The sequence below is a fragment of the Bos mutus genome, chromosome X (genome assembly GCF_027580195.1).
Source record: "Bos mutus isolate GX-2022 chromosome X, NWIPB_WYAK_1.1, whole genome shotgun sequence".
NCBI lineage: Eukaryota > Metazoa > Chordata > Mammalia > Artiodactyla > Bovidae > Bos > Bos mutus.
Window position 1 is genome coordinate 91,517,087 of NC_091646.1, and position 286,000 is coordinate 91,803,086.

General features: G+C 50.2%; 2 protein-coding genes and 4 long non-coding RNA genes across 20 annotated transcripts; 2 read left to right on the forward strand and 4 right to left on the reverse strand.

Annotated features, from left to right (window-relative positions):
• Window positions 1–8,851: 8,851 nt before the first annotated feature.
• Window positions 8,852–9,519, reverse strand: LOC102266709 (V-type proton ATPase subunit F). The gene is given in 2 exon segments (XM_005889427.3): window positions 8,852–9,371; window positions 9,373–9,519. Coding segments are annotated over 2 exon segments (360 nt in total). The 5' UTR covers window positions 9,448–9,519; the 3' UTR covers window positions 8,852–9,086.
• Window positions 9,520–25,021: 15,502 nt separating this feature from the next.
• On the reverse strand, window positions 25,022–50,376 carry LOC138986415 (uncharacterized). Its single transcript, XR_011463268.1, has 5 exons — window positions 50,283–50,376; window positions 46,813–46,960; window positions 45,733–45,842; window positions 37,364–37,984; window positions 25,022–30,546 (listed from the first exon to the last, which is right to left on the reverse strand). It is a non-coding gene; the product is annotated as an uncharacterized lncRNA (long non-coding RNA).
• A 2,432-nt stretch (window positions 50,377–52,808) lies between these two features.
• LOC138986462 (uncharacterized) lies at window positions 52,809–110,977 on the reverse strand. 2 transcript variants are annotated; one of them, XR_011463313.1, is made up of 4 exons: window positions 110,698–110,977; window positions 108,482–108,720; window positions 83,364–83,491; window positions 52,809–52,993 (listed from the first exon to the last, which is right to left on the reverse strand). It is a non-coding gene; the product is annotated as an uncharacterized lncRNA (long non-coding RNA). The 2 variants fall into 2 exon arrangements; XR_011463312.1 differs by lacking the exon at window positions 52,809–52,993 and adding an exon at window positions 81,704–81,835.
• BCOR (BCL6 corepressor) lies at window positions 109,585–229,336 on the forward strand. Of its 14 annotated transcripts, XM_070366416.1 has the most exons (17): window positions 183,067–183,328; window positions 184,167–184,282; window positions 202,730–202,855; window positions 204,170–204,248; window positions 205,172–208,015; window positions 208,663–208,716; window positions 209,188–209,374; window positions 214,926–215,186; window positions 215,492–215,836; window positions 216,437–216,762; window positions 217,065–217,319; window positions 221,893–222,059; window positions 223,163–223,308; window positions 223,689–223,790; window positions 223,991–224,147; window positions 225,341–225,628; window positions 228,415–229,336. In XM_070366416.1, the coding sequence occupies exons 3-17, from the start codon at window positions 202,770–202,772 to the stop codon at window positions 228,476–228,478; spliced, it is 5,361 nt and encodes a 1,786-aa protein (XP_070222517.1). In that variant the 5' UTR covers window positions 183,067–183,328; window positions 184,167–184,282; window positions 202,730–202,769; the 3' UTR covers window positions 228,479–229,336. The 14 variants fall into 14 exon arrangements, with proteins under 14 accessions (XP_070222523.1, XP_070222518.1, XP_070222520.1 ...); XM_070366422.1 differs by lacking the exons at window positions 183,067–183,328; window positions 184,167–184,282 and adding an exon at window positions 109,585–109,603; XM_070366417.1 differs by lacking the exons at window positions 183,067–183,328; window positions 184,167–184,282 and adding an exon at window positions 109,700–109,870.
• Window positions 169,059–172,534, reverse strand: LOC138986352 (uncharacterized). The gene is made up of 2 exons (XR_011463184.1): window positions 172,300–172,534; window positions 169,059–169,483 (listed from the first exon to the last, which is right to left on the reverse strand). It is a non-coding gene; the product is annotated as an uncharacterized lncRNA (long non-coding RNA).
• A 31,564-nt stretch (window positions 229,337–260,900) lies between the features above and the next one.
• Window positions 260,901–274,582, forward strand: LOC138986393 (uncharacterized). The gene is made up of 3 exons (XR_011463240.1): window positions 260,901–261,151; window positions 269,670–269,768; window positions 273,078–274,582. It is a non-coding gene; the product is annotated as an uncharacterized lncRNA (long non-coding RNA).
• Window positions 274,583–286,000: the final 11,418 nt, after the last annotated feature.

Consider the following 286,000-nt stretch of genomic DNA (forward strand, 5'->3'; position numbering starts at 1 on the left):
GGGCTATGCAACTGGAACTAGGGCCCGAGGCTCCGGCCTCTGCATCTGGTCCTCTCCCAGGAATCACTGCATCTTGCTGCGGCAGACATTCAGCTGGCAACGCTGGGGCAGCCGGGGCCTCGGGTGTCTCTGCCAGATGCCCTGGGGTGGGGGGAGCAGCCTGGGCGAGGTGGGTGGAGAGAGGCCAGATTCTCACAGGTTTTGGAGCCTCGCTCACACACCCGCCTGATTCCATCTCTCCCCAACTCCGATGTGGTTTTCAGCTTGTGGCTTTTTCTCAAATCCCGACCTTGGCTCCTAGAGGCCCAGCTGTTTTCAATTGCTGGCGTTGGGGGGTGGGGGCGGGCAGGAAAGGTCCTATTCACACCAAATCTCAAGTGTAGCAACAGAATGGCAGGCCCTCGTGTAGCGGAGTGCACTTTGGTACCTCAGATGGATTTATTCAAAGTTCATAATTACCCTGAAATCTCGTAAAATGAAAACATGATTGAAGAATTAAACCTGGTAAACAAATTAGTCAGAAAGAAAACCTCCGCATAGCAAATGACAAAAATCCCAAGATCCAACCCTGCGAGTGAGCGAGCCTGTGCTATAATTGGCAGCCGGGGCTGCAGACAGACCCCGAGCACTGGTTTAAAGGCAGGACTGGAGAAGCGGTCAGCCCCTTGGGCTAGGGTAGGTTGGGCCCCTGGGGGCATGCGGTCAGGGCCTGTGGAGGGATGGGGCCGGTGTTGGGGGTGGGGGGGACCTGCTGTCAGCTGCAGCTGCATGGGAAATGGTAACTGCTGCTGGGCTCCACTGGCAGAGGCTGGAGGGAAGGCAGCTGGGGGGAGGCTTGGCTGCAGCCTCAGGCCCCAAGGCTCTGTCTGTGAGTGAGTTCGGGGAGGGGCGGTTTCTCATGCTTGAAAGGAGCTGTTTCCATTTTCTATGCCCTACCCCCGCCCCATCTCTCATCACAGAACCACCGGGAATTGGGGCAGGGGTGCTGGTTCAAACAGGATACATTTTCTTTGTCTCTCTCTGAATCAGATTTATTTCTCAGGAACTGATGACCTCCAGTTTGGGGCTTTCTCTAGACAAGGAGGGGTGTCCTGATTACTACTGCTGTGTGACAAACCATCCCCAGACAGTGGCACAGAGCAGCCATTTTATTATCTTCCGATTCTGTGGGTCAGGAACTCAGGGGACAGTGGGGACAGCTTGTCTCTGCTCCATCATTTCTGGGGCCTCAGCAGGGAAGCTGGATAGATGGGGCTGGAATTATCTGGAGGCAGTGGGTGCTGGCTGTCAGCTGTCTCAGCTAGAGCTATTGGGCAGAATACCTAGGTGGGACCTCTCCATATGGTCTGGGCTTCCTCCCAGCATGGCAGCCTCAGGGCAGTCAGTCAGTCCACATGGCAGCTCAGGGCTCCCAAAGCAAATGGTTCCACAAAAAAGGCAGACACCACTTCGCCTTTTCTGATGCACCATTGGAGGTCATGTCACATTCTTTTGGTTACAAGTGAGTCACAAGCCCACCCAGGTTCAAGGTGAGAGGCAGTGACACCACCTTTCCATGGGAGGTGTGTCAAAGACCTTGTGGCCACGTCATAAAACTAGGACAAGGGGTTCCTACTGGTCCTGCTCTTCTTGGCAAGACTGTATCACATGCCAGGAACAGCAGATCCTTTTTCTTACGTGCAGACCCCTGGTCCCCCTCTTCCTACCTGTCGTGGGTTGACTGCCGGCATCCAAAAAGCTATGTCCATGTCTTAACCCCTGGAACCAGGGAATGCGAGCTTATTTGGAAAAAAGGGTGCTTGCTGATGTATTTCAAGTAAGGATCTTGAGGTGAGATCTTGAATTATCCACATGGACCCTGGACCCAGTGACAAGTGTACTGGTAAAAGAAATACAGAGAAGACATAGGAAGAGGAAAGGAGGCTATGTGAAGACAGAGGCAGAGATGGAGTGATGTAGCTACAAGCCAAGGGACGCTTGGGGCCACCAGAAGTGGGAAGAGGCAAGGAAGCATTCTGCCCTAAAGCCTCTGGAGGGAGTGCAGCCTAGCCAACACCTTGATTTCAAACTGCTGGCCTCTAGGACTGTGAGCGAATCTATTTCTATTGTTGTAAACCACCCAGTCTGTGGTCATTTGTTATAATAGCCCTGGGAAACTAATATACCATCCATGGGACCTTGGCCAAGTGGCCTTACTTCATTGAGTCTCACTCAAATGGGGATAAAAATAGTGTCTGCCTCCTAGGGTTGTTGGGCAGATTTGTGAGAAGACCTGTGTAAAGTGCTTCGCCCAGCACCTGGCACTATTCTCACATTGCTATTGTTGACAGGGTCATGTAGAAGCAGGAGAGGCTTATTTTTTTAGGGGAAGATCAGAAAGACAATGGAGTGTAACACAAAGGTAAGTGCTGCCTGCCACTGTCCCTTCACACATCACCTGCCTCCTGCCCAGACTTGGGACCCTTTGGGTGAGTTTTCCCGTGACCTAGGACCCACTCTTCAAGACGGAATTGTCCTGCTGCTCTGGCTGCGTCTCCTCTGCCTTGCCTTTCTCTAAGGCTGCTTCTCTGTGCCCTGGCCCCATATTCACTGACGTGGGGACTGTGGCCTGGCATTCTCTTGGCCGCAGAGATGTCTGCACCTTCTGAAGTCCCCATGCGGACCAGAACGTTTTCTAGGATGAGAGCTTTGCTTTGCCCTTTAAATTACCATTCCCACATGAATCAAATAAGATTAACCATGAGTTGGAGATTATCTGAGCTGGGGGTGATGAGATCATTATTCTTGCTACTTTTGTGTCTGTTTGAAATTGTCCGTAATAAAGCTGCAAAATATATAAATATATGTGTGGGTATACATACACATATACACATATTACATACATATGGGCTGCCCGAGTGGCTCAGTGATAAAGAATCCGCCTGCCAAGCAGGAGACGTGGGTTTGATCCCTGGATTGGGAATATCCCCTGGAAAAGGAAATGACAACCCACTCCAGTATTCTTGCCTGGGGAATCCCATGGAGAGAGGAGCCTGGGGGGCTACAATCCATGAGGTTGCAGGAGTCAGACACGACTGAGCGACTAAATGACAATATACATACACACACACACACACGTGTGCGCGCGTGTGTGTATATGTGTGTGTGAGCTGTGGCAGGTTGGGTTTCCCAGGAAGCAGACTCTGAGATGCAGTTTAAGACACAGGATGCTTATCAGGGAGAGCCTGCTGCACCAATCCCTGTGGAAGGGCAGGAGGAGAGCAGGATTGAGCAGAGGGAGCGCTGGAGCCAGCCCTGCATTCAGAGTTGTACTAGCTTCCTATTACTGCTGGAGCAAATTCTCGCAGACTTGCTGCCTTCCACCACCACACGTTTATTCTCTTAGAATTCAAGAGATCAGAAATCCAAAATCAAGGTGTCAACCAGACTGCATTCCTTCTGGAGGCATCAGGGGAGCATTTGTTTCTTTGCTTTTTCCAGCTTCCAGAGGCCATCGGCAGACATCCCTTGGCCCTGGGCGCAAGCTTCAACCTCAGAGTCAGCAGGCACATCACTCTGACCCCTGCTTCCATCATCACATCTCCTTCTGTGACCCTGATCCTCTGCCATCCTCTTAGAAGCCCCCCATTGGTTCTACCTGGATAACCTCTCCACTTCCAGATCCTTAATCATATCTGCACAGTCCCTTTTGCCATGTGAGGTGACACACACAGATTCCTGGAACTAGGGCATGGACACCTTGAGGGGCTGTGGGGCATCATTCAGCCTTCCACTGAGTTGTCCAGAGGTGGGCCTAGATGCCTAGGCCTTTATACCCCCACATTAAAAGGTCACTGGAAGGGCATGACTTTGACCAAGGCACTCTGTAGCTGAGGCTGCCCCTGAAGGTCCTTATAGCCAGAGGGGGCCCCTGAAAATACCCTAGAAACCAGGGCAGCAAGTGCTTTCTTTTTTTTTTCGAATATATTTATTTTAATTATTTACTCATTTGGCTGCACCAGGTCTTAGTTGCAGTACATGGGATCTTTGACCTTTGTTGCAGCATGGTGGGATCAAGTTCCCTGACCAGGGATCGAACCCAGGCCCCCTGCATTGGGAGCATGGAGTCTTAGCCACTGGACCACCAGGAAAGTCCCAAGTGCTTTCTTAAAGGTAACCTGGGCAGTGTATTATGGCATCCCCAACTGTGCTCCAGCCCAAATCCTAGCACAGAAATGGACATCAAGGAGTCTCATAACCTTGACTTTACATTCTTGCATTGCCACCTAGACGCTCACCCACAGAGGGATGCCCGGAAACAGATCATAATGATAGTGATGTCCACTGACTGAGCACGTACTATCTGCCAGGCCCTGCATGCTAAGCCTGAGACTCATATGACCTCACTGAGTGGCCACCCCTGCCCAGTTACACTTCCCATTTGTTTGAACAGAGAAGGAAACTGAGGCTAAGGATGTCAAACTCCTTTGTCAGCGGTCACCCAGCCCCAGGAAAGGCGGATCCAAACCCATGTCCTCCTAGCTGACCAGCACCATGACATAGTCCAGCTGAAATGATGCAGCCCATAGCTGAGTGAACTGGACACAGAGACCGAAGGGTGCCCTCAGCTGTCACCAACCCTTGCCATGTAAGTCTGGGTGTATCCTCACTTGTTGTTTAGTTGCTCAGTCATATCTGACTCTTTGTGACCCCATGGACTGTTGCCCACTAGGCTTCTCTGTCTGTGGGACTTTCCCAGCAAGAATACTGGAGTGGGTTGCCATGTCCTCTTCCAGGGGATCTTCCTGACCCAGGGATCAAACCCACGTCTCCTGCAGTGGCAGGCAGATTCTTTACCACTGAGCCACCTGGGAAGTCCAGGCCCTCACTTGAACCTGCCACAATCCTTCCGTGGAGTGGGGAGGGTCCTTATCCTCCACACGTCCCCAGCTGGTGGGAAGAGCAGTACCCAAGTGTCTTTAAAGGAGATTCTTATGTATTTCTGGAGGGAATGGAAAATGGTTCAGCCTTTGTGTAAAACAGGATGATGGTTTTCAACAAGTTACACATAGAATTGCACTGTGACCCAGAAATTCCACTTCTAGGTACAGACCCCAAAGAACTGCAAGCAGAGATTCAAACAGATAATTGCTCACCCATGTTCAAAGCAGCATTACTCACAATAACCAAAAAGTGGAGGTGACCGAGAGGTCCATAGCAAAATATGGTCTATCCATGGAATATCATTCAGCCTTAAAAAGGAATGAAATTTGGACATAGGCTACAACACGGATGAACCATGAAGACATTAGGTTAAGTGAAAGAAGCCAGACACAAAAAGACAAACATCCGTCCCTTTACCCCTGAGTCTGTGTCATGTGGACCACAGCAAGATGGAGCCCAGAATACCCCAGGGTGGGCCTGGGTCTGATCTGCTTTTGACTCCATCCACATTGGCATCCTCCTTGGCCCCAGATAGGCTCAAGATCTCTCCAGCACAGTGGTATAGGCATAATAGGTGATTGGAGAAATGTATACAAATTGTAATGGGTACTATATGCAACATTCATAGTCTAGCTCTTTGCCTGGGCGTTTTCCCTGGCTTCTGGGCAGGCTATGAAGACCAAGGAGTTACCACCCTAAAGGAGCAGCCCTTAACTAATGACTGATGGGATTGAAGAATTAATAGCCCAGCTCCATCACCCCTCGGGTAAATTCTACACTCATTCCCAGACGACCTGGCAGGATTGAGTCTATTTCTCATCTGCTTATTCACCCTCTCTCTACTATTTGTTCCCCTTCCCTGTCTCATTCCCTCCTGTGCCCTTACTGATGTCTCTGTGGATCACCTCCCAAATAAACTCCTTGCACTGTGTCTGCTTCTCTGTGTGTGTCCTGGTTGTGTGTTTTGTGTCATTTTGAATGAGGTCAGGTTTGTGCAAGTTTTGATAAATAAAAACATAAAAGTGAAAAAAAATCAACCCAAACTAGGACAAAACACAGCACAGAGAATATATGAGACTTGGTCAGGTGAAATCTCGGAAACCAGAGATCTTTTTGTTGCTGACATGTGAAACCTGGGCAGAGACCACATCTCCAATTGCCATGGGAAAAGGGGTGGGCATTTCTTCTCTTTCACTCTGTCTCTCCCCTTTCTCTCTTCATTTCTGACTGCTCCCTCTGGCACATGCCACAATACAACATCCACTCATTCCCCGAATTACTATAATTCTCTGCTCTTCCAAGCCTCCATTCCTTTCCACAAGTTATATCCTTTGCTAGAATGACCTTTCCTGCTTTGTCCAACCTGGAAGACTCCTATTCAGTCTTCAAAAACCCAGTTCTGTCATTCTTTGAGAAGGCTTTTCTTGACCCCTCGCATCATCTCTGTGCTTCTTCCCTTGGTGTTATAATTGAATGTGTTTACTGCCTCTAACAGGACATCCCCCCGCCCCCACACACACACTCATACACATACACAGTGAGGTCCTTAAACGAAGAGCCTGCTAGACTCCTAGCAGCTGGGACCAATAATGCTTAACACTTTTAGAAACTCAATACTGAAATTTAGTATTGCTTAGTCCCTTTTAGTCCTGCATAATAATTTTGCAAAGTCTGTATTAAAAAGATGACCCCTTTAAAACCTAAGTCAAGAATAAAATACCTAGGAGTAAACCTACCTAAGGAGGCAAAAGACATGTACTCTGAAAACTATAGGAAATTGATGAAAGAAACCTAAGCTGACACAAACAGATGGTAAGATATACTATGTTCTTGGATTGGAAGAATCAGTATTGTCAAAATTGACTATACTACCCAAGGCAATCTACAGATTCAATACAATTCCTATCAAACTACCAATGGCATTTTTCACAGAGCTAGAAAAAAAATTTTTTTAATTTGTAGGGAAACACAAAAGACTCTGAAGAGCCAAAGCAATCCTAAGAAAGAAAAACGGAGTTGGAAGAATCAGGCTCCATGACTTAAGACTATACTACAAAGCTACAGTCATCAAAACAATATGGTACTGGCACAAAAACAGAAATATAAATCAATGAAATAGGATAGAAAGCCCAGAAATAAGCCCATGCACCTACAGTCAATTAATCTATGACAAAGGAGGCAAGAATATAAAATGGAGAAAAGACTATAAATGGTTCTGGGAAAAGTGGACAGCTACATGTAAAATAATAAAATTAGATCATTCTCTAATACCGTACGCAAAAATAAACTCAAAATGGATTAAAGACCTAAATGTAAGGTTGGATACTATACAATTCTTAGAGGAAAACATAGGCAGAACACTTTTTGACATAAACCACAGCAAGATCTTTTTGAACACACCTTCTAGAGTAATGAAAATAAAAACAAAAATAAACAAATGGAACCTAATTAAGTTTAAAAGCTTTTGCACAGCAAAGGAAACCATAAACAAAACAAAAAGACAACCCACACTTTTAGGGAGAAAATATTTGCAAATTAAGCAACCAGCAAGGGATTAATCTCTAAAATATACCAACAGCTCATGCAGCTCTATATCAAAAACAACCCAATCAAACAAATGGCAGATCTAAATAGACATTTTTTTCCAAATAAGACATATAGAAGGCCAAAAAGCATATGAAAAGATGCTCAACATCACTAATGATGTTGAAATGAAATGCAAAACAAAACCACACTAAGTATTACCTCACATTGGTCAGAATGGCCATCATCAAAAAGTCTACAAAACATAAATGTGGGGAGGGCATGGAGAAAAGGGAATCCCCCTACACTGTTGGTAGGAATGTAAATTGGTACAACCACTATGGACAATGGTATGGAAGTTCCTTAAAAACTAAAAATAGAGCTACCATATGATCCAGTAATCCCACTTCTGGGCATATATCCAGAGAAAACCATAATTCAAAAAATTACATGAACCCCAATGTTCCTTGCAGCACTATTTGCAATATCCAGGACACAGAAGCAACCCAAATGTCCATCGATAGATGAAAGGATAAAGAAGATGTGATACATATATATAGTGGAATATTATTCAGCAACAAAAAAGAGCAAGATATTGCCATTTGCAGCAGTGTGGATGAACCTAGATTATTACTAAGTGAAGTCAGACAAAGACAAATATGATATCACTTATATGCTGAATCTAAAAAATAAATGATACAAATGAACTTATTTACAAAACAGAAATAGATTCACAGACTTCAAAAACAAACTTATGGTTACCAAAGGGGAAAGTTGAGGAGGAAGTATAAATTAGGAACTTAGGATTAACATATATACACTACTATATAAAAAATAATCAACAGGGACCTATTATATAGCACAGTGAACTCTACTAAATACTCTGCAATAACCTATAAGGGAAAAGAATCTGAAAAAGAATGGATACATGGATATGTATAACTGAATCACTTAGGTGTACACATGACACCAACACAACATTGTAAATCAAGTATACGCCAATATAAAATAAAAATTAAATTGAATTAAATAAAAAATCTAAGTCAGATGATGTCACTCTGCTCAAAGCCTTACAGTGACTCCCCATTTTACTCGAAGTAAAAGCCAAGGTACTGACAGTGATCTCCTGGATACCACAGGGTACAAGAATCTGCCCCACCTCTTGCACCTCTGCTCATATCTCGTTTTCTCCCCCTCCCTCTGCCCTAGCCACCCTGGCCTCCTTGGTGCTCCTGGAATGTCCCAGGCCATCCTGCCTTAGGACCTTTGCACTGACTGTTTTCTCTCGCTGAAACACTCTTCATCCAGATAACTGTCTGGCCTACTCCTTCACCTCCTTTGAGCCTTTGCTCCAATGGCACCTTCTTTTTTTTTTTTTTTGGAGAGAAGCAAGAATGTTATTTTAATTTAACATCAACAATGACAGCACAGGGAAGAGGCAGTGGAGAGAAGACACTCAGGTTTCCTGTATCCCAACCAGTCTTAATTTTAATGGCAGAGCCCCAGCAACTGGAAGCACCCCAGCTCTGGTGCCTCTCAGTAGAATGGGAAGGGGCAGGGAATTGGAACTCAGAGGCTAAGATCTTAGAGAAGGGCTGATGGCAAGCCCAGGGAGAGGCCGCAAGGCGGAGGGGAGTCCTCTAGCGCAGGTCTTCAGCCGTGAACATGCCCCTGGCCCTGCGCAGGATGGAGTCCTTGGCAGCATCATACGGGTGCTCCTTGGACGGGATCTCCAGTACAGCGGGAATGGAGCGCTGGTGGGCGTCAAGGGCGTGCCGCACCATCTCTGCAATGTACTGGTTGATAAGGATGATGCCGATGTCATCCCGGTTTAGAAACTGCCGGAAAGTGTCTTCGATCTCATTGATGGTAGTATCCTTCTCCACCACCAGGAAATTAGGGTGGCGGTTCTTGTTAAGCTCCCCCTATGCCGCCCAGCAGGAAGCCAGTCACAGTGTCCTCGTCTCCGATCACCGCAATTAGCTTCCCCCTCCCCGCCATCCTCACAGACCACCCGAGATCCTCAGCGACCGCCGGGTGTCACCGAAGCCCCGCCTTCGCAGCGCACCGCCTTTTCGGCCGCCCAATGGCACCTTCTTGATGAGGCCTCCCTGACCACCCTATTCAATGCAGCCACCACCCACATCTCATCCTCCCAACTCTCCTTTTCTTCTCTCCTTTTACATTTTCCTTGGCATTTCTCTTTTAAAGAAATGCAGTCATTTCTCCTGTAGTATGTTCATTGTCTTGCCCCATTCCTAGAATGCAAAATCCATGAGGGGATGGAGTCTTCTGTCCATTTTGTTCACCGATACATCCCCAGCACCTAGGCCAGCTCCTAGCACCTGGCAACCGCTCACAAAATATTTGTTGAATAAAGGAGCCTAGGTTATAGATCTCTCTTGGATTCAAAAAAGGAGTCTGGCCCTCCTGGAGGTAAAAGCATAAAAGCAGCCAGAGCCCCCAATTTGTTTGCCCCCCAGGGAAGCTCTGGGCAGGGATCTCCCTCCTTCCTAGAGATTCTCCCAGCAATGCTTCTCCATGTCTCCTACGACAGCTTTCCTTTAATGAGGAAGTTCTTCCCTCACAGAAACCCAGCTGCACTGCATACCCTCAACTCCCCAAGCAGGGCTGAGACCTGGTGACAGGATGAGGGTCCCAGGAGCAGGCCAGTGGAAGCCCCCGTGGCCTGTGTTGGTAGCAGGGAAACCTGGCCATGGTGGCCTATCCTGATACGTACCCCAAAGGCTAGGAGAGGCCTCGCCACATCAGCACACACCTCCCTTAGAGTTTTGGGGCCTGCTGAGGAGGAGGCCATGGGTGACTGCTGCTAAGTCGCTTCAGTCATGTCCGACTCTGTGCGACCCCATAGACAGCAGCCCACCAGGCTCCCCCGTCCCTGGGATTCTCCAGGCAAGAACACTGGAGTGGGTTGCCATTTCCTTCTCCAGTGTATGGAAGTGAAAAGTGAAAGTGAAGTCGCTCAGTCGTGTCCGACTCTCAGCGACCCCATGGACTGCACCCTACCAGGCTCCTCCAACCAATGGGATTTTCCAGGCAAGAGTACTGGAGTGGGGTGCCATTGCCTTCTCTGCCATGGGTGACAGAGGGTCCATTTTGAGCAGTTAAAACATAATCCTTCCAAGCCATCTCTCAAGTCTTAAAGAAAATTCCACAGGTTCTCCACAGTAAGCACTAACTGGAACGTATACCCTTTTCAAAAGAAAAATAATAGTCATAATGATTTCTTCCTTCAATGGGCCAAGTTCTGGGAGACCAGGCAGGCCCTGCATCTACTTAGATAGCCCAAGAAGCAGACGAGATTCACCCATCCACCACTCACAAACATGTTGAAATTTCAGGTTTGGCAACTGAGGCTCAAAATGAGACTGTTTGGCTTTGGCAGACCTGCTTGAGCACGCTGGCTTCAGCTTCATGTTGGTGATTTAGCAAACACTTGGGAGGCGGGGCACTCAGGTCATCAACAGGCAAGGCTCACCAACCTGGCACTGAGTGCTGAGGCAGCATTTTGATAAGACTAGGGATGAGAGCAGGGAGAGGTTTCCTAGCAGAGAGGACTCCAGGGGTGGTGGAGATGATGGGGTGCGTGTTGAAGGCATGGTAGCAGATCAAAGGGCCCCCTCGGGCCAAACCTGTGGAAAGCCTTTTGATCTCCTAATCACATCTATTTACCTTGGGTCCAGCCTGAGACAAAAGAACTGCCCAGAAGGACCAGCCTGTGATGGCAAGCCGGGCTCCTGAGGACTACTCAGAGCTCTTGCTTCTTTGGAGATACTCAGGATTCTGTGGGTGTTTCTTGGGCACTACTGGAGCCGAGAGAGCTGCCAATGTGGCGAGGGCGCAGGGGTGGAGAAGCCACTGGGCTGTGACCTCAGTGGCAGCCAGATGCAGAGGCAAGAGCAGCCATGTCCATGAGGCTTGAAAGTGTTAGTCACTCAGTCATGTCTGACTCTTTGGGATGCCATGGACTGTAGCCCGCCAGGCTTCTCCGTCCATGGGATTCTGCAGGCAAGAATACTGGAGTGGGTTGCCATGCTCTCCTCCAGAGGATCTTCCTAACCTAGGGATCAAACCCGGGTCTCCTGCATTGCAGATGGATCCTTTACCGTCTGAGGCACCAGAGAAGCCCCCATGGGGCTTACTTGTCCTCAAAGACCTCCAAGTGTGCATTGTGGGGAGGTGGGCCAGAGGGTGAGAGAAGCCAATTTCGAAGTAGCCTTTCATCCGACCTCCCCACATCTAATAACAATAGTAATCACAGCACTTACTTCACATCTGGCAGTTTTCTTCAGACTTTCCATCCTATTTTAATATCTGTTTTACAAATGAGGGAGCTGAGGCACAGCAAAGCTAAGTGACTCATAAAAGGTTACCCGATTTGCAAATGGTGGAGCAGGAGGCTTTCCCCTAGAGCCTCTGGCCCCACCATCCACATGTCTCACTACTAAGCCCACGGCCTCCTCACTCTTTCTTCCCCTCCTGCCTTCTGACTCTGAACTAGAGTCTAGCAGGCAGAACTAGCCCCTCAGGGGCCCTGATCTGCCTCTAACATCCAGGTTCATCATTTCACCTCCCTGAGTCCTTCGCCTCATCCGTTTTCTCAAATGCTGATAACAGACGCCCACTCCATACCCGCATGGAAGCAGGGGGGTGGGTGGCAGTTGAAGCTTGGGAGATGCCAGGAATGTGAACATGTTTTTTAAAAAACCACCAAACGTCTATTGTTCTTTTCTTTCCTCCTCTCAACTCCTCTGGGCTTCCTGCGAGATCAAAGTTATGAGAGGTGTGTGCTGAAAAGAGTTTGGTGGGTGGGGAGGGGGGCGCGGGCAGAGCTGCCTGGCAAGAGCGGGTTGGAGTCTTTTCCTAACTTTGAACCTATTCTTCTTTTAGGACCTACCAGCAGAGTCATTTGTCTCTAACTCCAGGAGGCGCCATTCACATAGGATATAGCACTAATGGTGACCGTGGAATCATTCAACATGCCTACCAGGCTGAGTGGGAGAAGCTTCTCCAAAGGGCACAATGGCCTGGGGAACAGCCCAGTCCTGACCACAACCCCTGGGTATGGGGAGTAGAGACTTAAAGGTCTGAGGCCTTGGGAGGGGAGGTGGTTAGAGGAAGGGCAGAGGCCAAGAGAGGGGTCTGGGGGAGGCCAGGCAGGCAAAGGAGCAGGGACAGCCAAGAGGGAGCAGCTCAGGGACGTCTGCACCCCACCCCCGCTCGGGCTGGGCTGTGGGAGGGAGACCCTGACCACATCAGGGGTGTGTGGCGAGGAAATGAGGCCTCCTCAGGAACGAGCTGCAAATGAGAACCGTATGGAGTTTCGGGATCCCCGCAGGAACACAGGGAAAGGATACAGTTGCGTCCATGGGAAAGTTATTATCATCTCCGCTGAAGTTAAACATTCAGGAGGCTCTGTTTTCCATCTCCTCTGCCTGGGAGCCTGCGAAGGGGGAGGAGGCTTGGGGGGCTTGTCGGGAGGGCCTGGTGGGTCATGTTTTCCGAGGGGAGTCAGGGACAGGGAGGCCCTGCGTCTGCTTGCTCCTTCTCCAGTGCTGGGGAAGCTGGTTTGCCGAGGGCATGCTCTCTGTGGGGGCTGTCAGGTTGCTTCGCCTCTGCAAGAACCTGGGCAGAGGGAGGGGAGGATGAGGGAGAGGCCTGGGGCCCTGAAGAGACAAACAGGTCATGTAGAACATCGGCCGAACTGCAGGAAGGTGAGGGCTTCAGGCTTATGGACAGTCCTCTATTCGTTCAAAATGTACTAGGAATGGAAGTGTCAGGCATAGACGTCCAAGAAGGGATGAAGACCAGCCTCCAGGTTCTGGGCCTCCATCAGCATCCACTAGTGACCTTTGGGACAATAAAGCCGCCTCAGAGAATGGTCCTCCTACTACGGCTGCCCTTAGAGACCGGGGAGAAGCTGGGTTTTCAGGCTTGGAGGGAACAAGTGTACCGGGCTGAGCAACCTCCAAGCCTAAGGAGCCCGAACACCTTGGCAGGCCCCTCCGAGGCCCCCACCTCAGAGACGGCTCCCTCCATGCTCTCCCTCTGCCCAGGGATTTTTTCCTTCACTGAACTTGGAAGGCAGAAGGCTGCCTGCTACCTGCCTCACAGCAACTCCCTACCCTCTATTTCATAGCTCCACTGAGATTTTCTGAGCTTTTCTTTCAAGAATAACAACAGGGAAAGACAGGAGATTTTTAAAGTCTCCTTTCACACACACTACACACACCACTTTTCTGGGCAGACAGATGCCTGTCTGAGTGCCAGGTGCATCGCTGGATCTGCAAAGGCCATTCCCACACTGCCCAGCCTCAGAGGACCTCCTAGGCACTGTCCCCAGAGACCCCAGTCCTGCCTGTATAGATGACAAGTATGGTGGAGATGGTGCAAGACCCAGGCCTTGGCACTAGTTCTGCCACCAATCAAGCCACATTAACCTCTCAGACCAGTTTTCTCAACCGTCAAAGTGAGGAAAGTAACACCAGTTGCCAGAAAGGTTTTAAGGATTAGCTGACAAAATACATCTAGCCCATGGAAGACACATGCCAAATGGATTCCTCTTCTGGCCACATCCCTGACCATGGAGAGATGGGCCTTGAGGACTGGAACTCAAATGAATTAGCAATCAAATTTAAATGCTAATAACAGAGACCTAACTAGAGTCTTAAAATTTGAGGTTTATCCTCTCATAAAAAAAGAGTCCAGCAGTGGGCAGTCTAGAGCTGGTGTGGCAGTTTTACAGTCATCAGGGTCCCAAGTTTCTTCTGTTTCTGCTTTACTTTCTTCAGCATGGGGCATCTATTCTCAAGGTCACAAGATGGCTGCTGCAGCTCCAGCCATCATCATCGCAGGCAGGAGAGGTATAGAAAGAAGGAGAAGGGCAAGGGGCAAAGAGGACTCTTCTCAGTCAAAAGAGCCCTTTGAAAACTTGCCCTTATATATATTATGAGCCATCTCTAAGATTCAAGCAAAGCTGGGAATATAATCTTTTAGCTGCAGAGAATGCTGCCCCTAATAACGTCAAAGGAAGATGGGGAGAAGGCAGAGCTGATATTCACGAGCACAGCAGCACTGTGGTTAAAATAGTAAAATATCTCCATACTGATGATAAATGGCCCCTTTCCCAAGCCTTGTCCCCAGTGTCCCTTCTTATGGCCCTGACCCCTCCTCTATCTCCCTGTCACCTAGCAACAGAAGAGTCAATGTCTAGCCCAGGAGAAGGCCTCCAGAACTCCGCTTCAGCACTGGGCAGGCATCTGATCTGATTGCTCAATTGCCTGTCCTAAATGGTGGTGAAATATTTCAAACATCAGCCTTGGAAGGATGGGTGCCAAGCCGGTGAATAGCCCAAATGAAGGTTCCTAGTAGCTGCACAGGAAGACAGAAAAGAAATGAGTGATAGCTCAAAGGACACAGAGCAATTCTACCCAGCATGACTTGGTCTGTTCTCTAGGATTAGAAGTACCATTAGAACTGGCCAATCACGGCCCCTGGCCTCAGCCCCATGCTCTACAGGGTCCTGCTCTGGCCATATCTCTGCCCATGGAGCAAGGCATCCATCAGACCAAAGGGACACCCACTTGGAGCCTCGTCTCCCCTCTAGTCATGCTCTGGGATCCTGGGACCCCAGAATTCCTCCCCCCGCAGACAGCCCTAAGTTCACTACCAGGGACTGCCCGGACCTCATCCCCTCATCTGTCCTCCCAAGGATACACGTCACTCTTTCTCCACACCCTTAGGTGGCCCAGAGGTGAATGTGTGCAGGGGCAATTTGGGGAGGGCAGAAAATAGACAGCACTGGACTGGTGGGCTAGAGGGTGAGCATATACATACAGCAGGCCCTTTCCAGGGTGGGATGGGAATGGGCAGGGCGGTGGGGCTGGTGGTGGTTAGGAGTCATCGGTGCTCCAGTGCCAGACGCTGCAGAATCCAAGACTGAAATTCACACCTGACCTTTCCCATCACTGTGAAGTTACGTTTGTCAACAAACTTTGGAAAGCTTGATTTTGATTTTTAGTTATTTAGACACAGAATGTGGGCTTTTGTGTGTATTCCTGTCCTGGCCACTGACAAAAGATAGGGGTGGGCATGTCCACAGTGATCACCCATTTGTACATCTGGCCTCTGTTATCTTGAGCAGGAATAATCAGAGCTGAGAGCAGATCCAGATGGAGTGAGCCGGGATCGAGGCCCAGGGGGTAGATCTTCCTGTCTGCTGTGGGAGCCCTGACAGTATCGTGAAGCAAGGCTGGGGCTCTGAAGTCTGGCTGTGTGTTAAGGACCACCCTGGTCCCTGCAAGGATCTTGAATGAGCATATCTTCTGAGGCTGGTGAACCAGGCTGTGCGGATGTGGGCACTGCTAGTGGCGGAGGGGATGGAGTCACCCACCCAGGTCTGCTCTCAAGTCCACAGGGAACCACATACAAGAGGCTGCGTGTGAGCTTAGTTCTGATGGACCACACGGATGCCACCACAAGCAGGACAGCCCTGTGAAAAGGCAGCAGATGGAAAGACCCAGCCCCATCTCTGAAGGAACCCCCCTTTTCCAGTCATAGGGAAATAAGAGCCTTGGGCATGGTCTCAGAGCTGCCCCTTTCCCCATGGAGCCTGATGGAAATAGCAGTTCAGGCCCACCTCTCTATGCAGAGACAGACATGGAGCACACCACAGTGGCTGTGAGGGGACCTGAGCTGCTCCTCATTCTCGCCCCCAGCCGGCAAGCCAGTCCCTGTGCCCGGGGCTTTCCACGTGCAGCTCCCCTGCCTCCCCGAAGCCCCCCCTTCTTCTCTTTCCCCGGAGAGGTCTCACTACGCTTGAGCTTCATTCAATTCAGTTCAGTCACTCAGTCGTATCCAACTCTTTGCAACCCCATGGACTGCAGCACGCCAGCCTTCCCTGTCCATCACCACCTCCCGGAGCTTGCTCAAACACATATCCATTGAGTTGGTGATACCATCCAACCATCTCATCCTCTGTCGCCCTTCAAGAAAACACTACAGCTGAGAGTGGCCGCACATATCGGTCAGCCACTCTCCTAAAACTCGATGATAAATTGATGCCTAGGCACTGTCTGGGCACCCTTTGAGGGAGAGAGTCCTAGTTTTCATGTGTCACCCAGAAAAAAACAACCCCGGTGATTTGGGTTTCTTTAGAGTAAATGCTTTTCAGTATAGGTGTGTCCGGCTAGCCTTTTCACTAGGAAATCCTGTTTTGGCTAACTTTTTTTAAATTAAATTTCATTGGAGTATGTAGTAGCTGTTTTACAATGTTGTGTCAGTTTCTGCTGTGCAGCAAAGGGAATCAGCTATATGTATCCATGTATCCTCTCTGTTTTGGATTCCCTTGCCATTTAGGTCACCACAGGGCATTTAGTAGGGTTCCCTGAGCTTTAAAGTGTATCATAAAAGCTTTCATGGCTTGGAAGAAATAAGCATCGGAGAGCAAAGGGGAGAAGGTGGGGGCTGGGAGAGAGAGATGGGAGAGCTCACTTCCTGCGAGAGGTTTTGTCAACACCCCACACAAAATCTAAATCCCCTGTTACATTCTCTCTGCGTTGGACATTTTTCCTCCAGAGCATTTATCTCAATTTGTAATTATGCATTTACTTATAAGGCGATTTGTTTTCCAGCTGAAGTTAGGAACTGTGCCTGTTTTGTTTTCCAGAGTCTAGCCATTGCCCAGCACAGCTTAGGCCCTCAATAAATACGCATAAAATGAACTCATGAATTCTCCAAGGGAACGGGTACAAAAACAAAGTTATAAGAACTTGCAGGAGAATGAGACCAGCTGCCACGTACCCGCAAACCAATTCCAATTATTGGTTGGGATTCGCCCCAAAACAGAATATCTGAGAGGAAGCTGATACTGCCCTGGAGCTCCAAAGATATACCCGAATGCCTCCTGCCCCTCACCCCAGCTGTCCCAGTTACAATACACTGCAGAATGAATTTTCCCGAGACTCAGTAACATAAAAAAAATAATAATTATGCTCACAGATACTTCAGGTCAGGAATTCAGACAGCGGGGACAACTTGTCTCTTCTCCGGGATGTCTGGACCTCAACTGGAAGGCTCGGAGACTGGAGAGGCGGGGCGCTGAGGGATGATGTGGGTTATCAGCTGGGGTGTCAATTTCTCTCCCCATGAGCCTCCCCGTGCAGCCTCTCGCTTGGGCTGGTTTGGACTTGCTTCACAGCTTGGCCGCTGGGTTGGAAGAGAAGCATCCCAGGTGGGAAGCTGTATCACCTTTCATGACCCAGCCCCAGCAGCCAGTGAGCATCACCTGTGACTCCTTCCATTTATGGAGTTAATTACAAAGTTCCACCCAGGATGGAGGAGGGGGACTCAGACTCTACCTGTTGATGGGAGGGTGCCATGGTTCTAGAAAAAGAGGTAGGACCAGAAATATTGTTGTGGGCATTTTGGGGGGGGAATAAAATCTGCCACACACCTGACACCAATGTGCCAGTCCCCAGTCTCGTGCCCTCACTTTCCTCCCCACTCCTCCCCTTCCTCGGCTCGGCTTTGCCTGTGTGATTCCTGGAGTCCATGGAAGGCGCTGAAAGGACACTGCAGGACAGGAGGAAGGGACAATTCAGGGTATTGCTTCTCCTTGCTGTCTGCTTCAGGAGCAGGAGTTCCTCAGTGGCTGCAGATCCCAGAGGGTAGAACCACCGCAGCTCCAGTGTCTGCCCCCTGAGCCGACTTCCAGGCCCCAGTGGTCCAAGTCTTCCTGCATCCCTCCAGCTTCAGGGCCAACATACGCTTCCTGCACGCACTTATCTCAATGTTGCCCCCCCTTCTCCATTTTCCATCACATGTGTAAACAATTTTATGCATTAAGTTCCAACTGCTCCAAACACCTAGAATAGTTCCTGTATCCTTGATTGGACTTTGACCAACATAACTAGCAAGGGCCAGCGAGAGCTTGCAGGAATGCAGACGAGGTCATGCTCTCACCCTGTCACTCCCTTTGATTCTGAATGATCTGTCTTTCTCCTGAATTCTAAAACAGCAAAATTAAGAGTCTTTGGGACCCCTGTGTTCATAGACAGAATTTTCATTTTGCTTTTCAGACATTTAGAGTATTTGTCTCACTTTGATATTAATAGGTCTTCACTGGGTTGTTTTTTTTTTTCCAGCCATGCAGCCCAGCTTGTGGAATCTTAGTTCCACGACCAGGGATCGAACCCTAGTGCTGGCAGTGTAAGCGCAAAGTCCTAACCACTGGACCACTCTTCACTTTCCCAGCTCTTCGCTTTCTCGAGCGTACTTTGGACCCACAGGACCCTCATTCCCAGGGCCAGGGACCAGAGAGCCAAAAATGTTGACTATAGTGCACGTGGCAGCTCACCTCCACAGAGCCCCACCTCCCATTACTCACCTCCCATTGCTCACGTCCCTGCATATTCCTGCCTTGATCAATAGGATCTTGTAGGCAAAGACAGAGTGTGATTTCTGAGGCTAGATCAAAAATATGGTGGCTTGGGCTCCCCTGGTGGCTCAGTGGTAGAGTCCGCCTGCCAATGCAGGAGTCTCGAGTTCGATCCCTGCTCCGGGAAGATCCCACATGCCTCGGAGCAACTAAGCCTGTGTGCCACAACTACTGGGCCTGTGCTCTAGGGCCAGGGAGCTGCAGCTCCTGAAGCCCTCATGCCCTAGAGCCAGGGCTCCACAACAAGAGAAGCCACTGCAACAAGAAGCCAAGCATCGCAACTGGAGAGTAGCCCTCACTCACCACAACTAGAGAAAAGCCCATGCCGCAGTGAAGACCCAGCACTGCCAAAAATAAATATTAAAAAAAAAAAATACTGTGGCTTGCACCCTGCTCTCTGTTGGTCAACCTATCTGGGGCAAGCCAGCTACCATGCTATGAGGATACTTTACAGAGAGTGCTATGGAGATGGCCATACAGTGAGGAACTGAGGCCTCCTGCCAATATCCATAAAAGTGGGCCATCTTGGAAGTGGATCCCTCAGCCCCAGTCAAGCCTTCTGTTGACTGTGGCCCCAGCCAACATCTTGACTACAACCTCATGAGAATCTTGAGCCAGACCATGGAGCCAAGCTGCTCCTAAATTCTTGACCCACAGAAACGGTGAGGTAATTCAGATCGGCTGTTGTTTAAAGCCACTAAGTTCTGGTGTGATTTGTTATACAGCAATAGATAAATAATCTAGCACAGTAACCCACTCCAAGAGCGGCTCTGAGGATAGAAACCCTGCTGTTGACCCCTAGGAGGTGGGCATCTCCACATCCAAAAATGTCTTCCAGGTGGATAAGGAACGATACATTAAAAACCTATGAAAGAACCAGAAGAAAACAGAAACTAATATTTTACATGATTGGGATAAGAAAACATTTCCTAGGCAAGCCGTGAAATCCACAAGTCATGGAGAAGATGGGCAGATTTGACGATGTAGAAGTAAAACCTTGCATATGAAACGAAGACATCATGAACAATGTCTAAGATAAATAACACACTGGGAGAAAAAATGTGGGGAAGAAGGCGAAGGCAAACACCACAATGCCACATGGAAAGGGTAGGAAGAGCAGGTTTTATTGGGAAATTTTTCAAGTACACAGCAAGATGAGGTACACTCACCCTGTGTTCTCCTCAGTCCACTCTGGGTGCTGCCTTTTAATCGTGTAGGCTGAAGAGGCTTTACATACAGGGAACACTCAAGACTTGGAGGTATGCACGGGAGGAAGGGGAGCCCTCAGCCCAAAGCAAACTTGGGTTGAGTCACAGCCACTCCCACTGAGGGAAGGGCAGAGATTCTCAGCCTGAGCAAGCAACAACAGAAGGATTCCAGGAGTCATCATTGAACCATTCTGCTTGTGACTCCACAAAATGTTTGCAACATACATAACCGGCAAAATGGTACTATCTCAGATAAGCAAAGAGTTTCTACAAATTAGAAAAAAAACAGTCCAATTACAAAAAGCAAAGTATAGGAACACAAAACACAGATGAAGAAGTACATAAGACACAAAAACATATGAAAAGATGTTCAATTTCACCCAGTGATGAGTAATATACAAAATTAAAACCAAAATGAAATACCATTTTTTAACTGTTCCCCTGGCAAAAAAAAAAAAAAGGAAACAATTGACTGTAGCTCAAGTTGGTGGGAGGGTAAATTAGTTCAGTATTTTTTGTAAAGCAATTTGGCAGTATCTTTCACAACTGTAAGTGTATAAATTCTCTTTGCTCAATATCCCCTACAGAAATCAGTCTTAAGGAAACACAAAAACTGAAAGAGACATGAATTCACTCATTCCAAAAATATTTATTGCCTGCTATATATTGTCACCCTGTTTATTTAACTTCTATGCAGAGTACATCACGAGAAACGCTGGACTGGAAGAAACACAAGCTGGAATCAAGATTGCCGGGAGAAATATCAATAACCTCACATATGCAGATGACACCACCCTTATGGCAGAAAGTGAAGAGGAACTCAAAAGCCTCTTGATGAAAGTGAAAGTGGAGAGTGAAAAAGTTGGCTTAAAGCTCAACATTCAGAAAACGAAGATCATGGCATCCGGTCCCATCACTTCATGGGAAATAGATGGGGAAACAGTGGAAACAGTGCCAGACTTTATTTTTCTGGGCTCCAAAATCACTGCAGATGCTGACTGCAGCCATGAAATTAAAAGACGCTTACTCCTTGGAAGGAAAGTTATGACCAACCTGCTGCTGCTGCTACTAAGTCGCTTCAGTCGTGTCTGACTCTGCGCGACCCCAGAGACGGCAGCCCACCAGGCTCCCCCGTCCCTGGGATTCTCCAGGCAAGAACATTGGAGTGGGTTGGCATTTCCTTCTCCAATGCATGCAAGTGCAAAGTGAAAGTGAAGTCGCTCAGTCGTGTCCGACTCTTAGCGACCCCATGGACTGCAGCCCACCAGGCTCCTCCATCCATGGGATTTTCCAGGCAAGAGTACTGGAGTGGGGTGCCACTGCCTTCTCCATGACCAACCTAGATAGCATATTCAAAAGCAGAGACATTACTTTGCCAACAAAGGTTCGTCTAGTCAAGGCTATGGTTTTTCCAGTAGTCATGTATGGATGTGAGAGTTGGACTGTGAAGAAGGCTGAGTGCTGAAGAATTGATGCTTTTGAACTGTGGTGTTGGAGAAGACTCTTGAGAGTCCCTTGGACTGCAAGGAGATCCAACCAGTCCATTCTGAAGGAGATCAGCCCTGGGATTTCTTTGGAAGGAATGATGCTGAAGCTGAAACTCCAGTACTTTGGCCACCTCATGCAAAGAGTTGACTCATTGGAAAAGACTCTGATGCTGGGAGGGATTGGGGGCAAGAGGAGAAGGGGACGACAGAGGATGAGATGGCTGGATGGCATCACTGACTCGATGGACGTGAGTCTGAGTGAACTCCAGGAGTTGATGATGGACAGCGAGGCCTGGCGTGCTGTGATTCATGGAGTCGCAAAGAGTCGGACACAACTGAGCGACTGATCTGATCTGATCTGATTCCATGTACTGGGGGCTGTTCCAGGTGTTGGCACCATTCCAGGTGCTAGGGGATGGAGCAGTGAAAAATCAAGTTCCTGCTCACTTTCTAACAGAGGACACAATTAAAAACCTGTGGGCAATTAAGAATAAATTTTTTAAAAAGTAAGAAACAAAAAACGTATGAGCAAATGAGGTACGTTTACACTCACCAGGGATGCTACAAGTAAAAAGACTGACAATGTTGAGTGCTGATAAGAATATGGAGCAACCAGAACTCTCATACTTTGCTGGTGGGCATGTAAAATAATTTGTCAATTTCTTATAAAGTGAAATATACAGTTGTCATATAAACCTGTATTAGCACTCTTAGGTATTCACCTAGAAGAAAGGAAAACATATGATAACAAATCCTTGTAGATGAACATTCATAGCACTTTTATTTATAACTGACCCAAATGTCCATCAATAGAAGAATAGACAGATTGTGATATATCCACACAAAGATAGACTACTCAGCAATAAAAAGGAATTAACTACAGGTACACACAACATAGATGAACCTCTAAAACATGCTGAAGAAAATATTATGTAGTCACATAAATACAAGTCACATAAGAGGGCATCCTATATGATTACATTTATTTGAAACACCAGAAAAGACGAAAATTGATCTCTACGGGCAAAGCAAATCAATGCTTGGCTGCGGGGTGGGAGGAGGGGATTGACTGCAAAGGGGCACGAGGAAACTCTGGGGTGATGAAAATGTTCTAGACTTTGATTATGGGACTTCCCTGGTGGCTCAGATGGTAAAGCGTCTGCCTACAATGCAGGAGACCTGGGTTCAATCCCTGGGTCGGGAAGATCCCCTGGAGAAGGAAATGGCAACCCACTCCAATATTCTTGCCTGGAAAATCCCATGGACGGAGGAGCCTGGTGGGCTACAGTCCATGGGGTCGCCAAGAGTTGGACACGACTGAGCGACTTCACTTTGATTATGGTAGTGGTTACATGGGTGGTGGTCACATGGGCTATGTTTGCCAAAGCTCATCAATCTGTATACTTAAAATAGGCGTATTTTATTATGTGTAAATCATCACTAAAGTTTTTGAAAAGAAAATGTGTGGGTGGACTCTTGCTATCTAATGCACAATCCCACCCACAAGAGCTTCTGAGGCAAAAGCGTGGGTTCTATCTCATGGCCTGCAAATAAGGCACCAAGCGCCATGCTAGCATGCGTGAGAGACACTGAACCCCACAGCCACACAGCGGGCACAAGGGGACACCTGGCAGGAAGTGCTCGCTCTCTCAGGAAGTACAAGACAGTGTTTTGATCAGAAGCAGCAGATGTGAACTGAAATAGTACTGCTCTAGGATGTCAGGGTGGAGAGGGCAGTGGCACCCCACTCCAGTACTCTTGCCTGGAAAATCCCATGGACGGAGGAGCCTGGTGGCTTGCCGTCTATGGGGTCGCACAGTCGGACACGACTGAAGCGACTTAGCAGCAGCAGCAGCAGGATGTCAGGGACTCATTGCCCAAAAGCTGAATCCACCTCATTCTATCAGTCAAAGCAGGCACAGGACCCACCTGGGTTCAAAGCAGTAGAGAAACAGACCTGTCTACCTGATGGAGGCGTGGTGGGTCACACTGCAGAAAAACACATGGGATATTATGGCAGGCATCTTTTAAAAGTGCAACCCACCCCAACAATATATACAGTGAAATCTCATTTTTCTTCGCTCTTTAGTGGAGTTTTAAATTGGGCTCCAACAATATTGACAAAGGGCAAAGGTTTGAGAAAGGCAGGATTATTGGCAGTCAGCCCAGTGGCATACAGAGCTTTACTAAACATACGTTAGCAGTATTAGGTGTTTCAGAAGTTAGTGTCTCCAAATAACTGATTACTTTTCCCTCTACAGCCCCTGGAGTGTTCAGTAGTGTCTCTCTTACTCCAGGATTCCCCTCTGCTATTAGCCCTCTCCCCTCCCTTTGGGTCAACCTAATCTGAAAGGTATTTCTCTGGGCCACATCTGACTCTACAGAGTCAGTTCAGCTCAGTCGCTCAGTCGTGTCTGACTCTTTCAGACCCCATGAATCGCAGCACGCCAGGCCTCCCTGTCCATCACCAATTCCTGGAGTTTACCCAAACTCATGTCTATCAGTCAGTGATGCCATCCAGCCATCTCATCCTCTGTTGTCCCCTTCTCCTCCCACCTTCAATCTTTCCCAGCATCAGGGTCTTTTCAAATGAGTCAACTCTTCGCATGAGGTGGCCAAAGTACTGGAGTTTCAGCTTCAGCATCAGTCCTTTTTTTTTTTTTTTTTTTTTTAGCATCAGTCCTTCCAATGAACACCCAGGACTGATCTCCTTTAGGATGGACTGGTTGGATCTCCTTGCAGTCCAAGGGACTCTTAAGAGTCTTCTCCAACACCACAGTTCAAAAGCATCAATTCTTCGGCGCTCAGCCTTCTTCACAGTCCAACTCTCACATCCATACATGACTACTGGAAAAACCATAGCCTTGACTAGACAGACCTTTGCTGGCAAAGTAATGTTTCTGCTTTTTAATATGCTTTCTAGGTTGGTCATAACTTTCCTTCCAAGGAGTTTAAGCGTCTTTTAATTTCATGGCTGTGATCACATTCTGCAGTGATTTTGGAGCCCCCCAAAAATAAAGTCTGACACTGTTTCCACTATTTCCAATGAAGTGATGGGACCAGATGCCATGATCTTCGTTTTCTGAATGTTGAGCTTTAAGCCAACTTTTTCACTCTCCTCTTTCAATTTCATCAAGAGGCTTTTTAGTTCCTCTTCACTTTCTGCCATAAGGGTGGTGTCATCTGCATATCTGAGGTTATTGACATTTCTCCCGGCAATCTTGATTCCAGCTTGTGCTTCTTCCAGCCCAGCGTTTCTCATGATGTACTCTGCATATAAGTTAAATAAGCACGGTGACAATATACAGCCTTGACATACTCCTTTTCCTATTTGGAACCAGTCTGTTGTTCCATGTCCAGTTCTAACTGTTGCTTCCTGACCTGCATATAGGTTTCTCAAGAGGCAGGTCTGCTGCTGCTGCTGCTAAGTTGCTCCAGTTGTGTCCGACTCTGCGACCCCATGGACTGTAGCCTACCAGGCTCCTCCGTCCATGGGATTTCCCAGGCAAGAGTACTGGAGTGGGATGCCATTGCCTTCTCTGAGAGGCAGGTCAGGTGGTCTGGTATTCCCATCTCTTTCATAATTTTCCACAGTTTATTGTGATCCACACAGTCAAAGGCTTTGGCATAGTCAATAAAGTAGAAATATATGCTTTTCTGGAACTGTCTTCCTTTTTCGATGATCCAGCAGATGTTGGAAATTTGATCTCTGGTTCCTCTGCCTTTTATAAAACCAGCTTGAACATCAGGAAGCTCACGGTTCACATATTGCTGAAGCCTGGCTTGGAGAATTTTGAGCATCACTTTACTAGCGTGTGAGATGAGTGCAATTGTGTGGTAGTTTGAGCATTCTTTGGCATTTCCTTTCTTTGGGATTGAAATGAAAACTGATCTTTTCCAGTCCTGTGGCCACTGCTGAGTTTTCCAAATTTGCTGGCATATTGAGTGCAGCACTTTCACAGCATCATCTTTCAGGATTTGGAATAGCTCAACTGGAATTCCATCACCTCCACTAGCTTTGTTCATAGTGATGCTTTCTAAGGCCCACTTGACTTCACATTCCCGGATGTCTGGCTCTAGGTCAGTGATCACACCATCATGATTACCTGGGTCGTGAAGATCTTTTTTATACGGTTCTTCTGTGTATTCTTGCCACCTCTTCTTAATATCTTTTGCTTCTGTTAGGTCCCTACCATTTCTGTCCTTTATCAAGCCCATCTTTGCATGAAATGTTCCCTTGGTATCTCTAATTTTCTTGAAGAGATCTCTAGTCTTTCCCATTCTGTTGTTTTCCTCTATTTCTTTGCATTGATTGCTGAGGAAGGCTTTCTTATCTCTCCTTGCTATTGTTTGGAACTTTGCATTCAAATGGGTATATCTTTCCTTTTCTCCTTTGCTTTTGGCTTCTTTTCTTTTCACAGCTATTTGTAAGGCCTCCCCAGACAGCCATTTTGCTTTTTTGCATTTCTTTTTCTTGGGGATGGTCTTGCTCCCTGTCTCCTGTACAATGTCACGAACCTCTGTCCATAGTTCATCAGGCACTCTGTCTATCAGATCTAGTCCCTTAAATCTATTTCTCACTTCCACTGTATAGTCATAAGGGATTTGATTTAGGTCATACCTGAATGGTTTAGTTGTTTTCCCCACTTTCTTCAATTTAAGTCTGAATTTGGCAATAAGGAGTTCATGATCTGAGCCACAGTCAGCTCCCGGTCTTGTTTTTTTTTTTTTTTTTGCTGACTGTATAGAGCTTCTCCATCTTTGGCTGCAAAGAATATAATCAATCTGATTTCAATATTGACCATCTGGTGATGTCCATGTGTAGAGTCTTCTCTTGCGTTGTTGGAAAAAGGTGTTTGGTGACCGGTGTGTTCTCTTGCTACTCTGTTAGCCTTTGCCCTGCTTCATTCTGTACTCCAAGGCCACATTTGCCTGTTTCTCCAGGTATCTCTTGACTTCCTACTTTTGCATTCCAGTCCCCTATAATGAAAAGGACATCTTTTTTGGGTGTTAGTTCTAGCAGGTCTTGTAGGTCTTCATAGAACCGTTCAACTTCAGCTTCTTCAGTGTTACTGATTGGGGCATAGACTTGGATTACCGTGATACTGAATGGTTTGCCTTGGAAACAGAGATCATTCTGTCATTTTTGAGATTGCATCCAAGTACTGCATTTCAGACTCTTTTGTTGACCATGATGGCTACTCCATTTCTTCTAAGGGATTCCTGCCCACAGTAGTAGATATAATGGTCATCTGAGTTAAATTCACCCATTCCAGTCCATTTTAGTTCACTGATTCCTAGAATGTCCGCATTCACTCTAGAGACTCACCTCCCAGAAATTCAATCTCTGTTCACTTCCTTCCAGGCATTTACAATATCTTGTAGAGCTATGCTGCAATGCCTCACTGCACCAACAGGTGGCAACCTAACATTTGACTCACGCTTGTAGTTTAGGGAAAGGGGATATGGAATAGGGTTGGGGAGAAAGGCAGCAAAGGAAATATGTAACATTACTATTTTGCAGCCTGAAATTTTCAAGTTTGAAATTTTAATTGTTCTAAGATACCCATTCTATGACAGCTGTACTAAATGTACCAGAGGGAGCCTTGATAATACAAGATTTCATCCAATATCCCCCACTCATTTTGGAACCAGTCAACAAACCATAACTGATAAGCCACTCTGCCAAGGGCACTCTATTAGACTTTTAAAGTGGGTCATGAAATCCAGTTCCTACTTTCAAGGCGCCTACATAGTAACTTTCAAGGTAGCTCCAAGACTGTCTAATCAACTTGAACCTGGCAACTGAGGGCTAGGTGTGGGCCAGTGGGAGCCCATGATTGCCCTAGCAGAGGGGAAGGGGAGAGGGGCCAACGTGGAAGGTGTAGAGTGGGATGGCCAAAAGGAAACCTGGATGTTGATGTGCATAGGATACAGTTGGACAAAATGTCAGAGGAAAATGGAGAAAAAAAAAAAAAAAAACAGTAAAAAGAATGTTGCAGAAAAAGACAGACTTGACTCGAATGGAGGGTACAGACCTTAATCGCAAATTATAAGATGTTAGTGCCAACAGGAACCCCAGAGACCCTCCAGCCCCAAGGTCATTAGCTAGGAGGGCCACCGTGGGTGAGCAGCGTGCCTGGACTGGAACGTGGCACCCTGACTTCCACATGAGGTCTCGCCAAGTGTTGAGTGAGGATGATGTAACACAGGCAGAGAAACAGTTATTAGTCAGAATTTCCAAGAGGCAGTAACCTCTCCTCTTTTTCACCGAGTCCAGCTCAGTTTGGCAACTCCCCAGGTGACCCTGGGGAGGTTGCTTCTCCTCTGAGCCTGATTTCCTTCTCTTATCAAATGCTCATTGGATGCTTCGTGCTCTTCCTGATGCTTTCTTTACATGTTAATTCATTTCGTCCTTGCTACAATCTTCTGAGGTAGTATGATGATCATCTTCCCCATTTGACAGATGAGGAAACTAAGGCAGAGGTTAGTAAACTCATCCAAGGCCACACAGTGAGGACGTGGTGGAGAACTAGTTCAACCCAGGGCTGTCTGGCTCTAACTCTGTGCTCTCAACTGCGAGGAAATCCTGCCCTTCAGTGGGCTGGGCTGGACCAAATAGATGCCCTCCAAGGTCCCTTCAAGGGCAGACATGGTAAACTTCTACCCACTTCCTTCCTCTAACTGCTCCAGAACCCAGGCGATATTCAGTTGAAAATCCTCACCGAAAGGCCATGTATTCTTCTGCGTTGGGGCCCATTTTACAACTCTAGACATCGTGGAAAAGGCCAGTGGGGATGATCGGAATCCTGAGATGAGAGACAAATGTGGAGGGGAATGGAAGGACTTGCCTTTTTCAACCCGTTCGTCTTTGTTGTTGTTTCTCTCTGTGGCTGTTCTTATGCACAGAGGGTCCACTTTTCCAAATGTGATTTTTAAACTGCAGCAGAGAGAAAGCCAAATAAACACAGAATGGTCGGCCAAGGGCCCGTACTTTCTATTCCCTGGTTACAAAGTAAAATTAGCTAGCTGGTGGCCAGGGCTGGGAGATTTATTTTGGTCTGAAGTCAACCCACAGATTAACAATATTGGCAAGAACTATACAGGAGGGGAAAATATTTTGGACAAGGCTGCATATGTGTGTGGATACATCATCCCCCTCTGTACGGCGGCCAAGGTTAAAGGGAATGGGAGTCAGGAGCAGGCTGTGTGGTGTCCTTTCCGTGAACAGTCGCTTTCTCTATCACAATGCCAGCTCACACCCTCTGAGGGCAGTTGCACAGTACCTTGCAGGACAGAGGAAAGGTGGCCGGGAAAGCACACTCACCATCTTTCAGAAGATGGGCTTGCTCATTTTTTATTCCTCCTTTCGTTCCAAGACCCACATTCCATTCTGAGGATAATTCTCAGGCAAGAGCAATTTCCAGATTCTCAAGGACTCACCGAGGGTAGTGTCAGAAAAAATTATCCAAAATTGGAAATAGGCGAAAGAGATTATTGGGTGTTCTAGCTGCATCGTGCAGGGCTGGCACCTTTGATTGATTTCCTATTGACTGGGCTATTTTACAATCCCATAGCGGCAGAGGTTGGTTAACTTTCAGATTTTTGTCTGGTAGAGATGCAAATAATTTCTAACCTAGCTGTCTCACCCTAAGATTCTTCTATTAAATTGCCTATAAATACCGAGCTCCTCACATTCTCACTGTAACCAGATTTAACATCTTAGACATTTCCTCATTAAGAAATGAGTTAAATTAAATCTTTGACATGTGGTCATTTTATATTTACATGCGAGTCAAGTGTTTTCACCTTTGGAAAATTCCACTTTAACACAGGAATGCGGGTATGTATTGACGTGACATTTTTTTCCTGGCCTCTTTGTCATCAGAACTCAAGCCCCAGGGCCAAGACCTCATACTCCTCAGGGTGGAGTCCACACAGCCCTTCTACAGCAGGGAGCTTTCCCGGCCCGCTTTGTGGCTATCGTGGCTATCGGCAGATGAGTCCCTGGCCCTGGCCTTGTTCATCTCCACCCTGGCCTAAAGCATGCTGCTCCTTCAGGGAACAGTCAAGGGTAGGAAAGTTATTTAGGACCCATAGGAGTCACCAGACCCTCTTCCTAGAAGACCTTGTGGGCTTGGGCAAAGGAAGCCTTCAATTCTCAGACTCTGAGGAAGTGTTCTCATTCTCAGAATGAGAATAGTCATCTCTACATTGCAGACTTCACAAGGAGTTTCTAAAGTGCTTCTCAAACTTCAGTGTGCATATGACTCACCTGGGGTAATCTTAATATACAAATTCTGATTCAGCAGGTCTGGGGAGCATCTGAGGGGGTCCTAATAGGCCCTCAGGGGAGGCTGCTTCCTGGTCCATGAGCCCTCTGAGTAGCAAGGCTCTGGGGTTGCTGGGAGAGCCTGCCCATGGAAAACCCCAGGGCAAAGCAAATATTCCTGTGAGGAGTTAATGATTTATATACTTAGGGCTCCACTCCCTCAAAAGCGCAGGTCTGAATCAACCCCAGGAACAGCCATCTCCTAAACCCATGCTGTGCCTGGGCCATCACTCACCTGATCTCCCTTAATCCCCATAACCAGCCCAGAAGTCATTCCAGTTTTGGTCAAGAGGAAACGGGTGCACACCAGTCACCTAACAGCACTGGCTTTTGGAGCCCGGCTTGCTGAGCTCTAACCACATTACCACACAGCTTCCTTCCTCCACCACAACTTCGCAGGCCTGGGCTCCTCGGCCACATCCCCAGGGGCCTTCGAAAGGGACAAGGGAGAACTTTCCTCCTCACCACGTGGCCCCCACTCCCCTCACATTCCCTAGATGATTCCTCCACCCTCTCCCCCTGCAGCTGTCAGAGGGAGGGCACGACTTCTGATTCACTCCACAGTAGACAAATGCTCCTGGAGAATCTACAGTGGGCAGAGCTTGCTTCTTCACCCTGGAGAGGAACAGGGAGAAATTCAAACAATGAAAACCAGATCTCTGCCTTCAAGGAGGTTAGAATCCAATGGAGAAGCTACTATGTAGATACACTGCAATACGCATTCAGATAGTCCCTGCCAGCCCTTTTGTCAGGGGAGCCCCTCTGTCCTCCGGATAGGGCCCCTGTTTATCAGCAGACCTTTTGGTCTGCAAAGATAATCCTGCTGAGTTTTTTATGGACTGGGTGTGGGGTGGGGGGTGGCTGCGGGGAGGACAAGGCAGGTGGCAGATGCGGGCGGGGGGAGGGGGCAATGTGAGCAGCAATTAGATTTCTGTTTCAGTTGACGGTGTGTGCTCCTGGGGACCCAGGGACTGGGTGCTCCTTTGCCAAATGTAAATATCAAACCAATAAATGCTAATGTAGCATGAAAAAGTGCTGATTTGGGAGAAAGTTCCAATCATTTAGAGAGCTTGTCGCAGAAAGCATTTAGGTGTTCCGGCTGCAAGGAAGCTGGGGAGGGAATTAAGGGGATGGAATTCGTAGCCCCCTTCTGGGTGGTGGTACTACCCCGGCCAGCCACTCCAGGGAAAGGGAACCAGCAAGGACGGACACAGCAGGGTGTTGGGAGGGGACAGTAAATAAGACAAAGCCAGCAAAGGGGATCAAGTTCCTAAACATCTGGCATCAGTAGAGGGAGATAGCAAAGAGCCCTTTTGGGCTGGTGCACTGGGATGACACTGAGGGATGGGATGGGGAGGGAGGGTCAGGATGGGGAACACATGTACACCCATGGCTGATTCATGTGAATGTATAGCAAAAACCACCACAATATTGTAAAGTAATTCAGTTCAGTTCAGTTCAGTCACTCAGTCGTGTCCGACTCTTTGCGACCCCATGAATTGCAGCACGCCAGGCCTTCCTGTCCATCATCAACTCCCGGAGTCCACCCAAACCCATGTCCATCAAGTCGGTGATGCCATCCAGCCATCTCATCCTCTGTTGTCCCCTTCTCCTCCCACCTTCAATCTTTCCCAGCATCAGGGTCTTTTCCAATGAGTCAGCTCTTTGCATCAAGTGGCCAAAGTATTGGAGTTTCAGCCTCAGCATCAGTCCTTCCAATGAACACCCAGGACTGATCTCCTTTAGGATGGACTGGTTGGATCTCCTTGCAGTCCAAGGGACTCTCAAGAGTCTTCTCCAACACCACAGTTCAAAAGCATCAATTCTTTGGCACTCAGCTTTCTTCACAGTCCAACTCTCACATCCATACATGACTACTGGAGAAACCATAGCCTTGACTAGACGGACCTTTGTTGGCAAAGTAATGTCTCTGCTTTTGAATATGCTGTCTAGGTTGCTCATAGCTTTCCTTCCAAGGAGTAAGCGTCTTTCAGTTTCATGGCTGCAATCACCATCTGCAGTGATTTTGGAGCCCAGAAAAATAAAGTCTGACACTGTTTCCACTGTTTCCCCATCTATTTGCCATGAAGTGATGGGACCAGATCCCATCATCTTAGTTTTCTGAATGTTGAGCTTTAAGCCAACTTTTTCACTCTCCGCTTTCACTTTCATCAAGAGGCTCTTTAGTTCTTCTTCACTTTCTGCCATAAGGGTGGTTAGCCTTCAAAAGAGTACTGGAGTGGGGTGCCATTGCCTTCTCCAAAATAAATTAAAAACAAAAAACAAAGAGCCCTGTTATCAAGATTTCTGTGATCTTGACAGCTGCCTTGATGGGTCTTTGCCCAAGGTCATGGTCATCTTCATGGATGTCTTGAAGGTGGCCCCAGCCACACCACCCTACCTTCAGGGACCCCTTTATGGTTGAGGGCTCTGATCTCTCTGTCCCACCATACCATACACCCACTTCTAGCAAGCCTGTCAGGATCTCTCCACCTCACAGAGGCCCTGGAGGAACTCTGTAAATCCTCATGAACTTGACTCAATACAAATGGCTATTAAGGGAGCTGAGAAAAGAAAGCAGGGAAGTGTGTTGGAGAGAAGACTTGGCTGGGGTCCAGACCTGGCTCTGCCATCTCTTTGACCTTAGAAAAGATATCATACCTCTCTGAGCCTAGAAGCCTCAGTTGCTCCACCTGTAGAATGGGAATAACCACTTTTGCCTGGACAATTAAATGAGATAGTGATATATGTGTGAGGGCTTGGGAGCTCGCACATGGAGCCGGCAGGTCGCAGGGGAGATTAGCAGCAGTGGGGCTCTGCAGCCATACCCTTGTGAATGACGTCACACCCTACCATGGCCCAGACTTGCTGGGTTCTCTTTCTGGTCCCAGGACACTGAGCAAACACCTTAAGCCTCCTTACAGCACTGCTGCTTCTGAACATCAAAGGGAAAGAACATTCAGAGGGAAAACCACTCAAGCATTGTCCCCCACCTCCTCCTTTTTAACCCAACCTGGCCGTCTAATCTGGTCAAGTTTACCTCTAAATATCTCTGGAACCTGCCTCTCCCCTTTCCTTACATTCTGTTCCCAGAGCTGCTGCCTTGGTTCAGATCCTCTTGACTTTTTTAATAATTTACTTTCTAAAATATTTATTTACCTATTTACCTGTTTATTTATTTATTTTTGGCTGTGCTGAGTCTTCCTTGCTGCACGTGGGCTTCTCTAGTTGCGGTGAGCGGGGGCTACTCTAGCTGTGGTACGTGGGATTCTCACTGCAGTGGCTTCTCTTGTTGCAGAGCTCGGGCTCTAGAGCATGCAGGCTTCCATAGTTAAGGTGCGTGGGCTTAGCTGCTCTGCAGCATGTGGGATCTTCCTGGACCAGGGATCGAACTCGAGTTCCCAGCATTGGCAGGTGGATTCTTATCCACTATGCTACCAGGGAAGTCCTCTTGACTTTTGTCCAGAACCCTGCAGGCTCCCTGCCTCATTGTTCCCACCCCAGACCCCTGTTCTTCCTCGTGGCTGCCTCCATTACCCCACTGCTCTGCTTTCACCCTGACTTCCAGCCTCCTCTGGCCCTGCCCTCACAGCCCAGCCCTCCTGCTCAGATGCCCCAGAACCGGCTTCTGTACTTCAGGGTCTTTGCATCTGCTACTTAAGCCAGACAGCAACTCTGACATTTTGGCGCAGCTGGAACCCCCAACCCCTTGGTTACTCTCAGTGGGATGTGAGCTCCTTCCCATGTACTTTCTTCTCTCAGGGCTTGCACAGCTCTCGGCCAAGTAGAACAGTTATCTGGGTTTCCATGAAGGTAAACTCCCTTAGAATGCACTCAGAAGCCCAAGGTCAAGCTCTGGGAGGACAGTTTCTGGTAAGGAGGCATAGCTGGGCCCTGAGCCTTGGCGGCTGTCTCTCCTTCATTTTTCCTTTCCACAACCTTGGGATTCTCTCTGAGACCTTCAGCCTGCTGTTGAGCTAGGCAGAGGAATGCAAAGACCTCGCAGAAAAATGTCAAGGGTCTAAGGAAGAATAGCTAAGGCAGTTCTCAGTCTTTCAAACTCTCCCAGCATGCTCTGAGCCAGGCCAAGCTCTGGAGATATAGCAAAGGCCAAGGCAGACCCAGATTCTGCCCTCCTGGAGAAACCCGCCCTAGGGGATGTCAGACAGCATGGCATGAGGACGCTTTGTGGAGGGCACATGTGGAAGAGAACTGAGGCCCCCAGCCTGCGGCCAGAACCAGCTCGCCAGGCAAGGGAGTGAACCACCTTGGAAGTGGATGCTGTGGCCCCAGTGGAGCCTTCAGACAACTGCAGCCTTGGCTGCCTCTGAGGGCAACCTTCAGAGAGATGCTGGGCCACAACCACCCAGCCAAGCCTCAGATTTGATTTGTGCACCAGAGAAACCAAGAGAGTGGAAAAAATGACTTCTGTTGTTTTAAGCTACTAAGTTTTAGGGTGATTTGTTACCTCACTATCTATAACTAATACTGTGGCACAGATGATTGAACTCAGGTGGGATAATAATATATATCATTATAACCCACCAGGTTCCTCTGTCCATGGAATTCTCCAGGCAAGAATACTGGGGTGGGTAGCCATTCCCTCTGCAGGGGATCTTCCTGGCCCAGGGGTCGAACTGGGGTCTCCTGAATTGCAGGCGGATTCTTTACTGTCTGAGCCACCAGGAAAGCTATCATTATAACAGCTCACATCTATGTGAATACCCACTATGTGCCAGGCATCCTACTATGCACTGCACACCTTCTCTAACCTGCTCCCCACAGTGATCCCAGTGCAGGGCTTATTATTGCCAATTCAGAAATAAGCCACTTATCCAAGGCCACACAATATGTGGTGGGGCTGTCTCTGGCCCCACAGTCTGGGGCACTGTTCTAAGGACCTGTGTGGAGAACCCCCTCTCCTGGGCTCATGTCTTCTTCCTCATGTGTCCCACTCAGCTCAGACTTGGATCAGTGACCCATGATCAGGAAGGAACAAGCACGATCTAACAAAGATGCCTGTGGTTGGGGGGGTACCCAGGCCCCACACTTCCCCAGCCCCCATCCATCAAAGTCAAACGCCTTGGGAAACTGATGTGCACAGCAGACTGCATTTTCCAAGAATGGCTGTAACCATGCCACCCATCCCACGCGCTCTTCTACAATGTGACACTGACTTTTCTCATTGAGAAACTGGGTCTATGCCCCCTTCCCTTGAGTCTGGGCAGGCTGGTGATGGCTTCAATCACTACTTCCACTGGACATGGACATGATGCCAGGTGACTTCCAAGGCTGAGTCCTAAGAGCTCACGCAGCTTCTACCTTATTTGCTAGTTAACAATCACACTTGGAGCCCTGAGCCACCACCTAAGAAGTCCCATCATGCTGAAGCCACCATGCTGTGAGGAAGCCCAAGTTACATACAGAGGCCACCTGCGGGCACTCCATCCACCATTCAAGCCTTTGAGTCTCCCCCCAACAAGCCCAGGCCCCAAATATGTCCATGATGGAACTTGCAGATGACTCCAGCCTCCAACTCTCATGGCTGGGCTTTGAGTCCTTCCTGCTGAGGCCTGACCTTGTGGAGAACAGACAAGCCATCCCCCACTGTACCCTCTCTGAATTCCTGAGCCTTAGAGTCCATGAGCATAATAAAATGCTTATTTGAAGTCACTAAATTTTGGACTTATCTGTTACATAGCGATGGTAACTGGAACAACATACCAGAAGTGGGTGGAAGGCTGGGTCAGCCAATGGGTTGACCTTCCCCAACAGCTCCAGCCAGACCTGCTGCAGCTGTGTCTCTGCTCTGAAACCCAGGAAACTCAGCACCCTCTTGTACCAGGGCCCCCTCCCCCCACTTACCACTGAGAACTGAAACCACATCATTCCCTCTCCCTGTGAGTCTCACCCCAAATATTAACTCCCTTGCATGTTCACCTCCTATGTTGAACAAGGCTGCCCGGTCTAACCAATAGGGTATCTTAGAAATGATTGAGATTTCTGAGGTTAGGTCATAAAAGACACTGTGGGTTCTAGGGAAGAGAGCTTCCACGCCATGAGGATTCTCTAGCAGCCCCACAAGAAGGGTCTACACACCAAGAAACAGCCCTCCTACCAAGAGCCAACCCCATTTCACCAGCCAACCAAAAAAGTAGCCTTGAAAGTGCGTCCTCCAGCCCTGGCAAATCTTTCAGATGGTTATTGGTGACCCTGGCCGACATCCTGGCTACCACCGCATGGGGAGTCCCCAAGCCGGGATCGCCCAGTTCAGCTGCTCCCAAATTCCTGATCTTCAGCGACTGTGAGATAACAAATGTTTATTGTTTTAAGTGACTACATTTAGGGGTAATTTGTTATTCTCTGTCTGTATGTTAAACAATTCTGGGACCAGGCATGCTTTCTGATCCCCATGTTTAAATCGTACTGAGAACAAGCATAAATAACAGCTCTCTGCTCTAAGAAATACTTGCTTCTGGAAGATAAGACTGAAGCAACTAAAATAGCTTGTTATCAAGACCAACAGCTAGTTCATCAAGACTTACTACAAGACCTCTGCCTTGCTCTGCTCCCTGATCTCAAACTACTTTGTCATAAACTCTCCCAACTCCAGTCAGTTTCTTGCCTTGAGAGACCCAACTTCAAAATCACCCAGTCTGGCCTCTAAAATGCTATCAATACCCTTCCCCAATGTCCCTGCTGGGAGACATTACTAGCATTCAGTCATAGGGGTCCTTTTCCATACTGAATTAGGTATAATAAATTATGCTTTGCTCAATCAAAATTTTTCTGATGGTCTTTCTGGGGTAGTCAATACCATACACCTCCCCCAAACTGGGGCATCCACTCTGGGTTCTATTTGGTCATCTGTCCCTGTGCTGTCCAATACAGCTGCCATTAGCCATATGTGGCTATTTCAATAAAATGACATGAATCACTTTGCTGGACACCTGAAATATTGTCAATCAACTGTACTTCCATTAAAAAATTCCCCCTAAAGTACATAAGGTTGAAAATTCACTTCCTCAGTTGCACTAGCCACATCTCGGCACAGAGAATATCTTCTTTCTCACAGAAAGTTCTAGGGGAAAGTGGATCATTTGCTTCAGAGGATGGCTACCCCTGAGGAAGCTCACAGAAGCAGAGGCGTTGAAGGATGGCTGCAAACCAGGGGCAGGCCACAGCCCAGAGCAGAGCAGACCGCCAAACTCCTCACGGGCCCGACCAACGCCCGCATAGGCAGCAGGCATGACTCCACCAGGCACACCCCTCCATGCGCCGCAGGAAATCACCAAGCTTTAGACCCACAGGGCACATAGGCATGGGTGCGCTGATTTCTGGGAGCATGTGATCCCCTCAGAGTGGCCCTGGCTTGGCTGAAATGGAAGATAGACGATCTCTGATCCACACACAGCCTCCCGCATCAACTCACCGGCCTGTGGTGGGGCTCGCATTCTTGCTTCAGGTCTGACAGCAACCTGCCGGTCTGCAGAAACTCCCAGCCAAGCTTCCTGGATCCTTGTCAGCCCTTCAGGTCTGGGGTCTGGGAAGAAGGTTGAGAGGAAACCCTGGCGCGGCCCTCACAGGACAGAAATCGAGCAAAGGGGCACGTGAGAGATGCAGCAAAACCTTGGACTTCTTTTGCCTTTTCTTTTTGGGGCTTTGAGAATTTTTATTTCTTCCATGGTAACTCTCCCCTGGCTGGGGAATGTCATTTAAAATCATTCTGTCTTGAAAACTGTGGGATGAGGGAAAAGAAAAAAAGTCACCTCCAGCCAGGTTTTCACCATGCAAATCAAGGACATTTCAAAATGCTGGCAAGCTGCTCGGGGGACTTCAAAGATGTCCAGGTCCAATTACGCTTCATTTGGGGTGTGAATTGAGGAACTCTGGGGGAGGTGGCCCGAGTGCAACGTGTCAGGGTCGATACTGTGGTAATGAACCTAGGCCTTTGTTCCTGGGAGCCCAGCTGCTGACAAGTGGGCTGTTTCCTGAAGGCGGAGAAGCACTGTGTCCCCCACCAGGTGCAGGAAGCAGGCTGGAGATGTAGCTGCTGTTTAAAAAAAAAAAAAATCATTTGAAGGTGGCTTCTATTTTTCTTCATTTGTAAAAATCAAAGGTTTACAACAATATAATATCGTACATCAGTTATACTTTAATTAAAACAAAGTTTATGTAATTAAAAAAATTAAAAGGGGGCATCAACATCAAAATCTTGTTATGTCCTAGAATTAACCACACTAAGGGTCTCCTGCAATTTGATTGAGTTGGAGTTTGGGCAAGGACTCTAACTTACAGACATACCACCTCCATTTCTGTGGCTGGGTTTGTTTGAATGGGCACTTGGAAAGGCCCAGTGGGGGAGGATTCATCATTAAATGGTAAAACAAACAAACAAAACATTTTGGGGGGAATAAGTTTGGTTTTGCTTCCTAGTTAGAATGAAACTGACTGGCTGTTACTCGTTTGGGAAACTCAGCCCTCTGTAGGCAAGCTTGATGGCTTAAGGGCATTCAAAAATGATCCATTGCGTTCTTCTAGCCCAAAAGTCTTCTCAAAATGACAAGGCATATTCAGAAATCTCAGCCAAGACTGCTGGGTAGATTCCTAGCAGGACATGTGAGAGCAATAAATCTGCTGCAAGTGGGAGAAAGAAGATCAAAAGCTGGTCTCTCCCACTCTCTAGGATGCTTATGCAATTCATTATTTCACGTCCTTGGTTCTTTTTTCAAATGCAGATATCCTGAGAAAGGTAACACACCCAGTAACTAACACCTTAGTGCAAATGCATTCATCAGAAACATTTGGAATGGCAGAGGAATCTCGGTAAGGCTGCCTGTGAAGAGGGAATAAAAAGTACAGATGCTGAAGTCACACCCTGCAGAGTCCGTTTCCTAGGGTGGAGGCCTAACACCAATATTATTTTTTAAAGCTCCCCAGATGATGTCAATACACGACCAAGTTGGGAACCCAAGTTGAGAACCTCCCAGGACAGAGCATGGAGGACTGAGGACAGGGAGGGAGGGAATGGAAGAGACAAAAGAAAAAAACTGGAGTTCTTCTCATGAAAGACCTGTTTGAAGTCCTGGCAACCCAACTTGCTGGCTGCACGGTTCTGGGCAAGTGACTTAGCCCCTCTGATCTTCATCTTCTTCGTCTGTTAAATGAGAATAATTTTCTTCAAAAAACAGTGGCTCTCAAACCTGAAAGGGCATCAGAATCACCTGGAAAGTGAAAGTCACTCAGTCGTGCCTGACTCTGCAACCCCATGAACTGTATGTAGCCCGCCAGGCTCCTCTGTCCACGGGATTTTCCAGGCAAGACTACTGGAATGGGTTGTCATTCCCTTCTCCAGGGGATCTTTCCAACCCAGGGATCGAACCCAGGTCTCTCTCATTGCACACAGATTCTTTACCGTCTGAGCCACCAAGGAAGCCCACCTGGAGGACTGGTTTAAATACAGATTCCCAGGCCCCACCCTCACTCTCCCAAATCCTGACTCAGTCAGTCTAGGGCGAGCCCCCACAAATTTGCAGTCCTAACAAGTTCCCAGGAGGCCCTGATACTCCTGGTCTGGGGCAGTATCCCTGATATCAGGGGCACCTGAGCTGGTTATTATTGGTTCACCAATTTTATCCATGACGAGGCTGGAAACCAAAGGTAACACCCATTGTCTCTTGAAAAGGGCTCAAGACCCAAAGAGGGAGCTGGACTGGCACACAAGTTGTGCAAACAAATTTACATCGTTTTAGCAATTTGCTAAGACACACCCCACGTTCAAACCTGAGGCCTGAAGCCACCAAGGAGCCATCATGAAAAAGAGAGGCCACATTTTAAGCAACACCCCTCCTCTCCACAAAAAGCATCCTTGACATATGTCATCCCAGAGAGGCCTGGCCTGGTCTCTCTGGAGCCCACCGGGCTGGAGCAACAGCACCGAGAGCAGGTGTACCTGATTCACGCTGCCCTGCTCCTTGAGGGTACAAGCATGTTGTGTGTGTGTGGGGGGGGGGTGCACATTTCCTCTTTAAAATGCTCAGTGGCTTTCAGGGGCTCAGGGAGAGGGGCAAGGAGGCTCCTACCTTAGCTGCCCCTTAGAGCAGGGCTGGTGAAGCCAGTCTTTGAAGTAGAGACGACCATCATTTATGCACCCACTCCTGTTTTCCTGTTCCAGAACCCAGTATCCTCATGCTTCCAGCCTGGGTTTTTGGCCTCTCTCTGCCCCAGACTTCCCCTACCTCCTCCTATCGGATGGTTGCCAGCTCAAACTTCCCAGGTGTCAGTGACAAGACGATAAAAGAGGCCAGTCTTCACATATTTGGGGGTGACAGGTTGAGGCCCTTCTCATGAATCACAGCATTTTCCCTGGGGACTCTCAAATGGGAGACTCTCTGGCTTGGGGATTCACAGGGGACACTGCAAACCACGGGGCAGTGTCCAGGATCAAAGTTAAAGACAGAGCATGTTAAGGCAGCTTGAGAAGGAGACTCTCCACTGAGGAGAAGGGAATTGATCCAAGAAACTGGAACTGTGCACTTAAGGGTCTTCTACCCTGAGTCCCGCAGTCACCAATTAACTAGGCACGAAGAACCTGACAGCATTCTGCTTCACCAGGGCCTCAGGCCATCTGACCACAGCTGCCACACATTACTTGCTCCCTGGACCCTCCAATCTGCACCTACCCAACCTCAGTCTTGGCCACAAATGATGTCACCCCCAAAATGGTGCCAACTTGAGAGTACCTGCTTCCCTGGGCTCCGGGCTTTGGGGGTTCAAATGATCACAACCTGACATTATTATTTTTAAATTTATCTTATTGTTAATTGCTTCATCAGTTAAAATGTTACAAACTCCATAGGGCAGTTACTAGCAATCTTGTTAAAGTGCCAGCCCAGCCTAGCATCTTTGACTGTATGGGTTGATAGGTGAATAGGTACATGGATGCAAGGGTGGATGAATGGATGGATAGAAGAATGGATACATGAAAGGGCAGATGAAAGAATGAGGGTGGATGAATGCGGATGGATGGACAGAAGGTCAGATGGATGAATGGATAGATGGATGGGCGAATTGCGCAGGTGGGTGGACTAGCCTCCATGTGTCACCAATGTACTCCTATAACACCTAGACCAGCAGTTTCCAAATGTTTAGATCTTAGGACCCTTTTGCTTTTTTATTATTGAACACTCCAGAAAGCATTTGTTTCTATTGACCCATCTACCAATATTTCCTATATTAATAATTAAAAATGGAGAAAAGTTTTAAATATTGGTTAACTGATATAAAAATAACATTAATGAACTTATTAAATGAGTGGGATGCAGTCTTTGAGATGGTACCCAGTAATCTCTGCTTTGTCACCCACACCCTTAAGGATTTCTTGCCCCTTGAATGTAGGGTGGACTTACTGACTCACTTCTAATGGACAGGACAGTAGTGATGGAACGTTATTTCAAAAATCAGATTATAGAAAGACTGTGGCTTCTGTCCTGCGTGCTCTCTTTCACTCGTTCTTGGGGAAGCCAGCTGCCATGTCACAAGGACAGACCCACATGGCAAGGAACTGAGGTCTGCCCACAGCCACATGACTGAGCTTAGAGGTGGATTGTTTCTTCATCTGGTTGAGCTTTGAGATGACTGCAGCCCAGGCCCATGCCTTGACTATAGCCTCATGAGAGATTCTGAGCCAGAACCACCCAGCTAAGCTGGCTGCTCTCAGATTCCTGACCTACAGACACTGACAGATAATGTGCGCTGTTTTTAGCTGCTAAGTTTTTAGGATTATTTGTTACACAGCAATAGATAACTAATATACACGTTAACATCACTAGCACAATTTAATGAAAAAATCTGTATTTTCTGGGAAAAAAAAAAGAAAGAAAGAATTAGGGAGAAAAGTGACATTGTTATACATTTTTGCAAACCTCTTTAGTAGCTGGCTTCATAGAGGACAGCTGCTTTCTCCTAGCTGCTTTAGTATACAATCTGTTGTGATACGTGGTTTTGGTTGAAGTCTATGAAGAAAATGGAGCTTGCAATTAGAAAAGACAGTCTGAAAACGTCTGGGGTACCACAGAGATCCTTGGAACACACTTTGGGAACTGCTGACTTAGACAATCATGGCCTCAAGAGTCTCACTCTAGGGCCTTGATCCCTAACAGTTTCCTGTTTGGGACATTTGCCAGTTAAGCAGATCAGTGGCGGCCAATACTGAGAGTTAAAGAGTGGGTTTGGCTGCAAATGGGCACAAGGGAAATTTGAGAGTCCCTTGGACAGCAAGATCAAACCAGTCAATCCTAAAGAAAATCAACGCTGAATATTCACTGGAAGGATTGTTTGCTGGATTGGATGCTGAAGCTCCAATACTTTGGCCACCTGATGAGAAGAGCCGACTCAATTGGAAAAGACTCTGATGCTGGGAAAGCCTGAGGGCAGGAGAAGGGGATGACAGAGAATGAGATGTTGGATGGCATCACTGACTCAGTGGACATGAGTTTGAGCAAACTCTGGGAGATGGTAATGGACAGGGAAGCCTGGCGTGCTGCACTCCATGGGGTCGCAGAGTCAGACACGACTGAGTGACTGAACAACAACCAGGTGCTCGGGTGACCATGGTAACTGACACCACCCAGGAGTCTTGCCCCTTGCTGGAAGGGATAAGGCTCTACGAGGCCCAACAGCAGAAGACAGTGATACACAAATGCCTAATCTTGACTGGGTCTTGCCCAAGGTGTCACCCAGAAGGCACAGGATGGCCCACTTCTGGCAGCCATGGTTAAGGCCGAGGCATCTGGGGTGGTGGAGGGCGGGGTAGGGGTGGTGTTTTGTGCAGTGAAGTTTTCTGGAGACTGTGCTGTATCCTCAGGGATTTCTCCCCTCTTCACCCTTTTCCTGTGCACCTCCCACTCCCTGCCCCCTACCCCAAGTTTAACGTTCGTTTCAGCAGGAACCAGTCTGATTTTTCTCTGCCTAGTTGGTCAGAGCAATGCGTGCAGCTGTAGCAAAGAATAAAAATAGCCTCCTCCGTGACCAATTTCTTCCCACTTCCCTTTCTCTCTCTCCATGCTCGCCTCTCTCTGTCCCTACCTTCTGTGGAGGCAGGAAGGTCCCTGGAGGGTGCGAGCATTGCTGAGCTCTGCCAGGCGCCCGAGTTTCCCTCCCAGGCAGCACCTGTTCCTGATTCTATTTTGCTGTGGCCCCCACAGGCCGGCACTGGCTTCCCAGGGGACGCGGCATTGTCAGATGGGTGCCTGCCAGCCCAGCGTCCAGCCACCTCACCGGCAGCCTTGCTCTGCTGCACACAAGCACTGCAGACACTGACACATGGAGTGCCCACTGGCGGTGCTGGTATCTGTGGTGCTCATCTCTCCCCAGCCGGCTACAGCCCTGCCTGTGAGCCTTCCAGATCTTCTGGCACCTTAGAGGTTAAATAAGAAACCTCAAGCTGGAAGGAGGAAAAAAAAAAAAAAAAAAAACCCGACTGGGTGCTATGCGCCCAGGCTCCAGGCGGTGTCCCTAGTGTCCTGGGCTTCCCCCACGCGGGGCGACTATGTGTCCTGGAGGCAGCCGCGGTGAAGATGGAATCTGAAGTGGGCAGAGTAGTGGGCTTTTTAGTTTGGAAGCAGGAGCAGAGAAACAAACCTGTAGCAGCTCAACTCCCCGACGCAAAGGTCTCGCCTGCCTCCGGCAACGGAGTGTTTCTAAAACCCCGAGCCACCGCAAGAACCAGGGGTATAGCACGCCCAGCCTCTCTTCCCCAAGCCTGTAGGACCCTGCGGGGACAGAGGACCAGCTACCTACATCATTTCAGGGCTGGTTTGTGGGGTCCAGGGCCATTCGCGTCACTGCATTGCAGTTTGGGAACGGAGTAATCCACTCCAGCAAAGACGGGCGGACTTTCCAAACCACACGAAAGTTCAAACCACACAAACGTTGGCTCCAACTGGGCTTGGAGCGCGGGGCTGGCTTTATCTGTCCCTGAGGGCTTTGCCCTGCCTTGCAATTGATTAGGGCTCCTAAAAACCACTGAAACGGTTTATCTTGCCCACTCAGCCTCAAGCCCCCTGATGGGCTGGAGTGGAGCCTGGATTGTTCTGGCAGCGAAGCCCCAGCCCAGCTTCCTCCCAGCTTCAAGGCCCCCAGGGTCACCTGGCTGGCCCCTCACCCCACAGAGAGTTCTCATTTTGTGGCAGGAAATAGGGGCAAATGCCATGACCATGAGAATGTTATTCACCACAGAAAGGGAGATCCTTCAGACCTGATAGGAGGGGAGGGGAACGTTTTGTAAATACAGAGATTCAACTTGGAGAGGTAAGGAATTAAAGTGGGCTTTAACACAAACTAGTGGGTTAGTGGGGGATCCCAGGCGTGGGTAGGGGGGAGTCCTGTGGTAGCTGAATTTTCAGGCTCACACCAGGACACCTCCCACCTGTCCCAGCTGCCATGGCACACAAGTCATTGCGCTAACCTTGGACAGAGAGGCAGAATTCGCCTGAATCCACAGCAGAACCCTTTCAGCCTCTGAAAGCAGGTGACCCACTCAAATTACCTAAATTCTTTCAGGCTGTGTCCTGCCCCAGCAGTTCAAGGTAAAAGAACGTGTAAACAAGTGGCTGGTCACAAGGGTTTCTATCATGTTTAGTCTCCCCTGACAAAAGGGATGTGCTTGCGTGCTCAGTCATGGCTGACTCTTGGCAACCCCATGGACTATAACCCGCCAGGCTCCTCTGTTCATGGGATTCTCCAGGCAAGAACACTGGAGTGGGTTGCCATTCCCTCCTCCAGGGGATCTTCCCAACCCAGGGATCGAACCCAGGTCTCCTGCGTCTCCTGCATTGACGGGCAGATTGTTTTACCACTGAGCCACCTGGGAAGCCCAACAAAAGGGGTACCCTTCCTTGAAAAACACCTCACAGATGTAAAAGGCTTTACAGTTTACAAAGCTGTGTAGCAACACCCCCCATCTCACCTCATCTCATCCTAAAAACTGTGAGCAATGGGGTGTGACTCCTATAGCAGTTAGGGTTCAGTTGCAGGAAACAGAAAACCTCTCCGGCTATTTTAAGCCAGGAGAGATTTAATACAGGAAATTAGGTGATTACAAAATCATTGGAGCAGGTTCTAGACGCCCATAACACCACTGAGCTGGGCTGCCAAGACTGCCGCCATCTCCGCCATCACCGGGAAGGTGGAGAGGGAGGGGGCCAGCCACAGAGATGTTGCTTCCAAGAGGACACTGCTGTAGTTGTCTTCCAAGGTCAGGAAGCCACTGCCACCACAACACTTCTCAATACCCACAAAGCTGGTGACTAATCAAACACTAGAATGTTGTCTCTCTCTCTCACACACATACACACATACACACACACTGTCTCCAGCAGCAACAGCCAGAGTAGCAGGCAAGTGGTCTCTTCCTCACTGCTGCCTTCCTAACCTCGCACAAGTGCACCTAACTGCTGGAATCGGATTCTCCTTGGCAGCCCCAGCTGCAAAGGTGTCTGGGAACTGTAGTTTTTAGCCTTCAACCGCTGCAAAACATGAATGTGCCAAAGGACCAGGTTGGAATGGAGGTTGAGTGCCTGCCACCTCATCTCCATTTTGCAGGTAAGGAAACTAAGGGTCAGAGAAGTTAAGGAACATGTACAAGATCACATTGCTAGTAAACCTCGATCTCTCTGACTCCAAAACCTGTGCTTTCATCTGATACACAGAACCAATGGCCCCATTCCATCTGGGGCTTTGGCAATCTTAGGAGCATCTTTTAGCCCAATGACCCACACTATAGTAGAAGCTACCACATACCTCCTGCATGCTCAAAGGCTGGACAGCAGGCTGTGACATGAAACTGAGGCTCAAGGACTTAGAATCGAACCCAGGGTTCCTGGCGCCACGTTGTGTATTGTGTTCCTGTCCTTAAACACACAAACAGACATACAAACCCGCATCAATATCTGGGGGAAGGGAAGACAAGCCCGAGTTGTCCCTGGAGACATACGATCCTCTAGCATTCCCTGGAGACATCTGTTCTACAGTTTTCCGGGTGAGAAGTACAAGGCTGACCCACATCCAACCCCCACAACCGTGTTTGAGAAATTCCCCATCTTGCTAGTTGCCTCCCACCAGAGAAGTGAAAAACGCCATCCAGTCACTTTCCCAGCTACCACTGCAGTTAGTGTGGGTTCCTGACTTATGCTCAGCCAATCAGATGCCCCATCAAAGACTTGGAGTCAGGAGCTGGTGATGCTCAGCTGCACGGAGGACAGAAGCCCATTCTGATGGAGAGCAGCAGTCACCATGGCAATGACATTCCATTCCTGGGATGACAGGTACCATATCCATGTCCAGAGGTGGCAGTGTAAGCCGGGGTGTCCTGGATTTGGCAATGGGATGGTCACTGGGTGGGCCTGACTTTGGCCGTGGCCCTGACCACTGTGCAGATGCCTTTGGCCTGCTTTCCAAACCCAGCTCTCCAGGCCTGGTTATTTTGTGAACTCACCAAGACCCTTCTGATAAAGTCCTTTTCTGCTTAAATAAACCAGAATTGCTTCCTGTTGCTCAGAGCCAAGAGTTCTGGCCATTATAGCTCAGTTGCCAGATTTTCCCTGGCTTTCCCCAGCCAGACCACACAGGACACCAGGGAGTCTAGAGCTCTCATGCATCGCAGCCCACTTCCTGGGAGCTTGCGTCCCAGGACATCAGTCTGTTGGCCTTACACCAGGAGAGCTGTCTGGGTCTGACAGAGGGAGGGTCCCACATCCATCCCAGGTAGTTGGGTGATGACAGTCTTGGGCTCCAACTCAGACTGTCTCCCATCAAAGGCTTTCCCATTGACCATGACCTTTCCTTGGGTGCAAGTCACAGACCTCCCACACAGACACATACCTCCTCAAGGTCTCCCATTCAGCATCCAGAGAACACTTCCTCTTCTTCCAGAGGCTTTGCTTTTTGTTAGCCTTGGCCCCACACTGAGGCAGAACAGCTGTGGACCCAGTTCAGACTCCACAAATGCAGGCTGAGGGCACTGAGGCTCCTACGAGAGATGATAGCTGGACATTAAAAACAATTTGCAGCAACATGGATTGTTTCTGTTCAGTCACTAAGTCAGTCATGTCCAACTCTTTGCATCTCCGTGGACTGCGGCATGCCTGGCTTCCCTGTCCTTCACTGTCTCCTAGTGTTTGCTCAAATTCATGTCCATTGAGTCAATGATGCCATCCAACTGTCTCATCCTCTGTCGTCCCCTTCTCCTCCTGCCATCAATCTTTCCCAGCATCAGGGTCTTTTCCAACGAGTTGGCTCTTCACATCAGGTGGCCAAAGTATTGGAGCTTCAGCTTCAGCATCAGTCCCTGCAATGAATATTCAGGACTGATTTCCTTTAGGAATGACTACTTTGATCTCCTTACTGTCCAAGGGACTATTAAGAGTCTTCTCCAGAACCACAATTCGAAAGCATTGATTCTTCAGGCTCAGCCGTTTTTATGGTCCAACTCTCACATTTGTACATGACTACTGGAAAAACCATAGCTTTGACCAAACACATCCTTGTCACAAAAGTGATGCCTCAGCTTTTTAATACATTGTCTAGGTTGGTCAAGAGATGATGACAAGAGATTGTCATACTACGTGAAGTAAGTCAGACAGAAAGAGACATATGTTATGGGCTTCCCTGGTGCCTCAGACGGTAAAGAGTCTGCCCACAACAATAGAGACCCAGGTTCGATCCCTGGGTTCGGAAGATCCCCTGGAGAAAGAAATGGCAACCCACTTCAGTATTCTTGCCTGGACAAGATTGTTATACTAAGTGAAGTAAGTCAGACAGAGAAAGAAACATATCTTATGATATTTTTATATGCAGAATCTAAAAAAGAAATGATACAAACGAACTTATTTACAAAAGAGAAACAGACTCACAGGCCTAGAGAAGGAACTTATGCTTACCAGGGAGAAGGACGGAAGGAAGGGATAGTTATGGAATTTGGGATAGACAAGTACACACTGCTATATTTAAAATGGATAACCAACAAGGACCTACTGTATAGCACAGGAAACTGTGCTCAGTATTATGTAACAACGTAATGGAAGGGTGCTTCTCACCTAGGGGCTGGGCCTTCAGGTCCCGTCAGTGGGTGAAACTGACCAGGGCTTCACTCAGTCAGAGGCAGGCAGGAGCCAGAGAGACTGGCTTCCTGCAGTCATCACCATGAAGCCAACTCACGTCAGCTGAGTGTAGACAGGGGTGGAGAGTAGGAGGCCTATCTCAGGAGATGGCCCAGCTGGTGGGTAGACTAGAAGTCCACTGGGATGACAACAATGTGCTATAAACTTGGGCTTATCTCTGTCTTTGTTCCCATGACCCTTGCTTTCCGAGTAAGGGTACCCTGAAAATAGAACAGAGGTCCAGGGAGAGTGTGTACCCCGAGGCCAGCAGAAACAGGATGCCGCTGTGGTTGGAGAGTCCACAAGTGACGGGGCCACCACTGTCCTGGCTGGGACTCTGAAGGAAGTAGGTGTCGTTTTCTGTAGTTAACACAGAAGGGAGAAGAGCAGAGGGGCCCAGCAGAAAAAAGATGCTTTTCTCCCTTTTGTCAGGTGAGCAGGAGAGGTTCAAGGACATCATGGAGTGCTAGGGTAGGGGTGGGCTGAAGATAAGATGGAAAATCACATCGCCACTCGACTCTGGTGGGGATGGTCACAAACACCACCCTGCCATAGAGTCAGCCTCAGCCATGCTTTGAGAGAGAAGCATGGATTTTGGAGTCAGACAGACCTGGGTTCAAATCCCAGCCACACCATTCAACAGCCGTGGGATCCTAGACAAGCCCCCCCCCTTTTTTGGTAGCTTGTTACTTGGGCATCCCCGTTAGCCATGCTTCCCAGTGTGCGTGCCCTCATGTTGCCCCCTCCCACGCTGACTCTGAGTTTGGGCATGTGGCTTTCCTTGGCTGATAAGGATATAAACAAGAACGAGGTAAAGCAGAGGTTTGCAAAGTGCTTGCATGCTGAGGCTTGTCCTTTCCGAACACTCCATCCTGGAAGTCAACTGCCATGCTTGGGGAAGCCAAAGCTAGCCTAGTGAAAATGTGAGGAAGAGAACTGAGGCAGCCCAGCCAGTAGCTAGCACCAAGACTTCACACACATGAGAGGCCCTCTTTGGCCTTCCAACCGAATCTAGCTGCCAACTGACTGCATTCACATGAAAGACCCCGGATGACACCACCTGGGGCCCGAGAACCACCCAATTAATCCACAGAATCATGAGAATTTATCATTCGTTCATTATCATTCCATGTTGTTTTAAGCCTCTAAGCTTTGAGAGGTTGTTTCTGCTGCTGCTGCTAAGTCACTTTAGTCGTGTCCGACTCTGTGCGACCCCATGGACGGCAGCCCACCAGGCTCCACCGTCCCTGGGATTCTCCAGGCAAGAACACTGGAGTGGGTTGCCATTTCCTTCTCCAATGCATGAAAGTGAAAAGTGAAAGTGAAGTCGCTCAGTCGTGTCCGACTCCCAGCAACCCCATGGACTGAAGCCCACCAGGCTCCTCCGTCCATGGGATTTTCCAAGCAAGAGTACTGGAGTGGGGTGCCATTGCCTTCTCCCTGGGAGGTTGTTACATTGTAGTAAATAACTGAAATACTGTCTAACCTTCTGAGCCTCAGCTGCCCCCTCTGTAAGATGGGGTGATAACATTCTTTGCCAAAAGTTATGAGGAGTAAATTTAAGACACAACAATGATGAGCATTTACTGAGTACCTGCTGTATTCAGACACTTATAGATACCAAGCCAAATGTAGGTAATTTAAAACATCCTGAATATTCATTGGAAGGACTGATGCTGAAGCTTAACCTCCAGTATGAAGCAAAGAACTGACTCATTAGAAAAGGCCCTGATGATGGGAAAGATTGAAGGCAGGGGGAGAGGGGGACAAAGGAGAATGAGATGGTTGGATGGCATCACCAACTTGACGGACGTGAGTTTGAGCAAGCTCCGAAGTTGGTGATGGACAGGGAAGGCTGGTGTGCTGCGGTCCATGGGGTTGCAAGGAGTTGGACGCTACTGAGCGACTGAACTGAACTGAACTGATCTGCGGAGCATCTATCTCTGTGAAGTAGGCCCATTTTCCATTCAAGGAGCCGGAACATACAGGGGTTAAGTAACTTGCCCAAGGTGGCAAGTTAAGGTCTGAACTGGGGCTCTAACCTGGGTCCCTCTCATTCTAATCACCATGACCCAGCAGGGCCTCCTTCACTGGCACCAATGAGTGAACAAACCACCTTCCAGGGAAGCATCAAATCTACGTTTCAAGAACTTTGGCGGGTGGTTGGAGGAGGGAGGCGGGGGGCGTACTCACAAGGTTGGCATCAAGTCCAAGGGCCCTCGAGGGCAGGTTAGCAGGGCTCTGTTTGGTGGCCAGCCCTGTGCTCTTGGCGTTGCTTCAGAGAGTCCTGGGTCACAAGGGATGACAGAACTCAGAGCAAATGCATTTTCACTTCTAGGAAAACAGCTAATGGGGGTCATCGGCACCACGGTCACAGCCAAAAGGCAGTTTGTTTCTCAAGAGGCAGGAAGCACCTCAGCCATGAGTGCCCTGCCCCCAGCACTGGAGAGCCTCAAGAAGCTAGAAGCCACCCCTTAGTCCCTCTGAGAGACAGCCCCCTTGACGCACACATAACACACACAAAGCCACAGGAAGGGGGCAGCTGTGGGGTCCTAGATCACAATGGGGTGGGGGTGGGGCAAACCAGAGTGCCGCCCCCCGCTGCTGCTAGGAGGCTCCCATCCTCCCAATAAGGTAATGAGTGACACCGAAGAGGGATTCTTCCCTGCCCTCACCCCAAGCTAATGGTTTCACTCTCCCTCCCAGAGGTCCAGGAACAACCTTGTCCTGGGCCGGGGTGGGATGGTGGGGGGAGGTGGGTAGGGAAGCCCGCAGCTGAAAAAACCTGCACCTTCCTCTCTTTCCTTGATTCCACCCATCTTACCCACTCTGCCTTCACAGGGTCCTTTTCAGAAGTGTTCACACATGACACAAGGTGTGAAAAGAGATGTTCTGAAAGTATATTGCCAGAATGATCTCAACTTTGTTTCAAAACTATATACATTTGAAAATCTATATGTATATGTTCATAAATATACAAAAATGAGTGGCAGGAACCATCTGAAAGTGTTGACAATGATTTGGTGCTAAGATACAGTGTTTTTTTCTTCTTTGGATCTTTCTGTAGCTTCAGCTTCTCTACAAAAGACACGATCACTTTGAGAATCAGAAAAGAAACTATATCATTTGTGCTGCTTTTTAATGAATGTGCGCGGTCTGGAAAAGTCACACCTCAAAACTCTTCCCATCCAGCACCTTAATTATTGGTTCACACCTAGAGTAGTAGTAGTATCTCTGGACACCCGAGTCTTCACCCAGGGCAGAGATGGGAAGCAAGAGGCCTCCAACGCCCCAAGCAAGAGGGGGTGGGGCCGTTGAGGCTAAGCAGAAAGGGGCGGGGTCAGTGAGACTGAAGCCTGTGTCGTCACTACCTAGGATTGCTTCCTGTCCTCCTGTGGCCTGAAGACCTGGTACCCAGGCGTTGCAACACTGGGCTGGAGAAGCTGCTGGAATGGCGAACCACCCCTGGCCTGGCCTGGGAGGGCAGGAAGCCCTGGCCTGGAAGCAGAATTCTGAGGCCTGGCTCACGCATGTTGCCTGGTTCCCACTGGACTCCACCACTTACAGTAACAGCCTTCCCTTGCAGGCAGAGCGGGGACTGCAGGAGGTGAGGTGGTGCATGGACAGAGCTCAGCATGATTCCTAGTACACACTAGGCGAATAAACACACGCCCATCAGCGCCGCTATCCTGGGTAAGCCCAGCACCTCAGTCATCTGATGCTAGAAAAGGGATGTGCTATCCTGTTGGTGCTCAGCCGGCAATCCCCTGTTCTGTCTCTTGCTGGGTCCTGCTGAATATGCAACCAGAAAAAAACTTTTCTACCCCCAGAGCAGTTTCTTGATGTGCTGTCTTGGCCAAAGCAAGCTGTTAATTAGCATGGGTGAGAAATGCCCAGATGATACCATCAAAGACCTTTAAAGTACCCCCAGCTGGTTGGGGATGTTTGTTTTGCTTCCCATCAACTCTGTTCAGAACCATGACAGTATCTCCAGCCAGAGTGGGAGCCCCGAGGGGCAGGGTGGGTCCAGGAAAGCCAGACACAACTGGGAATGGTGAAGTTCCCTGACACAAAGGAGTGGACTCAAGACGAGCTCCTCCGTCCTCCTGTACTTTCAGGCTTGTAGTGCCTCCATCTGCTCTCTCCCTGCTCTGACTTAACACCCTTGCTTCCAGGAAGGGGTCTGCAGTAAGTCATTTATACATTAGTATTAATTTTGGTATTCCCAGGGGCCTCCAGTTTCATCGTGAAATAAAACTCTTTATTCTCTTCCCTTGAAATCCTGGGGCAGAGGGGTAGGGGGCAATCCTTGGCCCTAAATGAGAAAATGGGAAGGAGTGCTAATTCTGATGTTTTAGCCATTCCTGGGCCCAGTCACCCACATCCCCAAGGTTAGACCCTCCTCTACTCTGAGTCCAGTAATGTAGATATTCACCTTTATTTCTCATTAAGGAAACTGGAATAAAAGCATGAAAAGCTTTTCTCTATCCTTAAAAGAGAAGCATCTACAGAGTTTAAAAAAAAAAAAAGTGTTAAACTGATAGAAAAAAAAAAAAAGTGACACAGAACTCAGAAGTCCTAAAGGAAAAGATGGGTGGATGTGACAACACCAGCCTCCTTTGCAGGGAAGTACAGCGTCAACCAGAGATTGAAAGCTGGTCTCCCACTGATCCAACCCACACCAGACACTGCTGTCTCCTCTAGTTACTTACAGTTTTTTGAATGAGTTGCCAGCATTTTAAAATTGGAAGTTTTCCCATAAAAATCCATATTTCCGGCATCTCCTGAAGAATCAGAAGACCCAGCACACTGGTTCCCAGCAGAGGCACACATGCTCCCTGGCCTGCCCTGGCCTCGGAACCTGCTTCACTTATTCACATTGTTCGCTTCAATTCAGCAGATGCCTGTGATGTGCCGTAAACAAATCAACAAAGAAAAGGTGCTTTAGAAGAGCATGCTTGCAACACATCCAAGCAAAAGTTAATATCCATTATATATCAATAAAACCTCCACCAACAGTTAGATGGGAAAATGGAGGAAAGTATAAACAGGTAATTCATAGAGAAAGAAAGTCAAATGGCCAATAAACATGAAAGATACTCAACCTCTGGGTGATTAGGAAAATGCAAATGAAAATGAGAAGATACCTTTTTCAAAAGTCATCAAATTAGCAAACAATCAAAAAGCTGTCTAGCATCACTGTTGACAAGGAAGTGGGGAAAGGAGAGCTGGTGCACGGTGTTTGGTGAGCACGGAATTGGTGCAACCTTTTTGGAGGGAGATTTGGCAGTTCCAATCGGTATTTTAAATACATGTACCTTTAAAGAAATGTAGGTAAATTTTTATTGAAGTAGCGCATGCCTCCAGAAAAGGGTGCAAATCCTGAGTGTGTGGCTGAGACACTGCACACACCCAGGTGACCAGTGCAGATGGGAAAAGAGAATGTTATCAGTACCCAGAAGCCCCCGCCCCCGAGCCCTCTCTTGGTCAGTAAAACTCCCTGAAGATAACCACTATCCCAGCTTCGAAAAGGATTTGCCTGTTTCTGAACATTCCATGAATGGAATTATGTAGTATATATTCTTTAGTATCTGGCTTCTTTCACCAGATATTATATATTTATTTAATTTTTTAGCTTAGTTGAATATAAATAAATTTTATATTTTTTAGATATTCTAGTTTAAACCAACTAGAACACAGTTGATTTACAATGTTGTGTTAATTTCTGCTGTACAGCAAAATGACTCAGTTATACACACATATATTCTTTTCCATTATGGTTTATCCCAGGACATTGGGTATAGTTCCCTTTGCTACACAGAAGGACCTTGTTGTCCATCCCTTCTATATGTAATAGTTTGCATGTAATAACCTCAAACTCCTAGTCCATCCCTCCCCCACAAATATTTTTTAACTCCATCTAATTTCTGTGAAGCGGAACAGTCATTGTTGCATAGAATTCCATTGCATGGCTAAACTGAACTTTATTATTCTGTTGTATTGATGAAGGCCATTTGGGTTGTTTCCAACTTGGAGCTATTGCAAATGGTGCTGCTAATGAACATTCTTGTATGTGATTTCTGGTGCCCATAGAAACACAGTTCTGGGACTTGTCTGGCTGTCCAGTGGTTAAGACTCCGTGCTTCCACTGCAGGGGGCACAGGTTCAACTGTGAATAACATGGGGGTTAGGGACATGGACCCTCCATGCAGAATCTGTGTATAACGTATAGTCAACCCTCCAGATATCCATGTGTTTCCTCCATATTCACGGTTCCAAACGCACAGATTCAACCAATCTCTGTAGCACTGTCATATTTACTATGGAAAAAACCACCTGTAAGTGGACCTTCAAACCCCTGTTGTTCAAGGGTCAACTGAATACCTCCTGACACCACTCACTTTAGGAATCTGTTTTACAGAACCCCCTGAGAGAACAAGACTTCACGTCCAAGGTGTTTAACATTGAAAATAGTGTGGTCAACCTTTGCACTCACTAATAATGATATGGTCAAAAAATATGATGTCAAGCTTCCCTGTGATTTGGAATAGTATGTAACTCATAAAAAAGAGAACAAGCTTCCTGGGTGAATGCTAATGTGGAAAGCTGCTCACTCATTGTCAAGTGAAAAAAAAATCCTGCAAACAAATCGGGTATAGTGTGATTCCACTTAAGCTAACAGAAGATAAAATGGAACTTTATAAGTGGAGATGTGTGCTCATTATATCTGGAAGGACTTTTCACATGTGAACCAGGGAAGGGAAATGCAGTGAGGGGAGGTGAGGAAGAGGTGAGATTTTGTATATGTTTTGTATATTTCAAATCCATCTACTTTTCTCCGCCCTCATCGCCACTGTCCTATACTAAGCCACCACGACCTCTGGTGTTGAAAACACGATGGTCTCCTTACAGGTTCACCATTTGTTACCTCTGCCACCCGCAAGAAGGTGGGGACCCAGGGGATAGCAGTGGAAATGCTGGCCTCAAGAGTACACTACTGTAATGGGGTCAGTAAGGCTGCCCGTGATACTGCCCATCAAGTGAAAAAAGAACCTTGTGAAAAAATAGGTAGGGTACAGTCCCCCTTTTTAATAAAAAAATTAAAGTTAAAACAATACGAGTGAATATATATATGCATGTGTGCTAAGTCACTTCAGTCGTGTCTGACTCTTTGGGACCCATGGACTGTAGCCCGCCAGGCTCCTCTGTCCATGGGATTTCCCAGGCAAGAATACTGGAGTGGGTAGCCAGTTCCTTCTCCAGGAGATCTTCCTGACCCAGGGATTGAACCCACATCTCTTACCTCTCTTGAACTGGGAGGCAGGTTCTTTACCACTAGTGTCACCTGGGAAGCCCGAATATATATGTATGTGCATTAAAAGATTTGGAAGCCACGGCCAGCATAAAATCTCATTATCCACAAAGCAAGTGACAGGCTGGCGTTCCCCAGGAACAGCTGCACCATGGCACCCTAGTGACCTTCCGTGTATCCACATGGGCCACAACACAGGCAAGGTTTGAACTGCAGCTAATCTGCATCTTGGCAGAACAAGAGAAGATGGAGGCCACCTTCCATTCATCTCCTGTATCAGTCAGCTGAGACCGTCATACTCAGCACCTTAGACTAGGTGGCTTACATGACAGAAATTTAATTCCTCGCAGTTCTGGAGGCTGGAAGTCCAAGATGAAGATGCTGGCAGGGCTGGTTCCTTCTGAGGGCCAAGAAGGAAGGATCTGTTCCAGGCCTGTCCCCTTGGTTTATAGATGGCTGTCTTCTTCCTGAGTCTTTACATCACCTTCTCTCTCTGTGTCCTAATCTCCTCTTCTCACAAAGACACCAATCAGATTGGATGAGGGCCACCCATATGATCTCATTTTAATGTAATTACATCTTGACTGGCCCTGTCTCCAAATGCAGTCACATTCCAAAGATACTAAGGGTTAGGATTTCAGCATATGAATTTGGGGTGTGGGGGATATAATTCTGCCAATAACACTCCCCATCTCCCCTGGGAGGCTTTCAGGAGATGGTTTCTCATCACCTCCAGGGGTCTGATGAGCTGGGAAATTTTCATGCCACCCCCCTCACGATAGAGCTTGTGCGAAACTGCCTAGTTTTACATGTTTATACCACCAGCCTAGAATGGGTCCATCAGCCCATTTTGTTTTGATGTCATCCTTTTGGGGGTAAGACAAACACCCAGGGGGCTGGCCCCTCTGATTAATCTCCCTTTTACTGTTTGTGTAAGTAATAAACTGTCCAAATCTGAGAGTGGCTCACTGCATCTTTATCAGCTAAGTCAGCCAGGGCTTGGCCTTTGGCTTTCCTGGAAAGTCTTATGTGTGCTTGACAACAGACACTGGAATGTGTTGCACAAGCGAAAACAAAAATCTTGCGAACAGAGATGGGAGAAAGAAAAACAAGAAGGAGGGCTCCCAATTCTGTGCTCCTCCCTCCCCCACAGCCAGCACCCAGTGCTCTTATGCTGGGGTGACCCAGGCCGCCCCACTCCAGCTGCTGGGTCACCTGGATTTGAACTTGCTTGCTATTTAGAAAATGAATTAACAGGTGATAAAGTGCGTGCATCAAAATATCTAGAAGCACTTTTTTATATGTAAACTGATGGCATCAATAATCCTTGAGGAAGGGAGTTTGACACTTCATGCATATTTTATACAACAGGCCCCGGAGGATACAGGTGACCTGGCAGAGGTGGGAAGATTGGCTTCTGACAGGCAAGGTTGAGTCCACTCACAGTCAGCATCCTGTACAGGCCTCATTACTCTCAACTCTTTCCCCAACAAATAAAAGTTTAGGTAAAGAAATCAAAAGCACAAGGAGAGACCACTTCACACCCATCAGGATGGCTATTTTCAAAACCCAGAAAAAACAGAGACTAGCAAGCGTTAATGAGGATGTGGAGAAACTGGATCCCTTGTGTGCTGCTGGCGGGAATGTAAAATGGTGCAGCCACTGTGGAAAACAGTAGCCAGACACAAAAATGACAAATATTGTATGATTCCACTTATATGAGGTCCCTAGAGCGGTCGGACTCATAGACACAGAAAGTAGGATGGTGGTTGCCAGGAGGTAAGGAGGAGTTTCTTTACATTTTGTCCTAATTAGTGTATCATAATGATATTTTATATTGAAATCAGAGATAATTTGTATAGAGAATCAAAGCGTCCTAATGGTACCTGACTTCCCCTTTCCAGGCCTCCTTCCAGACCTCTGAAGGGCGGAATAGGCCACATATCTCATGGCTCCCTTCAGAGAACTAAGGAAGGGAGTTAAAAACCAAACGTCCAGCATGACAGCAGTGTCACCTGCCTACCAAACAGTCTCTGGAAAGACAGTATTCAGGGAACTCCACTGCAGAGAGAAGCACAAAGGCGCTGATGTCAACAACTACTTGTCAAGAAAGTGCTTGACCAAAAGGCAGTGGGCAGGACAGCCATTCCCAGTGGCCATTTTATTTCTGTAACAGCCCAGGGCAGGTCCATGTCAGTGGCCTATGTGAACTTCCAGAGCCTTCCTGTCCCTCCAAACCTACAGTGCAACAATATAAACAGGTTTAAAACTCTTCTGTATTTCCCAACTACCCAGCCTTCACTAGACCAAGCTTAATGTACCTGCAGCAAGCAGCACTAACTAATGTTGTTTTGCTGGCGTTCAGGGCTCGTGACCTCACACTGCACACACACAGAAAGGAGAGCTAAATGAGTGTCTCCAGCGGGTGGTCCTGACATCGGGTTTTGAGTGGAACGTTCCCACTCTTCCTGGCTTCCAGGTGACTGAGTTTCTCAGCTTCACGCTTCACGCTTCCCTCTTTCCTTTATTATACTCCTCCAACCTCAGCACCCATCCCCCATACCAACTTCTGATTAGAGGCTAGAAAACAGGCCCTAGGAGGGAACTAATTACTTTAGTGAGGGACAGAGAGACCCAGGAATGGTTTGGTCACAGTCTCTGTGCATCTCGAGGGCTATTACTGCAGGCCACGGTAACCAGCAGTGTCTTAGGTCAGGTTTTCCAGAAGCAGAGCTCCAAATGGATCCTTGTGCAAGTGAATTACTGAGGGAAGGGATCTCAGGAGGCCAAGGGAACAGTGCGAGGGAAGTAGACTAGGAGGGGCAAAGAAGCCAAGCAAAGACAGAGATTTGGCCAAAGCCTAGCCTCAGCTTGATCCCCTGGTGGGAGGGGGGCCAGGGAAAAAGAGGGGAGGCAGAATCACAGAGTAATTCATTCCCATCCCTGACACAGGGGGTGGGCCTTTCTATCTCCCATATCACTCAGTCACTGACTGTTAGCCACCTCCATGGGGGCAGGAAGGCACATAAGCCCCAAGTCATTGGCTCTGGGTGAGGCTGCTGCTGTAGGTCCCCCAGAGAAGGCTGAAGCTGTGAGCTTCTCAGCTGGGGTCAATGCAGAGCATCTGACTGGACACCACCAGCAGCCACAAAAGGCTGCCCTCTAAAACAGTAGCAGGAAAGATGTAAGGTAGAAAAGGGCTTCCCTGGTGGCTCAGATGGTAAATAATCTGTCTACAATGCAGGAGACCTGGTTCGATCCCTGAGCCAGGAAGATCCCCTGGAGGAGGGAATGGCAACCTACTCCAGTATTCTTACCTGGACAATCCCATGGACAGAGGAGCCTGGCGGGCTATAGTTCATGGGGTCGCCAAAGAGTCAGACCCGACTGAGCAACTAACACTTGATGTAGAAACAAGAAAAAGCCTCTAGAGGTGGCAGGATTCTCTGAAAGTCCTTCCAGCTGCCTGTCATTATAATGGATGCACAGGGAATGGCCTCATCTCAAAAGGATCTTTCTAGGCACACCCAAGCGGGATGTTTGTGCAGGGGCCCTCAGAAAAGACCCAACTTAAGAACATCACTGAGAATCACACGTGTAATCCCACAATCGAACAGTAGCCTGAGACCTAAGGGGCTCCCCGAAAGCTTCCAGAATAGTTTAGTTCTGACAACAGTGGCAATCTGTACAGATGTTACTCTGCCAGGTACTGTTCTAAGGACTTTATGTCTGTTACTTTCATTTAAGCTTCACAACAACCCTAGGAATGAGGCGTTAATATTGACCATTTCCATTTTACAGATGAGACTGAGGCCCAGAGAGGTTCATTAATTTGCCCAAGTTAACAGTTGGAAGTAGCACAGCCAGGATTCGAACCTAGGTAGCTTGACTTGGGAGTGCTACACCACCACCGTAGGACCCTTGGTTGACTGTCTAGCTGGAATAGATGATGCTAGACGGCGGGAGACCACCACCATGGGCGCCTTTTGGGGAGAGTGTTTATGTATCAGTGGGTTATGGTTGTCCTCCACCATCTAAAGTCTCATCCTGAACTTACTCAGGACCCAGGGCTGAGGGCCTGGTGGAAATCTATACACTTAACAAGCCCTCCAGGTGTTTTGACACAGGTAGTTCAGAGGCAACTCTTAAACCCCACGATGATTCAGAGTGAAGGAGCAGAGGCCAAGTTCAAATCCTGACTCTTCCAATTTCTACCTGTGTGACACTGGAAAAGTTCATTAACCTCTCTGAGCTTCAATTTTTCTAAAATAAAACTAATACTTCTCCTCTTACAGTTCTGTGACATTTAAACTGTGAGTTACTGTCTATTATAGTTCTGTGTATATATATTTAAAATTACATATGTATTTTGTCTGATTCTTTGCAACCCCATGGACTATAGCCCGCCAGGCTCCTCTGTCCATGGGGATTCTCCAGGCAAGAGTACTGGAGTGGGTTGCCATTCCCTCCTCCAGGGGATCTTCCCAACCCAGGAATCGAACCAGGGTCTTCTGCATTGCGGGCCAATTTTTTACCAGCTGAGCTACCAGGGAAGCCCCATGTATATCTTACCAATATATAAGAATATTAGACAAAGGTCAGATATAATAAAGTATTGAGGGTGATTAACTCTCAGGAGATAAAGGGGTGTGATTAAAGGGGGTGGAGAGTGGAATGGGAAAGGCTTTCTCTTCTTACTCCATGTATTAAATTTTAATTTTTTATAAAGAGAACAAGTTAAAGTATTGTATATATAAAATGTATTTAATCAAAACCCAAAAGGCTAAATAGACTCATCTAGATAAGTGCCTGGCCCACAGTACGTGCTCAGTTAATGGTAGCTGTTAGTCTTATCATCCTGCATAAACATTTGTTGAGTGTCTGTTATGTGCAAGTCGTCATATTTCAGCTGCATCAGGAGGCAGAGAATTACAAAACAAAGTCCCTATACTCACATGCAGAAAAAACCCCAAACCTCCAATGGCAGTGTGTAGTTTGGGAGCAATGAGTGCCATAGAAAATAAAGCCTTGAAGAGCTGAAATGAGAGAGATCATTTCCAGCTGGCCTCTTCAGGGGAGATGGGGCTTGTGCAAGGCATCGAGGAAAGGGGAAGATTTCAATAGGCAGAGAAAGAGGGGAAGAATATTCCAGTGGCAGAAAAGAGCTTGATTCAAAGGGCAGTGCATTTGGTGGGCATGCGCAGAAGATGCCGCGTGGACATTTGGCCCCAGGCGGCCAGGCTGCGGGATGCAATCGTGCCGGATCCCAGGCAGGCCATCGTGGGCCTCCCCTCCCACAACTGAAATAACACAATCTCTGGCCCCATCCCTTCCGGTGCCTGGAATGGGGCCAAGATAGACTTTCTCAACAATTCTTGACCATTGTGAACCAAACACAGAATGGGAAGCAAAGTGGCCACAGTGATTGGAAAAAAAAAAAAATCAGATCTTCTCGCCTAACTGCTGGGGCCCAGGGGTCTTCAGGGCACGTGCTGGGAATGAGAGGAGCAGAGTGGAGCGTGTGCCGGACGTGGGTCTGAGGGCACCGTGTGTGTGTGTGTGTGTGTGTGTGTGTGTGTACACGTTGCCATGTGTGGCATGTGTGGGAACTGACGCGTGAGCGTGCACGTCGTCCTGACAGGCGGCATTTCCTGTGATTGTGTGCTGTGATCTGCGCGGTAGAGTTACGAGTGCAGCGTGTGCTAACCACATTCCTGAAGGCTAAGCTTTCTGAGCCGCTGAGGAGGCGGCGGCAGAGGGAAGCTGGGAGCCGGCGAAATATCTGTCCATGGAGCACGCCCTCTGCCTTCCTAGCACTTCTGGTCAGACGAGGGTCCCGGGGTGGGTAGGCGGCCCGGGGAAGAGGCAGAGAGGAGGTGCACCCAGGGCCCAGAGCTGCCCGTGCATCAGCAAATACCACTCTGCACTCGGCCACCTATAAAGTACCCTGACATCGTCCTAGATCTGGTGCCTGTGTGTCTGTATACACAGTATGTATGTTGAAAGCCGGAGATAAACACTTTTTTAAAAAGTGAAAGCTTGATTAGCTGAACACCATGCGGCCCTGGGAAATCGAGTTTGAGAAAAAAATTTGGATAATTGGAACAGCAGACACTATCAGGCATGTTAAATACACAAGTCAGCTGAGCACCCAGAGTTTATGGCAAGCTCTGATTAAGACGAAGTTTCTGATAATCAAAGTTTTAATGGCAGAGGCTTATTTGAATTTCTTCTGTCTAAAAGGGAGATTAGATATTGTGTGCATGGAATATCTTGTGATATTTTCCATTCTTCCCAACCCTGGCTGAGTCACAAATGCTTTTTTTTTTTTAATGTATGTGTTTCTTTCGTAAAAAGTACTCTCTCCTTTGGTCTGCCCCAAACTACCCCAAACAGGACTTGCCACAGATGTGTTTATCAGATTGTACTGCAAATGCTCAGCAAAGAAAAGTCTGCCTATCGTCTAAGTGATTTCCAAATCAAAGCCATCCCAGACACATCAGAAGCCTAGAGCAGCCAAGAGATAGGCCAAGTTTATAAACTTCCATAATATGTTTATTGCACGGATGGCAATTACCCAATATCCCTGCCCTCCTGGGTCTTAGATCACAATATATCCACAAAAAGAAATCTGTGTTTGACTGCATTTAACCAGTCATAATTCCAGATGTCTGGAATATTCCAACACCAGGCATGGGGGTGGGGAGGAAGAAAGGAAGCTGTTGATCATTCTGCTAGTCTTGTTGTCTGCAGTGTCGGGTCTAGTGGGGCAGTTTGTGTCGCCTCTTCTTCTCCCTAAAGGCCAAGGTGTCACAGGAGCGGTCACTGTATTCAGGGGAAGTGGCTGTCCCCAGCCACAGGCAGGCTTTTGTGTCCTCCTCTGGAAACCCGACGCGCACATCACATCAGAGACATAATTTCTTAATGAAATGGCGAGCGTGTACCTAATTTATGCCAGGATGGAAAATGCTGATGGGGCAGAAAGGACACTTGTTTCTGCTGTAACAGCGAGCACATGTGGGCCACATCACTCAGGAATGAATCAGACCAGCGTTCCGGGGCAGTCTGCTAAGAGAATTGCCTCCTTGCGAGCTCCTGTAAGATGTTAAAGACGTTTACTGCCTGAGTACATGCCGGGCCATTCTGCCCTATTCACTGGAACGCAGACTTAGGTAAGTTCAGTCCTTTGTCCCAGACCCCTTCTTGAGCATGAGTAAGAAAAGTTGGGTTGTTCTGTAGAATCATCAGTGAGATCACTCTGCCCTTTCCTCTAGGACTCTTCTAGCAAACATAAAACATCACGACACCCCACCAAAGGGAGGCAAAGTACTCATTTCACAGATGATAAGACTGACGCACAGGTTTTGCCTCCATGACACCTTATAGCCAATGAGATAGATTCCTCCCCCAACCCCAGCAAAGTGGGTGTGAGATGTGTTGATGAACTTAAAAAAATGTCATGGAGGTATCCTTGATTTAAAACGTTGTGCTAATTTCTGCTGTACAGCAAAGCGATTCAGTTATTCATATACATACATGTTCTTTTTCATAGTCTTTTCCGTGATGGTTTATCCCCGGATATTGAATATAGTTCCCTGTGCTATGTAGTAGGACCTTGTTGTTTATGCATCCTATATATAATAGTTTACATCTGCCGATCGCAAAATCTCAATCCATCCCTCCCTCAACCCCTTCCCCCTTGGCAGAGATGTGTTGATGAACTTAACCTAAGGCTTGGGTATGGTGTAGCCAAAGAGATCAGGGCTTCTCCTGATGGCTGTGGGACTGCAGTGGGGCCTAAAAGTCTGGGGCCTTTGTCTTCTGCTCAACACTGGGCCAAGAGGTATCAGTCATGGCCAGGTGCAAGAGAACTTTCTCCACTCATCTCTATGCCAGAAAGTCTCCAAAGTGGGAGCTCACACACCCTAGTGGTACACAACACCATTCTTTGAGGGGTGGTGTTAATGGGTTGAATTGTGTCCCCCACCCCACCCCCCGAAAATTCACATGTTGAACTCCTAATTTCCAGAACCTCTGAATGTCACCTTATCAGGAGACAGGCTCTTTAAAGAGGTAATCAAGTTAAACTAAGGTCTCTAGGGTGGGTCCTAAAAAAATATGACTAGTGTCCTTCAAAAGAGGGGAAATTTGGACACAGATACACAGAGAAGGAAAATGATGTGAAGAGACAGGAGAAAGACAAACCAAGGGGAGTGGCCTGGCACAGATCCTTCCCTTGCAGCCTTCAGAAGGAACCAGCCCTGCCCACACCTTGATCTTGGACTTCTAGCCTCCAGAACTATGAGGTAATGCATCTCTGTTGTTTAAGCCCCCGTGTCTATGGTACCTTCTTACGGCAGCCCAAGCAAACAAACACAGATAGGAAGAAGATACCAGAACTTGAGAATTTCTGTTTATATCACTGTGGTGCTTTGATCCTAATTCATTACTTGTGTGGAATAGCATTAATAATATTTGCCATTGTCACGCTGCAGTGCCTCCCACTGTGGGAGAGAATATATTCTGCCCCACGGAAGAGAATATATCTCTTGCACCCCACGCCAGTGACACTGAACTTGACCAAAGGCACATTAGTGGACGTGGCTTGTGAGCAGGACTCTAAATGTGTCCTGTGGTGTGTGGTTCGCCCTCTTGAGCTTCTGCTGTCACTAAGAGAACAGGTCCTAGGTGGCTGCGGTCACATCAGCCTGGGCTCCAGATCAGCACAAAATCTGAAGGCCCAAACCAAGCCGGGCCAACCTGCAGCCTGAAAACACCCAGCCCAGCCAAGATCCATCAAGCCTCCACAGCCCCACTAGACCAGGAGCAAGAAAAAAACAGAAATGCCTACTGTTAGCAGCCACTGAGTTTTAGACTGTTTGTTCTGCAGCAGAATTGTAGCAAGACTTGACTGTTATACTGAACATTATGCAACATGCAGATTGATCACGGGGCCTTACTAGAGCTAAATGTCACTGCTCAGCCTCCAGTGTGACAGGCAAGGAATGCCAAGGGAAGAGTGACAGTCCCCAAACTTGGCCGGCATGCTTTTTCACCTCAGTAAGTGGCCTCTTACGAATGCCATGTCGAATGGATTTACAGATTCTATGATCTCGCTCTAACTAAACTAATCATCACAAAATGGGCAAGGGGCTTGAAATGGCTCCTCTAAAGAAACTGTGGCTTGCCGATAAAACTGTGAAAGCAGGAATCAGCTAGGAAGGAACTAGCCAGCTACTGGTTCCAGAGCCCTGCCAGCCCCATTTGGAGGAAACATCAGGATCTCCATCAGAGTTGACAGGCGTATGCATTCAGTCACTTCAGTCGTGTCCGAGTCTGTGCAACCCTATGGACTGTAGCCCGCCAGGCTCCTCTGTCCATGGGATTCTTCAGGCAAGAATACTGGAGTGGGTTGCTAAGCCCTTCTCCAGGGGACCTTCCTGACCTAGGGATCAAACCCGCATCTCTTAGGTCACCTGCATTGGCAGGCGGGTTATTTAGCACTAGCACCACTGGAGTACATTTTAAAAATTTCAACCTTCAGGGACTTCCCTGGCGGTCCAGTGATTAAGACTCTGTGCTTCCACTGCAGGGGGTGGAGGTTCTATTCCTGATCAGGGAACTAAGATCCCACATGCCAACTGATGTGGTCAAATTTTTTTTTTTTTAATTCAAGCTTCAGAAGAGCATTTGAGATGCAGATTTTCAACCTCTATTGTTAAGAGTGGGTCTCATATACATATATACGGCTTTGTGCTCTTAGCAGAAAACATTAGCACATGAATGTCATTTGTAAATAAATATAGTCCAAATGTGCAAAAAATGTTTCACTACTCAGCTTGAGGCCACTTGAAAGTCACTTGAGGGCTTCCCTGCTGGTATAGTGATTACGAATCTGCCTGCCAATGCAGGAGACACAGGTTCAGTCCCTGATCCGGAAACATCCCACATGCCACAGGGCAACTAAGCCCGTGTGCCACAACTACTGAGCCTGCGCTCTAGAGCCCAGGAGCCACAACTACTGAAGCCTGAGAGCCCTAGAACCTGTGCTCCACAACAAGAGAAGCCCCTGCAATGAGAAACCCGTGCACCACAACGAGAGAGGAGCTCCTGCTCACCACAACTAGAGAAACCCCTTGATAGCAATGAAGACCCAGCACAACCAAAAAGAAAGAACTAAGTAAATTAAATAAATAAATAAATGTTTCTTAAACAAAGAAAGTCACTTGAATGTGAGTTTGGCCTATCAAACTGATTTATTAACTTGTTGGGCTAGTTCACTGTTTTTAGTGTTGAGGAATTATTAGGGTGTTGTCTGTGAACACAGTAAAGACCCATCCCCTCAAAGTGTGGGACTTCCCAGTTGGCGCTAGTGGTAAAGAACCCACCTGCCAATGCAGGAGACATAAGAGACAGGAGTTCGATCCCTGGGTCAGGAAGATCCCCTGGAGGAGGGCATGGCAACCCACTCCAGTATTCTTGCCTGGAGAACTCCACTCCATGGACAGAGGAGTTTGGTGGGCTACAGTCCATGGGGTCACAAAGAGTTGGATGCAACTAAAGCGACTCAGCACACTCACACTTGAAGTACAGTGTGAAGAACCCCCGGGCTCTCCAGTATTGGGGGTGTTCACCCTGTTTCTAAAGCCTGGGGTAGAAACTGAGGTCACAGGAAAAGTGAGAACATACCTCCAGAGCGAGGAGCTGACACGCTAGGCAGAGATTTTTCAGCAGAGATGGTGCCCAGGGGAGCCCTGCTTTGGGCCCAAAGGCTTCTCCCAGCTTCACAAAGTCCTGAAAGGGCCCAGCTCTGCTGCCCCATCCTGATACCAACAGTACCAATCTGGAGGTGGAGACAAGGAAACACACCTCACCCCCAACCAGAATCTCGCTCTGGGCACAGTCCAGCCAGACTTCATGCCCAACTCTGATTAAACTTCAGAGTTATCTAATAAAGCTGATCACTCCTTCCACTCCAGAAAACACCTTCCTCCCTGGAAGCCCTGTGTCACATTGTTTCTGTCTCCCCTATAAGGCTGACCCCACTGTGTCTTCAAGCGCTGTCAGCTACACTTCTGCGTGGCTGTGTCCCATCTCAAAGATGTGCGCCAGGCAGCCCGAGCAGATGCATAGAGCCACCACAGTATCGCCCACCCCACGGCCTCTTCTCCAAGGTGACAATGACACTCCAGTGACCACACTTCCGGTAGTGGGGTTGATACTCTCTTCCCTTGAACCTGATCCAAAATTCATGACTGCCCCAACCACCAGAATGAAGAAGACGTGAAGACGTGTGACTTCTGAGACTAGGTCCTAAAAATGCATGCCCTCCTTCCCTGTTCCCTCAGGATACTCACTCACCCTTAGAACCCTGCCACCACGCTATGAGGAAGCCAAGAAGCCACAGGGAGAGACCAACAATCCAAGCTGAGGTCCCCGAACGCAGTCAGCATCAACACTAGCTGTGAGATCGAGTGAGGTTTTGGGTGATTCCAGTCCCCTAGCCGTCGAGTCACCCCTGTCCTTTGAGCCACCCCAGAGGACACTGTGTTGAGCAGAGACAAGCTGTCCCCCCTGGCTTTGACCAGACTGTGGATATGTGAGCAAAATAAATGATGTGTCATTGTTTCAAGCCACTGATCTTGGGGTGGTTCATTATGCAGTAGTAGATGGAACAGGGCTGCACAGAACAAATGCATCCAGGAGACTGCCTGGAAGGAAATGGAGCCAAGTCAATATATAGGCTTGACCTGTTTGGGGGATTACTGCAGTGATTTCAGACAATCAAAACAATGCAAACCTCTGGCATCAATGCGGCAAAACGGGCTGCCAGATGCGAGGTTCTCCGGAGATCACACCCACTTGACGATGCCTATTCATTTTCAGGCACTCTGAACATCTTCCCAAGGAGAGATTTTTATTCACGTTGATCAAGCTCCAGACAGAGTTTAAAGAAGGCCTACGTACAGAAAGAAAGTGGTGGAATCGGGAGGTTGAGCTAGAGGCTAGAATAATTAAAGGTTAAACTCCAGGTTTGCATTTGGTATTTATAGAATTTTCCATGCTTGGTTGTGAGGGTTTTAAAACCAGGCTGAGCAGGGAAGCGCCTTTCAGCTCTTAAAGGAGGAAAAGGATTTTAACACAAGGAATCCAACCAGCCTCGTTCAAAGTTTTAAAAGGCAGCATGCTTAAGCTGCTTTGTGGCTTCAAGGGATGCTGTTAAGGTGAACGGGGCTGGGAAAGGAGGCTCTGTGAACAAAACACAAAGGCAAACAAAACATTTTCTTTCCCTACCAGGCACCCAGGGCTGTCAGCAGTGGGTCCCTGGGTCCTCGAAAGCTTGTCCTGCCTGTGTTGCTCTCTGTGCTGCAGGAGTGTGAACGTGGCTTATAACACTGGGCACGAGCCAAGGGGAGGTGCGGGACAGCAGTGTTGCAGTGCATTGTGGGGGTTACCAAAGGATGCGCGCCAAGGATGCAGGTGGGGGACCAGCACCTGGCCCGTGCGGGCTCACTCACAGCTGTGCTCTGAGGCTGAATGCGGACTCCCCAGAACACACTTCTGCTTTGCTTCAAGCTTCTTCTCACCCTCTTTGTCCCCCTCCCATGTCCAGGATAGAACTTCAGAGAAATTCCTCTCTTTGTCTTTCAGCTTGTTGTTATCTGTGTGCAGGACATGGTTGTCTCTTTTCGTTTCCTGAAGCTTTGATGGGGCCTGGGTATGAAAGGTCAGAGGAGGCAAGGCCAGGGGTGTCTGTGCTACAAGCTCAAACTGCTTCTCCCAAGAGAATATTCCAAATGTGTCTTGCTCCAGACCTTCAAAGGATGCGGGATGCGAAGGCTTGTGAGAACTTGTCTAAGCTGGCGCTGCATTGCTTTAGACTCTAAAGCAGCTATTGAGAAAGATGATTATAAAGAGTATGTAGCAACATGGAAAAAGGCAGGCGTGATATACCATTACACAAAATAGTAGAACTCTAAACTCTGCCCGAGGTACTGTCACGACTGTGCTAAAAGTGGATTAGGAGCAGGGACAAGGAACAGATGTGATTAACCCAGGTTCATGAAAGCATTATTCACAATAGGCAAAAGGTGGCTACAACCCGTGTCCATCAGTGGATAAATGGATAAACAAAATGGGACTTCCCCATTGGTCCAGTGGTTAAGAATTCACCATGCAAAGTAGGGGGTGTGGGTTCTATCCCTGGTCAAGGAACTAAGATCTCACATGCCACATGGCGTGGCCAAAAAACAAAAATGAATCAGAATTTATACAGGATAAATATATACACCTGGTTCAGTGGTAAAGAATCCCTCAGCTAATGCAGGAGACGTGGGTTCAATCCCTGTGTGGGGAAGATCCCCTGGAGGAGCGCATGGCAACCCCCTCCAGTAATCTTGCCCGGAGAATCCCACAGACAGAGGAGCCTGGTGGGCTACAGTTCATGAGGTCAAGAAAGAGTCAGACATGACTTGGTGCCTAAACAACAACAACAACATATACACACTACTATATATAAAATATATAACCAACAAAGACCTACTGTATACAGAGAACTATACTTAATATTTTGTAATAACCTATAAGGGAAAAGAATTGGAAAAATCTGAAAAAGAATATATATATATACACATACATACAGGAATCACTTTACTGTACACCTGAGACTAACGTGATATTGTAAATCAACTATACTTCAATAAAAACAAAACAGGGGAATTCCCTGGTGGTCCGGTGGTTAGGACTCCATCCTTTCAAGGCTGAGGGCCTAGGTTCAGTCCTTGGATGGGGAGCTAAGGTCTCACAAACTGTGTGGTGTGGCCAAAATAGACAAACAGAAGAAAACAGACTGTCAATCAACTAAAGTTTCTTACTTGTTCTTAAGACTTGTAGGGCAAGATTGCACAGAGAAAAACCGTAGGAAAGAGAAGTTGAAGAATGGGCTAAGACAGTGCTTGTTGCTTTTATGTGTCATGTATGAATATGTTAATAATAAAGAAGATATTCACGTAATAATAATAAAGAAGATGAGAAATGAGCACAGTATGTCCTTGCCAATCAATCACATATATATATGTTTAATGTGCAGTGTCCCTGCAGAAGGCCTAGAAGATGAGGCATGTCCTTTTGGAGGTCGCACCACTGGACTAACTTGTATGATGCTGGTGACAAGTGCATGAGGTCAGAAAGAGGCTGACGCACACAGAGAGGCTGCCTGAAGGGAGTGGGGTACCTCAGCTGGACTCAGAGGGACGGTGGGGCATGCACAGGCCAAGGGGGGAGAGAGGTCCTTCTAGGGTGTGAGGAGATGGTCAGGGGGCACAAACGCCAGCGTCTGTGGTAAGGGGAAGGGAGGGAGAGCAGAGAGGTGTGCCAGTGAGTTGAAGGAGGCATAGTTAAAACACTCCCCTTGAGGGGACTTCCCGGTGGTCCAGTGGTTAAGACTCAATGCTCCCAATGCAGGATGCCCAGGTTCGATGCCTGGTCAGGGAACTCGATCCCACATGCCACAACTTAAGATCTCACGTGCCACAATGAAGATTGAAGATCCCGCATGATGCAACTAAGACCTGATACAGTCAAATAAATAAATATTTCAAAAATCACACCTCTTGAGGGATAAACACTGCAGACAGTGGAGAGGCATGGTTGGCTCCTGAGCAACGGACAGAAGCCATGTTTTCAGATGGTGATTGTGCCAGAATGACAGCAGGCCTTGGATCCTCTTTCTCTTTCACTCAGGGAGCCCAGAGAGGCCAACCAGACCCCCAGCCCTGACATAGATTATGGTAGCGGCAGCAGGGAGCAATTTTGGAAACTCTGTTCTCTCATTGATGGTTTCTAGTTCCTTGTCCCCAAAGGGAACACTTTTAAAGGAAAACAGTGAAAGTGAAAGAGTGAATGTTAGTCACTCAGTCATGTCAGACTCTTTTGCAACCCAATGAACTGTAGCCCACCAGGCTCCACTGTCTATGGAATTCTCCAGGCAAGAATACTGGAGTGGATTGTCATTCCCTTCTCCAGGGGATCTTCCCCACCCAGGGATCGAACCTGGGGCTCCCACATTGCAGGTAGATTCTTTACCGTCTGAGCTGCCAAAAATGGTATGTCTGGTTAATGGGGTTTTCAAAAGGCAGTCACCTATGAGTATAAAGAGTGGGAAAGGAGAAAATAGCCAAAGAGTTTTCAAAGCTGCAAAGCAGGAGGTTGTTTGGTTATTAACTCAGAGCAGGGCTGAGAAAGCGGAATTTCAAACTGGTCATGGGGAAAGTTGTGACCTGAATGGTATGGCAGAACATCCCCCCCGCAAAGACTCACAAGTGCCAATTCCAGGTGCTTCTGGAAGAGGAGGTGAAAGTGGGACTAAGAATAGGACGATCCACTGAAAGTCCATTTAAGAACTCAGATGTTCAGATGCCTTCCCCTGCTCTGTGAACCGAAGTGGCTCTCCCTTCGCTTCCTCACTCCCCCATCTCAGACAGAAGACTGCACTTTTACTTATTATCTGGAGAGGGTTTTAAAAAGTGTCTTTGCATAGAAAACAAACTTATGGTTACCAAACATGAAAGAGTGGGGCAAGGGGATAAATTAAGAGTTTGAGATTAACAGATATACATTACTATATATAAATTAGACACACAACAAGGACTTACTGTATAGCACAGGGAACTATAGTCAATATCTTGAGATAACATATTATGGAAAAGAATCACAATATATATAAAACTGAATTACTTAGCTGTACACGTGAAACTAACACAACATTGTAAACAAATTATACTTTAATAAAAAAACTAAAAATGTCTTTGGGAGAGATACAAAGCGTAGTTAAAAGTAGGATGCCCACTTGAAAACAGGAAGATTTGATATATATTTTTTTAATGAACATTGTATCCCCAGCCAAACTTGCTTGTGCTCTCAACTCCCAGAAACTTGACATTCAGGCTTGGACTCTCTAGGAAGGAGATTGAATACTGACATCAGAGATTTGCCAATTAAAAGGCTTACCCAGATCACCATAGAATGGTGGTTCTCAAACATTAGCCTATATCAGAATCCCCCGGAGGGTTTGTTAAAACACAAACTGCCAGGGTTTCAAATCCAGTAAACCTGGAGTGGGGCCTAAGAATGTACATTTCTTAGAAGTTCCCAGGTGATGCTGCTGCTGAAGGTCCAGGAACCACACTTGGAAGACTGCTACTCTAGAGCAGCAGGATTGGAATATAAAGTTGTGAACATTTCCAGAAAATAAAGATGAGAGATATTAAAAACAGTTTTTAAAATGATTACTCTAAGAGTCCAAACAAAAGGAGATTTAGAAAGAATAGGGAGAGAGAGGGGAAGAAAACATCAAATAAATAATTCAAGAAAATTTTCCATACCTAAGGGACACAAGCTTATAGATGGAAGGGATCACAGAAGTATCTAACACAATGGGTGAAAATCAACTCACACAAATACATAACATCATGAATTTCAGGACCTTGGGGACAAAGACCCTTAAAACTTCTAAAGAAAAAATAAATATTATATACAAAGGATTGAGAATCCTTCTGGCTTTGGATTTCTTAATAGCAACTCTGAAATTTGCAAGAAAACAGAAAAACGCCTTTCAAAATTCTAAGGGAAAATAATTCAACTTAGAATTCTGTATCCAGGGACTTCCCTGGTGATCCAGCAGTTAAGAATCCATCTCACAATGTGGGGGATGCGGGTTCCATCCCTGATTGAGGAACTAAGATCCCACTTGCTGCAAAGCAACTAAGCCCTTGCACCACAACTAGAGAGTCTGAGAGACGAAACAAAAGATCCTGCATGATGCAGTGAAGATCCCACATGCTGCAACTAAGACCTGATGCAGCCAAATAAATAAATTTTTTGAAAAGAATTCTATGTGAGCACAGGAAAAAACTTCTGTGACATACAAGGTCTCATAGAATTGCTGCCTGTGCATTCTTGCTCAGAAAGCAGCTGGAGGAGATGGTCCACCAAAATGTTGGAAAACATCTAGAAAGGGGAAAACGCAGAATCTAGGAAACTGGAGATGCAACCCGAGATGGAGTCAGAAGGAATTTCTATGATGATGAAAGCAACCTCAGGGTGACGGCTAAGCCCTAAGCATAAGGAGCAACCAGCCTACACAGAAGCTGCTCAGAAGCCTCCTGATAAGCCAAGAAGAGGGACTTGAGGTGTTTGGATATGGTGAGAAATCTAGTAGGTTGAGAAAGAGTTTGGGTTGCAGTAGCCTTCTTAGAGGAGAAGGCAATGGCAACGCACTCCAGTACTCTTGCCTGGAAAATCCCATGGACGGAGGAGCCTGGTAGGCTGCAGTCCATGAGGTTGCAAAGAGTCGGACACGACTGAGCGACTTTACTTTCACTTTTCACTTTCATGCATTGGAGAAGGAAATGGCAACCCACTCCAGTGTTCTTGCCTGGAGAATCCCAGGGATGGGGGAGCCTGGTGGGCTGCCGTCTATGGGGTCGCACAGAGTCGGACACAACTGAAGTGACTTAGCTTAGCAGCCTTCTTAGAGCCGGAGAAGGCAATGGCAACACACTCCAGTACTCTTGCCTGGAAACTCCCATGGACGGAGGAGCCTGGTAGGCTGCAGTCCGTGGGGTCGCTAAGAGTCGGACACGACTGAGTGACTTCACTTTCACTTTTAACTTTCATGCATTGGAGAAGGAAATGGCAACCCACTCCAGTGTTCTTGCCTGGAGAATCCCAGGGACGGGGGAGCCTGGTGGGCTGCCGTCTATGGGGCTGCACAGAGTCGAACACGACTGAAGTGACTTAGCAGCAGCAGCAGCCTTCTTAGAGCAAAGGCAGCCAGGAGGTGGTAATAAGGCTCAATAAGTACAGCCTGACTTAATTCCAATTTTCCACACAATGATGAAAAGTCCCTTCCTCCACCAACAGCCACATTCCCATGCATATTTGGGAAGGCAGAAATATCTAGGCTGATTTTATCATACTAAAGAGGGAAAAGAATCATCAAAGTTCAACCTCTCCATCATCAGACGACCTCAGAGTCTCCCCAGTATGAAATTCCAAATGTCTGGGTCCAGGCATGCTCATGCGTAGAAGGGAAACTGGTGATTGGAAAAGTTCATTGTTTTTATTGAACAAGAACTTGCTTGCTGGGGTATAATTACATGACACAGGTTCCTTTTTCATTTTTTTATAGGGAAGCATTTTGCCGTTAGCTCGGAGTATGGCATGATATGTTTTATGGCCAGGGATTTTTTTTCACTGTGTAATATTCTTCTCAGTGGTTTCTTTAAAGTCAAAATGACACCAAATGAGAGCAGTTTGTCTTCTCACCCTAGCCCCGCCCCAGAGCTGTAGTGCTTGTGCCTGAACAAACATCTCTTCGAGCAACAGAATACAAAAAAAAAAAAAACTATAAAGGACTAAAAACTGCATGCATGCCCAGTTGGGGAAAATTAGGAACAAGATACAAAAAGAGCAAAAACCCCCTGCACACAGCATCACCATGGGGGTGGGCAGACCACCAAGCCGCCCCTCCAGCAGACCCTTGGATCGGTCCCTACCTTCACCCCATTTGAGGGACCAATTCACCCCTGCCTCAAGGAGCCAGCAAGGACACTTGTTACTTGCTTTCGCTCCTTCATGTGGCAGCATGAGTCCCAATAATTCAGCCTCACCTGAATTCCTCGTCTGGCCTCTTCTCAATTTCTATTGATTTAAAGAGTCCGAGAACCTAGGTCAGTCATGACCTTATACATTTCACTTCAGTGGAACCGGTCACCTTTAGTGATTCGCATTAGGTATCACAGTCCCATTCTACAACTTTCACAGCATAAAATGTAGGACTAATCAGGATGGGAAAATATCTCAACAGGTTGAAATAAATAACAAGCCCTCTACCTATGACCTCGGAGAAGGCACTGGCGACCCACTCCAGTACTCTTGCCTGGAAACTCCCATGGACGGAGGAGCCTGTGGGCTGCAGTCCATGGAATCGCTAGGAGTCGGACACGACTGAGCGACTTCACTTTCACTTTTCACTTCCATGCATTGGAGAAGGAAATGGCAACCAACTCCAGTGTTCTTGCCTGGAGAATCCCAGGGACAGGGGAGCCTGGTGGGCTGCCGTCTATGGGGTCACACAGAGTTGGACACGACTGATGTCAGTTAGCAGCAGCAGCTACCTATGACGTAAGAAAAGGCACCAAAATATCCTGTCCCATCATTCCACGATACAACCAAGAGTACTCCAAAGGAGACAAGACCCTGCGGACCAGGCTTTGGCCCTGCCCTGCTGCGTGTCACTCATCCACGCATCCACCCACCATGATGAACAACTGCCCCAACACCCACTGTGAGCTCCTTTTGGGAGTCTGGCAGACCCTCTCCAACTTCCCCACTCCACCACCCCCACATCTCCTCTATCCAGACCAGGGGTCCCTTGCAGACTTGAGTCCATCGCAAGCCAGTAGCACCCCTACCTGGCCCCAGTGCCCCCTACCCCCTACCCACTTACACAGGTACCTTTCTCCCAGTATCCAGGACTGGCCACTGGCCACCTCCCCTGGCACTGTGGCCAAGGGAGGGTGAAAAATATAGATTATTCATCTTTGAATCTGAGCGCCTAGCACAATGTGGCATGAAACCATGCCTAATAAATACTTGTTGAATGAACGGGTGAATGACTTAAGGGGCTTTGGTAAATGCCACATGAGCACTTCCCTGGTGGTCCAGTGGTGAAGACTCTGAGCTTCCAATTTAAGGGGGGCCCAGGTTCAATCCCTGCTCAGGGAATTAGATCCCATGTGCCACACACAACTTCAAGAATTCACATGCCAGAACTAAAAAGATCCCACGTGCCGCAACTAAGACCCAGTGCAGCCAAATAAATTTAAAAAATATGTAAAAAAGAAAAAAAGATGTAAATGCCACATGAATTTCTTGTGTCATATGACTGCCCCCAAAATGCTAATACTAAAGGCTTAATGCTGTAGAGTTGAGGTCTTTGACACTCCACTGGGGTGCATTGACAGCTTTAATTTCTCTCATTTGTTTAGGATAAAGAAAATCTACAGAAAGTCATAATGTAAATATTAATGGAGATTAAGTTCTTTTTATTTGTAGATTCAAATCAATGTGACTAGTCCCTGTTTACTGTGCAGACCGCCACTTAAGAATGCCTTTACCTGGCCAGTAGGACTGTGAATTGCAGTCACGGGTAGCATATTTTGACGCACTGCAGCTTACAGGTGCCTAGCGATGTGGATTTACTGATCATATGACCTAGTTTTAGCTTAACTCCCAAGTGAGCCATCAGGCTTAAAAAGATTCCTACGAAGAAACCATGTGTTAAAAATAATACTCATAATACGGGCACGCTGGAACAAGATGGAGGCTGAGCAGATGTTTCTTCTAGTATGAGCTCTTTGTCAGCCACATCATGTGGCAAAGACAGCCATAATCTAATCAGATCTGAGCTGAAGTCGGCCCTCAAGTTGAGATTATCAAGAGACAATTTGAAACATGAGTTTCCAATCACTGCCGTCTTAATGACAAGCCTGGCCTTTGAGTGTCTATGGTATGTTGGGACTATCTGGTGACCGTCAGAAGCCTTCAGAACAGAGGTCTTTAACCATAAATAAATACATCGGATTTCAAAGGAAACCAACGAGACTGAAATCATTATCAAATTATTAAAACAAATTTGTGCTATAGATATGTACATATACATACAGGCTTCTTTAGTAAATCATTAAGTAACAAGATCCGTGGCAGATCTAATGACTCTCATCATTTCACAGTGTTGATGAGCATATGTGATATCTTAAGATATCTGCTAATACTACTGAGATTTGTTGCCTACGTATATAATTGAAGGAAATGCTAAATTGCAGTCAGAGGCTAGTAAAAATGGAGATGTCATTTCTTTCCCATCCAGTTCACGAACCCTGTGAATTCTATCCTTGAACCTCAGGTCAAGAGCCACAGTCTAGAGCAAATTAAAGGCTACTGGCCCCATCTCGCACAACCTCGTTACCAGGTGTTCTGTTAACAACCGTTTGAAGAAAAAAAATCATACCCAGCCTCCAACTGAATCAGAGATCAAACATCAAAACGTTTATGACAAGCAGGCACCAAAACCAGTTATGCAATCTGCTCTTGTAACTCAGTGAAGTGCCATGTCTCTGACCTGAAGCACACCAACAAGAGCCTTGGTGAAAAGATATGCTGAATAGAGAAATTACAATATTTAAGTGGCAGGATTCAACTAACCCTCGGTTACAACAGGCACACTGTCCCCTTCTAAAGGTGGTAGGCCACGGGAGTAAACAGTCTGTGGTCTGGGAGGCCACATCCCAGGGTCTTCCCCTCAGGGCCTCTAGATTCACAGATCCCGTTCAGCAGCAGCAGAGGTCCTAGTGCAGTATTTCTAGCTGACCCCCACATCTTGTTGTTTTCTTTGAAGTACAGTGTTGATTCACAATGTTGCGTTAGTTTCAGGTGGACAGCACAGTGAATATGTATATATATATTTTTTCTTTTCCAGATTCTTTTCCCTTATTACAAACACTGAGTAGAGTTCCCTGTGCTATACTGTAGGTCCCTGTTGGTTATCTATTTTATTTATAGTAGTGTAGCCAATCCCCCCCACTCCAGTGCTCTTGCCCGAAAAATCCCATGGATGGAGGAGGCTGGTAGGCTGCAGTCCGTGGGGTCGCAAAGAGTCGGACACGACTGAGCGACTTCACTTTCACTTTTCACTTTCCTGCATTGGAGAAGGAAATGGCAACCCGCTCCAGTGTTCTTGCCTGGAGAATCCCAGGGACGGGGGAGCCTGGTGGGCTGCCGTCTATGGGATCGCACAGAGTCGGACACGACTTAAGTGACTTAGCAGCAGCAGCAGCCAATCCCCCAGAGAAGGCAATGGCACCCCACTCCAGTACTCTTGCCTGGAAACTCCTATGGATGGAGGAGCCTGGTAGGCTGCAGTCCATGGGGCTGCGAAGAGTTGGACACGACTGAACAACTTCACTTTCACTTTTCACTTGCATGCATTGGAGAAGAAAATGGCAACCCACTCCAGTGTTCTTGCCTGGAGAATCCCAGGGACGGGGGAGCCTATCCCAGGGGGAGAATCCCAGGGACGGGCGGCTGTCGTCTATGGGGTTGCACAGAGTCGGACACGACTGAAGCGACTTAGCAGCAGCAGCAGCCAATCCCCAAGTCTTGAAAACCACTTATTTTGTCAATAAAAATTTACTTCTAACATTTAAAAGTGCTCATTGGTGGACCCTCTGGTATAGATCTAGATAGCCAACGTGCTTGTAATAGGTATTGTTGGAGTGTAGATTTCTGATGCAAGTTTTTCAAATGCTAAGTAACCATCCCTGAGATATGTACCCCTCATTATTGTCTTACAGATGTAAAGCCACCTCTTCTACAGTACAGATTAAAAACAAGCTATCTATACTGAAGTACTGTGTTATGGACTAAACTGTGTCCCCCCCTCCCCAAGGTTGAAACACCCAATGTGACTGTATTTAGAGATAAGGCCTTGAGGGAGATAATCACAGTTAGAGGTTGTAAGGGTGGGACTTTAATCCTATAGGACTGGTGACCTCATAAGGAAAGGAAAGTTTGGACATACACACAAACACACAGAGAAAGGGGAATACATGTGAAGACACAGGGAGAATGCCATGTGAAGACAATTTCTGACTATTTATTACATCTCTTGATTCCTGGGGGTCAGGAATTCAGAACAGTCACAGTGGGGACAGCTTGGCTCTGCTCCATGATGTCTGGGGCTTTGGCTAAAAGATGTGAAGTGAGGGGCCTGGAAGATACACTTCCACGGTAGAGCAGTATCATGGCCAGCAAGGTGGTGGCATGCTAGTTGACGTCTCACCATGTGAATCTCCCAATGCTTCTTGAATGTTCTTACAGCATGGCAGCTAGTGTCCCCCAGAGCAAGCTACACAAGAAAGCAAGGCGAAAGCTGCAATGTCCAGCATAGTGATTATAGACAACAATACTGTACGATAAGTTTCAAAGTTGCTAAGAGACTAGATCTTAAGTGGTCCCACCATAAAAAAATTAAATGATAGGGATTCCCTGGTAGCTCAGTGGTGAAGAGTCCATCTGCCAATATAGGGGACATGGGTTCAATCCCTGATTCAGGTGGCTCCTACATGCCACGGAGCAAATGAGCCTGGGTGCCACAACTATTGAGCCTGTGCTCTAGAGCCCAGGAGCCCCAACTACTGAAGCCCAAGCACCCTAGAACCCCTGCTCCACAATGAGAGAAGTCACTGCAACGAGCAGCCTGAACACCTTGACTAGAGAGTAACCTCTGCTTGCTGCAACTAGAGAAAGCCCACTCACGGCAACGAAGACCAAGCACAGCCAAAAATAAACAACTAAAATTATTGAAAAAGTGAAATGATAGTTATGGATTGTGATAGACATATTAGCTAATGCTATGATGGGAATCATATTGCAATATATAAATGTATTGTTGGCCAAAAAGTTCATTAAGCCAAATGAACTTTTTGAACAACCCAACATAAAACCAACATGTTGTATGCCTTAAACTTACACAGTGTTACATGTCAATTATTTCTCAATATAAATGAATTCTTTTTTTTCCTTTGGCCACAACGCATGGCTTGCAGGATCTCAGTTTCCTGACCAAGGATTGAACCTGGACCACAGCAGTGAAAGCCCTGAGTCCTAACCACTGGACCACCAGGGAATTCCTAAATGAATTGCTTTTTTAAAGAAAGTTGCAATGCCTTTTATAAACAACCTCAAAAGACACATGCCAGCACATCCACAGAAGTCTACTGATCACAGTAGATTCCTAGCAGATTCACCCTGATTCAGTGTAGCAGGGGATTGTGCAAGGACAGGAATATTAGGTGTGGCTCACTGGGCCCATCTTGGAGACTGGCTACCACATCCCCCATCATCTCTACATGTGGATAATGATGCATACTAATGACAAGGAAAGTAGGTCAGACGTGGCTTCCCTATTCATGGTTTTTGAGAAAGATGCTAGTCAAGAAACACGATCTTAAAAGATTCAGGATGTCTTCCCTTCTCATATTCCTCCACTGGGGATCTGGTCTCATCATCATAACCATAATAATGATCATCATCTTTGTCACTGTTATCAGTTACTGAGCATTTAACTATGAGCCAGGCACCGTGTTAGGTGTTCTACAAACATGATCTCCTTTAGTCTTGTCTGCTGATCTCCTTTAGTCTTGTCTAAAATCTTGGAAAAGAAGGTATGATTGGCCCCACTTTACAAATGAAGAAAAGTGAGATTCAAAAGGATAAGAAACTTCACACCTAGCTGGTCATGGAACCAGAATTTGAATACGGGGCTCTCTTGGTCTTTGTTTTCTGTCACACTGCCTCCCTGTCTGTATTAGTCAGAGAAACAGAACCAAGAGGGTGTGTGTGTGTGTGTGTGTGTGTGTAGAAAGAGAGAGAGACAGAGATTTATTTTAAGGAATTGGCTCACATGATTAAGGAGACTGACAAGGCCCAAGGTCTTTAATCAGCAAGCTGGAGACCCACAACAGCCAATGGTATAGTTCCAGTCTGAATGCCTTCAGGTTCAAAACCCAGGGAGACCCAGTGTTTCACTCCGAGTTAAAAAAACAGGAAAAAACAGATGTCCCAGCTGGAAGGCAGTCAGATAGGAGGAGTTTCCCCTTACCTCCAGGACGGTCAGCTTTTTGTTCTATTGGAACCTTCAACTGATTGGATAAGGCCCACCCACATACGAGAGGGCAATCTGCTTTACTCAGTCCATCGATTCAAATGTTAATCTCATCCAAAAACACTCTCAAAGATATACCCCAAATAATATTTGCCCAAATATTTGGGTCCCCATGGCCCAGTCAAGCTCACACCTGCAATTAGCTTTCACACTGTCCCCCATGAACTCAACCTGTTTATCCTTGGACATTCTTAGCTTGTGGGACCATTTTTGCTCTTGCCTGGCCTAAATCTTATGCTTTAAAGAGTCCTGCCCTCACCCATACATAATTCATGTATTTTCATAATGTTATTGAAAATTTCTCCTCTTGATAATATCTCCTCTTACAATAGGTGGGGAAAATAGAAGACAGACAAAAGGGATATTAGGGTATCCTAGTTCTAAACACTTTTTCTTAATAGGTTTGGGGGGAAATCAATTGAAAATACCTTAATAGGAAAATATTTTAATAGTCTAGGACAGTTATTAAATTATAAAGTACATCAGAATCATCCAAGGGCCTGTTAAAACACAGATGGCTGGACCCCATCTGCAGAATTTCTGATTCAGTAGATCTAGGATAGGGCCTGGGAATTTGCATTTCTACCAAGTTTCCATGATACTAATTCTACTGGTCTAAGACTACATTTTGAGTAGGAAAACGCTAGGGGGAAAAGCCTGTCCATGACGTGACCAGAACTGATATGGCGTTCAAGGACCTGTATTTCTGCTATCTTGGTACACTTGACCATTTCAGACTACCTCACAGTCTCAGATGGCTGCATGAGCTCCAGCCATCAGGACTAGATTCTAAATAAATGTTAAAAGGAACAGAGAAAGACCACTCCTCTTAAGGATACTTCCCAGAAGTTCCATGCAAGACTTCTACTTACATTCCACTGACCAGAACTTAGTCATATGCCACAACTCGCTGCAAAGGAAGCTGGGAAAATAATTTTTTTTTCTCCAGGAGGCTATGTGCCCACCTAAAATTCTATTACTTTTAAATAGTGAAGAATGGGACTTCTCTGATTGTCCAGTGGTTGGTAATCTGCCTCCCAATGCAGGGGAAATGGGTTTGATCCCTGGTTGGGGAACTTAGCCTGCACACCACAACTAGAGACCCATGTGCTACAATGAAAAACCCAGCGTAGCCAAAAAAAAAAAAAAATATATATATATATATAGCGAGGGGAGGGGACAGAGGGAGAGCTAGTTAGGGACAATGAATGGCCTCTGCCATGGGGATCCCTTCAGCTTACTTGGAACACAAAATTATTCTTTCCTTATGTCAGCATGTAACCTGGGCCTACTTTCCCTTCTGGGTCAGAGGCACAGTCCATGCAGCTCAATAAATAGGATTTAGAACCTAGCAAAGCCTAGTGATTCAGGAATTACCAGTCTGGCCTATGTCACATGTGCTCCTTGCTAACTGCTGGAAGAATGAAGATGGAACTCCAAAGCTAGATTTGGGCATTCCCGTGTTCCCTCTCACTGGTTTGGTTAATTGGTTATCCTGTTAACTGGCAGAGGTTTTGGCTTCCTCTGGTTCACTTGCCTTCTGAAATCCAGTAAGAATCAGACGTCAGCAACTTTAGGGGGGAATGTCCTCCAGAGGAAAGACCTGGAACTCCAGCAATGCACATAATTAAACTTGCTCACTCAGTTCTAGAAAGGACATAGAATAAACAAGCTTTTCACAATCCCTGTAGCTGTGCCAGACGACAGAGGTTTTTTCTAAGACCCCTCCCCCCACCAAGTTCTGGGCCCCAAGGTGGAGGATGGGCCTGTGAGATCTCGGCTGCTAAGAGAAAAGGAGGCGTGGGAAAAAATGCCGCCAGAGTCAAAGCTCAAACAGACATTTTCTTCAATGCTTGACTCAGTGGTTTAATTTTTAATGTGGCTCTGGTTGATGAAACCGAGATCCAAATAGAAACTACTGTTCCCTGATTAACCCTTCTAGCCACTGGGTGCCACTATTGATTTGTTCGGTTAACCAAACTGCCAAAAAAAAAAACTACTTTGGGGGGACGTGGGGGAGGCAGAATTCTCAGTATAGATTACTTTGGTAAAGCAGGAAGTGAAAACTGAACCCAAAAAAAAGTCTGTATGTGTGTGTATATATATATTCCCTTAGATGTATGTCATTTTTTTTTCTGACTTCCTCTCACCAGACAACAACATACTTTTATTACTTTTATTTCTCTGTAGTATCTCCTCCTTGATCTTATAATGAATTTCAGAGTAATGCTTTGAAGAACTGCTTCGAAAATTACATTACGTTTCCTAAAGTTCCTTACCACTCTCTAAAAAAAACCAAAAAAACAAATATGTACAAACTCTACTGCTTCGTAACGTTTGCAATCATTTATACACGTCATCATCATTGACAACAAATGTTTATAAAGTGCCTACTATGAGCCTGGGCTGGTGAATAGAAAAATGAACAGGTTCCTGCCAGCAAAGGGTTATATTCTCTCTTTATCGGTGGAAATATGACATATAGTCAAGAATATAAAGGTAGGGACTTTCCTGGTGGTCTAGTGGTGAGGACTCTGCGCTTCCACTGCAGGGAGCCTGGATTTGATCCCTTCTCTCCTTCTGTATCCTCAAGTACACTTCATCTTCTTCCATGGCCAAGCCCCAAGTTTTTTCTGATGTGCACCCTGTTGTGTGGTCAGGGAAGGGAATTTTTAAGGAGGTGAATTATGCTTGATCCAAGCCAACCATGATGGCCTAATATTCCTTACCAAAGACTGGTGGAGTACAGCCTTGTGACCCAGTCCTAGACAATGGGTGGCTGTTGTTTAGTCACTAAGTTGTGTCCAACTCTCTGAGACCCCATGGACTGTAGCCCACCAGGCTCCTATCCATGGGATTTCCCAGGCCAAGGATACTGGAGTGAGCTGCATTTCCTTCTCCAGGGGATCTTCCCAAACCAGGGATCAAACCCACATCTCCTGCTTGGCAGGTGGATTCTTTGCCACTGAGCCACCTGGGAAGCAGAATCTAGACAAAGTGACTGGAAGTAAAATCCACCACCCACAGAGAAGGAGGTGTCAGTTTCTTTAAACTGAACCTGTGATGTCTTCGATTGCTTTGGTCGTCTTTAGACCAGGAGAGTCATCACCTCCAACAAGCCGAGAATAGTGGAGCAGAGATGCTAGCCCCTCCCCACCCCTCAAAATGAACCTACCTCAGGAGTTCTCTTGTGAGACACAGTCGCATTTTGTGAATGCGCGTTTCATTTCCCTGTAGTTGAAGGCAGGGAAGCAATGGCCATGGATGCTGGCTGTGTTGCATAGTTCACTGGGGTCCATCTGCCTATGAGGAAGACATCATCAAGCCCGTGTAAGGGATGAAGCAATGGAATCTGAGAGGTTAATACCACATCCCACGTCACCCTGGTGGAACCCTATTTGAAACACAATCAGTTCCCAATAAAGGTTTGATGGGGTTCCTTTATGGCTCAGCTGGTAAAGGATCCGCCTGCAATGTGGGAGACCTGGGTTCGATCCCTGGGTTGGGAAGTTCTCCTGGAGAAGGGAAAGCCTACCCACTCCAGTATTCTGACCTGGAGAATTTCATGGACTGTATAGTCCTGGGGTTGCAAAGAGTCGGACACGACTGAGCAACTTTCACCAGTGGCCCAGCATGGGATACAGCTGAGTGGCTGCAGGGCACAGCCATTTGGTGGCCAGGAAACACAACCCTGTGGGAGACACACCCTGTCCCAAACTTCAGACAATTCCTCCACCCTCCAGCCTAAGCATCTTCCAATTCATCCCAAACAACAGTGTTCTGGGTTTCACTGAAAAGCCTCTAACCAAGCTCTTGGGTGAAGACTATCATTCGGACTGGAAAGTCCTTCCTAGGATCTGGCCTCAGTCTCCCCCATGGGAGTCCAGTTCGGGGATCCCCAGCTCCAGAACAAGACGGCCCTGTCCCGCTCCATCTCTTTAGCAGGAAGGAGAGACTGTGGCCTTGGATTCAGCACCCCGCCCTCCAGGCAGAGCCCGCGACTGTGAAAAGAAATCTCTTTGGAGACAAAGACTGCCCTGCTCCCAGTGGCCGTCAGCAGCACAAGTCCCGGAATCCCGGAGCTCCCTTTCCAGCGTCCTTCACGCTCCTTAGCCAAATGGAAAGCCCGCTCGGCAAAGCGATGCTTCTGCCCTCCCTTCTTTTGTTCGGCGTCCATTACGAGACCGTGATGCTGGTTCAGCACGCACATTTCTCTCTGGCTAGCCACCCAGCTCTGAAGCTGGGACTTGAGGGCTGAGGGCTGTCCTTCACCTGGCGCCACACTGCAGCCCATCCCCGCCAGCTTCCTGAGGGCGGGGTTCTAGGCAAGGAGAACTGCTCTCAAGATTGCTTAAGGCCCCTGGGGAAATGACAAGGAGAAATTAATCTTCCATTGCTAATCTTCCTACGCAGCTGGATCAGAACTGTTGCCTGCAGGAGATCGTTGCCTGGCTCCCATGGGCGCCCGGGGTCCCCCCACGCTGCCAACAGGCAGGGGGCCAGGTGGACCGAGCTCAGGAGGCCACACGGGGTGTGATTGTCACACACCTTGCCCTGGGTCCCCTGGCAGAATTCCCCACCATTAGGCCCCAGTCACTGATATGTGACCTTGATCATCCACCTACACTTATCCCTCCAAATGCACAGTGTCTGGACCTCTTTTCAGCCTCCACTTACGTGCGCTCCTTCTGGGCTTCACTCACCCTCTTCCCACCCCAAGGCTGGGCCCTCTGCCTGGAGTTCTTATTTGTCACAGGTGTAATGACTTTCATGGCATGTCCCTGGCAGACCATGAGGGCAGGTATCTGTCTAGTTTGCCTGGGGTACCTAGCACAGTGCCCAGTGTGAACTGAATACTCAGAAATAGGTGTTAGATGAAGGCAAACATTCTTGGAGCTTAAGATGTACAAAGCATGGTCTTGGGCACTGCGGCGATGCAGAATGAACACATCATCATCACCATCACAGCTAATTCACTTCATCTGCAACTAATGACCCCAAGGTTTGCAAGTGTGCTTAGTCACTTCAGTCGTGTCCGACTCTGTGCGACCCCATGGACCGTAGCCCACCAGGTTCCTCTGTCCATGGGATTCTCCAGGCAAGAATACTGGAGTGGGGTGCCGTGCCCGCCTCTGGGGGATCTTCCCAACCCAGGGATCGAACCCACATCTCTTTCGTCTCCTGCATTGGCAGGTGGGTTCTTTACCACTAAGCACCACCTGGAAAGCCCCAGATCCCAAGGATTAGGTATAATTTAGTTTCTCCATTTACGGAGGAAGAAACTGAGGCACAGACATGTTAAGAAACTTGCTCAATGCAGGTCATCCATTCCAGAACATACGTTTGTGACCCCTATGCTATCATGCCTTCCAAACTGTATGCCCTCTTGGGTGCCTCCACATGCCTCCCTAAGTAGACCGTTCCCTGTTTTAGGGCAGGACAGGCCTTTCATCTCGTTGGTATTTTCCCCTAGCCGGGAGCCATCCAGGCTCTCAGTAAATACCAGTTAACAATCGTACCTGATTCAGTCAAAAGAAATCACAAGCTTAGTTTTCACGGGCTTGCTTTCTAAGACAAAACGAGATAGGAAGTGAAAAAGAAAAATACGTTACAGGGGAATCAGGGATTTGCCCCCCGCATTGGACAGATTCTTATCCTTTTCCTTCAGAGCTTGCTGCTTTTGTAAAACTGAAGCGAGAAAGAAGGAAATAGAGGTTGGAACATTAGTGAAGCAGGTCAGAGATTTGCCTGTGATCTCCAAGGCTGCGTGTGTTCCTTGATCTATAAGTCTGAGAATTCCCAGGAGGGGCCTTGTTCATCCCACGTGGAATTTGGCGAGGGGCAAGAACAGGACAGGGAGTTGACAGGGCAGGGGCAGTGTGCTGCTCCTAGATTTGCCAGTCTGCTGCAGAGCAGCCTGACTCACTGTCTCTGCGACTGGGAAATTAGGATGCAGCTGCCCCTGACCTTGGCACCCTGAGCAACAGTATCTGTTAAGACTGCATTAGGGTGCAAGTAACTGAGCACTTTGTGAATGGCATCCTCAACAAACCCAAGGGTTATTTTCCTCACAAAAGAAGTCTAGAATTCGACGTCTATAGATATGAGCTCAGTGCCTTAATACATCAGGGAAAGCGTTTCTGTGATCCTCCTGGTCTTCCCTTCTGGCCTCAAGACAGCTGCTGCAGCTCTAAGAGCATGTTCATGGTCAAGGCAGGAAGGCGGGGGAGGTGTGCCAGCAGCAAAAATATCTGTTCCTTTTATAAAGAAGTGAAAGCTTTCCAAGAAACCTTCCAAAAGGCTTTGGCTTATGAGCCAATACCTGGCAGCGGGTCACGTGGCCACCCATAATTGTGAAGGGAGCCGGGAGAGAGAGCTTTCAGGCCTTTCACTTTATACATCAGGGAAGCGGGTTGGGAATGGGGCTTGGCTGCAGTTTTTCCCAAAGCAGGGCCTGAGCTGAGGATTCGGGTGCAGGTTGCTTATTCGGAAGGTGACCCGCGGAAGCATGGTGAGGGAGTAGGGAGATGAGATGAAGAGGGAAGCCCATTCTGGGGGTGTTGATGAGCAAGTTACCCTGAGGGTGGCAGCTCCCTCCCACCCAAGACCCCAAGAGGCTATGTGGGACACATGTCAGAACACATCCCCACTCCAAACACCCAACTCGGGGTTAGCTGGGTTGACCATTTCCCCAGGATGCTCACTCTGTGGCATTTCCAGGTTGCATGCTTCCAGCAAGATCCCTGGTGCCAAAGGAAGTCCACAGGCCGAGAAGGAAAGAGAAGCAAGCCCTTTAAGCTCTCTAGAAACAGCTCAGTGCAACTGCAGGCGAACTCAGAAGTGGGCCAAGGGGATCCAGAGATGGCCCCTGACACTGGTAACCCCTGCTGTCCCTCCTGACTCCACCCCCCAAGGCCCAGTGCTTGGTGACTCCCCAGGGCCCCTCCCTTCAGCTATTTTCCTTCTAGGTCCTTCTCTACATCCATCCTCTCCCCTCCCCCACCTACCCTCAGATAGGCCCTTGGGTACTCCAGAAAGAGTGTAATAAACTTACACATTAATATTATATTAATATATCAATAACATGCTCAGTCACTCAGTCATGTCCAACTCTGCAACCCCATTCTCCAGTTAACTGGAGTATTCTCCAGTTAAGAATACTGGAGTGGGTTGCCATGCCGTCCTCCATGGTTCTTCCCGACCCAGGGATTGAACTTGAGTCTCTTACATCTCCTGCATTGCAGGTGAAATCTTTACCCACTGAGCCACAGAGGAAGCCCTATATCAATAACAATAGTATATACAAGGCCCCTTGAGTTCACCATGAACCTTTGTATGTATTATTTTGTTTAAAACTCACAATGTTGCCTAGTGATGAATCTTAGGTTCAGAGAAGTTAAGTAACTTGCCCAGAGATACTCAGCTAATATCAATACATGGACCAAGCTGGGTAACTTCTAAATGCTAATACTCCAATATCAAGCTATTCCTACCCACCTCCCCGCCCCCCCCCCCGCCACGATGCCTTCTATTTTCCTGTCCTGCATAGGCAGTCAATAAATATTTGTTTTTAAAGGACTTTTGCACCCCTCCAAAAAAATTGCTACTTGTGGGAACTGTAGATGTGGGAGAGTCTGCTGTGCTGTGCTTAGTCACTCAGTTGTGTCCGACTCTTTGCAAGCCCATGGATTGTATAGCCTTCCAGGCTCCTCTGTCCATGGGGATTGTCCAGGCAAGAGTACTGGAGTGGGTTGCCATGCTCTCCTCCAGGGGATCTTCCCAACTCAGGGACTGAACCCAGGTCTGATGCATTGCAGGCAGATTCTTTACCATCTAAGCCAAGAGGCAAAGCCAAGAATACTGGAGTGGGTAGCCTATCCCTTCTCCACAGCATCTTCCCGACCCAGGAATCTGTGTCTCCTGCATTGCAGGTGGATTCTTTACCAGCTGAGCTACCAGGGAAGCGGGAGGTCTGCTAGGAAACACGTTCTAGAATAAAATCCAAACTAGCCAATATGGCCCTCCACTGTCTAACAGTTACCCACCTTTCCTTTCATCTCATCTTTCTCCTTCTGTCTACCTGCCTTCACCTCCCCAAGTCACATCCTTCACTAATTATACTCCTATTCCTTGAACAAGCCATGCTCTTTCCTGCCTGTTTTTGCTGTTCCCTGTCTAAAATACTCTTCCCCTAGTTCTATTATTACTGACTCTGACTCATCTTGAAGCTCTCAGGTTAAATGTTACCTCTGTTGTTAAGATAGGAGTCCTCCCCATCCCACCCCCCAAAAAACTATTCTTTTCTCCCTTGATTAAAAAAAAATTTTTTTTAACTTTTTTTTTTTTAAACTTTAACTTTTTCACTGAACCCATGGTTTGCCATAACAAGGTGTACATTTCCCAGTTAGATGTGACCGTGTGACAAAGTTCTGGCCAATAAGGGATAAGATGGAATGGTGGATACAATTTACAGAAAGTGTCCTTAATGTGGAGTCTGCCAGCTGGAATGGGCCCCAGAAGGCCGGAGCTCAAGCAGAGGAGACCAGGGATGCTGCAAGCTATATAGAGAAGCCTCACATCCAACATGGTGAGGAGCCATAGGATAGCCATAGCCCAGGAGGCCTGGAGGCCAACAGCATTCTCAAGCATGAGGAAACAGCTGTGTAAATGTCTCCATTCCCAGGATGGACACAGAAATGGCTGTGAGGCTGGAAAACCAAAAGGCCTCTGGGTAGTAGTGAGGGGACTAGAGTGGACCACAGGAACCAGAGACTGTGGCAGCTCTAAAATGATCAGCAGCCAATGCAGGAAGAAAGAGAGGCTATAGTTGACTGTATTTGGAAAGCAGCCTATACAACACTAATGAATTCACATGCTCTTCTAGAATGTGCCATTACCACCCCCACCCCCACCCCCGCCCCCGCCAAGAAGTAGTCGTCCTCTCCAACTCTTGAAGTTTGGCAGGCTTTTGTGACCACCTTGACAAATGGAATGTGATGACGTGATACCACACGATTTTTAAGGACTAGGTCATGAAAGGCCAAGTGGCGTACTCCAACCCCTCTCCTCTTGGAGCCCAGTTGCCATGCTGTGAGGAAGCCCAGACCACAGGCAGAGGTCATGTATAGGTGTTCCAGCTGACAGCCCCAGATGAGGTCTCAGACGACACCCTGCAACCACTGTCTGAGGGGGCCATGGAGTGATGCCAACCCCCAGTCCTCAGGCCACCCCAGCTGACACCAAAGAGCTGTCCCTACCAAGCCCTGCTCAAATCACGGATTTTATTGGAAAAATAAATACTGTGTTTATTTTGAGTTTTGGAGAGTTTTGGTATGCATCTAGAGGTGGATAATCCAATTGGGCAGAAGTTAGGGAGTACCAGGAAATGGCAACCCACTCCAGTATTCTTGCCTGGAGAATCCCAGGGACAGAGGAGCCTAGTGGGCTGTCATCTATGGGGTCACACAGAGTCGGACACGACTGAAGCGACTTAGCAGCAGCAGCAGGGAGTACCAGCAGTGGCCTGTAGGGCCAGGGGCCAGCCCTCGATCACCCCTGGGAGAAGGGAAAGGAAGAGGTGAGGATGAGGGAGGGCCGCATTTACCCTGAGAGGAACTACCTCTAAACAAGAAGTGCTGAGCTGGATTGAACTGGCATGCTGACAGTTTCCACCATCAGTGGAAATAAGAGCTCGAGAGCCAAGGTAATTCTAGTTAATTCTGGAGCTTTATAACCAGTGGAGCGGAATTCCTTCCCCCTGCCCTGCCCTCCATTCCTCTCCCACCCTCACTGCACTCCCCCCCCAACCTACTGGATGCTTGTTTTTAAAAACTCATGTTAAAAGAAACTTAGAGACTGCAAACAAAGAAGAAGAAAAAGTAAGTAAAAAGGAAAAGGAAAATAAAGGGCATTCATCTCTGTACACCAGACTTTGTCACTGAGCAGAAATTCCTACCCACTTTACAATTTGGGGCTGGATGCTCCCGAGCACAGCTCTGCTTCTAGTCCTGGAGCAGTCGCTAAGTTCATACATATAAAGACTGGGGTTTCACCATCCCTTCCAGCAGGCAGTTATGATTCAGTGGGGCCAAGTCATGGCTCCTGGAACCAAGTGGGTCTCTACTGAGCTCATCTCTCTACCATCCCAGCTCACCTGAGGCTTCTGGCCACGGGAGAGATGGGGAATGATCCATGCTGGGTGGAGAGCCCATTCCAGCTCCGTTCTCAGTGGGCATAGGGGGCATTCAAGGCCGAGCAGCCACTCCACCTGTTTGCATCCCCTCTCCTTGGCCTCTGCACAGAGGGCCACATGCTGGCCCAGTGGTTTTATGGATGATCCAGGCAGAAGGCGGCGGGAAGGACCACATGTGCCTCCAGGCATCCCAGTCTTCCAGTTCTGAGACTGATGTTTCAGGACTCAATAGTTTGGGGAAGGCAATCTTGCTGCAAGTATGCCTATGGTTATCTACATCTTACATTTTTACAAAATATATCTTTTTTTTACTTTGAGACACCTGAAACAGCTCTCTGTCCCCAAACACACCTTTGGAACTCTTTGGCTTCCTCTGCGTACAAGCCGAGCAGCGCCGGATTTTTTTCTCGCTCCCACAGAGTAGGGGCATATTCTCCAGAATAACACATGGTTGCCATTAACGCTCGTGATGTTTGGGGTTTGGTGTAAACCCACATTTTATCCATTGAACTATTTCTTTTTTTTCCAAAATAGTGAAAAGAAGTACAAAACACAAAAGCAATTACATGACTTAACTTTCCATCTCTGTCAAGCCGTGATTAAAAGTGGAAAATAATACCAGCACTTAGGTTTCTTTTTGGAAAGGCAAGAAGAAAAGGCAATTTGTTGTGATGGTTGTTTTTTAAATGCCATAAACTACCAGCGAAGAAAAGTGGAGAGAATGATGGGGGTGCCTGAGAGCACAGGAGCTAAAATGAAAGGCCTTTTTCGTGAGGGATGAGGGTTTGGTGAGCGCTCAGGTCCTAGAGAAATGGGAGATGTTGCCCATTGTGAAGCTTGGGGTTGTCATTTAGCCTCTGATGGCTCACTCTTCTCTGGCAGCGTCCAAGCGAGAATGCTGTGATTGCGTGATTGACAATAAGAAATATAGATTTGGTCTTCGTCCCTTTCTGGCACAGAGCTCCTAAAACTCTTGGAATTTCTTAAGTGCTCAGAGTGATAAAGGTGTCTTTTATTCTGTTAATGAGATGACTTTTGGACTCCTTATTAAGGATAGGAGCAGGTCACCAGAGGAACCAACCCTGTGATTAGAAGCTTGGAACTTTCATTCCTATCCCCTGATCTCCTGGGAGGGAAGAGGCGCTGGAAGCTGAATCACTCGTTGATGGCCAATGATTTAATCAATTGTGCCTGTGTAATGAAGCTGCATAACCCAAAAGGACAGGGTTTAGGAGAGCCTCCGGGCTGGTGAACACGTGGAGAAGTGGAGAGAGTGGTAAGTCCAGGAAGGGCATGGACGCTCCTTGTCCTTTCCACACACCTGTCCTATGCATCTCTTTCCTCTGCCTGTTCCTGACATACCTTTTTTCATAATAAACCAGTTATCTAGTAAGTAAAAGCTTTCTCTGAGTCCTGTGAGCTGCTCTAGCAAATTAATTGAACCTGAGGAGAGGAGACTGAGGGAACCTTTGACTTAGAGCTAGTAGCTAGAAGCACAGGTGACAACTTGGACTTGCAGGTGGAGGGCTGTCTTGCGGGACTGAGCCTGCGGGATCCGTTTCTATCTCCGGTAGATGGGCTCAGAACTGAGTTGAATTGTAGGACACCCAGCTGGTGTCCCAGGCACTGCTTGTCGTTGTTGCAGCGGTGGGGGGCACCCCTCTCCCTCCATGCATTGGAATTGAGATCTGGGCACTTCTCACTCGCCAAGTCTATACCAATGAGAGGGATGAACAAGCCTCTCATTCACCAGCCAACCCTGTATGATCTACTCTGAATTCCCAGAAGACTTTTAAAAGTAAGCTTGCCAAGGTCCTCCAATGGCCATTCAGCTCTGCTCTATCCACTTTCATATGTTCTGATTTGGACATGGCCACAGTTTAGGCCTTCTGAGGTCTCCGACATGCCTGTGATCCTTGGGAAGGTGGTAAAGGAATATCCCAGTGAAAGTAAAGAGGCAGAGGTTTCCATAATTCTGCATCACACAGGACTGCATTCAGCTGCCCATAAGAGAAACTCAATAACTGTGGTTGTTAGCTTAATGGCAAAGGCCCTGATTTACCTCAGGCAATAAGGAGTCAGGGTAATGAATGAGTCCAGGGCTAGGAGGGTGGCCCACAAAGGCCAAGAAGAAGCCAGGGCCTGTCTGTCTCCCCAGCCCCTCACTCCAGCCAAAGGAAATGCAACAGAAAATGCAATGCCAGCTAACTTCTGACCGTGTCCCCCTGGCTAGAATGGAATCACAGGGCCATCTCTCATGCACAGATGTACGGGAAAGTGGGTTATTGGAGGTAGAGCCTTGCTCTAAAGGACTGTCAGTGAGAGGAGAGTTGAGATGTGTGTTTAGGGACCCAACAACCTACCATACCTGCCATGGTCTCTTTTGGACTGAGGGCTTCTTTCTTTTTTGAATGAGATATAGTTGACATATAACATTATATTAGTTTCAAGTAAAAAACATAATGATTCCATATTTGTATATACTGAAAATGATCAGTACAATGTAAGTCTAGTTAACATTCATTACCATTCATAGTTACACAATCTTTTTCTGGTGATGAGCCATTTTAAGAGCCATTCTCTTAGCAACTTTCAAGTCCTGCAATGCAGTATTATTAACCAGAGCTACCATGCTGTAGTTACATCCCATGACTTACTTATTTTATAGCTGGAAGTCTGTACCTTTTGACCTCCTTCAACTCATTTTGCCTTCCCCCTCATCCCCTGCCTTTGGCAACCACCAATCTGTTCTCTATGTGTTTTGTTTTGTCTTGGTTTTAGACTCCACATATGTGACATCATACAGTATTTGTCTTTCTCTGTCAGGCTTATCTTACTTGGCACAGTGCCCTTAAGGTCCATCCATGCTGTCACAAATGGCGAGATTTCCTTCTTTTTTAATAGCTGAATAGTATTCCAGCATGTGTGTGTGTGTATCACATCTTCTTTACTGATGGTATGGTTTCTGTTTACACTTTGCTTCAGCCAATAGGTTGGACCACATGCAATTCAGAAATAGATTCTACCCAAACTCCTCAGGATGTTTCTTAAGTCTTATTTTACTACTGATATAGAATTGGAGGGGGAAAATGTTGCACTTGTTTTGTTGATTGAGGGGCTGGAATGGGAGGGAAGTTTCCTATCAAATAAAGGGGGGCTGAGAAACACTTAAATGAGAAACTTCACACCTCTGCCAATCTCAATTCTTATAGTAGGACTATTCAGCATCCAAAGAATCTCTGAGTTAATTAGCCTGTTTATAGAGTAGTAAAAACTGCTTTCCAAGACATAGAAACTCCACGTGAAAACCGGCTTACATACTGATTGGGGGATGTATTGGCTCATATAACCTTAAAGTCCAGAGTTAAGATCTGGCTGGCTTCAGGAAAGCTTTGATCCAGCAGCACTGTGATCTCTCCAATGCCCTAGTACCCTCTCCCACATTTCACTCTTCTACCATCCGAGGCACAGACTTCTTCCTTAGGTTTGCTCCCCAAGGCAGACACTATTGATGCCCCATTCCTTATCCCTTTGGCCTGCTTGAGTTCATGGGCAGCTATGGGAGACAGTTCACTGTACTCTGACAACTTCCTTTCTGCAGTATTCATGTATTTTGATGCTCTGCCTGGATACCTTCTCTTGCAACAAGGGAGCTGGTGCTACTGCAGGTTGGGAATTGAAACTAGGGAGACATCCCCTCTCTCTGTAGCTACATATGTGGCTTGCATTATATTTCTATTGGACAGTGTTGATATAGATTCTATAGCAAACTACAGCCTGTGCACCAAATCTGGCCCACCACCTGTTTTTGTAAATAAAGTTTTATTGGAACCTAGCCACATCCATTCACTTATATATTGTTTGTGGCTGCTTTGTCTGCAAGGGCAGAGTTTAGTAGTCACAACAAAAACCACGTGGCCCACACAGCCTAAAATTTTTCTTCTCTGGCCTGTTATAGAAAAAGTTTACTGATCTAGGAAATTTTCTAGGCTGCAAAAATATTACTGGCTTTCAGAAAAGAAGAAAGGTTTGGTTATGTGGGGAATATATGAAAAATACATATTTAAAACATGTATGTGGGCTTCCCAGGTGGCTCAGTGGTAAAGAATCTGCCTGCAATGCAGGAGATGCAAGTTTGACCCCTGGATCGGGAAGATCCCCTGGAGAAGGAAATAGCAAGCCACTCCAGTCTTCTTGCATGGGAAATCCCATGGACAGAGGAATCTGGCGGGCTACAGTCCATGGGTTCACACAGAGTCAGACATGACTTAGTGACGAAACAACAACAATATGTGTGCATGCACGTCATATGCAACTGGCGAGTATGTGTGTGTGTTCGGGGATGGAAAAGAGAAGATGGCAGCCATGTGGAAATGAATGCAGACTGCAATGTGGACACCTCAGCAGGACATTGAAGTCCTGCTTCCAAGTGATGACTGACAACATAAACTTTGACTAAAATGAAAAGTGCTTCTAACACACTCTTAACAACTTGCCAGAGAAGTAGAAAAAATATTCTTATTAGGCTCAGGGTGGCAAAGTAACTCGCTCAAAGTCACACCGCTTGTGAGTAATAGAGCCTGATCTCTGACCTTCTTTTTTTCCCCAATTAAAAAAAAATATTTTGCTGACCACGCTGCACAGCATATGGGAGATCTTAGTTCCCTGACAAGGGATCCAATCCATGCCCCCTGCATTGGACGTTCACAGTCTTAACCACTGGACTGCAAGGGAAGTTCCTCCCATCTTCTTTTAAAGAAAAAGCCATCTACCTTAGATGGCCAAAAAGCACTTGAAAAGATGCTCAACATCACTAATTATCAGAGAAATGCAAATCAAAACTACAATGAGTATCATGTCACATGAGTCAGGTGACCATCAACAAAACATCTACAAACAATAAGTGCTGGCGAGACTGTGGCGAAAAGAGAACCTGCCTGCACTGTTGGTGGGAATATAAATTGGTGCAGCCACTATGGAGAACAGTACGGAGATTCCTTAAAAAAACTAAAAATAGAGCTGCCATATGATCCAGCAATCCCACTCCTGGGCATATATCCAGAGAAAATCATAATTCAAAAACATACATGCACTCAATATTCACTGCTGTACAAAAAAGGTCTTAATGGCCCGGATAACTATGATGGTGTCATCACTCACCTAGAACTAGACATCCTGGAGTGTAAAGTCAAGGGGGCCTTAAGAAGCATCTCTATGAACAAAGCTAGTGGAGGTAATGGAATTCCAGTTGAGCTATTTCAAATCCTAAAAGATGATGCGGTTAAAGTGCTGCATTCAATATGCCAGCAAATTTGGAAAATTCAGCAGTGGCCACAGGAAGGGAAAAGGTCAGTTTTCGTTACAGTCCCAAAGAAAGGCAATGCCAAAGAATATTCAAACTATTGCACAATTGCTCTCAATTCACATACTAGCAAGGTAATGCTCAAAATCCTCCAAGCTAGGCTTCAACAGTACATGAACCGAGAACTTCCAGATGTACAAGCTGGATTGTGAAAAGGCAGAGGAACAAGAGATCAAATTGCCAACATCCCTTGGATCATAGGAAAATCAAGGGAATTCCAGAAAAATATCTACTTCTGCTTCACTGACTACACTAAAGTCTTTGACTGCGTCGATCACAACAAACAGTGGAAAATTCTTCAAGAAATGGAAATACTAGACCATCTTAACTGCCGCCTTCGAAACCTGTATGCAGGTCAAGAAGCAACAGTCAGAACTGGACAGGGAATAACTGACTGGTTCAAAACTGGGAAAGGAGTACATCAGGGCTGTGTATTGTCACCCTGCTTATTTAACTTATATGCAGAGTACATCATGAGAAATGCCAGGCTGGATGAAGCTCAAGCTGGAATCAAGACTACCGGGAGAAATATCAATAACCTCAGATATGCAGATGACACCACCCTTATGGCAGAAAGCAAAGAGGAATTAAAGAGCCTTTTGATGAGGGTGAAGGAGGAGAGTGAAAAAGCTAGCTTAAAACTCAACATTTAGAAAACTAAGATCATGGCATCAAGCCCCATTACTTCATGGCAAATAATTGGGGAAAAAATGGAAACAGTGACAGACTTTATTTTCTTGGGCTCCAAAATCACTGCAGATGGGGACTGCAGCCATGAAATTAAAAGATGCTCCTTAAAAAATAGCTATGACAAACCTAGACAGCATATTAAAAAGCAGAGATATCACCTTGCTGACAAAGCTCCATATAGTCAAAGAAAGTGAAAGTGTAGTCACTCAGTTGTGTCCAACTCTTTTTGACTCCATGAACTAATAGTCCTCCAGGCTTCTCTGTCCATGGAATTCTCCAGGCAAGAATACTGGAATGGGTTGCCATTCCCTTCTCCAGGGGGATCTTCCCAACCCAGGGATAGACCTCTGGTCTCCAGTATTGCAGGTAGATTCTTTACCATCTGAACCATCAGGGAAGCCCTCATAGTTTTTCCAGTAGTCATGTACAGATGTGAGAATTGGACCATAAAGAAGGCTGAGCGCCAAAGTATTGATGCTTTCAAACTGTGGTGCTGGGGAATACTCTTGAGAGTCCCTTGGACAGCAAGGGGGTCAAACCAGTCAATCCTAAAGGAAATCAACCCTGAATATTCATTGGAAGGACTGATGCTGAAGCTGACACTCCAATATTTTGGCCACCTGATGTGAAGAGCTGACTCACTGGAAAAGACCCTGATGCTGGGAAAGATTGAAGGCAGGAGAAGGGGACGACAGAGGATGAGATGGTTGGATGGCATCATCGACTCAACGGACATGAGTTTGAGCAAACTCCGAGAGACAGTGACGTATAGGGAAGCCTGGAGTGCTCCAGCCCATGGGGTAGCAATGAATCACACACGACTGAGCGACTGACCGACAATATTCATTGAAGTACTATTTACGATAGCCAAGACATGGAAGCAACTTAAATGTCCATCAACAGAGGAATGGATAAAGGAGATATGGTACATATATACAATGGAAAATTACTTAGCCATAAAAATGGACAAAAAAATACCATCTGCAGCAACATGGATGGACCTAGATTGTCGTATTGAGTGAAGTAACTCAGTCAGAAAAAGACAAACATCGTATGCTATCACTTAAAAGTGAAATCTAAAAAACGGTACAAATGAACTTATTTAGAAAACAAATAGAGTTATAGATGAAAACAACTTATGGTTACCAGGGGTAAGGGGGGGCAGGGATAAATTTGGGAGATTGGGATTGTCATATACACACTGTGTGTGCTTAGTCACTCAGTACTGTCTGACTCTTTGTGACCCTATGGACTGCAGCTGGCCAAGATCTTCTGTCCATGGGATTCTCCAGGAAAGAATATGGAAGTGGGTAGCCATTCCCTCTCCAGGGGATCTTCTCGATCCAGAGATTGGATTGAGCCTCCTGCATTGCAGGTGGATTATTTACCAGCTAAGCCACCAGAGAAGCTCCATATATACACTGCTGCTGCTAAGTTGCTTCAGTCGTGTCCAACTCTGTGCGACCCCAGAGACGGCAGCCCACCAGGCTCCCCCGTCCCTGGGATTCTCCAGGCAAGAACACTGGAGTGGGTTGCCATTTCCTTCTCCAATGCATGAAAGCAAAAAGTGAAAGTGAAGTCCCTCAGTCATGTCCGACTCTTAGCGACCTCATGGACTGCAGCCCACCAGGTTCCTCCATCCATGGGATTTTCCAGGCGAGAGTACTGGAGTGGGTTGCCATTGCCTTCTCCACACACATAAACTAGGCTAGAGCTAATCTACTTCCTCCTGGATGGAGCAGTTAGCTCAAGGGGTAGGCATGTGACTCAACCCTGGCCAATTGGAGACCTTTCTCAGAATTTTCTAAGTAGCTGTTAAGAATGTAAACCTAGCTTTTTTATTCCACTTACTATTGCTATGGGACAAATTAGGTCAAAGCACAGCAGCATAAAACAACCATTTATCATGCTCGCAGGTTCTGTGGGTCAGGAATTCTGATGGGGCACAGTGGGGAGGACTTGTCCCTATGCCCCAACATCTGGGGCCTCAACAGGGAGGACTCAATGGCTGGGGGCCAGAGTCATGTGGAGGCAGCATTACTCCTATGTGGTGGTTGATGCTGGCTGTTAGATGGGACTTTAGCTGGGATTCTTGGCCAGAACACTTTCATGTGTTCTCTCCATGTAGCGTGGGCTTCCTGACAGCATGGCAGCCTTGGACTTCTGCCACTGCAGCTCAGGACACCGAAGGCAATTTTTCCAGCCAACAAGGCAGAAAGTGTACTGTCCTTTATGACCTAGCCTAGTCACATGGTGTCACTTTCATCGTGGTCACAGACCCACCCAGATTCAAAGGCAGAAAAACACAGACCCTACCTCTCAATGGGAGGAATGTCAAAGTCACATTGTTAGACGAGCGGCTGGGATGGGAGATACTGTTGTCATTACTTTTGGAAAATATAATCTGGCATTCTCTTGGTAGTCGTTTTCTCTATAAAAACAAGGCCAAGTGCCTCAGTGAGAGACTATGGAGAGAGGATCTGGCAGGTGAGGCCCTGGTTCCTAGAATCACTCTGTAGATGTTACAAGCTGCCCCAGTCATCTGACCCCAAAAATTTCCATTGTGCTTAAAAAAACTTTAAACAGGTTTCTAACCATGAGTCTGGCTGATAAAATAAATAATTATTGATATCAAAACTGAGAGAAGACTTCATTCATTCACCAAATATACATAAATATGTACACATGGTAATGTGCTAAGTTCTGTGGGAGAGACAACACAGTGAGTAAGACACATCCCTGAGTCACCCGCACGGGGTTTACATGCTATGTTAGCTCAGGTTGTCAAAACAGAATACCACAGACTGGGTGGCTTAAACAAGAGAAATGTATCGTCTCACGGTTCTGGAGGCTGGTAGCCCACGATCAAGGTGTTGACAGGTTTGGTTTCTTCCGAGGCCTCTCTCTTTGGCTTGCAGACAGCTGCCTTCTGGCTGTGTCCTCTCACAGCCTTTCCCCTGTGTATCTAAATGTCCTTCTCTTCTTATAAGGATACCAGCCAGTTTGGATTAGGGCTCCCTTAATGGCCTCATTTCAACTTAATCACCTCATTAACAGCCGTATTTCCTAATGCAGTCATAATCTGAGGGGTTGGGGGGTCAGGCTAAAACATTATGAATTTGGGGGGGATACAATTCAGTCCATGGGCTTCATTGCTGGCTCAGATGGTAAAGAATCCGCCTACAATGCGGGGAGACCTGGGTTCGATCCTTGGGCTGGGAAGATCCACTGGAGGAGGGCATGGCAACCCACTCCAGTATTCTTGCCTGGAGAATCCCATGGACAGAGGAGCCTGGTGGGCTACAGTCCATGGGGTCACAAAGAGTCAGACACGACTGAGTGACTAACGCTTTCACACACTTCACACAATTCAGTCCATAACACAGGTTTTTAGGGATGATAATTGTGAGAGACTGGAGTATTATTCAGTAAATATTTATTCCCGTTGCCCCTCCCTCTTGGGCTGTTGTCCGCCCCTGCTCCACTGACCTTGGACTTGAGTCTGTGACTTGCTGTAACCAATGGAGAGTGAGCAGGTGTGATGCCAGCAAAGACTTTAAAGGTGCTTGCATTGTTTGGCTTGCCTTTTGCTCTCTGGTGATCTACCATAAGATGAGGATGTACCCAGGAAGCTGCTGGCCCAAAGAAAATGAAGAGACACGTGGAGCAGACCTGGACCCAAGCTACAGCATGCAGCCAAACTCAGCTGAGATCAACAGAACCCCCACCCCATGAGCAGGAAATAAACATTTAAAGCTGCTGAGTTCGGGTGTGCTTAAAACTTTTGTTACACAGCATGATTGCAGCAATAGCTGACTAATGTGATAAGTAATAAAGTAAATTACTATGTCATGTAGACAAAAAGCTTTTCCTCTGTGCTGAACTTTATTTTACCAAAGATTTCAGATAGATAGAACTCCTTTTTTTTTTCCTACTGGTTAAACAGACAAGCCATAAATTATTTTGATTATCTAGCATACTTGACAGGGAGGAAAAGATTTTTCCAAACACATTGCATATGTTTTTACTTTCAGGAGGATTATTAGTATTTTGTGAGTGTCAGCAAGGCACTAAGTGCTGACCTGGGATTCCAGGAAGCGTAGTTCATGCCCAGAAACCTCAATACTGGAGTCACCTAAGGACCATCAGACAGATGAGGTCATAAGCTAAGAATGTCTTAAATATGTGAAAGGATTGTGAGTAATTATTTAATTATGCTGGTGATTAAAAGCCCAGGCTCACATACCTTCAGTCTCAGGTATGGCTCCCTACATATTTCCAAATTGAAATTTCTCAAAGCTTTGATAGCTCTGGTATGCCCAGTTTTTTATTTCTAATCCTAGGAATCTGTTCCAAGGTTGGAGGGACATCTTCCACCCTACGGGGTCCAAACATTGGTAACGCCATTTATTCATTCTTACTTTCCTGATAACTTGCCAGGATCCAAGATTTATAATCAACTGCATGGGATTTTGAACATTAGTTGAAATTACACTTTATCTGGCCTGCAGATCCTCTGTTTTATTTCATTTAGGCTCACCCGTTTCCACTGCATCTCTAAGCAAAGGTCACGACCTCTTTCAAAAAGGGCTCAACGGAAGGGAAAATAGCAAGTCTACGTGTTGAAGTAAGAGAATTTGGTTCATAAAATAAAACTAAGGCGACAGAAGGCAAAGGGAGTTTCCGCTGTTTGAAAAGGGGCTTTCTCAGCACAAGCTTGGAAAAAAATGTTGATGATTTATGCAAATTAGAGAGGAAATGTGCCCCAAGGGATCTTGGCACAAAAGCTCAAGTCGGAATTCTGGATTCAAGGCTGGCAGTGTCTCTGATTCACTCTGTGACTGGGGCTGAGCCATTGAACTTCTCTGTTTCTAAATACCCTCATCTATAAAGGCGGGCTAACAATGCTGCTCTTCCTGCCCCTGAAGGGGAGGCAGTAAAAATGAATGAAATGTCGGGGAATTACTTCTAAAAGCCATCGATTAGAAATACAGCATATGGTCTTAATGAGAGCTTGTTTCTGCCACAAATTTTTCCCTGCTCCCTACGATCACTCCAGCTAGAGTGCCACAGAAATCAACTTCTCTCTTCAGCTATCTTCACATGCCGCTTTTCCAATCACAGAGGTCTTTAAAACAGCACTCCTGCCTGCTCTGGGTGGGCATGACGAGGCCGTGGCTCCTGGCTCCTTTCTACATGGAGCCATGCAGTCCAGATTTTCCGAGACGGTGGTGATTTAAAATATTCTGTCCCATTGTCAGACCATGTGTTGGAACATGTGTCAGATCACGTGTCCTGATCATTGCCTTAGAAAATATGGTCGCTCACACCTTCATGGGAAAAGAAGCACCTGCTTGTTGCCTAAAGTCCTCTTTGGAAAAGCATGGGAATAAGCCATAAAGCTGTAGAGACCCACTGATTGATTGAGCAGTGGATATATAAACAGGGAAGGGGAAATGGGGGAGAGTGTTAATTTGACTCAATCATTATGTGCTAGGGTAGGGTGGGGAAACTCACCTGTTTCTTAAGTAGCTAAGTTTGCGCTGGGCACTGGGCTAACCACTGTGGTTACAGAAACAGATAGACAACATCCCTGGGCCTGAGCAGCTTGCAGTGCAGTGAAGGACAAAGGCAGGTAGCAATTAACAAACTAAGGGGCGCTTCCAGGCTGTCATGAGAGCAAGGACAGTTTGTGGGGAATCAGGAAGGGCTTCACAGAGGTGGTGACACCATAGATGAGTATTGAAGAATGAGCAGAAACTCAGCAGTGGGGGGCTAAGAAGGAACAGGCATTCCAAGCAGGGAGCAAGAGCCCAGCAAAGACCTAACCGCAAATTCTATTGGCGTCCCACCCATGTCCTTCCACCCAACCCAGAAGGCACCTGGAAAGATTTCCCAAATACACGAGGACTTCCTGAAACTCCATCAGAGGGAGTTCTCAGGCCTCTGAAGCAAGCTCAGCTGGCTACCATATGTGCAGGCAGATCCTAAGTGCTTAGTTCCCAGAAATCATCCTCAACTCATGAGAGCCGGGGTGTGCTGGAGCCGTGGTACGAGCTCTGGAGCCTGACTGTTAACATATTCAGAAAATTTGCAAGCCAATTGTTAAAACACTGGTAGCTTCCAATCAGCCACAGTGGGAATATTTATACCCTGGCAATTGGCGAATACCATAAATTGGGACTTTCTTCGTTCTCCAAGAAATCTGGTTTACTAGCACACCACTGGATGGGAGTTGGTGGATAGATACTCTGAGGGGTGTACTACACAGGATCCCACAGAGGCACCAGCAGAATTGAGCCCCAGTTGCTCATGTTGATAACCTGCTCATGAACGGACCCTATACTGGTCTTCCTCCCTTCCCTGTCTTGATTTTTAATCCCTCACTGTGCTTCCTGGGATCACCTCTCTTATGCCCCCAGATCCTTGGCTCAGGGTCAGCTTTGGGAGGCACCCAAATTAAAACAGTAATGGAAGCAAGAGTCGTGATCATGGAGGGCTGTTATACCAGGCAGAGGATGTTGAATTTAACCAAGGTGTCTGCAGTCTTGAAAGAATTTAAAGAGGTAAAAGGTGGCAAGATCAAATCTGCATTTCTTAAGGTCACCCTCAAGGCCTGCGGAACAGATGAAAACACGGGGAGCAAGACTGAGGTAGGAGGACGGTGGTGATGGTTTCGAAACGTGAATGTACTTAATACCACTGAACTGTACACTTACAATGGTTAAGATAGTCAGTTTCATGCCCATTTTACCACAATAAAAATAATGGGGGGGGGGCGGGAATGGAGGCGGGAAAACCAAGAACTAAGTCAGTGTTAGAATGCAGGAAAGAAATGATAAGGGTGTCAGACAACCATGGGGATGCCATCCATATAGAACATGAGGGAGTTGTGCTTGCCATAGCACTGTTCATGGATAGAACTCTGAGCACAGCTGGCACTGAAGAAGCAGATACCAGAAGAGGAGGATGAGACACAAAAGAAGACTGTATCAAGGAAGACAGAGTAAAGGGAACGTCAAGAGGGAAGTGTCACCAGGGCCACAGACCAAAAAGAAGTGGTTATCAGGATTAAATAGGTAAGGGTTTAGTAGCTGAAATAAACTTCTCATTGACTTCTCACCAGAGCCCTACATTAAATTCAGTGACCTTGCTGAATTCCCTTATTAATTCTCATAGATGAATTATATGTTTTGTTGGATGTTCTCTGTGCACAACCATGTCATCTGAGAATAGTTTCACTTCTTCCTTTCCAATCTTCATGAGTTTTCTTTCTTTTTCCTGCTTTATTGCACTGGCTATATGGTCTCCAGAGTAATAATGAGCAGGAAGAGTGATAGCAAGCATCATGCCTAGGTCCTGATCTCAGGAGGGAAATTTTCAATATTTTGCCATTAAATACAATGTTTGTTGGGGCTTCCCTGGTGGCTCAGTGGTAAAGAATCCACCTGCAATACAGGAGACACAGGTTCGACCCCTGGGTCAGGAAGATACCCTGGAAAATGAAATGGCAACCCACTCCAGTATTCTTGCCTGAGAAATCCATGGACAGAGGAGCCTTGCAGGCTACAGTCCACGGGAGTCACAAAAGAGTTGGGACACAACTTAGCGACTAAACAACATCTGTTATAAGTTTTGCTTGTACTTACTTTTTATCAGATGAAGGAATTTCCATTCTAAGTTTGCTAAGTGATTTTACCATGAAGGGGTGCTGAACTGTATTTCTGTATTTCTCTGGGTGACCCTGGGAAAGTTCCTTAAACCGTAAACCATAAAATGACCTACTGCTTTGGCATTAGATATATCTGGGTTCAAATTCCAGCTGTACCATTTTCTCCCTGTGATTCTGTGCAATTTAGTTAAGTTACCTCATATAGAAAATGGAGACAATAATAGTAACTCCCTCATAGGAACCAGAGATTTTTTTGTAAGTTCAAGAGCCCAAGAGGCTGGCTTTGAAGCAGGACTAGGGTTTAACATCCAAATCCTGGAGCCAAAGCCTATGGAATTAGCTCTCTGCGGGGACCAATGTTCCCAAGAGCCTTTCCATCTCCTGCTCCTTGCTCAGGATTTCCCAGAACCCTTCTGATGATGAATGGGGATGGAGCTGAGCTCTTCCATCCATATTGTTGCACTCTGCCCCCTCAGGACTAAGGGAGCAAACATATGAGTAGTTGGTCCACTGTGATGGCCCTACCCACGGCCCATGCATCCTGGTATTCATGCCCTCATGCAGTCCCCTGCTTTTGAATCTGGGTGAGCTTCTCTCTTCTAATTAGGTGAATTGGCATAAGTGATACTGCATGACATCTAAGGCTAGGTCAGAAAAGGATTTCTAGATTATATCTTGGTCTTTCAGAACTTGGGCCACCATGACAAAAGTGCTATTATCCTAAGGCCACCATGCTGGAGATAGGAACCGCATTCTACAGTCCCAGCTGAGCCCAGATTGCAAGCCATCCCCATCAAAGCATCACACTTATGCACAAAGCCAACCTGGACCCTCCAGGCCAGCTCATCCACCACTGGAGTGTCACTGAGAGTCCCTAGTTGACCACATGGAGCAGAGGAATCACCCATCTTAGTCCTGGGCCAATTCCTGGCCCACAAGATAAGAAGATACAGTAACATGGTTGTTACATACATTTGGGAGCTGTTCATTGTACAGTGATAAATAACTGAAGTATCTACCTTATGGGTTGAGTCTTTAGTCATGGAAAAACACTAAGCAAACCTGTCTAGTGCTCAAACCTATAACATTCATCTTGTTTGACCTTATTCTAACCACTTCAGCTAACCAGATTCAAGTATGCAGTATTTAAGAACTGAGAAAACAGAGAAGGAAGTTGTTTCACTCAAAATTCTCTGCATGCCTTTGTGTCTTAAATCCTTCTATTAACAAGAAGGGGTGTAAACAGATAATCCTCAGAGCAACTTACAACATTGGTACCATTAAGTCCAGCCGATTTTTTAAGGTTGAAGAAATGAAGGTTCAGAGAGAATAACTCACTTGCACAATATCACACAGCTAGTTAAATGGCAAAATTGGGACCGAAACCTAATACTATAAACTGTAAATCAGGCTTTTTTTTTTTTTTGGTCTGGGTTGGGGCACTTTTACTTGGTAATCAGGGGGATCCACTCATAGTAGCACAAGGAACAGAAGAGAACTGATGAGAAGAACTCAGAAGCAAAAGTACAGCCAGGTTCCCCGCCCTGGGGCGGAGGCAGGACCCCCTCACTGGACCCCTATCTTTGAGAAACCCACCTTTGCCCTCTCTGGGGCCCTGTGTTTCTGAAGGCACTCTGTTTTTTACTGTATGTCTTTATTATTCTCTGCCTTTCTGCAGACTAGTTTTCCCTGGCCTGGGATCCACAGGCTTGAACACCACGGTCCCACGATCAGGCAGAGTTGACTACATAATCTATGGGGCCCAGAACAAAACTAAAATGCAGGGCCCCAGCCAGAGGCTGGGAAGTCAGTCTCTCTTTCCCACATGTCCACTGCCTCAACCCAAGGTACTCGGTGGCCTCCAAGGGATCACAGCCTCCAAGCTGGAACACATTCAGGGCTGGGATCCTCCGTGGAGGAGAGGTCCCTGCCAAGTGTCAGACCCAAAGTGCTACTACCTTGCCCCACCCCCAAGATGCTATGAGGCTCACTGGACCCCAACCTGGACCTTCCCAAAGTTAGTACCCAGGCTCGTGCCAGGGGCAGAGGGTGGCAGCAGCCCCAAGGCCAGGGTGGTGTGCAGGAGGCCAAGTAAGGCCAGGGGCACCAGGAGGTGGGGAGCCAGCATCTGAGAACCCATTACAGGAAGGTAAACCGGGGGTGGAGGGCAGGAGGGGGGACCGTGCATGAGCTGGGGCTCCATGCCCCTGGGTCATGCTCCACTGTCCCATCGGACCTCACCCACCAAACCCAGATTTGAAATAATATTCAGAATGCCAAGATGGCAACTGCAGAGCAGTAAACCCCAAGCGTGGGGCCCTTCTGAGCACAGGACCCTGTGACTGCACTGATTAGACTCCACATAGCCAGCCCTGCCCTACCTAACCAGCTTTTTTTTCTCTCTGGCTCCCTTGTTCCTGGGGTGGGGGTACAGACTCCATCTGCAGCTAAAGCGATATAGAGACTGCTGGCATTCCAACCCTGTAGAGGACAGAGGTCCCAGACATCCGGGATGTGAACCAGGAAGAGACCCCAAAAGCTCCCTCGTGAATGCTCTCCTACCACCTCCTAAGTGATGTCATACTGCCCATCACATACTCTGCAGGTATATGAGCTAAGGGGGCTGGTTGCCCACCCCAGCATCCATCCCCCAATTCCTTAGTAACTGGAGGCCGCAATGGCCTCAAGCTAAGCAGTAGCATTACTCGGCCTCCCTTGCAGCAAGAGGTGGCCAATTGGCCAATGAGACGTGAGTAGAAATCACGGGGTGGGACTTCTGAGAAATCTTTATAAAGGAGGCTGACTCAGTTGGATGGGGGTGTCCTTTTCTCCCCTTGTCTCTCCGCTTCTTGCTGCTTCAAGGATTCAAGGCAGTGGGTGGCATGATCAGATGGAGGAGGCAAGTTTGGAGAGGGTGGGTTCCATTGTTCCATGAGGAGCTCTCAAAGATCTGAATTAAGAGGGTCAGATGGGGAAGAGCCCAGGAGAAAGGTTAAGGAGGTACGACCTACAGGATTTGATGGTCGAGAGCACAGTCAGTACCTTTCTGTGTGCCAAGCAAAGTAGAATGTAAGCTCCGTGACACAGGGACCGTATCTCTATGGCTTACCATTCCACACCCTGGCCCAGCACAGTGCCAGGCACAAAGTGGGTAATCCCTATGTGTGGTCCAATAAATGAATGAAGAATGAATGAAAGTGCTGTAGAAGTCCTTTGAGGGCTTGACTCCTAATTGATCAGGAACATCCATCCCCAGGGAGCCCCTTGTACCCAGGGAATGATTCCCAAGTATGACTCTCTTGCTTTGTGCTACCTGTGAACTCCTGCCATCCTCATGCTCAGACTCAGGCTGGGTTTTGGGGGGACCTGGAGGACAAAAGCCATTGGAATGCCACCCTGCTCCAAGCTTTTCCCAACTCTGGCTCTGATGTGGTTTGCAGGCCAAGTTAATGCCACTGTTTCCACAACATCACTTCCTCTGCAGCGTGAGAAAAGAGGAAGAAAACTCGCTCTATGACTCTCCTCTTCCCCCAGGGAAAGCACAAAGCTGTTGGAAACAATAAAAGCAGCCCTGTGTAAAGGGGAGACTTTTGTCTGTGCAGTCAGGGGTTGCTGCGCCCGCGACTTCCTGCAGGGACATTCGGCAGTTTTGCAGATAAATAAATGCTCACATTCAGAATGACCAGCCTAGAACACTTTTATGAGCCTTTTCTCCTCCCCAGGCTGTACACAGATAATAAATCAAATTAGCATCCTGAACCTCCGGATCAGCATCACTTGTCACCAGTTCCCCCTGCATGAAGGGTAAGTGAGTTTCGGCAAGGCTGTGCTCAGCTATGATCTGGCCACGTGGGATTGAGGCCTGTGGCCTCCTTGGAAATCATTTGATGTTTCAGGCTGAGGTCACAGGGCCCTGTTGGTCACTCCAGACCAGACTGTAAAAGAGGTGGCTGAAGCCCCAGCCTTCTAATCAAGATTAGGTTGTTACTTAGAAAATAAACACTTTCATTTCTTAGTTAATAATCATAGGAACATGAGCCAAAATAGACAACTGTCAGAAAGACAGACAAAGAAGGAAGGGGAGGGAGGGAGGGAGAGAGGGAGGTAGGACAGACTATATCCATAATCAGAAACAGAGGCTAGCCATTTTCCTCCTCCATGTTCTGCCTAAGAGAGTGACTTACACAGCAGAGGCATTCAACAGATGCTGGAGGAATGGAGTTGGAAAGGAGAGAGTTTACTTTCAGGTAACTGGAAATGAAATTGGTCCTCATTTCAGGCTGCCCAATTAGTGACACAGAATGGACAACTGGTTAGGTTTAGAAAATGAGGGTTCGGGGAATAACAATGACATAAAAGTATGTTCTATAGGATTACCTGAATATATGCATTTTTTAAAATCGCATCCTCTCTTGGAGCACTGGAAGGAGCTGGACAGCCCAGAGCAGCAGTGGTAGGCTGTTCAAATGGCAGATGTGGTCCTACTGCCCAGCCATCTCCAAGCTGTTGGTTGAGGTAGATGACTGCCTTCCAAGAGATGTGACCTCACAGCTGGTGAGGGCTGGGACTCTGAAACAAGCTGCACAGATGTACGATCATGGTGTTCCTTATGTGGTCTGTGAATTGAAAAATAAGCGCTAACTGCAAGTCACGCTCCCCCCCACCCCCCGCCCCCACCGCTGCCACCAAGGGCCTGTGGAAGGGAAACCAATGAGCCATGCTTGGTGGGTGTACCCTCCTTTCCTGTGATATGTTCAGATATGCCTGATCCTGAGCAGAAGCCTACAGAGAAGGAAGGGTGGGGGAAAATGGCTGAGATCAAGCAAAAGCTGCTTTGGGTATATGCCCCAGCAAGTTCAAATGCTGCCAGGCTGATTGGTTGGGGGGAGGGGTGGAGTGGGAAGTTAATGTATTTTTGAATAAGAGTTTCCTGTTATCTGCAAACAGTCACAAAACAGCTAGAGATTTTATTAAAATAGTCCTCTTAGAAGGAGCAGTGGTTGGGGCCGTTTTCTCTAAAATCATGGGTGGTTCTTGCCATGGGTGGTTCTGTTATCGTTTCTTCAGATACCCATTCATTTCACCATTATTTACTAAGTGCCTACTGTGTGTCAGTCATAGGGCAACGTAGAAAATACACAGTCCTCAAACAAACACTAAGTTTTGTAGATGGGTCTGGACTTCTGATTCCAAGGTGACCACTAACAAAACGTTTAACCACTCAGACTCAGGGATACTTGGCTTCAAATTCCCACTAAGTCATTTAACTCGCTGGGTGACTTGATAAACTCATGTAACTGACCTGTAAAGTTTGAGGGCTCGTAAAGTACTCAGCACAGCGCGGAAGTGGGAGTACTATTATTATTTAGCGTGATCCCTCCACCCCACCCCAGCTCAGATCCCTGCCGCCCTCCACCGCTTGATGGTATTTCCGAGGCGGGCCAGGCCTTCTGCCGCTGGGCCGTGACCCTGGAAATCGGGTCAGGCTCTCGTCAAGACGTGAGTGTGTGTGTGTGTGTTGGGGTGGGAGTGGGGGGAGGGCGGCTTTCTTTGCGCGCGGCTTTCCCCAAGGTCTGTCGACAGTCTAAAAACTCACTTGAGAGGAGAGGAATGAGCGCGAAGTGGCTCTTTCGATCTGAGACACCCCCTCCCGGAGAAATCACCCCCTCCCCCCAGCCCAGCGCGGAGTGAAATCTTAGAAGCCGCGGCTGCCGGGTTTGAACGGAATGCCGGAGTCGGTGGAAGCCGGAGCTGGTCGGCCCGAAGGTCAGCGAGTTGTTTTGAGTTCTCGTACCCGGAAGGGGGGGGAAGCAGGGAGGAGAGGACGCCGGGGCCCGAGAGACCCCGCGTCAGAGCAGAAATTGTTTGTGCTCCGGAACAGGCAGCTCAGCGGAAGCCGCGACGGGGGCGGGTCACGTGCGGCGGTGGCGGCGCAGCTGGCGGGGAAGCCGGGCTGGGACAAGGGCCGGGCCGGACGGGGGTGGCACGGGGCGGCGGCTTTCGCAGCCGAGGATGGAACCGGCGTACTCGGGCCGCTGAGCGAGTGGCGTCCCGAGCCTGGGGCGAGGGAGGCGCGCGAGTTATGGAGGGACTGGGGTTGGAGCCAGCGTGCTCGGAGCTCCGCGTGGTGCCGCACGGGCGGGACGGGAGATCGCTGTGGGGGAGGGGTGGTGGCGTGGGGGGTACGGGAGTGGGTCCCCCCAGGCAAGAGTGGCGATAGCGGGACCGACGCGGAGACTGCACGGTCGTCTGAACCCCGAGAATGGAGGCACCGCTCCTGTAGTCGCTGGCCTTGTTTTCGTCTTTGCACGCAAATCCCGGAACGACCGGAACCGCCATCCCTGTCTGCGTCCCAGGGGTGCCCCATTACGCGCGGGGGAGGCTGCATCCCGCAGGGCGACTCCGGGAGGGGAGGGCTGCCGCGATGGCTCCGCGGAGGGCGCCGGCTGGAGTCGTGATGCACACGACCTACACACCTCCTTCTCCCCCGGAAGGAAAGGCTCAGGCCATCTCTGGGGACGCCCCGGGGCTGTGTGAGCTGTGCGGGGACCGCGGAGCGGGAGAGGGTGCTGTAGGGAGACCACCGGCCCTACCTTAAAGACAGGGGTGGCCTCGTGGCCGGGAATGAGGAGTTTCACGCTTCCCCGAAGTAGCGAGCGCTACTCCGGCGTGGGATGGAAAGAACACGAACTTGGTCAGCAGCCAGAGCGCTTGAGGACGCCTGACTTCGGTGCCCCCCTCCCGGAGTGGCCTGAAGTGTTTCCCTCTGCTGCGTAGTCCACGCGGTTGAGGTCCGAGGCCTAGATAAGTGGGAGGGTGTGGTCAGGCCTCTGATGTGAAACCCACCCATGTTCCTCTCGGACGCCACGCGGAAGAGGGGCGGCACGGTCCTCGCACAAAGTTTCCCACCCCACCTCTCATCGGGGAAGGGCAGTTCTTCCGGTGGTGGGGGGCAGGGAAATAATGGCTTGGGCACGGGGAGTGGTGCTAGTTCGTTTTCCAAAGGGGCGCGGGCGGCCAGCGTTTTCGCGTCCCCCGAGTGGCGGCGCTTGGCCCCGCTGCGAAGTCTACTGGGAGTTGAGGCAGCGGGAGCCGTGCAGAGTGTGGTGCGACGCGAGACGCCATTTGCATCCCCCTCCTCCCCCCCACCTCCGCCTGCAGGTTGGCGGGGGCCGAGGTGTCGCCCGCCGCGGAAGCGTGCTCCTCGCAGTGACACTGATTAGATGCTGTGTCGGTACGTGCCCGGAATCGGGTGGGCCTTCACCTCTCCTGTGCGCATACACTTTTCTGTTGGAAAACTTGCGGGTTATTCCAACCCCCCCTCCCCCACCCCCCTTGCCGCACAGCTGCAGTCTTCAGGGCGGAATTAGGCGAGCACGTTAGCTCAGCCCCAGGGAAAGAGGATCGTGCTAGCGCTGGGAGGCCGCCGGGCCCGGGCCGCGAAAATCCAGCCCTGGCTTTGCGTCGAGCTGCCGAGTGCGGCGCTTACGCGCGCCCGGCCAGCCGAGGCCTGGTTTCCATCTGCCCCTTTTGCCTCCGTGTTAAGTTAGCCGGGGAAAACCCAGTGATCCGTGCACAGCCCCTCGGAGAACACCGCCTCCCCGCCCCCCCCCCACCCCCGCGCCAAGCCCGATTCTGACTGATGGAAAAAATGACAGTATAGGTCGGAGCAGGCTGCCCGCGAGTATTAATGCGGCCGCCTCCGTTCCCGGTGCATGGGGAGGATGGGCGCCAAGCCAGGAAACCGCCGAAGGAGGAGCCAGGAGGGCCGCCTGCCCCTTCCCGGGCTAGAAAACGTGGATTCTTAGAGAGACCAGACAACCGTGGGCAGACAGCTGCGAGAACTTATCCCACTAAATACAGGTTGTCCGTGTATCTTTCAAGCAAGATCGATCTTTTTGTTTTAATCAAGTACACGTTGAGTCAGTTACAAATACTGTGAGAACTGGTTGATCTGTAGCTGAAACCCCGCGCTCTGCCTGCTATGAAAAGTCTGGGCAGGAGGTACCGGACTGAGCATGATGTATCTTGGCGCAGGCCGTGTGTGTCCTGAGAAACCGCAGTCCCCTTTGCACTCCACCTTCGAGGACTCTTACTACAACTCTCAACGGGGATTTCTTTCCGTTGTAGTTTCTATTGGGGGCTTGCTTGTTCTTTGCAAAACCCTGCCTGGGATTGTTAGTACTTCCTAGTGGATGGTCCTGGGTTTTGGCTTTTATAAGCCCACGATTTTCTCTTGCCTTTTTCTTTTCCTGCGTTCGTGCGGCTGGGTGCTGTGGAGTCCTTTCCCGCACCCCGCCCCCGGTCCCGGTCCCGGCCCCGGCCCCAAACGTCTGCTGCCGCCGCCCTCGGACTCTCTCCTTCGCGCACCACGCGGCCTCGGTGGGGGAAAGTGAACTCTCCGGGTGGCGCTCGAGAACTGGAATTCTGACTTTGGGCTGCGGGTTTGCTCCGGAGGCTGGCCGGCAGCGGCGCGGGAGCCAGAGGCTGTGAAGGGGAAGCCCCAGAGGTGACCCCAGAGGCTTCGGGAGCAAACCCGGAGGCGCCCGCGTCTTTGTCTTTCGCGGGGCTGGCCGCCTGGCACGCACAGCTCGGATAAGAATCAACTGTGAGAGCGAGAGCGCACCGCCAACACATTTCAGTGACTAGGCAAACGCCGGCAGCCACGTAAGGAAAAGGCCATTTGCGTTGTCTTTGAAAAGGAAAAGGCTGTCCCACTTAATGAATTATGAGTGACCTGGGAGAGGCCAGGCGCGGAGTTTGTGGCGCCGAGGCCTCCTCGGGGCGCTTCTTCGCCCCAGCCCCGCCCCATCGTGCAGGAGACCCCATTTCAAAGGAAATGAGAAGCTTTTGGAAATCAGACATCTGACCCATTCTATTTACGTAAATAGTGGTACATTTGTGTGTCCCTAAAATGAGACTCACCAGCAGCCCAGGGACTGGGGCCTGCTGCCTGCCAGCTCTGGACCGGCGTTAAACTCTGGCTAACTTACATCCCCAGAGGATGTGGCTTTTGCCCAGCGTCTCTAAGAACTGATTTATAGGAGGTGGCCTTGAGCCATCAGAAAGGGTGGCCTGCAAGAGTCTACAGGACGTCCTCTAAACCAGGGCTGTTCGCCCAAGGCCTCAGGGAGAGGGTGGGTAATGGTGCCTGAGCCCTGGCAGAAGCTTCCCATTAATCCAGTCTAAATGAGCACCATTAAAGCAGTTTCTCCTTCCATCCTTACCACACACACGGGTCTTTAAGGGAAAGTCTAGTCGAGACAGTTTGAGCCCATTTTGCCTTAATTTTTTTATGGGCAGTAGTGCTATTTCTGGGCTTCCCAAGTGGCTCAGTAGGTAAAGAATCTGCAGTGCAGGAGATGTGGGTTCAATCCCTGGGTCAGGAAGATCCCCTGCCACTGAGTGTGGCAGGCTACAGTCCATAGGGTTGCAGAGTCCGACAGGACTGAGCACAGCACAGCATCAGCACCCTTTCTACCCTGTCCAAACTCTGCCTTCAGCAGCTTCAGCCTGGTAACCTGAAACTGAAATCTCTCAGTCGTGTCCGACTCTTTGCGACCCCATAGACTGTAGCCTACCAGGCTCCTTCATCCATGGGATTTTCCAGGCAAGAGTACTGGAGTGGGTTGCCATTGCCTTCTCCAGGGGATCTTCCCAACCCAGGGATCTAACCCGGGTCTCCCGCATTGCAGTCAGATGCTTTTACTGTCTGAGCCCACCAGGGAAACCTGGTAAAAGTATCAAATCCTAACAACACTGTAGCCAGGCAGAGTTCTATGCACTTTATGTATGAATTCATATCATCCTGAACACAGTCCTATGAGTTAGACAGTTACCGGTATCATGTTACAAATGAGGACACTGAGGCCCTGAACGCTTAGGAGGCTCTGTGGCACATTTTGGGCTATGGCCAGGATGGTCCCCAACTGAGGAATGTAGGGCTGTGCTGCCTCCCCGGTATTGTGTAGTGAAGGTGAGCTGTTTGGGTTGGGGGGAGACGGTGTTGGACCTACCACCTTCCAAAGGGTTATGGGAAGAGATGGGGAAGCCCGACAATTTGGCCCTTATCTTGCAAAGGGAAGTCCCGAAGCCTCTTACAGAAGCACGTTATAGTGGCGGCAGAAGGAACCAGGGAAGGCAGTGCAAAGGCCCCTCGCCCCACGTCGCCGCATAGCATCCGGCGGTCACGTCCGCCGGAGGTGACTGGGGGCTGGGGACAGCCGATTGCGAAGGAACTCCTTATCGCCGAGAGTCAGTGGTCTCAGGAGGCGGAGCTAAACGACCGCCTTCGGGGTGGGGGTGGGGGCTAGGTTAAGCCGGTCCCTGGGCCCCGGGCGTACCCCCGGACTCCTTTCGCGGAGCCGGCCGGATGCCTAGCAGCGCCTTCCGCACCTCCGGGCTCCACTCCGCTTGAGCCGCCAGCCCTGGGCACGGAGCCTGAGGACCGGAGCTGGAGAGGCCAGCTAGACGAGTCTCGATTGGGATAGCTGGTTCCGGGTTGCTCGCACACTCACCCTGCCGCCCCCATACACTCATCCCCCTTTCCGGGTGCGCGCGCGTGCGCGTGCACACACACACACACACACGGATCTCCAGCCCGCAGCCCGCCTCCCGGGCCTCCGCCTTCCCTTCCTCCTCCCAGCTCCGGCGCTTCCGAAGCCCGTGGCGGTTGTGTGTTGCACTCCGGAAGAGTCGGGGTTGGGGGAGCCGTGCCACCTCGCCCCTCCCCAGGGTCCGTGCACACGCTGGCGCCTCGGGGGCGAGCAGCCAGGCCTGGGGATCCCCAACTCCCACGGGAAGTAGCGGTGGCTGCCGGGGACCTGTGCACTCTGTGTTTCGTGTTTCATGATGGCCCGGGGGTCAAAGGCGAGGGCCAAACAGTGGGGCCTACGCGTGAATGGAGATGGCGATAAATACCCTCTCCGGGAAGGCTGGCCGAGTCTCGACCACGGCTACTAGGAGTCTGCCCTGCATGGCTTGTATTGGCCACAGTTTGACACCCTGGATGCCCGGGCCAGAGTGTGGCCCTGTGTGTCTTGGGGTTGGGGTGCGAGGTGTTGTGGTCGGAGGCGGCACTGGAAAATCAGCCCCCCATCTCACATCATCCTGGAGCCTTTACTTCTAGCTCGGAAGACCCTTGGGCCCGGCTGCCCTAACCACCGCCAGAGCCCGAGAAGGGACTGGCAAACCGGCCTATCCGCACTTACGGGCTTTGAGAGGCCTCGGCCGGCAGCCGAGCCGAGGGAGGGAGCGCAGCAGCCCGCGCGCCTCAAGGCAGAACACACGCCTTTCCCGGAACCTTGAAACCCTGGGGAGCCGCTGCCATCTTCGCGTGACGAGCAGCGAGACGCCGGTGATTAAGTGTTTCTTTCCGGCTCCCTCCCCGGGTTGCGGCTCTCCTCCTTGCCGGAGAGGGAAGAATAAAACCGGGGCGCGGGTGGGGGCAGGTAGCACACAATTGCGGTCTCCACTCACCCTGTGTCCGCACTGGTCTCCCAGGATGCGTCTACGCGGGGCGCCCTCTGCCCCTTTACACAATGCCTCGGCGAGGATTGAGGCTCTGGGGTGTCGACATGCCTCAGTTTCCATCCGCCTCGAGCCCAAATCGCGAAGTTTAATACGGTGGGGGAGGGGGCACACATTGCTGAAGCCACCCGACCCCCATCTCTTCTCCCATGGGAATTAAACCTTAATACAGGAATCCCCCACCCATGCCAGGGACTAATCCTGCCGCCCCTCCAGGGATTAACTCGGCTCACAGGTCCATAAAACACTTCCGGCGCGGTTGGAGGGTCTGTCTGCAGAAACACTTTAAAATTATCCTCCCGGGTTTGGAGTGGGAATTGACCCGGTGGAGGGAAGTGAGTAAACCAGAGGGTTGTAAGAGGTGATCCGTGCGGTTTGCAGGCTGTCGAAAGAGGTGCCTAAACTGTGGGCTGTCGGGGCTGCTTCAACCCAGAGGGTGACCTGGGTCCCAGTAGACACATCTCGGAAAGGGATGCAACATTTACTAAATGACATTGATCTGGAGGAGAGTGGAGGCAAGCAGGAGCTGGTAGGTTTCAGCTGACTTCTGGCCCCTTTTCAATGAGGCCAGAAACTTACTGTTCCTGAAACTGTTTGGGGTTTGGGGCAGAGAATCAGTCTCCTGCCCCTCTTAGGTGGGATTCTGAAGACCAAGATCTTAAAGCATTTGGTAAACAGGACCTGATCCCCTCCACATCATTGTGACTAATGTTCCATCTCTCTTACCCTAGAAAACAGAGTGGTTTGCTGATTAAAAAAAAAAAGTAAAAACCAACCCTTCCTCTAATCCACACAGGAATGTACAGATAAACAGTATCCAAAAGCCATTTAAGATTTTGAACATCTTCTTCTTTTACATCACTTCAAATTAACTTTCTGAGGTAACAGAACATTCTTTGGAATGTTCTGAGAAACATTCCTGTCCAAAGTGGGGGTTAAATGAAAGGAAAAAAGACCTTGAAACCGGGTCAAATCACACTTTAAGGAGAAGAAAACCGGATGAAGAATATAAATTCTAAGTAGCTTTCTGGCTCCCTATCCTTCTGTTAGTCTGGAGAGCAGATGCTATAGATACCAGGCCACCCCCATAGGACCCCGGAAGTAGGTCCTGACTCGGACTTGATCCACTAAGGGCGAGGTGACGTTGGCCTTTGGGGGGTGGGGGGAAGACAGTGAGGAAGGGCAGTCATTTGCTTTAAGTGAACATCAGAAGAAAGACCTAGGCCTGCCTCTGCGTCCTGAGGACCCAGAGCTACTAAAACTGTGTGTTGGGAGGCGGCGCCCGACGACCTCCTTCCCCGCAGATGGACTCACGCAGCGTGACCAGCCCCAGGTGGCGCCCAGGCACACTGGGGATAGAGGCCTGGGCCGCGCATTCACTCTGCCTCGCAGATTGCAAACGGGGGCCTTTGGCTGGACCGCCCACCGTCCATTCTCTCCCCTCCCTTGCCCGAGGCCTCCGGGCAGGGTCTACTCGCCTCCACCCCACTGCCCCTCGGGCTGCGTCCTCCGCTCCCTGGCACCCAGCCCGGATCCTGAGGCCTCCCCCGCTCGCCCGCAGCCCCCGTTCTTCCCCTCGTGATTCATTTAGCAACGGTGCAGAAAGCCTGTTTACCTCTGCAGCCCAGGGCGACTCGATCTGCGTAAAAAGCCCTAACGCCAGCGCCGACCAGTAGGGGGGGATTGTCCTATAGATTATTTCTCCTCCTGGGGTTTTTTTTTTTTTTTTACGAGAAGGCTGGGTTGGAGAGGGGGTGGGGTGGCGTGTTGCTGCTGGTTTTTAAAACACCGTATTTGAAAGAGAAACAAAAGCCACACAAAAGCCGTTTAGGAGGTACCAAGGTTGTTTTTACATATAAAAAGTGCAGCGAATACCAAGGGGCCCCCAGCAGTGATAAACTAAATGGTTGGCCGATTTCGACAATTAGCAGTTAATCTGTTATCTGCGATCTGCAAACAAGTTTTGAGGCTCGAAGGACAGCGAATTCCTGTTCCAGTCGACGGCGTTGTACTCTTGGGCACCTTCGATGCTCTGGGTTTCTCAGAGTGCAAATCCAGCTTCGGCAAACATGGGTTTCCCGAGTTGGAGGACAGACTTAGGTCACAGAAAATTCAGTCGGGCAGCCAAGAGGCCTCGGCCTGTATCGCCCCTCCGGCCCTAGCTTGTCTCTTTGGTTCCAATTTCCCCAAGGTTTTTTTTTCCCTCCCCCCGTCATCTAATTTCGCACGTAGTAGGCCTCCAGCAAATGTGGAATGAGTGTTGGAAACCAAAGTGAGGCCCTCGGCCTGTAAAGCAGGCTGATGCGCGGCCTCGCCCTCGGAACTCCCTTCGGGTGCCCAGAGCCCTCTGGCCGCCGCAATCTGCGCGCAGCTTCGCCCTGAGCGGGCCGGGGCGGGCGGGGGAGGCCGGGAGGCATGAAGCGCCTGGAGCCTGCACGATGATAAATATTGCGCAGACAGCCCATAAATAATTTGCATTATGTTCAGCTGACAACGCAGGGCGATTAATTTTAATAGCTACATATTTGCCTGGGCTGCTGCTTTCGTAGGCCCGGTAATGAAAGGCGAGAGGCTGCCCTGGCTCTGTGCTCGCGGTCCCGGAAGGCAGCCGGGAGGTGCGGGAGGGCCCGACGAGGCGTCTCCTCCAGGCAGCCCCCCGGGGAGTCCCAGCCTCTGAGCCCCCCTCTCGCTCTCCAGGCCGTGTAGACGCGGGGTGCGTGCGCGCCGCGAGGGCACCCCCGGGGCCTGGAGCAACAGGAACTACCATAATGACACTGCACATTTGTCTGTCTGGGGAGAGCCACTTGTGACCACGGGACCCTCCCCAGGGCGATGCGCCCCACTCGGATCAAGTCCGGAGTGTACTCCGAAGGGGATTTCACGTTCCAGTTTGGGTGGGGGTTGGGAAGGGTTGGTGCTAGCCCGCCGATTCACCGGTAGGCCCCCGCGCAGCAGAGGCTTTTACGCCCCGGGGACCCAGGCAAAGGGCAGAACAAAGCCCAGCTGCCCACGCGTCCTGTCCGCGCGCGTCCCGAGTCCTGCGGTCCTGCGTCCCGCGGGAGGCCTCTCTAAAACGCTTTCCGAGCTCCTCGATTAAAAGGACCGCACACATAAAAGACAGAAGAAAGGATTTGGAGCAGCTCTTAAAAAAGGGGGCGGGGAGGGGAGCGCAGCGAAGAAGGACGCGGCGCGGCGGCTGCCGCGGTCCCGTGGCGACCGGGTGCGCGCGTGTGCGTGTCTGTGTGTGCGTTCCGATGACAAAGCCCCGCCGCCGCTGGCGAGCTCCCGGCTGCTTGAGCACTGGAGGGGGAGGGGGGGGGCCCGCGCTCGCGTAGGTAGCGGGGAGTCGAAGCTTCCCGGGAGAAAGAGTTCATTCATAAGCCGGAGGAGGCCTCCTGGCCGGGCCAGGTGGAGCCTCCCGAAGCCAACACCTGTGTGTTTGCCTGTCTGAAAAGGGGCGAGCGCATCGAACATTACCATATTTTAATTGCCTTTCGCAAAGGTCATCTCTAATTACGGGTTGCGAGGAGGGTTGGCCAGGGGTCTGTAGCCCTCGATTGTGTGCGTGAGTGTGTGTGTCGCCGCTGAGACAATGCTCTTATCGAAATGCCAATCCGAGGGTGTCCGTGCGCGCCTGCGAGGCGGTCACGACGTGCCGGATCCACGCAGACCGGGCTGCGTGCACAATAAAAGCCGAGCAGGCGGCGAAGGGCAGCGCAGACCCACGGGTTTTCTTTTTAGAAACGATGGTGCGAAGAGACTTGACAATAATAACACGCAGCAGGATTAAATCAGAGTGGGAATAAGAAAATGCATTTTCGTTCCTAAAACCGCGTCCTGCGGTTAACCCATCCGATCCCCCAAGAGCTTTTTGTGCCCACGTGGAGTCCCGCACGGGGACAGGTGCGGGGCACAGAGCGGCTTTGGGGGTGCTTGGTGATGGTCCAGGACAGGCACCCTATTTTAATACTAATCTCTTCCTTTAATGCACCGTAGTCAGCTACAGTGAAGTGGAATCCTTAACGACGTCTATTTTATGGGGAATGATAACTGGCTAGTTGAAAAGGAGAAAGAGAACATTAAGGGTTTTTTAACTTTTAAAAGTCTGCATTTCCTTAGTTTTCATCACTTGCGGAAGCCCTTGAGGCAGAAGCCTATTGTAACTTCTTCTGAGGGAGCAGCCAGGCGGGAAGGTTGTTGGAGGGTCAGGGGTTCTTAGGAGGATATTGTGGAGATGAGGGGGTGGAAATCGGTGAAGAGCAGTTGGTCAGGGGTGGCCAGCAGCGACTCTAAACTTGACTTTATCAAAGGAGCCTGACGTCTCTTAGCCACCAAGCTGTTTCTGGGAGTCAGGAGACTCGCAGAGTTGGAGGGTTTTGTACTGGCTCTGCTTCCTGCCTGCCCCCCACACCTGGCCTCCTGGCCTCACCAGCAGCCTGCTTTGCCCGGAGGAAGGCAGAGCCAGATGACGGGTCCAACCCCCGAGAGACCGCCTGGCTTTCTCCTCCCCTGTAATCAAAACCAGATGCACTTAAGCGCCTTTCATCAGAGGAAGCCCAAAGCCCTTTAACAGGCTTCAATAAAAGCCTTGCTAGGGCCTACCAGCCTGCTCAGTGTCCAGGCTCCTGTGCCCATGTCCCACTGGAGGAAGCCTGGGTCGACCAACAGGGCCTAGCTCCTCCCAGAGGGACCCCAGAAGCCAAAGACATCTCCATAGCCAAGGCAGCCCTTCCAGACAAGTATGATGCCAGGATCCCTGCCAGGTGTATAAGCACAGACTCCTTTGATAGGAGGAAAGAAACCAGCAAGGACGAGAAGCCAGCAGCTAGTGCTGAAGGAAGGATAGGAAGAACCAGAGGGACTCAGAAAGTAGCAGAGAGGTGAAAGGGTGATAATGATCAAGATATTCAGAAGCACTCCAAAGTACTTGGACTACCCCCACGTTCAGAGCCCGTATCCTATCCTATTGCAGCGCTTCTGTCTCCCACACTAGACTACAAACTCCCCAAGGGCAGAGACTGTCTTATTTATCTTTGCAAGCCTGGTGCAGGTTGGCACTAAATACGTGGTCAAAATGTTTGGGAGATCACAGGTGTGGTGGAAAGCTCTGGAGCAAGACACATCTGGGCTTAAGATGGGAGCTCTGCCTAGTGACTCAGCAGTAATTTGCCTGAAATGCAGGAGACCCAGGTTCGATCCTTGGGTACGGAAGATCCCCTGGAGGAGGGCATGACAATCTACTCCAATATTCTTGCCTGGAGAATCCCATGGACAGAAGAGCCTGGCTACAGTCCGTAGGGTCGCACAGATTTGGACACAACTGAGCAACTAACACTCTGCCTCCAGTGGTTATGTAACTTTTTTGAGTCTCAGTTTCCTTATTTGTGAAATGCGCATGAGAGTGCCTGCATCACCAGATTGGGGAAAGACGTGTGAAGTAATTGCATGTAAAGCAATAATGAGGTTTTAGTCAACAATAATAATAATAAGGTTTTGATAACTGTTGTGCCCTTATTCTTGAAGGAGTGACAGAGGGTTGGGGCTGATACTGTTTGAAGCATAAGAAGACCTCATGGGCCTGGGATTTGGGTCAGCAGGGAATTGTTTCTAAAATGTGTGTTCCATAGCCCTGGGAATTGGAGCACTAGGACCCCACTGTTCAGCGGGCAGGCAGCCCCAAGGCTGTGAGCTGGGCGAGGGAGGGCATGTCAGCCTTTGAACTCAGGCTCTGGGGCAGGGCCCAGGCCCCTGTGTGCTTCTCTGCAGGGCTTCTTGTGGCCAAGCCACCTGAGATGAGTGGTAGCAAATAACCCCAGTTGGTGCTGGCTTTCTGTGATCTGGGGAAGAACTGTCCCTTGGGCTTCATTCATCTCAGCTCCTGTTTCGCGATTCTGCTGATCTGCTCAGTGCCAAGTCGTATCCGACTCTTCGACCCCGTGCCCTCTGTCCATGGGATTTCCCAGTCAGGAATACTGGAGTGGGTTGCCATGTTTTCCAGGGGATCTTCCCAACACAGGGATCAAACCCGCATCTCCTGCATTGCAGGCAGATTCTTTACCTGCTGAGCCATCAAGGATGGCTGTATTTTATCTTTGACAAGTTCACCCCTTGGCATTTGGCAGGGCAGGGGCCCTTCTCTTTGCCTCTTCTCTTTGCTTCTTGGCCTATTCTGGCCTGTTCAGTAGCTCCTCGCCTCTCATCCCCCACCCCCCACACAATTTGGCCAATTTGTCTGCACATTGCAGGTGGCTTGTTCTTTTCTCCTGCCCCTTGGCTGCCATGCTTTTTGGGTGTGTGTGGTGGGGGTAGGGGAACTAGGACCTGGCCCCCCATCCCCCCCCCACTCAGTCGTCCACATTCCAGATGTCTGGCATCCCCTCCCTCAGCACTTTCCCAGGAGGGCAGGCTGTGAGTGAGGGTCAGTGGGCTGCCTGGGCAGCAGGGACTCTGAGTACCTGTCTCAGGGAAGCAGAAAGAGGGGGATCGGAGGGAGGGAGAGGCCCAAGGGCTGCTGGGTGATTCTGTAGGTATGGCCAAGCCAATGTGACCTTGAGTATCAGGGATGAAAATGTATATGTCTGGACTGTAATGCAATGGGGTAGTTGGGGGTCAGGGAATGAGAAGATGTGGGGTTTGTGGAGGAATTGGGAAGAAAATGAAGCAAGCTGACTCCCCTTCTGCATTCCATCCCACCCCCTCCCTGACAGGAGAACCTTTGAGAAGAGGCAAGAAAAATGTGGGAGGGAGGAGGAAATGTTTGGTCCTGCTCTCCTGCCCCATGAACTGGCTCGCTTGTACAGCCAGCGTAGGTTCGGAGGTAACAACAACTGGGGTCCTTTCAACCAGATCCTTTAGGACAGTAGTCCCCAACCTTTTTGGCATCAGGGACCAGTTTCGTGGAAGTCAATTTTCTCACAGACCCCCAGGGACTGTGTGTGTGGGATGATTCCAGCACCTTACATTTATTGTGCACTTTCTCTCCATTATTATTACATCAGCTCCACTTCCGATCATCAGGCATTAGATCCCGGAGGAGGTTGAGGACCCCTGCTTTAGGGGAAATGTGAGTTCAGATTTGAGAGGGAGACAGGTCACTGTCTGTCCTCCAGGGATCCCGTAAAGAACAAGAAGTTGTTCCATCCAAGGTGGAGGATTTGGATTGTGATGAAATGTGTCCTGCCCTCCACACTTGTGATTTTAATCCAGCTTGCCTTCCAGCAGGCATATTATAAAACTGACCTCCCCTTCTTACTATCAGAAGTGAGGGTCAGAGCTTGTCAGCAGCAAGGGAGCTAGTGTGAAAGCAACTGAATTCTGCTTATGGACTCAATGGGTCCAGAATTCAGTGGAGATTCTGGGGGCTGGAATCATCTGGAGGCTGCCTCACCCACTTGTCGGGCTGCTGGCTGGGACCTCCGCTGTGTTCAGAGGCACCAGCACAGGGCTCTGTGTGTGGCTTGGGCTTCCTTACAGTATGGCAGCTTAAGGGCAGCAAGACTTGAAGTTACATAGCAGCCGCTTAGGGCTCCAAAAACAAGCCTTCCAGCATCACCTCCTCCAACCCACCCTCAGAAACCATGTGGCGTCATTTCTACTATATTCTGTTGCCTATGATGAGTCACGGGCCCACTCAGATTCAAGGCAAAGGGACATAGACCTACCCCTCATTGGGAGGAGTGTCAAAGAACTTATGGTCACTGGGGAAAAAAGAAAGAAGAAAGCAAGCCATGCCAGGCAGTCTTGAGAGCTAAGCTTAATTAGCACTGGCTCTAAACAGAATAGTCTACATTATAATAGGAGCTTGTACCCTCAAGAGGCTGCATAAATTATATGGGGGGTGAGGGAGAGACAGAGAGCTAAAATTAGGCCAGGGTAAAAGAAATAGAGCCATAAAGCAAATATGGGTCTTATGGAAAATAGACGATATCAAAGGATAGCTCTCTCTGTGAGCTTGTGATGTGTGGGAAGGACTGAGGAAGAATTGGTTGGTGGGATCAGCTGGGTTGTAGGCCCTTCAGCATTGAAAGGGAAAGCAGGTAAAGGACAGGACTGTGGAATCTGGCTGCCACCATCCTTCACCCGCCATCTTAGGGGGATCTGTGGTAACCCTTCATCGCCTCAGGCAACATTATTTTCATGATTTGCTTGCAAATCACTTTTTTTTTCTTTCAACATACAGATACCTTTCTGTGGTACAGAGCTGGAAATGTAGCCAGTGTATTTGCTAAAGTGTGGAAAAAAATAATACATTGCTCTAATAATAAATGACTCTAATACTTACTGTTTGTCCCCTACCCCCAGGTGTGGTTTTAAATATCCACCATGGATAGTGTTGTGACTGAAAGGGGCTGGGTACATCTCTAGGGCCCCAGGTTCCCATTATCCTTGTCTCTAACCCCTGAATGGAGAGTTTGACTTCTAATTTCATGCTAGGGGTTTCACAGGCAACATAATTGTATTTGCCTCTGCCTTTGATCTGCTATTTGATCTGCTATTTCATTGTGGCTCGACTAGGAGACAGAGATAGAAACGCAGTGGAAAAACACGATTTTGTTTTGCTTCGGAATTGGCAGTTATTATTTTCTCTGGCTCCCTTAATGTGACACGCCTTCCCTAAATCTGAAATCTTATCATTTTCCCGTTTTTTAAATTCCAAAAGGCATGTGCACCCTCTGGCTGGCTTTCCTTTTTTCCTCATGAAGATTTCATTTTCAGCAAGGCTTTGGGGCGGGATGCTCCTGTCTTTAGATCTCAATGAAAATTGAAATCCCTGAGTTAGTGGAGGACTCCCAGTTAAACTCTGACTGACCTGCCCCTTTCCTGACCTCACCCCAACTTCCCAGGATGTACCTGGTTCACCTCAGCCTCTCTTCAGGTAATTAGGGGTCTACAGGGCTGAAAAACAGGTCTGCTCTGCTGGGAAACCAAAGAAACCCAAATGGAGCATGAACCTTGTGCGTCAGAACTGAGCAACCTTCAGTATAGCCCCCCAAAGAAGCTGGCTTCTGGAGCAGGGCCAGGTCGGGCTGTGTAGCTCGTGTGCTGTACTAAGGCTCCCAGCCACCACAGGAAGTGAGGACTGGAATTCAGGCCCAGAGGCACTTTTCTCCAGTGCTCCTGATAGCAGCAAATAGGCTAGTGGCAGTTCTGTTCTCAGGGCAGAGGCAAAACAGATTTTCTCTCTGATCACTAAGAAAAGAGACGGTGACACAGGACAGGACGGGGGTCAAAAGGGCATCTTAGGAGCAGATCGGGCCAGCCTTAGGCTGTAGATCAAGACAGCGTTGACTGAGCAGGTTGGAGCAGTAGGCCCGTTATTCGCTCTTTGTTTCATCCCCTCTCATCTGCATGGTCCAGTGTTCATAAATTATTGAATTACTAGATCCTTCCTAGGCTTTATTTGGAGTTAAAAAAAAAAAAAAAGACAGGGGTGTCACCCTACCTATGTTTCTTGTTTAGCCAGCAAGGTGGGATTTGAAGTGGGGGCGGGGGGATGTTTTCTTTGGTTTTGAAGGTGAAGCCTTTCAGGGATGTTGTTAGCTGCAGGACTATATATAGTGGGTGCAGCCATTTGAGTGGAAGACCTAACAGGTGGTGCAATAGAGTTGGACATCCTAACAGGTCACCTGTGAACTGAAATTCACATTAACGTGTAATGGGCAAAGACAATTTGCATTTAAAAGTGGAGGATCATCCAGAGAAAGCAATTCCTAATCAAAGTTAACTCCAAAGAGGGATTTTTCTGGTGTGAGCAGTAGGCTCCTAGGGGAAGCCTCTGGAAGCCTTCTAAATTAGCCCTGTAAAGCTTGCGCCTGTTCATTTCTATAGTGGACAGTGTGGGTATTTGAAATTCCATTAATACTTGGGAAGGTATTTTCACAGTAAAGCCAGAAATGGCGTCTCCTGAGAACAGCAAATTTAGGTGACTTGCTCTTTATAGCTAGGAATGGACAGGCCAGGCGCTCTAAATCCATTTGCCTTCCTGTTTCTTTCCATACTTTGCATAATTGGAACTGGGTATGTTGAAGAAAGACAGTTTCAAAGGACATTAGTTACATCATTGTGGCTGGGAGTTCTCAGTTTTATTTTTCTATATTTTTATTTCTATAGTTATATGTGTGTTTACTTTTTAAAATTAATTTGTATTTTTCACAAAGGAATTATTTGCCCAAAGTTTATGAAGCCCAAATAGTATGTAAAGGATTGTTATAAGAAAGCACCCCTCTCCCTTGTTCTGCCAGTTTCTTCTGCTAGAAGAAACTTTCTAAGTAATATGTAGATGTGGCCTTCTCTGGAAAAAATCCACAATAACATCGTCTGTTGACCTCCTGGTGTGGTAGAGGAGGATTTTAGTTCTCTTCGTCACACTTCCCCTCCCCCACCCTCACAATAGACCTGTACCATAATTTCTTATTAAATTCATGTCCAGTGTTTACTTTGTAACCACATATGGATTGTTTATTGCTGAGGCAGATGAGCTTCAGTGATTGCGTTTCCTTTCTTGTAGGATTTTTTTTTCCCCTGGAGTTAATAATTGTCTCCTTTTTCTATTTGCTTCATTTTCTTTGACCTATGACTGATTTTTCCCACACTCTCCAACCTCTCTACAAATCATCTTGGGGCAGTTTTTTTTGCATTCACATCTTGGATCCCATCTGCAAAAAGGCTGATCTTTTTTTGTTCTGTGTGTTTCTTTTTTCATTCCCATTGTCTTCCAGCTGCAAACCTTTTTAGAAGTTTCTCATCTTCCATTTAGTTTTATTTTCTAAAACTTTGCTTTTTATGAAGTGTGATGGGAGTTTTACCGATTTCAAAGTGAGGGAGGGAGGAGGTGGTGGTATTGTGTTTGGATGGAAAACTGCATCTCTACAGCTCAGCTGATGTCAGGAGCAGAGACATGAATCCTAAGTTTCTGAATCTTGGTATTTTGCTTAGTTTAAATAAACTTTCACCATTTTTCCTAAACAGCAACCTTTCAGAAGTGATGACTGTTATTCCCTGGAACCCTGAAACTATTCAGTGTTAGCATATTTTTATCCTCCCTTCCCCTCCCAGAGTGGATTCTACATTTTTAGAAGTAAAGGTTATTTTTAAAATAATTAATTGGCCCTTCCCCAGACCATTTACTGCAGGATTCATGCCCTTTGTTTACATTAATTTCACGTTGCCTTTTATTTGTGTTTAGTTAGTCATTTACAAGTCTGCCTTCCCAGCTAGATTGTAAATTACTTGAGGGCCAGGGGTGCCTTTTTACAGAATTCACTTTTGTACTTTTGGATTCCCCTAGAGCCTAAGTCAGTGCCTAGCCCTGAGCAAGCTCTCCATAAAACCCTGTCAAAAGGCGGAAAAGTAGAGTGAGTCTTCTTCAACCTAGACCCCTTAAAGAGACATAACTTTCAAATTCTCTCTGCCCTCAAAGCTGCTCAGAGACCCTTTGGACGGTGGGGACTGTGCTCCAGGCCTTGCCCCCCAGGATGACAGCAGCCCAAGTTGCTGGCTGCTGAGTGCAGGAGAGGTCACACCGCGTGGACCATTCAGGAGTCCTGGAACCTGCTGTCGTTTCTCGGGATTAAAATCCGCCTTGGCGTGGCGGCTAGGGGCGACCACAGCCTGCGCTTTCACCAGGAGCGGTCGCCCAGGGCCAGGGGTCAGCCGTGACCAACTGCGCGGAGGAGCCTCTGGAGGGAAAGGGGCACGGCGCCCCGGGAACGCCCGCACTGCAGCCTGGGCCCGGCCAGCGGCTCTGCGGTCCCACCGCCGGGGGCAGCACCGCCCGCGCCGCCCGGGCTAAGATGGCGGCCGGCGTGCAGCCCGCGCCCGGGGGAAAGGCGGGCACAGCCCCCCGAGAACCTGCGCGCTGGGCCTGGGCCTCCTAGCGGGAGGCCGCTCCTCCTTGGCCTAAGGGGACCGGTGAGGACCCAGTCCTGCCCCTTCCCCAGACAAGCTCCCTGGCCCAGCGTCCTACCTGGATGACGCCTAAAGGGATGTTTTATCACCCAACTCCCCCAGACTCTCGATAGGAGGAAGTAGGGACAGGTCCTGGTTGAGATAAGGACTGCGAGGAGGATGGCTGCCTGACTAGACACAGTGGACAGCGGACCAGTGGGTACCACTGGATGCAGACCTCAACCCCAAGCCATTTCCTTCCACCCTGGCAGCTCGGCCGCTAAGGCGTGGGACACGATTGGTGCATACGTTTGGTGTACAGTGACACAATACCCATGACCGCAGATCGAGGATCGCGCCCAATTAATATACAGGCCCAGAGCTCTTGAAATCAAGAATGTCTTGGAAAATGGGGTACATCTCGTTGGGAAATCCGTAATATAATTCAGTAGAGGCTACAGAATGTGAGCAGCCCATCACATTTGCTCTGACATCGGTATGCGCACTGTGTAAGCTTCCTGCCTTCTAGGACACTCCAGAACCTGAGGTCCAATTTACCAGAAATGGCATTGATGAATGCGGTGCCTTCTGAGTGATCTCGCCTCGGGCTCAGGTTGGGAGGTCAGAAGGGCCACCCGAGGGAGTAGCTGATGCCGGTAGAATCACAATGGTAGAAACGGAGAGGTACCCGGAAAAGCTTCCCTTCGCCCTTTGTAAATTGCAGCCTGACACGTCCCACTGGTTCAAGATTCCATCCCAGGTTTGCATGTAGTTTATCAGCTCAGCGTGAGAAGCTGAAAGTGAACTTTTTTGTTTTGTTTTGGTGAAATAAAGTCGTTCTGCATAACGTTTGCACCGACTGGTTATTCTCATGGAGAACACTTCCTCCACCCACCCAGGCAGCCGCCACACCAGCCTTTCTTTACCTCTGCAGCCCCTCTATTAATTACCTCTCTCTCGCTCCAGTTTAGGGAGCCCCCGGTGCTTTGTTCAAGTACAGCAATAAACCCAAGACTGGGCCTAATAATCCTTGGTCCTGACCTTCCTTCTAGCTGGCCTGGAGCCTGGTGGGCCCTCCTGGCCCCCAGTTGATTAGGGCCAAAGACGCTGTTTATAGTGTTTGTGCTTTATCCCCTCTGCACACTTGGTACTTTTCAGACAGGCCGCTTCACCAAAAAAATAAAACGTGTACAAGAAAAAGTTCAAAGCGGCCCTCTGGAGCCAGGCCTGCAGGAGCTGGGGGTCATCCTACTACGGAGCCAAATCCATCCGGTTTCTACACGGTAGCCCGCGCCGAAGGGTTACCGCTGACCTTGCGCCCACCGAATTCCTCTAGTAGCGCCAGCTCGGGTGGCCCGGGGACACCCACCTCCAGCCATGTCCAGCCCCCGTGCTCCTCCTGGGAGGCGCAGTAACCATAAACGGTACGACAGGCGGCCGGCGGAGCTGGTTCGGTGACGGCTCCCTGGAGACCGCCGCCTCGAGCGGCAGGCCCCATCTGCAGTGCAGCTGACTGTGAGCGGCCCGGGGTGGGGCCTGGACGGGAGAGAACCGGCGGGGGCTCCGGGCAGCCTCGGCCTCAGGACCCCCTCCTCCTCGCCACCCGTTACAGAACTGGCTATATCTGGCTCATGGCTTCCGAAAGGCTGGCGTGGGAGGCCCAGAAGACCCCAGTCAAAGGTTGGAGCCGGGGCTTCGGAGTGGGGCCCGAGGTATGAGGCAGCGCTGGGGACCCTGGAATCGAAGGGGAGATGAACCCTCCTGGGCCCCCCGGGCCGGGAAGGCGCTTCGGCGCCGAACTCGCAGCGAAAAGCTCCAGCACCCAACCCTCAGGGTCCTGCGGCCGAGAGGAGCCCACGGTACAAGCAGGCATGGGAAGCGCGGCTGTAGGCACAGCCTCAGGTGCGCTAAGGTTAACTGGCCACCTCCGGACAGCCCGCCCCCTGCCTTCCACCCTCGGGCGCCGGCCAGATCCTGGGCAGCACCGGCCACCGCCCCGAGGCCGCCGGGCTCAGCCTAGCGCAGTTCCGCCTCGACCTCACAAAGGCTGCGTGCGGCTAGAGCAGACGAGGAGCGGCCACGACTCTCAGATCTTTAATTACGCCCCTACCCGTCCCCCCACCCCCATCGCCGGCTTCCAGCCCTTTAATCAATTTCACGATATTAAATATTAATTTCCCGCCAGCCAGGCTTTCTCGAAGGAGGGGGAGGGGACGGGCAGGGCAGCTCCGAGGAAGGGAGGGTGTGACCTGGATAGTAAGGCGTGAGGGCTCTTAAGTGACCTGTGCTGGGAAGTCGGTGCCACCGGGTCTGAGCTTTGCGGCTGGGGAACTTGGAGAGTTATGAACGCCGGGATGCAGGCCTCCCGAAGGGGCAACTAGGTGCGCCGAGAGTCCCAATGCGCTGGGCGATAGCCTCCTGCTCCGCACCCCCCACCCCAAGCCCGGAGTCAGCCTCACACGGGCCCGCGGCGCGCAGCGATGATGGATCGCGCCTGGCGGGGGTGATTTGGTGTTGATCGCACATTATCACTGGCAGGTTGGACTGGTTGCTGATGGACGACTTCTAGCGGCGGCGGCAGCAGCTTCTTCAGGCACCGCGCGGGGACTCGCTTGCTCTGCGAGGGTCTTTTTCCCCGAGCACCTCCCCCCCGCCCCACTTCCCAGAGACAGGAGAACCTGAGAGTCCGAGCGGGGTCTTGAGGCACCCAGGGCCGCCCGCCCGGGTCTGGGTCCTGGGGTGGGCCGAAGGCCAGGAGAGGAGGGGAGCCAGGACGCCTCTCCCACTTCCTCCCGTTCCTCCTTGCCTTGCCGCCTGACCCCCCCCCCCCTTCCTTCCTGCTTCCCCATCGAAGCCGGGAGGGCCTGGTTCACTCGTGGTGTGGTTTCCCCGCCGCCGAGTCCAGGCAGCGGCGGGGGGCGGGGGTGGGCGAGCTCCCCCGCCCTACGGCCCCCGCCCCTCTCGCGGGGCTCGCAGCACCGCGGCGCTGCGGTGCGCCCCTCCTCGCGTCTTTTTCTAAAGTGCCTGCAGATACAAAAGCGGTTTCGTAATGCCTTCCGTCTGCGAGAGCCGGAGGACCTTGGCTGACCTTTCGGAAACTGATTGCAACTGCCTGTTAACAGCCCGTACTGACCGCACCGAGCGGAGCGGAGGACAATCATTTAAGTGACAGACGGCGAGGTGGCCTCGGCTCAGTCGAGCGGCCTGGTTAAGCCCGCCCCGCCCCTCCCCCCGAGTCCCCCCCCGCCCCACACTCCAGCCCCGGGCGCACTGCGGGCTGTGGCGGGCGCTCGGGCGGGCGGGGAGGGCGCGTCGCGCGCGCCCGCTCGTGTGTGTGTGAGTGTGTGTGTGTGCCTGCGATTACCGGCCGACGGGTTAACCCTTAGCCGAGCGGCCGGCCCCTTTGAGGCCGGACGCTGCTGGCTTAATCTGCCATCTGCAAAAGAGGAATAAAAGGGCCGCCTCCGCCGACTTTCCCTAATGGGTAAACTGTCCCCTCTCAGCGTGACCGGGGCTGCGTGCCTGCTGCTGCCGGAGAAAGATCCCGACCCTCGGCTCTTCCGGCACGTCCCTGGGTCCCCTCCCTGCGCCCCCTCCCTCCTCCTCACACAGACACCAGCACGGGGACAGCGCGAGGGGTCCAAAGGCTCCGAGAGGCTCGCGGTGCAGTGGACGTGGGTGTTCCCGGTGTTTTCTCTTTCGGAAACTGGAGAAAGGTGGGGGGCGGTGGGACCTCACCGGGAAGGCGAGGTGGGGGAGGGGAGACTGGTGACAGGGCACCTCGGGCTGCGCTCGCTCCCTCTCTCGGGAGAGATCGCCAGCTGCTCTCCAACAGGCAGCGCCCTGAAATCTATTTAAAGAGAGGGAAAGGGGAGGAGAACAAAGGGGGAGGAGGGGGGCGGCGAGCGGAGCCTGGGCGAGAGCGAGCGAGCAGGGAGGATCCGCCGCTCCGCGGGCACATCAAGCGCTCACATCTGTACACTCCGCGATCGATGGGGAGAATGGATAATATTTGTCAGCTGCAGACCTTTCTCTTCCCGGTTCCTGAGGAGGGGAGGGGGCGAGGGAGGGGGAGGGCGGGCAGACCAGGCGAGAGAGGCCGCCTCAAGGACAGCGCGCTTCCCGCGGCAGCCACACGGAAACCCAGAGCCATGAAAGCCCGGGGATTTTTCTCTTATTATCATTATTAATTATTTTTTATTATTCCACAGCAGCCAGCGAGCGCTCTGCGGCGCCCCTCCCCCGCTCGTCCGCCGCCTCCCTTTGTTGATTCTCAGCTGCGAGCGCGGCGGGCCCGAGCCGCCGCCGCCGCCGCCGCGGAGCACGATCTGCTCTTGCGCCCTCGGTCGCAGCTGCGGCCCAGGAAGCCTGGGCTGCGTCCCCGCCCCCCCGCCCCCCACGGCGCGGCAGCCCCCGCACCCCCTCCCTGCTGCCCGCCACGAGGCCAGCCCAGCCTCTCCGCTGTTCTTCACTGCGGCTCCGCGTCCCCAACGCCGAGCAGAGGCGCTGGCTGCTGCTGTCCCGGGCCTCCGGCCGCGCGGGGGCTTCGCCGCCACCCCCCCCCTCACTCCGCGGCGGCTTCACTCTGATGCCGCCGTCCTCACACATGGTCTTCATTTTGCAGACCAGCGGCGTGCTTCCTTTCGGCTCCTCTCCTCGGGGCTTTTCGGAGCGGAGAGGGCGGTTTAGAGGAAGTTGGAAACCCTGCGAGCTCAGGGGAAAGGGGGAAAACCCTCGCTCTAGTTCTGAGCTTCCGAGGCGGAGGGGAGCGCCCCGCGGAGGGTGGGGCAGAGCCTGGGTGTCCTCCCCTTCCTTAGGTGTTGGAAAGGCGAAGTGAGGGGTGGCGGTCGGGAGAAGATCCGGAGCTGGAGAGAGAGAGCTCCAGGTCTGCTTTCGCTCTGTCCCCTCGCCCGCACGCACCGGCCAGGGCAGAAGTGACCCGCCCCCTCGCAACGGCACAGCGGGCCTGGGAGCCGATCCGATTAGCGGTCATCAAACGAGACCAAAGACACCTCAGACAGTCTCCCACCTCCCGCGCGGGGGAGCTCCCTGGGCCTTTGCCCCCCTCCTTTCTCCAAGAGTGTAAGCCCACAGTCGACGGCCCCCCAGGTCTTGGATCCGGGCCCACTCTGCGGATGAGGGGCAAATAAGATGCACAAAGTTCTGGTTGGGGTTAACTGGGAGCTTTGCGCCCCTCACCCCGCTGTCCTGCGATTCCGGGCCAGCCTGCGGCGGCGTCCCCGACTGCTCCGCGGTCCTGGGCAGGGCAGGAAGCTGGCACGGCCGCCGGCTGGGCCGGCGCCACTTGGCCGGGCCGGCTGCTCGCTGGAACTCGCGCGGCACGTTCGCGCCGAGTCGGGTTCCCGGGTCTCCCGCCCGGTCACCCTGAGCGGCTGTCTTCCCCGCCCCACACTTGTCCGTCGTCTTCCCTCCGGAGTCTCCCTGTCTCCACCCGCCCTCTCAGCTTTTCCCCTCTTCGGTCTGTCTCGGGAGCCCCGTAGCGCAGTCAACCGCCCTTCCCGAGATTCAAAAAGAAGTTTTGTGTTTCCCCGGGGGCAGCAGCCTAATGCTTCCCTTGTTTTCCGGAACAAAGCAGACATTCAGTGGGGAGGGGGCAGGCGCTGACTCCTTCCCCTCCCCGCAGCACCCCGCACCCCTGCAGGTTCAGAACGCTTGCTCCGGGGCCCCGCTGGCCTGGGGGTGGGGTGGGGGCCCGGGTTCTCCCGGCTAGGCTACAAAAGCTTCGCCCCCTGCGCCTCCTCCCCACCCCCTCACCCCCAGCCTCAGCCGGGAGCCCGAGAGAAGGCGACATGGTGTTTGGGTGAGGTTCCCAGCCCGGGCGGGGAGGGCGCGCACGCAGCTGTTTACAGCGTGCCTGCTGCTGGAAGCATACCCGCCGCCGCCTGACAGCATGGGGCACCCGCGCGCTGCCAGCTAAGAGAAGACGCGGAGCGGCGAGCCCTCCGGCACTCGGCCCGAGGCCTCGACAGCCCCGGGGCCAGGGCGCGCGGGGTGGCTCGAGGTCTCTGCGAGCGCGTTCCTCTTCTAGCTCCTCTCCTGCCCCACAATGGTCTGAATCCATCTGGTAGTGTATCAAAGGTACTGGGGGGAAAGAGCGGAGAGCTCAACGAGGGGCGCTCAGAGCGTTCTTGGCGCCCGGCTTCTAGGTAGTCCTCCCCGCCTCTCACCGGGACTTAGTTCTCCGGCCCGAGTGAGTAAAGCACACCACTCTAGCGACTCGGAGATGCTTCTCCCTCCGGATAGCTCTCCGCAGTCCCACCTGTCCCTGTCCACCCTGCCCACCGGACTTCCCTTCGCCCCACCCCCGAGGGGATGGCGGCACTAGCTGTGCCCACGCGCGCCGGGCCTTCTGGTCCGCGCAGCGCTGCCTTCGATCCCGTTCCAGTTCTTCCCCTCTCCCGGGCCTGTGGCCGGCCCCCGGCGCCTCCAGCGCGGCCTGAAACTTGATCCCGTGTCGGAAGGACAGTGTGTAAACACCAGGCGCGCTCCGAGAGCCCGCGGGAGGGGCCAGGCGAGGGCCGCCCGGGCAGCTCCGAGGCCCCGCGCCCCCGCCCGCCTGGTCGCCCCGGGCACGATCGGCGGGGCCGCCGCCTCGCTCTTTGCCTTCCCCGTTGGCTCAGCTAATTGGAGCCGCCGCCGCCGCCGCGCTGGCGGCGGCCTCTTGTTGAATTTTCTAGATCGCAACCGTTCGGTCGTGGCTGCTTGCGGCTCCCCTCCCCCTCCCGCAGCTGTTATCTTGGCCGGCAACTTGGTGGTGGGGGCCGTGCCTCCGCTGACCCTGGCCTCAAGCTCGGTGTACACCCCAGTAGTTTGGGGGTGTGTTTCTGTGAGGTGTGGGAGTGAAGGCAGAGTCAGTATCGGAACTGTGAGGCTTTGCCCCTGAATCTGAGGCCCCTTGTTTTGATGAATGCAAATACTATCCAAGGGATTCTGTGACAGAAAGCCATTCTCCTTGCAGTCGTGCACCAGGAGGTAGCGACAGTTCCCGAGGAGCTTCAGGAACAACTCCACTAGCAGCTTCAGTTGGTTCCAGGAAAATGTTCAGAAGGGTGGAGAGGTGGGAGGCCTGAAGATACCCCCCTCCTGCCTCCAAACCCTTTGCAAGTTTGGGACCCGATGTGTAGGTTTTTCATGCCACAGAGGCCGCCTCCACCTTAGGCGTAGCCCACCAATATGGGACAAGGCCACCATTTTTTGTCTTGATTTGGAGTACCAGGTGGGTCCGAGGGGGAGGTGTCATCCTTAGTGGGTTCTGAGCTTGTACCCTGGGTCTTTGGGTCCCCCCTTCCCCTGCTGCTGGAGCTGAGCCTCCTTTCCCCCTTGGCCAGCTGGCTCATACCCTGGTCATATGTCCCTGCTCCGAGTGAACTGTGGGGTGTGCAAACCATCAGGTCTGCATGGGTCTAGAGGAGGCCCAGAGCCTGGCCAACGGCCAAGGTGGGAAGAAGTGAGGGAGTTTGGTAGTGCTGAAGGACCCAAGAAGATGTTGCTGACTATGCTGGAGCAGTTGTTCCGTATACAACATCTGCCTTAGAACATCTTTTCCTTTGAATAGAACTTTTGGTAGTGGGTTTCACAGGCCCAGCCCTGACATTGTAAAAAGTGCGTGCACCACCAGCCCGAAAACGCATAAATATACACAGGCAAACTCCCAGGGGGCCGGTCTGTGAGCCACCACCGAAGGGATCTGCAGCAGCCAGAAAGCGAGTCAGCTTTTCCTGTGACGGTTCTGAGAAGGGCCCCTGTTCCCTCCCTTTGATGGTTTCTCTGACAACTGTTAGGGAACAAAGAGGCAAGGCCACTGGCTCATTAACTGTCATTTTCTAACACCTCTTTCCTTCCCTTCTCACTTCTACCCAAATTGCCACTTTGGGGTTTTCCTGAGGTGTCCTTTCTATTTATAACCAGAGCAAGGTTTCCAACTCCATCCATATTGATTTAAGCTCTGATAAAAAGGGAATCTATAAAACTGATGTGGTAAGTTGGTGTCTAGGATGGCACTTCAGTGGGTCAAGTTCACCTAGTTCTTTGGCATCGAAAAACGTCCAGGCCCTTCCAATCAGATAAGCTAAGTGTGTCTCCCACTGTTAGTTTCTCTTCTCTTTCTGTACTGGATAAAAAAGGGATCTTCTCTCAAAAATGTTTATTCTTCTTCACCCCTTCCCTACCAGTGTGCAAGAACCTTGTTACTATGTAGGAGAAAGTGTATTTCTGTGTTTTGATAAAGAAGAGAGTAATTTGTGTTCCTCTTCAGGCCTGAAAAGATAATTATGTGTCCCGGGAGCTCCCTCTTCTCCTGGCTGTTTAACAGGCTATCCAGATTCTTGTTCTGGATCAGGAGCGCGTCAGTGTCTTGCCTCCTTCTCGTCATCGTCCTGTCACCAGCCGGCCATCACCAGGCCCTTTGGCAGGTCATGTGCTTGAGGGTTTCTGTCTTGAAGACTGGTGGTGCCTCAGAAGACCCTGTGACTCCGAGCTTAATTAACATTTCTTTTACTGTACAAAGAATATTCTGAGCCATTGGCATCCTCTGGTCCATCTCCCTGAAAGCTTATGCCAGAAGCTCTCCGTGGGGCCTATCGGTGGTGGGAAGGAGCCATCATGGTGGAAGTGTTGAGTGCTTGCCTGCACCAAACCAAACCAAAGTGCAAATGGCAACAAAAGGGGCATCTCCACCTGGTAGCTAGCTTGGAAACAAATTCTACCCCACCCCACTCCACTGCCAGCTAGTAAAGCCTGAGGGCACATAGTTCCTTTGGCCTCCCTTTAGCCTGACTTAGGAATGATGCAGTTAAGTAGATCAGGAAGCTGCGAGGCATCCACTACTCCTCACTTCCCCTGGCGCTGGGCTCAGCTTGGCTGAACTTGCCGTTCCTATCTTTTAAGAGGAGCTGGTTGTGTTTCTGAAGCAGGATCGCACTGTGCCGCCTCCCCAGGGGTCCTCAGCTATTGATTTTTAATATCCGTATTCAATATTGTGTATTAAATATTGAATCCATGCACGAGAGGATGTGATGCAAATCACCAGCCGTGCCTGAGACTTTAATAGTTGTTTTATTGCCCGGAAACCACAGTTGGACGCAAGGCATCCTGCAGCCGAGGCTGGGGGTGGGGATGACAGGCAGAGAGGAGAGCCGAGCAGACAAGCAGAGCGGGGCCTCCCAAAGATATAAGCCCTCTGGAATAGCCACTGCTGGAGCCACAGACAGTTCACCCCTGGGCAGGCGAGTTGGGGGCCGGCTCACAGGCTGCTACGGAGAGAGCAGGAGGCTGCTGGCTGAGACCTGAGTAGAGGAAGAGGTATGAGGCTATGTCCTTCCTTCCTGGACTTCCCTCACTGGACTGCTCATTCTTGTCCAGCCACCCCCCCCCTTCCCCTCCACACAGATAGTCACCCAGACTCACACACACAGAGCTATTGAACAGGAAAGTGAACTTGGGAGCAGGAAACCCCAGGCCTGGGGGCTCCTCCACCACTCTTAGCTCTGCAACCTTGGTACAGACCTATCTTAACCTCTCTGGGCGTCATCTCTCTCCTCTGTCAGTGAGGGTAACGCTATCTGCCCTACCTTCCTTATAGCCCGGAGTGAATGAGATAATATTCAGGGAAAAGGCTTTTGTAAACTGTCAGGCCCCACGTAGGTAGGCTGAGGGATTAGTGTTGGCTTTCCCTTTATACTCCCCCTCTCCTCCAGGCTGTGGCTGCAGGCTGGCTTCTTTTCTCTCAGGCATGCGGGGCCCCTCCTCCATTACGGGCCCTCTCCTTCTCTCCCTTGGCCACCTCCCCTTGGTCCTCCAGGCTCCCCACTCTGCCAGGGCTCTGCACTCAGGCTGAGTAGTCAGGTTTCGAGGGCGCCCAGCAGGGAGATGAGAAGGGAGGCCCCCAGGAAGGGCGAGAACAACTCGTGGTGTGTGTGTGTGTACAGCCAGCGTGCCGCAGTCAACAGCCTGGAGAAAACGCTCAGCTTCATTCGAGGTTGGAGAGGTGAGCTCAGAGACTTCTGTCCCGGGGCTGCCCAGGCAGCGTGGGGAGAAGTGGAGGGGAGATCAGTGAGTAAGAGGCTCTCCTGGCCCAGTAGGAGTGGCGTGCTGGGTCCATTGTGCAGGCAGTGGAAGGGAGCAGCGGAGAACTTGAGGCTGAGGAGCTCCTCTCACATGACACTGTTCCTCCTTGTGGGAAGTCCACTCGATTCCCAGTTGTTGGAAAGTCAGGGCATGGGCTTTGCCGTAGGGGTCTTGCGATGGGGAAGCTGGAATGTCAATTCAATTGAGGGTGGTGGCCTCCCAGCACCTGCAAGTCAGATAAACAGTTGCCAGTGGCCCCCAGGGTGGACACTAGAGGGCTGTACTCTTGCCTGGACAAAGTGCTGACCTCCTCAAACCCACACCTTTGTCCCGGGGCTCAGGGAGGGGCGGGGACCAGAGGGGTCCCTATCAGTTAAGCCCACTGCCACGGCGTGGGCCCCACCATCTAATGGGAAGGCCCGAGTTGATTCGCTGAGCCAGCCCAGGCCCAACAGAGACCAGGTCTGGCAGAAGGCCCCGCCGAGAGTCCGCGTCAGCGTCCCTGGGCTCGCAAACCCAGGGATGCCAGGCAGGGCCTGGCTGCGCACGCCTCCGCGTCGGGGCTCGGGCGTCTGCTGCTGCCTGCGTTTCCGGGTCTGCGGCTGAGCCTCCCTGGCTCTCTCCTCCCGCTTTGTCTCGCTGCCAGCTTCTCGCCTGCCCTCGCCAGTCTCCTGGGTCGGCCGGGCGCGCTCTGCCTTTCCGAGTGCGTCTCAGCTTTTACAGTGCCTTGCTCTTTGCGCACGTGTGTGGCCGCCTTCCCTCAACCCAGGCACAACCCAGCCTCTTCTCGCTGGCTACTTGGCACGGCCGTCGGATCGCGGAGAGGGCCTACCCCTGGCGCCCCCTCCCCCACTTCAGTCTGCCGCATCCAGAGCCTGGCGACCTCCAGGACTGAAACATCCCGAGGTTCTGGGTTTAGCTCCCCTCAAAGCAAACCCAGAAGGGCTCGGGAGTATTGCTCACTGCGCTCCTCGTGGCTCCCAGCCCTAGGCAGCACCTGGAGGGGGACTTTTATGAGACCTTGGCAGAGTTAAAGGGAACCACTTCTGCGGCCCACCTCGCGCCGTCTGTGGCGTTCTGAGAACTGTAAGCCTCTGAGAATTGGGAGTACACGGCTGTGCCGCTGACCCGAAAGGTGGCCGGACGTGTGGGTCCGAGTGGGGGTGCCTGGAGTGCGTGTGGGGATCGCTGGGACTCTCGGTGGATTAGCCGCTACAAAACGAAGAGGAGGGGGAGCAGGCCTTGGGCGCTCGGGCTGGGGGCCAGCCGGGGGCTTGCGAACATTCTAGGCCGTGGGGCAGGTGAAGACACCCGAGCCCGCCCCTCCCCCTGGAACCCGCACTCGGCCGGCCTTTGAGGCGGAAACACCGTCCAACTCCTTGAAAGTAAACTTGCCGCGAGGGGAGCGAAGGAGGGAGGGGGCTGGCGGGGGTGTCTGCGTCGGGAAGGCTTGTGTCAAGTTTCAGCCCCTAATGACACTCGGTGGCAAGGTGCCAGAGCCCTGGGAGCCGCGGCAGGGGGGAAGGGCGGCGGGGGATCCGGGTAAGAGTGACCGAGCCGCGGGGCCGGACTCGCGAACCCCGAGGCGCACCGCGCGCTCTCGGGCCGGAGGAGGCCGGCGGGGCGGGGGCGGCGGGCGGGGAGGGGGCGCTCCGAGAGCCGCCTGAGCGAAGAAGAGCGCAGGCATCTTCCGCAATCCATTCATGCACTGAAGCGCGTGCAGAGCTGCTGATCGCTGCCATTGTTACTCGCGGGCGGTGTGGGAGCCGAGCCTCCACTCTGGCGAGAGATAAATGGCCTCTGACAGCCCCTCCTCGCCAAGAGAGCTCCTCGGATTTCACCGCGCGGCGGCTCTCAGGTCTGTGCCTCTCTCGCTTCCCGGTGAGAACCTTTAAATCAGCCTCCCGGCCTTCCCTCCTCCTGGACGCTGCCCCCCACCCCCACCCCCGCCCGCTCAGGCCCCGACAGGGCCCTGGGCGCGCTGCGCGCAGTCTCCGGCCCACTACCCACCTGGCGGGGGGAACAAGATGGGGAGCTCCGGGCGGACCCCGGAGCCGCGGGGGAAGGCGACTGGAACCCCCGCCCCGACTCCGCACCTCCCCCGGAGCGGAGCCCCGCGCCCCGCCTCCGCGCCCACAAGATGGATCAGGCTACCGTGCGGAGAGCGGGCTGTAAATATTTAAAAAGTCTCTCGCGCGCCGGCGGTAATGGCTTTCGCAGTCGTAATGTGTGCTAGGAGGAAGGGCGATGCATGCGTGTACTGTGTTGCGAGATGGGGGAATTGTTCTTACGCCTGCCCCCCTCCCAGGTCCAGGGTGGGCTGCAGGTTCCGGCTTCCCGATTTCCCGCCCTCCGTCTCTGTGCCGCCACGATAGCGCTGAGAACGCCAATCGATAGGGAACTTGAGCATGGCACGGCGCCGAAGGCTCGGACGGGGTGACCTGGAGCCGCTCTTCCCTTCAGAGTCTCCCAAGGTCCTAGGCTGGTACTGGTCTGAGACCCCCTGTCCAGGTCCACTTCTCGTTGATGCACGGGGGAGGGCGGGAAACACACAGGTTGAAGCCCCCTGAGTTTGGGTGGTCACTAAAGCCCGGACGCGGGTCTCTGCAGCGGGGCCCAGAGCCCTGTTTTGTGCCTTTGCTCCCCTCCCCGTGCCTCTCTTAAGCCTTGATCCACTCTAAAAGAGAGCCCTTCCCCCCCCCCACCCTTTCTGAATCTGAAAGTAGCTTTGTGGCTGCTGGGACCGAAACCTGGGAGGAGGCAACGCGGAGAGATTGGGGTGGGGGGGGGGGCGGTGCCTAGCGCCCAGGCTCAGTGGAGGTCACACGTGGATGTGGAGAGGATCCTTCGTATTGCTTGCGACTGTGGGCCTGGGATCTTTAAGGCCAAGCCCAGCCGGATGGAAGAGGTGGGGGAGGGGGCATCCAGTTTCCTCGGCTTCTCGGCTTAATGGGCCCACCGCAGGGTGTGTACCGGTTGAGGCTGTCGCCTATGCCAGCGGCCCCTCCCTGGCGGGGCGGGGGCGCCGAGTTGCCCAGAACTGGGGCGCGCCGGGCGCCGCGGGTTCGTGCGGAAGGTTGGAGGGGTGTGGGCTCAGGCTGGGGCTGCTCCCCTGCACCTCTCCGCCCGCTCGGGGACCAGCCGAAGTGTGGGTGCTGGCGGCGTGTCAGGGCGCGCCGGGGCTGCTTTCGGCGTTCGAGCGCGTGGGGCTCCCGACTCCTGGCAGCTCCGCGCACGCCGCTTCCAGGGGCTTGTGTTGTGCCCTGCTTGCTTGTTTGTCTCGTGTAAACCTCGTAAACCGCCCTGATTTATTACCCAGACTAAATGCTTAATTTGTGAATATGAAACAGATTAAAAGGGGCGGGGGGGCGGGGGCTTGAGGTCGGCATATTTTAGCAATCAGACCAAAGCAGGCCGGCAGATGTTTCAAATTTGTCGACATTTTCAGGCTCATGTGGAAAGCCAGCCAGAATGGTCAAGAGGTCCTTTCTCCTTCCTTCAACCTGAGAACTTGGCAATGATCAAAAGGAGGTGATTAGTAGCTACAGGGAAAAGACACCAGCAGACAAGGAGTTAACAGAGGCTGAGCCCTTCACCTCCAGGATTGGAATGGGGGTGGGGGGGTGAGAGCTGGTCACAAAGGCAAGAGGGGTCCGGACTAAAAAGGCCTAAGTCCCAGAATCCAACTTTGAAGAACAAAGTAGAGGATCCATTAAAAGTTAATTCAGCAAATAAACTTCATTGGCGATAACAGAAACAGGAAAGATGGAAATGCCAACTTGAAATAGCCAAAAGATAATAAAAATAAGTCGTTTTTATGTGGCCTATACATGTGCTTCCCTTCAGTGATCTGCCTCAGCACAGGCCTCTCCAGAGCACCCTCTCCCTTTGAAAAGACCCCGTGTGTACAGGCAGTGTTTTTGTTTTTCTTTTTGGCATTTGTCATTTTGGGGCAACTTCACACGTCAAAGGCGAGCACAGTGTTCTTATCAGCTCCCTTCTTCCAGCCGCCCAGTGAAGCAGATACAATTTCTGTAAATTGGCCTTCTCCTCTGGGTTTTGATTGATCATCACCATATGAGATTATTGAAAGTCTAATGTCTTATTTCACTTTCTCCAAGGGGTGAGGAGGGGAACAGTTTATTGGAAGTCAGGCCACGTGAAGATTCTGGGGTTGTGCAATAGTAATTTCCATTATCCTGGGTAGATCAGCCTGTGGGAACTACTGCGCATCTCCTACGGGTTCCTTATACCACCTCCCCGCTTCCCCCCTCCAGGTCTCAGCTTCAGGCGCTGTTAACAGGTACACTACAAACTAGAACCTTCTGGAGCCTTTGTAGTTAGAAGGAGAAAATGGCTGTTGACTAAAAATAAGGCAACAAAAGATTCATTAAAAAAAAAACATTTATTATTAACTCAAGAATCCCCTCCTGAGGACTGTTTCCCACTCTAAACTTTTTTTGTTCCCCTTTTGCCTCGATACCATCTTTCATTTTATTAAAGTTGATTATGGTTCCTGTGTCTTGTCCTCAGCCAGACAAAGGCTTAGGGAAAGTCAGAGAACGTGTTAATTATATGTTTCTTGTAAACTGACTTTTCATTTCCCCCTAACACATTTAGTCGGCTTGGTGTTTAGTTTAGCACTCAATTGCTGCAAATATGCCGCTTAAAAATGCTGTCTTTATTAAAAACAAATAAATGAATGCAGAGACCTTTCTAATTTCAACTCGCGTGGGCTAGAAACAGAAGAGAAAACCGAAAGCGAGAGCAAGAAGGAGGGAAAGGCAGCGGGGAGGAGAGAGAAGAGACAGAGACCAGGAAACACACACACACACACACACAGAACATTGCTTCTGCCATCCACGCTCCCTCCCCTGTTAAAACTGGTCCGTACAATTGTCCCTGGTCCCTGGCCGCGCCCTGCAGCTCGCCAGCCCGCCTGGATTTTCCATCACTTGGCGCCTAAGGCGATCATTAGCTGAGAAGGGACAGCCTCCCCTACCTGCTGGCAGCCCATCTCTTACCAGCCAGGGGGGAAGGGAGAGGGAGGCAGGCTGCAGGTTCCTGCTCTGGGTGCTGGTCCCCATTTGCCCAACCAGGACGGGTCCTGGGGTCCTTGCCCCTGGGTGCATTGGTGCCTAATTAAACTCTATCCAGGGCAACGTGCACTAAGTATATGAAGACTGAGAGGAAACTCAGCGGGTGAGGCAGGGAGGCAGTCATTACCTGGGCAGAGACAGGAAAGGGATGCCACTGATCACACTCTGTTTATCCTCAGCAGAGCCTCTGAGTGCACATTTAACTCATGCTGAAATCAAGGAGAAATGGAAATGAGGAAGGGGGAAAAAAAATCCAGACCTCACACATAACTAAACAGGGCCTGTGTCACCACCAGGCAGGAGAGAGGTCTTACGTGGCTTGAAACAGACAACGCTAGCTGCAGAAAAATGACTTGGGTGCCCTTGTGGCACTGGAGTTATTGCTCATGTGCCATGGCCCCGTCGCACGTGGGAGCCGGAGCTGTATAAATGGTTGTGGGGACAGAAAGGCACACACATGCCAGGAGCCTAAGGACCAGGTATGTGTTGTCAAGCTAAACAGACCATGGGAAAGCAGAGGAGGCATCCTCAGCGGAAGGCCAGGAATACCACTAAGACCTGAGTCCAGGCGGCCGACCTGGGTTTAAAGCGACAGCCAGGAAAACCAGAGTGTGTGCCGAGTATGGCCGCCAGAGCTTTGGTTGGGCCCCCATTTAGTCCAGCTGAGGAAATGGGTTCAGAGGGTGGCAAGGCCAGCTCAAGGGGACACATCAGTGACCAAAGTAAGGCCAGAACCCAGAGCGCCCTGCTTTGGGAATCAGAGGAGAAAGGGGACTTCTGGTTAGAGAGCAATCCCGGGTGCCCGCGGTCACTGAAGAGCTCTGGTATTATCATATAGATTTATCAAGTGCTTGCTGTTGGCAAAGCACTGTGCTGGGCCTATGAGGCCACAGTGCTCGGAGCCCTCAAAGGCCCAAGCAGGTGAGTTAGGGGGTAACACAGGCTGTAAAGGACGGTGGGTGAAGGGGCTGTGGAAGAAGGAAGCCAGCCACTCAAAGTGCTACAGCAAGGTTTACAGGAGGGCAGCCTGGATGTGAGACCACTCTCCCCAGGGGTAGAGGGGTGCAAGAGAGGCCAGGCCCTTTGGACCAGGGCCCTTCACTTGACTGTCATCTGAGGGCCTGCCAGTGTGTCCCAAGGCAGGCAAGGAAATTGAGCCGGGGGCTGATTGAAGAGGCAACTCCTCCTAGCTCGAGCACTACTTGCAGCTCTCTCTCTTGCCCTGGACAAATACAAGCATGTAACTCACCCCCAAAAAGCTCCTGGACAAATGGAGGCTCTCTGGGGGAGCTGCTAAGGGAATACCGCCTCCCTTAACAAAACAAACCTGAGACTCTCCAAGGTTTAGCACTGGAAACAGAGTCTCCCAGCAGAGAAAGGGAGCTGGCTTAAGCGGCACCCCTGCCCCCGTGCCCCCTGGATTCCACCTGCCCCTTGGGGCGCTTGCAGTGTGATGACAGGTGCCCTCCCTGCAGCCATCTGGCCTCGGCCCAGCCTGTGCTCTTGGTTTCCCTAAGCAGAGGCGAAATAGGCTGGACCCTTCAAAGCACATTCCTAAACACTAAGGGAGAGCGGTGGGGAAGCGAAAACAAAGGCCCAGGAGCGCTGGAGCAGTTCAGCTTACAGAGTCTGTGGGCCAACAGGGCTGGCCCAAGTTCAGTCAGACTTCCTGGCTGTGGGCCAGCCAGAGCTGGCAGTCAGCCCCGTCCCAGCCCACCACTCAGGCCTGCGTCGCCCCCCAGCCCGGGGCACACCCTCGCACCCAGTCTGAATCCCAGGAAACCCAGCTGCCCCTCCGAAGCCCCCTCGGCCCACCCTCTCCTCATTTAAGTGACTAGCTCCAGCCAGCCAGTGAACGGCCCCTGTAGCTATCAACCCAGAGCTTGCCAAGATTGAGGGTGTTGTCTGGGGGCCAGCCCCTCCGGGTAGCCTGGGTCTGGCAGGGGTGGGGACCGGGTAGACAACTCCCCTGACTGGTAGCTTCAGGCCTAGAGCAGCCAAGTGGGGCCCTTGTGAACACTTGGTCACTGTTTATCCTTGTGCGTCGTAAAAATATCATCACGTTCTATATGTGTTAAGGCTGGGAAGCACTGGTAACTCGAGGTAAGTGTGACATCCAGGCTCTAAGAGGTCCCCACACATATCCTGGGGAGACCATCGGGCCAGGTGACCCTTGACGGAAGGTAAGCACAGCTCATTCATTCCATGAGCACTCCATAGAGCCCATCTGTCTGTTGGGCACTGTTCTTGGGGCTGTTGGGGATGGCCGGGGGAGACCCCAGGCTCCTCCTTAGAGAACTTACAGTCTCCCAGAGAGACTTGAGCCCCACATGGCTGAAAGCTTCCCTCTGTTCACACTACCTAAAGCGGAGAGAATGAGCTCCCCTTGATTTTCCTCCTCAAGCTTATATTTTTTAGGCTAGAGAGTGGGTGGGAGTGTCTGCTCACTTTCCACTTGCAGCTGGGTGACCAAAGACCCTCCACACTCTGAGTGGTTGGCCTGCGGGGTGGGGACTCGGGAACCTGGAGTTCTGTGCTTGCTTTCCCAAGCTTCCACCCAGACAATGTCACATTCATTACACAAAATTCTGAGGATATCAAGGGGGTGCTCTCCCGTCCCCCCCAGTCGTGTTCCTCAGTCACCCAGGGCACCTGTCTATGGGCAATCACCACTCCTGGTTTCTTGCTTATCCTCCCCAAGGTAGTCTATTAAAGCTAATTCTTTAAAAAAAAAAAAAAAAAAAGAATAATTTTAATTTTATTTTGAAAAAAATTCCAAACCCACAGTAAAATGTAAAGATCAAGTACAATGAACACCCATATAGGAAGGCAGGTTTTCCAAAGCACTATATTTATTCAACACTCCTACCCTTGGAAAGAATTCAAAACCCCTTCAAAGATCTGAATTAGTTTAACTTTATTTTACAATGTTACTTAGAAATACTTGGCCCTTGTGAATACATTGCTTATACAGGGTCCTCCCCCCAAAACCCCCAGTACCTTATCAGGGCGCCTGGCTCATGGGAGGTTTCTAGGATTCAATAGCCAAGACTGCACAGTAGCAGGTAGGGTACAGGCAGGCTGCCTCGGTTTCTTTCAAACCTGGCTCAGCCACTTGACTAGTTGTGTGGCCTTAGGTGGTTACTCTCAGCATCCTACTTGGCCTCGCTTTGCCCGGTTGTAAAATAGAGGAGGGGGCGACAAAAACCACAGATTTCATAATGTTGGGAGAACTAAGTTAGTTGATGGAGATAAAGCACATAAAATAGTGCCTGGCATACAGGAGGGACTTAATAGGTGTTGAGGAGACGAGACCAATACATTTGGTATCCACTTTGCTTCGGTGATCACCTGAGAGTCATTGGGCCCCCGAGTTCATGGCCCTCCCAGTTTTCATCCAGAACCGTGAGCGAGGCCGGAGGAAACCCAGAATGTGGCTTTAATAGTCCTTTCCTGCCTGAAAGAATTGCCCTCGCTCAGCTCTGCTCAGAGCCAGGGGCTTCCTGTGGACAGTTTCCACACTCACGGAAAGCTTCTAGCCATGCTTATTAAAAAGACATTTGGAAGGAAAGTCTTTTCCTTTTTTTTTTTTCCTTCCCATTTTCTAGCCTGGCTAGTTGCTGCCCTGCTGATAGAACCATCTTCGAAGAAAGAACTGGCGTTTACTTTCGGGACAAAGCCAGGAAGAATACACCCTTCACCCTCAGGGAGTTCCAGGTTCACAGAGGCCTGTTTTGGCCCCAGGTCGAGGGTCAGATGGAGCAAGTGGATGTGATCGCAGGAATACCCCCTCCTCGGTCCCCCCCTGCGCTGTCTGACAAGCCAGAGAGGGTCTTATGGACCCTCAGACAAAGTTGTCCGGGATGTTGTTCACATGGGCAGTGTTGAATGGCAGATGTCTGACGAGCTGGACGCTAGAGTCGACATGGGCAAGATAAGGAAATTTGTTTAAAGGTATACTTTGCTCTGCACTATAAAATACTGAGCCTAATGTTAGGCTTTGACGGCTGTAATATCTGACCTTGACATTGTGGTATTTCTGCCATATAATTTAATTAACGTGTGATGCTGGCACAATGCCAGAGAGTCAAACGTTCTGGCGGCTCTTGGAAGCCACGTCAGTCCCTTTCAAGTTCCCCCCAGTGAACTGACACACAGAAACCTCCTAAGGCCGAGGACAGCCTCTGAGATGGGCCACAGAGATTTAGCTGTGTTACAGTTCCATTGGATGCTGCTGGACAGGCCACCTGCTGACTTGTCAAGGTCCTGGAGGGCTGCTGTGGTTTCTGAGACCCTAACCACCGGGAGCCGCCCCTTGAGAAGGAACCCCTCAGCCCTTACCAGAGACAACACCCAGAGATCTCCTGCTCACAGATTCTTTTTCTCCACAAAATGTTTTCTTTTTCCTCAACTCAGCCTATCACCAAGTCGTTGAGCTACACAGAGGAGCATAAATTAGACGGGAGACATATTAACTGAAGACAAAAAGGGCTATCCATCCATTCTACACATAATTATTTAACACCTACCACATGCTTACTTGGGGCTTCCCTGGTGGCCCAGCTGGTAGAGAATCTGCCTGCAATGTGGGAGACCTGGGTTCGATCCCTGGGTTCGATCCCTGGGTTGGGAAGATCCCCTGGAGAAGAGAACCCACTCCAGCATTCTGGCCTGGAAAATTCGATGGACAGTATAGCCCATAGGGTCACAAAGAGTTGGACATGACTGAGTGACTTTCACTTCATGCTCACCTACTAGGGCTTTGGGTGTTTATAGCGGCGGGGAACAAAACAGTATCTTAGCCATCATAAGACATTATTTCACTTGAGAAACAAGTACATTATATATATGTATGCATATATATATATATATATAGCATTTCAGGTTGTGATAAATCTATGAAGAATTAAGAAGGATAAGGAGAGGGACTTCCCTGGCAGCCCCATGCAGGGGACATGGGTTCGATCCCTGGTCAGGGAACTAAGATCTCACATGCCACGCAACACGGGGCGGGGGAGGGGGGAAGGAGGGGAATTCTCTGGTTGTCCAATGGTTAGGACTCTGCAGCTTTCACTAGCAAGGGTGTGGATTTGCTCCCTGGTCAGGGGGATCCCACAGTGTGGTCAAGGAGAAAAATAGAGGGGAGAGAGATGAGATGTCTAAAAACATTAGATTGTGCATTGATGGAATAAAGTGCTTAGGGTGTATCAGTCAGGTCTTGCCACAATTATGCTATATAACAAAATACTATTCCCACACTTAGTAATTGACATCAGGAGGCATTTATTTCTCATATCCGTGTCTGTGGATTACCTGTTGTTAGCAGATCTAGACTGTACCAGCTGGGCTTGAGTGGGTGTTGGGTCCAGTCTGCTCCATGGGTCTCTTGTCCTCCAAGGACAAGCACGCTACCTGGGACATAGTTTCCTGGCGGTATCTGAACTGCACGAGGGTAAAGTAGAAACGCAGTGACTCGAGTCCTAGACTCAGAGCTTGTGCACTGTTACTTTTGCTTACATTCCATTGGTCAAAGGACATTTGTCACCTGACAGCGATGGAGCCGGAGATTCACTCCACCTCTGCTGCTGCTGCTAATTCGCTTCAGTCGTGTCCGATTCTGTGCGACCCCATAGATGGCAGCCCAGCAGGCTCCCCCGTCCCTGGGATTCTCCAGGCAAGAACAGTGGAGTGGTTGCCATTTCCTTCTCCAACGCAAGAAAGTGAAAAGTGAAAATGAAGTCGCCCACCAGGCTCCTCCATCCATGGGATTTTCCAGACAAGAGTACTGGAGTGAGGTGCCATTGCCTTCTCCTTCACCTCTAGAGGGATGAATTGTAAGGTCACATGGCAAAGGGTATGGAAACAGGGCAGGGTGGAGATTTAACGGTAATATAATCTGAAACAGATGGCTCAAACCCAGACTATATATCTCTAGCTATGAGATAGATAGATAGATATATATAAACACATATATGAAATCATATAACCGCCTTTGCTGGAGTTCTCTGTTTTAGATTACATAAATCCATGCAATAATTACACATTAACATCCCTGAGGTGGTTTACTATGGGATCAGAGGCTTCTGGATCATGGCCACCAACCTCAGGAAACCTGAGAAGGTGGACCAGAGGCCATCTCAAGGCCTAGAGAGAAGGAGATCGTGATGGAGACTTTTCTTCCTGCCGGGATTTCCTATGTAATGATGAGATATAGGTGGTAAAGACTGGAGGAGACCCAAGACCTAACAAGTGTCCTTGCTAGCCTCTGAGCATGTCTTAGAGCAACACACATCTGGACTAAGACCCAGGAAGTGTCACCACTGGAGTTCACTCTACTATCAAGCGGACATTCAGCTCTTCACACTGGCTGTCTAGGACATGGCTTCATGCATTGATGGTTTTAGGGAGTAAATTGAAGGTTCCAGCTCCTTCTTATGGCTCCTTCCCCCAGTCCTGCCCTGCCTTTCTCATTTCATCCTTGAATAATGTGGGAGGGATGCCTAATGTCTCTTCCAAAAGTGATGATGTTTAAAATCGGGCCTCCCTTCAATGAATTCCTCCAGGGCTCTGCAGTAAGCCAAGTACTGGAACCTGGCCCTTCCCTTTAGGAAGGAAAGCTCACTGTTCAATTGATTCCCACGGCTAATGGAGTCTAATCGCCTTTGCCCAAAGTGATTCCAATCAAAGGAATCCACTGTACAAAAATTTAGGGTGGCAGCATCAAGATTTACATCCTGTAAGCAGAGAGAATCGAGCGTTGGGGTAGATGTTTAATGGTGGGGCCCCTTGAGGATTCAAAGCATCTTTTATTTGGGGGGAATTCTGCCTCCTGCCTCCAAGGCTGTGGGAGGTGATCCATCTTCTGTAACTAATCCCAGCCTAGATCTGGAAAGGGGACTGGTTGGGCGTAGTTGCTTCTTAGACTAGCCACCCATTAGGGAGCAGGGCGGGTACTCTTGAAGCTGCAATTTGCTTTCTGATTTCACTGACAACTTTGCTTGATTTAACTGGGTCCATCTAAAACTTATCCTTGTTGGCATGTCCCTCAACTTTGTTTCTTTGCCACACTTTGTGTAAATCTCTTCGTGACTTCTGCCTTCATTCCGCGTTAGAAGGTGATAATGATGACAATGGTGATGATTTGCTTTTTATTGACGCAAAATAGCTATACAGAAACTCGCACAGATCATTTGCACTGGACTTGATGAACACACCCATATAACCAGTACCCAGATCAGGAAACCACCAGCACCCCAGAAATCATCTCATCCCCCCTTCCAAGTACTGTGGCCCTAGAGATAACTGCTAACCTAACTTGGCATGATTAGCATTGCCTGGTTTGGTACTTTATAGAAACAGAATCTACAATATGGGCTTTTTGTGTGTCTGGCTCCTCTTGCTTCACACACTGTACTGGTAAAATCCATTCACAGTGTGTGCATTATGGTTCATACATTCTCTTTGCTGTGTACCAAGCCACGGTGGCGCTAGTGGTAAAGAACTCTATTGCTAATGCAGGAGACAGGAGACACGGGTTCGATCCCTGGAAAGATCCCTTGGAGGAGGGCATGGCAACCCACTCCAGTACTCTTGCCTGGAGAATTCCATGGACAGAGGAGCCTGGTGGGCTACAGTCCATAGAGTCACAAAGAGTGGGACATGACTAAGCGACTTAGCGCACACATACACACACGCAGCACTCACATTCCACAATGTGAATACACCACATTTTATTTCTCTACTATTTCTCTCCTGTTGATGGGCACTTGGGCAGCTTTGCTTTGGGGCCATTCCTAATAGTGCCACTATGAACACTTACGTACATACCTTCTTGTGAATAGACAGATATTCTTGTTTGGTTGCTAAGTCGTCACCGACTCTTTGCAACCCTATGGACTATAGCCCACCAGGCTCCTCTGTCCATGGGATTTCCCAGGCGAGAATACTGGAGTGTGTGCCACTGCCTTCTTCAGTGGATCTTCCCGATCTTTCCTTCTCCAGGGATCCAACCCATGTCTCCTGCATTGGCAGGCAGATTCTTGACCACTGAGCCACCAGAGAAGCCCGAATAGATGGACAGATGGATGCATTTCTGCTGGTATCTGTATACCCATGCATTGAGTCTCTGGACCTGTGTTCAGCTGTAATGGTTGGTGCCAAAAAGTTTTCCAAAGTGGTTGCATCAATTTATATTCCCATAGCTGAAGAGAAGAATTCTCCTGGCTGGCACTTAGAATTTTCTCTCTTTTTAGGCATTCTGGTGGACCTTATGAGAGTCCAAGCTTCTAAAGGGCACTAACAAAAGTATTTGTCTTCCATGAAAAGTCTCCCAAGTGTATCCTATAAAACCATCCTGGGGAAAATGTTAGCTGATGCCCTGGGAAATAAAAGCACATGGTTTTCTTTTACTTTTCTGGAAAAGCTGAAATGTGGTCCTTGATCTTTAATGATAGTAGCTTTTGGAAAGTGAGAAAATAAAAATCTGGATCTAGCCACAAATCCCTCACCACTCCACCTCTCTACCCCAACCACCACCAGTCTGGTCTAGGTCTACACTGGTTTCCATACTCCACAAACACACCTGCCAGACAGTCCCAGGCTTCCCACTGCCCACCCACACTCTCTTGCCGGCTCTTCCCCCTGAGGGAGACTCAGCTCCTGGGTTCCCCACGTGGAATGATCTCCTTGCTCACCGTGACACCCAGCTCTAGGCACACCTCCTCCACGGAGCCCTCCCAGACTACCTTTGAATTGAATTCTCCCAGGTGCCTTTGCGCTTACCATCACAGCCACAAAGCTTATCATTTGGTTGCTCAGTTATACCTTATCTCCTCAGCTCAGTTGGAAGTTCTTGGAGGGACCACATTGTCCAGAAAGGTGTTCTCACATACGAGTTGCCCACAACATGCTTATCGATCAGATGCACAACTATTATGTTTTGTCTCAGTTGTGTGGGGCTGGAAAGGACTTCTCAGTTGCTACTGGCCGTTGTCTGGGAGCTCAACTGGGCTGTCAGCTGGGGCATCTACCTGTGACTCCCCAGCATGGCCATGACTTCTTTTTGACTTGTCCTAGGATGGGTGCCCCAGGGAGCCAGGAGGAAGCTGCATGGTCTCTTCTGATTTAGCCTTAGAAGTCTCACAGCATCACTTCTGTCATGTTCAGAGCAGTCGTGAACTTACCCAGATTTCTCGGAGTGGGAGCATCACCCCCACCTTTGAATTGTGCATTCATGCATGCTCAGTTGCTTCAGTCGTGTCCCGACTCTTTGCGACCCTGTGTTTTACTGTAGCCCACCAGGCTCCTCTGTCCATGGGATTCTCCAGGCAAGGATACTGGAGTGGGTTGCCATTTCCTCCTCCAAGGGATCTTCCTGACCCAGGAGTCGAACCTGTGACTCCTGCATTGCAGGAGGTTTCCTTACCACTGAGCCATGGAGGAAACCCACCTCTCGGTGGAAAGTATGTCAAATGACCCACAGACTTGTTTAAAACTGCCACAGTATCTGATGGGGTTGTGATGAGGATTAAGTGAGAGGATGTCTTTGAAGTGCTGGACAAATGTGAATTATTCTTGTTTGAGGTCTAGGAGTTCCCAGGTCAAAGTCAGTGCCGGGTGCCAGGCTTCCAGATGCTTTTGTTCATGTCTACTGGGCTGGAAGGATGGACTGAAGGGACGATCTTTCTCAGTTTCTTTTGAGGGACAGCATCTTAGTTCTCCAACCAGGGACTGACCCTGGGCCCCAGCAGTGAAAGGGCCAAGTCCTAACCAGTGGGCCACCAAGGAATTCCTTCTTTCTCAGTTTCTAGTCATTTCTAGTCCCTTGGGATAGTTCAGGGCAGCAGTGGTGCACTTTCTGACTCCTTGATGGGGTTTTGGGTACACAAGGTCTTCCATGATCTCCTGAGACCCCATATCAGCCCTGACCAAGTACCTGGGCTCAACTGGAACCTTCTTGGGCTCCAAATGGGAACACTCGACTGAGGACACGATGTCTCCAGGACAGATGCCCTAGTGTGGCATCTTCTGGAGGCTCATATGGAATGCGGAACTGAGTGGTAGCTGAATAGAAAGCAATCAGAGAGTGATTCTTGTGGGTGTGGTTCTTCCTCCTCTTGTCCAGGAGTGGGTCCTGTCTCTGCCCTTGGTTTCTTCACCCCAGGTCGGAAGAGAGTTGGGGGCTGCTGCTGCTGCTAAGTCGCTTCAGTCGTGTCCGACTCTGTGCGACCCCAGAGACAGCAGCCCATCAGGCTCCCCTGTCCCTGCGATTCTCCAGGCAGGAACACTAGAGTGGGTTGCCATTTCCTTCTCCAATGCATGAAAATGAAAAGTGAAAGTGAAGTCGCTCAGTCATGTCCGACTCTTCTCAACCCCGTGGACTGCAGCCTACCGGGCTCCTCCGTCCATGGGATTTTCCAGGCAAGAGTACTGGAGTGGGCTGCCATTGCCTTCTCCGTTGAGGGGCTGAGGAGAGGTCAAAGGGAGACCATTTTGGCCAGCACCCAGGCTGCCAGGGGAAGGTGAGGGTGGCTTGCCTTCCATAGCCACATTCAAGGGTGCTTTTGGTTAAAAGTGAAAGTCGCTTCTGTCGTGTCTGATTCTTTGTGACCCCATAAACTATAGCCTGCCAGGCTCCTCTGTCCATGGAATTCTCCAGGCAAGAATACTGGAGTGGGCTGCCGTGCCCTCTTCCAGGGGATCTTCTCAATCCAGGGATCAAACTCGGGTCTCCTGCACTGCAGGCAGATTCTTTACCACTGAGCCAAGGCAGCATTAAAAGGGAGGCTGGGTTCCAGTTGGTGCCACGGTGGATATGATTTGCCCCACAGGGAAAGCAGGACAGAAGAGGGAGGAGCCCTTAAGCGTCTGCTCCAATGAACTGTCCTTCGGGAAGGTGGTCCAGCGCTGTCTCTGAGGTGGGGGCCCATAGACCCCTCTCGCTCACACTTTGATTCTCGGAAAAGGCAATGGGGCCTGTGCTTGGCAGTCTGGGGACAATGCTCCCTCTGGTCCTCCTGGTTTTCTTTCTGGGGCTTCCTCCCATCCTCCATCGTCACCACTAGCCTCACGTTGGGCAACTGTGTTGTTCAGAGCAGGGCGGGGAGAGACTCAGAACTGCACAGCCTTGTAACACTTCAGCCCCAGAGCTCACCTTACTGGGCTCCTTCTATGTGCCCGACACCAGGGTGAGGGCAAGAAGTGGTCCACAGGCCCTGTGATGCTGGCCAAGGAGAACAAATTGATGAACACACACTGCGTGCCCAGGTGAATAATACACGCATTTAAGCACCTCAAGAATCCATGTCTGAGTGGCTCTCAGAGGACTGGGGAGGCCAGGAGAGGACTAACTAGGCTAGGCCATACTACAGGCTGCACATCATCGCACAGCTCTGTGCCTCAGTTGCCCCATCTGTAAAGTGGGCGTAATGAGATGCCCACCTTGAAGCAGCCTCATGAGGATGGCATGAGGGGATGCAGATAAGCAGTTGACAGGGACCTAGGGCTCACAGTCAGCCCTTAATAGAGTTGGTCTTCACTGGTTAGGGATTTGCATAAGAAGGAAGGAGGGGAGCCTGGAGAGTTGCCTGGGAGGGCAGAGCCATCCAGAAGGAGAAGCCAGTGGGCATCCCACCCCCACCTCCCCAAAGCCTCCCAGCAACTACCTCCCCGCTTCAGACTGCAGTCACCTTCAGAATGCATTCACTTGCTCCCTGTGGCTCCACCCTGGTTCTCTCTTGCAAACCTGGCCTGGCTTCTCCTTATAGACCAGCTCTTCCTATTACTATGCACTGGGTGGCATGCGGGGTGGGGGGACGGGGGAGAGGCAAGCAATCCCCATTCTCCTTAAGCATCAAACCTTGAGGGAGAGGTAAGACCATCTGTTTGTAAGTCCAGGCCCACTAGCTCTGTGACCTTAGGAGTCTCAGTTTCCTCACCAACAAGAGGGTAATGTGACTAATGACTTGTTTTGCTTGTACTTTTATGAGAATTAAGTAAGCGAATGCATTAAATATACACTTAGTACTGGTGTGTGCATGCTCAGTCACTTCAATCTTGTCTGACTCTTTGCGAACCCCATGGACTACAACCCACCAGGCTCTTCTGTCCATGGGATTCTCCAGGCAACAATACTGGAATTGGTATTTAGTAGGTGTTTAATAAATGGTTGCTGTGTCCATAGTGATTCTACAGCTGTGTATCCCAAAGGTGTTTGGTTAGACGACATGTGGGGATTTGACTGGCTTAGGCAGCCGCTTGTTGACAGATAAAGAAATGGCAGTCTTCTCTCTTGATTCAGGGAAAGCTCTCCCTGCCCTCTTTTCCTCCTGAGAGGCACCCCTTGCTGTGGCCCAGAGCTAGAAACAGCAGGCACAGACACAAGGCAGGGTCAAGCCAGAGGTAGCTGAGGGAAGAAAGAGTTCTAGATAAAGGGTTTTCTCATTTAATGGAGGGCTTTGTCCAACAGTCAGAACATAACTTCCTTCTAAAACTCTGGGATGGAACCCTTTCTACAGTATGTTTCCATGAGCTGTATTAGTGTGTTATTGCTGTGTAACAAACGGCTCTAAACGCAGTGGTTTAACACAACAACAATTTCTTCTTCCTCACCGTTGGGCGGGTCAGCCACCCTCATTCCTGCAGCTCACCTCAGAGGAGGCCCAAGATGACCTCATGCACAGTCTGGCAGCTGGTGCCAGCTCTTGGCTGGGGTGAATGGTGGTTCGCCAACCTGTTACCGTAAATCCTCTAATATACCAGTCCCCAACTGTTTTGGCACCAGGGACCGGTTTTTGTGCAAGACAATTTTTCTATAGATGGTGGTGAGGGCAGAGGAGGGGGGGCATAATTCAGGTGGTAATGTGAGCAATGGGGAGCAGCAGATGAGGCTTTGTTCTCTTGCCTGCTGCTCACCTCCTACTGTGTGGCCAAGTTCCTAGCAGGCCCGGGATTGGGGACCCCTGCTTTAATACACAATACTGGTTTCCTTATGTGGCATTTTCAGAACTTCCTGAGAGGGTGAAGCAGGTTGCTGCAAGGTCTTCTAAGGCCTTGCCTCAGAAGTCACACGGTATCACTTATGCCGCATTCTGTCGGAGCGTGTCACTAGGCCAGCCCAGCTTCTAGGGGAGGGGACATAGATTCCACTCTGTATTCATCAGCTCAGGCTGCCATAGCAGAATACTGCAGACTGGGTGCCTGAAACCACCAAAATGTACTGCCTCACTGTTCTAGAGGCTGGAAGTTCAAGATCAAGGTGTGGGAAGGGTTGGTTTCTTCTGAGGTCTCTCTGGCTTTCAGAGAGCCATTTTTTTCCCATGCCTCACATGGTCTTCCCTCTATGTGTCTCGGTGGCCATATTTCTCTTCTTATAAGGACCCAGTCAGACTGGATTGGGGGGGGGGGCTCATCTATGTGACCTCATTTTGGTTCTTTTTTTTAACATTTATTTATGTATTTATGTATTTGGCTGCAGTGAGTCTTAGCTGACAGCATGTGGAATCTTCACTGTTATCATGCAGGATCTCTGATTGAGGCCCATAGACTGTCTAGTTGTGGTGCATGGGCTCAGTAGTTGGCTCGGGCTTAGTTGCTCTGAGGCATATGGGATCTTAGTTCCCCGACCAGGGATGGAACCCATGTCCCCTGCATTGCAAGGCAGATTCTTAACCACCATGGAAATCCCAATGTGACCTCATTTTGAATGACCGCATTTTTAACTTAATTACCTCTTTAAAGATCCTGACACCAAAAATAGTCACATTCTGAGCTACTAGGGCTTAGGAATGTGGATTTAGGGGGACACAATTTAGCCCCTGGCATACCCCTTTGGGGAGTGGAGGTACAAAGAAGTTATGGCCATCTTCGGTGTACAACAGGAGACTATACAGTATCCCACCAGAGCAAATGCTCAAACACGCAACTGCTAGCGTTACCATTTCTGCTTACCTGCCTGTTGTGAGGTGAGTAAGGAAAAACTCCCACTCTGGGTCCTTAAACCCTCTAGACTCACTCTCTCCAGCAAATACGCATCTTTTCCAAGGTGGCTGCCCTTAGTATGTCCCTGCCAGGGCTCAGTGGGCTGCAGGGACCTTACCTGCCTGTGCCATTGGCTGCCCTGGTTTTGAGTGGACTGTGTGGGGACCCTCCCAGAACAGAACAAGCCAGGCTGGCCCCACCCACCTTCATCACTCCATGCGCCAGCCCACACAAACCCGTCCATCTTCCGTCTGGCCTGATGCTTCCCCCTGGGTGCTTGGAGTGTCTTCTTCAGGGCAGTCTCATTCCTAGAACACCTGACTTATGCATACAGGCTGTTTAATTATCGTTTTTAGAATAGAATTGATTTCAGAATCTTTGTGGTCCTCTTAACCCCTAATTCAACAATTCCTCCCAGTCCTCATACCCCAATGTCACCAAGAGCCCGATTGGGATTTGGAAGGTTTCTCCTATCATAGCTTCTCTGGGGCTTATTCCTCCCCTCCAAGACCCCTCCCCTTTTCCCGAATCCTTTCCACAGCTCCCCTTCCTCAAATGTGGCATCCTCAAAGATGCGTTGTTTCAACACTGAACCTGACTTTTCTCTCCTGTGGAGTGATGCTGGGTGATGCTGGGAGAGAGGAAGCATTTCTGCCCCTCTCCGCCTGGAACCCCCTTCCACACACACACACACACACACACACATACACACACACATACACATATCCACCCCAGGGAGCTATCCTGCACCCCAGCCCACATCTATCTCCCAGGCTGTGCCACTGCATTTCTGGAGCCACATAAACGCAGGAAAGTAAGACACAGCTGCAGGTCTGGCCACCCCAAGAGAAATGAGAAAGTGTGGAAGGAAATAAGAAAAGGCACTGACTTGGGAGAGGTCCAGTGCCATGTTATTTGCAGCCTTGATGGACACAGCACACAGCTCAGGGACTCGACAGCGGTGGTGGCAGCCCAGCAGAAAAGGCTGACAAAGCCAACACCCACTGCCAGAGCTGCAGCTCTGCCAGGGGCCCAACGAGTGAGTTCCACCTCTGAACACCCCTTGAACGAACAGTGAATGTGCTGAAACCTGCGCCCCCAAAATGCGCTTAAATGCCTGTAGTGCCCCTACTGACTACACTGTCCTCCCGCCCACAGTACCCCACTGGAGGGTCCCCAAGGCCCTCTCTCACCCCTTCCTCCTCCCCCACCATTGCACACACAGCTTGGTGGCAAGTGCCCTCCAGGGTGGGAGAAACAAGTGCATCCGGAGGGGGAGTTCACCCAAGGATTTCAGGAAAGCACCAAAATGGGGATTTCTGATCCCTCAGTTCAGTTCAGTTCAGTCGCTCAGTTGTGTCTGACTCTTTTCGACCCCATGAATCGCAGCACGCCAGGCCTCCCTGTCCATCAAACTCATGTCCATCGAGTCAGTGATGCCATCCAGCCATCTCATCCTCTGTCGTCCCCTTTTCCTCCTGCCCCAATCCCTCCCAGCCTTTTCCAACGAGTCAGCTCTTTGCATGAAGTGGCCAAAGTATTGAAGTTTCAGCTTTAGCATCAGTCCTTCTAATGAACACCCAGGACATCCTTTAGGATGGACTGGTTAGACCTCCTTGCAGTCCAAGGGACTCTCAAGAGTCTTCTCCAACACCACAGTTCAAAAGCATCAATTCTTTGGCGCTCAGCTTTCTTCACAGTCCAACTCTCACATCCATACATGACCACAGGAAAAACCATAGCCTTGACTAGATGGACCTTTGTTGGCAAAGTAAGGTCTCTGCTTTTGAATATGCTATCTAGGTTGGTCATAACTTTCCTTCCAAGGAGTAAGCGTCTTGTAATTTCATGGCTGCAGTCACCACCTGCAGTGATTTTGGAGCCCAGAAAAATAAAGTCTGACACTGTTTCCCCATCTATTTCCCATGAAGTGGTGGGACCAGATGCCATGATCTTCGTTTTCTGAATGTTGAGCTTTAAGCCAACTTTTTCACTCTCCACTTTCACTTTCATCAAGCTCTTTAGTTCCTCTTCACTTTCTGCCATAAGGGTGGTGTCATCTGCATATTTGAGGTTATTGATATTTCTCCCGGCAATCTTGATTCCAGCTTGTGCTTCCTCCAGCCCAGCGTTTCTCATGATGTACTCTGCATATAAGTTAAAGCACAGTAACAATATACAGCCTTGACGTACTCCTTTTCCTATTTGGAACCAGTCTATTGTTCCATGTCCAGTTGTAACTGTTGCTTCCTGACCTGCATACAGGTTTCTCAAGAGGCAGGTCAGGTGGTCTGGTATTCCCATCTCTTTTAGAATCTTCCACAGTTTATTGTGATCCATACAGTTTATCTGATCCCTAGGATCCCCCTTTTTAAAAAATTGCTACTTACATGAATGGACCTAGAGATTGTCATACTAGGTGAAGCCAAACAGAGAAAAACAAAGATCCTATGATATCACTTATATATGGAATCTTTTTTTTTTTTAATGGTACAAATAAACTTATTTATAAAACAGAAACAGACTTACAGACTTGGAAACAAACTTCTGGTTGCCATGGGAGAAGGGGAAAGGGGAGGGATAAATTAGGAGGTTCGGTTAACATACACACACTATATTATATATACAATAATCAACAACACAGGGTAGCACAGGGAATTCTGCTCAATACTCTGTAATAACCTCTATGGGAAAAGAATCTGAAAAAACCCAGATATATGTATACGTATAAATGAACCACTGTGCGTATACCTGAAAGTAACACAACATTGTAAATCAACTATATTACAACATAAAATAAAAATTTTTTTTAATGTAAGAAACGACGAAGAAAAAATGTTGCTGCTAGACCCTCAGTGGATGCCTTCAACCTGTAGTAAGGAAGGTCAGCCTGTATCTGAGACTCCCTGGCCTCCGAGGTACCCTAGGGCCCAGGAGAGAGGTCATCTATACTAACCACCCAGCTGTGGGCCCAGATCCCCTGCCGTGCTGAGCAGTTCCTGCTAAATCAGGATGGTTCTCCCGAAAGTCTGACTGCTCTTCAGGTACCAGGTGATCCTGAGCAGCCACTGGCTAAGTGTGATGCTGGTCTGTAGGCCTTTGAAACAAGTGTGCATCGCTTCACTCTGGATTCTGAGTTGTCTGCTTATAAGCAGAGACCATCTCGGCCCTGGCGGTTGAGGGATCTAAGCCCTGGTGACAGGCAAGTTGAAATTCTCAGGATGACCTGCTAAAGGCTGCTAAGAATATCCAGCCTCAGGCCTGACCACAAGCCAGTGAATGCCCCACGTGGCGGCTTCCATAGTCCTTTGGTTCCAGGAGGAAGGAGTTGATGGCATCTGGTGCTCTCACTGGGTCCCTCAGTTGGAAGAGCGTAGACACAGAAGTAGAGAGGAAAGTCAAGTAACATTTTGAAAAGTCCAGCAACCCCATCCTGCCCTCAAGGAATGCATAATCCTAGGAGGAAGGTCATCGACCACAAGAGACTTTGTGCGCCTTACAAGTTAAAACAAGACCACCAAGCAGAAGGGGCCAGCAGTGAGCCATCCTACATGAGGATGTGAGGCTGCGAGTGCCAAGGAAAGAGCCCACCATGGCTTCTTGCAGCCAGATCGGGTGAATCTCGTGGCCTAGCAGCTGGCAGCCTGATGGGGAGCCCTAGTTCCCACATTTGCCAAAGCCAGGAGTTTGGCTCACTGTTTCATAGACTGTTTTTTAAGTGCCTTTAAAATTTTTTTGGCCACATCACACACCATGCAGGATCTTAGTTCCCCAACCAAGGATGGAACCTGCACCCCCTGCAGTGGAATCTTAACCACAGGGAAGTCCCTCATAAAAGGTTTTGAAAAGTCAGGCCTCAGATGTCCTGGGCTTTGATGCACACATTCCCAGAGGAAATGGACAAGGGGTTGCCTGGCCCCAAGCCGACTGTCCAGGGATCTCAAGCAAAAGTTCTGAGGTTTGGGCTTAGAGAAGGAAGAGTTCCTGGAGATCTGGAGAGGGCTGGGAAGAGTTCAGGGAGAAAGGTGGATTGAAGGAGGGTCAGAAAGAAAACACCTACTCCGTCATCCAGCAAATGTGGTGAGAGTGGCAGCTGTGGGCAGGTGCAGTGGATGCAGCCAGAGAGGAAACCTAAGGGGTCTGGAGTCTTGGGGGACTGCCTTTCTAGCCAGAGAGAGAAACCCCCTGGGCTCCAGGCACACAGGCCGTCGTCCTTCTTTTGCTCAAATAGTTCAAGGGCAGTCATACTTCAGGACCTGTGCACTTGCCCTTTGGCTGCCTGGAGCTCTTTTTCCCACCCCATACGGCTCAGAAGTCATGCTCTGATTGAGGCCTCTCTGACCATCCCTGCCCCTTGCAGCCTTGCTACCCTATTTCATCTTCTCTGTAGCTCATATCGTCACCCCAGGTTATCTTCTCTCTTTGCTTTGTGTTTATGGTCCATCTCCCTTAGGACAGAGACCCTGTCAGTCCTGTTCTCCATGGTGCCCTGCCACCCAGGACCGTGCTCAGCACAGAATAAACACCTGTCAGAGATATGATAAACCAAATGAACTAATTGTAGACTCAAAGCTAGGTTGCTGTGTACTCATGAGACCTGCGTGTAGGGGAAGGGCCGGGCGGTTTGAGAACTGGGGGACTAACCTGGTTTGAGGAATGTGTCTTAGAGGCAATGCTGTTTGGATAGAGTTCTGATGGTAAAGAGTCTGCCTGCCAATGCAGGAGACGCAAGAGTCTCGAGTTGGATCCTTGGGTCAGGAAGATCCCGTGGAGAAAGGCATGGCAACTCACTCCAGCATTCCTGCCTGGGAAATCCCATGGACAGAGGGGCCTGGCAGGCTGTAGTCCATAGGGTTGGAAAGAGTTGGACATGACTGAGCACAGCACACACACAGCCCAATGACTAGGTAGTGGCGGTGGAGAGGAGACAGCTGGGCAGGCTCCTGGGATGGCTGTGATGTGGAAAGGGGCTGGAAACAGAAGCCCAGAGCAAAGATCTGAAGGGCAGGGCCTGGTGGGCTGCTGGAGGGTTTTTATCATCTCGTTAATGAAAGCTCCAACTACAGGAACTGCCCCCTATTACTTCTCTGATCCATCCGCTCCCTTATAACACTCTGGCCACACTGGAATCCTGGTTGCTCCTTACACACCACAGGCAGTCTCGTGCCACAGGGCCTTTGCACGGGCTATGCCTCTGCCTGCAACTCTTTCCTCCAAAAATCCTCTTGGCTCATTTCCTCATCTCCTTCGAGTCTTTGCCTGTACCTCATCTCACCTTCTCAAAAGAGGACTCCCTTGACCACCCCTGAATCCTGCAACCTTCTCCCCACCCATGTCCTCCTGCTGGCCCTTACCAGCTCCCACTTTTCTTTCCATGGCATTTTTCCTGTCTACTATCCAAGGCAATTTTAAGACCTATATTATTTATCATGCATCTCTCTCCTACTGGAATATAAGCACCTTGAGAACAGGCATTCGTTTTGCTCCCCAGGGTGTGCTGAGTGCCTGAGAGGGGCACCTGGTACCCAGTAGCAGTTGAGATTTATGGGAATAGTCCAGGGATGGTCATTGCTGTTGGCTACTGGGCAGGAAATGGACGGCAGGGGGGCAGGAGTAGATGAGGGGGGCCAGTTAGGAGGTCATTGCCAGGTCTTAGGCAAGAGATTGTGCTAGGCAGGTGCTGGATGCCGAGGGAATGGATGACTCCTAGAGCTGTGTAGATGGAGAAGGCAATGGCACCCCACTCCAGTACTCTTGCCTGGAAAATCCCATGGACAGAGGAGCCTGGTAGGCTGCCATCTATGGGGTCACACAGAGTCGGACACGACTGAAGTGACTTAGCAGCAGCAGCAGAGCTGTGTAGAAGACAGAAAACAGGATAGGGTGATGGGGCGGGCTGGAGGGGCGGGGTGGTCAGAGGTGACTCCCAGGTCCCTGGACTGCACTCTGGGCATAACTGGAGGTCATGACCAGGTGGTTGGCAGGGACCAGGAAGAAGAAGCAGGATTAGAGGAAGGAAGCGGGAAACAGATTCCTGAAGGGGAACATTTATGGGCATCCACTTGCAGGCTTTCCTGGTGGCTCAGATGGTAAAGAATCCACCTGCAATGCGGGAGACCTGGGTTCGATCCCTGGGTTGGGAAGATCCCCTGGAAGTGGGCATGCAACCCACTCCAGTATTCTGGCCTGGAGAATTCCAATGGGGTCGCAAAGAGTTGGACACGACTGAGCGACTAAGCACAGCACATGGGGTAAGGCTCGCCTGTTCAGGGGAGAGTGAAAAGTCCTGTTTGGCAGGAGTGGAAGGAGGTTCCCCCGGAGGAGAGGAAGATGGCAGGAAAGGCAGGATGAGGGGTGGAGCGCTGGCCATCCACTAATGCTGTCTACTCGCTGTTCTCGCTCTGGCATCCTGCGTGCGAAGCTGGGCTGTGAATCCTCACCCTGAACATGGCCCATCCGCCTGGTGCATGGCTCTCAACAGCTCACCTCAATCAGGGAGCAGAAAGTTTGCTTCCATTCCAGCGATTTTATTTTCTTGGTTTTTGGATGATATTTATTTATTTATTTAATTTTGGCTGCGCTGGGTCTTCTTTGCTGCGTGGGCTTTTCTCCAGTTGCGGTGAGCAGGGGGCTACTCTCTAGTGGTGGTACACGGGCTTCTCACTATGGTGACTTCTCTTGCTGTAGAGCACAGGCTGTAGGGAGTGTGGGCTTCAGTAGCTGAGGCACACGGGGTCCATAGTTGCGGTTCCCGGGCTCTAAAGGACAGGCTCAACAGTTGTGGCTCATGGGCTCAGTTGCCCCGTGGCATGTGGGATCTTCTTGGACCAGGGGTTGAACCTGTGTCTCCTGCATTCGCCACAGGATTCTCCACCACTAAGCCACCAGGGAAGCCTAATTATTTATTATTTTGCCACACTGCACAGCATGCATGATCTTTGTTCCTTGACCAGGGATCAAACCCATGCCCCCTGCATGGGAAGCGCAGAGTCTTAACCACTGGACCACCAGGGAAGTCCCCTGTCTCCATGATTTTAAACTGTACTTCCTGGCTGTCTCTAGAACAACCTCACTGCCCTGTTCCCCTAACCCCACTCCACCCAGAGTATCTCCCACTCTCCAGAGCTCACATACAATTATAAGTCGTATCCTTCCCTTATCTGTTTACCTATTTTTTAAATTTATTGTACTATTTTTTCTTTTTGGCCATCCCCCAAGGCTTTCGAGATCTTAGTTTCCCGACCAGGGATCCAACCCATGCCCTCAGCAGTGAAAGCATGGAGTCCAAACCACTGGACCGCCGGGAAGTCCCTATTTGTTGGGTTTTTACTTTGTTACCCTTCCATTGAAGTGCAGCACACAGAGAGAAAAGTATACGAATCCTAAGTGTATAGCTTGATGAATCTTTACAAGCGGGCACACCCATGTAGCCAGTTAAATCAAGACTCAGCACATTCCTGTCCCCTACCCCAGAAGTCCCTGCTGTGCCCCTTTCCAAAGGGCATGCCCCTCCCCAATGTCCCTCTTCCTTCAAGGTCGCCCCTGTGCTGACTCCTGACACCTTAGATTGCCTTTGCCTACATTAAAACTTGAGGTCAATGGAATCCTATTGCACATGTTCTTTTGAGGCAGGAGTGCATTTTAAAACCAGTCTTCCCAGTGGCCTCCCCCTTGAGGCCATTGAGGAGGGCTGAGCCTCCATTGCCCCTCTGGCCTGCGGAATCCTTCCAGAAAAACTTGGAGAAGCCCTCATAAAGGCAGCAGAGGGGTGATAGAGACTTTGGGTGAGGGAGAGGACTATGGCGGGGTAAGCATGGTGTTAGATGCTGGAAGGGATTAAAAAAAATGGAAGATGGGGTTAGGAGGGAGTGAAGGCAGCTGAGACTGGATCTGGATTCTAAGAGGGTGGGCTGGGTTCTAAGAGGGTCTTGAACTGCAAGAGGAGGAAGGAAAGTAGTTTACAGCTGAGGGAGGGAGAGACCCCCTGCCTCCCAAGAAGGATATTCTCCACGCTATCCAATCCTGGAAGGATCTTCCCTGGTGGCACAGCTGGTAAAGAATCCACTGCAATGCAGGAGACCTGGGTTTGATCCCTGGGTTGGGAAGATCCCCTGAAGAAGGGAACAGCTACCCACTCTAGTATTCTGGCCTGCAGAACTCCATGGACTGTATAGTCCATGGGATGGCAAAGAGTGGGACACGACTGAGCGACTTTCACTTTCACCCGATCCTGGAAGGGTCTCTTTAGCTAAAGATTGGAAAAGGGTCCTTGCCTTAGGAGAAGAGACAATTCAAGTCCATTGTTCTAGTTTCCCAGAAGATTTCTGTGTGTGTATGTGTATGTGTGTGCGTGTGTGTGAGAAAGAGGGAGGGAGAGAGGGAGGGCGGGCAGAGAGAGAGGTGTTCCTGGGAACCCATTTCTCTGACAGTAATTCCTAGGAGACCTCGTGCCAGATGGGCAGTGCTGGCTCCTGCCCACGTGATGGTGATGGTGAGGGCAGGGGGTGGCGGAGGAAGGGACCTCAGAGATGGGGAGAGACGTTTGAGGATTTCAGACTCCCGAGTCCAGAGAGGGTGAATGACTTGCCCAAGGTCACACAGCAAGGGCGCCATCATTAGAAATGGAATCTCCTGGGCCCTCCCCGGTCCTTTCATTACTGTGTACCACCCCCTTGCTTTACAAAGAGCCTAGTGTTGCCACCAAAAGAGCAGAATTACCTCATTTTTGAAAGGCGTTATGAATTCAGTTCTATTATGTGGGATGGGGCACGGAGGTTGTGAGCAGGCATGACAGTATAATTCATGTCCCACTTCTTCTATTTATCTTTGCTGGGTTTTGTGTATCTTTGGAAGCAGCCTTAAATCATTATTGGAACAAAGTAGGGAGAAAAATAATAATATATAATTACAAATGAGGTCTAGACCGTATGAATTCTATTAATTGCCTTCCCTGCAATGCTTAGTTTGGGTATTTTCAGAATAATTAAAAGATTAAGCTTTCATTGGTGGAGGTGGTGGTTTAGCACTGAACCCTAAACAGTGGCATCACCTACTCCAGGGATGGCCCTGTGCCACCTGCCGCCTGGGACACTTTCTGAGTAACACCAAGGGCTGTGCTCCAATCTCTGAGTATTTACTCTCTGCTGAGGAGAAACTCTGGCAACGGCTGTAAAATAAAGCCCAAAGCCAGGGACAAGCTGAAGAGAGGAAATAGTCGGTGGCGCATTAATCATCGTCGGCAGACCTAGAGCAGAGGACAGAGGCTGGTTTGAAGAAAGACAGAACCTAAATTATCTTGGAGATTGATCTTCCCTCCTCCACGCTCCCTGTGCCAGCAAGTAGGTCAGGAAGGTCCCGGCGCAGCCACTGGCATTGAACTGGCGAGGGCACCCGCCGACTGTGCAGCATGCTTTTGTCAAAGAGACCAGGGCAGGGATGACCGCACTCTGTCATGGGCATCATCGCAGAGCTTCGTCCGCCCTCAACGGGCTGTGTCTTGGAAAGTGACAGCACGCAAGAGGCATCTCAGAGGGACCTTCGGGACAAATTCACTGCTGTCGTGTCCTCAGGGGACATCAGTGACACTCCAGGATGCAGTGAAGGCCGTTTCCTTTAGATCCAAAGAAAGTGCCCAGTGATGATGCACCTGAGAAACTGGCTGAGTAATGACATTGCCTGGAGAATCGGAAAGACCGCATGGATCAGACTTGAGGCTCTAGGAATCTGGCGATGAGTGTCCAGGCAAGCAGGCAAGTTAGTTATCCTCTAAGCCTCAGTTTCCTCATCTGTGAAATGGGGATACTAATAGTAGCTTTATTATAGGGTAGTTTTCTATATGAAATGAGATTAGCAATGCCTATAAAATGTTTAGAACTGTGCCTGGTGGATAGTGAGCCCTTTATAAATCCTAGTGATTGTTCTTCTAAGAGCTGAAAAAGGCTAGCGGCCCTTCTCTTCCCCAAATTCAAGGGCTTCAGAAAGGCTGTGTGGTGGGTCTTTCCGATATCCTCTCTTCCCTGCTTTAGCTGTCTCTCCATGGTGAGAGCAGAGTAATTTTTATCGAAGCCCAAAGCCAGGAAAAACATTGCCCGGAAGTCTGAAAGGGCAAGGTGGTTTATAATCTCGCCAAACAGCCATAATTTAGTATTGGTGGAGGTGCAGAAACTTTCCAAACAGAGCTAGACAATCTACTTGTGCTGGGGAGGAAGTCCTTTCCTTGAACTTGGCCCCACACTTTTTTAAAGCTTACCTGGGAGGAAGGCAAGCCTTCATGCAGATGATAAATTCTTAGGTTCCCATGGTGAACACAACAGATCAGCCAAGACCTGCTGATCCCAGAAAGAAACAAACTCTTTTTGTGATATTTACTGCAGTTGGCGAGTTGTCAAGACGACCCCAGAAGGACAGGATTGGAGAAACTATGACGGATCTGATCCCAGAAATAGTTTAAGGTTTGGGGGAACGGTACATATGCGTGGGAGACAAACAATTACTCTACTGGAAAGAGCCCAGCTTTAGAGTCAGATAAAATCCCCGTCACCAGCCTCAGTTAGACTAGCTGTGTATTTGGGGAGGGCAATAGTGAGCTTCAGTTTCCTCAGTTCTAAAATGTGAATCGTCATACCTAACCCATAGGGTTATTTGGGGGCTTCCGTGAGGTAACTTGGGAATGTACCTAATAAAGTAACTGAAAAGAGTGAAGGCTCTCAATAAACAGTAGCTGTTTTTATCATGGAGGAATTTATTCATCCTTAAAAAAGACTCTCTTTGCTAGCAAATGCATCATAACGACATGGTTACTGTTTAAAGTCGAATGTCATGGCGTTGAGAGAAAAATTCCCGACTGCCCAGGCTCACCTGTGACCAGAAGCCACTCTTCTGGTTCCCCAGGGTCTGGAGCAGAAAGGTAGTCTCAAGCTTTTGCCACCAAGAAAGGACCCAATGGTTGGCAACAGGCAGAATACACTAAAGAGGTTCTGGTTTGGGCTATGTCTTGCTCTTGGGCTAGGAGGTCCCTCTCTGATCTCTGGGAGGCTTATACTCAGTGGTATTTAGCAAGGATAGGCCTGCCCCCTGTGTGCACACCCAGGAACTCTGGCAAAGACCTGTATACCTGCATCCCACGCTCCCATGAGCCTTTCTGGGTTGTAACAGCTCCTCCAGCCTCATGCTTGACTTTCCTAATTTCTGTGGTCTCGATCCTCACCCGAACTACAGAGCTACCCGCCACAAGCCCAGACACTCTGCTTTTCCTGGCATGCACGCCCACAACTGTCTTGCTCTCTTAGATTTGGTTTCTTCTCTGGCCATGATAGAGAATATTGATTAGAGTTAGCAAAATGTATGAAGCATTCAGTGTTTCATGTACTGTTCATCAAGTATTTTAGGAGGAATTCCCTGGCGGTCCAGTGGTTAGGACTCTGCACTTCCACTGCAAGGGGTGTGGGTTCTATCCCTCGTCTAGGAAATAAAATCTTGCATGCTGTGAGATGCAGCAAAAAATGAAGGAAAAAATTTTTAGCATCTATATGTGCCACAAATGTGCTACAAACAACATTATGAGAATGTTATGTTTATACATGTTCATTGCTGGATATTGGTATAAAGTCAGTGTACAGTTATGACACGCCCTGTCCTTACAGAGCATACAGTCTCGCTGGGGAGACAACAGCCCAGGGAGGAACGCTCAGAGCCTATTAACAACAGGCCCCTGTATGCTGGGCCTCAGAGAGTGAGTCAGACAGTGGCAAGCCATGAGGTGGCAGGGACTGGAAGCGTTGTTCAGGAGTTTGGGTTTTATTCCAAATGCAGTGGGAACTAGTGGGGTAGTGACATGTGACTTTTTTTTGCAAGACCTTTGTAGCTGCCATGTGGAGCCTGGGTTGGAGGGGGGTGAGAATATCAGTGCAGAAGGCAGCAGGACTAGAAACCCTGCATGCTCATCCCAGCAAGATGGTGCCCTGGTGAGGGTGGATTTGGGAGAATGGGAAGAAGGAGGTTGACTGGATAGAAACATTCAGTAGCAGAATCAGTTAGCCTTGCCAGCAGACCTAGCGCAAGGCGAGGTGGGAGATGGAGACAGGTCTAGAATGACCCTTTCCCTCCCACCTTCAGGATTCTGCTTTAAACACTTAAGTGGCTGAGACTTTTCTGTGACAGGGAAGGGAGTTGGGACAAAGGGCAGGATTCAAGGGAACAGCTGGTCCCTTTTTTAAGGGACATTTTGCCCTGCTTGCCACTCTCTCCCCAGGACCTGTCACAGGGTGTGGCATTTAGTAAATAACCCCCAAATATCTGTAGATTGATTTTTTTTTAAAAAGAATACAGTTTTAAGTGTGCTATGAAGCAGAATGGGAAAAAAACATGGACTCTGTGACTGCCTGGGTTTGAATCTTTGTTGTTATTGTTCGGTCTCTCAGTCATGTCCAACTCTTTGCAACTCCATAGACTGCAGCACACCAGTCTCCCTCATCCTTCACCATCTCCCGGAGTTTGCTCAAACTCATGTCCATTGAGTCGGTGATGCCATCCAACCATCTCACCCTCTGTCGTGGCTCCACCATTTTCCGAGTGACTTTGGAAGTGTTCTATGACTTCTCCTACTTGGTTTCCTCATTCATAAAATGTGGATAATGATTCTACCTGCCTGAGAGGGAAGTTGTAAGGATTAATCGTTAATTTCTAGAAAGTCCTTAGAAGAGCGTTGCCAGCACTCTGCAGGTGTTCACTATTGTTATCATGAAGCTGGTCGAAGATGGATGGATTGAGATGCCAGTTGTGCAGTTGGTATGGGGGTCTGGAACTGGAAAAACAAATTGAAGGGTCATCAGCAAGTTGTTGTTCAGTCGCCCAGTTGTGTCCGACTCTTTGCAACCTCATGGACTGTAGCACACCACGCCTCCCTGTCCCTCACCATCTACCAGAGTTTTCCCAAGTTCATGTTCATTGATGCTGTCCAGCATCACTGCCTTGTGGCGAAAGGGCTTGTGTAACTCATTGAAGCTATGAGCCATGCCGTGCAGGGCCATCCAAGACAGATGGGTCATAGCAGAGAGTTCTGACCAAACGTGACCCACTGGAGGAGGGAATGGCAAACCACCCCAGTGTGCTTGCTGTGAGAACCTCATGAACTGTATAAAAGGCCATCACAAGTAGGTGGTATTTAAAGCCATGGGCCTGGGTGATATTAGGGGAGGGGAGAAGGACCCAGGCCCAAGGCAACTAGTAGAGCGTAGAGAAGAGTCCAGAAAGAGACTAAAAGATGAAAACCAGGTGTGTGTGTGGCATCTGGGAAGCTAAGATGGGGAGTGGGCAGGGGTGCTTAGTGCTTCTAAGGCCAAAGAAGGCCTGAACTGCAACCCCCCCCCCCGCCCCCCGCCGCCGCAATCCACCTCCCAGCAGCAAAAGGAAGTGACAGGTGATCTTGAGCCCTTTCTGCAGAATAGCTAGGGAGAGTGGAAGTTGAAGAGTGTGGGTTGAAGAAGGTGATAAATGATGCATCTATACAGTGAAATTCCATAAGCCTTGGCACAGACAAAGCCCATCTCCAAGTGCTGATATAGAAAATGATCTGTAAGATGTAGCAGAAAGTTTCATAGTTGAGGTACAGAATAGCTTGTGCACTGTGTTCCCATTTCTGAAAAGAAAGTGGTGCTGGGGGTGGGGGGTGCAGTGTTGAAGATGTTTACCTTTTGGACAAACAGGTGTCTGTATCCTTCCACGTTGTTTTTTGGTACAAGGGGTAAACAGTACTCAAATTGTAATATACTATATACTTCTGTTCTGAACATTCTGTTTTTCCCCTAACAATAGACCTTAGGGGTCACTCCCTATCAGTACTACAGAGCAGATTTTTTAAAATAGCTGCAGAATATTACCTTGTATACATGTACCTTCCTGTCATTGCTGGACATTGTTTCTGCTTATGCTGTTTCAAAGCTACAATGTATCCCAATATCGTAGACTTTGAAACTAGCTGACTCTGAGACTGCACACAAGGTAAGGAAATGGAAATACTATATGGACATAGACACCTCTTTTGAGAAGTACAGCTGTGCGGGGGGAACAGATAAATAGGGAGCCGGGACTGGGGTTAAGGAAGAGCATTCTAAAGATGGAAGATGCTGCAAGGGAATGAATGCAACAGTAATTCAGTAAAGAGTGCATGGAGGTGGGGGAGGGAGGCAGCCAGGAAGAGCCTCCCCAGTGATATTTTAGCAGGTGTAGGATAACTTAAAATGGTATGAGGCCCTGTGCTGAGAGCTGAGAACAGCAGGTTCCTAAACAGGCCTTCAGGAAGGTTCCAATCCAGCAGGGAAGCTATGGATGTTTCAAAGTCGGTTGCAATATTGTTAGAAAGTGGTTGATTTTGTTACTGAGGTACAAAGATCTACAAACATCCCACTGGGTGTGCCTGCTGGTGGAGTTTGCTCACACTTCCAGTGATTTCCCTGGGTTTCTGAAAAACCATTAGATTTTCCCATAGGGATTTAATGACATGCACACCCTGGAAGGCTTAAAAAAAAGGGGGGGGAATAAATAAATAAAATCCCAAGAAGAATTTATATTCCTGATGGCTTTGCTGATGGTCGTGTAAATTGTATATTTAATCAAAGGCACTCGAATGTCTCTTTTTTTTAACTATTGAAGAGCCATTTAAATGTCAACATAAGTGATTCCCTCCCAAATAGTGCTGTTTATACATTACTTCCCCTAATAGACCATAATGATTCATAAGGAGGCATTTCGCGCCTCTAAATTGTAGGCCTATTGAAATATAAATTAAGATGATAAATAATTTGACCTTACCTGAGAGTACTAAGTATTTACATGTGTCAAATACGAAATTACCCTGAAATCAGGGTCCCTAAAAAGGCAGCCTTGCTCTCCTGGCTGAATTCAGTAAATGAAACGGGTTTAGACATCTTTAGAGAGCAGAGGAAAGAGAGGGGCAGACACAAAAGAACGGGCCCGGGGACCCGGCCGTCCCTGCCTTCCAGACTTTGCCTGGGGCCGGGGGGCGCCGGACCCTCCCCGAGAGTGCAAGGCGAGTGCCGGTTGCCCCCGCGCGCTTCGCGCGCCCTCTTCGCCCCCTCCTCCCGCGACGCCGCTGGAGTTTCTAAACATGGAGTTCCTACAGGAACTTTGCCAGGCCGAGCTCGCCGCCCTCCCGGGTCCCCGCAGCGGGATTCACCGAGTTGGCGGCGCCGCGCGGCCTCCCCGCCCCCCACGCCTCCGGGGAGCCGCTGACCCGGCAGCCTCCAGCTCCGCGAAGCCGTTCCGCCGGGTTCATAACCCGAGAAGGCACGGAGCCTCCCGGGTCCTGCGCCCCCGCCCGACCCTGCCGGGGCCCCGGAGCGTGACAGCTGGGCGCCCCGGGCGGGACCCGAGCCCAACCTGCCCGCCGGGCCTGTTTGTTGGCGGCCGCCTGCGCTCGGGGCCCGGGGCCCGGGGCTCGGGGCTCAGCGAGCTCTCTGGTCCCCGGACCTGGGCCGAGCCGCAGGGGTCGCCCAGGCAGCTGAGGGGGCGCAGGCCACGGCGGGCCCGGGCTGAGTGCGTTGGCCGCTAGCGCCTGGTTTTTGTTTTGTTTTGAAGCCGGGCGTGGGGGAGGGGCAGCACCTTGTCAATGAGAAATTTCCTGTTCGCAAGACTCCGCTTGCAGAGTTTCTGTCCTGCCCTTGAACTGACAAGTGGATCTCCGCAGCGCGAGCCCCCGAGAATCCATCCAGTCGCGCCGGAGGCGCGCGAGGGTGGGGGCAGGGGCACCCGCACCGCGGCGCCGAGCCCCCGGGAGCCCGGCGGAGCGGGGCCGCCGCCTGCCTTCCCGGTTCCCGGGCGCACCCGTGAGCGCCCAGCCGAGCGGTGACTAATCTGCGGCTCTGGGCCTCTTGGCGCGCAGCCCGGGCTCGCCTCCCGCCCCCTCGTTCCTCCCTCCCTTCCTCGCCGGCCTCCCGGCCCCGCCGCGCCGAGCTCCGCAGAGAGAATCGCGCGGGCCGCCGCTGCCGCGTTCCCGGGAGTCTGGGAAAGCGGGCCGAGGCAGGCGGCTCCCGACCAGTCTCTCCAGTCGCCCTTCTTCGATCTAGGCCCGAATGTGCGTGTGTGTTTCCTTCCCCGCAAGCACTTTGATCAGCGCTTCCTCAACGCAGCCGAGGAGCCAGGAAGAACCGGAGCTTTTAACCCCCTGCGTGCCGCCCCACGGTGGGCTCCGTGGGGAGGGCGCCGCAGGGAGACTAGTCGACACGGGGGCGATCGGTTTGGTTTGGCAAGCCGGTGTCTGGAGGAGCCCGACCGGATCCGAGGAGCTTGCCCAAGCACGGCAGGCTCTCCAGGGGAGAGCAGGCCGCGAGGCCCGGGGCGGTTCGTTAGTGTTTCAGCCCGCTCGGGGGCCGCACAGTAACCCGACCTGCCCGGCGAGGCCAGGTGCGGGCTTGAAAGGCCTGGCAGGCGGAGGCTTCTGGAGGGGATCGGGAGTCCCCGGGGGGGACCCACTTTCACGCACCCTGCCCGCTGGCGCGTGGACGGCTCCCAACCCGGGGTGGAGGCCTCCTTCTGGCCCCGCGGACTAGGCTCTGGCCGCCACTCCCTCCCCTGGCCAGGCCTCGCCGGGGAGTTAATGATTGATTTACTGGCTCCGCGCGGCCGGCGCCCTCCCAGCTATTTGTCCAAGCTGAGGAGTTGCTGGCGAGCAGCAAAGGCTGGGAGCGCGGGGGTCGCCCGGGAAGGGAAGCCGCGCTACCGACGGGAATGAGCAACCACTTGATCAGCCCCCACTGAGTGGCTCTAGCTGTGTCCAGGGCGAACCTGCTGGAGGCCCAGGCCGGACTAAGGGAGCATCGGGAAGCTCCACACGTAAACGGGTTGGCAGCTGGTGATTAGGCCGCCCGGTTTTATGAGTCATAATGGGTCCCCTGCCTGGCCCTCAACCTGCTCGCTATGGACTCGGGGCGCCGGGGTCCAGGCGGTGGACCGTTCCAGGCGCGCAGAGGGGGATGCTCTGGGGGGCCCGGGCCGCCGAAGGCGTTGCGCAGGATTTCCTCTCATTTCTAGCAGAAGGCAACACAAACACCCTAAATCAAACCGCTCCGACAACCGAGGGCTCCACACAGACACATCAATAAGGATTTCGCCTCCCGCGTTCGAACGCACTGAAACACTTGTCCTATTTTTATGCAAATGACACCACACAAATAGATCTCGCAGGCCCTGGAGTGGGGCGAGAGGAGGAGGGGCGCCGTCGCCCCAGCCTGGGGTGCTGTGAAGCAGGGAGGGAATGCCAAGCCCGCACCCCAGGACCCGCGCCGGCTCGGGCGCAGCGGGGCTGGTACTGGCCAGGCAGCCCGCCCCGCGCGCAGTGGCTCCCTGCCAGCGCCGCCAAGTCGGCCGCGTCCCCAGGCTGCCTGCAGAGGCGGATTAGGGAAGGAGCGAAGCGAGCCTGTGACTAATCGCGAGGCCTCGGACCGGAGCACCAAGGCCATGTGCGACTGACAGGATCGACACTAGCAGAGGACACGGCGACGCCTCGCTTAATTGCAGGCTTAAAAAATTGCCGCCTGAGCAGCTCCGGTGCGGAGCCACGGCGTGCGCTCTGGGCTGGGGAGCGCGCCGGGGGGACCTGCGCTCTAGCCCCCGGGAGGGAGGTTTGGCGTCTCCTGGATCGAGGGATCTGACCCTCCCGTCCTTCCCCCACTCTGCAGGGTCCCCCCACCCCCACCCTGCTTGCGGACCGACTGTAGCGGAGCCGACCAGTAAAGTAAGATCCAGCTCCCAGGCCTAGGTTTCTGACCCTTTCCCCCATGGGCCCCACGTTCCCCCTTCTCACCGTAGATCCTATAAAAGAGGCTATACAGTTGGATGAGAGATTCCAACAAACCCTTAATATAAAAACCACACACGTGAACCACTTTCTTCTCTTCCCTCCTCTTCCTAATCCACCGGCTGATACAAAGCCCCGAATGACCAAAGGGAGGGAGAGGCAAGTCAGGGCTTCAAGGAGCGAAGTCACCGAGTGCCCCAAACTCAGGGCCCACAGACATGCACCCTAGGATCTTCATGCCTGGTTATAGCCCCTCTACCCCAGACGTCCTTCCTGGAGCACTGAGGCCTCGCGGGGGAGAAGGGGGGAAGCGTCTGCAGGCAGATCGGCCTGCGTGTGAGAGGGGAGGGTGGAAGGCGGGGTGGTGGGGAACCCAGCGAGAGAAGTTTCCACCACGCTCTGGTCGGCTCTGCCAAAATCCCCGGGCCCCTCCCCGCCCGCACCGCCTTCCGTTGCCACCACAAGTTTGGTTTAACGAGAGCTCGGGACAAAAGCAAACGTTTTCTATAGACCCCGAAAACAAAGGGGAAAGAGACGCGCGGGGCGGCCGAGAAGCGGCTGCTAGCGTAATGGTGCCGGGCGGACAGCAGAGCATTAGAACTGCAAAAGCCGCGCGGGCGGGAGGAAGTGCGAGGCGGGAGGCGGGAGGCGGGAGCGCGGGGAGGGCGGGCGGGGGAGGGGCGCTGCGCCATGTTTCCGTGTCACCCGCCGAGTCGCCGGCGCTGGGCTCGGCCGCCGGCTCCCGCCTGCCTCCGTAACAGCAGAAAGCGTGCGATTAGCAGCCAGACAGGCGGGGACTCCGGGCCCGCGGGGCCGCCGCACACGCCGCCCGCGGCCCGGGCCCGCGCCCCCCCGCCCGCCGGGTAATCATCCTCCTCGCCGCAGCGCTGTGTGCACTCTCATTAGAGCAGGGAGGCTTTTCTCTGCGCACTCGCTCGGCTCCCGCTGGCAAAACAACGCCTTCCTCGGCCGGGCCCTGGGCCAGGAGCGCCGGGGAGGGCGGGACGGGGGAGGAGGGGTGAGGCAGGGCAAGCGGCGCAGGTCATCTCGGCTGCCCGATCTCCTCCGGGCACGGAGGAGATGGGGAGGGTCCATCGGCCCTCTCCACGCGGAGTGCCAAAGTCCGAACCCCGTACCAGTGCCGCCATGACCTACTCTGGTCCCCCGCTGGAGGCTAGAGTGAGGGCCGAGGGGAGATGAGTGTGTCTGGTTTGGAGAGCGGGGGCGGACACCGGGATGGCTCCCAAAACAGGTTTTGCCCCATCTATCTTGCAAACGACCTCTTAAGGCCAGAAGCCGGATCCCACGGTTGGCGGCCCTTCGACCCTCAGGAAGACCCCAGTTCCCCGAACTTCGGGCCTGATTGCACAGAAAGGATGGGAGATGGGGGTGGCCGGGGCGCGGCTGCGCCTGGACCTGAGCTTCGGAGCCCCATTTTCTCCGCGATCTCTGCACACAACAGTAGGCAGCCTCTCCCAGCACCACGCGCCCAGCTGCAGGGCCTGGGAGCAGGTGTTCCTGCCCGGCGGGAGTGGCGGCTCCGCGCCCCTCCCGTCCCAGCTGCGGGGGGAGCCGCGCTGATGGTGGTAATAGAGAAAGGTCTCGCTGGACCGCGAGTAGGGTCCTCCGGGTTTAAATGGGGATGCTCCAGGGCGAGGACGGCCACCTGAGACCAGGAGGGATCGAAGGTGACGCGCAACTAGCCCTCGTCTGGAACAGCCCTGGGGGCCAGCGGAGGCCGCTCGGGGCGGCGCAAGGGCTTCCGGTCCCGGTGACTGCGGCGGCGGCGGCGGGGCGGCTGGGAAGTTCCCGGGGCGGCCGCGAGGAGCACCCTCCTCTGGCTGCCGCCGCAGCGCAGCTTTCGGAACGGCGCCCTAGGAACCTCTCTGCGTCTGGCAGCGCCGATCTCGGCCGGCGCGGGGATAGGGGCTGCGGGCTGCGGGGTGGTCCAGACCCGGCCCCGGGCAGGGCGGGGGAGGCGGGGGCCGGAGACCCCGCGGGAGCTGCGGCCCGCCTCCCAGCCCCCGCTCCTCGCCGCCGCCGCCGCTGATATGGCGGGCACGTGAAGCGCAGTTCGGCGCCTCGGCGCCAGCCAGGGAGCGGCCTGCCCCGCCGGCTCAGCTTACCCGCGGGCCCAGGAACGCGGAACCGAGCCCGGCCGGGCCCCGCAGAGCCCGCGCCCCCGCCCCGCTGCCAGCTCGCCGCGGCCCCGCACCCCGGTCCCCTCCCGCGCCCGGCCTTGGGGCCGCGCCAGACGGCTCGCCCGAGGGGAACTCAGGCTGACTAATGGGACGCGTGTGGGCCTTACGTGAGGCCCGGCTGTCAGCGGATGCCCGCTCGCTCGGCGCCTACGCCGCGGCCAGGCTTTTCGGGGAAGGACGAGAGGAGGGGTTTCCCCGCTCGGCGGTTTCGACTCCCCGGGGACTATCCGGCCGCGGCTAGCCCCGGGCTTTAGGTCGCGCCCGGAGGGGGCCGACTCAGTGTGCGCCCGGCGCCGAGGTGCAAACCCGGGATGAGGGGTGAAGAGGTGGGATCTCGGGAGCTCTAAGCCGGAGGTGGGCGCAGAGGCTCATCAACTCGGCCTGGGGTGCCTGCCTGGATGTTCGCGATCTGGCCAGCGGCTGGGCTGGGGGAAATTTACAGGCCGCTCTGCAGGCCTGGAGTTCAATACCGAAACCTCCCTCAACAAAGTCTTCCGGAAACCCCTTGGTGAGATTTTTGTGCGAGAAAAGGATTTTATAAGGCTCCTCGAGAGTCCGGTTCGGCTGAGGGTTCTCAGGTTCCGGGGCTCATGACGCCTTTTCCTTCCTTTACAGGGGCCTGTAAAAATCAGCAGAGTTTCTTATTATTTCTCATTAACAACCACTTCGTGTTGACATAGTTATATGACCCTCCCAAATATAACTACCTGTTTAGTTTCAACACACGAGCGAGACGATGAAACACAAACACCGATCAGGAACTCAGAGAAGGAAAACCCGGCTGCGAGCTTGGGGTTGGAGGCAGGATAATTCCTGATCACGCATCCCTGGTTTTATTCAGCCTAATTACACTAGTAATCCTGCCCCCCACGAGAAAGCCTGAAACCCTGTAGTCGAGGTGCGACTTTTCCTGGGGAGTCCCGCGGATGAGGAGGGGGTTGCTGGTGTAGAGGAGGTGGGTTTTAAATGTCACTTCCAAATGAAAATGCTTTCCTTCAGCCTTTTTCTTTTTTTGATGCAGTTTTCGAAAGGAGCATTTTTGCGAGATAAGAAGTGACCGATCAAAATCGCTGAGGGGAGGTTGTAAGCAGCCGCTTTGCCTCAGCTTAGCCTTATCTTATCTTTCACACTTGCATGGCGGAAAAAAAAATTGGCTTATCTTTATCCCCACCCCCTTCTCGCCTTAATTGCTAAAAAACACTGGTGTGTTAAACGGGGAGGAAGGAGGTCTCAGGATTGTCAGTGGAAAGGGAAGATTCAAAAATGTGGACACTTTGGGGGAAGCCAGGGTAGCAGGGTTTATTCTTTCCCCCAGGCCTTTCTAGTACGACGCAGAAAAGGTCCAGTCCGGGGTGGAAGGCTGGATGGCCAGATTAAAAAAAAAAATCTAGGTATGGCCTTGGGTCGTGTGGCTTCCCTAGGCCTCGCTTTCTCCGCCCTGCGTTTACCAACCTCACCTTCCCTTCATCTCTCAAAAGCTAGCAGTGGGTCTCTGGTTGAGGCCTCTCATTCTGCCTTCGTCCCCCCCTCTGCCTTTTCCTCCCCTCCACCCCGCACACACCCCCGTTTGGGGGAGGGGGATGCAAGGCAGGGACGCATGGCCTGCTGGAAATCATTAAAATATATGCGAATGTCTGCAAACACACACTTTTAAATCATGGCGTTTCCCCTCCACGCTGGTATATTTAAACTCCAGAGCGAGCTAGATCTCCTCCCTCTCAGTCGTTTGTCTGTGTCACCGACAGGCCGCTAATGGCCGGGCTTCCAGGCGCTGTGCATTATGCATTAGCCTCCTCCGAGCGCCGCACACAGAAGGTTCTGTCAGGCCTCGCAACACAAACCACCCAGCGCCCCCCACCCCCCACTCGCGACCGGGGGCTGTGCGGTGGCCAAAGTGCTGGAGACTCTGGGATGCAGGGGTAGGGGGGCGCGCGTCGAGGGCGAAGGCCGAGCCGAGTGGACCCGGAGGGGGAATCGGGGAGGGGTGGGGGAAGTGCTCCGGATTAGGCCGTTTGGAATCTCCCTCCCTGCGCTAGCCCCAAGTTTTGTTCCTGGCTGACCTTCCCTAGGCAGCTGCCCAGCTCCACTCACCTCGGTGCCCGACTTTGTGGGGGCCCAGAGGTACTTAGGGACAGGCCAGCGCCGCGTTTCCATCTGCTGGGCCGTACTCCCTTCTGGCCCCGAGCGAGGGGCTGGCGGAGCCTTCCGGATCCCTCCAGTCCCCGGGGTGCTGTCCGCGAAAGGGTTCGGGGTGGTGCGTGTCAGCGGAGTCCCGCGGCCGCCGTGGAGGGAAGCTGCCGAGAAAATGTCTCGGGCCGAAAGCCGCCTTGCAGGGTCTGCGAGCGAAGAGTTGGTGTTCTCCGCCCCCCTCTTTCCGTGGTTCCCACTCACTGCCCCTGGCTAGGTAAAATATGAGCTGGAGAGACCGCGCTAAATAAGCAGCCAGGACGGGACGTGGCGTCCGAGTTTATCTACAGGAGCATCTAGCCCAGCTCGGCGGCTTTCAGGTCTCTTAAGCCCGAACCAGGTGGGACGCAAGAGGAGGCCTCCCCAAGCCGCCAACACCCATTTCTCAGAAAGCCCCCCTCAGTGTCAACGGTAGTTCACCCACCCGTGCCTGGTCAGAGCCTGAAATCGAGCCCAGACCAGAAATTTTGAGAGGCAGTTGCTGCTACCATGTTGGGCCTGCCTTCTGGACCCTCCTCCGGAGGAGGCCCAATAACCCTTCAAAGAATAGAGCAGCCATCTTCAACCTGGAGACTCCTAAGTCTAGCAGACTCCTACCAGGGAAGGCAGCTACCTTTAGATGTTTCCAGTTAACTGAAATCCCTGGGACAAAGATGCCTTTTGCTTGAGGGATGGACCAGTGGATCTTCTAAGTGGCACCCGTGGTAAGCCCAGAGTTCTTTTACAAAGTGACCAGGAAAGACTGTTCCTGGGGGTGTTTGTGTATTTTTAAAAATACTTAAAGTAGATCACAATATATAAAATAAAAATACAGTCTCTGTAATCACCCCAATCCCACCCATTTCAGTACCCAGCATCATAGAAGAGAACAGCTGCTGAAGAGCCCCATTGGGGCCTATAAAGCTTTATAATTTAGTCCCCACATGGATGTTACAAACAAACCCCACACATCATGCTGGGATCCCAGGGTCCCCCAAACTCCAGGTAGGACCCTCACTATGGGATGCATGGCCTTTCCCCTAGGGCTTGGGCAGTGAATGAAGGTGTGGAAGAGGACTTGGCCTGCCTTACACAATTAACCTGTCAGGAAAAGGGCAACCAGGCTCCTGGCCTGCTCCTCGAAGAGCCAACCTGCTTGTCCATTTGCAGACGCTGGATAGCATGGGCAGCAGGAGAGTGCCCGAGAGCCATAGGTTCTAACTGGGAGGCCCTTCCCAGGGAACCAGCGGCAGGTGGGAGGGGGTGGCCCCTGCAGCTCGGTTGGAAGCACCTCGCCTTTCTGTGCCTATTTCTTTATTTCTCCGCTGCCTTTGCGGCCTCCCCTCCCTTGCGCTCACTCGCTGGCTCTCTCCCGCCACCGCCTCCTCCTCTGCTTTCATTGAAATCCTCCCCTTGCTGAGTGCCGAGTGTAGCAGCCTGACCCCCAGGTCAGCTCCCCAGGGACTCCTGGGAGGGCAGAGGAGGGAGGGAGCAGGAGGAGGCCCGCACACGCTGCAGGCTCCGCAGTGTCCCCAGCTCCCAGAGCCCCTTCCTGAGTGGGGATGTAAGATGGGACTGCTTCTCCTCCCTGGAACAATGCCAATGAATCCGGCCAATTGGTGTAAGCTCCCTACTCCTCCTCCACCTTAGAGCACCTCAGGAAAAATCTCACCTTTTAATTCCCAGTGAGTCATGAATCCCCTCTCCCTCACACATACATTCATACCTCTTAGGACTCCCTTAATAAGATATTTTAAAAATCCCAGAGTTGGAAATGTATCCCCTCAGAGATGGAAGAGAAACCCTTTAATCCCACCAACTTGCACAAAGATACCATGCAGGCAATACTCCTTAAAAAGGGTGTGTGTGTGTGTGCGTGTGTGTGTGTGTGTGTGTGTGTGTGTGTGAATGCTGCAAATTACGTCAAAGGCAAATTTACTGGTCTGTTTGTCTCCAGCATCAAATTTCTCCCACAGTCAGCCCTTCTCTGGCCCCTTCGCATTTACAGCACCGCCCCCTCCCCAATTCATTTTTAACTCTAGGACTTTTAAAGGTAGACAAACAGGCCCCTTTGTCAGCAGCCCTGGGAGGCCACAGGACTCAGAGAGGCTGCAGGCTCCGGGTTTTCACTTGGTTCCTGGATTTTCCAAAAGTTCTGGATGGTTACATGCAACTTTTAACTCTGGGAAAGGCCCCTGCCTGTGGGGGAGAGTTGGGGAGGCATGGGAAGGGGAGAGAAGGTGGCTGGGCACGGGGCCAGGGTCTCTGCGGCAGCCTAACTGAGCCGGAAGAGGCTGGCACGGCTCTGAACTCGCCCAGGCCAGCTCTCCCGCGAGGCCCACAGTGGCGCAGCGGCCTCCTTGCCTCCTTGTGGCCTCTGAACCGCATTCAGAGAGTTTCCCCACAAATACCCAACTTCAGCCTTCCTGGTTATTTTAGACTTGTTTTGAATAAAAAGAGTCGCTTCAAAAAGAAATGTTGCTACAACACACAACCAGAGGCCTTTTCTCCAGCTGTGTCTGTAACTTGCATGCGTTCAGTCTAATAACTTTTAATGTCTGGCCCTAAAATGTCTTTATAAAAAATAGCTTTACAGCATAATAGTCCAGGTGTCTTTCTGCTTGTTACCAGAGATTAAAAAAATGTGTGGGTTCGCTTTCAGAGACATCCACCTCCAGAAAGACGGGGAAGAAAAAGGCATACGTTCTATTATGCAGGCGCGAGTCCTGGAAGCGGTGGCAGCCCCGCAGGGCTGGGGACTGCTCACTGGGGCACTTGCCTGCCCGTCTTTTGCATCAGTTGTTTTAAGCAGCTCTGGAGCATGAAGATTTAATTCTGCCTGAAGTTTCAGGTTTCAAACGGTAGAGATGTTTCACTTCTGCTTTGAAAAGAGCTGTTTTTATAACTATGTACTGAGAACTAAAACAGAATAAATAAAATCGCACCTAACACCAATCCTATAGTCAGGATTAAGTCTAATTTTTTTAAAGGGATCTACTAGCTAGAGCTGATTTTGGCCTTGACCTTGACTTAGTAATCAACTTGAGATGCTTTTGATTATTTTTGGTATGGAGACACTCCAGGATATTTTAAAACTTTCCGTGTGGATTTACAAGCCACCTCCATTTCAGATTGATGTTCTCATCGAGCTTGCACCATCTTGTCCTTAGGCGGAAAGAGACTCCCCCACCTTCAGCATAAAAAGACCCTATCCATTAACCGAGTGGGTCACCTATTGCGGTGATGTCCCGGCCCGCGGTCTGGGTGCGGTTAGGCCGGAACACCCCTCCCCCCACTCCCATCCCTTCCCGCCTGCTTCTCGAACTGGGGCTTCTCAGCTCGCCTTAGAGGCTCTGAGCTCCGGGGAGGCCGGAACCTCGCCTCTCCGCTTCCCCCTCTCGCCTGCCTGCCCCCACCCTACCCACCACCCCCGCCCGCGCGCCCAGCGCCGCTCCGGGTGCGCTGGAGAAGCTCAATACGTGTCAATTGAATTGAACTGCTGCGGGCGCAGGCTGTACGCCGCCGCCGAGCTCCGATCAGCACGACGTTACCGAGTGGAAATTTATGGAGCGAACGGTGTAAGCCAAAAGTTGCTCCCTGCCAAGGAAAATAAAACGCGGGAGATAATCTCCCGAGGCAGGGGTGAGGGGCCAGGACAGACCCTCCAATCATCTGAGATGCAGACTGTGAAATGCACGAGAACGGGGATAAATTCTGGCGAATCTCCGCTCCCCTACCGCCCCCACCCCCGCCTCCTCGTGCCCCACGGGCTGCCTTCTCCGTCCCCCGCCTCTCCAGACAATTCCCACACAATCGAAACGTCCGGGGAACTCGGGCGCAGAGTTCGGGCGGAACGGCCACCGTTGCTCAGGGTGGTGTCTAAAGGTAGTTCTTGACATCGAAATGGGAAGGGGCTCCTCCGGGAGGAAGGGGCGACCCAACGTGGGGATGGGCACCGACGCGCACCCGCCAGGCTCCACTGGGTCTCGGAGGGGACGCGCGACCGGGAGAGCGCAGAGCTGGTGGCGAGAGGAGGCAGCGGCGGCTGCCACTGGGGTTTGACAGCTTTGGCTGAGCGGAGTGCGAGGCGCTTTATGGTAATTGCGGTCCTCCACTGGCCTTCTGGGTAGCGAGGGGAGTCTCGGCGCGCGGCTGGGAGAGCCGCCCCCGCCGCCCCCATCCCCTCGGCTTAGGATCAGCCGGCCGCCCGCGCCGCCGCCGCCGCCGCCCGAGTCGGTCTCTGGTTCGCCCAGGACGCGCGCCCGGGCGGGGTGTGCGCAGCCAACTCGGTCCGAGCGGCGGAGGGGAGGGCAAGGGGCGGCGGGGGGGGCGCCACCCAAGTGGTCTGGGGTTCGGACCCAGAGAAGCGAAACGCTCCGAGGATCGATGACGGCTGGGGAAACTCGGGCAAACCCTTACTGGGGAATCACCCCTCCGAAACCCCACCGCCGAGGCGCCGCAGCGGAGGGTGAGCTGAGGCTGGGGGAGCTCAAACTTGCGAGAGCTGGAGGCGGCGGCGGGCGGGCGGCTGTCGCCCGAGCGCTGCGCCTGCGGGGGGAGGGGAGGCGGCTGCTGGGAGGGAGGGAGGGAGGGAGGGCGAGAGGGCGGAGGGAGGGGGAGGAGGAAGAGGAGGGAACCAGGGAGGGGGGACGCGTTGGGATCGCGGCGTGCGGCGGCAGACGGAGCCCAGGCTCCCAGCGGCAAGGTGAGCAGAGCTACGCTCCTCGCTGAACGTGGACCGAGCTCGGCGGCTGCGGGGGAGACGCGCCGGAGCCGCGACCGAGAGCGGGAACGAGGCGGCGGCGGAGGGGGAGCCCGTGAGCCGCCGGGCGGGGAGCCCAAGCCGCGCTGTCGCCGCGCAGGGACGACTTGGCCAACACACTCACACACTCACACACACCCAGCCCGAGCGGGCGCTCGCGGCGAACCGTCAACATGGCGCTGGGGCTCCTGCCCGAGCGCGGGCGGCAGCAGCGGCGGTGCGGGAGCTGCTGAGCCCGACCGAGCCCGGCCCAGCCGCCGGAGCCTGGAGGATCGCGCGGGGTTGTCGCCACCTGCCTGGAGGCTTTGAGGCCGCCCCGCCCCGCCCCGCCCCCACCCGGCCCAGAGCCCACCCCTCGGCGGGGCCGACCCCGAGGGCAGCCGGCTGGCAGCAGACGGCGAGGGAGGCGAGCGAGCGCGGCGCCGCGAGCGGGCTGCGGGCAGCCGGGGACGGCAAACTTTGCTGCTCGCCGCGCTTCCCCGGCCCGGCTCCTTCTTCCGTCGCCAACGTCGCCACCCCACTTTCCTCCAACCCCGCACACCAGTTCCCATCCACCCCGTCGCCCCTTGCTCCTCCTCGCCGCCTCGACTCTGCTCCGGGGAAAAACTTCAAAGCGCCGGATCGCAGGCTCTCTGCTTACTCCCCGGCCGGGGATTTCAGGTCAGTGCCCGAAACACCTTTCCCCGGGGGAGGCGGCGGGCTGCAGTCGGCCCCCTCCCTCGGGGCCTCCGCTCGCGGCGGGTGGTTTCTTTTGACTCTCGCGTACCCCCTCGAAGCTTGTGCCTCGCGCTTCACTTTGGCTGTTTTGCTCGCTTTCATTTTTATTTCCTAGCTATAAGTTATTAAAAATGCAGCCAACCTAAGCGGCCCCAAGTGGGCTCCGGGGAGGGAGGGGCGCGGCGGGGGGGGGGTGCTGCCGCCTCCCGGGGGGCTGGGAGGAGAGCGGGGAGTTCACGGAGTGGAAGTTTGCAGCTAGTGTGTGCCTGTGTGCGCGGGAGCGCGGTCGTCGCTGAGCGCCGCGAGTCGGGCGCGGTGGGGGGGGGGGGGCAGCGGGGGGGAGCTGGGCTGGAAGCTGGGAAGCTCGGCTCGGCGTTAGCTCGCTAGCAGGAAGGGGAGGGCGGCGGGTTCCCGTCTGCTTTCTTTTTCGACTCGGGAAAGAACTGTAAAAACCCCCAGCCGCCGCTGCTTCGTCTCGCCTCTCCGGGGGCCGCTCGTTCCTGCTCGTGGAACGACGGCGTGTGCGTGCGCAGGGTGTGTGTGGCGGGCGCCCCGGGCCGAGCCGAGCTCGACCTGCTGCCGCCGCCGCCGCACAACTCGGGAGGGGAGTCCCGGGATTTTTTTTTTTTTGGCTTGCTCCAAAGCGCGAATCACGTGGATTTAAAAAAAAAATACTAGGAAATCGAGGAGAGCGAGGGGTTCCGACTCGGCCCGTCCACCCGCCCGCCAGGTCAGACGCTTTGTTTTGTAAATGTTCTTTTAAAATTTTAATCTGCGACCCTGGTCCACCCCCACCCTCCCCACGAAGTCGTAGGGTTGGTTTCAAGTTGTGAGTCCCCAGGGGCGGGGGTAGATCGTGCGGGGGCGGCGGCGGGAAGGGAGAGCGAGGGGGTGGGGGCTAGACCTGGGCAGCTACGAGTCTGGTGGGAAGCCCTGTAGGGCGTGTGCAAGTCTGTGGCCGGAGGAAGTTGGTCCCGCTCGGAGGGCGTGCGGCGCGGAGGCTGAGGGCGAAGAGGAACTTGCGCACACGGCGCGATCCTCCGCCGAGGCGGGGAGGGCGAGGCGCCTCCGCGCCGCGGGGCCCGCGCTCGGAGCAGGCGGGCGGCTGCGCTGCAGAGCCTCCGCCAACTCGGGGGCTCGGGGCGGCGGCGACGTGCGCCGGCTGTTTACCAAGCAAGCCCTGGGGCGCCGTGTGCGGAGTAGGGTGGCTCGAGGCACGCGTGGTCCCGGTAGGCTTCCCGCCGCCTGCACTCTCGAGTGGGCACGTCCTCCAGTCCCTGAGACGGCTGAGCCTGGCCTCGTGTAGGCCGAGGCCGGGCGAGGCTTAATTTGCTGTTAATGAATCTTTCCCAGAAAGTCCGCGATCTTCAGCTAGTGAGTGCCCGCGCGCGAGGACGCGCGCCGCCGGCGTCTGAAGGGTGGGGGTTGGGGGAATGGAAGAGCGAAGGAGGGGGGAGGGTTATGTGTATTTAAAAACAAACCTTAAAAAGAAACCAGCGCGCTTCAAATAGGTATCCGTAGAGCCTCCTGTGTCTAGACTAGACTGCTCTGGGTTTTAGCTGTTTTTTTTTTTTTTCCTTTTTATGAGATTAGGCCAGAGATGGGGTAAGTGTTGTTTGGTTCTAGGGGTAGCCTCCTGGAGAAAAATCTTTTAAATGACTTGGGAATAAAAAAGCGGAGGAAATGGCCCACCCCAGAAGGTGGTGGGTGGTGAACGCAGACAGACTTGAGTATTTCTAGCCATCTGACACTTCCTGTGGCACTGGAAACGGACACCGCGGGCCGAAATCAATCCTTACGAGGTGTTGGATTCGGTTTTGCCAACAGAATTGCTTGTGTGGAAGGCATTTTAAGTGTCGGCCTCCGAGACTCCTGTACGTGGACACTTGGAGAATACGTTTGCATAGCGACCCTTCCCACTCCACCCCCGATTTGTTATCTGCTCTGGGCTTTGCAGTGGTGGTTCTCGTGTTTATCTGGGCCATGATTTCACCGCGTGGAGGAAGGGTGGAGATGGTGGTGATTAATATGCCGTCCAGGTTTAATCCGAGGCCGGCCTTAAGTATGCGGGTTGACGGCGCCACTCACCGGGATTGGCCTGAGGTAGTGAGGGGAGCGCGCGGGGTTCGGGCGCCAGGCGCTCGGCAGGCAGGTCGGGGCTGGGGCTTGGATGGCCCCAGCGCTGTCCTTTGAGGCGCTGTCACCAGTAGGTGACTGAGAGTTAATTAGGAAGTGTTCTCCGGATCAATGGGCCGCACAGCTCATTAGCGATTCTCTCCAGCTCTTTGCAGGGCCGGCCGGGCCTCTGCCTCCCACACAGGCCGGGGCCCCGCGGCCAGGGCTGCGGGGAGCGCCTCTGGGAAGTGGGGAAGGACTGGCGGCGAGGGGCGGCGGGGAGGCGAGTGTAACTTCGCCGGCGGCGTGTTGCGTGCGGAGCCCCGAGGCCCAGCGCAGCCCGCTTTTTCTTCCTGCTCTCGATCGCCTCGACTGTGTCTTTAACTCGCTCCCGCTCGCGTCGCTGCCTGGCTGTTCCTCCCCGCCTCCCTCGCCTATCTCTTGTTCTCTAAGCACGACGCCTGTGCTCCCCGCCCAGTTTGGGATTAGACAAGATAAAAATAGGACTGCCCAGCGCGCAGAGCTGTGACTGTGTCCCGGCAGCCGGGCTGGCGGGAGCGCTGGGGGCCGGGGCGGCAGCGCGGTGCGCTCGGGGCAGCCCGCGCCCGAAGGCTCCTACCCCCACCCCGCCGCCGGTGCGGTCACGCTCCAGGGTTCGGTCCGCCGGGAAGCCGTGCGGGCAGGGGGAACCCGGGCAGGGTCTCGGCGCTCTCACGGGTGTTGTTGGTGTGCCTGTGATAGATCGGTCTAGACAGGCATGCAGGCTCCCTCCCGGCTGAAGGACGGAAGGGGGGGCGGGCCGCGGAGGCGGCAGCAGACTCCCGTGAGCCGCGAGTGAGCGAGCCACCCTGCGGGCCCAGCGACCAAGGGTGAAGGGAAGGCTGCGAGGATTTCTCTTAACCCTCTAAAGGCGAAGGGAAGAGTGGGGGTGGGGAGTCTAGTAGAAATTCCTGGAGGCAAAGTAGCCTCCAGGTTGGAGGGGGCGGGAGTCTGGACCCAGGGTTTGTCTTTTTCTGTTCTGTGTTTGCACGCTGACATCCTGGTGCATCCGGCTCGATTCTTCGACGAACCAGACGCAGCTGCTAGGTGATCTAATTTGACCCGATACTTCTTAATGGGGGAGATGTGAACACACACAATGGGCACCCCTCACTTAAGGAAGTGAGTTTGAGAGATGCAGAGGTTAGATCTCAATGTTCCCAGCGGCCCGGTGTGGAAAGGTCTGCTCAGAGCTTTAGTGGGGTGGGGCCTCTGACGGAAACTGCTGCCGACCCAAGCCTGAAATGCTCGGCCCATGTGTGCAGGTATGCATGGGAGAGAGCAAAAGGGTTCTTGAGTTGTCTGTGTAGAGACACTTTTAACCATTAACTTGTGGAGAGTTCAGATCAGATATGTTCAGGGAGACAGCGTCCAAACAGGAATTGGACAGTGATGTGTGCAATGTATGTATGGACACATACAGGGGACTCACCATTGAATTGGTCTAAAATTTTAATACAACTCTTGAAGGCATTGGTCTAGCTTTTGCAGAGGTGGACAATTGGCGGGTAGGTTACTCTATATAAAAATGAATCATTAGTCATGCTCCTCTCCTTCCCCCTTCCTCTCCCTTTTAGGGATTGTAATCTTAGGGGAATCCTCTAGGTACATTTAAACTACAAACCAACATTGGTCTGGTCTGAAAATGAACCACATTATAGGCAAAGCAAGAATGTAAGTCGTGGGGAGGTGTACTGTTAGACAGGAATGCACAGATTAAGATGTGTGCCTGAATGACATGTGCTGAGACAAATCAAGACACTTGGGCTCCGATGCCCACACGGAACAAGAGATACAGAAGAGATAAAGAACTGGCCAAGAGGAATGTAAACATGGATATGCAAATACTGAGACCTAGAGCGAGATTCTAGGAGAGAAAATCCCAGACTTTGTTGAGCTGGAAACTGGGGCAGAATTTCTGTAAGTTCGTTCCAGAGACAAAAGCCCATTTAAAGGTGTGAAGAGGGTCACTTGGAAACACAAAAAGCATTCATATGCACACATCCACGCTTAGATACACAGGCTGAATGACAAAAACTCCTCAATGCCTGATGGAGACTTTCCTGCCCAGGGAGACCGACCAGGGCACGGAAATGTGCGCCACACAACCACATTCACACACTCATTTACCGAGAAATAACGTGTCTGGCTAGAAGGAAACTGAGGGCAGAGGCGCCTAGCTAAGGGTAGATGGTCCTCAGTCACTAAGATTGCTTCTTGGTTATAGTTTCTTCCAAGCCAGAGTGGGGGAGAAGGTATGTCTTGACCAGGTTGGAGGATTTCTAAAAGATTTTTGAGCTCTTGACCTTGAGAGGATGGATGGTGGAGGAAGACTAGGAGTAAGCGTTACACTCCTGGCTGGGGAGGAAGGGATGCTGGGCTGCTCTAAGTCCTGTTTGCTAAGGTTGGCGCACAGGGTCTAGTGAACAGAAAAAAGTGCGAAGTTCGGCCTCTGGGCAAAATCAAGGGGAGGTATGCTTTTTTTTTTCTTTTCCTGGAGGAGACCGTGCGGGGACGGCCTGCTCGGTAGGGAGGATTAGCAGGCGCCTCTGTGACCCCAGACGTGCACATAAACTAGGCTTGGGTTTGGTTTGCCCGCGGCGTCGATTTGCCGCGGTCCCTCTTTGTCTGAGCCCAGCCGGGAATTCCAGCTTTTATTGGGAAGACCGCACTCGGGTGGAGCCCGCGCTGGGTCGGGCGGGGCAGGGCTGGGCCGCGGGGCTGGGAGGGAGGCTCGCCGGCCGCCGAGCCGCCCGAACCCCTGAATGGTCCTGGGGAGTGCCCAGCGGCCTCGATCAAGCTACCTCGGTGGTTTCCTCGAGGGCGCCGGGCTCGGCTGACTCGGCACGGCGGGTCAGGGGGCGTGCGGGTACACTTGGGCGGCCGCGCCGCCCCCCTCCCCGCGGGACCACCCCTCCCCCGCCAGTCCGAGGCCGAAAGGAGCTCTGAAGGCCCTTTGTTAGGCTCCAGGGTCACACCCGTGGCCCGGGGGCCGCGCCGGGGCGGGAAGGCCTTGCTCTCCGCGAGAAGGGACGTTCTCCTGGCTCGGAGGTCTCCAGCCGTCTGCTCACACGGTTTGGGCCTGGCGGTGCCTCGCCCAGTTTGGGGAGGGGAGGCCGAGGCCCGCCGCAGCCCGCCTGGGCTGCTTCACCCAAAAGTCCGGCCGGCAAGATTCCGTCTGTTTGCAAGGCTGGCTGCGCTGCCGGGGCCTAGGTGGTGGCGCCCGCTTGAGTAACAGCCGGGGTAGGAGTGGAATGTCTCCTCACGCCGTCCCCGGGGCGGCCCAGCCTCCTGTGTCTCGAGCACTTGGCCCAGGACCGACGGCTTAGGCTGGTTTCCCCCCATGTGTTTCTCCGCAAGGGGTAGCTGACTTTTTGTTGGATGAGAATTAAAGAACGAGCTTTTCCCGCAACGTTTTGGTAGAAGGCCCTCTTTCCCATTACAGGCTCATTTCCACCTGCCCCCAGTAGAGGATCTTGGGAATGGGGGGGGGAGCCCCTGCACTTAGTTATTCCTTAGAGCCATGTCTCCCTGCCAACCATTGCCCCTCAGCACCCACGGGCTCCGGCGCCCCGTGATTAGCGGGGAAGTCCGCTAGGAGAAGATCCTGACAGCATAAAATATAATTTGTGATCTAAAAGACAGTTTCCAGTATAATCTCATTATGCACCACAGACTCCCGGTGTTATTTTGTGGAAGGCGGACAATGATCAATTTACATTGACCCGGGGCTGGGCGAGCTTTTAGATGGTAATTGCCATATTGATTTGCATGCAAAAAGGAGACCTGCTAAAATTAAAGACCGGAAGCTAAATTAAACTAAATTTATTGTCTAGGTGCAAACCGGAGAAACTACTGGGGGGGTGGGGGTGAGTCAGGTCAGGGTGCCAGGAGCAGACCAGGTGAGAAGCTTTGGAACCTCAGAGGGTTGGGAGCTGTCTTTGCTCTGGTGATTTCAAAATGTGAGGAGGGGGCTTGTTTAGGGTATGGGGACCCAGCGGGGAAAAAGTTATAAACCGGCACTACTGCATTGAAGGCACTAGGGTCTTTTAATGCTAATAGTAACTGCTGGGGGGGGGGGAGAGGTTTATAGGGCTATAGAGGGGTCTTCCTGAACCGTTTCCGGCACCCCTCATTTCTATTGTTCTACCTGAGCGCTCACAGCCATGCCCAAGGACACGCAAAATTCTTGGATCTGAAGCGTTAAAAATTTTTGTAAAGGCAGGCCTTTAACCTACCCCCCGCCCCCCAGCCGTCAGGTCTTTCTGAGAGAACTAGAGTAGGGGGCGGCTCTGCACCCGCGCGCCACGCCGCGAGCAGGCTCGGACCGTTGGAGGCTGCGGGACTTCCTCCCTGGACCAGCTCCAGACTCGGCCCGACGCCGTTGTCTTCCGGAAGCTCTCTTCAGGTGGCCCAAGAGGTGGGGGTCGGGGATGGTCTGCCGGGGCTGGGGGTCGTCTCCCTGGAGGCTGAAAGGGCCTGCAAGAAGGTGGAGGAGGGAAGGCGGGGGCTGGAGATCCTGCCCCAATTGGCAGTTATCGCCAAGGCCGGAAAGTTTAAAAAAGAGAGAAAGCCACTGGCCGGGAGCCAGGGCCGGCCGGGCCGCCGGGGCGTGTTCGGCTGGCTAGAGGGGTGAGGACCCGGCGCCGCCATCGCCTCGATCCCTCCCGTGGCCGAGGCTCTGGCCCGCCCCAGGGGCTCCGGGAGCCATTTCGCACATCCGGAGCCTCGGCCTCTGGAAGAGACACCCGCCCGTGGCCGGAAAGCCACAGGGGCGGCTGAGTGTCCGGCGCTCCTGCCTGTTCACCTTCCCACCGAGCCGAGCTGGAGACGGCTCTTGGTCCTGAAGCCGGCCGCATCTGTGGCAACGGGTGTGGAGAGTTCCTGGAGCATCTGAAAGCCCGGTACAGACCCAGAAATTGAGGATGGGGTGGGAAGGAGGTGCTTAACGCTGACACTGCGCTTCTTGGATGAGAAGTTGGGCAACGAAAAGATAAACCCAGCCGCCAGCTGGGACTTGGACTTGGCCACTTCCCCCTCAGTTTCCCTCCCCAGCTCACTTTGGTCCTCAGGTCCCTAGGAAAGGTAGGTGTAGGCACTCTTTCCAAAGGGCTTTTGCTCTACCTAGATAACTTGATTTATTGCTCCATGTGGCAAAACTAGGGTGGCAAGCCTAGTTCTAGTTCCAGGTGTCAGCACTTTAGCGCCCACTTTCTGCTGCCTGTTCTGGTCTCCTGGAGGGGGAGTGTATGGAGCCTTGTGGGGATCCCTGGCCTCACACTGGGGTGTTCCAGTTCAGGGCGATGTGTAGGATGTCAGTGGAAAGACTAAATATGGACCGAGCGATTTCTCAGTGTAGGAGAAACTAGGGTGCAGGCTCCTGGTAGATCGAGTTTCCTAGGTGCTGAGTGCTATCCTTTTACCCTGTGTTGGAGTAAAAGGGCCGAGAAAGCTTCCCGAACTTCTTGGTAATTCCAAATGGCACGGTTTGACCAATACTTGGCTCCTCTCCGCAACTCCAGGACTGAGTTTGACCGTGGCCCATTTTTACTAGCTGTGTGACCTTGGGGGCAAGTTATTTATGGCCTCTGAGCCTCAGTAAGTTTCTTCATTTGTAAGACTGGGAATAATTATCCACCTTTAGGATCAAAGAAGACTACTGGGCACATAGTAGGCCCTGAGGATTAGTAATTGCTTTGAATGACTGGTCAGGTTCCTATAGGTTGCTTCTCCATTTCCTCCTTTCCCTGAGGACACACCCCCCTCCCTCCCACCTGCTTAGGCCAACCTTGGAGGGGACCAACCTGCTGGTTAAGCTCCCCTCCAAGGGTGTTCCCGAGGCTTTTTCTCCAGGTCTGTCTTGGTGGGTTCCTCTTTCCCTTTGTTACAGTTCTTTACATTCTGGGCTTTAAAGGATTCCATATGAAAAGGCTGGGTTTTTTTTTTTTCTTCCCCCCCCTTGCCGGAGTGGGATCATTTTTATGGTTAGGAATTGATTCCAGAACCAGTATCTAGGTGCTCTTTGGCTAGTCCTCCCCTCATTCTTTTTGGGGGAGGGAACAGCAGCAGCTGGACGAGAGACCTGGTGGGAAGAGGTGAGAGGGTCTGGCCCGCTGTAGAGGCCAGAGGTGCTGTGGTTTGTTTGATAGGGATTAAGTCCGGATGTTATGAGGTCTCAGTGTGGTTTTCAATAAAGTCTGCCAGGGATTGCTTCTTTTATATCGATATGTATTTAAAAAAATTACTAGCATGAGAAGAAAACCAGACCTGTATGGATCCAGGCCGGTAGTAAGCTACTGTGATCAGGTTTCTTACTCGACTCCCAGAGGGGAAGTCAGCGTTTGATTGAAGCTACACTTGGTTCTTGACTCTCTGGGGATGCCTGCTCTGAAACAGGAGCCCTCCCTTACTCTCCCCCACCCCCCCCCTTCCCTTCTTCCCCTAAAAGCCTTTGTGCTGAAAGAGCTTCAGTAGGCATGAATCCCTGGTCCCTCTCTAAAGAATGCCTCCCAGCCTTTGCTGACATTGTTTTGCGAACAGTGGGTTTTACCAGGCCAGCAGTTTTCCCCCCATCTTAGCTCACTATTTTAGAGGTTAGAGTATGGCCAGGATGTGCCCAACTGCAGTGCTTTCCAGAGTGTGTAGCCAGGACCTTGCCTGTAATTCTGAAGACACCTTAACCTTTACCCTTAGGTGCGCCACCCCCACCCTCCGTGGAGGGGGTGGGTGGTGAAGGTGGGGAGAGCGAGGCCAGGAGATTGTTGTGGAGGGTCTGTTTGTTTTCTCCAGCCTCGGGCTGAGGGGTGGAGTGGGGCGAGTCAGTCCGTTCCAGCCTTGGGTCTGATTTAAAACTTGGTTTAATTGGAGAAACTCTTAGGCATTTAACAGTTCTGTACAAAGGCAAACTTGAAATAGCTCTAGGCCTACGTCATTTAAGAAAGAATAAATGAAGTACAGAAATGTCCAAACTATGTAAATCCTAGAGTTGTCTGCCCTCCCATAAACACATGACAAGTGCCAAGGCATTTCCAGTCAAAACACCCATGGAACCAGCAGCCTCCATCCTTTGTATTTATTATTTTATTAACAGCATTTTACACAGCATTTAACAAGCACAGCCTGCCTGCTTTCCACCGCGGCTCTCAGCGGACTGAGGGGTGGAAAACAGATGAGGGTGGTGAGAAGTGGGCTCTAGACGGGCAGGGACAAAAGGAGCATTGGGGGTTCCTTTCGTCTGGCCCCAAAGAGAAGACAAAGTCCTGCTTTGGAGGAGGAAAGTTGGGCAGATGTGGTGTGTCTAGTCTGCACTTCGATTCCAGGTGTGAGGCTGGGTCTGCCCTCCCAGTACGCTGCCCATCAGTTATTGGTGCTTTTCAGAGACTAAGTATTTGTCTGCTATCCTTATTCTATATCCTGGTAGAAAGTTTATAACGAAAAGTAATGCCTTTCTTAAGTCATAAAATGAGCCTTGTATGATTATTTAATTAAAATCTATTTAAGGACCGATTAGGCGTGTAATTTGCGCTAATAATGACGATTATGGAAATGTTCGACTTAACCAAAAATCATAAAGGAGACATTCTGATCAGTGGGGCGACCAGTCAGGATTCAGGGGCTTGGACAGTTTTCCAGAAACACAAGGGGGCTGTGAGCTGCAGATGGGGCCAAGCTGCGTTTCATCTGGGACACGGTAGAGAGGGCTGCAGGACCCCAGGCTGGCCCACGCTTTGCTGAGCAGAGTCTGGGAGTCTGAACAACCTTTATTCCCTGCGGAGGAGATTGGGGGGGGGCTGCCCCGAGCCACTAGCTGGAGGAGGAAACTCAAGAGAGAGAGCCGGTGAACCCCACCGAACTCTGCTCGAAATGGCTGTGTTCTCTTGCTTTAACAATCAGCAGCAACACACGCAGCACTGCCTTGGCCAGCCTGGGCTGGAGCCCGGAGGGGTTGGGGGGAGGGGGGGTCCCTTGTTCCGGAGAAACCTGCCAGCTGCTGGGCTTGGTGCGAAGGCAGCGAAGGCAGACACAATACTGCTGTTGTTGGTTTGATCTCTAACTGTGGATTGTTAGTCTGGCTTTAACTATGTGGTAAGGGGGGAATGTGAAGGCTGTTTACAGCGAGTGCAAATAATGTGACAGCTGTTGGTGCACGGGCAGCGCTGTGCCTCCCCGGCGCTCACACAAAGCGCGCACTATGCAGGCCCACGGAAAGCCGCAGAGGTGGCCGCCACTTGCTGGCCGGGGCGTCCTCGGACGCAAGGCGAGACAACCCTTGGCAGCGGCGCCCCATCCCCACCCCGTGGACACATGGCCCTCTGGCTCCCGGGACCTGGGTGGACGGGCGCGCTGGTTGGCGTTTTGTGGTTTAGGGAACTTGTTAGGCAGAGGTGGCAGGAGAAGGTCTGCAGGGTCATGAGTGTCAGCTGTCTGGAGGGGTTGCCTGGGGCCTGGGGCCTCAGCGGCTTGTGACAGGGTTGTTAAGATTTGGGAAAATAACTTTCCGCCCTAAAGCAAGCCTGTTGGAAAGAATGTATTATTAACTGAAGGCTTTCTGGAAATTGCAGAGGCTCTGAAGGCCGTTGTTCTTCCTCTGAAATGGCCCTGTTATTCAGACAAGTTCGAGAGACAGGCGGCTGCTGTATTCTATGCACTGGGCCCTGTTTCCTGGATTGGCAACACCAGTGTGTAGGTTCAGGACCCAAAGCTTTGGATTACCTACGTCCCTTTGCCTTGCTGTGTTTTTTTAAGAGCGCACTTGCCTCTAAGCTGCAGGACGCCACTGTCTTCAGGTCTGCCCACAGCGCCACCCACTCTGTGACTTAATCAACTAGATAGATGCCCACAGCCGCAGGCCTTCCCTGGTCCTCTGCCAGGCAATGCAGGGAGGCGCCAGGGTGGGAGGCAGAACAGTTGGTGGGTGGCAGCCATATCCCCCCCTCACCACCACCCCCACCCCCCCGCCAGGGGCCGGTCCTGGAGCCCAAGCTGGCAAGGGGCATGGATGGTCAGGAGGCTGGGCCTGCCCCTGGGCTGTCCTGGGGCCAGCTCCCCCCCCACCCCAGCCTCAAGTTTGAAGCCTTTGGGGCTCTGGAGGATCATTCAGAGCTGACTTAATTCTATATCCTGCCCTTCTGTGTGACTTGGCCTCCTGGGTGTACAGCTTTCGGGATATCTGCAAATGATGATTTCATCCCCCCTCCCACCTCAAACCTTACCCCCCCACCCCCCGCCTGGAGTTATAATGTGGACTTCTACATCTAGTTGGGTTCCCTAGTGGGGAGCTGGGAGATACTTCTGGAATGATACATGAACTTCGGTGCCAGTTCTATAAATTGGTCTCTTTTTATGACGTGTGCCATTTTCTGTAGGAATGTTGCTTGCAAAACGAGTTTCGCCTTGGAGGAAAGGCGGAAAGATAAACAAGCCTGCAACGCCAAAACACTGGCAGTCTTTCCCTCCTTCCAGCTCTCTTAAAGCAGCCGGGCTGTATTTCCAGGATTAGACTCGTGCTTGTGAGGAGGGACTCTGGTTGGCTTTTTTTTTTTTTCCCCCAAGCAAATGCAAATTAGAGAAAAATAATTTTCTTTCAACGATATGCAATGTATTAGTCACTTGTTATCGTGCTCCGAGGCAGGCCTCATTTGCGCGTCTGCCAGCTCGCTCACATCTGCTCGGCGCTGTTCGGGGCATTTTAACCTTGGCGGTGTCGTGTCTAGTCCCACGGATCAAGGAGGAGTAATTAAGCTCTGAACAGCTACAAAAATTCACGGGCCCCCACGTCTACTGCAGTTTTCCCACAGCTTTGTTTGGGGCATTCTGGTTCCAAGATTGAGTAGCAGACATGGGGTTCCTATTGTTCCTTGTTAAGAAAGTGGGAGCCCCTGTCCTCCCCTGACCCTCATCCCCAGTCTTCCCAGGATTCCCAGGCGCACACAATCAGCAGGGAATCAGGGTGCAGACTGAGGGACCCTGTGTTTTCTGCATCTTTTATTTGTAAAAAGTTCCTTTGTGCTTTCTGTGTGTACTAATGATAGCTGCTGTTAATAACCTTATGGATCGGTTCTTCTGCATTTGCCTCCAGGTTGGGGGAGACTCCAGCTGGGAACCCAGCCCTGTAGGGACCCCATTGGAGGGGGTGTGGGGCGGGGGAGGGGTGTGGGTTGGCAGAAGGAGAGGAATGAGGATGATTGATTGCATTCAACCTAGGTTTCCTGTCCTGGGCTGCTGCCTCCTGTGGGGGGACACCCGCTTCCAGGTGGGGCACCTCTTGCATACACACATGGTTGTTGTGTGTGGCACCGCCGTGAAAGAAAGTGAAAGGGACAAAAAGCCAAGGCATGGCGTCGGGGCAGAAGGGGAAGTTCCACAAGCCGACCGGGGTGGGGGAGGTTGCCCCATGGCTCTGCTGTGTGGGAAAGGGAGTGTGTGGTGGGCAGCACTCCCGGTTTGGCAGCAGCTCTCCAGGTTGATCCTTGCTGGTGCCCTCCCCCCTCCTCAAGCCCCCAGCCCCCTTTTACAGTTGGCTACACTTGGCTTGCGTCTTTCAATCAGGGGAGATGGGGGGAAGCATCCATGGAGAGCAACACTCCAGACTGGCCAAAGGGAGCCCAGGACGATGGCCGCTGGGGTCTGCAGTGCCCAGTCCCCTGGTGAGTTCCACCGCACATTCTGGGTTCTCCGTGTGCCCACCCAAAGTTGCTTTTTGTCGAGATTCAGTGGCAGGTGCCTGGGAAAGGGAGAGCCCAGAGATGCGCACAGGCGAGGTGTGAAGCGGGGTCTTGGAGGGCTAGTGGAGAGAGCTGGAGTTCCTGGAAGGTTGGGCGGGGGCCGAGGGCGGGGATGTGTGCTGGCCACTGCCCGACGCAGGGACCTGGCAGAGGAGCTGAGAGGAGCCCGCAGCCGCACGGGGTGTGTGTGCGGTGGGAGAGAAAATTCCTTTGTTGCCGACCGATCGGGCCAAGACGCGGGAGGGGGCGCCCCTCCCCCACCACCCGCCGCCACCGCTGCCGCTGCTGCTGCTGGCCAAGTTCACTCCTCACTGCCCCGAGTGGCTCTATCCCGGCGCCCTGGGGGAAGGCGGGGAAGGTGCTGGGTGTTGCAGGTCAGGGCCTGCCGCGAGTTTCTCATTCTCCCCGCCCCCCACTCTCCCTTGCTAGCCCTCAGCAGTGCTGTCTGTTACTAATGCAAAACCTGGGACAGGAGTGGGGATGCCCCGGAGGCTTGCAGGGTGCATGGAGAGATAACACCTTGGCAGGCAGGATCACTCCTCCCATTCCCCCCCACCCCAACTTCAGCACCCCTGTACAGGCTGGAGGACCCAGCCTGCGACCTCCTTCCACCATACCCCTGGAAACCTGCAACCTTCCCCTGACCTGGGAGGCATCCTTGGGGTTCCCCTCTCCCCACTGTTACACACACTGGGGAAGATAACCCAGGAGGACTCACCCCAATGCCTCACACCCTGGACCACTTTTTCTCAGCTCCCACATCCAAGCAGCCCCCCCATCCTAAAATAGGAACTTCTTCACCCCTCCCTTCCTTGACACCCATAGAGAAGTGCCTGTGGGTGACTCAGTCTGGGCTTGGAACAGCCCCAGGAAGGGCTCCTGTGCTGCGAGCTTCCATGAAGGCCCCTTGCCCTGCTGAAGGTCACCCCTCCCTGGCCCCTCTGTGTTCCTTCCTCAGTCTCCCCACTGCCACAAAGGAACCACGCAGCCATTCTAGGGGTTTGTTGCATAGTATGTTTAGTGGAGTTAGATGCTGTTTAATGGCATTAGACTGGGCCTGCACCAGCTATTGCCAGGCAGAACTCAAGTCCTGAGTGCAGTTTAATCCTCTGAAAAACAGGGTGCCAAATATTTACAGATGAGGGCACCGAGGCTGAAGAGGTTCAGCCACCTGCCCAGAGACAGGCTGTGAACGAGAGAGCGGGAAGGCAGTGGTGATTGTGCTTTTAGCGCATCCTCCATGGAGAACTGGCCATGCAGTGAGAGAGTCCCTTTCCCCACAAAGGTCCCCAGCCCACAGACGACCATGGCACACGGCATGCTGCCTGGGGTCCCTGATGTCCACTCAGTCTTCTGGACCAGGTGCTCCCCCAAACCTGTCCAGACCTCCTTGGCCACTGACTGGAAAAGTGCCTGATGGATTAAGGGGTGCCTAGTGAGCGAGGCCCTGGGAAGGGGCACTGGTGGTGGTGGCATAGAGTGGGGCCAATGTGGTGGTGCTGCTTCGCATTTTGTCGGTGCCACTTGACAAGCTTGATGTGCAGACTTGAACCAATCCATCCGTCGCCTCGAGGGCGGAGGCAGTGGAAAGTGGCCCGGTGCCAGGAGGAGCGTGGTGGAGAGAAAGGAGAGGTGCCAAGAGTGGCCCAGTGCTGCCCCCCTCCCTGCACTCAGGCTGGCCTCTCAACAACCACGGCTCCTTCCTTGGCACCCTGTCTGTTGTCTGCCAGGGGAACTCGGCCTTAAAGGAAAAAAAAAGTTCTCTCCTTTTCCTCGGTGCATAATGGTATCTTCATGGCAGGACTTGGCAGACCACTGGTGGTGGGGTGCAGCTCAGGGCCCGTGTTCCCCCATGTGTCTTTTCACAGAGTGCCAAGGTGCCCCCAACTCAAGGATGCCAAGGTGGGAGTGACAGCTCCTAATCGTAGTCCCTCTGACCTCTTTCTGTCAATCAGGCTCTTCTCCCCAGTGTCCAGGCCATGCTGGGGGTAATCATAACTTGACTCCTGGAGTAGATGAGGGCCCAAGTCTGTCGAGGGAGACTCAAGCTCTCCTGTGCTTTCACTCAGACGCAAAGCCAGAGACCTCCACGCGGGGTGGCTGTTTTGTCTCTCCCAGAGCTGGGTGTTCAGCAGGCAGCCACCACAATTCCTGTCTGTTCTTCCAGAAACCAGACACTCTTGTCTCCTGGGCTGACCCCTTCTCTGGGCCACCTTCCCTATATCCCTCTCCGGCATCCTTGCCCCTTCTCTCCTCTACTGGAAAAAAGGATTAAAACCCAGAGCCAAGGTATAGCTTAGCAGCTTGCTCTGGAAACAGGTTGGTGCTTGTAAAGTGCTTTTCATGACTGACTTCACACATCTTGGCACTGCCAGAAGCATAGCCTGCCTGTGGAAGACCAGGCCGGGGTGGGGTGGGGTGGTCATTGAGAAATAAGGGTGAATGCACATCTTATATATAGCAGCACAGCCTCTGCTCTGTTTGTCATCCAAATCACATCGTTTGCCCCCTTCACCGTGACCCACAGCCAAGGGTCAGGGAAGTCACTTTTGAAGAACTTTTCCTCAGTTGAAAAGAAAGACCTCATGTCTCCAACAATTTCCGTAGCTCTTTCTAAAAGTGGAGTGGGGTGAGGATGACTGCCTATCTGCCCCATCTATGTGTCCCTTACCCCCAAGATCCCCTTCGTCGGTTCTCCACCCCAGAGAGATGGGGGGAGGCGTCCTTCAGTGATGGGGGGTGTAAGCAGTCTGGCCTTTGCCCAGGATGTGGGCTGTTACTCTGGAGAAGGGCCTCGCGCCGGGCAGGGCCCTGGCTCGATGGCCCTTTCTGCGCAGCTCCATCTTTGGCCAGGAACCTGAAGAGTTAAAAGTCTTTAGCTCGTTGCAATGAAATTATGGCTGGCAGTGGCGCCGCTGTTTGTTCAACAGACCTCCACTTTTAAACAGTTCACAAAAAGTTCATGGGGCAGCTAAAGATTATAAGAGAGAGAGAGTGTGTGTGGGGGGTGTGTGTGTGTGTGTGTGTGTGTAGGTGTAGTCAGCAGGATCCAATACTGGGCCTCACCCCTCTTCCTCTCACCCCCACCCCTGTGACACTGGACCATGCTCTGGGCCTCAGCCCTCCATCTGATCCTGTGCTGTTCAGAACACTTCATTCTGATGCAGGGTGTTATTTATCTGTGCAGTATTAATACTGAAAACCAGACGAGACCTGGAGCGGGGGAGAAGCTTTGAAAGCACTCTGTGATCCCAGGTTGTCTCTTCTAAACTCTGTCCACCTCACCCACTAAATTCAGGCTGCCCTTTCCAAAGAAAAACCCTTTCAAGGGAAGGGGGCTGCAGGCCCTGGGGGTGGGTGAAGGGCTCGGTAGGGTGATTGTGGCAACTGCCTTCCTATTTCCTCAGTCTGGTGCTCAGAGGCCCTTGTCCCCAGGTGACAACTAACAGAAGCTCTTAGGAGGCAGCTGGTGTAACTTTTGAAGACTGGAACACCAGACGATCGTGGCTTCAAGGGCACACACGCTTCTTCCCCTCATCCTGTTCTTAAGGGTTTGATAGAGGGACCCTTTGGTGTAAGGTCCGAATTTCATCGTGACACGCAGCCAGGGAATGGCACGGCATGGCCTCCCGTGGCAGCCATGTGCCCAGGACACTTGCACTGAGGAATGTTGCTCCACCTTCTAGATTGAGACCTGTCTTCCTTTTGTTAGAAGGGCTGGCAGGGGTTAGAGAGGGGACACACTGTTGAGTGAGCCTTCTCTCGTGGTGGCCTACCCCCAGTTTGATGTGCACGTTTGGAACACAGAAGAACGGCCTGTGGACCCCCTCAGAACCTTCCTCAATGCCTGCATCCGACTGAGTCTGTCTTTGGGGCGCTGTAGCCAGCCTCCTGGAAATGTCCCAGCTTGCCTGAAGAAAGGGACACTTTCTAGACAAATAACCTCTCCAGGATCCCACCAGGCTGGACACACAGGGAGATTGCTGTCTCTCTCCCAGCTTTATTGTTGAGCTCTAACTATGCATGGTGTGTGTCTGCACGCGTGGCTCTTGATTAACAGACGGTGTTCTATGTATAGGGGCTGATGAGGGATGCTGGTGGACAAAAGCCCGAGTTAGGACAAAGAAACCCAGAGGGATAACCTGGCTTTGGGATTGGGGTCTCCCAGGTGCTCCCCAGTCCTAGTGGCTCCCACCCAACCAACCTGGCAGTTAGCTCCCTGTGCGAAAGTGTAAAAGCAATCATTTGCATATTTTTCCCTGCTAACAAAGGAAATGTGTCGACTTAGGGAACATTTGGGCTTTCGGAAACTGTGGGTGGGTGTGTAAGGGAGGAGAAAGAAAAGTTCCCCCATGAGCTGCACACCAGGGATTTCACACTCAGGTTTGGGTCCCGGTGTACAGAGGCTGTGGCTGGGGGGTGCCTGGACAAGGCAGCGTGCGAGCTGGGGGAATTGCCGAGGGCCATCGGTCCCAGGCATTAAAGGCTCCCCTACTTATTAACCCAGCATTTAACAGCAGGATATGGGCTGAAGCGCAGTCAAAAGAAACGGCTCAACCTCCAAAGAGCAATTAAAATCCTGCACGAGGATAAATCACGCGCCGTGATAATCCTGTTAATAAAATGCAGCTTGTCCTGACCCTTCACTCATGCAGCAAACTAGAATGTAATGTGGGTGGGGGTGGTGGGCAGAGAAGGTAAGGAGGGGGGAAGGTGCCGCCTCCCCCTCCCTCCTTCCCAGTGGATGGGAAATGGGTGGCTTTTGCCCGCTCCCCCAGTGCCAGCGGCTCGCTGCCGGAGCCCAACAGCCCAGGCTGCTAAGACTTCTGCGCTCGCTAATGATTTTTGTCCCCAGCGAGCAGGCGTCATTGAATTACTCAGCCGCCTCCCTCTGCAGCTCCCAGGCCAAACCACCCAGGCAAAACCACCCGGGTTTGGGGCTTAATCTAATCTAGGGCTCGGGTGGGGTGGCTTGCCAGCCCACTGACACTTTTTAATCCTCCACCTGTAAGTCGTGTACACCACAGCCCTGGAAATGAGTCGTGGTTTGGGCTGCCGCACTGGACTGCCGTGTCTTTTATTCCGCCCCCACCACCTCCGACCCGCTCTCCCCCATCCTTTCAGCCCCAAGAAGAATCAGTGTGGGGCTCCACGGGATCCCCCACCAGCCGCTTTTTATGCAAGTGTGTTCTCCAAAGGCTGGGAAAGGGGAAGGGAGAATGGCAGGTGCAGGGTGCCATGTGCTGTACCTTGACTGATGGGGCCCCAAGGTGCTGGGCCGTCCACATCCCCGGCGCCTCCTGCTAGGGAAGTTCCATCCCCTTCCTTGAACCCCTGGGTCAGGCGTACTCCTTCACTTCCAGCCGTCTGTACAACGTCCAAGCAGGCTCTACCTTGCCGAGTGTGCATTCCACACTCCATATGAATTTGCCTAGAAAGAGGGTTTCTCTCATTCCCTGTTTGGCTCTTTTTCATTCAACCTCCTGGGATTTTTTTTGTTGTTGTTAAACAGACTAGACGCTTGAAGAAAAGCTGCCATCCAAGAAGACGACATGCTTTCAGCAACCCCCCTGTATGGGAACGTTCACAGCTGGATGAACAGCGAGAGGGTCCGCATGTGTGGAATCAGTGACGACAGGTGAATGCGTGGGTCTGGCTGAGGCCTGGGGAGCATGCGGGTCCTTCCCTGGGGCTCCTAAGCAGAGCCCCCCTTCACCTCCTCACAGCCAGAGTGGGCCCAAAGGGGGGTGGTGGGGGGAGATCTCCTGCCTAGCTGGCAGCCCTTGATTTACAGTTTTAACAGGCAACCCGGCTCAGCGAAGCATTGCCGCCCTTTAAGAGATTAGCCCCTAAAGCGGCCTTTCAGTGCTCTTTCGTCCTTAATTTATTATTTCATATTTATGAAGGAGAATTAATCCCAGTCTATATGCTGCTTTAACTCTAAATGTCAGGAGTGTGGGCCCAGGTGGATCGGCATTCGATGTGCTTTTAAAACAAATAGTTTGCTCAGTAATAAATGGGGCAAAAGCCACCCTTCATTTCATGGAAGCCCAGGGTTTCTCCAGATCCTCTGCCGCCTATTTGGCGAGGCCACCGGCTCCTGGTTTCAGTCACCCAACAGTTCTGTTATGCTTCCTAATCAGTAGTTTGGGAGTGTGGGGTAGGGGCAGCTAAGCAGTAGATAATTGAAGCTGCTCTTCGGGGTAATGATGAAACTTTGCTCTGCTGTTTGTCAGCGATTTTATCCTGGGGATTTGGAAGTTGGCACCAAGCACTTTCTTTATCGATGCTCTCTGATAACAAGTCTCAGGGCAGCCACAACAGCCTGGCACAGATGTGTGGCCTCTTCCTCTGGAGCGGCTAACATTTGTATATTTGTGTGTATCCCCCATCATTTTGATAAAGGCCGTCAAATATGGCTTCATTATCACCATGGAAACCAGTTTCATAGGACGTGGTGCCTAACTTTGGGGGAAAGTTTTGAGAACCTGTCCTCCTGGGTAACACAGAAATGGTTGACATGGCTGGCCCATAGACTTTAGCCTCCAGGTCTGCCCTTTTGGCTTTGGCCATTGTACCCACACGCCTGTCCTCCGGTGGAGCTTATAAGGGTCTGCTCGGACTGCAGGGCCCAGACAGCCCTGCCCAGCCTGTGTGGAGAAACAATCGTGAAGGAGACATAGTTGTGCAGAATTTCTACCTTACCCAACTCAGGGACATATTTGTGATTTCGCATCCCCGTTCCCTTGCCTTGCTTTGGTTTTTTTCCCAGTTTGATTAAATCACCATTTGGGGATAACTTTCAATATGGGCCATGGGGGAGGAATTTTTGGTTTTTTTAAGGGCAGTTGGGAAAAAAGAGTTTTTAGAAACTGGCCTGTTCCGGGGTAATCTATGAAAGATACATTAAATGAGGAATGTTTTCATGAAGTTGGTATGTCCTTTTAAATAGGAAAATTCCCGTAAATGATGGTGACGCTTCAAAGGCCAGACTGGAACTAAGGGAAGAAAATCCCTTGAACCACAACGTGGTAAGAGATTAATGGCTTCTGTTGATGTGCTATCTGAGTATCAGTGATCTGTAATCAATCGTGCATTCATTTGCATACCATTAAAGGGCCTTTGGGGGGCTGCTGGAGAAAGCCTAGGCAGTGGGACAAGGCTTCACCCAGTTTCTTCCTGGCTTGCTTTCTTGGCTGCGCTTGCCATTTATGCCCTAATATCCTGGTGACTGGTGGGATCCGTACCACCTTTTCCTTGATAAGCTATGTGCCCCACCGGCGCTCCCAGCTGGATAAATTTCTAGCCTCCAAGTAGACCCTGAGGATTTACCTTCCCAGTAAAATATGAAACAGAGCCATCTTCAGACACCAGGGAGAAGAAGTCCAAAGACACAACTGCAGTTTGACCCATGGCCTCTTTATTGATTCGAAATGAGACAGCTCAAGTCTTCTGTTCCTTGCTGTCCCCCTGAAAGATTGGGGTTTTTTTATTATGTTAAATAATGCCTCCACACATCTGGGAAAGCCCCAGTGAACATCACCCCACCCCATCCTGACTGGACCCAGGGAGGGTGAGTCTGAGATCTGTACCCCACAAGGTCGGTGCTGAGAGCAGTGGAGTTGGTACCACCTCAGTTGCAGCGAAGAATTTTTGCTGAGAAGGTGGATTTTCCAGAGTTAATAGATGACTGAATTAATGCAAGGGCCTCAAGTCTAAAGGGATCATTTTATGTGCTTCCAGGATACTAGTCGGACAAAGGTGAGAAGGCAGGCAGAGGAGGGTGCTGGATAAGGGGGGAGGGGGCCACGGACCTTGTGAAGCCTTGCTTTTTTAACCCTTTCCGCTCAGATCTTGAGGCTGATATCCTACTGAGCTAGTCTGTGGTTTCTCTTTGGGATGGGCTGCTTTGGAGGCACATCCTTGGTAACACCCATGTTCTTCTTGTATGAAGGTGGATGCAACCACGGCCCATCGGATCGATGGCCTGGCAGCGCTGAGCATGGACCGCACTGGCCTGATCCGGGAAGGACTGCGTGTTCCCGGAAACATCGTCTATTCTAGCTTGTGTGGACTGGGCTCAGAGAAAGGGCGGGAGGCTGCCACAACCACTCTAGGCAGTCTGGGGTTTTCTTCCGAAAGAACCCCAGAGATGCAGTTCAAACCGAATACACCCGAGACGGTGGAGGCCTCCGCTGTCTCTGGAAAGCCTCCGAATGGCTTCAGTGCTATATACAAAACACCACCAGGAATACAAAAAAGTGCTGTCCCCACGGCAGAAACTCTGGGCTTAGACAGGCCTGCCAGTGACAAACAGAGCCCGCTCAACATCAATGGTGCTAGTTACCTGCGGCTGCCCTGGGTCAATCCCTACATGGAGGGGGCCACGCCAGCCATCTACCCTTTCCTTGACTCGCCAAATAAGTATTCCCTGAACATGTACAAGGCCTTGCTACCTCAGCAGTCGTATGGCCTGGCCCAGCCGCTATATTCGCCAGTCTGCACCAACGGGGAGCGATTTCTCTACCTGCCGCCACCTCACTACGTCAGTCCCCACATCCCATCGTCCCTGGCTTCCCCCATGAGGCTCTCGACGCCTTCCGCTTCTCCAGCCATCCCGCCTCTGGTCCACTGCACAGACAAAAGCCTGCCCTGGAAGATGGGTGTTAGTCCTGGGAACCCGGTCGATTCTCACTCATACCCCCACATCCAGAACAGTAAACAGCCTAGGGTGCCCTCCGCCAAGGCGGTCACCAGCGGCCTGCCAGGGGACACGGCTCTCCTGTTGCCCCCCTCGCCTCGGCCTTCACCCCGAGTCCACCTTCCCTCCCAGCCTACTGCAGACACCTACTCTGAATTCCACAAGCACTATGCCCGGATCTCCACCTCACCCTCTGTCACCCTGTCAAAGCCATACATGACGGTCAGCAGCGAGTTTCCTGCAGCCAGGCTCTGCAGCAGCAAGTATCCAAAGGCTCCAGAAGGAGCCGAAAGCGCCCAGCCAGTTCCTGGGCACACTCGGAAAACAGCGGGTCAGGACAGAAAGGATGGCAGCTCACCTCCTCTGTTGGAGAAGCAGACGGTTACCAAAGACGTCACCGATAAGCCACTAGACTTGTCTTCTAAAGTGGTGGATGTAGACACTTCCAAAGCTGACCACATGAAGAAGATGGCACCCACCGTCCTGGTTCACAGCAGAGCTGGAAGTGGCCTAGTGCTCTCCGGAAGTGAGATTCCGAAAGAAACACTATCTCCTCCAGGAAACGGCTGTGCTATCTATAGATCTGAGATCATTAGCACGGCTCCCTCGTCCTGGGTGGTGCCTGGGCCAAGTCCTAACGAAGAGAACAATGGCAAAGGCCTGCCGCTGAAGAACAAGGCCTTGGACTGGGCCCTCCCGCAGCAGCGCAGTTCTTCGTGTCCCCGCATGGGCGCCACCGACACCGTGGTCACTAATGTGTCCGGCTCAGTGTCCAGTGCCGGCCGCCCAGCCTCTGCATCTCCAGCCCCAAACGCCACTGCTGATGGCAGCAAGACCAGCAGGGGCTCCGTGGACACCACACCGTCTGTCATCCAGCACGTGGGCCAGCCCCCGACCACGCCTGCCAAGCACAGCGGCAGCACCGGCAGCAAGGGCGCCAAAGCCAGCAACCCAGAGCCAAGCTTCAAAGCAAATGAGAACGGGCTCCCACCAAGCTCGATATTTCTCTCTCCAAATGAGGCGTTCAGGTCCCCACCAATTCCCTACCCCAGGAGTTACCTCCCTTACCCAGCACCCGAAGGCATTGCCTTAAGTCCCCTCTCCTTGCATGGCAAAGGCCCTGTCTACCCTCACCCGGTGTTGTTGCCCAGCGGCAGTCTCTTTCCTGGGCACCTCGCCCCAAAGCCTGGACTGCCCTACGGGCTGCCCACAGGCCGGCCGGAGTTCGTGACCTACCAGGACGCGCTGGGGTTGGGCATGGTGCATCCCATGTTGATACCTCACACACCCATTGAGATCACTAAAGAGGAGAAACCAGAGAGGAGGTCCCGGTCCCATGAGAGGGCCCGCTACGAGGACCCAAGCCTCCGAAACAGGTTTTCCGAGATACTCGAAGCTAGTGGCACCAAGTTACATCCAGAAGTCACCACGGACAAGAACCTCAAGCCCAGCCCTAGCTGGAATCAAGGGAAGACCGTCGTTAAGAGTGACAAGCTTGTCTATGTAGACCTCCTCCGGGAAGAGCCCGACGCGAAGACTGAAGCCAACACATCCAAACCCGGCTTCACAGCTGAGAGTGTCGGCCAGAGCACTGAGCCCAGCAAACCCCCAGCTGAGCCGGCCCTGCAGCCCCACCGGGATTTCGTCACCCTCAGAGACGAGCTGGGGCGCATCAATGACTTCCACGACGCCTATGCTTTCAAACAGGCTCCAGGCCAGTCAGTTTTCAACTTAAGCAAGGAGAATGTTCCAGCTGGAACCAACAAGGAGAATCTGGCAATGCCGGTCTCCACTCCGTTCCTGGAGCCGACCCCGGGGAGCGATGGCCCTGCGGTCACTTTTGGGAAAACCCAAGAGGAACCCAAACCATTTTGCGTGGGCGGTGCCCCACCGAGCGTGGACGCCACCCCCACCTATACCAAAGATGGAGCCGATGAGGCAGAATCAACTGATGGCAAAGTTCTGAAACCAAAGCCATCTAAGCTGGCAAAGAGAATCGCCAACTCTGCTGGTTACGTGGGTGACCGGTTCAAGTGCGTCACTACCGAACTGTATGCCGATTCCAGTCAGCTCAGCCGGGAGCAGCGGGCATTGCAGGTGAGCCCCCCACCCAAATTGCAGGAGCCTGACCAGTTGTCAGTTTTTTTTTGTTTTGTTTATTTTTTTTAATGTTCAAAGAGGAAGGGGGCGGGGGTACTAGAGCAGGACACCGGGCAGATTTGATTAATGAAGTTTATGATAATATAATTTTTTGAAATGTATCCAGTAAGGGAACATAAGTGGATTCTTGTGGATTTTAAGCAAACTCCACTTGAATGCTGATAACGGAAGTTTTAGAGGATGTCTAAAATACTGCATGACATTGACGTATCAATTGCTTTGATTTCTCTGCCGTTACTTTACTGTACGTTAACAAATAAATCTAACAGCACTGCTTAGAATGCCTTACGTGATACTTGGTGGAGGTGTGTAGCCGCCGCATGTCTGTGAGATTTGTGCAGTTTTTCTTTCACCAAAAAAAGAAAAAACAACAAAAAAACCTCGATTAAAGGGATAGAGTATGTATTTAACTTGCTAGTGAATGATAGATGTTGTCTAGGAATTTCCTTAAGATATTTTACTTTTAATTAAAAGCTAAATAAAGCCAAATTGTTTTGCAATGTTAAGAAAAAAATTGGTTTATGCTTATAAAAATGGATGAAGTTATCTAAATGATCCATTGAGTGCCCATTTTAATTACATAGATGGAAGGATTACAAGAGGACAGTATTTTATGTCTACCCGCTGCTTACTGTGAGGTCAGTTCTTCAAATTTTTATTACTAGAATCTTACATAAACTTTTTGAGTTAAATTTCATTTCCAAATATACAAAGGGAAGTTTGTGGGCCATGGTCGTCTTTATTCATTGTGCATTTGTTTTCTTTTCTGTTGTGTTTTTTGTTTTGCTTTCTTTGCGTTGTGTTTGTTTTGTTTTATTTACCTTCGAAAGAGAATGTCTGTCTCTATGCCAGTGTATGTATGGCTCTACATACACACCGCATATATCTCTACACACATATGGCTTTATGAATACAGAGTGTGTGATTGCTTAACATATAGACACTCTTATATTTGTATCATTAACTTTTAAAATATCTCAGTTGTATCATAAAGTGTGGTTGGTTTTGGGCAAACTTTTCTTGGAAAATACTTTCCTTTAAGGTAAGGCCAATGAAGTAGCTTTGATGGTAAGGTGTTTGTTTTTTTTTCATCTCCATTCTCTTCCTAGCGTGCAATGATGCGCTTCTCAGAGTTGGAGATGAAAGAGCGAGAAGGTGGCCACCCCCCAACCAAGGACTCCGAGGTGTGCAAATTCAGCCCCACTGACTGGGAAAGGTTGAAAGGAAGTCAGGACAAAAAGCCAAAGTCGGTCGCCCTGGAGGAGGCCATTGCCGACCACAACAACAGTGAGAGATGTAAGTGAACCCCAGTGGCTTGTGTGTTGTGCCATGTTGGTGAGAACAGGGCGATTTGGCTGTTTTATACATGAGGCATGTGTGAGACATTGTTTCCTGGGATGTGTCTCCTTTTCCAGAGAAACACTGGTCCCGTAGTTAATGACAATGTAATATAATAGAGCAGAGGAATGGCGATGCAAGACCTCAAGCGCAGCAAATATTTTATAGCAGGTAGGGGTATGGGTTTTTGGTAGCAGTGGAATGAATGACACTTGCAGCCAGAGCCAGACCTTCCATAGCAATGGTCTCCTCTAGTAGGAAATGGAACGTCCTCGTCTTCTCCCTCCAAAAGCAGAAGTTTTGCTAAAATGGGATGAGGGCTGATGAAGGCACCAGCAAGATGAGCATAGTTATTTTCTGTGGCAGGTTTGTTTGCAGCCATTAGGAGTTGACAGCACACTCCAAGGGCATGGGATAAACAAGGGGGGTGTTTATCACACCCCACTAGACAGGGGGTGTCTTATGTTAATGCAGGCAGAATTGGAGAGAAAGCTAGGGCTTGCCTTGGGTCACTGCTGTCCCAACCACTGCTCCTCCACTGGGGTTGACTTCGGGTTGTATTGTCAACTTCCTGAGCTCAGGGGGTGTGTTGGTGGCCAGTGGAGGTCTTTCCCTGTTTTCTTCAGTGTGCGTGCTTGGGGCCTGCAGCCCACTCCGGACCCCACAGACCTCACCAGTGATGGTGAATGAGGGCATGAGGTGAACATCGAGGACAGGGTGGGTGCAGAATCCTCCTGAGACAGGACGGTTGGGGATGGTGGGCACATTTGGAAGGTCTGGGTCCTTGGTGGGAACGGGGTGATTCAGCTCCCAGCGCTGAGGGAGTTGAGAGGAAGCAATACGCTTCCGGTGGCTTGACATTTGGGTGGCAGCTGCTCAGAGAACGGGTCTGTCTAGCCATCCTTGCCAGCCATGGATCTCCGGGCCAGGATTCTGGGTGAGCCACACCAGGACCGGCTGGTTCTGCATGGTCTCGAAGGGTGCTTCTCTAGGGAGGGGAAGCGGGGTCTGCCTGTTCTGGGGGGATGGTGAGGGAAGCTGGAGGAAGGGAGCAGGAAGTTAGCTCGCTTGAGTCTTCTTGCCCTTTTTTCCAGCAACATGGCCAGACCCAAGGTGGCCACTACCCCTCACATCTCCGTGGCTTTACTCCAGCCTTCTTCCCAGAGAAGTTAATGTGTCTTTCCCCATCTTGCCTGCTGAGCCTCAAGACGAGGCTGGTGGGGAGCAGGGCCTGAGCCCCAGTTGATTTGGAAAGCCACCTCACCAACCCCCCACCCCCGACTACCCCTTCTGAGCTCAGGGCATGGGTTTCTTCCTGGAGCACCCAGGACATGGTCCAGTGAGTCATTGAATCACTGCCACCATGGGAGGGCAGGAGGAGGGTTGGGGAAGGTGAGGAGCTCCGTTTGCCTTCTGGAGACTTGTGGTTTGTAGTCGGTTGAGAAGGTTCACCTAATTAAAGGAGCCATTGTCCTTACTGCCGCCTCCGAATCCACAGCACAGCAGGTGTTCAGTCCATTCAACTGGAAATTAATGGGCCTTCCTGTCCTTGAACCGTCATATCTTGAGCCCATGCTGGCTCAGAGGGTCCTTCTAATGGGTGTCAGTGTGGTTGAGAGCCACAGAGTGAGCATGTGGGAGCTGGGGTGGGCTGGGGTCATGAGAGGTCCAGACGTCTCTGTCTGCCTTCCCCCTCCTGAAGTAGCCTCCCCCGAGAGTGACCAGGTGCTTCTAAGATGGTGGGGCTTGCAAGTGGCTTGTTCAAAAAAAAAGTGAATTAACTTGAAAATACAATGGCCAGGATTTTCATTTGTTATGATCACTGTTCTTTATGATCGCAGGGGTGGCTGAGTTCAATTTTATTTTGGAAGTTCACCAAATGAGTTTGGAGGTTCCTCAAACTGGGAAGTTCATTATCGCTAGGAACCCTCAGTGACATTTGAAAATGGGGTGGGACAAGGAGGTATTGGCCCCTTCGTTCTCGAACTTGAAATGACCGCCTGCAGTGCCTGGCCAGAAACTGGAGGAAACCTCAGTCAAGGGGCTTCATGAAACTTCTTAGCTCAGGGAACTTCTCTTCCATATGAGCATCTGCACATTTGTAAACTAATTTGAAACAGAGATTCCCTAGGCTTCCTCTGTAGAGGGTGTAAGTTTTAACAAGGTTAGCCTTTACTGGCAGTGCTATACTTAAGCTGCAGAGAAGGGGATTTCAATTGTGGGGAGCCCTCCAACATCTCAGAGCCCTCCCACCTTGTTTAGGCCTCACCGGGCATGGCTCCTCAATGGTGAGGGTGCTTTGTTGCCACGGTGACTTGTAAATGTTGCTATGGTGATGCTTCTCTGAGGTGATGCTATGGCACAACCATGATAAATTATGGGATATATGTGTTGTGAGTCATATGACCACACTGCAGGGAGCAAGTGTTAAACCTCAAACAACACAGCCATGTTCACACCTGCTTAGACTGGGTGACCAAGGGCCCATGGCTTCCCACTTTTAGGAGGACCAAAAGTAGCAGTGATGGCCAAGCCTGATGGTTGGGATCCCCATGTATCTCTCTCTCCATCTCCTTTACCCTCAAGGGTCGTCCTCTGGGTCCTGTGTAGTCCTGTGGTTAGAACAGTGATTGAAAAGCTCCAGGTGACACAAGAGTCTCTTCCCCCATAGGTGGTGGCCATGGGTATCTTGGCCAGTCAGGCTGGATGTCCTTCAGGGTTCTTCAGGGTTATTATTGGCCTGGGTAGGGTCACACTAGCATAAGGTCTTGCGGGGCCTTAACTGAGAAGAATTGAGATCTTTGCCCTGAAAGACTCGGGCACTGGGAGAGGGAGACTGGATGGACCTATTTGGGGAAAGATCCTCTCACCTAATGGGGAAGAAAGCAACTAAGCGATGTGCGTGGGGGGATGATTTCAGTGAGCCCTGATTTGAGCAGTGGAAATTTCCTGAGTAATAGTCCAGGATGAGGAACCACGGACATTATCATGGGGTCCCTGGGGACAAGGACCATTGGGAAGGTCAGGTGCAGGAGCGCCCTCCCTAGCTGAGTGGGTATGGTGGGCATGTGTGTGGCGCACTCTTGGTCCTGGTGAGTGAAGGGGTGCCCTCTGCACCCAGGCAGCTTTTACCAGATGGGAAGCCTAGAGGAGCCCCCAGGAAGGGTCTGACTCATTGGGGTGCGCTTACTCTTCCAGGAACAGAAGGAAGAGCTTCCACGGTCACTGCCTGCCCACACCTGAGAAGCTGTCATCATAGATCCCCCAAGTGGTTTTCTATGGGCAAGAAATACTGGCCTTTTGTAGCCAAAGATATAAAGTAATTTCACTGTTAATGAAGGTAGCTGGCCTTGAGGGTGAAAACTTAGATGGAAAACCTTCTCCCTGAGCCAGATGCCTCCCTAGATGGATTGAGACTGTTACAGATACAGGGTTAAAATGTAGTAGGTGAAAGTGGAATCAGAAACACTGAGGGTAGACAGCTTCTTCACGTGATTGGGGACATCTCAGATGGGCAGGGCCCCACACTGACGGCATTCGCTGACATCACCCAGTTACCTCTCCTTCCAAACCACCGAGTTGGAACCATCTTTCCTAGCTAAAGTAGGTGGGGGGGAACTCACTTTGAATGAACTTTAAAATTGGACATGGGGGTTCGTAAAGTAGCCGTTACACTTCTCCATGGGTCTTCTTCCATGGGGCTTTTAGGAAAGGCTGATTGGACCAGAGAAGTCCAGTGGTGTAACCAGGAGGGCTCACCTCTTAAGATAGCATACATTTCAGGCCTGAAATTCAGTCTGCTCTGAAAATCTTGGCATCTTTTGGTTAAAGGAATTTTTCCAGCCTTTCCTTGTGTTTCTGAAGCCCACCCACAGGAGGAGGCTTGCAGTAACACTCCCACTTTACAACTGAAGGGGGCCAAGTTGTAAAGAGGTGCTGTTCCTGCCAGAGTGGTTCAGAGGGTCACAAAGCAGCCAAGGTGAGAGTTGCAGCACACCCTCTTCCCAGGCCCTCAGTGATCTGGACTATATCCCCCATGAGCACAGGCCAGGAGTCTGGGATTTTTCCTGCTGCCATGACAGGAGACCCAAGCAGTTGAGGTGATTCCACCATTCCTTGGCAAGGGTGGGCGGGGAGCTGTCCCACCTTGGGATGCCCTTGGAGAAAAGATCAGTGGGTTCCAGCATTGAGAACACAGGCCAGGCTAGCCAAGGCCGGGGTGAAATTTGTCCCCACAACTGACTGCCCTTAAATGCTGAGAATGCCCGCGCAAGAGAGGTTGATTAGGGGGCTAGCCAGCTGGGCAGAAGTGTTATATATGGGAACATGAAGAGTGTGTCTATGATTTCATCTAAAAGATGTGCTCAAGGAGCATAGCTTAGGTGTTAACGGAAATACCAAAGTCATACCAACCCACCCCCCACCCCGGGGTGATGGTCAGGGTCATCTTAGGGGAACACAATCATTATGGAATTATTTGCATGCTAGGAAAAAATACGATCAGCAATGCAGTCAAACTGTTCTTTGGCTGGAGCAAAAGTGAGGAGTGATGTGAGGCTGGGATGATTGGAAGAAAAGCCCCAAGTGGTGCTAGATTGAGTGGAAGGAGCCGAAGCAGGCAGGGCTGGGGTGTGAGCGGTTCAGCCCCCAGTGAAGGGGGTGGAGTCTAGTCTTTGGAACATGGAGGAGTGCCCCGTGTGCGCGCGGTTCCCCCCCCCCCCGCCCCGTTGGTGGCAGTGAAATGCTTTTCCCCCCAGTGGTTGTGGAAAGAGGGCCCAGGGACTTGTAGAGATCTGGTTGAGTTCTTTGAAACTGCCCTTCACCTTTGTACATACAACAGGAAGCCTTGCCTTTGGCTTTGCCAGGCTTCCTCCTCCCTTGGTCTCCAAGCCTCCCACCATTCTTGCCCTGTTCTCTTCACCCTTGCCCCTGCTGACCCAAGTGAACATTGGTTCTGTCCCTGTGGGTGTGGCATTTGGGGGACATTTGGTCTTTTTATTACGTCGTCCTTTTATTTCAAAATAATGACCTCAGCAGCTGTTTCCATAGAGACGGGTAGCTCAGCCCTGGCTTAAGCTTGCTGCGGGCTCACCTACTCGCAGTTGGTAAAGGTCCAGGAGGGGACCTGAGTGCCATCAAAGTTGACCAACTGGGAGGTGGCTGGCAGGCAGTTCTCTCATGTGCTTATAGAAGAGTGATATTGATGCCTCATCTTGACTTTCTCCGACCTCAACTATGGACACGGAGAAGGGCAGTAGTGAGTGTCCCACACCCCTCATTTTCTGGGCCGAGTATCTTCAGGTGCCCTTCCTTTGGGACATGGTCTTTCCGAGGGTCTTGTGCTTCCAGCACGGGAGGCCCCCAGTCTCCAAAGGGGAGGGTCTGTTGGTAGCAGATTACCTCGGGCGTAGGGATCCGACGCGTAGGGATCGCGCCTGCTCCCCAACCCTGCCTGCCTCGTGACCTCTGTTCCTTCCTTCCCTGTTGTTCTCCCTGCCCGCCCCGACAGGCGATTATAGTGCCGGAAGCAAACACGACCCCTTTGAAGCCCCAGACGACAAAGATGTTTCCGTGGAGAAATACTTCCTGGATCGGCAGCCGGTGAGCGATCCCTCCGCCGACCAGGTCACCCCAGACATGCCGAACAGCCCCACCCTCCGGGCGGACAGAAAGCGCAAGGTCTCAGGGGACAGCAGCCACACTGAGACCACTGTGGAAGAGCTCCCTGAGGACCCGCTGCTGAAAGCCAAGCGAAGACGGGTCTCCAAAGGTGAGCTTGGCCCGGCTGCCGGCCCCACAGGGCACCCAGGGGAAGTAAAGTCCGGGGGTGGAGCAATGGAAGGTTCCAGTCCCACCTTGGAGCCCTGGGGCAACCCACTCACACCTCCCCCGTCCCAAGCCAGGTACAGGAGCCCAAAGATGACCAAAGGCAAATAGGCCCCCCTCCCGAGACTTGGTGACAAGTTCCACAGTGACCACACCCCTCCCCTCCCCCACCCCGTCAGTGATGTATAAGACAGTTTCTTCCCCGCCCCAGGGGGCTTTTTGATTAATTTATAGTTATTTCTCCATTAGATGACTGGCCTGAGAGGGAAATGACAAACAGTTCCTCTAACCACTTAGAAGACCCACATTATAGTGAGCTGACCAACCTGAAGGTGTGCATTGAATTAACAGGGCTCCATCCCAAAAAGCAACGCCACTTGCTGCACCTTAGAGAACGGTGGGAGCAGCAGGTGTCGGCAGCAGAGAGCAAACCTGGCCGGCAGGGCAGGAAGGAAGTGACCCAGGCAGCTCAGCCTGAGGTTGCCGCCCAGGGCAATAACATCTCCGAAGAGAAACCTGGCAGGAAAAGGGCAGAAGCCAAAGGCAACAGAACCTGGTCGGAAGAGTCCCTCAAATCCAGTGACAGTGAACAAGGTATGCACGGGTTGTTTTGGGGGGGTGGGAGGGGCTCCTGGAGGTTGGGTCACCTGCCCTCTGTGGGAAAGGGCCCTGGAGGAGACCTGAGCTCCATCCAAGTTGACGGAGTAGCATGTGGCAGGTGGGGAGTTCTCTCCATGAGGTCCTTTCAGCGTCCACACTTCCTTCTCGAATATACTGTGAGGAGGGAGCTCCATTTCCTGGGCTGCACCTCACCCGGCTCATGGATGGGCAATGGATGGGCAAAGAACGGAGGCCCTGGGTGACCCCTCACTCCAGGCTCAGGCAGTCCCCAGTCTCCACGTCCCAAGTACCCAAGGCCCCCTATGGGTGGGGGCTGGAGAGCGGGAAGGGCTGGCTTCTGCACCCCTGTCCAGGCGCTTTGAAACAACTTGCCATTTGGCGTTTGAATGTGGGATAATTAAAATATTAATGCTTTGAAAACATAATTGGTATATCTTTAAAAACTGAAGCCGCTCCAGTGATCAGTGATAACAATGGGCTTTTCTTTCCGCACCGGCTACAACTGTGTAACGCCTGCTTTTTCTCTCCCCACCCCCTGCCTCCCGCCCGCCTGCCCCCCCCCTCCGGATTTAGGTTTGCCTGTGTTCTCCGGCTCTCCGCCCATGAGGAGCTTTTCATCCACCAATTTAACCGGCAGAAAGCAGAGTCAGCCAAGCTGTACGGCAGGCTCGAGGCTGCCTGCCAAACAGCAGAAAATTAAAGAAAGCCAGAAGACAGATGTGCTGTGCACGGACGAAGAGGAGGATTGCCAGGCTGCCTCCCTGCTGCAGAGATACCCCGACAACAGCGAGAAACCATCCGGGAAGCGACTGTGCAAAACCAAGCATTTGATCCCGCAGGAGCCCAGGCGGAGCTTGCCGCTGCCAGGGGACTACTACGTGGAGAATGCCGATGGCAAGGTACCTCTTGCCCCCGGCACTCCCCCCTGTGTCGTGCCAGTGCATCCTGCCTGCCCGCTTCTCCGCTTCCGGGGACAAAGGTTTCCTTTTCCTGAACACCCTCCCCCAAAATGTCACTGCCCTGTCCTAGGGGGCCTGTATCCTGGGTGGTGCTAAAGTTTCCGGCTAGTAGAAACACAACCCCTTCTCCCCGCGCGCCCCACCCCCCCCACACACACACACCCCCACACAAAAGAGGAGGGGGGAAAGCGCTATGGCGGAAGGACATCCCACAATGTGTGCGCTGCCCGCTTTCTTGGTAGGTGACCGTCCGGAGATTCCGAAAGCGGCCCGAGCCCAGTTCTGACTATGATCTGTCACCGGCCAAGCAAGACCAGAAGCCGCTGGACCGTTTGCAACCACTGCTACCAGTTTCGCAGACGTCACAGCTGCCCTGCTCAAGCTCTCCGCCGGAGGCCACCCAGTCCCGCCCGATGCCACCAGAAGCGCGGAGGCTTATTGTCAATAAGAATGCAGGCGAGACGCTCCTGCAGCGGGCTGCCCGGCTGGGCTACGAGGTGAGCATCCTCGTGGGTGTGCTGGATACCGGCTGCCGCTCCGGGGGTGGGGGCCCCATTGGCGGGGGCGGAGGGTGGAACCTCAGAGCCCAACTCTCCTCCACGTTGGGGGCTGGGCTGGGTGTTCCAATGGGATGTTTGCGTTAGCCCCCGCTCACGCTGCTGGCTCTTTGGTGGCTTGTTCAGTCGCGGTGTGAAAAGAAAGGCCTCTCTGATGTTTGCTTCGTGTTCAGGCAGGTAGGCTGCTTCGGCATCTTCCAGTCTGGCTCACTTATCTCTGATATAAAATCTGACCTAACCCAGGGCTTGGCGACTAGGGGAATTTTAATGAGCCCTTTTGGATTCTGATTAGCAAGGGGTAGAGAAGTTATTAACTCTACTTTTGGCTGCTGCCCTTTTTGGAGGCAGAGTGATGCCCGCCCCCCCCCCCCACCCGTGGGGTAACAGCGGAAATGTCTGTGCAGAGTAGGGGTGGTGATGGGGCAGACCTGAGGGGTCTCTTTGAGAGAGGGTACTGGAGCCCAGGGCTGATGGTAAAGGAGGTTTGGTCCTTAACCAGGACTCCTGGTCCACACCGCTGTATCCCAACCCAAACCTGGCACAGCTGATGACAACCATGGCCTCTACTGCCAGAGCAATATAGATAGAAAGGTAACTGATATCTTTCTAAGCTTGTGTGATCCACAGTAACTCCCTTCACCCTTGTAAGGGAGGCATCTTCACGTGGCAGTAGCTAGGACTAGCCCACTTCCAGATGAGGAGACTGAGCCTCAGAGGGGTTAACTGATACTGGCAATCTACAGTCTGGCTCCACAGCCCACGCTCCTCACCAAGACTGGCTCACATTGGAATTGCCCTTTTTACAGTTTAGAACCTCTGTGAGATAGATGACTCCTTCTGCCCTGTGCGCCTCCCCCACCGCACTTGTCAGCTGCAATTGTGATGTAATAGCCCACAGGGCAGAGGCATTTTTTCAAGCTGGCATCAGCTCTCTGGGAGTTGAATGGTCACAGTAAAATGCGGCTCAGCAGGCCAAGCACGTGGAGGTGTGGACTAGCATTGGGGTGGCAGGACCCATGCGGGCCAGGAACCCTGGCTCCCCCACCTCCAGCTCCTACACCCCCAGCCAGCTCTGTGGAACCCGTCCCCTTGTCCATAATGCCCTAAGCCCTTGGAGATGTGCCCACTCAGCCCCCCAAGGCATGACTGTGGGTGGGAAGTTGGAAGCACCTATGCTTAGTGCAAGGCTTGAATGTGCTGCTGTTATATCTACATGTCTTTGGAGACCTCTCCATTAGCTAGAGAGAGCTTTCTGGTGGTTCACGCAGTTACTTTAAGATGAAGTCCAAGGAGCACCCAAGTGGTTTTCCCAAGAGCAGAGAACAGCACCTAGGAGGACAGAGTGGCTGTTGTACACAGCCCTAAGCTGGGCCCCATGTGCCAAGTGTTTGCTCAGTACTAGTTGTGGTTGAGAGCATATACTCCTGGTATGGGGGTAGGGTAGGGAGCCTACTTGGCATCATTCCCACCAGTCTCCCGTTGGGACCAGAGACTTCAAGAGACCCTTGTTGGTCCTTTAAGAAAGTTTCCATTTTGGTTTGGTGACTCTGAGGTCTGGACCGAGGGGCACTTGATCCATACGTTTTTTAGCCTACCTGGCCTTCGATTGTACACAGGAGGCCATGGGGATGTTTGTGGTCAGACTTGGTTTTCTTCAAATATACATTTCAACATGTAGGTTATACACTGATTATCACCAGTTTTGATACTGATCATTGTGACTTGTAGATGAATGCTTTCAACTTTTTTATCCAACTTCCTGGGATTTCTCTAGGCAGAATGTTAAATGTTGGGGTGATGGCCCAGTTGGGAGATTTGACGATTTAAACCTTTTAACATTGAAAGATAGTTTACTTAACCAAATAAAGGTGTGCTTTGAATGCACTTGGGGAGGGTTTTCCTGAAGTTCTGTCTTCACCATTCATTGTTGGTGATTTTCTGCTTATACCATGTGCAGTAAAGGCAATCTGAGCTTTATGTCAAAATGATCTGGTTCTGGAAGTTTAGAAACATGCTCTGGCTTCAGATCTGCTTGCAAAAGATTACTTGCGTGGCCAGAGACCTCAAACCTTTCCCTCTCCAGAAAAAGGCTTCTGCTTCTTAAGCTAAAATGCCAACGTGCAACCCCATGCGTGTGCGCTTAGTGGTAATGGTTAAATTTTCTATGAATTGAATAAATCATGTTTTTAAAAAAGTTAATGAGGCATTTAATTAATTAACAATGTCGGGTTTATGGCCTTTATGGTTACATTTTGCGGTTAATGGCGTTCAGCTTATAGCCGCTTAACAGAGAGTTGTCCAACAAAAACAGTTGGATTTTGTTTGGAAATGGGTGGGCTGCCCTTCAAACACTCCCATTTCTAGCAGAGAAAATAAACCAAGAGATGTGTTGGGCAGACAGACTTGCCTGACCTCGTCACCTTTCTCTCTGTTGGTAACGGTGGTTGCCATCCGTTTAGAGACCAACTCCCTCCCAGCTAGGAGAGTGTGGTTAGCCCACTGACCCCAATAGAGATGGCCTGGGGGATGCTCATCATGGATAGATTGCATCCCTTGGGCCTTTTGAATCTTGCCAGCCAACCAGATACTAAAGATTTGAATTATAGGTCTAGTACTTCATGTTAATTGAACTTGGGGTTTAATTTCTCTGGGCCTCAATTTCTCTTAAGTGTTCAATGAGGATAGTACTATCTTCCTTTCCTGACATCTCCTGGGTTCCCGTGGGATGACGGAAGATGTCCTTATCTGGGGCAACGAGAAGCAGTGTAAATAGCAGCATCAACATGATTGAGTTAGGTCAGACTGGGCCGTGGGGCTCCTGCTACCTTTGCTGATGTCCTCCAGGAACAGAGATTTGACTTACCTGTCAGCTTTGATGGCCTTTCATTTCTAGGTCCCCTTGAATTGGCCCTGGTAGCAATGAAGGTTTCCAGGTGAAGGCCATGATTGTCAGAGTAAATAAACCCCGTGCTGGTAGGACCCAGGCAGGCCGCCAGGACCTGGGGTAAACTGATCTGTACACAACAGTTGGTGGCGTTCAGACCTGATCTGGAGCCACGTGACGGGGCCTCTCCCTGACTGGGGCACACAGCTCCATTAGCTTGCGGCCGTCCACTTGAGTCTGGCTACTGAGGGCCTGCTAAGGGAGCAGCAGCTTCATGCAGTATCCTGGATACCAGGGCTCAGGATAGGTGGCCCGGGAGCCCAGAGGATTGTGGGCTTTCTGGCAGGTTGGGATCTGAACGAAGAAACACCTTCATGGGCGTGCCTTTTCCCTTCCTCCCCTTGTTTTAGAAGGGAGCTGCCACATTGACCTCACCGATGGCCAGGTTTACCAGCATGGCCCATTAGGTTCATGGACTAAACAAATGGAACTTGCAAGTTCACTCACAAGTGAGTGGTCACCTTTGATTGGCATGTCCTCTGAAGGTCCTGACAATGGACCCTGTTCTAGGTTACACAGATGAGTTACTTAAGAGTTGTCACAAGGTCTGCTCTGACCCCGTCCCGTCCCCCTTTACCAAGTGGACTGAGCATTGGGCTGCCTGCACACTCCGCCTACCCCTGGCTCTCAGAACCTGACAGCTCTCTGCTGGGCATGACTTGGAAGAAAACAAGTATAACATGTTTTCTGGTGGCAAAATGCTTTCGATGTGTTTGAAAACTTTCTTAATCAAGGTAATAAAACATTGAATAAATTATCACTCTGCTAACTGGGAGCAGTTCATATTAATATTTTAACACACCGAAGAAGTAAGATTAATAACAGTGATTCTAACGCATACTCTTGACACAGAACTCCTTCGGGGAAGGGGGAAGGATAGAGTCGTTTTATTTGCTTCTTGAAATGTGTAGTTTGTGGGGTGGAATGAGGCATAATAGAGGGCGGGGTTATTTGGAGCATTTTGTGTCATTCCTTGAGGATGGATAGAGAAAGCTTCTGTTTGATTCTATTGAACATACAAATAGCATTTGAGGCCCAGGTTCTGATTTGGGGTCTTCACTGGGGGCGTGAGGATGTGGCTGACCTGGGTGTCTGTCCCTCCTTCTCTAACCTGAGGGATGTTCTTCAGCGGATTTCCGCTCTCTTTAAGCATCAGTCATCAATGCTTAAACATGTGTTGTCAACTATTGCCACCGACAGAACGGACCTGTCAAGGGAGAATGGTCTATACTTGGCCTTGTGTCATCTAAGATGTTAGCAGCCGTGGCATCTCTGTATGGGCCATACCAGATCCTCTCAGCAGCCCTGTGGAAGCTTGGGAGAAGTTCAGGGGCAGCTTACCCTGGGCCAGGCCACTGGAGCAGCAGAGCCCTAGACAACACTATCTGCATTTCCAAGCCCTTCCCACAAGTTTTTGCCCCCTCACCAGGACGCCCACCGCACTTCAGTGAGCTGTTAGATCCAAGGATGTATGCTTTTGAAAGTGGGCACTGCCAAGCTATGGAAAGGCCACCCTTGGAAGGTTCACTGTGTGGTGGTCTGATGGCATCCCCTACTTTCTTCCCACAGGAAGTGGTCTTGTACTGCCTGGAGAATAAGATTTGTGATGTGAACCATCGAGACAACGCGGGTTACTGTGCCCTGCATGAAGCTTGTGCAAGGGGATGGCTCAATATTGTACGACATCTCCTTGAATATGGCGCTGATGTCAACTGCAGTGCCCAGGATGGGACCAGGTAAGTGGTGGGGAACCCCAGGAGGAAAGATGGAGTGTGAGCACCATGTAAGCACACTGATGGAATCAGACATCTTTCTGGCAAATTTACATAGAATTTTAAAACTTAGTGATGCTCTCATGGACAGAAATCCCTGGAAATGTTGCACCTGCATGGATAATCAGGGGTGTTGCCTTTTATGACCCCAGACTCTTTACCAGCATCTGTTCAATCACCATATTTAAAGTACACGTGCGTTGAAAGTCCCTGGAGTACAGACAGGGCCGGGGCCAGTGGCTTCAGAGGATCTGCTGTGGTCACCCACACCCCCGGCCCCCTACTCTTTCCTTGACCTTGGTTTATTGGCCAGAGTCCCAGGTCTGAGTCAGCCCAAGCATCTTCTGGGTTGTGCCTGGGATGCTACCAGGAGGCGGGGCACTAGGGCTTTCCTGACAGTCATAAAATGAGCAAAACTGAAATGTATTTGGTGGTTCATGGTTTCCAAAAAGCATTCTTTCCAGATGGGACTGTGGGTTGTGTTTCCAATCCCAATAGACACAGAAAGGACTCTGGACTCTCCGGAGAACTCACCCTGCCTGCCGACTGCTTCTGAGCCAGAGGGTTGATCATTGATCTCCAAGTTGGTTTCAGGAGAGGTTCTACTTTACCCCTAGTTTCTTTTAGAAATGGCAATCTTTTTTTTTTTTAATGGTATAAATAATTGCTTGTCATGTTGGCTTCCATGATGTTGGGGTTTCCCCCCCCCATAAGTTATCTTCTTACAGTCTGTCACTATTTAAGTTCATTGGGAAAGTTTTCATCATGGCCTGAGTTCCTCCTTAGGCTAAGTGGATTAAGAGAGATTTGCATTTGAGAATTAGGCCTGAGATAGTCTCTTCATCTGTCCTATAAAGGGTTAAGTGTAGAAATAATAATAGAGTGATTCATCATTTGACAGTGGGCCAGTCACAGTGCCTCACTTTCCCCGTGTGGAATGGCAGTGACTGTACACTCCCCTCCTTGGTGAAACAGCAGCTTGACCACACACAGTCCATTTTGCCTTTGTGTCGTTAGAGGTGAACATCATGTCCACAGGTATAATCAATCCCCCGTGCCTCTCTTAGGCCTCTCCACGATGCCGTCGAGAACGATCACTTGGAAATTGTCCGCTTGCTCCTCTCCTATGGTGCTGACCCCACCCTGGCGACGTACTCAGGTAGAACCATCATGAAAATGACCCACAGCGAACTTATGGAAAAGTTCTTAACAGGTATGACAGAGATCACGAAATGGTCTGGTTCAGGCATCTAGATGGGCCAGGCTCCCCCCACCTCGTTTTACACTTACTGGGAAAGTTGGCGTAACATTAGTCTGTCAAACAGATACATACTTGAATGTTGCATGGGATGGCTGGGGAATTCTGAGCTGGCCAGGCCTAGCTTTTGTTTGGCAGGCAGGGGCAGTGAGACGGACTATCACTCGGGAAGGCAGGTAGATGCATATGCAGCTTACAATTAGATACCTGGAGGAGTGCGCAGAGGGACTTGTCTGGAGATAAACCTGCCAGCCCCAGCGTGAGATTCTCCCGACCTCCACCAGCATTTGCCTCTAGCCAGCAGGTGTTAACCTTGTTTCCCTCTCTCTCTCCAGATTATTTAAACGACCTGCAGGGTCGCGATGATGATGACAGCAGCCCCAACAGCAGTAGCAACAGCAATGTCTCTTGGGATTTCTATGGCAGCTCTGTGTGTGGTGAGCAGCCTTATTCATTTCAGTTGGGTGGAAAGGACGTGCAGGAGTTAAGAGAACTTTTCTCTCTAGTGTGGATGAAGGCTTGGGGCGGGTGCCATGAGCAGGGCTGGCTTGGGAAAGACTTTCTGTTTGGAGAACAGCTGGAATCTTGCTCTGGCTTAACTGATCCCCACCTCTCTCTCTCGTTTGCCCTCCCTTAGAACCAGATGATGAAAGTGGTTATGACGTTTTAGCAAACCCCCCTGGACCAGAGGATGAGGACGATGATAATGACACCTGCAGCGACATGTTTGAATTCGAGTTCTCAGAAAGCCCCCTCTTGCCGTGTTATAATGTCCAAGTGTCCGTTGCTCAAGGGTGAGCATGCCCAGCGTGAGACTGAGAAGCAGCAGATGAGGGTCGGGGGGTCGGGGGGGGTGAGTGAATTCCTCACCAAGTGTCCACCAACTTCACACACTGCAGTAGAATTTTGCCAGGAAAGGGGTGGGTTGGGGTGGGGGATCCCAGCAAACTGCCCTCATCGTAATACACCCCACAGCCCAAAGGACACAAGAGCCAGTGGCTGGAATTGCTCACTGTAGTTTCAGTCACTACAGTCTTGGGGAAAGGATCCTCCTTGGGAGCCCCCACAAAGAACCACTGTAGGGGCCTTCCAAGGCACACAAGGTCCACTGATGTAGCCTCTCCTTGTGTAAGATTAGGTAAAGCCTATGTGGCACCTGGGATCTTCTGTATCCTCGGACTGGGTCAGATGGAGTTTTGCCCCATTAGTCAGGCCACTGCGCCCCTGTGCCCAGCCCTCCAGAGTGAGCACGCCAGGAGACATTGCTCTGCCATGTGTTGGCCCCTGCTTAAGGAGTAGCATCCTCCTTGGACTATGAGCCTGGGAATGTGTCTGTCCGTCTGTCCTCGTGCTGACGGTCTCTTAGGAATAGAGCTCATGAAGCGTGGCAAGGGACAGCAGGGAAAGGTTGTATCCCCTTCCTTCGAGAAAGCCTCACTCCCAGCAACATTGAGGGGCAGGTTGGAGGTGTGGGGAAAGGCAAGGAAAGACAGGCAACCTTGCCTCTTTCTCATGCTCTCTCCATGAGGGTCGGAAGAGAGGAAAGATCACAGAGGTGTTTGCCATTTGCCTTGGGTTCACTAACAGACTAGTTTTCCCTTGTGACTAGAACCGGGGGGGATGGGTGGGCAGAGACTCACTTGGACAGGGTGACCTGAGTTGTGGCTGGAGCTGAGGGACCAAACCTTTGCCTGGGATGTGTCCATCAGTTCTAGAGGTGCCAGGGCGGCCTGTGACGAGGCTCATTCATGGGTGCTGCTCCCACTTAGGTCTAAATTGGCTGATCCGTCCTAGACCATCTCTTAATACATGCAGATGGGTCCAGAGTTCGCCGCTAGAAGTAGATCTTAGTGAAAACTGGAGTGAGCGAAGTAATCAAAGCAGAAGTAACTGGCCCTTGTTATACCACTGGGAGACTGGCAGTTCATAGTTGGGAGAGCTTTTAATTTTGCCAAAAACTCAAACCACTGTCCTTTCTCTGGTGCAGGCCTCGGAACTGGCTATTGCTTTCAGACGTGCTCAAGAAATTGAAAATGTCCTCCCGCATATTTCGCTGCAATTTCCCAAACGTGGAAATTGTCACCATTGCGGAGGCTGAGTTCTACCGGCAAGTGTCAGCTAGCCTCTTATTCTCATGCTCCAAAGACCTAGAAGCCTTTAATCCTGAAAGCAAGGAGCTCTTAGATCTGGTGGAGTTCACGAACGAGCTTCAGACTCTGCTGGGCTCATCCATGGAGTGGCTCCACCCCAGCGACACGGGCCCGGACGACCACTGGTGAGCTCGCAGGGCCCGCCGTGGACAGTGTGGCATAGTGTTACCTTGTGCATATGTGTCATAATACGACGGTTTCTGTAAAGAAGGGACACTATTACATAGAAAATCTCTCTTCTTTATATAAGAGACATGACTCCAGTCGGAAGGACTCAGAAATAAGGTTTTTTCTTTTTAAACTTTTAAGTCAGTTTTTATGACGTTGTTAAAAATGTTTCTTTACTTTTCAGTGCACACATGCTTTGGGATATGTTTGTTTTTACTCAGAACATTTGTTTCTTTTCTTTTTTAAGGAGAAAAAAAAAAACAAGGAAAAGGAGCTCCACACTTTGACATAATTTCATGTAAAGCTCCCATGACAAAGGCTGTAACTGTTGAGAGTGTGGTCAGAACCGTGTGGTTGGTTTGGGGGGTTGTATTCGGGGAAGGCACTTGGCGATATTGTAACTTTATGTTTTGTTTACAGTGTACCTGCTCGGGCCAGGTCAATGCTATTGGATGTGATCCAGTAGTATGTAATATACATTCAAACCATATCCACACACAACAACTAATTGTATGAAACTTTTATATCCTAATTTAAAAGCTGTGAAATTAGTTTTCACGCATCAAACCGGATTGTTTATATGTTTAAACATTTTATGCTCTTATTTAAAGAAGACTTTGAGCTATTTTTTTCTGTACCCTGTAAAATATTGAAAACTAACATAATATGTTGAGGTTGCTTGAAATTGTACATAAAACTAAAATTTTCTGAAGTGTGTGTTTATGTATGAAACCTGTGTTTTAACTTTGTAAGTAAATTCTCTGCCTTTGTATTTATATTTTACAAAAATTTTCTTAAAAGGCAATAAACCTGTTGAGGAAAGGAGAAAATTGAAGTACCTTGTGTCCTATGTATTTTCCTAAAGCATTACTGTTGGCAGGTTTTTTTTTAAGTGTTGTTGATGGTCTGTTCCCTATAGATAACTTTAGGACAGTTTATAGTCTCTATGAACTGAAACAGACTAGAAGATTTCAGGGAAGTGAGACTCAGAAGACAATTTGAAGTTCTATCCCGATTGCTCAATTCATAGACATATATTTTGATGGTTCTCAGATCCTACCTGATCTCTGATGGCCTAGAAAACTTTTACGTTGCCTTTGACCTTGATGGACCACAGAAGCTTCATCGTGGCTAACCCTTAATCTTTAGGAGTATTTTTTCAGAAACGGGACTTTTATTATGTCACTTTTCCCTCCAGACCTCATGTTTTTCCGTTACATTTTAGCATCAAGTCCAAACCTGCTTGGCCCAATAGTCAAGGCTTGTAGTTATGACCACTCTGCTATTCTCCTGCTCGCTCTTACAGCAGTATTCCTGTTGGGTACTATCAGTTGGCACTCAGTTTCCGTCCTGCATCTTTTAATTCCTTTCTTCATTGCAGAGGCTAGAAACCTGAATATTACTAGACTCCCTTGCAGCTAGAATTCTGAATCGTGGTTAGGTTTGGAAGGCAGAGTGAGGGAGAGGTGTCTTCCTGCTCTACAGGCTGCTGATAAGGTTAAGGAGACATGTTGGACAGTTGGAGTGATTGCAGCCTTTCAACAGTGGGTCTTTAGCTTTGTGAGTAATGGGATGCAGTAGTGATTGTGGTAATGCCTGGATGACAACCTCAATAGACTGTTCTTAAATCCAGTGGTTCTGGTGTCATCCTTGACACATTCCTCCAGCCCTCCCAAAGATTCCTTGTATCAAATCCGTTTGTGATCAGAATGCTTAGTGGTTTTCAGTCTTATAGTGAACTCTGAGAACACCTAGGCAGAGCAGATGGAAGGGGCCATGGAGATGATGTACTTGAGTGGGGTCTTAATGTATGGAGGGGAAGGGTCCTGTAAGCTCTGTGACCTGGCAGGTGGGGAAAGAGCCGTTTGTGGGAACAGGGAAATGCAGTACTGTCAGATGTGAGATGAGAGCCCATTGTTCAGTCGCTCCGTCGTGTCCGACTCTTCGACCCCATGGACTGCAGCACACCAGGCTTCCCTGTCCATCACCAACTCCTGGAGCTTACTCAAAGTCATGTCCATTGTGTCGGTGATGCCATCCAACCTTCTCATCCTCTGTTGCCCCCTTCTCCTCCTCCCACCTTCAGTCTTTCCCAGCATCAGGGTCTTTTTCAATGAGTTGGTTCTTCACATCAGGAGCCCATTGTTGGTGAGTACCAAATGAAGTTTGGGATGTATCTTGAAGACAAGGAAATCAGAGAACAGTGTTCTCGATTTATCCACTTTATTTATTAGTTTTAAAAATACATATTTTAAAATTCATTTTTGGCTGTGCTGGGTCTTGCTGCGTGGGCTTTCTCTAGTTGCAACGAGCAGGGACTACTCTTTATTGCAATGTGTGGGCTTCTTCGGTGCCTCTCGTTGCAGAGCATGGGCTCTACAGAATGCGGGCTTCAGTAGTTGTGGTGTGTGAGCTCAGTGTTCTCAGCTCCTGAGCTCTAGAGCATAGGCTCAATAGTTGTGGCGCACAGACTTACTTAGTTGCATGTGGGATCTACCCGACCCAGGGATCAAACCCATGTCTTCTGCATTGGCCAGTGGATTCTTTTGCACTGAGCCACCAAAGGGGTGCTATTATTTATTTTTTTGATCAGAAAAAATACACTTTGATTGTTTTTTAAAAAAAAAGAATCTCAACGTTTCAGAAATAGAGGTTCTTGTCATCCCAAACCAAACCCTTTCTCCCGTTCCCCACCCGAAAAGTTAAAACCTGTTAACAGTTTTGCTGAACTTTTGTTTTTTAGGAAGTCGTCTCAGACAGCAGGTGGAAGTGGTCACACACAAAGCAAAAGAGACCTGCAGAAATGATTGAAATGACAGAGGACTGGTGAGCCTGAATTACAGGCAACGAGGGGCCCCCAGGAGCCCAAATTAAAGCAAAGAATAACAACTCCAAGGTATTTGGCTCTTTGTATTTGCGTTTGGGCTGGAGTTAAAGGGTGGGCTGGCGACCAACTGAGGTTCTCCTGGATGAAGGTCATTCTATTAAGAAAATAGGTGGGAGCCATAGGTTTAAGGGGTGCAGGGGAGGTTATGGGCTTGGTTTAGGAGACATTTAAGGTATGGTTCATGCAGTGGAGGAGCCATTGGTAAGTTAGAACACTTACTGTAAGAAACATCAGGTGTTTGAAACCGTGGATGAAGAACAGCTAAAGAACTGACTGATTCTAGGTAGAAATGAGCTGTCCGTGGCCTAGAAAAGTTTGGATGTCAGGGAGCTCCCCAGCGGTTAAGAGGAGGTGCCGTAGGTGTGGGTGCGCCCTGCCCCTCTCCAGGGGAGCAGAGGGAACACCAGTAGAGACGACATCCCACTGGGTGCAGAGTAGCTTTCCGTAGGGAAGACAACAGTGCAAGTGAGATCATACTAGCCGTAGCAGGCTCCCAGGCACAGAATCCCTCATAGCACAGGTGGAGAATAGAAGTGTTCTATTCTCTGAATAGAATAGAATTCTGAAGGTTCTTCTGAAGGTGTAAAGATTGAGGGCATGCTCTTCGTCCTGTCCTATGATCTGGCTACAATGTGGTGGTGACAGCTACTGCCACAGCAGCCACCCTGGACCATGAAGCATGGAAGTCGAGCATTCAGTGTGCTTAAGGAGCCTGGGGCCCCTTAGGACCTAGTGTCCGGAACCATCACATCAGCCCTGCCCTGTGCTGCCCTGCTCTGCCTACCTTTTATGTTCGAGAAAAATAAACAATTTTGTTGAAACCACCGTTCTTTTGAGTTTTTCTCCTCAGTTCAGTTCAGTTGCTCATTCGTGTTCGACTCTTTGCGACCCCATGAATCACAGCACGCCAGGCCTCCCTGTCCATCACCATCTCCCGGAGTTCACTCAGACTCACGTCCATCCAGTCAGTGATGCCATCCAGCCATCTCAACCTCTGTCGTCCCCTTCTCCTCCTGCCCCCAATCCCTCCCAGCATCAGAGTCTTTTCCAATGAGTCAACTCTTCACATGAGGTGGCCAAAGTACTGGAGTTTCAGCTTTAGCATCATTCCTTCCAAAGAACACCCAGGGCTGATCTCCTTTAGAATGGACTGGTTGGATCTCCTTGCAGTCCAAGGGACTCTCAAGAGTCTTATCCAACACCACAGTTCAAAAGCATCAGTTCTTTGGCGCTCAGCCTTCTTCACAGTCCAACGCTCACATCCATACATGACCACAGGAAAAACCATAGCCTTGACTAGACGGACCTTTGTTGGCAAAGTAATGCTATCTATGTTGGTCATAACTTTTCTTCCAAGGAGTAAGTGTCTTAATTTCATGGCTGCAGTCCCCATCTGCAGTGATTTTGGAGCCCAAAAAGATAAAGTCTGCCACTGTTTCCACTGTTTCCCCATCTATTTCCCATGAAGTGATGGGAAATTACTTTTTTGTCCTACTCCCACCAAATCTCATCTTAATATGCTTACCATAGGTGTGCCCTTGGACATCTTCCTTGTCAAGTTGGCCCAATAGTATAACAGCAATAGGCTGAAAACACCCAAGTGCCCATCAGCCAGTCCCTGTTTGAAGTAATAGTGATGCATCCGCACTGTAATACTAAGGGAATTGAGAGCCCGCCTCCTAATTTGCTTTAGAAATGGTTACCTCTGGGTAAAGAACAAGCTGCCAGGGAAAGGGGTGGAAGCTTCACTCCTCTGAATATTCTTGCAATATCGATTCGACTTGAGAGTTTACATATTTGTAAACCAAAAGCAATGTCAAAAAACAAACAAACCCTAACCATCCAGTTGGAAGTTAACCACACAGAAAGGAACTATTTCAAGTGACTTTAAAACAGAAAAAAGTGCCTATATAATCCCTTGCCCTAAGGACAGAGGAGTGCAGAAACTCTTAAATAAATAATAAATTAGTATATTTTCACTAATCCTGTCCTTGCTGATAGTGTCTGCATTGTGATGCTGAGACTATCCTGTTTGTGTTGTGAGATGAAGCAAAGAAGTTATTTGACATGGTTGAGAAATGCGGTTTTCTGCATGGGAGAAAAGAAATGCAAATATAGGATGGGTAAGGTTAAAGAAAAAGAAAAATTCCCTTGGGAATTCCCTGGCAATCCAGTGGTTAGTGCTTTCACTGCTGAAGGCATGCGTTCAATCCCTGGTCGAGGAACTAAGATCTTGCAAGCCGTGTGGCACAGCCAAAAACTAAAGAAAAGAAATCCGGTAGTCCTGATCGTGAATTGGGCTTCCCATTGGCTCAGTGGTAAAGAATCCGCCTGCTAATGCAGGAGTCACAGATCTGATCCCTGGGTCAGGAAGATCCCCTAGAGAAGGAAACGGCAGCACACTCCAGTATTCTTACCTGGAAAATCCCATGAACTGAGGGACCCAGTCCATGGGGTCGTAAAAGAATCAGACACAATTTAGTGACTAAACAACTTCAGCTGCTGCTGCTGCTAAGTCACTTCAGTCGTGTCCAACTCTTGTGCGATCCCGTAGATGGCAGCCCACCAGGCTCCACCGTCCCTGGGATTCTCCAGGCAAGAACACTGGAGTGGGGACTTCCCCGGTAGTCAGGTGGTTAAAACTTGGTGCTCCTAACGCAGTGGGCACAGGTTCAGTCCCCAGTCAGGGAACTAAGATCTCACATGCCAAAACAATAAAAATTAAAAAAAAAAAAACACACCGAAGTGGGTTCCCATTTCCTTCTCCAATGCATGAAAGTGAAAAGTCAAAGTGAAGTCGCTCAGTCATGTCCAACTCAGCGACCTCATGGACTGCAGCCCACCAGGCTCCTCCGTCCATGGGATTTTCCAGGCAAGAGTACTGGAGTGGGGTACCATTGCCTTCTCCGAACAACTCTCAGACTGGATGCTAAATACCTTTTCCCACTAAAGAGAATTGAGGTTCCTTTGAGAAATGGTTGATTACAATGAGAGTTGGCAGGGAATATGGACATATACACAATATAAGCTGGTGGGGCTGTGTCAGAGATTCAGTAGCCAACTTGGAGAAGCCCCTATAAATACAGGCCACTTTTAGCATCGATGAGGGTAACTGCAACAAATACAGAGTAGTTCCCCTCCATCCTACCCCCCAATCTGCAGTTTTCACTTTCTGAGGTTTCAGTCACCCATGGTCAGCCTTGGTCCAAAAATATTCAATGGAAAATCCCAGAAACAATTCATAAGTTCTAAATTGTACACTGTCCTGAGTAGCATGATAAAATTTTGCTCAGTTCTGCCCAGGACATATCCCTTTGTCCAGCTTTTCCATGCTGTATATGCTACCTGCCCTTTTGTCCAACTGGGTCATTAAATCTAATTTCAGGCCATCCACTGAGGGGTCCTGGAATGTATCCCTCATTGATTAGGTGAGAATACTGTACACATTAAATATGTTCAAATCCATGAGTTCATAATGGTATATAAAAAAACAAACTCATTGATCTCTTTGGAGGAATGTTAGGGAAAACCTCATTATTTCAAAACTGGCAAAAGGGAAAAAATGAAGCATTTCTCTGCCTTTCCTCCATGAAATATTTTGCTTTATAATAGTATTACAGCCAATATAAGGTGTTACCATTTTACAACCCTTAATGAAATAGATCTAGGCAATGACCAGTCATAAATGCCAACATTACCAAAAATAGAAAGAAAACACAAAAAGGAACAACCAGGAATTCTGAGCCTCCTGATAGAAAACACTTCACTTCCTATGAAGTAGTCATACCAAAAAATTGAACCTGAAATGGATGAGCCTCCAGAGCAGCATTGCCCACTAGAAATACAATGTGAGTCAAATGTGTAATTTAAAATATTCTAGTACCTACATTTTTTTAGAGGTGTTTTGGGTTATTTCTTTTTTGTCAGTTCAGTTAAGTTTAGTCACTCAGCCGTGTCCAACTCTGCGACCCCATGAACCGCCTCCCTGTCCATCACCAACTCCCGGAGTCCACCCAAACTCATGTCCATTGAGTCGGTGATGCCATCCAACCATCTCATCCTCTGTCGTCCCCTTCTCCTCCCACCTGCAATCTTTCCAAGCATCAGGGTCTTTTCAAATGAGTCAGCTCTTCGCATCAGGTGGCCAAAGTATTGGAGTTTCAGCTTCAACATCAGTCCTTCCAATGAACACCCAGGACTGATCTCCTTTAGGATGGACTGGTTGGATCTCCTTGCAGTCCAAGGGACTCCCAAGAGTCTTCTCCAACACCACAGTTCAAAAGCATCAATTCTTCGGTGCTCAGCTTTCTTTATAGTCCAACTCTCACATCCATACATGACTACTGGAAAAACCATAGCCTTGACTAGATGGACCTTTGTTGGCAAAGTAATGTCTGCTTTTTAATATACTGTCTAGGTTGGTCATAACTTTCCTTCCAAGGAGTAAATGTCTTTTAATTTCATGGCTGCAATCACCATCTGCAGTGATTTTGGAGCCCCCAAAAATAAAGTCTGCCACTGTTTCCACTGTTTCCCCATCTATTTGCCATGAAGTGATGGGACCAGATGCCATGATCTTAGTTTTCTGAATGTTGAGCTTTAAGCCAACTTTTTCACTCTCCTCTTTCACTTTCATCAAGAGGCTCTTTAGTTCTTCACTAGATGGTTTTTTTTTTTTTTTTTGCCCATGCTGCACCACTTGCAGGCTGTCAGTTCCCCAACCAGGGATTGAATCCAGGACCTTGGCAGTGAAAACATGAGTCCTAACCACTGGACAGCCAGGGAATTCCCTAGCAGGTACATTTTTTAAAGTGGGGGAAAAAAAAAATTTTTTTTAATTTTAACTCAATGTATCCAAAGTATTACCATTTCAATGTGTTACCGATATAAAAATCTTTTTTTGTTAAGGTATAACATCTCGACTGGCATTTTTTTATTTATTACTTTTGGCTGTGCTGGGTCTTCATTGCCACGTGGACTTTTCTCTACTTACAGCAAGTTGGGGGCTACTCTCTAATTGTGGTGCGGGAGCTTCTCATTGCAGTGGCTTCTTTTGTCGCCGAGCACAGGCTCCAGGGCATGCAGGCTTCCTTAGTTGCAGCACGTGGGCTCAGTGGTTGCGGCTCCCTGGCTCTAGAGCACAGGCTCAGTAGTTGTGGCGCATGGGCTTAGTTTTTTCACGACATATGGGATATTCCTGGGTCATGAATCGAAACCATGTCTCCTGCATTAGCTGGTGGATTTTTTACCACTGAGCCACCAGGGAAACCCGTAAAAATCATTATTAATGAGATACTTTACTTTTATTTTTTTCTACTAAAACTTTTTTAAAAAATCCAATGTATATTTTATTGGATTATCCAATGTATATCAATTTGGACTGGCCACATTTCAAGTGCTCAGTAGCTATTTGTATGGCAAGGGGCTACCATACTGGACAGTGTTTGTATTTATTTTGCAATTTACCAGAAATAAAAGGGACAAAAGAACATGTTAGGACAGTATGTGTATGCATTCAGCAAAAGCCAGATTGAAGCTCTATAAGGCACATGATTTGGTTTCTTCAAGTTGTAAGTGGAAAAAAAAACAGGTGGGGGAGAACCACAGACTAACAAGAGACTTAAGAGAAATACCAGAATTGTATAATAAGGATCTTAGACTCTGATTTGAACAAACTAAAACTAGGAAATATTTGTGAAAACCAGGGAAATAGGAACACCAAGCTTTATTATTTATTTTATTTTATATTTTTTTTTTGGTAAAGACCTTATCTTTTAACAATATATGCTTAAATTTTATGGATGAAATGACAGGATATTTTGCATCAAAATCATCCAGGAGATGGGGAAAGGAGGAGGTAAGTATAGACAAAACAAGCCTGATCATCAGTTGGTAATTGAAGTGGATGATGGGTACATGGAGGTTTATTTGCACTACTCTCTCTACTTGGTTGAAATTTTCCACAATAAGTTTTTGTTGTTGTTGTTTCTAATGAACATCAATACTTGTCTTTCTGAGTTGTGAGGATTAAATGAGAACACCAAGCACAGTGCCCAACAGGTAGTAGGCACTAGGTAAATGCTTAGATTCCCCTTTCTAAAAAGTTGTATACTTAAAAAAAGACCCTGAAATGATCCTGTCTCATCGCATACAGTTTGTAAATTCTTGCAGATAGATTTGTTTTCCTTCCTTATCTCTACCATCTGGTGATGACTTCTTCACTGGAAAACTGTCTGAAAGAGAAATTATGGCAAACGCTAGTCCTCAATGACAAAAGCTCAGTCAGGAATGGGCCAAGACACTCTGTGTACGCCTATTATATAATTTTTAAGGTTTCAAAAAACTAAAATAGATGAATAAGGATACATGCTGAATTTGAATATAAACAGGAACAAATGAAACTTTGTATCCCATTGACAATATTACCACACAGAGAAAAGAATTAGCTCAAGTCAGTTTTAAACAGTACACAGAGTGTACATCTGTAGTGGAATATATTCTAAGGACAAAAATAACTGCAAGATATCATGAAATTTACTTAGCAGATCTCTTGTAGTGATACTTTTATTGATATTGTATTTTATTGAAAGTATTTAATAATTTTATACACATTATAAGATAGAGCAAATGATAAATATGTTGGTAATGTCGTGACCTCTGTATGAGAAGGGAGATATGAATATGGAATGTGCAGAAGGGAGAAAGAACCTTGTGGTGTTGGATTTGAATTGTCAACTCTATATTTAAACAAATACAACTTGGATTTCCAAGCTCTGTCTGCCCACTAAAAGGGCCGCCAAAACATTGATACCCCAGGAGCAATGAACACATCCAGGACCAAGTTCTTGGTTTCTAAATACCATTCTCCACTATCAAGAACCAGGGGTTGCTTAAAGAAATGGCTGACCCTGAGTCTTTAGCTGACAATGTGAGCGTCACCTGGAGAGGAAGAGAATGGTACCATATGCCTCCCAACATGATGAATAAGAATAAAAAGGACACAGCATCACCTCTACAATGTTCTTGTCAAAAATGTAGAACCAGATCCCATCATGAGGAAATGGATAAACCCAGAATGTGGGACATTCTGCAAAACAAGTGGTCTGGCTTTATGTCTATTTCTTAATCACTGCCATAAAAAAACAAAAGCAGGAGGGAATATTCTAGATTAGAGAAGTTTGAAGAGACAAGACAATGAAATGCAATGCCTGAACCTTGATAGTTCTCTAGATCAGGGAAAAAATAGTTAATAAACACTTTTGTGACTACTGGGAAAAATTTTTAAATTCAATCTCATTGAGGTATAATTTAGATAAAATAAAAGACACCCATTTAAAATGTACAGTTCTATGAGTTCTGACAATTTTACACCCATGTAACCACCACTCCCAATCAAGAATCTCATATTTCCATCACCCCCCAAAGTTCCCTTGTGCCATTTTGCTTTCAACATTCTCCTCACCCCAGGCAACCAATGATGTGGTTTCTATCACTATAGAGTCAATGGGGAAATTGAAATAAAGACTATAAATTAGAAGGTATTATTGAATAAATGTAAATTTCCTTAGGAGTGATAACAGCATTGTAGTTTTGTAAGAAAATGTTCTTATTCTTGGAAGATGTATGCTAGGGTGTTTAAGGGAGAATTATCATGATGTCTGTAATTTAGTTTCAAATGGTTCAGCGAAAAAGGCTATACACACACAGGTAACAAAAGCAAAATAATAATTGGTGAATCTAGACAAAGGGTGTATTAAACTGTTCTTCCAACTTTTCATAGGTTTGAAAAATTTCAAAATAATAAGTTGGGGAGGGGAAAGAAAGGAAAATGTAAGACTTTTTTCAGTGTCTCTCATAACTGCTGCCGCAAAGAAAGATGAAACAAAGACAGGTTAAAACATTTATTACCTTGTCACACTTCTTCCTTTTCTAAAAGGTCTTACTTAGGATTCTGTCAAAAACAAGGCCCCAAAAGTTGTGCAGCCCCTCCCCACTAAGACCCCTCTCAAAGCCCAGGTTCAGAAGTTGCAGTTTGGATTCGGGTCTGGTTCAGGGAAGGGGGTGTCTCTCCTGTTTGACGCTGAAGTAACTCCCTGTCTTAGTCTACTCAAGCTGCTGTAACAAAATACCATAGACTGGAGACGTTACAAACAGGAGAAATTTCTTTCTCACAGTCCTGGAGGCTAGAAGTTTGAGATCAGGGTGACTGCATAGTTGGGTTCTGGAGAGGGCCCTCTTTGGGGGTGCAGATTGCCAACCTCTCCTTGTATCCTCACATGGCAGAAAGGAGTTAATTAGTGCTCTGGCCTCCTAAAGGGCACTAATCCCGTTCATGAGGGTTCTACACTTTTAGGACCTGCTGCTGCTGCTAAGTCGCTTCAGTCGTGTCCGACTCTGTGTGACCCCATAGACGGCAGCCCACCAGGCTCCCCCGTCCCTGGGATTCTCCAGGCAAGAATACTGGAGTGGGTTGCCATTTCCTTCTCCAATGCATGAAAGTGAAAAGTGAAAGGGAAGTCGCTCAGTCGTGTCCGACTCTTAGCGACCCCGTGGACTGCAGTCTACCAGGCTCCTCCGTCCATGGAATTTTCCAGACAGGAGTACTGGAGGGGGTGCCATTGCCTTCTCCACTTTTAGGACCTAATTACCTCCTAAAGGCCCCATCACCAAATACCAGCACATTGAGGGTTAAGCTTTCAACACATGAAATTTGAGGGGGACACCAACATTCAGTCCACAACACCTCCTTCCCAGAGCCCTTTGGTTTGGACAAATGGGAGGATTGATCAGCCAGGCGGGCAGGCAGAACCAAGCTGCTGGGGAGGGGTGTGCCAGGCACGAGAGCCCACTGTTCAGACCTGCCGCACGAGTATGTTTCATGGAAGGTCCCGGCTGTCTTTCTCCTCAGGAACCACTACTGCATTCAGGCCAAGGTCACGCTTCCCTGGGGGCTGTTCCCAGCCAGTGACAGCACAGCAGCAATACTGAGGCCCCTCATTCTGGCGAGATGCAGGGTTCCTCCAATGGTTGACTTTAGCTCAAGACGCTCTACAGCCTGGCTGGAGCTTGCTGGGAACTATGCTGCAGCCTGAGAATATTCCTTCACCTCTCCTTCCATGTGTCTGACCTGATCGAGGTCTGAACAATCTCCTTACCTTTTCCTCCTTCCTCCCCAGCGACTGACTTTGCTGTCTGATCCCATCTTGGCATCTACTTTTTTTTTTTTTCCAGCTGTGCTTGGTCTTCTTTGCTGCCCACAGGCTCTCTCTAGTTGTGGCAAGCAGGGGCCACTCTCTAGTTGTGTGCAGGGTGCTCACCGTAGCGGCTTCTCTTGTTGCCGATCACAGGCTCTAGAGCACAGGCTCAGTAGTTAGGGTGCACGGGCTTAGTTGCCCTGTGGCATGTGGGATCTTCCCAGACCAGGGATCGAACCTGTGTCCCTTGGATTCTTAATCACTGGACCACCAGGGAAGTCCTGGCATCTACTGCTTGGTGGACCCAAAAGTAGACAACTTTCCTTCAGCCACAAGTGCTATAAAAGAGGACTAGGATCAGAATTAGCAAGGGACCAATTTGATTTTTGGAAACTGCTTTTTTTCCCTCAATTGGTTTATATTACAGGAGGCAGAGGAGGAAGAAGAAAGAAAAACTCAGCTTTAGATGAATAATCAGGACACAGAGGGCCTCTCTGGGAAGGGGGTGTTTTGAGCAGGCAAGCGAATAAATAAATTGGTTTATAGTCAACCAAAGAGATATTAGACACCAACCAAGACAGATGCATGTCACAAACATAATATTGACCAAAATAGAAGGCAAGTTACAGAAGAATGGGTAAAGCATGACATATTTCTCTAACATTTCCAAATAGGCCAAGTACCATGTTATGCTCTTAAATGAGTTTCTGACCAGTTAGTAAAGATACAATAACAAGAAGAGTAATACATACTTAATTCAGGGTAGTTCCTGCCTTTGGGTTGTAGAGGGGCAGTGGAGGAGGAGAAATGGTTACTAGAAGGAGGAAGGAATGGGAGGAGGAGGAAGAAGAAGGAAGGAAATGCTAAGGATGTGAACTTTGGAAGCAGAAATTCCTTTTGACTCAAGCCTGCGTGATGCTTAAAATAACAAATAGTTCCTGGTCTTCAGGCACATCCTATGCTCACAGTTCTGGAAGGAAAATTGTAAGAGTTTGCAATTGTTGCTTATCTGCCTGGCCTTCCCCTACAGATTAATCTTGCTAGCTGGTGGGTGCATGACCTTGAATACGTTTTGGAGGTTAACTCTGAGTCTGGCTGATCGGGCCAAGGCTGAACTTTTGCCTCTGTCGCTCCCATCCCCAAGTCTGCTAGATTTGCAAGGTCTACATGAGTCCTAACAATGCCCCCAACTAATGACTTCAAGCTAAAAGGGTGGGACTGAGAAGGCCAAGCCTGATCCTTTCTAAATTGGCCTACTCATTTCGTTACGCCACGAGATTTCAGTTCCCCAGAAATGAACAGCCCTCATGACCCAGTGCCTGGGTTGGAAGAAACCACTTATGCATGTGTAAGGGTGGCTTTTTTTTAAGACTGGCATTTTTAGGGTCAGCAAATTTAAGCAGAGGATAGGCTTAAGGAGTCTCAAAAAGGAGCAAGGAAGATTCCTGTCTCTTCTTCCTTCAGCCACCTTCTCCTTCTCCATCTTACACTTGATCTCTTCTAGCCATTCCCCTCCCTGCTGCCTCCCTCTTCCAGTTACCATGGTTGCATAAAAGTCACTCCCAAGCTTGATGGTTTACACTGGCATAAGGACAGACATATAGACCAATGGGATAAACTAGAAAAGAGTCCAGAAACTATCATAGAGATGGTCAACTGACTTTCAACAAGGGTGCCAGGACTATTCAATGACAGAAAAGACAGCTTTTTAAAAAAAAAAAATTTATTTATTTGACTGTAGTAGGTCTTTAGTTGCAGCATGTGGAATCTAGTTCCTTGACCAGGGATGGAACCTGGGCCCTCTACATTGGGAATGTGGAGTCTCAGCTGCTGGACCACCAGAGAAGCTCCCCAAGCAGCCTTATTAACATGGGAAAGTGGGATCCACCTGCAAAGAATGAAGTTGGACCCTGACTGCATACTATACCGAAAAATAAACTAAAAATGGAGCAATGCCCTACATATAGGAGCTAAGACTATCAAACTCTGAGGAGAAAACATAAGAGCAAATCTTGGTTAGGCAATTTTTTTTAGACATGACACCAAAAGCATGAACAACCAAAGCAAAAAAATAAGTTGATATATATATACATGAATCACTTTGCTGTACACCTGAAACAAGGTAAATCAATTATACCTCAATTAAAAAATAATTAAATGATGGTTTTAAAAAAAATTGGGCCTTTTGAGGATTAAAAACTTGTGCTGCAACAATATGATCAAGAAAGTAAAAAGATCAGGGCTTCCCTGGTGACTCAGCAGTGAAGAATCTGCCTGCCAATGCAGGAGACACGGGTTTGATCCCTGGTCCGGGAAGATCCCACATGCCATGGAGTAACTAAGCCCACGTGCCACAACTATTGAGCGTGCGCTCTAGAGCCCTGGAACCGCAACTAATGAACCCATGTGCCACAGCTACTGAAGCCCGTGCACTCTAGAGCCCGTGCTCCACAACAAGAAAAGCCACTGCAGTGAGAATTACAGAGTAGCAGCAACTAGGGGAAAAACCCATGCAGCAATGAAGACCCGGCACAGCCAACTGTCCATGGGATTTTTCAGGCAACAATACTGGAGTGGTAGCCATTCCTTTCTCCAAGGGATCTTCCTGACTGAGGGATCAAACCCAGGTCTCCCACACTGGAGGCAGATTCTTTACTGTCTGAGCCACCAGGGAAGCCCCAAGTAAATAAATACATAATAAATTAAAAAAAATTTTTTTTTAAAAGTGAAAAGATAACCCACGGACTGGGAGAAAATATTTGCAAATCTTATATCTGATAAGGGACTCATATTCAAACTATAGAAAGAACTCTTACAACTCAATAACAAAAATAAATTAAATTACCCAATTAACAAAATAAGTAAAGGATTTGAATAGATTTTTCTCCAAAGAAGATATATAAATGGGCAAAAAGTATTTAAAAATATATGTTCAAGATCATTAGCCTTCAGAGAAATGCAGAGCAAAACCACAATGAGATACCACTTCACACCTATAGGACAGATAATAAAAAATGTTAGTAAGAATGTGAAAATTGGAACCTGTGTACATTGCTGGTAGGGATGTAAAATGATGCAGCCACTTTGGAACACAGTTTGGCATACAGTAAAATGTTAACTAGAGAATCTTCCATATGCCCCAGCAATTCCACTCCTAGACATATACCCAAGAGATAGGAAAACGCTGCAACAGAAAATCTTGTACATGAATATTCATAGCAGTGTTATTCATGAGTGGAAAAGAAACTGAGTATAAATTTAATGTCCATCAATGGATGAATGAATAAATGTGAAAATGTTGTCTATCTATACAGTGGAATATTACTTAGCCATAGAAAGGAATGAAGTACTGACATCTGCTACAGCGTGGATGAACCTTGAAAACATTATGCTGAATGAAGAAAGCTGGACACACAAGGCCAGCAACATTCATTTTGTTCATGAATCCAGAACTTGAGCAGGCCTCCTTCGAGACAGCTCACCTACACTCCACTTGGGATCCCCTGGGGTAGCTCATAGGCTGGGGCTGGAATCTTCTGGAGGTTCCTTCTGTCACACAGCTGGTGGTTGAAGCTGGCTGTTGGCTGGGGCTCCAGTGAAGGGAGTGGGCTGACAGCTGGCACACCTACACTCTGCCTGTGGCCTGGGACATTTCCCTCCCACAGGGGCCAGGCTCCCAGAGCAAGCAGCCCTTAAAAGCAGGGATGGTTCTGAAGCTCTCCTTTTATGACCCGCCTCTGAAAGTCACCCACTGTCACTCTCCCCACATCTATTTGTGAGAAGTGAATAAATAACCAAGTCCAGCCTGTATTCAAAAAGAGATGGATTAGATTCCATCTGTTTTTTTCTTTTTATTGTACTTTTTTTTTGGCCACTCTGTACAGTTTATGGGATCTTAGTTCCCCTACCAGGGATTGAACCCGGGGCCCTGGCAGTGAGAGCAAAGAGTTCTAAGCACTGGACAGCCAGGGAATTCCCTAGACTCCATCTTTCGAGGGAAGAGGATCAGAGAATTCGGAGGCATGATTTTAAGCCATCACACTCCCTTTGCTCCAAATCTTTATGGAACGGAAACCATTCAGTGAGTGTAAACCAAGGAACCCTGCTGAAATACCCACAGAGGAATTTACATTTCACAAAACAACATAAAGGGAAAAGTTTGGGCTGAATGCTCACATGCGCCCGACACTGGGTTACTTACAGCAGATGGTGACAGGGCCTGTGAGAACCATCCATGCCCTGTCGGAAGGGACAGTGTGCCTCTGGGACTAGCTGTGGCTGCGACTGGACCCTGGATTGCCAGGTCTTCCGACCTTTCAGAAGAGAAGCTAGTAATCTGGATTTTTACTGTGAGCACTCACAAGCATTCATGACATTGATAAAAGAATGGATAGGCCAAGCAAAACTATCTCAGGGAGGCCCAGGCCTACCAGTTTGCAAACTCTGATGTAAATCCCTGGAGGGTTTCTTTTTCTTTCACACAAAAATATGAAATACAAATTTTATCATATTGCCCATGGTCTGGATGAGTCACCCCCTGGTGGGGGGGTTGGACCATCAAAGAGACAATTTCAAGAGCTTCTGCCTTAAACGCCTCCCAGATAAACAGTGCAGTGAGGCCGTTGAGCCTGGGGTCCCGGTTAATTTCCTGGTGAATAAGTAAGTGAATCCAGTATAAAGCATGAACTTAAAAAATTCTTTTAATTTAAACATTTTAAATTTTTTATTACTGCAAGCGCATGGGTAGGGGGAGACAAGGTTTTGGTGAATAGCCTTTCAACTTTCTTTTTCTATTCATATATCTGTTTTGTTTTGTTTTCATATTATACAAGTGTTTAAAAAATTTTTTTATTCTTTCTGGCTGTACCACACACAGACACACACACACACACATGTGTGCGCACATCTTAGTTCCCCAACCAGGAATTGAACCCGTGCCTCCTGCAATGAAAGCATGGAGTCGCAACCACTGGACCACCAGGGAAGTCCCATATGGGTGTTTTATAAGTAGCTTTCTTCTTGAACTCCCTTTCTCACTTTTTTCTTAATGAGAATATTAGTCCCTCGAGTCCTGGATTCTGTTCCCCTGGTCACCCACTACCACCACCCTGACACTTCCCATAGCTTAAGAGCAACATTTCCTAGACCTGGCAGGTGGGATTCAGACCAGACACAGCCACAGACTGGAATGGAGGCCAAGGACATGTTGTGAGGCCTCACAAGTCCCCCAGAGTCCCCTCTTAAAAAGTAGCTTCTGGGACCTCCCTGGTGGACCAGTGGCTAAGACTCCATGCTCCCAACGCAGGGGGCCCAAGTTCCATCCCTGGTCAGGGAACTAAGTCCCACATGCTGCACTAAGAGTTTGCATGCTGTAATGAGGACTGAAGATCCTGCGTGCTGCAACTAAGACCTGCTCAGCCAAATAAAAAAATTATAATAATAATTATAAATAAATATTGTTTAAAAGTAGCCTCATAGATTCCACATATAAGTGATAACATACAATATTTGTCTTTTTCTGACTAATTTCATTAAGCATCATACCCTCCAGGTCCACTCACATTGTTGCAAATGGCACTATTTCGTTCTGTTTTATAGCTGAATAGTAGTCCATTGTATGGGCTTCCCTGGTGGCTCAGGTGGTAAAGAATCCGCCTGCAGTGCAGGAGACCTGGATTCGATCCCTGGGTTGGGAAGATGCCCTGGAGGAGGGCATGGCAACCCACTCCAGTATTCTTGCCTGGAGAATCCCACGGACAGAGGAGCCTGGTGGGCTACAGTGCATGGGGTTGCAAAGAGTCAGAGACAACTGAGCGACTAAGCACAGCACAGCACAGTATTCCATTGTATATATTATATCACGTCTTCTTTATGCCTTCATCCTTTGTTGGACACTTAGGTTATTTCATGTCCTGGCTATTGTAAATGCTGCTGCTGCTGCTAAGTCGCTTCAGTCGTGTCCGACTCTGTGTGACCCCATAGGAGTCCACCCCATGGGAGCCCACCAGGCTCCCCCATCCCTGGGATTCTCCAGGCAAGAACACTGGAGTGGGTTGCCATTTCGTTCTCCAATGCATGAAAGTGAAAAGTGAAAGTGAAGTCGTTCAGTCATGTCCGACTCTTAGCGACCCCATGGACTGCAGCCCACCAGGCTCCTCCGTCCATGGGATTTTCCAGGCAAGAGTACTGGAGTGGGGTGCCATTGCCTTCTCCGGCTATTGTAAATAGTGCTGCTATGAACATTGAAGTGCATGTATGATTTCAAATTAATGTTTTCATTTTCTTCAGATATATACCCAAGAGTGGGATTTTTTTAGTTTTTTGGTTTTTTTTAAAAAAGACTCTTATCTTGGAAGAATTAGAAATGTAATCAACAAAATAAACTTTGAAACAGGCTAAAAAGAAAAAAAAAATAGCCTTAGGCCTGACGGATCTGTTGACGTCACCTGTGTCTTCATCTCGAAACTTCTGCGTTCCCTTAAATTTCTCCCTTCCTCTGAATTCCCCTCTCCTCAGTCCCTGAACTGTCCAAGCCCCTGACTTTACCCCAGAATCTCCAACAAGTGACCCTGTCCTCTTGACTCACCTTGCCTGGGGGAAAGAGAGGGCAGAAGCAGATGTTCTGAGCAGACTGGAAGCCCAGGAGCCTTAGGTGAGACACTCAATCTCACCTCAAGGAACTCTGTGAGACTGATAAAGTGCCATTTTCCACACACTAGGTTCAGTCTCAGCCCACTCTCCCAATTCTAGCTCCAGCCTCTCCCTCGCTGACGAGATCCCTCCCGCTTCTCAGCTTCCCCCATCTCACTTCTCAGCTTCCCTTCACAGCTGAGGACCTCCAGGTCAACCCCCAGATCAACTCATGTTTGGCTACCATGTCCCTCAGAACCACTCTCCTCTTATTCCTCCAGGCCCAAGGCTAGAACCCAGGCTAGCCAGGGCCCTGCAGCATGGCTGGATGGCCTAAAATATCACCCTCTCTTGACCCCCACCACCCACCCTGCCCTTCTGCACCAACCATTCCATATCTTTCCTTCTCCCTGAGCTGTGGCTTCAGCCTCACAACTGCGCCATTCCTCAGAAACCCTTCCCTAAACTGCGGTTATAAAAGGAAATAAAGGGACTTCTAAGTGGAGGTCCAGTGGTTAGGACTCTGAGCTTCCACTGGCCGGGGGGAGGGGGGTCCAGGTCCCATCCCCAAACAAACAAAATAAATAAAAGGAAATAAAACAAATGAAGTAAAATGTAAGCCACCAGCAAAAATTTGTGATTGGAATGAAGCTTCTGGAAACCCAGGAGGAACTTTTCTGGTCCTTGGAACAGAACAGGCACACTGTATCTCTGCCCTGGGGTGTCATAAGTTCCTTGAGGACAGTGGCCAACTTTTTTGAGCCCGCCTGAGTCTTGAATGTCTTCAGAAGTCCGCCCACCATGGCCGCTCAGTCAATGCTTAATCTGTATACACAGGCCACTTTGGATCCAGGCAATCTACCTGTAGGAATTTGCATTGTGTGTCACTAAATTGCCAGACCTTTGAAGCTAGAGAGGGCTTTCTTTGTATTCCCTCAGCGTGAGCACCAGGCCTGAGTCAGGGCAGGCTCCCGCCTGAATATGAAATGACCCAACCCAGGAGTCAGTGTTCCCTCAGGAAAATCTAAGACAGAGAGGCCTAAGCTTTTGATGATTCATTTGCTTATTTATTTTCTAGGTAATTAAACTATCCAGCATCTTTCTGGACCCAAGAGGTCCAGTGATTTCAGAATTGAGGCCACCCCCCATGTCGGGGCCTTTAACATTGGAAGCTTCATGCTACTTTATCCTCAGGTAACTGTTCACTTCCTGCCCATCCCTGTGCCCCTCCAAGTTTTTCTTGTTCCCTGTCTGTTATCATTTGAGTCAGGCAACCTACAAACCAGACAGGTCTTTTCTTGAAAGGTGCAGTACTGCTAAAATAAACAAAGAATCAAACACTCTCCCCCTCAAGTTTTCCTGGATTTTATTGTTTTTAAAATATATATTAATTTTATTTAAAAAAATGTATTTATTTGGTTCCTCCAAGTCTTAGTTATGGTATGTAGGATCTTGGATCTTTGCTGTGACATGCAAACTGTTAGCTGTGGCATGTGGGATCTAGTTCCCTGACCAGGGATTGAACCCAGCCCTCCTGCATTGAGAGCCTGGAGTCTTAGCCACTGGACCGCTAGGGGAGTTCTAATAGCTTGGCTTTAAAACAGCAAAAAAGGTCCTACTCCTCTTGCACTGGAGAATGTTCATAATATTTTTTAAGAACAAGAAGGAAAAATATGACCGCATAACACTGTTATATCCAACATAGCCTAACTCTTGGGGTTCTGGGAAATTTGTGGCCCGGCCAAATTCACAAATTTCTGGGAATTTCTGGGTATCGGGCAAGGGTCGCTATACTCTGTAGGATCCATAGTTCTTCTTCCTCAGGAACTCACACACAGGATGAGGCAGATGGACCCCTGTCCAAAGTGAATTTCACAACATCCTTCGGAGATGCGAAAGGGCCCCCAGGGAACTCAGAGACCAGCACTCTCAGCTGCTTGCTGTGATATGCTGGATTTGTTTCCTAGGTTGCCGTATCTGTGGTATTTTATTATTGCTTCATGATTTCAGGGAATGGAAATCTGAGGTCAGGATATCACTAGGATTGGTTCCTTCTGAGGGTGAGATGGAGAGTCTATTCCAGGTCTCTCTCCTAGCCTCTGGGGCTTTGCTGGCAGTCTTAGGCATTCCTTGGCTTGGAGAAGCATGGGCTCCATCTCTGCCTTCATCTTCACATGGCAGGCTCCCTTTGTGTGTCTGTCTCCAAATGTCCCCTCTTTATAAGGACTCCAGTTTTACAGCAGTAGGGCCCACCTTACTCCGGTATGACACCATCTTAACTGATTACATCCTCTATGACCCCATTTCCAAACATGGTCTCATTCTCAGATACTGTGAGTTAGAACTTCAACAGAGAAATTTTGGGGGAGGGGGAACACAATTCAATTTGTAAAAGATGCATTCTAGAAGAGGTGGGAAAATACCTGGGTCTTGAAGGACAGTGGCCTTTCAAAGGCAGGGCCTAGGAGCAGAGGTGGGAGCATAATACAACTCACAGACTTGGACCCTGATATTCACTTTATTCAAGAATTGTTTATTGAGTACTTGGGCTTCCCTGGTGGCTGAGGTGGTAAATAATTGGCCTACAATGCAGGAGACCTGGGTTCAATACCTGGATCAGGAAGATCCCCTGTAGAAGGGAATGGCTACCCACTCCAGTATTCTTGCCTGGAGAATCCCATGGAGAGAGGAACCTGGCGGGCTATAGTCCATGGGGTCGCAAAGAGTCGGACATGACTGAGTGACGAACACTTTGTATGGACTGGGCACCACATCAGAATCTGGAGTAGAATAGCAGACAGTTTCCAGCTTCTTGGTGCTAACTGTCTAGTGCCAGAGCAGATCCTAGAAGACACTGGGTTTGAGGGCAAGAGAGACATAGATGGAACGGTAGAGTTTCTTTTTCCTCCTTTCTGCTGGTAGGAATGCAAGTGTGCTGACTGAAGCTTGAATAGCCAAATTGAGCCTAAAATGTTTAAACAAAAACAGAAGGAGGCCGGTTCCCTACAGTGGAGTGCCATACCAGTCTTTCAATGGAAGAGACATAAGTATCTATCTTGTCAAATAGCTATGAGCAGTGAAAGTGTTAGTCACTCAATCGTGTCCAACTCTTTGCGACCCCGTGAACCGTAGCACGCCAGGCTCCTCTGCCCATGGAATTCTCCAGGCAAGAATACTGGAGTGGGTAGCCACTCCCTTCTCCAGGGGATCGTCTCAAACCAGGGATTGAACATTGGTGTCCCGCATGACAGGTAGATTAAAGAGAATATGATCAGACCTGTCTCTATTGCTTGAGTAGTACTGTAACCAAATTTTTCCTCGGAAAGTCGAAGCTACCCCAGAGGTTTCTCAGAAACTTTTACGGAAATGTAACATACAACAAAGTACACAAATCATAAATATACATCTTGAAGGATACATGAATTCTCACAAGCTGAACACACCCATCTAAGCAGCATGTAGATGAAACAGAATATGACCAGCACCCCGGAGGGCCCCTCAATGCCCGCTTCCAGGCACCTCCTTATCAAGGGTAACCCCTAGCTTGTCTTCTAACCCAGTAAATGAGTTTGGGACTTCCCTGATGGTCCAATGGTTAAGAATCTGCCTGCCAATGAAGGGGATACAGGTTAGATCCCTAATCTGCATGTGGCCTGGGAAGATTCCACATGCTGCAGGGCAACCAAGCCCGTGTGCCACCAGTACTAAAGCCTGCACACTACAGAGCCCATGCGCCACGACTACTGAAGCCCTAGAGCCCATGCTCTGCAACAAGAGAAGCCACTGCAATGAGAAGCCTGTGCACCCAACTAGAGCGGAGCCCCCGGCTCCCTGCAACTAGAGAAAGCCTGCTCACAGCGCATTGATCCATTTGACTGGTGACAGTTAGCTGCCTTGTACTTCAGTCCCAGAAAACTCTCTCGATTTGGAGGGTACTCTCAATGACTATTTCCAGCAACAAAGTGGTGTTTAGGGAAGACCCATTAACCCGAAATGGCCTCAATCAATGCTGGTTTGCAAAGCTTAGAGAGGTCACCTAATAGAATCGGTTTATTTAAAAAAAAAAGGGAAGGAAGAAGAAAGAAAAGGAAGGGCTGTTCAGGATGTTATTAACAGAATACCACAGACTAGGTGGCTTAGAACAACAGGCATTTACTTCTCAAGGTTCAAGATCAAATGCTGGCAGATTTGGTGTCTGTTGAGAGCCCATTTCGTGGTTCAGAGACTGCTGTCTTCTTGCTCTACTCTCACATGGTGGAAGGGACCAGGAAGCTCTCTGGGGTCCCTTTTATAGGGGGCACTAATGCCATTCCTGAAGGCTCCACTCTCATGACCTAATCACCTCGAAAAGGTCTTGTCTCTTGATGCCATCCCTTTGGGGGTTTGGTTTCAACATAGGAATTTTAGAGAGACACAAATATTCAGTCCTTTGCAAAGGCAAAGAAAGCTAACCAAGATTTAGTCTTTGTTCCTGGTTACAACACAAATATTGGATGCTGTTGTGGACAAGCCCTTGAATGCCCGCTTTCAAAAGCAACACAGTCAGTGGTTCAGTTGTGGAGGCCACAAATGCACACAGAAAGAAGGCATGAAAAAGAGAGCCTAATGGTTGGACAACGAGTGTTTGTAGCTTTGGATAGAATTTCCCCACAGAAAGTGTAAGGTCTCAAACTACTCAGTGCCTGGTGCTGATGAAATCACGAATGTCAAAGGTTTGTGGAAAGTTTCATAGCTTTGGGCTATGATGGTGGAAAAGGCAATACAGTCTCAATTCATGCGTTATTTGAATAATAAATTCTTCTAAATAATAAAGGTAACTGATAGTTTTGAGGATATGTCCACAGGGATTCGTTCTGGCCTGCCTACAGCTATGCGATTCTCCAGCCCCGGCAGCCCTGAACTACATTGAATATTCTAGGCCTAAAAGTTCAAGGTAGTCACAAAAGATGTTCAGAGACCGTCTCTTTGGGACAACAGGAGATCATTTTATATTTGGCCATCAAGGACATTTCATTCATTGAATGGATGGATGAATAGATGAAGGAATGAATCTGAGCTTAAGAAAGGATAGACTTTGGAAGAAGGATTTGACATGAAGAGCCCAATGCCAGAAGCCAATCAGGATGGTATTGCTGTGGTTCGGCAAGTGATGATGGGAGTCTGGGCCAAGGCTGAGGCCGTGGGGAGTGGACAGAATGAGGATGCTTTTAAACAGAGGGACATTTTGGAGCAGAGTCTCCATCATGGACTCTGTGCTGGTCTGATAAAACTTATGACCCCCTTCTCAGAATCATGCTTTACAATGCATATAATAAAACAACAGGGTACTTTCCCTGGTAGTCCAGTGGCTAAGAATCCGCACTCTTAATGTAGCAGGCCTGGGTTCAATCCCTGGTCATGGAACTAGATCCCATATGCCACAACTAAGACCTGGCTTAGCCTAAATACATAAATAAAATATATTTAAAAAAAAAACCAAAACAACAGGATTACAGAGGAAATCAATTATATTGAAATATGCTATAAAAATACCAACCCCCCCCAAATTTGTGATACAGTCATTTTGGCCACAAATCTTTTGACACTTCCTCCACGGAGAGGTGGGGTCTATGGCCCCGCCCCTTGTCTCTAGGTTGACCTTATAAGAAATTTGCTCAACCAGTAAAATGTGGCAGAAGTGATATTTTGGAACTTCCTTTTTAAAACTGAGTTATAATGACATATAACATTCTATTGGTTTCAGGTGTACAATGTAATAATTCGATACTGGTATATATTATAAAATGATGACCATAATACATCTAGTTATTATATTTTTTCTTGTGATGAGAATTTTTAAGATTCACTCTCTTAGTATCTTTCAAATACGCAATAGTGTTATTAACTATAGTCACCATGCTGTATATTATAGCCCCAGGGCTTATTTATTTTATAACTGGGACTTCGTACCTTTTGAGCCCCACTTCACCCGTTTCACCCACTTGACATTCTGGAATTTCTAAGACTAGATCAGAAAGGATGCCTGGTAGCTTCCTCCTTATTATCTGGAACACTCTTTTGGGGGCTGTAAGCCACCATGTAAGAAGTTCCAGTACCCAGAGGCTTCCATGATAGATAACCCAGTTGGGCAGAGGACTTGCGGGAGGCTCAGAGACTGCCTAGAGGGACAGAGACACAGAAATGCACAAAGGAGCCCCCCGTCATTGCCTGGAGCAGAGACAGCCCACACAGCCCTGCCCAAATGGCAGTTTCAAAAGCAAAAGAAATGATCGTTGCTGTTTTCAGTCATTATTTTTATTTATTTATTTGGCTGTGCAAGGTCTCACTTGCCATACACAGGATCCTCAATCTTTGTTGCAGTATGCAGGGTCTTTAGTTGTAACATGAGAATTCTTAGTTGCGGCATGTGGAATCTAGTTCCCCAACCAGGGATCAAACCTGGGCCACCTGCATTGGGAACCCAAAGTCTTAGGTCACCGGACCACCAGGGAAGTCCCTCAGCTATTACCTTCGAGGCAATTTGTTCCATAGCATAGATAACCAGAACGTTAATGGATGGGCCTATTTAATTGTGAATTAAATAAGATATAATAGCAGGCCTAACAAATACCATAATTTCAAAATAGTAATGACTGTAATCGATATACTGAGATATTGGCACCAACTATACCATGATATGAAAATATCTGTGATTTTGAGTGGGCACCAAGTCACAGGTGCTGCAAATACAATGATAATGCTTGCCCACTGGCAGGGCTGAAAGAAATGCTAAATTTCAGTTAAAGGTTAATGAAAAGAAAAATAGAAAGATTTCGCATTCGAGTTCACAAGTCTTCTGAATTCTATCTACGGATCCCAAGTTAAGAAGCCCTATTTTAGAGAGAAATCGGGGCATCCCTTTGATGACTGATTCTGTCCTTCTTAAGAATTCAGTGAAGCAGCTTTTATAGACAGCTGAACAGACTGTATTTTTAAATGTGTTTTACCGGAAGCTTTAAAAATACCCCTCCTTTCATTCTTTGCGCTCTCTGATGTTCTCTCTCATTTTGCTCCTACAGCCGTTCTCGCTGTCTCCTTAGTGTTCTCTGTTCTCCATTCCCAGAACCCGGCTGTTCACGCCCCAGGCCTGGACCACGCAGAAGGTTCTCTCAGTCCTGCCTGGTGCCACCCATCCACTGCCCTCCTGCCTGAGAGAACTTTCTAGAACACAAATGTAACCGCATCCTCCCCAGCTCCGGCGTCCACATCCACACTGGTGAGCAACGGGGAGAAGAGCTTCTCTGACAAAGACCAGCCAGAAACAGCCCCTTTCTCCTGGCCACTGCTCTTCTCTGACACTTCTGTATGGTTCCCCAGCACTCAGGCTACTTCTAGCTCCCCAGGTTTGCTTTTGCATTTCTGCCCTCACCCAATGCCTTCCAGAATCCATCCCCAAGGCTAAGGCGGGTATACCTGGGAAAACCAGCCCAGCATCACCTTCTCTAGGAAATTTTCCTCAGCTCCCCAGTCTAAGAGTAACTAACAATGCCTTCCTCATTGCTCCACCCACTCTCTCATAGGGTGGATTTTTTTTTTTCTTACACATTTTATTGAAAGACGCCACACATACAGAAAAGTGCATGTGTCATAAGTGTGTATAGCTCAATGGATTTTTGTGAACTGGAGAGACTTGTACTTGTGTGTAAGCAGCTCCCAGAATAAGGAACAGAACCTTTCCATCCCCCAGTGGTTCCCTCTGCCTCCTTCCAGTAACTATGCCCCTTCCCGGCCAGAGTATGTTGTCCAGACTTCTAAGTGTAAACACTAGTTTGGCCTCCTTTTAAACTTCAGATCCATGAAATCACACAATCAGTGCTTTTTTTTTTTAAAAAAATTGAAGTATAGTTGTTTACAATGTTGTCTTAGTCAGTGCTTTTTGATGTCTGGCTTCCCCCACTCCATCTCATGTCAGATCCCTCTCACGTGCAATTGTGGATTATTCATTTTCACTGCTGTATAGTGTTCCGTTGTGTGAAGACACTTCAGTTTCATTCCCCATTCTGCCGTTGCAGGGCATATGGATAGTTTCCCGGTTGGGGTAACCACACTACTGTTAGCCCTGCCTTTTGAGAAACATTTTTGAGGAATACAATTCTGGTTGAATATATTCCTAGTAACCTACAAAGACAGGTTAAAACAACTTTCAACATTTTATTGCAAATCACTATAATTTGTATCTCTGTTTCCCTCTATTAGACTGTGAACATCTTTAACAATGGACTATGTCTTACATATTTTTGTATTATCATCGTCTAGCTTATAGTAGTTGTTCAATAAATATTCAAATGAATGAATCGCTAGGAGAAAAGTATTTCTTCTATGGCCTTCATATTGTCTCATCCTTCTATTCTTAAATTTTCCCAGATTTTGTTATTTACTATTTATATTTTCCTATCACTTTATTATATTTTTGTTAAAAATTTACTCAAAATCCTTTGTGGAAGAATCACACACACACACACACAGCTTCCTTTTTCCCATCTAAACTCAGAAAGCAGTGGGACTGAGTAATTTGACTATGTGATGATCTATCTACTCTTTTCTAGGAGGAGAGTCTTAGCTACCCTAGGAAGTCCCTGTTCCTGGAACAGGAAGCAGCTTGAGTCATTTAGGTCATACTCCAAATGTTTTATCATTTCAGTTATTGAAAAATACCATGTACACAGAAAGGAAGTTATTTCATTTTTAAGTAGCACTTCAGGGCATACCTATAGGAGATTCGCTCCTCCAGAACTTAATCATCCCAGTTTAGCTTTTCATACTTTTGGCGACTTCTCGTAGGGTATGAGTGTATGTTTTGTTTCATTTTGACTCCATCTCCAAGAATGGTTCCTCTCTGTAAGTTAAAATGGTAATGAATTCTTACAAAGATCTGACTTTCAACTGCAAAGTGATCAAAAGAACTATTTAAAACTGTTTTACTGCTTCTGCTAGTTTATCATCGCTGTTATTGCCGGAAACATTAATTGGCCATATATTTAGTTCCCTCTTTTTCTCTCACACTCCACAATGTGATTTAGGTTATTTCTCTTCGCTTTCAGAACACGGTTTTCCAGGTTGAGAGTTGGGTGAGTGACTGACTTCGGGGGTTGGCAGAGGCACATCCATCCACCTGGGCAAAACAGAAATGTGTTTAGCGATATTAGAATGGTTTAGAGCTATGTGCTACATGCAAAGTTGACTCATGTATTAGTTATCTATTGCTGCATAACAAATTACCCTGCAGTTTAGTGACTTAAACAACAAAACATTATCTCGCAGTTTCTGTGTGTCAGGAATTTGAGGAGTCAGGGGCCTTCATGAAGATGTAGTCGAGATGTTGCTCTGAAGACTGCATTGGGGCAACCAGATCTGTTTCTAAGATGGCCCATTCACGTGGCTGTTGGCAAGAGGCCTCAGTTCTTCCACGCTTGGCTCACCCAATAGGGTTGCTATGTGCCCATCATTCAGGAAGCTGAATGCGCCCATGTCATGGCAGCTGGCTTCCCCAGATAGCAATGAGGAAGCCACAATGCCTTTTCCATCCTAATCATGGATGCCACACACAGTCACTTTTGTCACATTCCATTTATTAGGAGTGAGTCAGTAAGCACCACCCACAATCAAGGGAAGGGAAGGAAAATCAGGTTCCACCTTTTGAAGGAGGAGAATCAAAGAATTTATGGACATATTTAAAAACCACCACAGGTGGTAAATAGGTTAATTGACTCCAATCAAGTGTTGAGACAACATGGGTGGTAGCTACATATTTCTCTCTCCTTCAATCAGATGGTAGGGCAGAGAGATCAGAGGGTTAGAAACAATCAGGGTAGGGTTTACCTTGAACTGGGAACCTGAGATTAAGAAGAAAAAAATTCCACCTGAAGGGTATGGTCTTGGATCTTCAGTTGTCATAGTAACTCTAAACAAGATTAAGAAGGGCTCGGGTGATGTGTCTGGGGGTAAGCAAATTCACCCTGGAGATCTTTAGGGGCCGTATCCTGCATCTTGCCCTCCAATTTCTAGCCAGCCACAAATGTTATCTATGTAGTGTGATGAACTCTTGACCAACGTTAAAGGATGTCTCAAAAGAAGGCAAAATCATGACTTTCATACAAACATAAAATGAACACGTCACAGGTTTTATACAACTCATTAATTAAATGAGGGAATGGGTGAGATATAACTGATTCAAAGGACCATCCCAAGAACAGAAACATTTTTAGGTTGGGAATATTGAAATAAATTTGCAAATAGGCGCAAAATTGGCTTTTGGAGTGGGTTTGGGGGAGGAGTAGTGGTTGTCATTTCCCCTGAGCAAAGTTATTTGGTTATTTAAAGACAAGAATAGTATTCACAATGCTATTAGTTCTCTGCATCTTATAGAGTTGTAAAATAGCCTGGCCAAGACAAAGGTGTATCGCTGTAGGTACAGAAAATACCTCCACCCTCAGGCTCCAGCATTCCATTGAAAGAATAGCCAGTAATCTCTTTTTCATATTTCAAAGCCTTACATTATTCCTTGTATCAAATAACCTCAACTCTCTTGAGCTGACAAGACACACTCCTTAGAGAGTGTCCTTTTAACCTTGGGAAGGTTGAGAATTGAATATGGAGAAGATGAAATCAATCAAATACACTATACTGATATTTTAGTGTTAAGCTCAGGAACAATCTGTGCATGTGATCTAATCTGTAGTGTTTATGACAAGTTGGGAGTAGTAAAGAAACTAATAGATTAGCCTTATGGTTCCAACTTAAAATTGTATAGACTTGCAATTGTAAAGTAAAAGGAATTAAAATTTGACTTGGGAAGCAAGAGTTCCAATGTTTAAGCCAACTGGATATTCACTATATTTGCACATTTAACTGATTCAATTTTGGTTTAGGTCGGCCCTCTGTGTCTGTGGGTTCCACATCCAAGGATTCACCCAATTGCGGATGGAAAATATTCAGGAACAAAAAAGTTCCAGAAAGTTTCAAAAAGCAAAACTTGAATTTTTGCTGCATGCTGGCAACTATTCACATAGCTTTTATATTGTATTTACAACTATTTACATGGTATTTACATTGTATTAGGTACCATAAGTAATTTAGAGATGATTCAAAGTATATGGAAGGATGTGTAGATTATATGCAAATAGTACACCACTGTGGGGCTTCCCAGGTGGCTCAGTGGGTAAAGAATCCACCTGCAATGCAGGAGCTGCGAGTTCGATCCCTTGGTCGGGAAGATCCCCTGGAGGAGGGCATGGCAACCCACTCCAGTATTCTTGCCTGGAGAATCCCATGGACAGAGGAGCCTGGAGGGCTACAGCCCATAGGGTCACAAAGAGTCAGACATGACTGAGTGAGCACCCATGCACGAACACCACTTCATATAAGGGACTTGAGCATCCTTGCATTTGATATCCGAAAGTTGGTCCTGGAACCAATCCCTTGTGGATACTGTATTATGGTCATAAATTTGCCCATTCAAGCATTCAAATGCTTAAAAAGAAAACAAAACAAATTGTGTGTGTGTGAAATATATATATATAGTGTTTAGGGAAATTTAGCTAAATTTATAAAGGGATGGAACAGTTTAAGAGCATTTTAGTCTGTTCGACTTGTCTTGATTGAGCCTTAATCAAAGCCCTCTCTGAAAATGATTGCTCTAATTTTATATAAGAATAACAAGGTTAATAAATGGAAGTTAAAGACTTGTGAAATTTTAGATTTAAAAATCTGAAATTTAGGGGCTTCCCTGGTGGTTCAGTGGTAAAGAATTCACCTGCCAATGCAGGAGACGCAGGTTTGATCCCTGGCCCGGGAAGACTGCACATACCATGGCGAAACTAAGTTCGTGTGCCACAACTACTGAGCCCATGCCCTAGAGCCCGGGAGCCCCTACTAGTGAAGCCCCCATGCCTAGAGCCCGTGCTCCACCACAAGAGAAGCCACCTCAGTGAGAAGCCCGAGCGCCACAACTAGAGAAAAGCCTGCGCAGCAACCAAGACCCAGCACAGCCAAAAATAAATAAATAAAATTATAATAAAAAAATCTGGAACTTAAATCTATAGTAACTTAACACCCAAAATTGAATTTTTTTTTTCCCCTATATACACCCACATGAATTTACAGGGCTATCAAATAATTCCCACTGATGATTTGGAAGAAAGAGGGGTAGGAGGGACTTCTCTGGCTGTTCGGTGGTTAAGATTCCAAGCTCCAAATGCAGGAGATATCGGTTTGACTTGGCATGCTGCATGACCCTGCCAAAAAAAAAGAGGGGTAGGACATGCGACAAAAAAATGACGTTATGTGTTATTTTGGCAGGGTTCAGTATTTTTTTTTTCAGGCATGCAGCACTGCTTGAGGGATCCCAGTTCCCCAAGCAGGGATTGAACCCAGGGCACAGCAGTGAAAGCACGAATTTTCACCACTAGGAATTCCCTAGGTGGCAGTTTTAAAGCAGAGCCCCAAGATTGTTTGAGGCACTTCCTGTTGAGAGGTAAAAGGCAGGGGTTGATGTTCTGTCCTCCCCTGAAGCTGGGCTCTGTAACTGCTTGACCAACAGAGCATGGCAGAAGTGACACTGCTAGTTTACAGGCTTAGTTGCCTTAAGTAACTGGCAGCTTCCATTCCCTCCGTCTCTTAGGTGCTCACTGTTGGCACCCAGCCACCATGCTGTGAGGAAGCCCAAGCCATCCTGTGGAGAGGCCCACATGGAGAAGAACCAGAGCCAGCAATAACTTGCCAACCATGTGTGTGAGCCATCTTGAAAATGGATTCTTGAGTCCCAGTTGAGGCGCCCCAGTTACCGCAGCGAGCAGAGGTGAGCTGTCTCTGCCACGCCCTGCCCAGATTGCAGATCCTTGAGCAAAATAAATGATCCCTGTTGTTTACACCACTAAGCTTTGAGGTGGCTTTACATAGTAACCAATAAACTGAAGAAGATATAACTTACACATAGTAAGGCGTACAAATCTTAAATGTACAGCCTGATGAATTTTTACAGTGCAGTGATGAATTTTTACATTGTGAATAACCAAGTAGTCATCTATCAGGTTCCATATAGAATGTTTGCATCTCCCCAGAAGCTTCCCTAGTCAAACAGCTTCTTGAAATACTACCTAGGCACCTGAACTATTAGCCCACAGTTCTGGGCAGCTCATCATTTACTTTTTTTCTCAGAGACGTGTCCAAATGTAACTGGATTAGAAACATTCTCTTCAGCATCCATTGATGGAATAAAAACAGGCTGTGGTGTGTACGCCAGCAAAGAGCAGAGGCTCAAATGGAAGACAACCAGATTTCAGTCTGTAACCTCTGGGAAGTAGGTCGCCAGGAAAATGAGCTGATTTGCTCTTTAAACTTCCCATCAACAGAGTCACCTCGTAAAATCCAAGTGCAGAGGGTGCTGTCTTAATACCTGTAGTCAGGCCTGTGAGGCCCCACTTGGTACTTACAGTCCTAACTCTGTCCAAAGCAACAGAGACCAGAAAGGGTTTGGGGAACCTTTAAGCTGGTTGGAGGAGATCCCCCCCCAAATCAGCTTCACCAACTGCTTTACTTCAAACCGTGGGCTAATTTCCATTCATCACACTTGGCCCTAATTACCCTGGAACAGCCTTTCTTCCTTAGGCCTGGAGCAGGAATTTTAAGGGGCTCCTGACAAAGCAGGTCCCTGAGACCAAACAAACCAAACAATAGTGGTCTCCAGGAAAAGCCTGCATGAGGAAGTGTCAATCCCCACTCTCGTCCTTCCTGGAGACCCAGGTTCCAGGCCTGCTTGTGATCTCCCCAGGTAGGAACCCGAGTTCCTCCACTAAATAGATTTTTCTTTTGTTGTCACATTAATTTGCAACTCATTAATAGTGACAGAAGTGAGGTACTGCACCAATGCTATTTGCATATTCATGAGTGACTTATTATTAAACAAATAAGATTTTCCTATCTTCGCGAGCACCCAAAGTAAGGCTGAACAGTACATTACACCGGCCCCGATGCTTTATTCTCTCTTTAATATGTTAATAGATGCAGTTGATTTCTTTAAGTAAATACGCATCTATAAAACAACACGTACTTTATAAAAAAGAAATCATTTAAATAATAATCCATTAGCAAAGTTGGCAACAATTTAAGAGGAACAACCCATTAATACCAACGCGTGAGAATCAATTTGCGAATTTTAACTCGCTTGGGTGGTGGGTTGCGGACGATCGGGAAGGACCTGCGAGTGTGTGAGCGCTTAAAAATATATTTTAATGAGTTTCCGGAGACCAGCACTCGAATCCTTCGCGTCTTTCGGGTGCCTACTCCCAGAAAGTCGAAAACTGCCTGCGTCCTGACCCGGATCAGCGTTTTCCGACATCCGCAGGGCACAGGAATCGTGATCTGAAAGCAGGCCGAGCGCCACGTCGACCCTGCCGCTGTCGCCGTGCCCACCGGCCGCGTATTAGCACCAGTTAAGCCCGGTGGGGGCGGGGCAGGGCCTGGGTTCCCGGCGAGACTCCCCAACCCGGCTGGGGCTGTGGCCTCCCCTCCTATCCACCCCTGCTCCGGCACGGGTTTCGTCACAGCCGGCTCTTTCCTGCCGGGGTCAGGGCGGGCTCCCCCCGCGGCGGCTCGGAGCGCGGGGCCAACCGCGCACCCTTATCTCGGCCGAGTCAGACACTCGCCGCGCGGAATCTGTTGACATTTACTATTGTTTGCAGGAGTCCGGAGCACGGGGCGGGGGCGGGCGGGCCGAGACTGGGAGAGGGAGGGCGGCGAGTGTGGGGCCTGCGGTCGGCCCTGGTGTGTGTTTGTGTGAGCTCGCGAAGGGAAGGGAGGGGTGGGGGATGCGCCGTCTCCACGGAAAAAAAGTGGCTCGCGGGCCCGGAAGCTTCCAAGCCGGCTCACTGGGCCACGTCGGGAATTGAGGTGGTGGTGATTGTGTGTGTGTGGGGGTGCCCAAGAAGAAAGACGGGGCAGCGGGCGGTGGGGCCCGCGCGGATGGAGGGGGTCGGCTCCAGCCGCACGGCCCCCTGGTGACCCGCAGGACACAAGTGCATTTGTGCCGAGCCGTGGCGGGGATTAAAGTGCCATACGGCCAGAGCGAGGGGGGCGAGGCGGGTGGAAAACAACTCCCCGCGCGCACAAAGCGCGCATTGTTCCAGCCACCTCCATTATGCCGCGCTGCAGCCAAGAGCCCGTTTCGCAACTGCCCGCCCGGCGCTCGGGCGCGCGCGCGCGCACACACACACAGACACACACAGGCACGCACATGCACACACACATACAAAAATTCGTCTGGGCCTAGGCCGGGGGTGGGTGCGCTCCGCCGGGACTGGGAGAGGCCGCTGGGGTTGGGGGGTTGGAGAGAGAAGGGGCTAGCAGGCGTCTTTTTCAGCTCGGCTGCTTGTCTATTCAGGGCTGGGCTTTTAAATGTCTTCTCTCCCTAATCTCCTCCCCGGCACTTTTCCTTTTCTCCGGTTCCTCGGGCCTGCCCCGAGCGCACCCCGGAGCCTGGAGCTCCCCGGGAGAGGCGGCGACGGCTGGGCTGGGGGCTGGGGAGGGAACGCTCTAAGCCGCTGTCACCAGGGAATCGCAGCCCCAGGCGCGCAGCGCTTGCCTGCTCTGCTGAGGACACGTGCTCGGGAGGATCCGAGGAAGCGTCCCGCCTTCCTACGAGAGGCTCCCGGAGCGCCCCCATCCCGGGCTCTCCAGGACTTCCCCAGGCCCGGAGCGGGAGCTGCGGAATCCTGCGCGGAACAGACGCGCCTGCCCGCCAGTGCGTGCCAAGTGGGACAGTTCGGCAGCCCCCACCCTCACCAGGCCGGTGCCTGGGCCCTGATCTCCACCTTCTCCAGCCTGCAGGGCACTGGACAGGCTCCCCGAGGGGAATTTAAGACTTGCCAGCCTCTTAGGACCCTACCCTACCCTTCTCCCCCGGGAGCGGAGCGGGGGGGGCGGGGAGGCAGGGAAAGAACCGAGACGCCCCATTCGCCTCCCGCCGCGCCCTCCCTGGTGGGCAGGTGGGGAGCGTAGGAGCCCGAGCGCGGCGAGCCAGCGCGGTCTGGTTTCCTTTACGTTTACAAGCTATAAATAAACTTCCCCTTGGGCGGATGCGCGCTGCGTCCAAGGGTGGCTTCCCGCCGAATCGGGCGGGTGGTTTACGATCCGGGCAGGGAGCTGGTCCTAGCCTGAGCCCAGGGTGGGGCGCTGGCTCCAGGAGAGCTCAGAGGTCGGCCAGAAGTGGCCGAGTGACCCTCCATCCCCTGTGGGCCTGGGGTGCCTCGGCGTTGTGGCCCGAGGGTAGGGCTGGGTGATTTATGAGCCGTCACCCCACCCCGCCCCTCCCGTTTCACTTGTTTTCCTCGCCTTCTCCAGCTCAAACCCCATTCCCAAAGCCTCGCCCCCCCCCGTCCAGCGACGATTTGGCAATCGCAGGCAGCTTAGAGGGCCAACACCGGCCCCGGCAGGACGCGTGTCCGCAGGGCGTGGGTGAGGTCCTCGCTGCTTTCACCCCCGGGTCCCGGCTCGGGGCCGGGAGCCGGCGGCTGAGCGCGACGAGGTTGGGCGGTCCAGGGCGGCCTTGGCCGGAGAGACGGGGAGGAAGGGCTGGCCGCGCCACTCCGGAAACCGCGGGCCTGCCGGGTGGATCGCTGACCCTCAAAGTCACGAGGCGCGGGGAAACCACCGGCCCACGCCAGAACTGAGGCTAGCGCTCCAGTCGGAACCCTCCTGGGTGGTGCGCAGGTCCGCGACGGAGCCCGGAGGACGAGGTAGAAGACGTAGGGCAGAGGCCACCACGGGTCCCAACACTGCCCTCCATCAAAGGGGTGCCGTTTCATTCGGCCTTGGCGCCCACGCTGCGAAGTCTGGGGTCGGACCTCCTCAAGTCCTCAGCACACGTGTGTGTGTGTGTGTGTGTGGGAGGGGAGGGCGGCAGTGTACGTGTATGGGCCTATGGGGACTCAAAGGAGTGGGGTGACTGGCAGCTGCTACGATCGTTTCCGCTGAGACTTGGGAGGCCGCGGAGGAGAGGCGGCCAGCGGAGTGGGCGAGAGCCGGGCTTGGGAACTGGGAGGGGGCGTCTTCCCCTCTCCCCCCGTTCGGGGAGGCTCCGTAGCGAGCTCCCCAGCATTCTCTACCCGTCTCCCGGCCGCAGCCCCACACCGCCCCAGGCTCGCTCCTCTGCTCCGTGTTTGTTTAACCCTCAACCCCTCCGCGGCAGCTGCGGGTAAAAGGATTCCCGGCGCGCTAATCCTGGGGCTGGACCCCAGGCTTCGGCCGCCGGGAGCGCCCCTCCTCCTCCCAAACCTCGAGGCCGAAGGTCCCCAGGGGCCGGCGCCTCCGCCACCTAATTGGGCCTGGGGGCCGTTGGGGATCGACAGAAGGGGACCCTTGGCAAGGTCCCCATTGTTCCCCGGGAGCTGGGAAGCTGACTCACGCTCCGAACACAGAGCGATGCCGAGTGTTTTCTCGGCAGCCTTCACCCGAGTGCTTTATTTAGACAGGCTTTATTTACAGTACACATGTTTTCGGCTCGTTATTCTGGAGGCGGGAGTGGAAACTGGGCAGAGCAGGAGTTCTCCCCGTGAGCCTCACGTTTGGAAAGGGGTTGAGGCTCAGCGCAGTCGAAGGTTCCCACTCCCGCTTGCTCTGTTCCCTAGTGAGTTGATGCGGAGGAAAACGGTGAACCGGTGGAAGTGGAGGGCGGGGGGCGGGGGCAGGTTTACACAGGGGGTCACCCCTCCCACAATGCCGCCCTTCAAAATGCATAGCACCCCAGATACGTGAGACATCCGCATGCCTATTGTAGAGACTTGGTGGGGGGCGGGGTAGAAATTCACACGGACAACACAGACCGGCTAAGAAGAGCGTCTTTAACTCTTTCTCCTGGGCTGCTTCCTTCCGGTTTTTTTGCACTTCTCGGGGTTATCCAGGACTCGGTTTCTCTCTGGATTCTGGGACGGGCCTTGTCCAGACTCCTGAGTGGAGGGTACAGGCCAGCCAGGCGGCTAGAAGGCCTCTGGTTGCCAGCCCTTAGTGAAGCCTGCTCTTTTGGCAGCTGCTCAGTAAGTGGGGTGGTCCGGTTAGGGGGCTGCAGGAAATTGTCTGAGCTAGGTGAAACATTTTACAAAACCTTTGGGGGGCCTACGGTTGACTGGAAGCTGGCAATGTTCAACCAAACCAAGGTTAACGAGTTCTCTCTCCTGACTTTTAAGGTGCAGTTCAGAGAAAACTGGGGGTGGCGCTCTTCAGAGGAAGTAGGTTTAATGGCATTTCCTCTCATTTTTCTCCACAGCGAGGTGTTGCAGTCGTCCCCTCCTGCAGCTTGCAGAGCTCAGTAGCCTCTCTTGGGTTGGGGTGGCAGAAAGGCCTCTCTGGAGCCCCTCTTTGGCCGGGGGTGGGGGTGGGGGAGGACGACACAGCTGACTTGATCTCTCATGGCCACTGAATTCGCAGTCTTGGCCCATTCTGCTTGGAGTGAAGAAGGGCAGGCAGAGTGCAGGTCCTAGGAAGGGCACAGGACACAATACAGACACCCGGGTCTCTTCTGGTCTTCCTCTAGTGTAGCCCCTGGACTGCTTAGGAGTCAAGGCCCAAACAGCCTTAGCCTGGTTTTCTCTCCCTCTCTTGAGTCTCTGCCTGCAAACCCTTAGGGGCTCTCTGGGGTTTGTTTGCAGCGCTGCTCTTCCTGAATCCCTTTGGTCCCTGCCCGTTGGCTTGGGGGGCTGACCTCTCCCCTGCACGCATGCCCACCCCATTCCCATTTTCAAGGGGCAGTGTTGGAGCTCCGCAGCCTTGAACTGAACTGGGGCCACGTGAGAGAAGGAGATGGCTTGACCTTTGCAGGAAGGGACGTGAAGGCAGATTCACAGCTCGCAGCGCTGCAGGGAGACCCAGGGCTGCACAGGGAGCCGCAGGCGTTGCCACAGCCCCAGCAGCTCTGACGGGAGCCTGTAAGAGGAAACCAGCTCCGGGAGGCCAAGAGCTTCTGTGCGATGTGTGTGTGTGTGTGTGCGCGCGCGCGTGTGCGCACACACAGGCCGCTCATTGAGCCTTTGGTGGTGGGGAAGCTGAGGCTACTGTCAGTGTATGGCAGTGGGCAGTGGAGGGGGGCTCACAGAGAGGCTGAGGGCCAAGGTTGGGGCTGCAGTGGAGGATGGGGCCTCTGGAAAAGAAAATTGCTAAAGGAAGCCGGCCCTAAGAGGCCCAGCCACCTGGAGACTGGCTTATCAGATGCGGGTGGGGGGTGGTGTCCAAGCATCTTAGCAAAGTACAGCCTGGGGAGGGTAGAACTGCCAAAGGATAGGGAGTCTGGAGCTTGCTTGGGTTTTACACATTATTTGGGGGTGGCGTCTCCCAGGGAAAAACAGCAGGCCCTTTACTTGGAAGTCCCCAAAGGCCTCAGGTACAATGATCTCAGACCCGGCAGTCCAGGCTCACCCAGGGGTGTGCTCTGGGGAAGGGGCGGCAGAAAGTGCAGCCCCCTCTGGTTCCTTCCCAGGCTCTGGGGGAGGGAGTCGGCAGTGGGGGGGGAGTGGACCCACTGTACCCCGAGGCCGCTGTCATTACGGGGTGAGGTGGGAAAACGTGCTGCCTTAGTCTGGCTGCTGGAAACCATTGTTTGAGTCTGCACCCAGCGCTTCTCCAGCCGGGCTAATTCTCCACGTGTCCAATTTTCGTGTCTGAAAAAAAGCAGCAGCACAGAAACAAAACCATATGACAGGACTGGGCTGCAAACCTTGAAGAATCGAGAGGGTGGGGGAGGTGGCGGCTGTGAAGGGGGAAGGGAAATTATGTGTGTATGTGTGTGTGTGTGTGTGTGTCTGTGTGTGTGGAGGGGGCAGCGGCGCACAACTCAAAGTTTTGTCTATTTTCTACCCGATCTCACCTCCCGGCGTGCTCATCTGATGCAGTTCCAACTCCCTCAAACGATTCCGCAGCCCTAGCGCTCGCGGGAGTGTGGAATTACAGTTGGGAGGTTAGGCGCCGCCGGGAGCGGCGACGCGCAGAGCCCGGGGGTGCGGAAGCCCAGGCCCGCAGCCACGAGACGCCCCGGCCGGCTCTGGTCGGCGCCCCACCCCCCCACCCCAGCGGCTCCGTCCCCTCCCAGGTCCCGAGCGGGAAGGTGGGTCACCGCACCCCCTCTGCTGGCTGCGGGAGAGGGGGAGGGGGAGAAGGGGGACAGGGCTTCTCCCGCCTACCTCTCTAGGGCTCGATACCCCCCTCCCCCCTTCCTGAGATCCATGGCCTTAAAAAATAGCCGAAGGGCTAAACGTTTAGCTACGGGTTCAGCCTTCCCCCACCTGCCCCCGTGCCCTCTCCGCGTTCCCTAAACCCGCGAGGGCGCTTCAGGCCTGGCTTCCCCTCCTCCCCTCCCGCTTCCGCCCGTGCACGAGCTAGTGGCGGTCACTTCGGCGACTCTTTGGAGGCCGACGGCCCGGAGCTTTGTTCTCCCGGGGCTTCCCCTCCTCCCTCTAAGTCATCCCCGGCTCCACACTTTATCGGCCCCCCTTCCACGTCCGCGCACACAAACAACCCCGGTTCATAATCTCATTAGCATAGGCCTGAATCTGGGTGACCGCGAGGCTCCCCGCGCGCCCCGGCGCAGCACTGTACTTCGCGGCGAGCCGGAGTTTCCCATCAGGCGTGCGCCCTGGGCGGGGGCGGGGATGTTGGCTTTGGGGCAGGATTGGGGCCGGCCGGGAAGAGGAGGCCGCCCGGGGCAGCCGGAGCTGCGGGAGAAAGGCCCCTCCCAGCGCCCAGTTGCCGTGGTCCCCGGAGCAGATGGCAACTTTGTCTCCTGGTGTGCGCGCAGCGACTTTCAACACATTCAAAAGGCTGCGCTCAGCCTGTCGGGGAAGCCTCGCTGACATTCAGAACCGATTAAAGAGCCGAGACGGTGCCAGGCGCAGTGGAGAGTTATGAATTAATCATGGGGGTTACCGATATCTGAGGCTCCCCAGGGCAGCCCCTCTATTATTAAGCAGCCCCCACTGCCCACTCCTGACCCCCACCCCCCACCCCCACCCCCTCCACAAAGAGGGTAGGCTCGGCGTCTTTTGCGCTGCCCCAATTAACAGCCACCGGATAATGTGAAAAGTGTTTGCCCTGCCACCCGAGGTGTGGGCTCAGGCCGCGCCGCTGGGCCTGCCAGACGCACGCCGGGCAGAAAAGCTCAGCTTCTGGGACCGGCCCTGGTGAGCGCGGCGCTCCCTCCAGGGAGTGGGGTGGAGTGAGCGAGGCGCGTTCTTAGGCTCTGAGCCCCAGGCGCGGCTCCCTTCACTTCTGCAGGTGGGGAGGCCCTGGGTAGAGGGCGACGCCGCGGGCCACCCACCACAGGGTACGTGCCCTGGGCCTCGGGAGTAGCTGGCGGGCTCGTGGTTTTTCGTGGTGCTTCTGGCGATGTTCCAGGCATGGAAAAGCGAGGTTTGTGTGTGCTGTGAAAACCCGCACAGTGCCTGGGCCTTCTAGGAGGCCCACTGGCTGGAACCTTCATGCCCCAAGCAGCCCACAGTCCCCCCAAATGGGAACCCCCTCGACTACCGAACCCCCTGTCCGCATATTAAATCACTCACAGTCTTCTAATCTTCCCTATTTATTTCCCGGGCCTGCCTGGCCACAGATTTCTGCAAGACAGAGCAGTCTTCGGGTTCCTCCTGCTTCCAGAGGGGCCATAAAAAACAGATGGTCTCATTAGGAACAATTTATGCATATATATTTCGAAGAGTTCAGCAGAGCTGGGGTAGGTTTGCAGCCCCTGCGTCAGGCAGGAGCAAAATATCACCACTTGCAAATGTTTCCAGTTTGCAAAATAATGGCCTATCCAAAGTAGCTAAGCAACGAATTACTCAAACACTAGAAGGTTAGATGCCAATATTATCGCATTCCTCGTGTTCCTTAAACCGTCCTCTTCCGCGGTCACTGCATTTCGGAGAGAGGCTTGGGGGCCACGCACCCCTACGCCCGTGGCTTCCTTTCAACGACTATTTCCAATCTCCAAGTCAAATCACTTATTAATTATAGAGGCAACTCGAGCAAACCCAATTACCCGTAGGCAGCCCTTCCCAGATGGGAAGTCTGTCTCACTGCTCTCACGGTGGCCCAATTTCTGGGGGAGCCTTTCTTTTGCGTCCGATTTCTTTTTGTCAGTGGTCCGCCAGCGGCCCAGAAGGTTTCCTCTCCCTGGTTTTTCTTCCCAGAGGCAACTCCATTTTCTTACCCAGTTCCCTTTTCTTCCTCCAAGGAGACCTCCCCGCCCCTTAGGAGGCGCTGCCTTCAGGCTAAATTTACCGCCGCGCCAGGTTTAAGCCTCAGGCGTTGCAGACCTGGCGCGGGAATGGCGGAAGCCATAGACAGAGCCCTATTCATTTGCAAACGCGGAAGGCTGAATGATTCGCTCGCTTGGCTGCCCCTCGACTCCTCGGTCTTCCCTTCAGGCCTAGCCGGTGGCTCGGACTCAACACGGTTTGAGAGTTGTGACCCTGGGCTCCGCGGGGGTTCATTCCTAATCGGAAAAAGGCCACCTCACTTTTTAATGCCGCTACAGTTCTGGCCATATGGTAATGCTAATGCTAACCACCAGGACTCTTTGTGCCAAGCAGTTAATATACACGTCTATCTTCTTTAAAACTCGCGGTCGCGCATTTACAGAGGCATCGTTCCTCCCATTTTGCAGATGAGGAAACAGATTAATAAACTTGCCTCAAAACATGCTGTTACTTGGAAATGAAGCTCTTAATTCAAAACTTGCGTTTTCATTCACAGCTTCAAAGACACCTTTCAGAATAGTATAAGCCGTAGGGGGAGGAGTGGGCAGGGGCGTTTGGCGTGCAGCGGCAGGCCTAGCAGCGCAAAGGCCTCGGAGTGGTCTAGGCGTCCAGTAGGCATTTGGGTAGCACACGGGCTGGACGGGGGAAGAGATATGGAGAACCGAGGCGCGCCTGGGATTTGGAGCGCTAGGGTGGCTGCACTGGCTGGCGGCAGGGTTGCGGGGTAAAGCGCGGTCGCAAGGGTCTTGCAGCGCGTGGAGAGGGGGTCCTCAAGAGACCGCGACAACCCCTTACGGGGCTGTGGCGCGAGTGCGACACACTGCGCGGTGCGGAGGCCTCTCCCCGGCGACCTGGGGGGCGCGCGGCGTGCGAGCAGCCTCGCGACGTCCCCAGAGGCAGCTGGCCTCAGCCGCGCTTCCCGGCCGCGCTCGCTAAGATGGAGCCAGCAGTTCGGCACAGGAGGGGAGGGGAGGCGAGGCGAGGGGAACCGGGAGAGGGATGCGCTGGCGAGCTGGTAACCGTCTGCAGCGAGGAGTGTAATTGCCCCTGTGACCGCGGGCGGCGAGGGCGGGGCGCGCGCCGGGCCTCCTCCCTCCCACTCCGCCGCCGGCGCGAAGCTGGCTTTTGGCTGGGAAGTCTTAGAGCTCCTCCAGGGCTTGGCCGGCTCCGCGCAGGGCGAGGCGCGTGCTGGCCCTCGTCGCTTGGACAGCCGTCCTAGGCACCCCCGCCTGGGTCCTTCCTTTTGCGAGCGGGCCACTTCCTTTGGCCTCCAGGCCCTTCCAGGCCCGGCCTCCCTCTTCCTTAGGGTGCGCTCTGGCCCGGGCCTGGGGCAGTCAGCTGCGCCCGGGTGATATCGGTCACCCGAGAGCGGCTTTCCCTGGAGGGGGGCGGGGCGGCCATCCTCCGGTGGCGGGTGACTTACAAGACCCTCCACCCCACCCTCGGCCCAGGCGAGCCCAGAAGCCCGCGCGCCTCGGGGGTCTCCCTGGGCCACCCCTGCTCGGCGAGATCGAGCTCGACTGCGCACACTGGGCCGCCTGTTCCCTGATCGAGGGGCGAAGGGACTCCAGGCACTCTCTGCGCCCCCGGATCTCTCCGCGTGGCTGGCGGGTGCGCTTTGCCCTTTGGTGGGTTCCTGGCCCCGCGCCGAGCAGAGGGGGCCGGGTCGGAGGTGGGAGAAGGGGGCCCGGGCCGGCTAGGGATTCGAGTTTGTAACCCGTGTAGTTTCTGGCTTTCACGGCTCGTTTGCAATCCTCCCACAGGAAGATGTCTGCCAAGGAGGCCTGCGCGGCCACCCGGGTGTGTGAATGTGCGGGTGTGCGTGCGGTGTGTTTGTGGTTTGTGTGTGTGTGTGAGCGCGCGCGCGCGCGCACGAGCCCCAGTAGAGGCGAGAGGAAGCCGGCCCGACCACTTTTCTCGGCTGCAGTGCTGCGATCGCGTCCTGCGGCGCAGGGGCTGGCACCCAGGGCTCGCCCGCGCCCCAGCCTCGGCCCGGCGGGCGCCCAGGCGTCCCTCTCGAGCTTCCTCCCTGTCCTCCCCCACCCCCACCCCGGGCAGGGACTGTTAACCCAGGCAGGTGACGGCGCCCTGGCGCCCGTCGTGCGTTGGTCTTTATACCTCGTGAGTTCAACACTAATGAGTTATGGGTTGGCCCACGAAAACATAATGTGTAAATTAGGAATTTAATGATGTGTAAGATTAAAAGCTGCGCAGGGTTGCATTTATTTAAGGCTGCCATCTTGTGTTCGCAGAGAAATTACTTGAACGACATTGACCCCCCTCGCCCGTAGGAGTGGAAATGGCGCGGGGGCGGCGGCGGGTTCTGGGGGCTCCCGGCCGTGGGACTTGAGGCTCCTCTCGGCCCTCTCCCAGGGCAGGAGGTGGTCTGTGGAAGCTGAGGGCTGATTTGGGGTGGGCCTATTCCTAGGAAGCCTGCAGAGGCGCTGATTAAACTCTTTCCCCCTTTTGGGGATCCAAGGGATCCAAGATTGTCAAGGCCCACAGGGTGGGGGGTTGCGAATTTCTGGGAAACTTAATGCTTCTTCCTGTCCTGATGCACTCATAGGATTTAGGGGTTGTTTCCAGAATTCAAAAGCATCTATTAAAAATAAAAAATTTTAAAAACTCGTTTCTTTTTATTTTCAAGTGCTGAGTCTCCCTTCACAGAGCATCCAGGGGCCCCCAGACCCAGGCAGGCCTGGAAGCTGGATCCTGAACTCTCAGGTTCATACAGATTCGGCTCACTTTTTGTAGGATTTTTTTCTTATTTGCAAATTCGAAGGGCAATTGTGAAAGCAGAGACTCCTGGCCTTTATACTCCGACAGTGGGGCTCCCTGCTCTATGCCAGCATGCTTGTACACTGGCCAGTTCTCACCTCAGTATTGCTTCCTGCAGTTTTCCCAACAAAAGCTTCTGGCCGTGTATGTGGCCTGAGATTCCCTCTCAGGTGCTCCTCCGACCCAGGTGAAGCATGTGCCAAACAGCCACCACTTCAAGCCTTTCTATCTGGTTCTGCAGCTCCAGTGACCAGCAGCTGGGATGTTCTTCGTGCCCACTAGCTGGGAGGCCTCTCTGACCATCTCTGCCCAGCCCTGCGGTGGCTGAGGAGGGAACGAGGTAAGGTTGGGCATTCCTGGGACCCAGTCCAGAGATAGCTGTTCACCCCCTGGGAAATGAGGGCTTTCCTTCTCCAAGGGACTGCTTTGCACCTGGAAGAATGCCATGGCCTGGCAGGGCTGGAGCTCTAGTGTTTAGGGGGGCCTGGGAGGAGTAAAAGCAAAGAAAGGATTGGATCCTGGACTTCTATTTAGGGAACCAAGGCTTGTCTTGGTAAATTACAGAGTGCCAGGGACTCAGGGGACACGGGGAGGCCTTCAGCCTGTGCTTTCTAGGCCTTGAAAGAGTTAATGGGAGAAGTGTTGCTCCTGGTTTGTCTGTTTGCTCAGGCCTCACACTTATCTAACCAATCGCTGGAAGGGTATAACTTTAAAAGTTTCATCCTCTCTCCCGCTTGGCTGGGAATTTCAGAAAACCCTTGCTTAAGTAATCATGATAATCCTTTGAAATTCCTTAGGGTCTAAGGCCATTTGGTGTTCCCACTTGAGTCCTGTTTTGAAAAAAAAAAAAAAAAACAGACAAGGAGAGAAGAAGGCAGCATGTAATAAAGAACATTCCAGCATATCCATCTGAAATCTACCCCCCTGACATGGCTATGTTGCCCAGATAAGCTTCCTAAGTGTGTCCCCAAGTTTCTGAGAAGTGGCACTGCCAGGCCTGGATGTTGGTGGCAAAGAGAAAGATCAAAGGGAAACCAGGCTAGTGGGCCACAGTTCCCTTTTTGGTAAAAACATGAAGGGGACACTTGACCACCTCGGGGAGCTGGGGGAGGCATATCGTATTGTGGGGAGCAGGTTAGAGTTTGAGGTGCTGCTGATACCAGAAAGTAGGTGTGTGGTTTCTCAGAGCAACTTCAGCCAACTTTTTTCATTGGTGTTTGTTGCATGATTGTCCCTAAGGGGTTCTTCAGCCCTGGACCTGCCCTCTGCAGCCCATATCAGCCTGTCATGGAAAAATGCCATCCCACCATCTCGGTCCCTAGCCACACTGTCTCCGATCCAGGGCTGAGGGCTGCAGGCAACCTGGCCCTTTATGCAGCCTGGCACCGTTCAGTTTTTGAGAATCTCCCACCCCCACCCCCACCAAGAAATTCTTCTTCTTCTTTTTTTTTTTAGAAATTCTTCATTGAGCTATCACAGCATGCTGGCCAGGCCTGTTCCCATTTCTGGTGACATTCTCCAGGGTTTTGTTTTGTCCTTTATACACCATTCCCAGAGAGGCTGCAGGAGGAAGCGAAAGAATGCCTGGCTGAATTTTTGTAGGTCTTTTCTAGTCCATTCTGCAGCTGATCTAGCTCTGCGTGCTTAGGCAGGCCTTCCCGCCTCTGCACCCTGGTGTGTGGGGGGAGGTGATTTCAAAGGACCTTTTCAGCTCAGACATTCTGGCAATTTCTTTGACAAGGCAGGAAGGAGGTAGGGTTGGCATCCTCAAGACAGGATCCAGGGAAATGGCAGGTTTTGATTGATTGGGAGGTTTTGGTGTTTATGGCTTTGTTGGCCGCTCCTCAGATGTGGTAGATAGCTTGAGCTTTGCTCAACATTTGGTCCCCTTCTAGATTCAGGACCCACGCTTTGTCTGGGGGAACCACTGCTTTCTGACTGAGCCCAGGTGCTATGTGGGAGGAGACTGACCCTGTCTTCTGCCTACAGAGGTGGGATGAAAGGAGCCTTTGAACCTGCCCCCTCACCCCACTATGGCCACAGCGATTGGTTCAGAGGTGGGTGTGTGACCTGAGTGGGTCCCAGAGAGACAATTTCAGAACTTGCTGTTTCTAGTGGAAAAGAGAATCACGCTTTCTACTGGGGTTACTGAAACGATAGGCTATAAGCCTGGGCTGGCTGACAGCCTGAGGTAAGAGCCAACAAAGACAGACCAGAGCCAGGTGACAGACTCTTCATTGTTTGAACCCCTGGATCCCGTTGAACCTGAAGCCAGCCCTGCCCCAGGATATTTTAGTTATGTGTGCCAATAAATTCCCTTTCTTTGCTTAAATCACTTGGACCTGGGTTTTCTGTCACTTGCAACTGAGAGAGTCTTTAAAATTTTTATTTATTTATTTATTTTTGGCTATACTGGATCTTCATTGCTGCACAAGAGCTTTCTCTAGTTGCAGGGAGTGGAGGCTACTCTACTTGTGATGTGTCGGCTTCTCACCACAGTGACTTCTGTTGTTGGGGAGCACGGGCACTCAGCGTGGGCTCAGTAGTTGTGGTGCCCGGGCTTAGTTGCCCTGTGGCATGTGGGATCTTTCTGGACCAGGGATTCAAACTGTGTCCCCTGCATTGGCAGGTGGATTCTCAACCACTGGATCTCAAGGGACATCCAGGAGAGTCTTAATTTACCTGCCATCCTAGGGAAGCATAAAGGTTACTACCCTCAGACAGGTTCAGAAAAGTTAAATCCAAGAGGTGGGGAACCAGGATGGGAACTCAGATCTCTATATCACAGTGCTTGCCCCAAGGAGCTTTATCATCATTGTAGTTTTCTTTCTTTCTTTCTTTCTTTTTTTCTGGCCTCTTTACATCTTTCTAAAGGACCCACCCAGAAGTGAACCTAGTATGCTGGGGCATCTTCTCTGCAGTTGATGCCAGGGGAGAATGTTTGCTTTTATTTCTGGTGGAGCCCGTCCAAGATTTCATGCCTTGCTCTCAAGCCCTCTCTCGAGCTATCCTCCCAAGATTAACTTCCTTTCTTTTGGTTTTCTGTTTTGTTTTCTTGCCCTCATTCCAAGGACATTTTCCTGACTCCCATCCATTCCCTTAATCTGATCTTCTATATTCTGCTTTCAAGACACTTCCCAAGCCTGGAGCTGGAAATAGTGCTTAGCACATGGTAATAAGTGCCTGGTAATTGTTAGTTTGCTGTGGCGTGAATCACATTGCTTCCTTTCCCCTCATCCACCAAACATTGATCCTCTGTATATATTTATTTTCTCATTTATATATGTATATTCTTTTTTTGGATTCTTTCCATTATAGTTTGTTACAATATATTGAATATAGTTTCCTGTACTATACAGTAAATCCTTGTTGTTGATCTGTTGCTTCATTTTCTAAATTTCACACACTACTCCCTTCTTTTGAACAATTCCTAAGGTCCCAAGTCTTTCATGAAATCTTATCAATATCTGAGGAGGAGGTGGCCATCTTCCCTGGCTCCGGCCCAGATAAATGTGTGTGACCTTGTTTCCTCCCTACCCCAGCCCTGTCAGTATAAAATACCAAGAGCCTGGACCTGGTGTCAAATATTCTACTTAGTCTCACTCACACCCATTCCAACTCTCTTTTGCTTTCTCATTCTGTACCACAGAGACCAGATAGTGAAGTTCTCAAATTGCCAGGCTCCTTTAGAGCTGGTGGTGGCCATATGACTCAGTTCCGCTCAAGGAGAGGTAAGCAGAAATCTCTGGGAAGGATTTTCCTTCCCAAATAGGGCAAAACCGTGAAAAGAGAAGAATTTTAATCCCTCTGTCTTCTTCCTGTCTGGAACTTGGATCCCGTGCCTGGAGGTACAGCAGCCATCTTGAGACCATGAGGATGAAACTGGCCTGAAGAACAGGAAGAGTTCAGGTCCTGGATAAGGAACAGATGAGCCCTGGATTCTATATGTTCCTCTGGACTTCTTTTGCAAGAGAAAAATTAACTCTTTACTCAGGCCACTGTCAGGATTTCTGTTACTTGTAACATTTGTATAATTGACATATCCGGGTTCTGTTCCCAGTTCTGCTCTAATTCATTGTGTGGTCTTGGGAAAGTGACTTCACCTCCTTGGGCCTCTGTTTCCTCATTTGGAGAATGAATATTCATGAGTACACGCTTCGGAAGATTTTTTTATAACTAACGTTCTGATTTTCTGAATATAGCTTTGTGTCCTTTTCTGCTTTCTCTGCCTGTGTTTAGGTCTTATTGTCTGAGACTGCTACCCTGCCTCCTGACTTTCAGGTCTGTTCCACTTTCTTTTTTCTTTTTAATTGATGCATAGTTGATTTATAATATTGTGTTGGTTTCAAGTGTATAGCAAAGTGGTTCAGTTTATATATATATGTGTATGTATTTATATGTATTTGTTGTTGTTCAGTTGCTAAGTCTTGTCCAGCTCTTTGCAATCCCATGAACTGAAGCACACCAGGCTTCCCTCTTCTTCAGTATCTCCCGGAATTTGCTCAAACTCATGTCCATTGAGTCGATGGTGCTATCCAACCATCTCATCCTCTGTATATATTTATCTTCTCATTTATATATGTATATTCTTTTCTGTGCTCTTTTCCATTATAGTTTGTTATAAGATATTGAATATAGTTCCCTGTGCCATTACAGTAAATCCTTGTTGTTTATCTATTGCTTCACTTTCTAAATTTCACATACTACCCCCTGATTAACCCAAATTATAAGAAGCTTGTTAGTCATGCTTAAAAACTGCTAATGGTTCTTCCTACCCACAAAGTAGAATCCTGAGTCTTTTTCCAAAATTCCCTACAAATGTGAAGGGGTGAATGAATATACTACTGTGATGACCAAGATCCTATGTAATTCACTCTAAAATAGGAAATTGATCCACTCAATAGGAAAGATTCTAGAAAGAGATTGAAAACACCACGAGAACTTAATCCGTGACAAACAAAGCTACCAAATCACCTTATTTAATATTTAATAATTATTTTAAAAATGCCATTAGCACAAGTTCTTGGTGTAAATAACTAACTTGGATTTGGATCTCACACCAGACCCTGCCCCCACAAATTCTGGATGGGTTAGAGTTAAATATAACAACAACAAAAAACCTTAGGAAAAATAGAAGCGTATTTCTAACATCTATAGGAGGATAACGTGGAGTTCATAGAAAATGACAAGGACAAAATGTTATGTTTCAACATAAGAATAAAGAAAACTTTTGCACAGTAAAAGTGTGGTTATATTTTGGGTTCTGTATCCTTTCCCTTTGACGTATGCATCTGGCCCTCCATCAGTACCAGAGCCTTGATGATGGTATAGCCGTAAAGTAAGCCCTTGTATCAGGTGGAGTGAGAACCCTGAATCTTTTGATCTTGAAAGCCTCTGTGAGCTGACTCTGTTTACCTTCCTCTTCCCCTCTAACTAGTCTGAGCATTGTCCCTGACACATATGAGCTTGAGAACTCATTGTGGCATGCCTGGGATATTGGGCCCCAGGCCACATCTGAAACCAACTCTTCCTTTAAGATTTATCTCAGTTTCTTCCTTTTCCATGAAAACTTTCTTGGTTCCCACTACTCCTCACTCTAATCCTAAAAGGGATCATTCTTTCCCTCTGGAATTCCCAGCACTCTTTATCTGTATCATTCACTTGGGCTTTAAAATGTTATGCTTGTATGTACTCTCATTCCCATGTATTACTGTTCAGTTCAGTTCAGCTCAGTTGCTCAGTCGTGTCCGACTCTTTGCAACCCCATGAACCACAGCACACCAGGCCTCCCTGTCCATCACCAACTCCCAGAGTCCACCCAAACCCATGTCCATTGAGTCAGTGATGCTATCCAACCATCTCATCCTCTGTCGTCCCCTTCTCCTCCTGCCCTCAGTCTTTCCCAGCATCAGGGTCTTTTCCAATGAGTCAGCTCTTTGCATCAGGTGGCCAAAGTATTGGAGTTTCAGCTTCAACATCAGTCCTTCCAATGAACACCCAGGACTGATCTGCTTTAGGATGGACTGGTTGGATCTCCTTGCAGTCCAAGGGACTCTCAAGAGTCTTCTCCAACACCACAGTTCAAAAACATCAGTTCTTCGGTGCTCAGCTTTCTTTATAGTCCAACTCTCACATCCATACATGACTACTGGAAAAACCATAGCTTTGACTAGATGGACCTTTGTTGGCAAAGTAATGTCTCTGCTTTTTAATATGCTGTCTAGGTTGGTCATAACTTTCCTTCCAAGGAGTAAGTGTCTTTTAATTTCATGGCTGCAATCACCATCTGCAGTGATTCTGGAGCCCAGAAAAATAAAGTCAGCCACTGTTTCCACTGTTTCCCATCTATTTCCCATGAAGTGATGGGACCGGATGCCATGATCTTAGTTTTGTTCTAGTACCTGACACATTGGGGCTGGTATACAGTAGGTACTTACTTAGTGCATGGTACATTGTTGGAGGAAAAAAATAAAGCAAACTCTGTTGCTAATTCGGGAAGGCAGAGGTGTGTGGGATGACAGGTCGCCCAAAGTACGCATGCATACTTTAGGTGCAGGTACACTTGGAAGCTGATTTGCAAGAAGGTCTCTGACACCATGTTGGTGGGAAGCTAAGTCTTCTATGGAAACAAGTTGATAAAGGCTCTATATTTAAACATGACTTGAAGTGGGTGTTATAACTAACCCTACAACCAGCTGCATAACAAACAGCCCCCAAATCCCAGTGGCTTACCACAAACACTCATTTCTCACCTATGGATGGCTGTGGCTTCTCTGTTCCAGGCTAGGTGTTGGATTTAGGTCAGCTCCCAGCATCTCTCTTTCCAGGGTGTTAGCTTGAAGCAGCAGCAGCAGCTACCTAGAGGCATTGGCAGGAGTGCAGGAGGCCGGGGCCAAACCAAGTAAGCACATTTCAAACCTCTGCTTGTATCTCATTTACTTACATGCCATTGACCATAGCAAGTCACATGGCCAACTGATGTCAGTGGGGCCCGGAAGTAGATTCCTGCCATAGAGGGGGTACAGGGAGAGGCTGGAGTGGGGAGGGGGAGTGAATATTTGCTGAGCACAGTGTATATAGTGCACAAACAAAGATCAAGGGCCCAGCTACAAAAGCCTAGAGCCAGAAGGGTGGAATGAGCCACTTGGGACCACACAAAAAGATCCAGGAGGAAGCAGCGCTAGGGAGGGGCTCTCATTGGGTCCTCAGTGATGGGGAGCTGGAGGCTGGTATCAGAACATGCCATGAGTCCATGATGGTCTGGGTGTAAAGTGCTGGTAGTCAGACCGCGCACAGCTCTGAAAGAAATCCAATCTGGCAGAAGTGGAGGATTCCTCCGGGTGCGGGTAAGGACATCAAACCTGCTATTGACATCGCAAATCAATTTTCCCCTCTCTGCTTCTCCTTCCATCATTCATCCTTAGTGGGGCAGAATTTGGATTCCCATTTTCTTATTATGAAATATCGGACGGTGGGAAGACATAATCTTTTCAAAGCAATCGCAATTCAGCTTCTGGAATGGGGAGTCTTTCTCAGGTGTCTGCTGTTGGAGTCCTTGGAAAGCCAGAAGAGAGGGAATGTGGTCTGGATGAGGGGCTAGAGTTGTGGTTTGGTGTTCTACTCCCTGCTTCTTGTGGGAACAGATTCTATCGGGGAATAGGGCGACCCAGTGTGTTGCTACTTCTCAAAAAGACTGAGACCGGTCCCCTGACAGCTGATGATCACACTCCTACCTCCCCTTTAGCTTTGCCCAATGAATTTATTGCAGGCTTGCTTTTGAAGGGGCTGCAGGAGCTGGTGCTAAATAGCTGAAGAGAACTGATGATACATATCTCTTGCCAACTCTCCAGTCTGCGATGGCAAGGTGATAGCTTGAAATCGACCTGGGGAAGGGGGAGTATTTACACTACAGAAATCGGCAAACACTGCAAGCAGGTGGTTTTTTTTAACTTTTTCCTGGAGAGCTGGTTGTTAAACATTTACCAGCATATCACTGCTGCTGAGGAAAAGTCCAGGCCATTGAACTTTAGACGGGTCTTTCTTGAGGTTTCTTGGAAGTCTACTGTGCTCCCGGTAAAGGCAAAAGGAAAGTTTGTGAGATGAGGGGTGGGGGTGGATGTGGGAGAACCAAGGTGTCTGGGCGCACGTGCGCGGGCGGGTGTGTATAGAAATGAAGGAGTTGTGTGCTTCCATGTTTGTTCAGCTCTTAAAATAGAAAAGAAGCCTGCCAACGTTTTATTTTTAAATTCAGCCAGTCCTGCCTGAGGCTGATGGCCTGCCACCTGGCCAGAGGCGGGCCGTGGTGGAAAGGATGGGAGGAAGTGGCCGAATCTGCAGGGGCGGCCCAAATCTATCCTTTTTATCGAGCACACGCCTGTCATCCATCGCCTGCAAAGGTTATAAATCCACCCGGTGTTGAAAAGCCCCAGAATGAATTGAATGGAATTAAATGTGTACCACGTGAGAGAACTCTGCTGTCAAACTGCCCTTCATCTTGCGGCGGATGTGGTGGGCTTCGAGAGCTCAAGAGACGTTTCCTGAATGAATGAATGAATCAGTGAGTGAAGGTGGAAGTTGTTTTCTCGTGCCTCTGCTCCTTTCCTTCTGTATTTTCATTCAGCAAATACTTTTGAGCACCCAACCTGCGCAGGGTGCCATGTCCCCAAGGCTCAGCATTGCCTGGTTGTGGCTTGTTGCCTCGGCTGGCTACTTGATCTGTGATCTGAGGGCAGGGTCTGGGTTTTCTACCTCCCAGTTGCCTGCCCTACCCACGCAGAGCCCATCATGAATTCCTGCTGGTGTTGCCGCCGCCCCCGTCACCCCTTTGGCATGGTGTTGGCAATCTCTGAAGGAGAAAGTGGTAATTTTGTCTCCTGTCACGTAGCAAAATAAAAGCTTTTGGCAAGCACGAAGCCTGGGAGGCCTTAAACTGCCACACATATAATTAGAACTTTGGGCTAAACCCATCCCTGAGGAGCAAAACATTTCATTTTAAGGCACATGCTTTTTGATTTATTTATTAAAAAAAATTTTTTTTTCGAAAAAGCAGTTCCCTTCATTCCTTCTGATGACATCACCGCTGAACACAACACAGAGCTCTTCAGCACTGTAGAAGGGGAATAGATTGCCTGCTGTATTTGACTTCAAACCCTTATAACCATGACTAGAGCATACCAGGCCTGCACTCGCAACCTGGGATGGGCATTTTTCTTCAGGTGCAAGGATCATTACAAGGAATGCATTCTTAAAGCAGGCCGGCTCCCAGCACACCATTTCCACATATGGATATTAATTTATGTGATCACTTGAATGCAAACGCTCAGCTGTCTCCATAAGTTATAGAAGCAATCATCCCAGGGAGCATCGGAGACACCGAGAGTCAATTCTTGTGTAATAATTTCATATTCGAGCCAGGGATGCCAAATCACGGCCCCTTTGGATAAAATGTGAGCCTGTGGAAACACTCCCCTCCCCCTTTTTATTATTGTGCATTTTATTTCTCCATAAAATAAGTTTATGCCCTGGAAAAACAAACCAACTCAGGGGGCCAGGCTGACAGTGTGATGCAGGGGGTGCCTTCTCAGCGCTGCCCGAAGCCTCTGACTCAGCCACTGGCAGACACCTCAACGGGTGAGCGTGTCCAGGTGCTGCTGAGAAAGCTCTCCTAGGGCCCCAACCTTGGGTGGGGGAGATATCAGAAGATCCCCGAGTCTGGAATAGAAATCACCCAACCTTGGAATGGAAAGGGGTCATGTGCCACTAGGACCCATCTCAGTGGGAAACTTCTATCCCTTTCTTATTAAGAAAAAAAAAAACAACTTTATTGAGATACAATTTACATACATACAATTCACCCATTTAAAGTGTATAATTCAATGGTTTTTTTAAATCACATTCACAGAGAGAAATGCAACCATCACCACTTTTTCTACGTGTGTGTGCTTAGTCACTCAATCTTGTCCGACTCTTTTCAACCCCATAGACTGTAGCCCGCTAGGCTCCTCTGTCCATGGACTTCTCCAGGCAAGAATACTGGAGTGGGTTGCCATTTCCTTCTCCAGGGGATCTTCCTGACTCTGCATCAATCAAACCCTAGTCTCACCACTTCTTATCATCCCCCAAAGAAACGCCATATCCATTAGCAGTCACTCCCCATTGCCCTTCAACCCCAACGTCCAGCCTTAGCAACCAATACTCTACTTTCTATTTCTATAGATTTTCTCACTGTGGATAGTTCATGTAAATGGAATCATACAATATATGGTCTTTTGTGACAGTCTTCTTCACTCAGCATCATGTTTTCTGGGTTCATCCACATTGTAGCAGGTGTCAGTAATTCATTTCTTTTTATTGCTAAATAATATCCCAGTGTCTAGATAGACCACATTTTGTTGTGGATATTTGGGCTGTTTCCACCTTTTAGCTATTAGGAATTATGTTGTCATGAGCATTCGTGGACATATGTTTTTATTTCTCTTGGGTAGATAACTAGGAGTGGAATTGCTCAGTCATATGGTAACTCTGTGTTCAACTTTATGGGAAACTGCCAGACTGTTTTTCACAGTGGTTGCACTATTTTATATCCCCACCAGCAGTGTATGTGGGTTCCAATTCCCCTTTTTTTAATTTTGTAAACTGTGGTAAAATATACATAATGTAAAATTTACCATTTTAAGTGTATAGTTTAGTGGTGTTAAGTACATTGACAATGTTGTATAACCATCACCACTATCTGTTTCCAGAACTTTTCCATTTTCCCAAACAGAAACTCTGTACCCACTAAGCACTATTCCTCAGCATCCTACCCCCAATCCCTGGCAACCTTTAGTGTACTTTTTATCTCTATGAATTTATGTGTTCTAGGGTTCCAGTTCCTTTTACAGTGTTCCCAACAGATGTTTATTACAACTTCTGCCCCAATCAGCTCTCGTCTCCTGACCTTAGTACTGCCATCTGGATAGAAGAAACCTTGGACAGATTGGTTTCCCCATCCACAAGATCAGGTATAAGGGAAAACCCTACTCCTTTCTCAAACAAAACCTAGGGCCTAGTCTAGGATCTAGATCTAGAAAGACTCTCTTAAAGGGATGAGAAGTGAACAACTCTGACTTCGTGCCTCCCAGAGTCTCCTTCCTTTGGGGTACCCTCATTCTGACACCCACTGATTCTATCACATTAGTCCCCAGTGTTGCCCCCTCTCCATTTTACACTTGAGTCCCCTGTATGGACACACTCTTCCCCCTTTTGGCTCTTCTTGGCTCAGCTGAGACCTCTAAATACTAGGGCAGGACGAAAGGGAAATTGACACAGAATATACAAAACATGGCAGCCTGGGTTACAAAGTGCAGGGCCCACCCAGCCTCATAGAGGCTGTCCCTCCCAGCTCAGTCCTAAGCCACAAAGGCTGGGCTGGTACCAGGCTCTTTCCCTCTGCCTTCTCCAGTCTTTCTTTCTGAAAATCTTGTTATTCTACACATGTTGGACCTCCCAAACTGATTCTCTATGTCTCTTGTCTTTTCTGTCTCTTTCATCATGCTCTGTGTCCTGGAAGAGTCTCTTGATATATTTTTTTCCTTTCAGGCTTTCAATTGATTTCTTTCATTCTATACCCATATTTTAAATTTCCAAGTTCTCTTACTTCTGTAATTGTTTGTGTCGCCTTCTTGTTTTATGGATGTAAGATTCTCACATCTCTCTGAGGGTAAAGCTTCCTTCTTCTCCTCTTCTTTTTCCTCCTCTGTTGGTGAAATTATCTCTCTTTCCTCCAGGATCCATTTTTCTGTTGTTCTTTTCCATATACATCTTTCATGGTGCGGGCTTTCTTTAGATGAACCTCCAGGGAAGGCGTCTCTTCATGTGTAGCGGAAGGAAGTGGACCATCCTCCTGGTGTGCGTGGTGGGGGTGTGGTTGATGAGCTCCATTTTAGGGGAGCAGGTGAGTAGCTGATGTCCCCCAATGATGAATCATGGGATGGGGGCTTTCTCCCAAGGCATTAATAGCCACACAAGCCACTCTGGTTCCCCTCAGAAAATGTGTTCTGTTTCTTCAGAAGACAGTCTTCCCCCTCTGTTGTGGTTGTTGAGAAATGCAAGCATGATCCTGGTGTTGACTCTAAGAAACCGAGAAGGGTGTTCTTGGCTCTTCTACTCCCAGAGGTGGGGAGAGTGGTGCTGAGGGGCACTTGTCCAGCTGCAGACCCTCAGTCAGTTCCATTTCCGGACACATTTCCAACTCCCACCTTCAGGGACCCCATCCCTCCTCCCACCTTACAGGCTCAGCCTGGAGCCTCTTCCTCGCACATCCTTGCCTGGGAGGATTCCAACTGTGGCTCCCTCTGTTCTGCGTCACCTGTCACCACCCTTCTTCCTGCTCTCTGTCTTCCAGAAATGTGTTGAAATCCCTCATCTGCTGACACCCTGCACCCTTTCCTTATTGTGGGTTTATACCTTTTTTTTGTTCCTTCACCGTCATATGAAAGGGAGCTTGGGAGGAAGGAGAGATAAGTACATGTGCTCCAAGTATGTAAAACAGATAATCCACACAAAGCATTCTGCCTAGTATCTGCTCAACAAATGTCAGCTCCTCTTAAAATGATCACCTGCCGTTGTCGTGTCTTGGGGTGTGTAGGCGGAGGCGTGGGGGTCAGTGGAACTGTGGTGGGGCAGGCGAGAGTTTGTTTGTGGTCTCTCTCAGTGAATCTTCTGGGTCTTCCAACTGTGGTTTCTCTTCTTAAAATGTTTCTTATTTAAAATTGATTAATTGCATTAATAATAAACGAATACAGGACTTAACTTCCCTGGTAGTCCAGTGGTTAAAACTCCATGCTCACACTGCAGGGGGCATGGGTTTGATCCCTGGTTAGGGAAGATCCTGCATGCCATGCAGCATGGCCAAAACCAACAACAACGGCAACAATAATAATCAATGAATACATCCCTTTGTCAAAAAGTAGAAAACGTGAAAAGCTTCACGCTGCTTCGCATCTGCTGCCTCTTTCTGTCTCTGCTTGGGTCTGGGAAGCAGGCCCTGATCCAGGGCATTGGGGGCCACCCCTTTATTGGGGAGGTAGCCTGGTGGGCTGCCATCTATGGGGTCGCACAGAGTCGGACACGACTGAAGCGACTTGGCAGCAGCAGCAGCAGTCCCAGGAAGCCCTAGGAAAGGGATGCAGAGATGAGCCAGGGAAGCGAAGGAAACCAATAAAGAAATGGCTATCAAACAAATGATTCCTGTGGGCAGCTAGAGCTCAGTTCTGATGGGGACTTCCAGTAGTCAGTGGAGAGTGACCTCCCCGAGGAGTCAGGGTGCTGGGGGATTTCATTACCACACTAGCTTCCCTGCTGGGCTATGCCACAGGGAGCTTTACCATGTCTCCCGTGACCAAGGCTTGTATGTTTCACTTCACCCCAGACCTTCCTCTTGAAGGCAAGAGGGTGCTGGTTACTTCCACTCCTAGAGCATGTTATCATCCTGTCTCCTCCACAGTCTTGGGGAGGAGAGCGGCAAGGTTCTTTAAGTCTTTCTTCTTATAGCCTCCTCTACCTTCTCCTCTTGACAAACCTCCTCCTATCCATCAAGCAGTGTGTACTAACTGGTCTATCCTGGTTTGAGTTGGCAGATTGTGCCCATCTCCTTTTCCTTTTTAAAAATATCTTATTGGGGGATAAATGTAATCTATTTTTATTCATTTATTTGGCTGCTCTGCGTCTTAGTTCCTGCATGTGGGATCTTTAGTTGCAGCATGTGGAATCAAGTTCCTGGCCAGGGATCATACCTGGGCCCTCTGCATTGGGAGTGTAGTCTTAACCAGTAGACCACCAGAGAAGTCCCTGTGTATTCAGGGATATTGCATTGGTGGCTTGAAATCAGCCACTGTGGAAGTATTTATACCATGGATATTGACCAACACCCTAGACCCCAGCTTTGCTCTCAGAGAGCCAGGCGTTAAACATTTGCCACCACACTTGTGTGTAACTTCCTATTGAGAGGAAATACAGGGCATAGAGAAACAAGCTAATGACATCACAAGGAGGTCACTTGATAGATCTAGAAAGTGGGACATTTTTTCAGAACAACATTGCAATGTTGGGCCTGGACTGGCTATTGGTTTGTAAAGACATTTTGAGTCTATTAAGGGAATCTGAATATATTCTGAGTATTGGTTGAGATGAGTATTTACTGAAATGGAAAGGTGGAGATCTTTGACTGGAAAAAACTAATTGGCTTATTGTATCTACAATACAAATATATCCTTCCACTGTTACTGGAAACTATCATAGCATTGTTAATAGGCCATACCCCATTACAAAATAAAAAAGTAAAAAGACCAAAATCTATCTTTATAAATATTTATACAGAGAATGATCCAGAACGATATTGTGGGAGGCAGAGTTCTAAACATACAGTCCCTCAAGATTTCATGCCTTCATCTTGGAATCTGTGAATCACATCATCTGTGATGAAATTTCACTCATGTGATTGTGTCGCATGCATGGCATGTGCGTGTATGGTAAGTTGCTTCAGTCACGTTTGACTCTTCACGACTGCATGCACTATAGCCCGCCAGGTTCCTTTGTCCATGACATTCTTCAGGCAAGGATACTGGAGTGGGTTGCCATGCCCTTCTCCAGGGGATCTTCCCGACCCAGGGGTTGAACCTGCGTCTCTTATGTCTCCTGCAATGGCAGGCGGGTTCTTTACCACTAGCGCCACTGCACAGTTGATCATAAAGTAAGGAGATTATCTGGGTGGGCCTAATCTAATCACATGAGCTCTTTAAAAGCAGAGTGTTCTCCCTTGTTTGTTGTTCAGTCGCTGATTTGTGTCTGATGATTTGTGACTTCATGAACTGCAGTGCACCAGGCTTTCCTGTCCTTCACTATCTCCTGGAGTTTGCTCAGATTCGTATCCACTGAGTCAGTGATGTCATCCAACCATCTCATTCTCTGCTGCCCACCTCTTTTGCTTGACTGGTGGCAAAAGAGGTAGGTAGGAGAAGTCAGAGAGATGTGAAGCATGAGAAGGGTTAGATGTGCTATTCCTGGCTTGAAGATGTACAGGAACCAGAGACAGACCTCAAGGAAATGGTGACCTCAGTCCCACAACCACAAGGACTCAGATTCTTGTAATAACCTGAATGAGCTTGGAAGTGGATTCTCCCCCAGACCTTCCAGATGAAAGCCCAGCCTGGCTGACATTTTGACTTTGGCTTTAGAATACCCAGAGCAGAGAACAAAGTCCACCTGGACTTCTAAGCTGTAGAAGTGGTGGGTAGTAAATGGATGGTGTTTTAAGCTGCTAAGTTTGTGGTAATTTGCTGCATAGCAGTAGAAAACCAAGACAGATGTGCACTTAGGTGTTAATGGTGGTGATATCTGGAAGGTGAGAGTGTGAGATTTCTATTTTAACATTTTTAACATTTTTTGGTGGTCTGTATTTTCTAATGCTCTGTAGCATGCCTGTTCCATCCATTATATTAAGAGGATATTTAACAAAAACCTGTTCAGATGGCTGGGGTAGGGGAAAAGCCCTTACCTTCATCTCTTCCCCATCTGAAACAACCTACCATGGCATTATTCTGTATCTCTTTCATGATATTTGCAGTATTTTGTAGTACTTATGTTATTATTGGGATTCCCTTATAGCTCAGTTGGTAAAGAATCTGCCTGCAGTGCAGGAGACCTGGGTTCAATCCCTGGGTTGAGAAGATCCCCTAGAGAAGGAAATGGCAACCCACTCCAGTATCCTTGCCTAGAAAATCTCATGGACAGAGGAGCCTGGTGGGCTGCAGTCCATGGGGTCACAAAGAGTCAGGCACGACTGAGTAACTAACACTTACTTATGTTATAATTAACATAATATTTAAATCATCTTTTTTTTTTTTTTAAACACACCCTAAATGTTTTAGCCTTCTCCTGAGCAATAATATTCATGAAGTCATGGGTTGGCTGTGCTGGTTTTCTTTTTCCTAGCACATCAAAATACGTAACCATAATTATTAAGAAACATGGGTCTGTGTACCTCCAGTGGTATATAAAACAGGCTCTGGGAACGGCTGATCCCATATAATCCTTCCACAGCTTTGGCTTCAGTTGAAAACAAAAGCCTAAGAGGGGGTTGGCCCCTGGGTGCCTGGCAACTTCAGCCGTGGCCCTGCCCACAAAAGCCCAAAGGCTGGGGATGTCAAAGCCTGGCTAATGTCTGGGCCATGGAGGGGAGAGAAACCTACCCCAGAAGGAGGTAAAACCTGGATTTATGCTTCTGGAAACTGCCTTGCCCATGGGTGGGTGTCAGAGCCCCAGCTCAGCCCAGCCCATCTGATTCCTCGACCCAGACTCCTCGACCCAGACTAATGCCGCTTTGCTTCCCAAGGGAAAGACCAGAAGCTTGAGAAGTCCCAGAAAGGATCAGACGTCAATCCAAAGACCAGTAGATGAAATAGGATTTTTTTTGTCCATTTTCGTTTTACCCAAAGGAAGGAGGGAGCAGCAGAAAGAGGGAGGTAGATAAATGTGAGTTTTTATGTGGCTAGGCCTCCTGGGAGATCTGTATCAGATGTTTCTTGGTGAAAG

What these genes read in the sequence shown, in the direction of transcription:
- BCOR (XM_070366422.1), top strand. Translation starts at nt 202,770, where the DNA reads ATGCTTTCAGCAACCCCCCTGTATGGGAACGTTCACAGCTGGATGAAC. An exon ending in ATCCAGTGACAGTGAACAAG is followed by an intron (nt 215,837 to 216,436) that starts GTATGCACGGGT and finishes CTCCGGATTTAG; the next exon opens with GTTTGCCTGTGTTCTCCGGC. An exon ending in TATGGAAAAGTTCTTAACAG is followed by an intron (nt 223,309 to 223,688) that starts GTATGACAGAGA and finishes CTCTCTCTCCAG; the next exon opens with ATTATTTAAACGACCTGCAG.